This window comes from Bos mutus, chromosome 3 (genome assembly GCF_027580195.1).
Source record: "Bos mutus isolate GX-2022 chromosome 3, NWIPB_WYAK_1.1, whole genome shotgun sequence".
Lineage (NCBI taxonomy): Eukaryota > Metazoa > Chordata > Mammalia > Artiodactyla > Bovidae > Bos > Bos mutus.
The window spans coordinates 58,808,103-59,096,460 of NC_091619.1; the positions used below are offsets into that span (position 1 = coordinate 58,808,103).

The following is a 288,358-nucleotide window of genomic DNA, read 5'->3' on the forward strand; positions in this document are numbered from 1 at the left end:
TTAAAGATAAAAATTAATTATAAAATTAGAAGTTTCATGATAGTGACCAAATTACTTAATTCATTTGCTATATATTTTTTGAGTGCATACTGTTCACCAGATGTTGTAATAATACAACATAATTTGTTTTAATAAAAACTTGAGAAGGAGATTGTGATTTACCTTTTTATTCTTTTCCCATCATTTTCTTTAGCCTAGACTATTGCAACGACTCTTCAACTTCCTCTAATTTTGTCCTTTCCCAAAGCATATCTCTACTACTAATCAGGTTATTTTCCTGTTTTTTGGTGGTTACTCAGTTTTACTTGGCATAAAACCCACCATAAACTGTGTATTACAAAGCCCTTCATCATATGGCTCATTCCAAGATCCTCTTGAAATAGGTATATAGTCAAGTGATAAGAGCCATGAGCTCTGGAGTCACCTTGTTTGGATTCAAACTTGATTCTACCTCTAACTGTATGAATTTGGCCAACTTAATTACCCCTTTTCTGCCCTTGTTCCTTCATCCATAGATTGGGAATAGCAATTGTAGCTATATAGAATGTTATTAAAAAGTAAATAATTTATATAATGTACAGAGAAAAGTGTTTGGGTCATAGTGAATGTGATAAACTAGGCTATGTTTACATGATAAATTCTCAGCCTTTTCGATTCATATTCTCTACCCCAGGTTTGCTTCTACAATACTAAATGAGCCAGGCCTAGGAATGTGAGGCCCTTTCTTTGCAATGCTGTCTTTGACGTTGCCAGTCCTCCCCTGATGTGGCCTGGCTATGTCCTACTTTCTCTTTAGATCCCTGTGAAAAATTGTGAAGGATCTGAGATTTTACTCTATTTATAGTTAAGCAGGTTAGTTTGCCACAGTTTCATGGATATTGACTGAAAACAAAATTCTTGAGTTAGGGATAAAGAATGCTATTACTCATGGTAATAGCAGTTGCAGAGTTTCGGTTATGGTTTTGCTGGGTTCTCTAAGCACAGTCCCAACAGGGTGATGCAAAGAGGGTCAAGCAGCACCTGTACATGCAGTGGGTTACCTTACAGAAGGGCAACCCTGAATTTAGAGAAGCTGATTTCGATAATCGTCTGCCTTTTTTTCACCAAAGAAGACACTGTATATTCCAACACTATAGGAAAACCTGTCCTTTGTTCTGGAGTGAAACACTAGTCATGTCTTCCAAGGATATTCACAGTTCATATATCTGTGAAAAGATAGTTGAGGAAAAAGGTGCACAGTGTTTCTGCTAGCAAAAGTGCAAGAATGACATGGCACAATGATATCCTTATAGTCTCAGCTAGAATTCTTTCATTATGTTCTTCCTCAGGACAGGGTTATTGGACCATGTAGACTATAAGCTCCTCGAAGACAGATCTCTGTACTTCTTACTTATTCCTATGTCCAGCATAGATCTTTGAATATAGCAGTCACTAAAATTTTTTAATAAATTAGAGTCTAGTGTAAATGGTGTTATTTTTATTCATACTGTTATTATCATAAAGAGTTGGAGAATAAATTTTAAAAACACATCTCATTCGTATGAGCAACAACTTATAAATACTTTAGCATCATGCATACTTCATGAAAAATGTGTGCAAAGTATATATAGAAATCTATAAAATTATTTTAGTGAAGCAAAGAAAGATTTTGGTATACAAATCTAGATGCATAAAGATGGGAATATTACAGGCTTTCAATTGCAATGAGAAAACTAGGATTTTATTTGCATCTTTGCAATTTAAGCTATATGCTCTCAGGTAAAAAGTGGAAGTCTTCATGACTTTTTATGCATTTATTCAACAACAATTTACTGACATGTAGTAGGTTCCAGGTTCTTTTTCACTCGTAATTGTCTCTATTAATCAACCCCTTTTATTAAGAGTGGTTATTTACAGCAAACCTGTAATTGATAAAAATAAATCAATTGCTATTTCTAAGCTCAGTGACCATGTAGGCAGAATGTTAGTGTCTTCATAGTAATGTATTTATACATAATAATGTGTTTATACATAATAATGCATTTATACATAATAATGTATATATTATATGTAATGTGATATATATGCTATATGAATCATATCATATTCATATAATTAAATATATTTCCACTCTTATAAAGAAGGAGTGATTCTCAGTACAAAATTTGGTATTAATGTTCATCCTCAAAGCTAATCAAGGCAGATATTTATAAAACTCAAAAATCGTATAAGTTTGAATTATTTTAATAAAGGCTATAGCTGCACACAGCATTATTTCCCACTGTGGATACAGCCTCCTAAAAAAAATGTGATTAATTAATTATTTTACACTACACAGCTAAATGACAATGTTCAGTATTGGTGTAATAATAGGACCCCTGGACAAGACAGTCTCATTATCATTTCCAATAAAATAGCACTTCAGTATTCTGCAAGATTGCCATTACTGTCAAGGATCGTTGGGTGGTGTTTACAAATAGTTAACCAGCCCTCTTCACAGCTGTTCAAAATTGAGGGCTCATGAACACTTATGCAAGCACAGTAAAATCTTATAAGCACAGATGAGCAGGAAGAACGATAGTACACCAAATGCATAACAAATAAGAATTTTAATTCATGTCATCATGAAAACAATAAGAGATGAAGAAAGAGAGGACAGAGGCCTTGGGTGCCCAGAATTAGAGACTTAGCTTGGATCAACAGTGCCTGTCAGACTTAATGAAAATTGTTTATAAACAAAAATTTGGCATATTTTAAAGCTGAATATAAGACACACTGCTCAAGATTTTATTCTAGTTGTTTTGCTAATGTTCAAGGATATTCATAATTTAATCATTGCTTTGACAATGGGATATCTAAGGCCACAAGGCATTTAGATACTTGTATAATTAGTTTCTGGAATATTGGAAATTGCAGAATACTGGACTACTTCAGTATAATTCCAATACTGGAATATTTCACACACCATATTTTAGGAACTATTTAATACTTTCCTAAGATATGATTTCTCAATTTATTTCTTTATTTTTTTACTCAATTTATTTTTGTGTGTGAAATACACAGACCAAAATTCTTAGGTAATCATACTTTTCTAGTAATCTATTATAAAAAGAATTGAGTGGCAAAATAGAAATTATTATTTTGTGATTTTAGAGCTAAGTTTAACCTCTTCACATTAGATAAAAGTGAGACAAAGTTAAGTCTTACCCAAAAACCCAAACATAGTAAGTGTTAGCTGAGGTTTTCTGTACCTTAGTCTATAGTTATATCTATCTGTCATTACTTCTTCAGAGAAAGGTCATTCTGTAAGTTAGAATCCAAAATGTAAAATTTGAGGAAATTAAACATATGAATCAATATGCCATAAACAAACCCAGCCTGGATACGGTCTCCAAAAAGCAAGGGATCTTAATATTTCAGAACTCCTAGTTCATAAATGGGGAAACAGTGGAAACAGTGTCAGACTTTACTTTTTGGGGCTCCAAAATCACTGCAGATGGTGATTGCAGCCATGAAATTAAAAGACACTTACTCCTTGGAAGGAAAGTTATGACCAACCTGGATAGCATATTCAAAAGCAGAGACATTACTTTGCCAACAAAGGTCTGTCTAGTCAAGGCTATGGCTTTTCCAGTAGTCACGTATGGATGTGAAAGTTGGACTGTGAAGAAAGCTGAGCGCCGAAGAATTGATGCTTTTGAACTCTGGTGTTGGAGAAGACTCTTGAGAGTCCCTTGGACTGCAAGGAGATCCAACCAGTCTATTCTGAAGGACATCAGTCCTAGGTGTTCTTTGGAAGGAATGATGCTAAAGCTGAAACTCCAGTACTTTGGCCACCTCATGCGAAGAGTTGACTCATTGGAAAAGATTCTGATGCTGGGAGGGAACGTGGGTGGGAGGAAAAGGGGACGACAGAGGATGAGATGGCTGGATGGCATCACCGACTCAATGGACGTGAGTCTGAGTGAACTCCGGGAGTTGGTGATGGACAGGGAGGCCTGACATGCTGCAGTTCATGGGGTCGCAAAGAGTCGGACACGACTGAGCGACTGAACTGAACTGAGCTGGAGTTCCTTTTCAAATTCATTTGATGACTGTGGCACATTCTTGTTGAGGAAGATTTAGTAGATGAGGTAGAACACTAAGATTTTATCTAGATATCTTAGAAATAATGACAGAAAAGTCTTAATTTTGAAGAGTATTAAGTAATATTTATCCAAATATTAGCTTTATTTTGCAGATTTTTTTTCTCAGTCACTATAATTATTTCTTTAATTTCATGAAAGGTAAATGGTAAGAATTAGCATACTTTTATAAGTAATTTTATTTAATTTTCATTGGCCAGAAAAAAATCAGTAGACTTTTCTCTGATCCTAAGGTAAGCCTCATTATGCATGCAAAGTAACCAATATTAATTTGTATTTTTAATAGTATATACAAATTGCAATGTTAACTCTAATGTCTTTAATACAATGAATTTATATAGTACTATCCAACTGTATCACTCTTTGGTACTTTACATGATGTCATTATTTTAATACCTTAACAGCCTGGTTTTGTAAAGAAAACACGATTGGCCTTCATCCTTCCCACAGAATGAAGTATAAATTTATATAAAAAATCCTTTCAAGTTTTTGTTCATGCATTTACCTCATATGTTATAGTTCCTGCTAGTCTCCAAAACAAACATTCTGTTACATATAGGCAAAAGGATTTACTAAGTCCAAATAGTTAGGTTATTCAATTGTTCAACAAGCATGTATTGAAATGCAAAAGTTGTGTATAACATAACAATCATAACAGTGGCTAGATTATGTAAAATAACTTATATATCAATTAGACAGATATATAAATTTTCATTGATATTAACAGAGTATAATATTAAGTACAGTACTTACTATAATGCAAGTTATTTAATAGACACTGATGGCGATATGTGAACATGATATAGTTACTTCCTGAAACTACATTAATAGTCACTGAAAGCCTTAACCACATTAGAATGATAAATAAATATAATAAAACATAGTTTAATTAATAGCTTAATTTTTTGTGTATTTCTCTAGTAATACAAACTTTTCCCCCCATCCTTCACCTTACCTTGGCTTCAGAGTTCTGAGTCTATATGATACTAATACTAATCAGAAAGAACAAAAAAAAAAAAAAAAGAAAAATTGAGGTAGTTATATTTAAAATTCAGAAAATGCAAACTTCAGAACAACAGTTATTTTACAACTGTATAATGAAAAATAGTTGGTTCTCCAAGAAGATCTAACAATCCTAAACGAATATACACCTAACAAAAGAGCATCAAAATACATGTTACATGGCAAAAACTGTTATGTGGCAAAAACTGATGAGAAACTCAAGAAAATATACAGATTCACTACTGTAATTAAAGATGCTAAACGCTGGGCTGGATGAAGCACAAGCGGAATCAAGATTGCTGGGAGAGAAATATCAATAACCTCAGATATGCAGATGACACCACCTGTATGGCAGAAAGTGAAGAAGAACTAAAGAGCCTCCTGATAAAAGTGAAAGAGGAGAGTGAAAAATTTGGCTTAAAACTCAACATTCAGAAAACTAAGATCATGGCATCCAATCCCATCATTTCATGGTAAATAGATGGGGAAACACTGGAAACAGTGACAGACTTTATTTTCTTGGGCTCCAAAATCACTGCAGATGGTGACTACAGCCATGAAATTAAAAGATGCTTACTCTTTGGAAGGAAAGTTATGACCAACCTAGATAGCATATTAAAAAGCAGGGGCATTATTTTGTCAACAAAGGTCCATCTAGTCAAGGCTGTGGTTTTTCCAGTAGTCATGTACGGATGTGAGAGTTGGACTATAAAGAAAGCTGAGGGCTGAAGAATTGATGCTTTTGAACTGTGTTGTTGGAGAAGACTCTTGAGAGTCCCTAGGACTGCAAGGAGATCCAAGCAGTCCATCCTAAAAGAGACCAGTCCTGAATGTTCATTGGAAGGACTGATGCTGAAGCTTAAACTCCAATACTTTGGCCACATGATATAAAGAACTGACTCATTTGAAAATACCCTGATGCTGTGAAAGTTGAAGGTGGAAGGAGAAGGGGACGACAGAGGATGAGATGGTTGGATGGCATCACCGACTCAACGGACATGAGTTTGAATAAACTCTGGGAACTGGTGATGAACAGGGAGGCCTGGCATGCTGCAGTCCATGGTGTCACAGAGAGTCGGATATGACTGAGTGACTGAACTGAACTGAACTGAATGCTTCTTTGTCAGTAATTGATAAGTAGGCAGAAAATCAGTAAATGTGCAGACAGAAAATCAACAAAGATATAGATGACCATGTAGATGGCAGTATCATTAAACTTGATCCAATTGATGTTTACAGAATACTCTATTCAGCAACAGCAAAATACATGCTCCTCTGAAGTCTGCATGGAACACTTGCCAACATAGAGTACAGTTTGGGCTGTAAAACATAACATAGTTGAAAAGAATATACATCATTCATAGTATACTTCACAGAATAATATCAAACAAGAAATTAGTTGGAACATTCCCAAATATTTGTAAGTTAAACAGCACACTTCTCCATAATGTATGGACCAAAGAAACCTTAAGAAAAAAAATTATATCTAAAGTCAGGAACAAGACAAGGGTGCCCACTTTCACCATTACTATTCAACATAGTTTTGGAAGTTTTGGCCACAGCAATCAGAGCAGAAAAAGAAATAAAAGGAATCTAAATTAGAAAAGAAGAAGTAAAACTCTCACTATTTGCAGATGACATGATCCTCTACATAGAAAACCCTAAAGACTCCACCAGAAAATTACTAGAACTAATCAATGACTATAGTAAAGTTGCAGGATATAAAATCAACACACAGAAATCCCTTGCATTCCTATACACTAATAATGAGAAAACAGAAAGAGAAATTAAGGAAACAATTCCATTCACCATTGCAATGGAAAGAATAAAATACTTAGGAATATATCTACCTAAAGAAACTAAAGACCTATATATAGAAAACTATAAAACACTGGTGAAAGAAATCAAAGAGGACACTAATAGATGGAGAAATATACCATGTTCATGGATTGGAAGAATCAATATAGTGAAAATGAGTATACTACCCAAAACAATTTATAGATTCAATGCAATCCCTATCAAGCTACCAACAGTATTCTTCACAGAGCTAGAACAAATAATTTCACAATTTGTATGGAAATACAAAAAACCTCGAATAGCCAAAGCGGTCTTGAGAAAGAAGAATGGAACTGGAGGAATCAACCTACCTGACTTCAGGCTCTACTACAAAGCTACAGTTATCAAGACAGTATGGTACTGGCACAAAGACAGAAATATAGATCAATGGAACAAAATAGAAAGCCCAGAGATAAATCCACGCACATATGGACACCTTATCTTTGAAAAGGAGGCAAGAATATACAATGGATTAAAGACAATCTCTTTAACAAGTGGTGCTGGGAAATCTGGTCAACCACTTGTAAAAGAATGAAACTAGAACACTTTCTAACACCATACACAAAAATAAACTCAAAATGGATTAAAGATCTAAACGTAAGACCAGAAACTATAAAAGTCCTAGAGGAGAACATAGGCAAAACACTCTCTGACATACATCACAGCAGGATCCTCTATCACCCACCTCCCAGAATATTGGAAATAAAAGCAAAAATAAACAAATGGGACCTAATTAACCTTAAAAGCTTCTGCACATCAAAGGAAACTATTAGCAAGGTGAAAAGGCAGCCTTCAGAATGGGAGAAAATAATAGCAAATGAAGCAACCGACAAACAACTAATCTCAAAAACATACAAGCAACTCCTACAGCTCAACTCCAGAAAAATAAATGACCCAATCAAAAAATGGGCCAAAGATCTAAATAGACATTTCTCCAAAGAAGACATACAGATGGCTAACAAACACATGAAAAGATGCTCAACATCACTCATTATCAGAGAAATGCAAATCAAAACCACTATGAGGTACCATTTCACACCAGTCAGAATGGCTGCGATCCAAAAGTCTACAAATAATAAATGCTGGAGAGCGTGTGGAGAAAAGGGAACCCTCTTACACTGTTGGTGGGAATGCAAACTAGTACAGCCACTATGGAGAACAGTGTGGAGATTCCTTAAAAAACTGGAAATAGAACTGCCTTATGATCCAGCAATCCCACTGCTGGGCATACACACTGAGGAAACCAGAAGGGAAAGAGACACGTGTACCCCAATGTTCATCGCAGCACTGTTTATAATAGCCAGGACATGGAAGCAACCTAGATGTCCATCAGCAGATGAATGGATAAGAAAGCAGTGGTACATATACACAATGGAGTATTACTCAGCCATTAAAAAGAATACATTTGAATCAATTCTAATGAGGTGGATGAAACTGGAGCCTATTACACAGAGTGAAGTAAGCCAGAAGGAAAAACACCAATACAGTATACTAACGCATATATATGGAATTTAGAAAGATGGAAACAATAACCCTGTGTACGAGACAGCAAAAGAGACACTGAAGTATAGAATAGTCTTATGGACTCTGTGGGAGAGGGAGAGGGTGGGAAGATTTGGGAGAATGGCATGGAAACATGTAAAATATCATGTATGAAATGAGATGCCAGTCCAGGTTCAATGCACGATACTGGATGCTTAGGGCTGGTGCACTGGGACGACCCAGAGGGATGGTATGGGGAGGGAGGAGGGAGGAGGGTTCAGGATGGGGAACACATGTATACCTGTGGTGGATTCATTTTGATATTTGGCAAAACTAATACAATTATGTAAAGTTTAAAAATAAAATGAAATTAATTTAAAAAAAAAAAAAAAAAATTATAAAATACTTTGAAATAAGTGAAAATTAAAATGCAACTTATTAAAATTTGTGGGATACAGAGAAATGGTCCTGAAAGGAAACTAGCATTTTAAATGCATATATTAGAAACAGTTCAAGATCTAAGCTCAATAACTGAAACTTCTATCTTGGTACAAAAGAAAAATAAGTAACTTTTAAGCCTAAATTAAGCAGAGGATAAGAAACAATAAAAATTAGGCTGGAAATATATGAAATAAGGAACAGAAAAATAATAGACAAAATCAATGACATCAAAAACTGATTATTTGCAAATATCAACAAAACTGATAAACCTGAAGCATGGCTAACCAACAAAAACAAAAGGGAGAGAAACAAAAATTACCTACATAAGAAATGAAAAAAAAAAGTTTTCACTGCTAATCACATGGACATTAGGAGTATAATAAAGGAATCTTATTAACAACTCTATGTCCACAGATTTGCTTACTTAGACAACACAGACAAATCCTTTGAAGGATGCAACTATCAAACTCATACAAGGCAAATCAGATAATACAATAATCCTACGCCTATTTAAAATAATCTGTCAATAATTAATAACCTTCCAAAAGAGAAAGCACCTGGCCCAGAAATTTTCATGGGTGAACTCTACTACACATTTAAGGGATCAGTTCAGTTCAGTCACTCAGTCGTGTCTGACTCTTTGCGACCCCATGAATTGCAGTACGCCAGGCCTCCCTGTTCATCACCAACTTCTGGAGTTCACCCAAACCCAAGTCCATCGAGTCCGTGATGCCATCCAGCCATCTCATCCTCTGAGGTCCCCTTTTCTTCCTGCCCCCAATCCCTCCCAGCATCAGAGTCTTTTCCAATGAGTCAACTCTTTGCATGAGGTGGCCAAAGTACTGGAGTTTCAGATTTAGCATCATTCCTTCCAAAGAACACCCAAGACTGATCTCCTTTAGAATGGACTGGTTGGATCTCCTTGCAGTCCATGGGACTCTCAAGAGTCTTCTCCAACACCACAGTTCAAAAGCATCAATTCTTCAGCACTCAGCTTTCTTCACAGTCCAACTCTCACATCCCTACATGACTACTGGAAAAACCATAGCCTTGACTAGAAGGACCTTTGTTGGCAAAGTAATGTCTCTGTTTTTCAATATGCTATCTAGGTTGGTCATAACTTTCCTTCAAAGGAGTAAGCGTCTTTTAATTTCATGGCTGCAATCACCATCTGCAGTGATTTTGGAGCCCCCAGAAATAAAGTCTGCCACTGTTTCCACTGTTTCCCCATCTATTTCCCATGAAGTGATGGGACCAGATGCCATGATCTTCATTTTCTGAATGTTGAGCTTTAAGCCAACTTTTTCACTCTCCTCTTTCATTTTCATCAAGAGGCGTTTTAGTTCTTCTTCACTTTCTGCCATAAGGGTGGTGTCATCTGCATATCTGAGGTTATTGATATTTCTCTCTGCAATCATTAAAGGGATAATTTATACCATATCTCCACAATTTCTTCAAGAAAATATAAGCTATAGATAGCACTTCTTAACTTATTCTATGAGTCCAACATTATTCTGATAGCAAAACCAAATGAAGAAAATATAAGGAAGAAAATCACAGAATAACGTCTCCCATAAACATAAATATAACTATTCTAAACAAAATATTATCAAAAGAAAATAAATAATGACATACCACACACAAGTATTCCAGATAGGGAATGCTGGTTTAACATTCAAAAATAAGTCAATAGAAAAAATAAAAAATTATGTTTTCTATGATATATGTCATGAGAAGCTGTGACTAACATTCACTCAGGGTAAAACTCTCAGCAAACCAATGAAAAAGACTTCCCACAGCTTACTTTAAAATAATCTAAAAAAACCTACATCACATGCAATATCAAAAAATTGGACTTGTCTAAGATCAAAAACATGTCAAAGATGTTTTCTCTCATTCCTCCTGTTCAACATGATGTTAGAAGCTAGTTACAGCTAGTGCAATAAAACAAGAAAAGGAAGTGAAAGGGATGTAGATTTGAAAAAAAAAAAAAAAAGAACCGTTTTAATTTTCAAATAACACAATCGCATATGCAGAAAATCCTAAAGAACCTGCTAACAACTTCCTGAAACTAATAAGTGAATACCATAAGATTGTTATAAGGTCAATAGACCAAGGCAATTTCTTAAATACCAGCAACGAACAATTATAATTGAATTAAAAGAAAAAGCAACATCGATAGCATCAAAGAGAGAAATCATGTGAGCACACAGTGAGATGAAACCTACTTTGCCAGCCGAATAATTTTTCAATTTTGAAAACTGAAAATAAAAGATAGATAAATGTCCCACATATAAGAATTCAAAATAATTTATATAAATACTTACCCTCAAACAGTTAGAGGATAGTTTCCTGCTTTTTAAATGTAGACTCTGGGTAGTAACTTCTTTATAAAGTATGGAATGTAGGGGGCGGGGAGGTGGTTTCTTTATAGAAGAAACCTACTGCAACCCACGCGCTAAGTGCAGGCGGCTGCGAAAGCGTGGCCGAGAGGAGCTACCCCACGTTCGAGGTCAGGGGCAGAAGCCCGGAGGACCCCATACCCGAAGGGCGGCGGCTAAGAGGAGTTACCCCACGTCCAAGGTCAGGGGTAGCTGCCGAGAGTGCCAGACTGCGACGGCGCAGGAACGCAGAGAGGAGCTACGGCGCGTCGGAGATCAGGGCGGGCGGCCCAGAGGAGATACCCAGCCTCCGAGGTCAGGGGCGACGACGAGAGGAGTTACCCCGTGTCCGAGGTCAGGGGTGGGCGGGAGGAGCAACACCACGTCCAAGGAGCCGTGGCTGTGCGAGCGCAGGAGGGCCTAGAGGAGCTATCCCACGTTGAAGGTCAGGAAGGGTGGCGGTGAGGAGATATCCCTCGTCTAAGGTAAGGAGCAATGGCTGCGCTTTGTTGGAGCAGCTGTGAAAAGATACTCCACGCCCAACGTAAGAGAAACCCAAGTAAGATGGTAGATGTTGCAAGAGGGCATCAGAGGGCAGACACACTGAAACCATATTCACATAAAACTAGTCAATCTAATCACACTAGGACCACAGCCTTGTCTAACTCAGTGAAACTAAGCCATGCCCGTGGGGCAGCCCAAGATGGGCGGGTCATGGTGGAAAGATCTGACAGAATGTGGTCCACTGGAGAAGGGACTGGCAAACCACTTCAGTATTCTTGCCTTGAGAACCCCATGAAAAGTATGAAATGGCAAACTGATAGGATACTGAAAGAGAAACTCCCCAGGTCAGTAGGTGCCCAATATGCTACTGGAGATCAGTGGAGAAATAACTCCAGAAAGAATGAAGGGATGGAGCCAAAGCAAAAACAATACCCAGCTGTGGATGTGACTGGTGATAGAAGCAAGGTCCGATGCTGTAAAGAGCAATATTGCATAGGAACCTGGAATGTGAGGTTCATGAATCAAGGCAAATTGGAAGTGGTCAAACAAGAGATGGCAAGAGTGAATGTCGACATTCTAGGAATCAGCGAACTGAAATGGACTGGAATGGGTGAATTTAACTCAGATGACCATTATATTTACTACTGCGGGCAGGAATCCTTCAGAAGAAATGGAGTAGCCATCATGGTCAACAAAAGAGTCTGAAATGCAGTACTTGGATGCAATCTCAAAAACGACAGAATGATCTCTGTTCCTTTCCAAGGCAAACCATTCAATATCACAGTAATCCAAGTCTATGCCCCAACCAGTAATGCTGAAGAAGCTGAAGTTGAATGGTTCTATGAAGACCTACAAGACCTTTTAGAACTAACAACCAACAAATATGTCCTTTTCATTATAGGGGACTGGAATGCAAAAGTAGGAAGTCAAGAAACACCTGGAGTAACAGGCAAATTTGGCCTTGGAATACAGAATGAAGCAAGGCAAAGACTAATAGAGTTGTGCCAAGAAAATGCACTGGTCATAGCAAACACCCTCTTCCAACAACACAAGAGAAGACTCTACACATGGACATCACCAGATGGTCAACACCAAAATCAGATTGATTATATTCTTTGCAGCCAAAGATGGAGAAGCTCTATACAGTCAGCAAAAACAAGACCAGGAGCTGACTGTGGCTCAGACCATGAACTCCTTATTGCCAAATTCAGACTGAAATTGAAGAAAGTAGGGAAAACCACTAGACCATTCAGGTATGAGCTAAATCAAATCCCTTATGATTATACAGTGGAAGTGAGAAATAGATTTAAGGGCCTAGATCTGATAGACAGAGTGCCTGATGAACTATGGAATGAGGTTCATGACATTGTACTGGTGACAGGGATCAAGACCATCCCCATGGAAAAGAAATGCAAAAAAGCGAAATGGCTGTCTGGGGAGGCCTTACAAATAGCTGTGAAAAGAAGAGAAGCAAAAAGCAAAGGAGAAAAGGAAAGATATAAGCATCTGACTGCAGAGTTCCAAAGAATAGCAAGAAGAGATAAGAAAGCCTTCCTCAGTGATCAGTGCAAAGAAGTAGAGGAAAACAACAGAATGGGAAAGACTAGAGATCTCTTCAAGAAAATTAGAGATACCAAGGGAACATTTCATGCAAAGATGGGCTCGATAAAGGACAGAAGTGATATGGATCTAACAGAAGCAGAAGATATTAAGAAGAGATGGCAAGAATACACAGAAGAACTGTACAAAAAAGGTCTTCACGACCCAGATAATCACGATGGTGTGATCACTGACCTAGAGCCAGACATCCTGGAATGTGAAGTCAAGTGGGCCTTAGAAAACATCACTACAAACAAAGCTAGTGGAGGTGATGGAATTCCAGTTGAGCTATTTCAAATCCTGAAAGATGATGCTGTGAAAGTGCTGCACTCAATATGCCAGCAAATTTGGAAAATACAGCAGTGGCCACAGGACTGGAAAAGGTCAGTTTTCATTCCAATCCCAAAAAAAGGCAATGCCAAAGAATGCTCAAACTACCGTACAATTGCACTCATCTCACCTGCTAGTAAAGTAATGCTCAAAATTCTCCAAGCCAGGCTTCAGCAATATGTGAACCGTGAACTTCCTGATGTTCAAGCTGTTTTTAGAAAAGGCAGAGGAACCAGAGATCAAATTGCCAACATCCTCTGGATCATGGCAAAAGCAAGAGAGTTCCAGAAAAGCATCTATTTCTGCTTTATTGACTACGCCAAAGCCTTTGACTGTGTGGATCACAATCAACTGTGGAAAATTCTGAAAGAGATGGGAATACCAGACCACCTGATCTGCCTCTTGAGAAATTTGTATGAAGGTCAGGAAGCAACAGTTAGAACTGGACATGGAACAACAGACTGGTTCCAAATAGGAAAAGAAGTACGTCAAGGCTGTATATTATCAGCCTGCTTATTTAACTTATATGTAGATTACATCATGAGAAACGCTGGACTGGAAGAAACACAAGCTGGAATAAAGATTGCTGGGAGAAATATCAATAATGTCAGATATGCAGATGACACCACCTTTATTGCAGAAAGTGAAGAGGAACTAAAAAGCCTCTTGATGAAAGTGAAAGTGGAGAGTGATAAAGTTGGCTTAAAGCTCAACATTCAGAAAACGAAGATCATGGCATCCAGTCCCATCACTTCATGGGAAATAGATGGGGAAACAGTGGAAACAGTGGCAGACTTTATTTTTCTGGGCTCCAAAATCACTGCAGATGGTGACTGCAGCCATGAAATTAAAAGACGCTTACTCCTTTGAAGGAAAGTTATGACCAACCTAGATAGCATATTCAAAAGCAGAGACATTACTTTGCCAACAAAGGTTCACTAGTCAAGGCTATGGTTTTTCCTGTGGTCATGTATGGATGTGAGAATTGGACTGTGAAGAAGGCTGAGTGCCGAAGAATTGATGCTTTTGAATTGTGGTGTTGGAGAAGACTCTTGAGAGTCCCTTTGACTGCAAGCAGATCCAACCAGTCCATGCTGAAGGAGATCAGCCCTGGGATTTCTTTGGAAGGAATGATGCTAAAGCTGAAACTCTAGGACTTTGGCCACTTCATGTGAAGAGTTGACTCACTGGAAAACACTCTGATGCTGGGAAGGATTGGGGGCAAGAGGAAAAGGGGACGACAGAGGATGAGATGGCTGGATGGCATCACTGACTCGATGGACGTGAGTCTGAGTGAACTCTGGGAGTTGGTGATGGATAGGGAGGCCTGGCATGCTGTGATTCATGGGGTTGCAAAGAGTCGGATACGACTGAGTGACTGATCTGATCTGATCTGAACAAACACAACCTCAGTCGTGTTCAAGGTTAAAATCAATGGTGAAAATTATATTGATTTGATGGTGATCATATGTACCCTTGAGATGATGTAATTAGAATAATACTTAACCTGTGTGGTCTTGCTCTGCAGAATCCATAACTTTAGTCTAATCATGAGAGAATAATAAGGGAATTATTAAGAAAAGCTTTACAAAATACCCAAACAGTACTTCTTAAAACTGTCAAAGATTTTGAAAACAAGAAAAATCTGAGAAACTGTCACAGTCAAAAGAACCGAAGGATACACAAATGTTATATGCAATGTAAATTTTATATACTATGTTGGATGAGATTCTAAAACAGTAAAAGGACTTTAGGTGAAAACTACGGAAATTGAATAAAATCTAGACTTTAGTAATATTAATATCGATTCACAAATTGTGATAAACTATACTAGTCGTTTTGTTCAGTTGGTCAGTTGTATCTGACTCTGTGGCCAAATGGACTGCAGCACACCGGGCTTCCCTGTCCTTCACCATCTCCCAGAGATTGTTCACAACTCATGTCCACTGAGTTGGTGATGCCATCCAAACATCTCATCCTCTGTCATCCCCTTCTCCTCCTGCCCTCAATCTTTCCCAGCAGCAGGGTCTTTTCCAGTGAGGCAGCTCTTAATCAGGTGGTCAAAGTTTTGGAGCTTCATCTTCAGCATCAGTCCTTTCAATGAATATTCAGGGTTGATTTCCTTTAGGATTGACTGTTTGATCTCCTTGTGGTCCAAGGGACTCTCAAGAGTCTTCAACACTACTGTTCAAAGCATCAGTTCTTTGGCACTCAGCCTGCTTTAAGGTCCAACTTTCATATCCATACATTCTATTGGAATAATCATATTTTAGACTATACAGACCTTTGTTGACAAAGTAATGTCTTTGCTTTTTAATATGCTATCTAGTTTTGTCATAGGTTTTACTAAAAGTAAAAAAGCTTATTTTAAAATCATTTGGTAGTACAGTATATAGTATTAGATTTCTCATTTAATTATGTACCCTCTCTGTGATAAGATTATACTTCTTGAAATACTGATGGTAAGCTTTGTTATATGACTTACTTTTACCAATGAAATATGAGTGCAAGTATAATAGTTAAGGACCCTACTGAGAAACACCCATGAGAGGACTCCCCTGACAAGTTCTTCTCTTGCATTAAAACAGCCATGCCCTGAATAGAGGCTCCTCTTTCACCTTGTATCCTAGAATGAATGTTTCATAGAATTCAATCATAAGTGACTTAATCTATATTCATCAGATAATAAGACTGAGAGACAAATCTTAGTTGTAGTAAGCCACTAAGTTTTTATCATATTAGAATCTATTCACTGGTGGCTCACCAGTAAAGAGTCTGCTTGCAATGTGGGAGAGCATTTGATCCCTGGCTTGGGAAGATCCCTGGAGAAGGAAATGACAACCCACTTCAGTATTCTTGCCTGGAGAATCCCATGGATGGAGGAGTAGGATGGCTACAGTCCATAGGGTCGTAAAGAGTCAGACATGACTGAACGACTTCATTTAGCAAAGATGGCTAATTAAGAAATGTGAATATATAAATAGTGTTCTGCTGAGACAGAAACACCAATATATATGCCACTGCATATGGACTGGGTAGTTGGTAGAGAAGGTATTTTTTGCTAAATGGATAGAGGGCAACACGATATGCATGTGCACAAGTGGAAAACTATATAAGCGTTGCCTCAGGTAATTTAGAAGATAGGTAATGTACTGAATGAGATTTATAGGTGAATAAATTGGAAAACAGAAAGCTACTTGTGTGCTATTGCTACATTTGATAGATACTCTAAGAAAAATGAAGTCAAAAAAGAATTGGACAATTTACTAATAGGGATGGAAAATAATTTTTTTTTTGTTTCCCTCACTAAAATATAAAATTGGGAAATTTTAGAGACTGTGTGTTCTTAGTCACTCAGTCATGTCTGACTCTTTGAGACCCCATGGACTGTAGCCTACCAGGCTCATCTGTCCATGAGGATTCTCCAGGAAAGAATATTGGAGTGGATTATCATGTCCTCCTCCAGGGGATCTTCCCAACTCAGGGATCAAACCCAGGTCTTCCTCATTGCAGGTGAGTTCTTTACAGACTGAGCCAATTAGGAAATTTTAGAGACAGAGGGCAATTAAAACTCAGTTTCATGGCAAAACTCAATTTGGAGGGAGCCAAAATTTGCTGTTAAAATTAACAGTGATTAATGTGGCACCCAGTAAACTTCTCCAGCCAGGGAAAATGTCTAGTGAAAATAGATTTAGAGTGAGACTTTCCCATGGAATCCTGCCAAGTGTAAAATATTGACAGTCAAATCTAGAGAGAAAGGCATCTTACAAGGGGAGAGGTAGGGAAGAATGTATCCATGGGCGCTGTTATAAAAGAGATAAAAGTCATTTTATGCTTTTTGAGGGATTTATACCAGAACCCTAGTCAAAATAGATGTTAGTAGGGTTGCCCATGGGGTTACAAAGAGTCAGACACAACTGAGCAATTTTCACACACCAGGGTTGCCAGAGACTTCCCTGGTGGCTCAGATGGTAAAGCATCTGCCTACAATGTGGGAGACCTGGGTTCAATCCCTGGGGTTGGGAAGCTGTCCTGGAGAAGGGTTGCCAGAGTTAGTAAACAAAAATATAGGATGACTACTTAAATTTTAATTTCAGATGAAAAACAAACTAATTTTTTAGCAAAACTATGTCCCCTAACATATTGGGGACATACTTATACTAAAATATTTGTGGTTTTTCAAAATTAAAATCTAACAAAAGTCCTATATTTTATGTGGTAATTCCATTTGGGGATCCAAACTTCTATGGGTAGAAAACAGACTGAAAAATCTTCTGAGTCCCCAAGGAAGGCATATTCTTTAATATCTTCTTCAGACATAGCCAAGGAGGAAAATGAAAAGAATGTCCTTGAAAAAGTCAAATCCATCACAAGGACAGAATAGCTACTCCCAGGAAACAATACCTCTTCAACAATTACCCTGTTTTCCCCAATTACCGTGTGATCTACAGTAGAGGTCTTGTGAGCGAATTGTGCTTTCACATTTTTGAGGCAGCTTTGGTCTTGTGATGACGCTGGCATGTCTTGCGAGGGAGAGTAATTGATAAGCAGGAACTTAAATCATCATCACATGGTACTGCAAGTGTTCTTTTCCTCTGGTACAAGTTCAGCAGTATTCTAGCAAGGAGTTCCTCTTTCAGCTTGGCTTCCATGATAAAGAAAACACACGTGGTGGACGAGAAGTTATTTGCAGCTAACATGTCATATGGTGCTTCCCAGGTGGGGCAATAGTAAAGAATCCACTTGCCAGTGTAGGAGATGCAAAAGACGTGGGTTCAATCTCTGGGTCAGGAAGATTCACTGGAGGAGGAAATGGCAACTCGCTTCAGTATTTTTGCCTCAAAAACTCCATGGACAGAGAAGCCTGGTGGGCTTCAGTCCATGGAGTCACTAAGAGTCAGACTTGATTGAGAATGCACACACAAGATGTAATATGAACAACAACAACAACAAAATTTTTTGAGGAGTGGGTGGAGGGAGCAAGTCACTAGATTTTGCTTTTATTGTTTATTAATCCAATGAATGCAGGTACTAACAGGTTCTGGGAAAGCATTCACTCATTCTTTCTTTCTTATATACATTTCGGTCACAATGGAGATGTGATTTACCAGAGCTATCAGAGACCTTTACAAGGTAATCCAGGTTAAATGATTTGCCTGAGGTCATAAAATAAAGCCAACCTTGGATCCAGTTGTTTATTTGGCACTTCACATGGGCTTGGGGCTGTTCAAGACACTGAGAAGGATAAGAAAGAAAAACATGCCCTAACCACTGTTCTAGAAAGAAAGTTTTGTACCTGTAAAACACATACACACATTCCGCGTTGCTTGCGTGAAGCCCTTATAATGTGTGTGCTCAGTAGCTCGGTGGTGTCCAGCTCTTTGTGACCTCCTGGACTGTAGTCTGCCAGCCCATCTGTCCCTGGAATTTTTGAGGCAAGAATACTAGAGTGGGTTCATATTTCCTCCCCCAGGGGATCTTCCAGACCCAGGAATTGAACCTGTGTCTCCTGTACCTCTTGCATTGGGAGGTCAATTCTTTACCACTGCATGACCCAGGAAGCCAAAACCCTCACAATATGTCCCATTATTCCTTAGCCCCACTTCCCTCTCCCTCTAGCTGCTGTGTCACGCTTTCACCCAGTCAAGTATGCCTTGGATGCCTCTTCTTTCACACTTAAACACCACCAGTGAATTTTCTCTTTTCCAAGAGAAACTCTATCACCTGTTTTATAGTAACATATTTGTCATTCCTAACACAAAATTAAGGGATATAATTTTATAAATGCAACTTGGGACTGATATCCTAAGGATTTTGCCAAGATGCATAAAAGTATCCAATAAAAGCAAAACAAAAAATAAACTTGTTCTAATCAAATCATTTTGATTGTAAAGGATAAACATCCATTGAACATGCTCCAACAAAAAGAGGCAGGGGAAGTTTTTAAAAAGGATTTGAAAGAAGTGGAATGTGGACACATGGAAACTAACACATCTTAAAGCAATTACAAGAGCCTTACATCTTTCCGATCCAGCAAGTTTCTTGTTTCTTAGCATCTGTTTCACTTTGTTTGTCTACAGTTGAATTTTTCCTGCCCTACCATTTTGTTTATTCATAATTTCAGAGGTGACTTTAGTTTGCTATGCCTGGTGGCTCAGATGGTGAAGAATCTGCCTGCAGTGTGGGGGTCCTGGCTTTGATCCCTGGGTTGGGAAGATCCCCTGGAAAAGGGAATGGCTACCCACCCTAGTATTCTTGCCTGGACAGAAGAGCCTAGTGGGCTACAATCCATGGGATCTCAGAGTTGGATATCCCTGAACAACTAACACTTTTCAGGTTTTTACTTTTCTGTAATTCTGGTTCTGGCCAAAGTTTTAGTTTTGTTCAAAACTTGTTCAAGCCAGAGCCCTTTGCTTTCTGATCACAGTTTTTGTGCCTCTTTTTTCAGATAATTGAGAGGAAAATGGATTGACTATTGATTGAACCCCTATGGATAAGATATTCATTCTGGTCTAATTACCTGTAAACTTTGAACTGGAGTCACTTGATAAGTTGGATACCACTTCTAAGAGCTGGGAAAGAAAAAAAATGTTAGAAAGAATTGGGTATGGCTTCCTAGGTGGTACAGGTGGTAAAGAACCTGCCTGCCAATGCAGGAGATATAAGAGACTCACATTCCATGCCTAGGTCGAGACGATCTCCTGGAGGAGGGTACTGGCAACCCTTTCCAGTATTCTTGCCGGTTGAGTCTCATGGACAGAGAAGCCTGGAGGGCTATGATGCATAGTGTCACAAAGAGTTAGACAGGACTTAAGCTACATCACTGCACACAACACAGACATTTTAAACTAACAAGTTGTACATAAAGCATGGTCTCTAAAAGCAACACACACTTGAGTTTCTCTGTATATATTAATTATCCAGGGGACCTTCCCAACTCAGGGATCAAACCCAGGTCTTCAGGATTGCAGGCAGATTCTTTACTGTCTGAGCCACCAGGGAATCACGTTTATATGAATTAAGAATTTGAAAGGATTAAAACTTTGTTCAAGAGGGCCAACTGATACAAATATACTATATTTTGGCATTGTTCTGCTTCATATATAATATATTATATATATTAAACTTTGTATTAATTTAAATAACATATGATGTTGAGTTATTGAAATTTAAGAGTTAGTTGATGCAATTAGAGGCATTTTACTTATTAATTTCGCTTTGATCTAAATTGTTGGTGATTTGAAAATATTAATTTCTGAGTGAATTATAAAGATAGTTTTATTGCCTGAGTTTATCTATTTTTGTATAATTAGGACATAGTAATTTAGTTTATATCTTTTCTCTGTAATTGAGTTAACAATGTATACTGAAAATACAATCCTATTAGCTGATTTGAAAAAATGTCTACAATTAACTTTCTTATTAGGATTGATTAAATAAGAGTGACTTTCATCATACGTCTCTTGTCTTCTGAATTTCAATATGAAATATTACTCTTGAATATAACTCTTGAAAAAGAGTTAGCATTCACTGACAAAATCCCAGTGGTACAGTGAATCAGTGCAGTTCAGTTCAGTCACTCAGTTGTGTCTGACTCTTTGCGACCCCATGACTGCAACACGCCAGGCTTTCCCATCTATCACCAATTCCCAGAGCCTATTCAAACTCATGTCCATTGCGTTGGTGATGCCATCCAACCTTCTCATCCTCTGTCATCCCCTTCTCCTCCCTCCTTCAATCTTTCCCAACATCAGGGTCTTTTCCAATGAGTCAGTTCTTCACATCAGGTGGCTAAAGTATTGGAGTTTCAACTTTAGCATCAGTCCTTCCAGTGAATATTCAGGACTGATTTCCTTTATGATGGACTGGTTGGATCTACTTGCAGTCCAAGGGACTCTCAAGAGTCTTCTCCAACACCACAGTTCAAAAGCATCAATTCTTCGGTGCTTAGCTTTCTTTATAGTTCAACTCTCACATCCATACATGACTCCTGGAAAAACCATAGCCTTGACTAGATGGACCTTTGTTGGCAAAGTAATGTTTCTGCTTTTTAATATGCTCTCTAGGTTGATCATAGCTTTTCTTCCAAGGAAAAACTGTCTTTTAATTTCATGGCTGCAGTCACCATCTGCAGTGATTTTGGAGCCCCAAAAATAAAGTCTGCCACTGTCTCCATAGTTTCCCCATCTATTTGCCATGAAGTGGAGGGACCAGGTGTCATGATCTTAGTTTTCAGAATGTTGAGTTTTAAGCCAACTTTTTCACTCTCCTGTTTCACTTTCATCAAGAGGCTCTTTAGTTCTTCACTTTCTGCCATAAGGGTGGTGTCATCTGCATATCTGAAGTTATTGATATTTCTCCCTGAAATCTTGATTCCAGTTTGTGCTTCATCCAGCCTGGCATTTTGCGTGATGTACTCTGCATATGAGTTAAATAAGTAGAGTGACAATGTGCAATCTTGACATACTCCTTTCCCAATTTGGAATCAGTCTGTTGTTCTATGTCCAGTTGTAACTGTTGCTTCTTGACCTGCATACAGACTTCTCAGGAGGCAGGTCTGGTGGTCTGGTATTGCCATCTCTTTAAGAATTTTCCACAGTTTGTTGTGATCCACACAGTCAAAAGCTTTGGCATAGTCAATAAAGCAAAAGTAGATGTTTTTCTGGAACTCTCTTGCTTTTTCAATGATCCAGTGAATGTTGGCAATTTGATCTCTGGTTCCTCTGCCTTTTTTAAATCCAGCTTGAACATCTGGAAGTTCCTGGTTCATAGACTGTTGAAGCCTGGCTTGGAGAATTTTCAGCATTACTTTGCTAGACTTCCCTGGTGGCTCAGATGGTAAAGCATCTGCCTACAATGTGGGAGACCGGGGTTCTATCCCTGGGTCAGGAAGATCCCCTGGAGAAGAAAATGGCAACCCACTCCAGTACTCTTGCTTGGAAAATTCCAAGGACACAGGGTCCCAAAGAGTTGGACACGACTGAGTGACTTCCCTTCGCTACTGTGTGAGATGAGTGCAATTGTGTGGTGTTTAAACATTCTTTGGCATTGCCTTTCTTTGGGATTGGAATGAAAACTGACCTTTTCCAGTCCTGTGGCCACTGCTGAGTTTTCCAAATTTGCTGGCATGAGTGAAGCACTTTCACAGCATCATCTTTTAGGGTTTGAAATAGCTCAACTGGAATTCCATCACCTCCATTAACTTTGTTCATAGTGCTGCTTCCTAATGCCCACTTGACTTCACATTCCAGGATGTCTGTCTCAAGTTGAGTGATCACACCATCGTAGTTATCTGGGTCACGAAGATCTTTTTTGTATAGTTCTTCTGTGTATTCTTGCCACCTCTTCTTAGCATCTTCTGCTTCTGTTGGGTCCATACCATTTTTGTCCTTTATTGTGCTCACCTTTGCATGAAGTGTTCCCTCAGTATCTCTACTTTTCTTGAAGAGATCTCTAGTATTTTCCATTCTTTTGTTTTCTGTATTCCTTTGCATTGATCCCTGAGGAAAGAGTTCATGATCTGAGCCACAGTCAGCTCCCAGTCTTGTTTTTGCTGAATGTATAGAGCTTCTCCATCTTTGGCTGCAAAGAATATAAACAATCTGATTTCAGTATTGACCATCTGGTGACGTCCATGTGTAAAGTCTTCTCGTGAGTTGTTGGAAGAGGGTGGTTGCTATGACCAGTGCGTTCTCTTGGCAAAACTCTATTAGCCTTTGCCCTGCTTCATTCTGTACTCCAAGGCCAAATTTGCCTGTTACTCCAGGTAGCTCTTGACGTCCCATTTTTTCATTCCAGTTCCCTATAATGAAGAGGACATCTTTTTTTGTGTGTTAATTCTTTGTGTGTTAGTTCTAGAAGGCCTTGTAGTTCTTCATGGAACCATTCAACTTCAGATTCTTCAGCATAGTAGGTTGGGGCATAGACTTGGATTACTGTGATACTGAGTGGTTTGCCTTGGAAATGAACAGAGATCATTCTGTCGTTTTTGAGATTGCATCCAAGTCCTGCATTCTGGACTCTTTTGTTGACTATGTTGGCTACTCCATTTCTTCTAAGGGATTCTTGTACAGTGAGTACACTTAAATTAATGGTAAGCTTAGAGAAATGAAATTTAAGTCCATAACATTTAGGAAATATTTTGTATGTGATTAATGTGCATTAAAGAATAAGGAATTCATAAGTATTTTTACCTAGATATTCACTTCAGAAAATGTTGTTTTAAACATATGAAATAGATGCTTTTACATTGCCCTTATCAGTTGAACATATTCCATGTTACCTACATGAATGGAATGAGAAAATGTAAGTAATGTGGTAAACATAGTGCCTGGTAAATAATAACTCAACAATATCTTTTGTTATCTTGATCATCCTAATTATCTTCATTTTCATCATCATTCTGCTCTCTGAATGTGCAGCAGCATAACAAGGTAATTCAAGATAATGTATGTTTTGCATTATTTCAATGTTGACTATAAAAATATTTATTTTTTGAAAAATCTAATTTCTAAAGAATTCTATGAACTATTTTACAGATGAATGCAATTTTGAACCTGTATTTATATTGCATAAAACATACACCCAATTTCAAAATTTTTCCTTAGGTATAACAAAGTTGGTTCTCCTAAGCTCTTTATTTTCCCTTATGCCTCAAAATAATTTTGGAAAATCTTAAGATTTTAGATATTTGGTAGAAGATACAAAGGTTAAAACTGTCAGTCTCTTGCCAGCTGAAGATTTATTTCTACACAACCATGTATGTTAATCACTTTCTGATTCTGCATGATCAAAAAAGATTTCCTGTTTTCTATTTGTGACTGAATTTTATAGAAAGAGTTATGAAATTCCTGTAGGTAGTATAATGGCATTCAAGTTATCTTCATTTGTTTCCAGTAATCTAGCATTTTCCATCACACATGCACACATAAAGACTCATACACACACAATTCCAGTTTATTAACATACACAACCTGGAAGAAGGATCATTTCAGAATACAGATCTAATTGAAATGCAATGACATATAAACAAAATGTCCACATAAGGGAGGATTGTCCACATAAAGGAGAAAAAGTTAGAAAAACTCACTTTTCAAAGTTATAAAATACTCAGAATTTTGATAATCACCAAAAATGTTCATCCCTAATTTCTTTTTAAAATGTCAAAGCTCTGCCTGCCTGCCAAGTCACTTCAGTCGTGTCCGACTCTGTGTGACCCCATGGACTGCAGCCCACCAGGCTTCTCCGTCCATGGGATTCTCCAGGCAAGAACACTGGAGTGTGTTGCCATCTCCTTCTCCAATGCATGAAAGTGGAAAGTGAAAGTGAAGTCACTCAGTCGTGTCTGACTCCTAGCGACCCCATGGACTGCAGCCTACCAGGCTCCTCCATCCATGGGATTTTCCGGGCAACAGTACTGGAGTGGGGTGCCATTGCCTTTATAAATACAAACTGGAAAAGTATATCCTTCTGTAATCAAATGAAACTAAAATAATAGCAAGCTTATAATGGAAATTTCAGGCAAGGTATATAATATGTACAGTGTATGCTATGTTGCTTCAGTCAGTTTTGACTCTTTGCAATCCTATGGACTGTAGTCCACAAGGCTCCTCTGTCCACAGGATTCTCCAGGCAAGAATCCTGCAGTGGGTTGCCACATCCTCCTCCAGGGTATCTTCCTGACCCAGGGATCAAACCTACATCTCTTAGGTCTACAGCATTGGCAGTAAGATTTTTTACCACCAGTACTGCTGTAGGATATCTGCAATTAAAACTCAGTCAAAGAATTAGGCTTGTATAAGATTAGAATGCCAGAAGATGATGTTCAAAGCAAATGAAATGATAGTCATCAGAGAAGGAAGTCAGATTGTATATTGCTTATTAAGAGTAAACATGTAAATATATACAGAGTGATAGAGGGCACAGTTTCCACATATGAATCAATAATTTGAAAATTGAAATTAATGCCAGATATTTAAGAACATTATATTTAATTTTAATTTCCACAGAAATGGATTTAAAGTTATTCAAACAAACAGAATATCTTTCAGAGCATGATCTATACAAAAACCTGAAATGCAGTCAAGCAAATCCAGTCAATAAGCAATATTTAAAATCACTGTATATTGAGTAACTCCCACATTTGTTTAAGTCCTCAGCTCTTTCATTATTTTAACACTTGTTTCAGAAGGAATTCTCAATTACTGTGAAATTACCAGCATATCAAAATGCTAGAGATAGGACACACAAGTTTATGAGAAACGAAAATAATGATGCTTTTCTAAAGAAGAACTTTTTGAGGATTTTGTTTTTCATTTCCTTTTTCATGAATCTCTAAGGTTTCCATTGAAATTTATATCATGTCAAAAATGAAAAACAAAATAGTATAACTGTTTTTTCCACCTCATAACTTTCACAAGCAAAACATTCATCTTCCTTACTAAAGAAAGAGAAGACAAGAGACACTGCCTTTCAAGTAATTCTTAATTTTTTCTTCATGACACTTTGCATCAGAGAAGACAGTAGATAGACTGTAATAGGGAAGATAAGGTGGGAACTTCAAGTATTTTGATAGTCTATGAGAATAATCAATTATTCAAGTTTTATCACCCAACTCTTTGTAAACACAAAGTATTTTCAAGCATAGCTCCAATGACATTTTAGTTGAAAAGAGCCTGCTTTGGTTTGTTAAGCTTTCAATCTTGTTCCAAATGATTAAAAACCATACAAATCTCTTATAATGTCCCCTTTCTTGACCATAGATTTGAAGATTATTCTAGGAAATATTTGGAACTGGATGTCGATATGTGGTAGTAGACCACTGTAAGTAAGCATGTAAATAACACTATTTAAATGGAAAAGATACTCTATAAGCCAATTGGTTTGAGTCATTTAAATACATTACACTGTGCCTACCTCTTGATAATTATACCAATTAGACAGGAGAATCATTTATCATGGTGCCAATTAAGTGAATTCTACACTTTCTGGGACTTAAAAAAAAGTCTAAATTAGAGAGACCAAACAACTCCTGTGTTTATGGGCACTTTAGCTAAATCTTGATCATGTAACACGGCAATCATTTAACCAGGTTCTTACCCCATGTACTAGAGATATAGCTAGCCAGGGGTATATTTTATTCATTGTCTATTTTGCTGTTTAAATTTCAATGTAAAATTTTTAAGAAAAAAATCAGCCTGAAATCTTAATTTTAACTTTGTTTAAAAACTTATTTCAAAGAACATTTTCGTTTTAGCTGATACTTGAATTTAGAGGTTAATTAATTGAATGATTCTTGGGTTGGTAGACATGTAATTATGATTGATTGGAAATGTGTGATTTTTAGTGACACATTTTTTCCTCAGAAGACACAGAAGTCTGAGTTGAATTAATTAACATTCAATAGTAATGCAAAGGAACTTTTTAAATGCTTATAATAAAAGTATTGCTGAAATCCTTTTAGCTAAAGACATCTTTGTAGCTGTTTTTTAAATTATGAAAATGAAATAACCCTTCTAAAGTGGCTTTGTAACATCTGATAAGGAAAGGAGATATTATTTAAGTAACTATTTTGCTAGTTTAATTATTTTTATTTAAATATTTTTGTTTATATATAGTTTTTTTTTTTAAATTATTTTAATCACTGTCTAAAGAAAAGGGTAAGAAATTCTACCTAGTTATTTTATGAGTGACTCTATGTGGTTAACCATTCAATGTAGGACAGGGTACAGCAAAGATATGGTAGAGTGTGGCCTTTCACAACCCATCCTTTATTTATTTTTATTTAACTGGCCTTACAAAAGTATAACTATATAATGATAAAAACTATTCTGAGACAGAACAGTTTTGCTGAAATATCTCCAAGATGCTCTTCTGTGACCAATATCTTTATACAGAAATGTTTCATTAATCACATGAAATGAATCCCTCAAACTGTTTTAAGAATGTGCTTTGATCCTAAGTAGTCAATTAAGTGATTATTTCATACTCTAACTAGCTCTTTTTCTCACACTCAACTGTATAGTCATAAGGGATTTGAATTAGGTCATACCTGAATGGTGTAGTGGTTTTCTCCACTTTCTTTAATTTCAGTCTCAATAAGGAGTTCATGATCTGAGCTACAGTCAGCTCCCAGTCTTGTTTTTGCTGAATGTATAGAGCTTCTCCATCTTTGGCTGCAAAGAATATAATCAATCTGATTTTGGTGTTGTCCATCTGGTGATGTCCATGTGTAGAGTCTTCTCTTGTATTGTTGGAAGAGGGTGTTTGCTATAACCAGTGCATTCTCTTAGCAAAACTCTATTAGCCTTTGCCCTGCTTCATTCTGTACTCCAAGGCCAAATTTGCCTGTTACTCCAGGTGTTTCTTGACTTCCTACTTTTGCATTCCAGTCCCCTATAATGAAAAGGATGTCTTTTTTGGGTGTTAGTTCTAGAAGATCTTGTAGGTCTTCATAGAACTGTTCAATTTCAGCTTCTTCAGCATTACTGGTTGGGGCATAGACTTGGATTACCATGATATTGAATGGTTTGCTTTGGAAATGAACAGAGATCATTCTGTCATTTTTGAGATTGCATCCAACTACTGCATTTCAGACTCTTTTGTTGACCATGATAGCTACTCCATTTCTTCTAAGGGATTCCTGCCTGCAGTATTAGATGTAATGGTCATCTGAGTTAAATTCACCCATTCTAGTCCATCTTAGTTTGCTGACTCCTAGAATGTCGATGTTCACTACACCACTCAGGTATGACCTAAATCAAATCCCTTATGACTATACAGTGGAAGTGAGAAATAGATTTAAGGGACTAGATCTGACAGACAGAGTACCTGATGAACTATGGATGGAGGTTCATAACACTGTACAGGAGACAGGAATCAAGACCATCCCCAAGAAAAAGAAATGCAAAAAAGTAAAATGGCTGTCTGAGGAGCTGTGAAATAGCTGTGAAAAGAAGGGAAGCAAAAAGCAAAGGAGAAAAGGAAAGATATACCCATTTGAATGGAGAGTTCCCAAGAATAGCAAGGAGAGATAAGAAAGCCTTCCTCAGTGATCAGTGCAAAGAAATAGAGGAAAACAACAGAATGGGAAAGACTAGAGATCTCTTCAAGAAAATTGGATATACCAAGGGAGTATTTCATGCAAAGATGGGCTCAATAAAGGACAGAAATGGTAGGGACCTAACAGAAGCAGAAGATATTAAGAAGAGGTGGCAAGAACACAGAAGAACTGTACAAAAAAGATCTTCACGACCAAGATAATCATGATGGTGTGATCACTCACCTAGAGCCAGATATCCTGGAATGTGAAGTCAAGTGGGTCTCAGGAAACATCACTATGAACAAAGCTAGTGGAGGTGATGGAATTCCAGTTGAGCTATTTCAAATCCTGAAAGATGATGCTGTGAAAGTACTGCACTCAATATCCCAGCCAATTTGGAAAACTCAGCTGTGGCCACAGGACTAGAAAAGGTCAGTTTTCATTCCAATCCCAAAGAAAGGCAATGCCAAAGAATGCTCAAACTAATGCAGAATTGCACTCATCCCTGGTGGCTCAGATGGTAAAGCATCTGTCTATCAATGTGGGAGACCTGGGTTCGATCCCTGGGTCGGGAAAATTCCCTGGAGAAGGAAATGGCAACCCACTCCAACACTCTTGCCTAGAAAATTCCATGGACGGAGAAGCCTGGTACAGGCTACTGTCCATGGGGTCGCAAAGAGTAGGACACGACTGAGTGATTTCACTTACTTTCATTCACTCACTAGTAAAGTAATGCTCAAAATTCTCCAAGCAAGGCTTCAGCAGTACATGAACCATGAACTTCCAGATATTCAAGCTGGTTTTAGAAAAGGTAGAGGAACCAGAGATCAAATTGCCAACATCCGCTGGATTATCAAGAAAGCAAGAGAGTTCCAGAAAAACATCTATTTCTGCTTTATTGACTATGCCAAAACCTTTGACTGTGTGGATCACAATAAACTGTGGAAAATTCTGAAAGTGATGGGAATACCAGACCACCTGACCTGCCTCTTGAGAAACCTGTATGCAGGTCAGGAAGCAACAGTTAGAACTGGACATGGAACAACAGACTGGTTCGAAATAGGAAAAGGAGTACATCAAGGGTGTATATTGTCACCCAGCTCATTTAATTTATATGCCGAGTACTTCATGAGAAACGCTGGGCTGGAGGATACACAAGCTGAAATCTTGATTTCAGGGTATTTCTGGGAGAAATATCAATAACCTCAGATATGCAGAGGACACCACCTTTATGGCAGAAAGTGAAGAGGAACTAAAGAGGCTCTTGATGAAAGTGAAAGAAGAGAGTGAAAATGTTGGCTTAAAGCTCAACATTCAGAAAACTAAGATCATGGCATTCAGTCCCATCACTTCATGGCAAATAGATGGGGAAACAGTGGAAACAGTGGCTGACTTTGTTTTCTGGGTTCCAAAATCACTGCAGAAGATGATTGCAGCCATGAAATTAAAAGACACTTACCCCTTGGAAGAAAAGTTATGACCAACCTAGATAACATATTGAAAAACAGAAACGTTACTTTGTCAACAAAGGTCTGTCTTGTCAAGGCTATGGTTTTTCCAGTGGTCATGTATGGATGTGAGAGTTGGACTATAAAGAAAGCTGAGCATTGAAGAATTGATGCTTTTGAACTGTGGTGTTGGAGATGACTCTTGAGAGTCCCTTGGACTGCAAGGAGATCCAGCCAGTCCATCTTAATAGAGATCAGTCCTGGGTGTTCATTGGAAGGACTGATGTTGAAGCTGAAACTCCAATACTTTGGCCACCTGATGGCAAAAGCTGACTCATTTGAAAAGATCCTGATGCTGGGAAAGATTGAGGGCAGGAGGAGAAGGGGACGACAGAGGATGACATGGTTGGATGGCATCACTGCCTCGATGCACATGAGTTTGGGTGGACTCTGGGAGTTGGTGATGGACAGGGAGGCCTGGTGTGCTGCAGTTCATGGGGTTGCAAAGAGTTGGACATGACTGAATGACTGAACTGAACTGAACTAGCTCTTTTTAGTATCTTGCAAATCAACACTCTAAGTATCAGTGTAGTGATTTTACTGAGAATATTATACTGTTAGATAGATTCTGATGATATAGAAGAGTTCTTATATATTTTTGCAATGTAATAAAATAGTATTCATAGGCTGGGGAGAGATAAGAAGTAGCATCCTGAATGAATTTGAAGAGACGTATATGATGAACCAAGCTTCCCCAGTATCTCAGCATTAAAGAATCTGCCTGCCGTACAGGAGACCCAAGTTTGATCCCTAGGTCAGGAAGATCCCCTGGAGAAAGAAATGCCAAACCATTCCAGTATTATTGCCTGGAGAATCCCATGGACAGAGGAACCTGGCAGGCTGCAGTCCATAGCGTCACAAAGAGTCAAACATGACTGAAACAACTGAACACAGCACAGCACCCATATAATAAACAGGTATAAGAATATTTCTTTTATAAATAAAGTTGGAAGAGCTGACTATGCATCATACTAACTGATGAAATATCTGAAGAAATAACTTGCACAAGAGTCGAAATAATCAAATAAATAGCTTTTAATCTTGTCAATAAAATCAATTCTAAAGTTATATACAAACAAATTAGTTTATCTGCAAAGGTGAGAGAGAACTATGGCTAAGTAGGTGTGCTCAGTAGTGTCTGACTGTGCAACCTCATGGGCTGTAGCCCACCAGGTTCCCCTGTCCATGGATTTTTCCAGGAAAGGATACAGGAGTGGGTTGACATTACCTAGTCCAGGGAATCTTCCTAACCAAGGGCTCAAACCCTGACTGTTGCATCTCTGGCACTGGTGGGCTGATTGTTTACCACTTGTGCAACATGAGTGCTAAGTATGAAAGACTTACATTAGCTTTTAATCAATGTAATACAGTTTAACATGTACTTGAGGATCTATTATGTGCAAAATATTGTCCTGAGGACTTAAGGGAGTATAACATGAACTTGAGATACCTTCTACCCATAGCAGTATAAAGCCTCAGAACTGGGATAGAAAAAGTCCAGGTGGGGATATATTAAATTATAGAAGAGGAGGTGTGCCAAAGTACAAAATGGTGCACGAGTGTCTCTCAGAAGAAACAATCATCTTAGGTTGTTAGGAGAGGTGAAGAAAAATATCCAAAAGTAAGTAGATTTCTGGTTGAAAATCCATTTATTCATAGCCAAGAATAGAAAATGTTTGGAACATGATGAGGGAATAGCACTTGTTGAAATGTAATGTGAATGGTAGATAGAAGTAGGGAAGAGGCAGGGACGATAGATTGGGGTTGTTAAGCAGGAGAGTCTGGAGCCCCAGGTTGAGAAGCACTAGCCAGAGAAAGTGACACTGCCTCTTCCAACATGAAATTGGGTGCACTAGAAGATTCTATGAGATATTCATGTTGAGGGACTGTATGGGGGACCTGATGTGGTCTTTAAGGAAGTCATTTATTCACCAGTCATTCAGTGAGCCCTGTTATGTGCCAGAATTATTTTAATTGTGAAATGTGTGTCATGCCTGCTGTTTACAGGTATGAAAAGTAAAGTATTAGCCCTCAGGTAGTTAGAAAATAAATGAGATAGGCATACACATGAGGAGGAAGATAAAGTGCAGTGTAAACACTGTTAGAATATGACTGGAAGCAAAATGGTTATCTACTGTTGTGTAGGACGAGACTCCCCAAAAGTGATGTCATTGGATGAATGCTCTCCTCCAATTTATATGTTGTAGTATTACCTCCTACCCCACCTCCCAGAAACTCAGAATTTGACTAGGTTTCAAATAAAGCCTCCAAAGGAGCAATTAAGGTAAAATAAGGTCATACTTGTGGACCCTTATCCAATAAAATAAGAGTTTTTATAAGATGAAAAGTTTAGGGCATGGACATATGGAAAGACCATGCGAAGATGTAGAGAAGCCAGGGAAAGAAGACTGAGAAGAATTCAGCCCTGCCAATGATTTAATCTCAGGCTTCTATTTTCTCACAGAATTGTGAGAAAATAAATTTACGTTGTTTAAGCCACCTTGTCTGTGCTATCTGGTTATGGTAGGCCCAGATAATAAGTACAAGTGGCTTAAAGCAGTAACACTCAGTTTGCTCTTGAAGCTAGGCATTGACAAGATCAATTACCAAGTTCTCACTTGTGGCTTCTCATATACTTGTACCACGTGGTCTCTCTCCCTCTCTCCCTTCATCCCTCCTCCCTCCCTCTCTCCTTGTGCCACTCCACTCTCAGAGCAGCCAGGACTCTTACATGGCAGTGGAAGGTCCCCATAGCAAATGTCCTACGGGAAGTCAAAGTCCCATGGTCTTTTCTAACCTAGTCTTAGAAGTCAACAGATTCACTTCTCCTGAGATGTATTTGCAAAGGCAATCACAAAATCTCTCACAGATTTAAGGGAAGGGATATGTACCTTCTGTGGTGATGAACATATTGTCAAAGTATGTGCAAATGTGTTTTAAGACCATTACTGTCTGGATAAAAATTGCTTATATTCTTCCCACATGTAATACACCCTTAATACACCCTTTCCCAGGATCTCACTAAAGTCTCATCTCTTATGGCATCAAGTTCAAACTTGAGGTCCAGGGTCTCATCATTTAAATCAGGTTTGGGTGTGAATGAGGTCTGTGATACAGTTGTATATATAGCTCCTTGAAACACTTTCTACTAAACCCAAAGCCCTATGACATAAAGATATGACTTATTTGCACTTCCCACTATAAATCCAAAATACCATAGTGGCAAAACAAGTGAAGGATAATTGAAAAAAAAAAAAAGTGAAAGTGTGAGTCACATCTGACACTTTGCAACCCCAGGGACTGTAGCCCACCAGATGCCTCTGTCCTTGGGATTTCCCAGGCAAGAATACTGGAGTGGGTAGCCATTCCCTTCTCCAGGGGATCTTCCTGACCCAGGGATTGAACCCGGGTCTCTCACATTGTAGGCATATCCTTTATCTTCTCACTCTCTGTGGCTCTTGGATCTGTCTTCTAATATCTCAGTTCTGCAAATTGACCTATCCTTCTTCTTCCATAACATGTAGCCTATGCTTCCATAATATGTAGCTGAGTTTTTTTTCTCAGCCTTCTTGCTTGAATGAGTGTGGGGGTGCAAAAATTCCTTTTTATTTTGTAGTGTTTCTGCTCTTACAGTCTAAGCTGACAGTGTTACTTTATGTACAATATAAATCTTAAATATTGGGTTTTCACCATTATACAAAACCCATATACATATAATACCAGAGGGGTGACTCATCTGAAGGCTGGAGGATCTGCTCCCAAGAAGGTTCACTGTCAGTTCGAAAGTGCAGTCATGACGAAGGTTGGGAGCTTCAGTGCCTCTCACCATGTGCCAGTCCACATGGCCTGAGCTTCCTTGGCTCGATTTCAAGCTTGATGATTTCACTAGAGAGAGACCCTTTTAACACCTAGCCTCAGAAGTTACATTGCTTTGTCTCTGCCATTATTTTTGATGGATGACGACTGAGACTTAGAAATACTATTTAATTTGTTATTTAATTACTGAAGTTGACTCTACTATGGTAATTCTTAGAGTATGTTCAAATGCTGATGGAATTAAATCTATATAGATATGGATATGAATGTGTTCTAAGAAACATGGATAACTCCAAGAATAAAGTTCTTGTATTGGCGAAAGGGGTTGTGATCCAGTATACTATTGGAGAATTTAGACATATTAACAGAGTAAATTTGTTAGTTGTAACAGGTGGAGAGATGAAATTTATGGGTCTAGATGGAGATAATTCAGTAGATTTGGTATTGACAAGGTGAAGTTTCTGTATTATGATTGCTTCCATTTTCTCAGTGAAATAAGAGGCTATGCCATCAGCTGAGGCATGGTTTGCAAAGTTTGACCATTTATCTATTATGATATAGTCAGGTTTGAGAGTGGAGACTTGGACAGTAAGAGGATGGTTTGGCAGGACTCAAGATCCACTTGAGGTTTGTGGTCAGGAATTTATCTGAGAGTAGCCAGCAGAGTTGAAGATTTTTCTCCAGCCATAAACCATTGTTGGATTTACATGCAAAGTAGGAGGACAGTTTAGATTTAATTAGGGTTGGAATTTTCCAGATAATTATGGAAAAAGGAAGGAAGGGAAGGAGAGTGGAGAAATGTATAAATGAATAATCTTAATGATTAGCCTCAATCTAAGTAAAAGTAAAATGGGAAATGACACATGAGACATGATGGAGGGCAAAGGTCCCAGTGTAGTGAAAAAATGTTTGCAATAAAGTAAAATAAACTTCATAGTTATATATCTAACCAGAGGTCAGTGAGTGTCTGTAATAACCTGAAATTTACTTCTTATTATTTCTTAATTAAAGCATGCAGTTTTGAGGGGGAGCTCTTTTTCTCCCTCTACATGCAGGAAGTATGGGAGAACTAACACCCTCATGAGCAGACTTCAACCAAAGACTAATGGTGGGTGGCATTTAAATACTCCAACTTCCTCTCCCCTTTGGTGAGACAAATCTGAAACAGGTTTGACATCATTTCCGAGATCTCCCCAGTTGGATTCATCTTCACTTACTTTGGTGGCAACCTTCTTGATAGTACATGTTAAATTGACTCTATCCCTTCCCTGTTCTTACTTCCTCACTCTCTTACTGGTGTTTCCTGAGATCATCCCACTAATAAACTAGTCATACTCAAACACTCATCTCAAAGCCTGCTTCTGGGGGTACCCAACTAAGTAAACCTTAGATCTCTAGAAAGCTTTTACTCAGCACCTCCTTTGAGCTTCTATCATAGCACTTATCAAGACACACTTTTGTTATCTTACCTGTCTTTCTCCCCTTTAGCCAGTGTTACCCAAGGGAAGAAAAAAAAAAAAAAACAAAACAAGTTTCCACCTTTGTAGTACCTTCTCTTATCCCAGTTCCTGTTACATAGTAGGGTCAAATTACATATTTAGTAAATTTAGTTAGAAGTTCAGTTAAAAAAAAAAAAAAAAAATCAATGATTTTACTGACCAAGGATTTGAAACACCTTTTAAATCAGAGAAACAAAGTTTAGATTGAGTTTGATATATCATGAATGCTAATTTTAATTCTTGAAAATTGATGATCTACAGTAGTGAGAGTGTCGAATATAAAATTTTGGTTAGCCAACCACAATCTACCATTATTTCTAAACTGTTACATTTGAGGGAGTTGAACAATATGATATTGTCTCTTAAGACATATGTTTAACAAGGTTAGCAAGTTTTGAAGTTGGAAATTTATCACTTGTTCCTGAGGTCTTTATGAATTGTTTTAGTTTCAGCAATAAAGAAATAACTATGAGAAATTTTCTTTTTCTATTTTTACATCATAAGTACCTTATATCATATATATATTTATATATATACAGTATATATAAATATATTTCTATATCTATATTTATTATATCATAAGTTCAAGAGCTGAATTTATTCATAGAATAAATATTTTTGAGACAAGGAATTATCATTTTAAAATGGTTTATTGCTGAGACTAGATTAAATTGATTTTTAAACTGAAAACCAAGAGCATAGTAATAAATCTCTTTACATTTTTACCATTGTGGTTTGGCTATCACCTAAGTAACTGCTATTTATATACTTGCTTGCTACTACTAATTACTTTATAAAGTTCAATTACTATAATGGCTAAATATCACAATCAGCGGTAACTCAACCACAAGTCATAGTAGCTGTGATATGGATATATGTGTGAGGAAGCTCATTTACATTTTCAAATCTCAACAACTGCTCAAGTGTCTGCTTTCTAGCAATTAGGCAGCTGCTACTTAAAATCATAGAGGCAAACTCTGGTTTGGTTTGGTTTGGAAACTAAGTGTTGTCTGGTGTGGCTTTTTGATACTTTGCAGTGTACTAATGAAGCCACTTTGCTTCATGCTGTTATATCACTGCTTTCTGACATCCTTTTCCCTTCAGCTGGCTGTTGCATTATTTCATGTATTTTCTTTTCATCCTTTTTCTTATTCACAGGCTTTGGCTTTGAATAGTTTCAAAATTCCCTTTTCAAGAATTAGTTCACAGCCTTTAAAACTTACAGCTATGGCGCCTGACCTGAAATACATTGGATAATTTATTACCAAAATCTATGGAGAAGGCAATGGCACCCCACTCCAGTACTCTTGCCTGGAAAATCCCATGGATGGAGGAGCCTGGTAGGCTGCAGTCCATGCTAAGGGTCGGACACAACTGAGCGACTTCACTTTCACTTTTCACTTTCATGCATTGGAGAAGGAAATGGCAACCCACTCCAGTGTTCTTGCCTGGAGAATCCCAGGGATGGGGGAGCCTGGTGGGCTGCCATCTATGGGGTCGCATAGAGTCGAACACAACTGAAGTGACTTAGCAGCAGCAGCATGTGTGAAATATGTAGGAGTTCTATTTGAATTTCCTAAACAGTTGGGGAATAAGTTTCCTGGAGGGCACGAGGTTACTCAGGTGGCAACTTGCTTGATAGTACACGTTAAATTGACTGTCTTTCTCTTGCTTTTTCGATGATCCAACAGATGTTGGCAATTTATCTCTGGTTCCTCTGCCTTTTCTAAATCCAGCTTGAACATCTGGGAGTTTGCAGTTCACGAACTGTTGAAGCCTTGCTTGGAGAATTTTGAGCATTACTTTGCTAGTGTGTGAGATGAGTGCAATTGTGCGGTAGTTGAACATTCTTTGGCATTGCCTTTCTTTGGGATTGAAATGAAAACTGACCTTTTCCAGTTCTGTGTCACTGCTGAGTTTTCCAGATTTGCTGGCATATTGAGTGTAGCACTTTCACAGCATTATCTTTTAGGATTTGAAATAGGTTAGCTAGAATTCCATCACCTCCACTAGCTTTGCTTCCTAATGTGCACTTGACTCTTCGTTCCAGGATATCTGGTTCTAGGTTAGTGATTACACCATCATCATTATCTGGGTTATGAATATCTTTTTTGCATAGTTCTCCTGTATGTATTCTTGCCATATTTATTAAATACTATAAATATGTGAAGTACTGTTCTAGGTTCTGAGGACTCAAAGCTGAATAAGATGTGGCTCCTTCCCTTACTGTTGAGCTCCCTTTCAGTTATGGAAGACAGGAGAAATGAGTAACTTAATTATCTGGTATTAGGTTGATAGGTGCTGTGATGGGAAATTTACAGAGTGCCACTTCAGTAAAACAGAATTCAAAACATTAGAGCTTCTGTGGAGATGTTGACTGGAGAAGATTTACCAGACAATATGATAGCTTGATTTGAATGCTAAAATTGGAATAAGATTTGGCAAATGAATAAGGAGAAGGCAATGGCACCCCACTCCAGTACTCTTGCCTGGCAAATCCCATGGATGGAAGAGCCTGGTAGGCTGCAGTCCATGGGGTCGTGAAGAGTCGGACACAACTGAACGACTTCATTTTCACTTTTCACTTTCACGCATTGGAGAAGGAAATGGCAACCCACTCCAGTGTTCTTGCCTGGAGAATCCCAGGGACGGGGGAGCCTGGTGGGCTTCCGTCTATGGGGTCGCACAGAGTCGGACACGACTGAAGCGACTTAGCAGCAAGGTGTTTTTACATTTCAATTAGAATACTAGTGTGTGTAAATGTATGAAGCTTAAAACAAAAGAACATGTTTTGTTCTTCGGCTAAAGAAAAGGGGGAACAGATGTTACAAAGCAACAGAGATAGGAATAAGTCAGTTAATGAAAGATATTCATTTCTAAGCTTAGGTGTTTAACTTTTATCTTCAAAAAATATAAAGTCAGGATACTATGTTTGGAAATGAGATCATAACTTGAGTTTTATTTTAAAAATTACCCTGTATTGATAGAATGAAAATAAGTTTTAAAATATTAACTCATACAAATGTAGTATATACAAAAAATGTAAAATAATCACTTATAGGATTAATATAAAATAAATAATTCTCAAGTCATTACAAAACAAAGCAGAAAAGAAAGTTCCAGCAATAATCTAAAAGCAGTGAAGTTGGGGTAAAGGAATAGTGTGAAATATTAAAATCATGAAAAATAAAGTATAATAGAAGCAAATTCAATTGAAGATAAATGTGTTAAATCTTACTACTTAAAATCATTTAGACTACAAAATGACAAAAATATATAAAGACCTAAAATTAAATAGCACAAACAAAATAAAAATAATGTGATATGAGAAAAATTAAAAAGCAATATCAATTTTATACAAATTATCATGGTCATTATCAACATCATTATATCCATCTATTAATTCTATGGTCCTGCCAAGAGTTTGCTGGTCTCTAGTGTGCTGTTGAACCCCTGCATTGAACTTTTTAGTTCAGTTGTTTTATTCTTCAGCTCTGTGATTTCTGATTTGTATTTTCTTATATATTCTGTTTCTTTGTTGAAATTATCACATTTTTCATGCATTTTTCTTCTGACCTCTGTGAGCATCTTTAGGACCATTAGTTTGAACTCTTTACCAGGTAAGCCTCTTATCTTCTTTTCATTTATGTTTGTTTCTGGAGTTCTATCTTGACTCTTTGCGTTGGTTTATATTCATTAGATAGAAGAGTCACCTTTCCCAGTCTTGAAGAGTGGTCTTGTGTTGAAGATAAAACAGATTGTTCAGCCTGGCTCTAGCTCTTGATGATTTCTAGAAACATACAATCTGCCAACACTGATTCATGGAAATATAGAAAATCTCAACAGACCAATTACTACTAAGGAGATTAAATTATTAATCCAAAAACTCCAAAGAAAGGAAAATGCAGGAAGAGATGGTTTCATTGGTGAATTTTATCAAAATTTAAAGACAATGAATATCAATTCTTCTCAAACACTTCCAAAACAACAAAAGAGAAGGGAATTCTTCCAAACACATTTCACAAGGCTAGAATTATCCTGATACCAAAACCAGACAAGGATGCATAACAAAATAAAATTACAAATCTATATTATTGATGAACATAGATGGAAAATTTTCAGTGAAATATTAGCAAACAAAATTAATTCAACAATACATCAAAAAGGATCATAAGCCATAATCAAGTAGGATTTATTCTAGTGATGTAAGTATGGTTTGTCATCTGCAAGTCAGTGTGTTATACCACAATAGTAAAATGAAGAACAAAAAAATAATAGGTTCATTTCAATAATACAGAAAAAAAAAAAAAAAACATTTCACAAGAATTCAACATCCATGTATAATTAAAAAAAAATTCTCCACAAGTGTTTATAGAGGCTACATCCCTCAACAGAACCTACCTGCCGGCGCAGGAGACGTAACTAACACGGGCCAATCCTCGGGTCAGGAAGATCCCCTGGAGGGAAGTGTGGCAACCCACTCCAGTATTCTTACTCCCATGGACAGAGGAGCCTGGCAGACTATAGTCCATAGAGTCACACAGAATCAGACATGACTGAAGCAACTTAGTGTACATGCACTTAGCCCAACATAGTAAAGACTATATGTGACAAGCCTACTGCAACATCATACTCAATGGTCAAAGCCAATAATGCCCATTCTTACCACTTTTATTCAATATGGTGCTGAAAGTTCTAGCCAGAACAATTCAGCAAAAAAAAAGAAATAAAAGACATCCAATTTTGAAAGAAGAATTAAAATTGTCTCCAATTGTTTATAACATGATATTATGTAGAAACCCCCAACAACTCCACCAAAAAAACTGTTAGACTAATAAATGAGTTCAAGAAAGTTGCAGAACACAAAATCTATATACATTAATCACTTGAACTTCTAAACACTAACAACAAAGTCTCAGAAAGACAAATTAAGAACACAATCCCATTGACAATTACACCAAAAAGAACAAAATACTTAGGGATAAACTTATCCAAGGAAGTGAAAGATGTATACACCCAAATCTATAAGACAATGATGAAAGGAATTGAAAAATACACAAATAAATTGAAAAATATCCACACTCATGGACTGGAAGAATTAATATTATTCACATGTTTCTTCTACCTAAAGTGGTTTACAGATCAATGTAATCACTATCAAAATTCTAAAGTCATTTTTCACAGAAATGGAAAAAAAAATCCTAAAATGTGTATGGAAACTAAAACACCTTGAATTCCCAAAGTAATCTTGAAAAGGAGAAAAGCAAAGCTGAAGATACCACACTTTTGATTTTGAACTATTTTAGAAATCTGTAGTAATTCAAACAATATGGTATGGGCATAAAAATAGACGCCTAATCAATAGAACAGACAGTGAGCCCAGAAATAAACACATGCATTCACACTCTGTTATTTAAGACACATGAGCCAAGAGTATGAAATAGAAGAAAAGATAATCTCTTCAATAGGTGGTATTAGGAAAACTGGACAGCCACACGCAAAAAAATTTAAAGTGTATCCATATCTTACACCATGTGCAAAAATCAACTCAAAATATGTTAAATACTTCAGTCTAAGACCACAAATCATAAAGCTCCTGGATGAAAAATTTAGGTTATGCTCCTTGACATCAATCTTGCCAATATATTTTTTTAAATTTAACAACAAAATCACAAATAACAAAAACAAATATAAACAAGTAGGACTATATATATCCAACTAAAGACTTCTGCATAGTAAAAAAAACAAAACAAAACAAACAAAAAAAGCTACCAGCAAAATGAAAAGGCAACCTATGAATTGGTGGGAAATATGTATAAGTTTTATATTTGATAAGTTATTAATGTCCAAAATATATAAAGAATTCATAGAACTCATTATAAAAAAGAAAAATGATTAAAAATGGGCAGAGGAATTAAAGAGATATTTTTCCAAAGACATACATATGGCAAACAGGCATATTAAAATGCATTCAGCATCACTAATTATAAGGAAAATGTAAATTAAAACCACAAAGATATATCAACTCATACCTGTTGTAATGGTTTTTATCAGATAAAAGATGAGAATATGAAGAAAAGGAAACCTTTATGCATTGTTGATTGGAATATAACATATTTCAGCCACTGTATGATCCGTCAACTGCACTTCTGAGTATATATTTAAAGAAAACAAAAATCACTATCTCAGATATCTACACTCTTATGTTCATTGCAACATTATTTACATACCAAGACATGAAAACAGCCTGTGTTCTTTATCAGATGATTGGATAAAGAAGAAATACTATATGCTTTTAGTGGAATATTTTTAAGCCATATAAAAAGGAAATTCTGCCTTTTGTGACAATATAGATGGAACTTGAGGGCATTATGCTAAGAGAAATAAGTTTGACAGAGGAAAACAAATACTGTATGATCTCACTAATATGTGGAATTAAAAAAACAAAACAAACAAACAAAGAAAAACCTCTGATAAATAGAGAACATGTCGGTGGTTGCCAGAAGCACAAGGATGAGGGTAGGGAGAGTGATTAAAAGATACAGACTTCCACTTATAAGACAAATAAGGTCTAGGAGGTAGTGTAGAGCATGATGACTAAAATTAAAGAAAAATAAAACAAATAATATGTCACTCAACTATAATCAGTTCAGTTCAGTTCAGTTGCTCAGTCATGTCTGACTCTTTGTGACCCCATGAATTGCAGCACGCCAGGCCTCCCTGTCCATCACCAACTCCAGGAGTTCACTCAGACTCACGTCCATCAAGTCAGTGATGCCATCCAGCCATCGCATCCTCTGTCGTCTCCTTCTCCTCCTGCCCTCAATCCCTCCCAGCATCAGAGTCTTTTCCAATGAGTCAACTCTTCACATTAGGTGGCCAAAGTACTGGAATTTCAGCTTTAGCATCATTCCTTCCAAAGAAATCCCAGGGCTGATCTCCTTCAGAATGGACTCGTTGGATCTCCTTGCAGTCCCAGGGACTCTCAAGAGTCTTCTCCAACACCACAGTTCAAAAGCATCAATTCTTAGGCACTCAGCTTTTTTCACAGTCCAACTCTCACATCCATACATGACTACTGGAAAAACCATAGCCTTGACTAGACGGACCTTTGTTCTTGTTCAAAATAAAATAAAAAGGTAAATGGAAGAATATAATTATTTTTAAAACGCTCTTTATGATGAGCAAATAATTAAAAGACAAATAAATAAACTGAGAATTTGGACAATATAATGAATATTGAAGCTCCTAGGCAGAAAGTATATACAATTTTAAAACATTCACAAGGTATTTATAAATATTAATCAACCGTGAGTCTTAAAAATTTCCCAAAATAAAAAGTATAAATCATGACAATTCTTTTTATTCTTACTCCAGTGAAATAAAAATTAACTTTCTACAGAAGCATCACTTAAGGAACCACATAGAAACCAAAAATAGTAACTAGCTAATTCTTGGGTCATAGAAGGTATCAGAGGGTTTCCTTGGTAGCTCAGCTGGTAAAGAATCTGCCTGCAATGCAGGAGACCCTGGTTTGATTCCTGGGTCAGGAAGATCCCCTGGAGAAGAGATAGGCTACCCACTCCAGTATTCTTGGGCTTCCCTGGTGGCTCAATCAGTAGAGAACCTGGCTGCAATACAGGAGACTTGGGTTCGATCCCTGAGTTGGTAAGATCCCCTGAAGGAAGGCATGGCAACCCACTCCAGTCTTGCCTAGAGAATCCCCATGGACAGAGGAGCCTGGCGGGCTGCATTCCATGAGGTCACAGAGTCCAACACGACTGAGCAACTAAGCACAGCACAGTGCAGAGGATATCAACTTCTCAAGTCAGAATATACAAAGAAATAGAGAACATGGACAAATATGTATGCTGGAAATATATATCTGCACAATGGAAAAAATAATAAATGAATTAAATAGTCTACTAACAGATTTGCAGGGCAAAATTCTACATGACCCTTCGGTAGATACATGCTTTTTCTCGGTTATTTAGTCAAATACCAGTTTGATACTACTATGAAGGATTTTACAAATGTAATTGAGGTCAGAAACTAGACGATCTTAAGGTAGGAAAATATCCTGCTAAGATGGAATACCATGTTGCAAAGAATGAAGGTGGTCTATAGAAGCTGAAGCAGATAACAGTCAAAAAGGACACAGGGACCTCAGCTCTACGATAGCAAAAAATGTGAATTCTGCACATAAGGAGAATAAACTTGTGAGAAGATTTTTTTTCAGGCCCTCCAGAAGAAGATTTACCTGATCAGTCTTGTGATTTTGACCTTATAATACCCCACCCAAGCAGAGATCCCAACAATGTCAGGTTGAACTCCTGACTTGCAGTGAGGTAATAAATGAGTACTATCTTAAGCTGAAATGTTTGTTGTCGTTTGCTTTGTAGTAATAAGTACTAATACAGAAATACTAAAAGTATATTAAAATGTTTCCTAAGAATCAGTAGAAAAGAAGCTATGCAAATAACAAAGTAACAATAAATAAGGAAAGTTAGAAATGATTATTATATATATATATATATATATATAAAGCATGTTATTTGAAAACTATAATTAAATATATAAACCTTTAAAAGATACTCAGACAAGTGTGTGAGAGTAATAACTGACAACATTAGGCATATGAAACTAGATGCAATTTTAGCATAGAAGAATTATTTTTCAGATTATATACATGAAATCATGCTCATGGAAATTAAACACTCAATGAAACAGTAAAATTTTTGTTATAAAATTAAATTGTTACATTGACCAAAAAAACTCCTCAAATCAATTTCATGATCCAAATGGTTTAATATATGAATTTCTACAAATTTTAGAAAGACATAATTTATTTTCTTTTCAATCTCTTCCATGGTACACAGAAATAAGATAATTTTCCTAATTCATTTTGTGAAATTAATATATGCTGCTACCAATTCCTCACAAATATTAAATAAAGAGAGAAAAAACAAAAATGACATAGCATACAAAAAATTTCACTTTATGGGTAAAGATAAAAAATAGTAAATCAAATATAACAGAAACTTAAATTTATAAAGTACCATTATTAAGAGAAGTTTTCTTGTGAGAACTCAAAGGCTTTTCATTACTAGCAATAGATTACTGTAAGCCATCATTTTATATGGGCCAAAGGGGAGAACTTTGATGATTTGGTTTGCAAAAGTTAAAAGAATTCACCAATTGCATTCAATTTCTAATAGAAAAGAAATATTTCCTAATTAAATAATATCATGGTATTTATTTTTCTTCAACAAGGTAGAGAGAAAACATCTAAGCCAATGCTGGTTGGAGTTGCAATATGAATTTTTAGGAGATTTCCCATTTTAAAAACATTAAGAAAGTAAGAATTATAAATGAAGTATTGGAGTAAATGGAGTTAAAAAGTCTATGATTTAAGGAGTAGTGGGAAGGTGGTAAAATAATAATTTATTTCAGACTATAGAATATATGATGAGTTCTATAATCTCTAGGGTAGTCACTAGAAATAGTTATAAAATATATAACTAAAAAATCAATCTAAGAAAGAATAATAATATTTTACTTAATCAAAAGTCAGAAAGAAGACAGTAAAAAAAGAAAACTGTAAGATGGTGGACATAAATACAGCTATATTAGTTACTATATTAAATGCAAATATATTAAATTCATCAAGTAAAAGACTAAAATGGTCTAGGTTTAAAAAGCAACAACTGTATATTGCTTATAAGAGATACAGTTTATGTGTAAGAACACAGAGTTATTGAAAGAGAAATGTTGAAAAATGACAGCCTGAAACACTGACTAAGAGAAAGTTAGTGTTGTTATATTAATAAAAGGCAAAGCAAACCTCAGAGTCAGAGCACTAGTGGAGATAAGAGGGCCGTATTAAAATATTTAAGAAGTCAATTCAATATGAAGATGTTACAATATCAAATACCATGTGTATGTGCTTAAGAGCTCAGCCATGTCCAACTGTTTGCTACCCCATAGACTGTAGCTCACCAGGCTTCTCTGTCCATGGGATTTTTCAGGCAAGACTACTGGAGTGGATATCCATTTCCTCCTCCAGGGATTTTCTCCACCCAGGGATCAAACTTACGTCTTCTGCATCTCTTGCGTTTCAGGTGGATTCTTTACCCTCTGAGCCATCAAGTAAGACATCAAATAGCATAAATTGATATCACAGAATAAAAAGGTAAAAGAGGAAATTCACAATCATTTAACATGCTTTCTCTGATAACTTACAGAAGATAGCAAAAAAAAGTTAAAAGGTACAATTACATTTTTAAAAACAATATAATTGGAATTTAGATAACACTTCACCACCAACAGAATATATAAAATACAAATGTAGAAAATTTACCCATATGCTAGACTCAAAAGAAAGCCTCAACATAATCCAAACATTGAAATGATCCAACTGTATTTTTTGATGAGTGAAATTTATCTAGAAATCAATAATGAAGATAGAATCAGAAAAATCCAGCTACCTGATATTAAATAATATATATTTTTAATAATTCAAGGTGCAAATAGGAAATGAAAGCAGAAAAATATTTCAAAGTAGTTAATTATATATATATATATATATATATAATACCACAAAGCGTATGTGGTGTAGTGCTTTTCATTTCTAGCCAAGGAGGTATGGCAGGACCAAATCTACATTCTTCAACAACACTGGAAATAGGAAAAAGTATAAAACAAACGTTTTCAGATATTGGACAACAGTAAAGAAATGTGAGCCATATGACAAGGATAACAAACAAAGTGACCTATACATTTATAGCACCTAACTACTAGAAGCATGTTTTGGCCGGCAGTGCCAGGGAGAGAACCCAGTTTAAGGGCCTGCAGAATTGAGGAGTCAAAGAAAGGAGTTGGGGAGGCCATAGCAATAAAAGTTTGTAGAGAAGTTATATTCTCTTACTATATTTTAACTGTTAATGATTTGTGATAAGAACAAAAATGGAGATCAAAATCCAAAAATGTATTCATGCAGTTTACATTAGATAAATTAGGAAGAAGCAAGCTCATATGTTACACTAAAAAGTTTAAATATTGATTTGCATGGTTGATTCAAAATGTGCAAAATATGCACTTAAGATTATTTTTGCACATAACATTTTGTTTTGTTACAATTGAGGAAAAGATTATGAATACAATAATGATTGTCTATATTAATCATCCATACACATATTTTAAATAACCAATTTATGGATATTTTGTAGTCGTTTTTCTATGCAATGTTTCTTGTGGTTATATTTATTGAAATTTGATTTTATGTTCATTAAATCTAAGCATCTTTAGTTTGTGTTTGAATTTTGGATGTCTTTGCCTTTTCACTTTATTTTTGTTGTTAATTCATTTTTTAAATATTGGTACCTGAGGTACTGGGTATAAAAAAATAACCAAAACCTGGTTCTTTACCACAGTTATTTTGAAATATATTGTTCTGAACAGGAAATATACTTCTTTCGTCCAAATTTTTCTTGGTATTGCTTTATATCTAAAAATAATTCATTACTGTCTAATACTAAATACATATTTCTGGTTGAGGGATTATGATACACTTATGAAATTAATTTAAAAATGTCAAGTACTAATGATGCTCTCAGCATAACATCATTTAAACTAAAATTGTTTAATAAAAATTGTAACTAAAGTATTTTTTTTTAAAAAATTATCTCCCATTTGACTGATAAAATTAATTGCTTGTTTTTGAATTGTGAACAGAGCCACTATTATGAGGTAAATTTTTTGGATTTTATTTTCCCAGTGTTCAACTCAATTCTTCTCCTCCCTTATGGTGGCTCAGACAGTAAAGCGTCTGTCTACAATATGAGAGACCTGGGTTCGATCCCTGGGTTGGGAAGATTCCCTGGAGAAGGAAATGGCAATCCACTCCAGTACTCTTGCCTTGAAAATCCCATAGACGGAGGAGCTTGGTGCAGGCTACTATCCATGGGGTCACAAAGAGTTGGGCACGACTGAGCGACTTAACTTATTAGTGGACATAAATGATATATGTTGAGAAGGATAATCACATAAAACTGTGAAAATACTGATGGCATTTGAGTACTTAGTTCAATTTCCCCAGACTAGAGAGTGAGGCTACACTTCACCTTGCTTTCTACTTAGCTAGGCTAGTTCAGCCAATAATTCTCTTTGTTGTAGCTGATCTGAGATACATTTCTGATACATAGAAAGAATCTTGGGAAATACAATAGAAAAGTTTTCCCACTCAGACATATAAAGCTGATTTTTGCCTGTTCACATTTTTGTGTATTCAAATTGCATGATATTAGGGTCAAAGAGGGCCAAGTGTTGAAAGGAATTTATAACATAAGTCTGGAGTTCATTAGTAAAATCAAGTTATATTCCATCTATAGTTTCACAAAAAATCACCAAAAGCAAAATCACCAGAATGGAATCAGGATTTATGCAGCTCCTCCAAATAATCTCAGTAATGCTTTATGTCTGAGTCTCAAAAATATCCTTGGAACTTTTCTGCCCATATGGATGATTATAAGTGTTTATAGATTGAAGGAATGCATGGTTAATATCTATTCTGAACACTTTCATGATATTAAGCTTATCTGTTCCTCAGGTAAGCTATAGATTCCTCATTGGTCTTATTGATGGGAATCAAGCAGTTCTGACAGTCTGACAAAAAGGCATTTGTGTTGATTTTAGATTTTATGAGTTCATTGGTTGCTGTCTAATTATAGATAATTCTTCATTCATTATCTCCCTTAATACCATTGTTTTTGTGCTGTGTTGAAATAGTCATGCCTTTTCCCCAGAAAGTTCAGGGTATAGTGATATTAATGTGCAAACAAAACATTACAAAATACTGTGACAATTTTTCTAAAAGAGGTAGTATAGCTCCCAGTTTTAAAGTCTAGTTCTGGAGCCAGACCACCTATGGTTGATTTCTGACTCTGCCACGGGCTTTTTGGGCACATCGGGTTATAAAGAAGAAGAAGGGAGGAGGGGAAGGAGGAGGAGAAGAAGTGGAAGAAGAAGGAGTTACTGCAATGGAGAAGTTGTGAGTTTATATAAAACACTGTAGGTAAGTCTCAGATATTGCCTGGCACCCAGTAACTACTCAATAAATGTTAACTTTTATGCCAGGTTGGGATAAAGAGAGGAATGATCATATCTGTTTAACTGATGTATTCTGAGGGCAGGAGTTGTTGGAAAAGATTTCATGAAATTAGAGATTCTTGATTTATTCCTTGTTTTCATTCAGGACCTATAAACTGAGAACATAATATGTGCCACATGTGCTTTTATGCACTGAAGATGAAGCAGCAGGTAGATTAATAAAGTTGTTGCACTCTGAACATATATTTCAGCCCAGGAGATAGACTCTAAAAAGTGGAAAAAAAAAAAACTAAATAATGTAATTTCAATAAGTAGGGATTGCTATGAAGAAAATAAAGCAGGCTGAAAGAATAGACGACAATAAGGTTGTTTAGTCTTTTAGACAGAATCTCAAGGAAGACCTCCTGGAGGAAATGGCATTTAGCGGAAAGTTAAATGATCCAATTAAGACTTGTCAAATTCTAGCGAGAGACTATTATACAAAAGAAGATCTGGAGTTTGGCAGGTTTGAGGAATAACAAGAAGGTGAATTTGGAGGGAAAGTGAAGAGCCAGATTACAATCCGCTGAGTGCTAGTAACATAAGGACTTAGAATGAGTTTCATTCTAATTGTTAGAAGAAGTTCTGGGGCGGGGAGAGGTTAAATGTGTGTAACATTATTAAAAGATCAATGTTGTTACTGTGTGGAAAAGATTGCTAGAGAGCAAGAACAGAAGCAAGAAATCTCTGAGGTGATATTGCAATAGTCCAGGACAGAGGAGATGATGGTGTGCACTCAAATTTGCAGATAGGGAGCATTTGTTCAGATCATGGATCCTCAAGGTGAGAAAAAAAAAAAAAAACTTTCAGAATGGAGACAAGGACAAATCCATGGGGCTTATAAATCATAAGTCATTTTAGAAAATTATAAATTAAAATCATGCCCAGTTTAAATAATTCTCTTTTACATACTTTACTATAGAGTCCCTAAAAGAAAATGATGTTTGTTGGTGTTTTTAAAGTATGAAGACATTGTTAGACTTTTTCTTACAGTGTTCTATGTCCAGGAGGACAGAAGAGGGAAGGAGGAGGAGAAGAAGTGGAAGAAGGAGTTACTGCAATGGAGCAATTGTGAGTTTAACACTGTATTCATAGTCTCTTAATGGAAACAGTAAGCCAGTTGTGAGATCTTTGAGGATGTTCTAATAGTGCTCAACTAACTACAAGGAATAAAATTGGAGAGACTCTATACTTGCTTTGGGGAGTATAGGTTATCCCCAGGAAGATTTTTTTCTATGCCTTACATAATATTTGTGTAAAAATAAATCATCCTCCTAAAAATGTTATCCAGTAATTTCTTTCTAGGAATGAGAATATGGGAAATAGAAGTAGCCAGGAATAAAGCTTTAGTTATCAAAAAGATACCTGATTATAGCACAAAAGCACATGATTTGTAGGACTGTTTGTTGTACATAGATGATCAATGTTATAAAATTTTAATTTTCTATACTTCTGAAGTTCTATTTTAAAATAAAACATAGCATTCTTCAATGTAAACAAAACTAGTAATATTTTACACTATTCTTGATGCAAATAAATTTAACACTTCCCTCTGATAAAAAATATGGAAATATTTTCCCAGTGTGAAGAAAATGTTAATCATTTTAAAAATATGTCACAATATATGACCTTCTGATTATTAGCAGGACTTAAGGTAGTAAGCTCTTTTTCTACATTCATAAGCATGCTATCAACTCGCATTACATAATTTACATTTTATGTTAAATTTTTCCAAATAAGAAAAATTCATGTCCTTTCACTGAATATATATATATATATATACATATACACACTTTTCCATCTGAAATACTTCCTTAATAAAATATTCCTTCTTAAGAGAACTACTTTTTGTGATGCTCTTTTTTGAAAATAACAGAAATATGTTTCTTTCAAATATAGTGTTGTACATCATTTATCTCAATAATAAAAAAGATTTTACATATAAGAAGCATTCTGCATGAAAAGAGGCAGTAAAGATAATCAGAGATGGCTATGCTATAATTTTCCAATGAAAAGCTACTTTAGTATGCTTCAGTATCAGGTAATTATAACTGGAATAAGAATTCTGCAACCAGAAACTCCCTTATAATCTGCACATAGGTTATGAAATAATCAAATAGATAATATTATACCATTTATTCTCACTTGCCAATATAATTCACTGTCTTCTGATAATAAATTAATATTGACTTTTATACTTAATGAGTTCATTACAGTTGTCATTAATGTAATGCTGATATTCGTATTGAAATATAAATGGATTTAAATCAGATATCTAAATTATACAATTCTCCATTTATTGCTCCAGAAAATACACTCATACACAGAGTGTCTATTGTCATTTATTCTGTTCCAATAAATAGCTCACATTTCTACTTAAATTTTTTAAAAAGTGCATATTATTTCAAAGTTCCATCTATTTCTGCTACAAACTTCTTGAAGGGTTTAGAAAAAGAGGAGGAACAAGAGATCAAATTGCCAACATCCACTGAATGATGGAAAAAGCAATGAAATTCCAAAAAAATATCTACTTCTGCTTCATTGACTACACTAAAGCAATTGACTATGTAGATTACAGCAAACTGGAAAATTCTTAAAGAGATGGGGATAGCAGATCACCTTACCTGTCTCTGGATAAACCTGTATATGGGTAAAGAAGCAACAGTTAGAACTGGACGTGGAACAACTGACTGGTTCAAAATTGGGAAAGGAGAATGACAAGGCTGTATATTGTCATCCTGTTTATTTAACTTATATCAGAGTACATCATGCAAAATGCCAGACTGAATGATTCACAAGCTGATATCAAGATTGCTGGGAGAAATATCAACAACCTCAGATGTGCAAATGATATCGCTCTAGTGGCAAAAAGTGAGAAGGAACTAAAGAGCCTCTTGATGAAGATGAAAGAGGAGGTGAAAAAATTGCTTAAAAGTCAACATTCAAAAAAGTAAGATGATGGCACTTCCTGGCAAATAGAAGGGGAAAAAGTGGAAGCAGTGACAGGTTTTATTTTCTTGGACTCCAAAATCACTGTGGATGGTGACTGCAGTCATGAAGTCCAAAGACACTTGCTTCTTGGAAGGAAAGCTCGGACAAACCTAAGACAGCATATTACAAAGCACAGATATCAATTTGTCAACAAAGGTCCATACAGTCAAAGTCATGGTTTTCCCAGTAGTCATGTATAGATATTAGAGTTGGACCATAGAGAAGGCTGAGCACTGAAGCATTGATGCTTTCTAATCGCAATGCTGGAGAGGACTCTTGAGAGTCCCTTGGACAGCAAAGAGATCAAACCAGTCAATCCTAAAGGGATAAATCCTGAATATTCATTAGAAGAACTGATGCTGAAGCTGAAGCCCTAATACTTTGGCCACCTGATGTGAAGAGTGGACTCATTGGAAAGGACCCTGATGCTGGGAATGATTGAAGGCAAAAGAATAAGGGAATGGCAGAGGAATAGATGGTTAGATAGCATCACCAACTCAATGAACATGAATTTAAGCAAACTCCTGGAGATACTGGAGGACAGAGGAGCCTGGCGTTCTACAGTCCATGGTATCACAAAGAGTCAGACATTACTTGGTGACTGAACAATAACAACTTAAATAAAAAGTACTTATTATTTCAAAGTTCAATCTATTTCTGGTACAAACTTCTTACGTCTTAGTCCTGTAAGCTTATTTTGTCAATTATCCATATCTTCTTTATCCACAAGTACTTTTTGTATGTATGTTCAGTTGCTAAGTCTTATCCAAGTCTTTGCAACCCCATGGACTGTAGGGCTGCCAGGCTCCTCTCTCCACTGGATTTTCCAGGAAGAATACTGGAGCAGGTTGCCATTTCCTCCTCCAGAGGATCTTCCCTACTCAGGGATCAAACCTGCATCTCCTGCAGTGGCAGGTGGATTCTTTATCACCAAGACACCTGGGAAGCCTCTTCACTCTTTTATTTATAGAGCATTTACTTTTATATAATCATGTGGTTTTCAATGGTAATTGTGCCTTTCATCATGTTTTTCACCATACTTAGGATGCTGATATATTTAACAGAATTTATTTGCTTTATGCTTATGTCTATGCTACGTTGTTGGCCTTAGACTGTAACTCCTAGAGGAAAGGGAGCACAAAACATGGGAGGTTTTTTCTCTGTGTAAAAAATTAAAAGCTTATAAAATTATTTTTAAGATGGTAAGCTAATATGTCTAATCTCAAAAATACTATTGCCTATGTTTTAACTAGAAGCATAAAATTGTCATCATTTATTACACATCTCAACTTTATTATTTTCTTCTCGATTTATCATGTCTGTTCAGCCCTAGATAAAAGGTTAACTTCTTCTCTTTTAATAGACTATTATCACATTTGTGACAGAAAACTTTATAGCCTGTATCAGTTGATATAGTTTAAATTATGTTTCAGCAACAATCAACTCCCAAATCTTGGTTCTATTTCATGTTTAATGTAGTAAAGTCAGAAGTCTTTGGCTCCAATAACCAGATTAATGAATATTCTAAAATTATTTTATTATTTCATCTCAGTGCCAGTCAGAGATTTGCCGTGACAGAAGAAGAAGAGAATTGGAGAATTAAGCACAAGTATTTAAATAATTTAAGAGAGAATTCCATTCACCTTTTATCCTCTGAAACTAATCACACAACTTACCTAATTTCAAGGGGGAAAACAAAGCAAAGTTCTCTATGTACCAAGTGATGGAATAATTGGTTGACAATAGTAGCATTACTCTATCATTTAGTATAGTCTGATGACATTATTAGCCAAATAGTTGGGATTCAATAATTACCATTTTTTTCCATTTTTGTTGTTTAAAAATTTATTTTATACATTTTGCTAAGATAGAAAGATAGAAATTCTTTCTCTACATAACCACTATATTATGTAATCTTTGTCCTTTTGAAAATTAATATTTTAAGCATTTCAGGTCAATCAATTACAGAGAAAAAGGTTTTAAATTAGTTACTTTCTGTAAATAGTATTAACATTCATTCATATATTACAGTTGAGACTGTGTATATTTTGAAAGATTCATGAATTTTATCTAAGACTTAAAGCTTAAACTTTGAACATAAACTTGTTAAATGTTTAACTGTTAAATAATATAGGTTGTCTGATTTAAATTTTAACTTTCTTTTAAGTTTAGCTCAGGTTTCACGCTCTTCTTCAATTGTGTCCAGCTGTACAACCCCATGGACTGTGGACTGTCAGGTTCCTCTGTCCATTGAATTCTCCGGGCAAGAATACTGAAGAGGGTTGCCATTTCTTTCTCCAGGAGATCTTCCTGACCCAGGAATAGAACCAAGGTCTCCTGCATTGCAGGTGGATTCTTTAGCACCTTTGCCACCAAGGAAACCCTGTTAAATGATAGTTGTCAAATGATATAGGTTCTCTGCTTTAAATTTTAACCTGTCTTCTAAAGTTTAGGGTAAGTTTTATCTCTTATATAAGGATTGCTGAACCTAAGAGAAGCAGAAGATATTAACAAGAGGTAGCAAGAATACACAAAAGAAGTATACAGATAAGATCTTAATGACCCAGATAACCATGATAGTGTGACCACTCACCTATAGCCAGACATCTTGGAGTGCAAAGTCAAGTGGGCCTTAGGAAGCTATGAACAAAGCTAGTGGAGGTGACAGAACTCCATCTGAGCTATTTCAAATCCTAAAAGATGAGGCTGTGAAAGCTCTGCACTCAATATGCCAGCAAATTTGGAAAACTCAGCAATGGCCACAGGACTGGTAAAGGTCAGTTTTCATTCCAATCCCACAGAAAGGCAATGCCAACGAATGCTCAAACTACCACACAATTGCACTCATCTCACATGCTAGCAAAGTAATGCTCAAAGTTCTCCAAGCCAGGCTTCAACAGTACATGAACCAAGAACTTCCAGATGTTCAAAGAAGGTTTGGAAAAGGCAGAGGAACCAGAAATCAAATTCCCAACATCTGTTGGATCATCGAAAAAGCAAGAGAATTCCAGAAAACATCTACTTCTACTTCATTGACTATACTAAAGCCTTTGACTGTGTGGATCACAACAACCTTATGGAGAATTCTTCAAGAAATGGGAATACCAGACCACCTTACCTGCCTCCTGAAAAATCTATATGCAGGTCAAGAAGCAACAGTTAGAACTGGACATGGAACAGCAAACTGATTCCAAATTCGGAAAGGAGTAAGTCAAGGTTGCACATTGTCACTCTGCTTACTTAACTTATTTGCAGAGTACATCATGCAAAATGCCAAGCTGGATGAAGCAAAGCTGGAATCAAGATTGCAGGGAGAAATTTCAATAACCTCAGATATGCAGATCATACCACCCTTATATCAGAAAGTGAAAAGGAACTAAAGAGTCTGTTGATGAAAGTCAAAGGGAAGAGTCAAAAAGCTGGCTTAAAACTCAACATTCAAAAAACTAAGATCATAACAAATAGATGGGGAAACCATGGAAACAGTGACAGACTTTATTTTTTTGGACTCCAAAATCACTGCAGATGGTGACTGCAGCCATGAAATTAAAAGGTGCTTGCTCCTTGGAAGAAAATCTATGACCAACCTAGACAGCATATTAAAAAGCAGAGACATTACTTTGCCAACAAAGGTCCATCTAGTCAAAGCTATGGTTTTTCCAATAGTCATGTATGGATGAGAGAGTTGGACTATAAAAAAAAGCTGTGCACCGAGGAATTGATGCTTTTGAACTGTGGTGCTGGAGAAATCTGTTGAGAGTCCCTTGAACTGAAAGGCAATTAAACTAGTCAATCTTAAAGCTAATCAGTCCTGAATATTCATTGTAAAGACTGATGCTGAAGGTGAAACTCCAATACTTTGGCAACCTGATGTGAAGAACTTACCCATTTGAAAAGACCCTGATGCTGGGAAAGATTGAAGGTGGGGGGAGAAGGGGATGACAGAGGTTGAGATGCTTGGATGGCATCACTGACTTGATGGACATGAGTTTGAGTAAGCTCTGGGAGTTGGTGATGGACAGGGAAGCTTGGAGTGCTGCAGTGCATTATTTCACAAAGAGTCAGACAGGACTGACAACTGAACTGAACTGAATCCTTAGTCCTCAATAATCAATTTTTCCCTTGGTTTTTCAAATGCTTACACATGTACACATTTTAATTTTATTTATGCCAAAATTTTTTCACTAAATTTTATTAAATTGAATTCAACCCAATTGTGGGGTGATTGAATTAATTAAATTAATTATGAATTAAGTTCATGTCATCATTGGTTTCAAAGTTAACTCTCTTTGCTGATTTATCATAGAAGTGCTATCATTCTTTTTTTTTTTTTTGATCAGTATAGAATTCTCTCCATTATTGACTGTAGCAAAATAACCAGCCAGTAAATTTTATATATAACTCCCTATCTGTATGGGCACAAACCTTAGGATACAGATATTTAATCAGTATAACTCTGTGCCCTCACAGCTGTGTCCTAAGTGAAATCTCATGTGGATTGGAATCAAAACATTGACTTGAACTGCTACTTACTCATCTCTTAGGACTCTCATATCAACTCCACTTTCACCAGGCACTTATCAATGAGGACTGTCCACTTCTGAATTTGTAAATTTAGATATCTCACTCTCTGAGCACAACCTCCTTCCTATCTGATCTTTTGCAGTTACTTTTCCCATGTAATTTAAGATTTTCAAAGCCTGACCTCTTATCTTTTCCTTCTATTTATTGCTATTTTCAGTTCCTTCCACCTGTCTTGTATTCCATGGCCCATTATTTTAAACTTCACTAACTATATTTAAGAAATATTACCTTAACATGCATTCTTCTTCCTAGGTTCCTGTAAATGGCATCACCATCCATTCTATCATCCTAGTCAGAAATCTATAGATCATCCCTGAATATTCCCTCTCCCTCACTTCACACAGCTAGTCATTTACGCAGTTGATTTTGTCTCCTAAATATCTTTCAAATTCATCTTTCAGTTCAGTTCAGTTCAGTCACTTAGTCGTGTCCGACTCTGAGACCCCATGAGTCACAGCACGCCAGGCCTCCCTGTCCATCACTAACTCCTGGAATTCACCCAAACTCATGTCCATCAAGTCGGTGATGCCATCCAGCCATCTCACCCTCTGTCATCCCCTTCTCCTCCTGCCCCCAATCCCTCCCAGCATCAGAGTCTTTTCCAATGAGTCAACTCTTCGCATGAGGTGGCCAAAGTATTGGAGTTTCAGCTTCAGCATCACTCCTTGCAATGAACACCCAGGACTGATATCCTTCAGAATGGACTGGTTGGATCTCCTTGCAGTCCAAGGGACTCTCAAGAGTCTTCTCCAACACCACAGTTCAAAAGTATCAGTTCTTCAGCGCTCAGCTTTCTTCACAGTCCAACTCTCACATCCATACATGACTACTGGAAAAACCATAGCCTTGACTAGATGGACCTTTGTTGGCAAAGTAATGTCTCTGCTTTTCAATATGCTATCTAGATTGGTTATAACTTTCCTTCCAAGGAGTAAGCATCTTTTAATTTCATGGCTGTAAACACCATCTGCAGTGACTTTGGAGCCCCCCAAAATAAAGTCTGACACTGTTTCCACTGTTTCCCCATCTATTTCCCATGAAGTGATGGGGCCAGATGCCATGATCTTAGTTTTCTGAATGTTGAGCTTTAAGCCAACATTTTCACTCTCCACTTTCACTTTCATCAAGAGGCTTTTGAGTTCCTCTTCATTTTCTGCCATAAGGGTGGTGTTATCCACATATCTGAGGTTATTGATATTTCTCCCGGCAATCTTACCTTCCTCCTATTATTATACCAGCTGAGCCTTACATCATAACCTATGTGGATTGCTGCAACAGCTTTATAAATGCTTTCCCTACTTTCATTCTTGTCTCCCACCCAGCAGTTCTCCACACTGCAGAAAGACTGATCTTTCATAAATACAAATCTAATCATGTTAAATTTCTATGCAAAACTGTACATGAATTCACACTGCCCTTTGACGTGGCTTGCAAATCCTTTCAGAATTTTGCAGTTTACTTCATAGTCTAGTGTCCTAATCCACACAACACAATTACCAGGCTTGAGTTCTATTAAACTTTCAGTCTCTCTAAATCGCTATGATTAATATATATATATATATTTCCAAGGCCATATTGTGTACAGTTGTTTCCTAAAATAAGAATATTTCTTTTTTCCTTTTATTTTTTCCTCCACTCTGTTCTCTCCAACTCTAAGCCCATAATTATTTCTCCTCCTGAAGATCTTAGCATAGATTGGTTTCCTCTTCTTAGACCCTTAGGTTAGATGCCCCTCTTATATGTTTTAATGAACACTATATCTCCCCAATAACTTAATATGGAATTATATTTGCTGGTTTTTCTAATCTCTCCCTCCACCATTCACCATGGAAATGGTCTCAGCTAACTCTCCAAATAACCGTTCCAATACATTTTCCACTAAACCATCTTCACTTGTTTTTTTTTTTTTTTTTTTCTAGATGAAATTCCTTGTGCTACCTTCAAATCCATTTTCTGAAATAATTTTTAAAAGGTACTTTAAATATTTCAAATACCATAGAAAAAATATATTATACAAATTTAGAAATTATATGTAAAGCTTATCTTTAAATAATACTTCCCCTGCCCCCCCACCAAAATACTTGAATGACAGAATCACAAAATAAGGTACAGTTCTCTCTTTCTCCAATTAAAAGAATCCAATTATGTTGTAAAATTGTAAGTGCTGTTAAGGTACTAAATATGCATTTTGATAAGAAGGAGTTAATGGGATATTTTTATACCAAGTTATAAAGTCACTTAGAAGGATGACATTTAAGTTTATATTTTACTGTCAGTGACATTCATTTCAATTTTGCTTAGCTTACAAATTGAAACAAAAAGGAAAGATTTTTTTCCTAATTGCTCACATTGCCAAGTTTAGAATATGAAAAATCAAGCTGTGTTCTCTCTAGTTCTATATCACCTCAAGTAATAAAGTTTCTGCAATTAGCACTTTACTGACAGTTCGGGTGATGATGCATGAGGCAGAATAGGAGCTGGCTCACTCTTCCATGGCTGTAATACTGCAGTATAGCTAAGGGAAGTGTCAATGTTGAAAGAAAAGCCAGAGGATACGTCTTGAAGATACCCAGGGAGCTAATATGCTGAATAAGAAGGTGACATTTTTAACACAGTTAACTTTTCTGAGTACATCTACACCACAACTGCAGTTCATGGTTATCAGCATTTTGTTCTTACCAAATGAAGCTTGAATCTTTTGGGTTCTTGTAACTATGCCAATCTTCACACTATACATTTGATGATTTGTAATCTGTATATGCTTTATAGTTGTTTCCAATTAACCTGGATCAATGTAATTAACACAAACGTATTTCTGAACGTGTGCACTACCTCTATGAAACTGGGCAACTGTCAAACAAATTTGTTTCCTTTTCCATCTCTTTATGGAGATAAAGAAAATAATTCTACCTTTACAAAACCAATGCAGCAGGATATATGTTTAAATGTAAGCTAAGAAGGTCTGTGAAAAACATTTGGAAATTGATTATTTTTACTCATGATTTCCTGACCTAATTTTAATCTACATACATTATCATGAGAATTCTGTGTAGAATTCACTCCAAAACATATGACACAGTCCCTCAAACTGCTCCCAATATATTCTTACTCTAGGTTAATTGTCTTTTATCTGTCCTTGGCTCTTTATAATGACCTGACTGACTTTTGGTATGTCACAGGTCCTAAAATTTCATTTGACTTTCAAACTCTGCTCTCTTCATTAAACGACATTCTGCAAAACTGGCTTTCACACTCCAAAGAGGACTTTTGTGAAATGCAGAGCCGTGATAGACTTGAAATATTTCAAGGAGGTGTTGCTGGCCAGCCAATCAACATCTTCCTTGACTCCTTTTAAAACTCATATATGTTAAATGTCTAATCTTCCTTGCTGCATAGTGTTCCAGGAAGCATATGTAATATCCATATGCTATTTATTTATTTAAACTTCCCATAAAATGTAGATAATGCATCTACTAGAAAAAAAATAAATTTTCCAAAATTAACTAGATTCTTGCAGAGAAGGGTGGAAATATTTTGCCCAGAAACAGTGCTGCTGCTGCTGCTAAGTCGCTTCAGTCGTGTCCGACTCTGTGAGACCCCATAGACGGCAGCCCACCAGGCTCCCCCGTCCCTGGGATTCTCCAGGCAAGAACACTGGAGTGGGATGCCATTTCCTTCTCCAATGCATGAAAGTGAAAAGTGAAAGTGAAGCAGTGCAGTGTGGAACATATTAGAGTTATAAGAAAGCCACTTTAAGTTGATTTGGCAAGCTTTAGCACTTTGCTGTTCTAAAGTTTTTCCAATAAAAGTGTTTCTTCCTTTTAACCAGAGAAATATATCAGGCTTAGAAAGCTGTAAAAAGTATTTGAAAATTGGCTACTCACTGGTTACTCATTCTTTGCTGATTTGGCCTACAAAGGTCCATATAGTCAAAGCTGTGATCTTTCTGGTAGTCATGTATGAATGTGAGAGTTGGACCGTAAAGAAGACTAAGCACTGGAGAATTGATAATTTTGAATTGTGGTGCTAGAGAAGATTCTTGAGAGTCTCTTAGACTGCAAGGGGATCAAACCAGTCAATCCTAAAGGAAATCAACTCTGAATATTTATTGGAAGGATTGATTTTGAAGCTGAAGCTCTAATACTTTGGCCACCTGATGCAAAGAGCCAACTCATAGGAAAAGACTCTGATGCTGGGAAAGATTAAGGTCAGGAGAAGGGGATGACACAGGACGAGATGGTTGGATGGCATCACTGACACAATGGACATGAATTTGAGAAAACTCTGAGAGATAGTGAAGGACAGGGAAGCTTGACATGCTACAGTCTATGGGATCACAAAGATTTAGACATGACTTAGTGACTGACCAACAACAACATTTTTAATTTATATACATTATCATCAGAAATCTATTTTATAACTCACTCCAAAGTATTCACTCTGAGAATTTAGCTCACTTCTCTTTCTTGGTCTAAGTTATTTTCAATGTCTATTTAAGAGTGCTTGCTAAATCATTTATTAATGTTATGTCCTGTCCAACACATATATCATACTAGAAAAGCACATCATTTGAAGCTTCAATTTTCATAAAATACATGTGTGTTCTCCTTTATCAACTTTTGAAAGCTCAAATTTCAAATAATACCTTTTGACTTAGAAGGAGTTTAGCATTTTTTTTTCTTTGTGATCACTAGTAAATTTTTCATGTACATATTTCAGAAGGAATTATAAATAGAAATTTAATTTTGATAAAGTTTTTCAAGACTTAGATTTGGAAATCTTTTTAAATTATTTATTTATATGAATATAACATACTTTAATATAAGACTTTTTTTGAAAAACTTTAATGTTAGTGAGAGAAGTTCTTTATAGCCATATCCAACATTCTGAAGAGTACTGAAGCAGCATTTGTTTCCTATCTATTATCTCTTAAGTTATAAAAACATTGCTATAATAATTTTATTTTCTAAGTCAATTAAAGTTTGCTTTATAGTGGTGTTGCATATTACCTGAGTTTCTTAAATTTAGGTAATTTTTGCAGTCCTCAATTACATTTTGGAGGCTGGATTATACACAGATCTTTATAATGGTTATATATAAAGCACTTTAAGCCTCTATTATTTTATAACAGGCAATGCCTAGATGAATAATGAATTGGGCTCATCTTTCTTATGTGACTCTAAAGGTCAAAGCACACCACCTGAATATTTTTATCTACTATGAATATTTCCATTTAAGAGTTTATTTAAAAGAATTTTTAAATCTTCTCATTATGTCTTAACAGCATGATATCATACTCTACTTTTTGACTTCTCCATTTGATACGGAATAAAATTGCATCATATGGCCAAAGCACATTCATTTAAAGTCTTCAATGTAGAAACTTTCCAGAATCAAACTGAGTCAATCTATGCTTTAAAAGTCCCCCACAAAAAGAATCCTTCATAAATTACTGTGTGTTTAAAGGTTTTTGATTTTAATCTAATAACTGAAATATCAAAACTATATTTTAATTCAGGTATTTTGGCATCACTAACAGGTGTTCTCATCAGATTTAGGAACCCCACAGAAAGATTTATCAGTGTCAGAATACTAAAATTCTAAATTTAGTGCCAGAATCCCTTTAAAATAACATTTACATTTTGATGTTTTAACCTACTTTGAATCCCCTGAGCATCTTGTCTATTTCTATTAGTAGATTCTGCTGTTTTTTTTTTTTTTTTTTTTAACTTTTCAAAGGCTCTTTAAATTATCCTAAAGTCATATATTTACCATGAGAAAGCAGGTGTCATTTAAAAGCTTAAGTTGCTCATAAAATTAATTTCCTCAGGTTGGAAGATTTTTAAACTCTAATTTGAAAACCTTAATCTGGCATTCTGAAAACACTGTATCAGCATTAAGAATATAAAAGTGGAAACATAACAGCATAATAAATATAATTTGTTCTAGTACAGCACAAGACTAGGGCATTTTTGCGTATTCAACCAGAGAGTTTTTAGAGTCAAGTGCAGTGCAATGATGCCTCTGTTTGGGGGGACCCATTATTCCAGTATTGGCTTAGGGAGGTTACCATGCTCTCTTCCATTCCATTTCCTGCCATATCAGCTCTTCATATTATGGCCTGTTCTCTGGATACACAGAGGTACTTGACATTCAATGGACAAACTCAATAGATGTTTTTATTTATGTTAAATAAACAGCTAAATAAATAAATAAATTTAAAATTAATATTGTTTCAGAAACTGGAATGTATTTTTCCATGCCCATAATATTCATGGCTTTCTTCAGTTCAGTTCAGTTCAGTCGCTTAGTCGTGTCCGACTCTTTGCGACCCATGGCTTTCTTACTTTTATGTAATTAGAATGCAATAACATACTGAACAATAGAATTATACTGTACATAATTTAATATTTGGTGATTCAGAAGGCACTTTACACTATTACAGTTTCTCAGAGTCAACATTATGTACTTTATAATATTTTTGATTGCACTGGCAAACATAGAGATATTGATTAATAGACTTAATAGACATTTCCTGTAGAAGTGTGTGTGTGTTTGTGCTTAGTTACTCAGTCGTGTCCAACTCTTGTGACCCCCCAGACTGTAACCTGCCAGGCTTCTCTGGTCCATGGGATTCTCCAGGCAAGAATACTGGAGTGGGTTGTCATTTTCTTCTCCAGGGGATCTTCCCGACCCAGGAATCGAACCTAGGTCTCCTGAATTGCAGGCAGACTCTTTACTGACTGAGCTACAAGGAAAATTCCCTGTAGAAGTAATAAAATGATTTTACTATATCTTCTCCTAACATAAAGATGGTCAGAATACAGAGAAACTTGTTTATGTACATATATACTCAATATTTTTAGCTAAGTAAATTTCAGACATCTTACGTAAATGTTTCCCAAAGCAAAATGAATACTTTTTAAATGTCCTCCTACTCCTTCATTTTGACCCCGGTTTGTATTTCCAAATAGCTACTCTCCAAACCTCAAAATATCAGTGTCACCCTTATTTGTTTTTGTTTTCTGATTCTCTGAATCCAAATTGATTATCAAAATCTGTGTCTGATATCTCTTATAAGACATTTGAATTTATCTTCTTGATTGTATCACCCACAATGTCTCATCAAAGTTTACTTTGACTAGTAATAATAAAAGCTGAAAAAATTGCATGTCTATGACTTTTCAGACTTTAGGTAAACCCTGAACATTCATTATTTTTTTAAAATCTTTAAAACAACCTTGACTTTTATTTTCATTTAAGAGAGGTATACCAGGAATTAGATAAGTTCGATGATTTTCCTGATTTCAGAGAGCTATTATTATTGATAGAGCCAGAACTGGAAGCTGCTCAAAGTCTACACTCTGCTGCCACCATAGTCAAAGTGTTCTCTTCTCACTTAGGCTAAGATCTTGACCTGTGGCTTGGCTTTCAAAGCCTTTAACACAAACCTTCCTCTCTCACTTCAACTTCCACCCTCTAGTCTATGTACCTGATACTCTGTGACAATGACCTTTTTTCCAAATCTTGAAGCTGTCACCAACTTACAGAGTTGTGTTACTACATATTCTCACATTTCCTTTTGTCAAAATTCTATTTATTTCTCAACCGTCAATAAACATATCAGTTCCAACACTGTATCCTCCTAGACCTTCACAGGTGTGTCAGGTACGTGGGGTGGAGAGTGGGAGTTGAGGTGAGAAAGGAAGGACTGTGTTAAAGGGTTTGGAGGTTATGCTACAGATCAGCATTTTATCCAGAACCAGAAGGGGACAGTTTGGCTGTTGTGGCAGCAGAGTGGAGAACTTAAGAGCAGCTTCCAATTCTAACTCTGTCAATATCTACCTCTCTGAAATTAGGCAAGTTACCAAACCTATCTAACTCTTGTTAACCTATCTCTAGATGCAAGTGACAGACCAAAACACTATGTTTGTAACATATATGGTAACAGTTTAATACCCACATTGAGAAAGGAGCTTCTGCAAGTCAATTTGGAGAGCAAACTAATAAAATAATGAATAAAAAATATTACACATAAATGACATGCAAATACACAATAAACATGTAAAGTACTTATATTTACTTGTGATAATATTACCACTTCAGATTAGATCAGTCGCTCAGTCGTGTCCAACTCTCTGCGACCCCACGAATCTCAGCACGCCAGGCCTCCCTGTCCATCACCAAATCCCAGAGTTCACTGAGACTCACATCCATTGAGTCAGTGATGCCATCCAACCATCTCATCCTCTGTCATCCCCTTCTCCTCTTGCCCCCAATCCCTCCCAGCATCAGAGTCTTTTCCAGTGAGCCAACTCTTCGCATGAGGTGGCCAAAGTACTAGAGTTTCAGCTTTAGCATCATTCCTTCCAAAGAAATCCCAGGGCTGATCTCCTTCAGAATGGATTGGTTGGATCTCCTTGCAGTCCAAGGGACTCTCAGGAGTCTTCTCCAACACCACAGTTCAAAAGTATCAATTCTTCAGAGCTCAGCCTTCTTCACAGTCCAACTCTCACATCCATACATGACCACTTAATTGGGATAAATTTATAAAGATCAGTAGTATTTGGTTTTCATAAGGATTGTAGAAGTACATGTCATGTACTCTGTCATGTGTCACTATTAAAAACTACAACGCCCCCCACAATTTTCAGCTGCACATGTTTTTCTCTGACCACCATCTTTAAAATTTACTTTTTCTAGTTTCAACTCCTAATGCATTATTAATGACAATGTAAATTGGAATATTATTGAAGGATTATAGAGTCTATTAAATCTTTTTGGAAATGAACATATCTTTTGATAGAGTAATCCCTTGCTTATGTGTATTGTACACACACACACACACTTTACACGTTTGAATCAGGATCCAGACTACCACTCCCATATCATGTGATTTCCTATTACTGTTCCTCTTTCTTCCTTATTGTGCATCTTTCACACTACCTTCTTACTGTCACTTAAACAAAGCACTTTCATTTCTCTGGGTCTTTATATTTGTAATTACTTTGCCTGGAACTATCTTCCTCCAGTTATTTGCAAAATTCACTTAGTCATTTGATTCAGGTAATTTATTCAATTATTACCTTTCTAAAGAGTCTTTGCTACATATTCTATATAAAATAGCACCCCTGTTACTCTTAATCTTCCACTTTTAGTTTATTAACAATTGATGTTATTTTTATCCAGTTATCTGTTCTGTTTCCTTTATTTGAGTTAAGTTTTATAAAGTAAGAAGAGAACTTTGGTGAGACCTTAATCTTTAGTGCCTCTAGGAATGCATAATATGTAATAGACATTCAATGAATATTCGTTAACCAAATGAGCAAATTCTTAGGCTTTTTTGCTTTCACTGACTGGGATTAAAAGAGAAAATCAGATACCCCTCTTCTCTACTAACTCATGCTTATCTCATTTCCCAAACTCTAATCCTCATAATGCTCAGATCCCCCATATTCACTTCCTTTTTCATACTTTTCCATCTTCCAATAGTCTTCCATTGTATTCTCTGGAATTCACAGTTGATTCTTAGATAAAATCCTTGCATGTACAGCCTCTTTTTTATTGTTTAATTTGCTCTCTTTATCTACTAAAACTTGGCTCTCACCCAAAGGTTCTGATTTTCATGCAAGCCTGTCTGAGGAGGGCTGTTTTTACTCCATCTTTGGAATATCTTTCTATATTGGAACTGGGTTGGCATAGGGGCCTTGCATTGATTTTCAATACAACTTTTAAACTGCTCTCTCTTTCCTCCTCCCTAAAAATGTCTCTTTTTGAATCTCCTGTTATTTAATTGTACCACGAAGGATCCCTTATTGTTATCATTATCCTTATATTTTCAGACCTACCCTCTTGGTTTTCAGACTTTCAGCCCTAGACCCCTTCTCTCTCCAACACAAGTTCTGTTTTAATTCTTATCAATTTCAATATTTCAGATAAATAATTCTTATGACATCCTAAATTCTCTGATCCTTGAATTTCATCTTCCTATGATCTTATCCCCCACTTGCCTTGTTGTTGTGAAGTTGCTCAGGTGGGTGCAACTCTTTGTGACCCCATGGGTTGCAGCACTCCAGGCTTCCCTATAATTCGACATCTCCCAGAGCTTGCTCAAACTTCATGAACATTGAGTCGGTGATGCCATCAAACCATCTTGTCATCCTCTGTCCTTCAAACTTCCTACTACTACTAGAAGTAATCCTTCTACTCCTACCTTCAAACTTTCACAGCAACAGGGTCTTTTCTAATTAGTCAGCTCTTCACATCCAATGACCAAAGTAATGGAGCTTCACCTTCAGCATCAATCCTTCCAATGAAGATTCAGGTTTGATTTCCTTTAGTATTGACTGGTTTTATTTGCTTGAAGTCCAAGGGACTCTCAAGCGTCTTCTGCAAAACCACAGTTCATAAGCATCAGTTCTTTGCTGCTCAGGCTTCTTTACGGTACAACTCTTACATCCATACATGACTACTGGAAAACCATAGCTTTGACTGTAAGGATCTTTGCCTTACGTACTCCATCATGTGTCATTATCAAAAACTATAAGCTGCCCATAATTTCAGTTCCATGTATTGCCCTCCAACAACCATATTTCTAATTTATTTTTCTAGTTTTAAACAGAAAAAAATTATATAATTTCACTGGGGAACCGAATCAATTTCTTCAACAAACTTCACTGTCTCATCTTTTGATGTTCTCATTCCTCTCCTTTGTTGTTGTCCAGTTTCTCAGTTCAGTTCAGTTCAGTTCAGTCGCTCAGTCGTGTCCGACTCTTTGCGACCCCATGAATCGCAGCGCACCAGGCCTCCCCGTCCATCACCAACTCCCGGAGTTCACTCAGACTCACATCCATCGAGTCAGTGACGCCATCCAGCCATCTCATCCTCTGTTGTCCCCTTTTCCTCCTGCCCCCAATCCCTCCCAGCATCAGAGTCTTTTCCAATGACTCAACTCTTCGCATGAGGTGGCCAAAGTACTGGAGTTTCAGCTTTAGCATCATTCCTTCCAAAGAAACCCCAGGGCTGATCTCCTTCAGAATGGACTGATTGGATCTCCTTGCAGTCCAAGGGACTCTCAAGAGTCTTCTCCAACACCACAGTTCAAAAGCATCAATTCTTCGGTGCTCAGCCTTCTTCATAGTCCAACTCTCACATCCATACATGACGACGGGAAAAACCATAGCCTTGACTAGACGGACCTTTGTTGGCAAAGTAATGTCTCTGCTTTTGAATATGCTATCTAGGTTGTTGCTCAGTCATGTCCAACTCTTTGCGACCCCATAGACTGCAGCACGTCAGGCTTCCCTGTCCTTTACCATCTCCCAGAGCTTGCACAGGCTTGGGTCCATTGAGTCAGTGATGCCATCTAACCATCTTATCGTCTTTTGTCCCCTTCTCTTCCTGCCTTCTATTTTTTCTCAGCATCAGGGTCTTTTCCAATGAGTCAGCTCTTCTCATCAGGGGGCCAAAGTATTGGAGTTTCAGCTTCAGCATCAGTCTTTCCAATGAATATTCAGGTCTGATTTTCTTTAGGATTGACTGGTTTGATCTCCTTGCAGCCCAAGGGACTCGAGAGTCTTCTCCAACACCACAGTTCAAATGCATCAATTCTTTGGCACTCAGCCTTCTTTATGGTCCAACTCTCACATCCATACATGACTACTGGAAAAACCACAGCTTTAACTAGACAGACCTTTGCCAGTAATGTCTTTGCTTTTTAATATGCTATCTAGGTTTGTCATAGATTTTCTTTCAAGGAACATGAGTGTTTTAATTTCATGGATGCAGTCATCATCTGCAGTGACTTTGGAGCCCAAGAAAATAAAGTCTGTCACTGTTTCCACTGTTTCCCCATCTATTTGCCATGAAGTGATGGAACCAGACGCCATGATCTTCATTTTTTGAAAGTTGAGCTTCAAGCTAGCTTTGTCACTGTCCTCTTTCATCTTCATCAATAGGTTATTCAGTTCCTCCTCACTTTCGGCCATAAGGGTGGTATCATCTAAGTCTGAAGTTATTGATATTTCTCCTGGCAATCTTGATTCTAGCTTGTACTTCATCTAGCCCAGTATTTCACATGATGTGCTCTGCATATAAGTTAAATAAGCAGGGTGACAATATACAGTCACATGCTCTTTTCCCAATTTTGAATCACTCTGTTATTCCATGCCCCATTCTAACTGTTGCTTCTTGACCTGCACACAAGTTTTGCAGGAAGCAGGTTAGGTCTCATCTCTTTAAGAATTTTCCACTGTTTGTTGTGATCCACACAGTCAAAGGCCTTAGTGTAGCAGATGTTTTTCTGGAACTCTCTTGCTTTTTCTATGATCCAACAGATGTTGGCAATTTGATCTCTGGTTCCTCTGCCTTTCCTAAATCCCACTTGTATATCTGTAAGTTCTTGGTTCACGTACTGTTGAAGCCTAGCTTGGAGGATTTTGAGCATAAGCTTGCTAGCATGCGAAATGAGTGCAATTGCACGGTAGTTTGAACATCCTTGGCATTGTTCTTCTTTGGGATTAGAATGAAAACTGACCTTTTCCAGTCTTGTGGCCACTGCTGAGTTTTCTAAATTTGCTGGCATAATGAGTGAAGCACTTTCGCGCAATCATATTTTAGGATTTGTAATAGCTCAGCTGGAATTCCATCACCTCCACTAGCTTTGTTCATAGTGATGCTTCCTAAGGTCCACTTGACTTTGCACTCCAGGATATCTAGCTCCAGGTGATTGATCACACCCTCATGGTTATCTGGGTCATTAAGCTGTTTTTGTATAGTTCTTCTGTGAATTCTTGCCACTTCTTCTTAATACCTTCTGCTTCTGTTAGGTCCATACCGTTTCTGTCCTTACCGTCCTTAACTGTGCCTGTTTTTGCATGAAACATTCCCTTGGTATCTCTAATTTTCTTGACGAGATATCTAGATTTTCCCCTTCTATTGTTTTCCTTTATATATTTGCACTGATCACTGAAAAAGGCTTTCTTATTTCTCCTTGCTATTATTTGGAACTCTGCATTCAGATGGGTATATCTTTCCTTTTCTCCTTTGCTTTTCACTTCTCTTCTTTTCTCAGCTATTTGTAATGTCTCCTCAGACAACTGTTATGCCTTTTCCCCTCATTCCTCTCCTTACCCAACTTAAATTCCATGGGCAGTCTATCAACTCACCTCCTGATATACACCATTAACTGCCTGTCTGACTTTTAACTGTTTCTTTCTGTTTGTCAAGATCACAGATTGATTAAATCCAGATTACCATTCTCTATGCCCACAATTCTGCCTGTAGATGTAAGTAGTGAAAAATATGCAACCATCGTTACTCATAACCACAAACCTCATGAGAGTTCTTGATGTTTTCAAGCAATCATACTATTACATTAATACTCCACTCTTCTATTTCAATTTCACATCTTCTTGTCCTTCTTTATATCTCCTCACCTATCCTCACCTTCAACTTGATGATTGTATTCAGTTTCTTAAATTTCATGAAGCAAGTTGAAATAATGAAAAGAGAACATCATAGATTCCCACTGCTACATTTGCCCAGTTAGCTTGCATGAGCCCATGCTCTCTGCTGTCTGTCCATCTTGTCGCCAGAGCTGAACTGTTTTTACTACTAACTAAAGAAATTCCACATGCATTCTGTATTCCAGCAGCTCCTGTTTACCCAAAATGTTTTCCCAGCAATTCCCCTTTCTCTCCTCCCTTTTTCTTCCCATCTCTCCACATGTCTACTTGTTCAGTCTCATCTGCTTACAAACAAGCATCTGACCTTTTTTTTTTTTTTTCTCTCTTCTATCTTCACACTCTTGTCTGGGCTCTATAACCTCCTTCCTGGATTACTACAATGGCTTCCTAATGGGTTTTCTTACATCTACCTGCTCCTTGTTCCCCATACAGTTTGTTCTCATCATAGTAGTCAAAAAGAACTTTTTAAAACATGTCAAGTCGTAATGAATGCCCCATCTTCTAAAATCCTCACTGAATCCCCTTGTCACTCAGAATGAACCTTCAATTTCTTACATGTTCTACAAGTTTTTATGCCACTTATCATCCCCATTCCCATCAACCAACAACCTCTCTGACCTTCTTGCCCACTTCTCACGTCATGGACCACTCTGCTCTGACCACAACTGTCTACTGCTTTTCTTTTAATGCATCTCCCACATTTCCTCATCAGGACCTTTGTACATGTTATTCCCATACTGGAGGGGATCTTCCACCAAGTTAACTTCATTTTTTTCAAGTCTTTTCCAAGTTTCACTTTTCCAACTAGTCCTGCCCTAACCACCTTATTTACAATTGTAGCCACATTCTCTTTTCCTATAGTGTGTATACTTTATCCTGCTCTGCTTTTTTTTTTTTTCCTCCATAGGACTTGACACTTTATAACATATCATGTAATTTCTTTTAACTATTTCTGTTTTTAAAATATATATCTCTATCAATTAATTTTAACCTCCAGAAGGGCAAGAACATTTGACTCTTTTGTTCACTGAAGAATCACAAACAAAAATGAGAGCAACAACCTATAAAATAGTAAGTATGTAGTTGTCATCAATTAATAGTTATCTATTGAGTAAATATGTGGTGACTCAGATGGCTCAAAATCTGCCTGCATGCAGGAGACTCGGGTTCAATCCCTGGGTTGGGAAGATCCCTTGGAGAAGGGAATGGCTACACACTCCTGTGTTGTTGTTTGGAGACTCCCATGGACAGAGACCTGGTAGGCTACAGTCCATGGGGTTGCAAAGAGTCAGATACGACTGTGAGACTAACACTCACACACATTGAGTAAACATATTTGTATGAAATATATATATATATATAGACATTCAGTGCATTTTTTTTAACCAGAAAAAAGTGGGCAATATTAATAAAGGAATGGCTAAAGGAGGTCTTATTTATCATGCAAAAATTATGCTATTAGAAAATCTGACTTGGAAAAATTCCCAGACTGCAAATAAACTTAAAAAATAAAATAAAACATAATAGGATTCCATTTACACAATGAAATAGTATATGTACATTTCTCTCTCTCTCTCTATATATATGTGTGTGTGTGTGTGTGTGTGTATAGAAACACCACAGTGGTTTGTTAACAGTGAATACACTTAGCAACAGAGGAGGTTTGATGAGGTAAAGAGAGAAGGGCAAATGTGGAATTTTTAATTGATTTTAAATTGTTTGAATTCTTAAGCTGACACATTCATCTATAGTCTTTATAAACTTTGAAAATGAGAATGTTAGGGCAAAGGCAAAATAATATAAGAAAAACAAAATGAAATCAAGTGTGAAATACCCCAAATATGCATGCAAAATTCTCCACACTTTATAAACGTGGGTCATAAGTTTTACTCTGATATTTTCTGCCAACAATGACCAGTTAAATCATGATGTCAAAATGATTAAAAACAAACTAATTATTCAGGAGTTACACACCATTCCTGGGATTAGTACCTGAAGAAAATATTCTAGCCTGAATCTCTCCTGATTGATGTTTGAGCGGCAACTTTATCACTATTTTATAGTAGCTTCAATGCATTTTACAGAGTTTTTCCTTTTTAAATGTTTTATGGAAACTGCCAAAGCACAGCTTGGCAATACCAATCTTGTAGGTCTTGAGGTCTTGTAGGAGGAGGCTGGCAATAGGCCACCAAACAATGTGATCAAGAAACTTGGCTATTGTCAAGTCGTTAATTCCAAGAACCATATTAAGGTGAGAAGAAGGGGAAAATTGGGAAACATTGGTTAATGGGTACCAAGTTTCAGTTATGCTAGGTGAAAAAAATTCTGGAAATTAAATGAACATGATGACTACAGTTAATAATAGGTATTATATGCTTAAAGAGGGTAACTCTTAAGTGTTTCTACCATAAACAAACACAAAAAAGAGCTATATTTAGAGTATTTTAATCTATGCTCTGTTATTTTGTTTTCTGCAAAAGTAGTTCTTAGTCAAATATTTGAGAAACATCTGTATAAACCTAAGTTAAGTGTTTCTTAACTTAATATGTAAATACTCAAATATACACTGTAAACATACAAAAAGCATTGAAATCTTTGAGTGAGATAGGAGCAAAGTTAAGTCAGGAACTCTATTTTTGAAAGAGTACCTTCCAGGATTTTTGTTGAATGCAACATACTTTGGATGAATGACATGAATGGATGGCCCCTCCTATTAAGGGAGTCTCTGCTGCTGCTGTTGCTGCTGCTAAATCACTTCAGTCGTGTCTGACTCTGTGCGACCCCATAGACGGCAGCCCACCAGGCTTCCCCGTCCCTGGGATTCTCCAGGCAAGAACACTGGAGTGGGTTATCATTTCCTTCTCCAATGCATGAAAGTGAAAAGTGAAAGTGAAGTGGTTCAGTCGTGTCCGACTCTTAGCGACCCCATGGACTGCAGCCTACCAGGCTCCTCTGTCCATGGATTTTCCAGGCAAGAGTACTGGAGTGGGGTGCCATTGCCTTCTCTGAAGGGAGTCTCTACCAATAGGATTTTGTTGTCAGTGTTCTTTGTCTGTTACCTTTCAAATCAGTCTGTTGAGTAATAGGCCTTCTTTAGATCCTATATTTGATTTGAAGCTCTATTTTTATATTTATATTCTTGCTGAGTCTGACTTTTCTTCAACAGCTTTCCACTTTAGATATTTATAAAGAACAGATTTTATTATTCAGCACCTAATATTGCCAGTGCCTAGAACAGTGTTTATTGAATATTTGTTGAAAGAAAAACTTAAAGAATATGTTCACAGGAAGAACAGAATTTCATGAAACATTATTTATAGCTCTAAGGTAATTTTCCATATTCCAAGTCTTTCCATGTATAGAAGGTCAAATGACATTTTTCATTGCTGTTTTTTACTGGAATTATACCAGTCCAATGTGGCAGTAATAATGCTGGTTAGAAACTCTGATAATAGCTATAAATTTCTTTACTAATGGTTACAAATAAGTTATTAAATATAGCTTACCTAAAAAGGCAAATCTTTTAAAATATGATATCTGACAAAATTAAAATATTTCTTGGTGGAATAAAGTTGAAAAACTAGTTTAATTCCTACTTTACAGAACAGGAAACTAAGGCTATTGGAGCAAAGCAGATTTGTCCACTCTGGCATGAAACCTTTGGAGCAATGTAGGTATAAAAATTCACATTTCATAAATTTTGTGCAACAGAGCCATTTTCTCCCCTCCTTTCAAGATCTTTCTTTTTGCAGATTTCATCCTAACATCTCTCAGTCTCCTTGTGTTATACTTTTTATTTCATTTACATAGCATGTGACATTCTTTGCATGTATCAAGAACTCTGCTATTTCAAAGCTGGAAGGCCCTGAGTGCTGGCCATTGAGGAAGCTGCGTTTTCACTTATTTACGGATGGGAAGCATGGCTTCTGACAGAGCTGATTCCCAGTGATGGGGCAGACTGGCTGAAAACTGGTAAGAGGACTCTGCAACAGCTCTGGGGCCAAATCAAGGCCACAGGCCATATGTCTAGCTCCTCTGTCATAAACAGATGACCAAGAGTAGACATTCCCAGGTGTAATGTCACTGGGATCTTATTTGCAAGCATATAAACTAATGACATTCAATTATGTTCAGAGGCAATGTTGTCAAAGCCACCAAGGAAACAATTTACTGCTCTTACACAGTGTGTGATTCAGAGTGCATTAACAGGTTTTCACTGCTTGTCAATATGCTTCTGAAGAGGTGCTTTTTCAGCTTCTTGTATAGGCGTGATTCATACACTTAGATAATGTGCATAAATATGATGGTGTAGAGGGTTATTTCAGAATCAGTTTGGGTGAAAAATATTTTGCATAGATTAAAATCAGCTCATTTCTTAGTAGGCATGGTCCAGTTAAAGTTAGCCATTCCCATCTCCAGGGCATCTTCCCAACCCAGGGATCAAACCTGGGTCTTCTGCATTGTCAGTAGATTCTTTACTGTCTGAGCCATGAGGGAAACCCCAATTAAAGGAATAAAGGCAAGATTTCTCAAACAAGTGGAGTGAAATTATCTGCTAACACCAGTTGGTGGAAAACTGACAAAAGGCTTAAAATTTTGGCTCCATGAAATTCCATTCTTGCTTAACAGTATCACATTTTCTCATGTAAAAAAAAAAAAAAAATCTGATTTACATAAAAATGGGGGTATAGAATAAGCAATAATATTTAACTTTACAAGAGGCCATCTAATACTCTTCTAATCTTCTTGGAAGAAATGACATAGATTTTTAAAGGACTAATTTATATATTTTCACCATTACTAATGTTAAAAAGAAATATCCAGAGTATTGGATCAGAGAGATGAAGCATAACTTCACACAACACATTGCAACAACAATGCTGTTTACATTGGCATTTTTATTTACAGTGTGCATAAACATGAATTATGTATTTTAATTTGTGATATTAAATAAAATACAGACCAGGTATTGGGAGGAGCAACTACAGAGGGGATATATCATTATCACCATGATTTTTATCATTCTCATTTCACAGATTTCAGAACTGAAATTCAGAGAAGTTAAATAACTTATCCACGATCATATTCCAATAGCACTAAAATCAAAAGTAGATATAGAGTGAATTTTCTGATTTCTAGGGCAAAGTGTTTTCTCCCATACAATACTATCTTTCCTACCCAGAGAGGAAAGGTCTATTTTGTAGCTGTAACTGCTATAGGTGTCAGAAAAGGGTAAAGATCAAGAAAAGCAGGAAGTAGCTAAATAATAGAAGTCTAGAAAGCTGAACTATGGATAGTGTTCAGATGACAGAAGAAAATGAAGGAAATTCTCAGCAAAGCAACAACATGGATAAATCGTTAGAAAACAAGCATTTATTAATTGATTTAGTTAATATTCAGCACTAATAGGCCCCAAGTAATGTGTTGGGCTTCCCAGGGGCTCAGTGGGTAAAGAATCCACTTGCAATGCAGGAGAAAAGCAGGAGACACGGATTCGATTCCTGGAAAGGGAAGATCCCTGCCCCCACTCCCGCCCCCCCCCCCCACCGTCCCCCCGCCCCACCCCCCCGACCCCGGAGGAGAGCATGGCAACCCACTCCAATATTCTTGCTAGAGAATCCCATGGACAGAAGACCCCTGCTCGCTACATGGGGTCATAAAGAGTATGACATGACTGAAATGACTGAGTGCACAGTGTATGAGGTACAGTGATTCAGTGCTGAGCAAAAGAGGCAAGATCTCTAAACTCATGGAGCCTCTCTTACAGGTGGAGTAAGACAGACTATAAACAAATTTTAAAAATCAAGTGTTAACTTCTATCAAGAAGAGTGTGTGTGTGAGAGAGAGAGTTACATCTGATTCTTTGCTTCCTCATGAACTGTAGCCTACCAGGCTTCTCTGTTCATGGGATTTTCCGGGTAAGAATACTGAAGAGGATAGCCAACCCCTTAGATAGAATAAACAGGTAGAGAGTGGTAGAGGAAAGGAATAGAGCAGACACCTGAATGGTAAAGAATATTTAGGTATGCAGATGTTTGTGGGAAGTATTTCCTAGTTGATAAGACCAGCAATGCAGCCCAGGGCCATTAGAGAGAGGCTTGCAGACAAAGCAAATTTTTTTGAAGTCTGATAAGCCAGTAAGAAGTTCTGATTTATGGTTCTTTAAAAGAAGATCATTCTTGGGGTGACTTTCCTGGTGAACCAATGATTAAAACTGTACTCCTAATGCAGAGGATTCTGGTTCGATCCCTGGTCAGGGAACTAACATCCCTCATGCCACAGGGTGTGGCAAAAAAAGAGGACATCATTCTGCTTGACTCACAAGTGCAGAGGACATCCTAAACAACAGCAGAGAGTTCAGCTGGGGTTTGTCAGCATCACCAAGAGAGGGACTTGCATTGTGATGGCAGTGATGAGGATGCTGCTAAGTGATCAATTTGGGATGTATTTTGAAGGCAGCACTGATAAGCCCCAAGTGGTTTTAGGTGGTTTAGATGAAGTTGGAGATGTTTTCTGTAGGGAAAAGACTGAAGTGAGAGGTCCAAACTACCTTCTAAATTTTTGGTTTGAGGATTTGAACAAGTGAGATGAAGACTACGAATGTGTTATATGCAGTCAAGGACATGAAGCTGCTCATGGCAATCTAGTGGGTGTATATGCTGACAAAGTTAGGGACAAAGGCTTGGTTCATTTAAGGCTGTGTGTTTAATGCTGCTGGATTGTCCTAGGCTGACCATGACGCGGCATGGCCAGAACTGCAAGGGGGGAGACCTGAAATTTACCCAGAACTTCTAAAGCAAAATGCCTTTTGCTTTAGTCTTTCTGGAACTTGTTTTTATTGTTTACAAAGGAGAAGTTAAGCCAGATTGATAATGTTAAACTTTTGATACATTCTGGATGTATCAAAACTTTGATACCTTTTAGGTATCTAATGTTTGATACCTAAACTTTTGATACCTTTTAGGTATCTAATGATTTCCAGTCACCCTCCAGAAAAATGGTTGCAGATTTATGTAAAATCTCCCCAAAGAGACCTAAGGAATCTTTGGTCACTAAACATTATCAGACATTCCTCTAATTTGAGATGTACTATTCTATACAACATCAGTTCAGTTCAATTCAGTTCAGTCACTCAGTCGTGTCCGACTCTTTAAGGACCCCATGAATCGCTGTATGAATTCCAGGTTTCCCTGTCCATCACTAATTTCCGGAGTTCACCCAAACTCACGTGCATCGAGTTGGTGATGCTATCCAGCCATCTCATCCTCTGTCGTCCCCTTCTCCTTCTGCCCCCAATCCCTCCCAGCATCAGGGTCTTTTCCAATGAGTCAACTCTTTGCATGAGGTGGCCAAAGTACTGGAGTTTCAGCCTCAGCATCATTCCTTTCAAAGAACAGCCAGGACTGGTCTCGTTTAGGATGGACTGCTTGGATCTCCTTGCAGTCCTAGGAACTCTCAAGAGTCTTCTCCAACAACACAGTTCAAAAGCATCAATTCTTCAGCGCTCAGCTTTCTTCATAGTCCAACTCTCACATCCATACATGACCACTGGAAAAACTGTAGCCTTGACTAGACAGACCTTTTTGGCAAAGTAATATCTCTGCTTTTCAACATGCTATCTAGTTTGGTCATAACTTTCCTTCCAAGGAGTAAGCATCTTTTAATTTCAAGGCTGCAGTCACCATCTGCAGTGATTTTGGAGCCCCCAGAAATAAAGTCTGCCACTGTTTCCACTGTTTCCCCATCTATTCCCCATGAAGTGATGGGACCAGATGCCATGATCTTAGTTTTCTGAATATTGAGCTTTAAGCCAACTTTTTCAGTCTCCTCTTTCACTTTCGTCAAGAGGCTTTTTAGTTCCTCTTCACTTTCTGCCATAAGCATAAACTACAAATGCAAAACAATATATGACTGTGGTGGTGTGGTAGATAGCACTGCTTGATATGCGGCCTGGTAAAGGCACTCATCCTTGTAGCTACAACATTAGGAACATTCACCCTACTTATTCACAGCGTAGTGAGAGAAAAATAAAAAATCAAACAGGAGATGACAGCCTTCTCTTCTGAGCATGTGTTGTTTAGCCAGATCTAATTATCTTGCTCATAGGGGATTAAAATGGAGAATTAGAAAGTCAGGAGATACCCAGAATAACAGGCAAGTTGCTCTTGGAGTATAAAATGAAGCAGGGCAAAGGTTGATAGAGTCTTGTCATGAGAACATGCTGTTCCTTTTCCAAAGGATGTTCCAAACATCCTTTTCTAACAACCCAAGAGATGACTCTACATGTGGACATCACCTGATGGTCAATACCAAAATCAAATTGATTGTGTTCCTTGTAGTCGAGTATGGAAAAGCTCTATATAATCAGCAAAACAGTATCTGGAGCTGACTGTGGCTCAGTTCATCAGCTCCTTATTGCAAAATCCAGGCTTAAATTAAAGAAAGCAGGGAAAACTACTAGGCCATTTAGGTATGACCTATATCAAATACCTTATGATTATACCATGGAGGTGACAAGTAGATTCAAGAGATTAGTTCTGATAGACAGAGTGCCTGAAGAACTATCAATGGGGGTCCATAACACTGTATCAGAGGCAGTGACCAAAATTATCTCAAAGAAAAATAATTGTAAGAAGGCAAAGTGGTTGTCTAAGGAGGCTTTATAGATGCTGAGGAAAGAAGAGAAGTGGATGGCAAGGGAGAAAGGGAAAGATATACTCAACTGAATGCAGAGTTGTAGAAAATAGCAAGGAGAGAGAAGCAAGAATACTGGAGTGGGTTGCCATTTCCTTCTCCAGGGGATCTTCCTGATCCAGGGATTGAACCCAGGTTTCCTGCATTGTAGGCAGATGCTTTACCATCTGAGCTACTAGGGAATCCCAAGGAGAGATAAGAAGGTCTTAAATGAACAATGCAAAAAAATAGATGAAATCAATAGAATGAAAAAGACTAGAAATCTCCAAGAAAATTGAAGATATCAAGGGAAAATTTCATAGGAAGATGGGCACAATAAAGGGCAGAAACAGCAAAGACCTAACTGAAGCAGAAGAAACTAAGAAGAGGTGGCAAGAATACACAGAAAAATTATACAAAAAAGATCTTACTGAACTGGGATAACCATGATGGTGTGGTTGCTCACCTAGAGCCAGACATCCTGGAGTATGAAGTCAAATGAGGCGTAGGAAGCATTACTAACAATAAAGCTAGTGGAGGTGATGGAATTCCGGCTAAGCAATTTAAAAATCCTGTTAGACGATCCTATGAAAGTGCTGCACTCACTACGCCAGCAGATTTGGAAAACTCAGCAGTAGCCACAGGACTGTAAAAGGTGTTTTCATTTCAATCCCAAAGAAGGACAATGCCAAAGAATGTTCAAATTACTATACAACTGCACTCATTTTACATGCTGCTGCTGCTGCTAAGTAGCTTCAGTCGTGTCTGACTCTGTGCAGCCCCGTAGACGGCAGCCCACCAGGCTTCCCCGTCCCTGGGATTCTCCAGGAAAGAACACTGGAGTGGGTTGCTAGTTCCTTCTCCAATGCATGAAAGGAAAAATGAAAGTGAAGTTGCTCAGTCGGGGCTGACTCTTTGCGACCCCATGGACTGCAGACTACCAGGCTCCTAGCAAGATACTGCTCAAAATCCTTCAAGTGAGGCTTCAATAGTTCGAGAACTGAGAACTTCCAGATGCACAAGCTGGGCCTTAAAGTGGTAGAGGAGGAACTAAAGAGCAAATTCCCAACATTTGTTAGATCATAGACAAAGCAAGGGAACTCCAGAAAAATTTTTCTTCATTGACTATACTAAAGCCTTTGACTGCATCAATCATAACAAACTGGAAAATTCTTAAAGAGATGAAAATTCCAGACCACCTTACCTGCCTCCTGAGAAACCTGTATATAGGACAAGCAGCAGCAGTTAGAACCTTATATGGAAGGACTGACTGGTTCAAAATTGGGAAAAGAGTATGTTAAGGCTATTGTCACCCTGATTATTTAATTTACAAGCAGAGTATATCATGCAAAATGCTAGGCTGGATGAATCATAAACTTATTCTAGGATAAATATCAACAATTTTAGATATGCAGGTAAAACCATTGTAATAGCAGAAAGTGAAGAGGAACTAAATAGCCTCTTCATGAGGGTGAAAGAGGAAAGTGAAAAAGCTGGCTTGAAACTCAACAGTAAAAAAAGTATGATCATACCATCAGGTCCCATCATTTCATGTAAATAGAAGGGGAAAAACTGGAAACAGTGACGGAATTTATTTTCGTGGACTCAAAGATCACTGCAGATGGTGACTGAAGCCATGAAATTAAAAAGACACTTGCTCCTTGGAAAGAAAGCTATGACAAACCTAGAGAGCATATTAAAAAGTGGAGACATCACACTGCCAACAAAGATATGTATGGCCAAAGCTATGGTTTTTCCAGTAGTCATGTATCGATGTGAGAATTAGACCATAAAAAGGCTGAGTGCGGAAGAACTGATGCTTTTGAATTATGGTGCTTAAAAATGCTCTTGAGAGTCCCTTGGACTGCAAGGAGATCTAACCAGTCAATCGCAAAGAAAATCAACCCTGAATACTCATTGGAAGGCCTGATTCTGAACACTGAAGCTCCAATACCTTGGCCACCTGACGGGAAGAGCCCATTTATTGAAAAAGACTCTGATACTTGGACAAATTGAAGCAAAATAAGAATGGGTCAGCAGAGGATGAGATGGCTATATAGTGTCACCAATTCAATGGCCAAGAATCTGAGATTCATGTCTCCCTGGAGATAGTGGTGGACAGAGGTGCCTGGTGTGCTGCAGTTCCTGGGGTCACAGTGTCATAAACAACTTAGCTACTGAACAACAATAGCAATTATCTAGCACCTGGATCCCAACTGCAAGTGAAATAGAAAATCTTGGAGAGCATGTTTGGCAGACATTACATTCTCTTTAATACATATGTTCTCCTCGCACAGATGTTTTCATAAGTCATGTAGAAACTTTTGGTTAAATAAGTACTATCTTGTTGTTGTCTCATAGCTAATTCATGTCTGACTGTAGCTGTCAGGCTTCTCTATCCATGGGATTTCCCAGATAAGAATACTGAAGTGGGTTGCCATTTCCTTCTCCAGTGGATCTTCCCAACCCAGAGATTGAATCTATGTCTCCTGTGTCTCCTGCATTGGCAGGGAGATTCTTTATCACTGTGCAACCTGGGAACCCCTAAGTAAATGCAGACTTATATAAATAATGGAATACTGTGAAGCTGTAAAATTATTTATGAAGATCTCACAAAACACATAAATACAAAATACCGAAATACAGAAGAGTGTGGATAGTATGTGGCCACTCAGTTAAGAATTTATGTTTTTAACTGTTTGTGTTGTATAGAAAATATGTGAAGGATAAACTTAAGCAACTGGTAGAAACAATTACCTGGTCATGGTGATGGAGATCATGGATGAGAAAAGAAAGAGAAAAAGTGAGAATAAGACTTCTGACTGTAATTCATTTTATATTGTTTTGATTTTTTAAATATATGAATAGAGTACCAACTAAAACTACTAAAAATTGACTTTAAAAGTGGGGTATAAGAAACAAGTTCTCAACCCACCTCTGATCTTCTTTATTCTCAGTGATAAGGGGTATCAAATCATCAGCAGCTAATTCCAGAGCACCCATTGTTAAAAATGACAGCATCTGGTGGAGTAGGATACCTGAGGATCACCAATTAGTTCAAGCATGGCTTCATTATAGCACTACATGCAAAGTGTCATGTGTTATTCCTCACTTAATAAACCTCACTTCATCACATGGATTAACAAAGATAAAGTAGCTAAATATTGCCTGAGATCGCCTGTATATACATAAGATTTTCATTTGTCAGGAAGAGAAGGAAAACTTAGTAATAGATTGGTGGTTTTTTGCTCCTCTTATTATAATGTTTCCTGTTAGTTGCTCAGTCATGTCCAACTCTTTGTGACTCCATGAACTGTAGCCCACCAGGCTTCTCTGTCCATGGAATTCTCCAGGTAAGAATACTGGAGTGGGTAGCCATTCTCTTCTTCAGGGAATCTTCCTGACCCAGGGATAGAACAGGGTCTCCTGCATTGCAGACAGATTCTTTACCATCTGAGCCACCAGGGGAGCCCCTCTTATTACAATGCTGATGTATAACTCTATAGGAGTTTGGGGGTTATAGTTTGATATAACTTTAAATTTACAAAATTACTGATCTGCGTGAACAAATTTTCCAAGGGAAAATAATTTCTACTGATAATTTAAATTTGTATACTATTCCAAGTTGATAGGCATGAAAATCATTATTGTGGTAATATATTTATTATTAATGCTTTATAAGTTTCAAAGTAATAACAATATGAAATTATAGTAAAGAGTATAAGATGTTCAACTAAACAGATATGGATTTAATTTCTACCTCTGCTAGTTATGAATCTATGGGCTTTTTGTTTCATCTTCCAAGATTTTCACTTCCCCCCACCTATAAAGTGGGAATAATATTAACTACTTTATTTAGTTGTTGTGAGAATTGAGCTTAAGTTTTTAAAATATTTAGGATAAAATCTGGCAGAAGAAAGCATGCTCTGTAGGTGGTTGCTATTATTACTATTGCACACTAGCTAGCTAGTCATAATTTATTTAGAGTTAATCCTACAAATACTTTAGAAATGAATCAGATATTATTTGTTTTACCAAAGTTATGGTGAGATTTTAGGGAAGAAACAATTTCTTTTTATTCATTATAATGTAAGGCAGAGAGTTTCAAGATAAAGAAGGACATGCTGAAGAAGAATAAAGTATAGGAAACGGCTTTGGCTGGAGAGTCGAGAAAAACTTTGACATTTGGAAAATATGGATTGTTGTTCAGATTAATTGAGATATTATTTAGAAATACACTTATCACATTGTAGGAACCTGCTAAATAAGAGTGCTCATTAGCATTAGCTGTAGTCCATGGGGTTACTAAGAGTCGGGCATGACTGAGTGACTTCACTTTCATTTTTCACTTTCATGCATTGGAGAAGGAAATGGCAACCCATTCCAGGGTTCTTGCCTGGAGAATCCCAGGGACGGGGGAGCCTGGTAGGCTGCCATCTATGGGGTCACACGAGTCGGACACGACTGAAGCGACTTAGCAGAAGCAGCGGTAGCATTAGCATTTCACAGTAAAATGAGAGGATAGATAACTTCTATCTATCTTACTGGTTTGATCACTAAGTCAAAGCATGATTATAAAAAAAAAAAAATTAAAATTTGTCATTTGGGAAAATGTCCAAATTTTGAGTAAGTTGCTGCTACTGCTGCTAAGTCACTTCAGTCGTGTCCAACTCTCTGCAACCCAAGAGACGGCAGGCTCCCCTGTCCCTGGGATTCTCCAGGCAAGAACACTGGAGTGGGTTGCCATTTCCTTCTCCAATGCATGAAAGTGAAAAGTGGAAGTGAACTCACTCAGTTGTGTCCAACTCTTAGTGACCCCATGGACTGCAGCCTTCCAGGCTCCTCCATCCATGGGATTTGCCAGGCAAGAGTACTGGAGTGGAGTGCCATTGCCATAGTTTAATGTTACTGTGTTATTAAACTTTAATATTTTGTTTTCTAAAAAGTTTTCTCAAGGTTTTGAGTTCTACATTGTTTTAAACATCTTTCTTCTTTATTTTTAAGTCCAGTGTCTTTCAAGGGAAACTTAATTTATATGTTTCAGATTCTTTTATACTTAACTCATCCAAAAGTTATTTTTGGAAAAATTCTTTGATGTCCAGAAAGCTTTATCATTTTCTTATAATATATTCAAAATCCTTTCCTATGGAAATTGGAAAACATGTCTTGTTTAAAGTAAGTAAATGAAAACACCTAATTATAGGAGACATGTATGAAATCTCTCCCTCTCTTTTTCTTTCTCTTTGTAATATTTCTGTATTTGTACCCTGGTATCCAGCAATGATCATTTCTGGGAGGCAAATTGGCAAAGCATTTGAAGAATTTAACTTTCTTCAAATCAGTTCAACTTAATAAACATATTTTGCTACCTCTGTTGTATGGGAAAATATGCAAATTTCTGTAGATGATAGCAATAAAAATGACACAGAAAAACTAAAATTCCGTGCATATCTTCAAGGAGTTTATATTCTAGTAGTAGAGAAAGATAAACATTAAAGAAATTATACTATTTGGCTGAAAGAGGTAAAAGCAAAGCTGTGTGTAAGTAGAACAAGAAGGATTGTGAATTGACTGAAGAACTGAGAAAAGATTTTCACATAATAGGTGCAATTCAAGTCAGCCTTATTAGAATTTCAGGGATTATTAGAATTTCAACGAATAAAGAAGTTGAGGAGGGTATCCTTCTCTCAACAAAATCACTTGAGCATAACACACATGGTGAAGCCATAATATGCAGCACTTTAAATGCCAAGCTTAGAGTTTGGATTTTATTTGCTAGGTAACAGGGGAATCATCTGAGTGTCCTTGAGGAGAATAAGTAATACAAATGTACCTTGGGCCTTAGAAAGATAAAGCTGATGGAAACGTGATAGATGAAGACACTAGGGAGTCAGAAGGTTCTGAGACCAAGTTCAGGTGAGGGTCAATGAAGACATAAACTATGGTAGCAGAAATGAGAAGGTGAGCAACAAAGAAGAGAAGTCGCTTATGGTTCCTGGATATTCAGTTGAGGCGTATAGTAGTTAGAATATGGTTGAAGCTGGCTATTAAAAATAGACCTAAAACCAGAACAATTCAAACAAGAGAGACTTTGTTTTCTTTTATGAACAGAGGGATATGGAGAAGTGACTTGACTCTACAAGTTCATGTCCAGCATTGTTGAAATAGTGAACATTGGCTCTCAACCACTTCCCATTATTGTCTTTGGAAAGAGAGTGAGGAAGTTGAAAGCAAGCAGCTTCGTTTTAGAGAAGTGACCCTGAAATTCTTTGCATGGCACCCATACATATTCCCCTACTTGACTCTAAGAAAATTTCTACTCAGAGTCTAAAACCTGGCAGCTCAGAGTCCAAAAGACTGTTTTCCTACATCTTGCACTTGTATCATGAGGAGTGTTTGAAATTATTTTGGGTCACATAAAGAGGAAGTAAGGGTTTCCCAGGTGGCACAGAGGTTAAGAACCTGCCTGCCAATGCAGGAGACACAGGAGCAGTGGGTTCAGTCCCTGAGTCAGGAAGACCCCCTGGAGAAGGAAATGACAACCCACTCCAGCATTCCTGCCTGAAAAATTCCATGGATAGAGAAACCTGCTGGGTTACTGTCCATGGGGTCACAAAGAGTCAGACACTACTGAGTGCCTGAGCACACATAAAAAAGAGGCAGGCAGTCGATCCCATGGATGACAAGTTGAATGGAGGCAAAGAGGATGGCGGGAGAAGATAAGCAATTTTTTCCCCTTGTTTGGTGGATTTGTCCTGTCATGAAGGCTCTGAAGCTGAGCAATTGCCCCACCAGAGGTTTCCAGTGCTGACCTATATATACACCAGATTCAGTCATCACACTTACCAATGTTGATTTTTAAATTGTGTGAATATTGATTTAATATCTGTCACATGCACAGTACCATAAGCTCCATGAGGACAGGCACTTCATATTTTTTGTTTAATACTGAATTCTTCCAGCGTTTAGCAAAGTATCTGATATATTTATGGAGAAGGCAATGGCACCCCACTCCAGTACTCTTGTAGGGAAAAATCCCATTGACGGAGGAGCCTAGTAGGCTGCAGTCCATGGGGTCGCTAAGAGTCAGACACGACTGAGTGACTTCACTTTCACTTTTCACTTTCATGCATTAGAGAAGGAAATGGCAACCCACTCCAGTGTTCTTGCCTGGAGAATCCCAGGGATGGGAGAGCCTGTTGGGCTGCTGTCTATGGGGTCACACAGAGTCGGACACTTACTGAAGCGACTTAGCAGCAGCAGTTTCAAGTTACGTCTCAATAAATTTCAAGCCTAAAGAAAGTCTAAAAGAGTAGTAGAGAAATGTACATGCTCATTCACTAATAGTTAACATTTGCCTTACTAGTTTATTTTTCTCTTGTAGTCTTCCTCCTGAATCCACCAAAAGTAAGTTGCCGATGTTATGACACTACTTTTAAATAATTCAGGAAGGAAGGAAAGGTTGAAGGAAGGAAATTAGTTGTTGTTTTAATTCCTTTTGCATTTACCAAGTCTTTGTGCTTTATGTTTACTCCCAGGATAATTTAGCCAAAATCATATGAAAAAAATTTTCATGGCTTTATAGAAAATGTTAAGGGATAAATAATAATCATTTACATAACTGCTATTTCTGAATATTCTAAAAATAGATTCAATTTCAAAAGCATTTAAGGAGTTATTATAAACCAAATGAATCTTAAAATTTAACTTTTCAAGTGTTTAAATGACTGAAGCAACTTAGTGCATTTGCTTCACTTGTAGAAGGCTGATTTAAACATTGAAAGTGAAAGTGAAGTCGCTCAGTCATATCCAACTATTTGAGACCCCATGGACTGTAGCCTATCAGGCTCCTCCGTCCATGGGATTTTCCAGGTAAGAGTGCTGGAGTGAATTGCCATTTCCTTCTCCAGGGGATCTTCCCCACCCAGGAATTGAACCCGGGTCTCCCGCATTGTAGACAGACGCTTTACCGTCTGAGCCACCAGGGTACTTCTAAATAGAGGTAAGGAAAAAAAATCAGATTTAGAAGTTTCAACACATCCTAGAGGGTTTCTCTCTACTAAAGGAATAAATTACCAGCATTCTGATAACATTCATAGATGATCCTAGAAGAAGTGATAAACATAGGTAAGTTCAAGACAATATGGATAGCTTATAGTGAACGATGTCAGATTCATGAACTCTGAAGAAGATTTAGCTTTGGGACCAGGGACCAGGCTTGATCACTCAAGAGCTTTTGTGTAGCAGAGTTTTATTAAATAAGAAAAGGGACAGAGAAAGCTTCTGACACAGACATCAGAAGGGGGACGGAGAATGCTCCCCTCACTAGTGTTAGCAAGGGAGTTATATACTTTTTAAATTAGTTTCTACAATAAATCAAAAGAATGTCTGGAGGTTGTAAAGATCTTACTAGACCCACTCCAATAATTTACATTTTAAGATAACAGAAGTAGCCAGAAATAGATTTTCAGGAAGGAGAAACTGTCCTCAAGCAGGATACACTGTTGTTATATAATCCTCAGTTTGTCAACAAAGGTCCATCTAGTCAAGGCTATGGTTTTTCCAGTAGTCATGTATTGATGTGAGAATTGGACTATAAAGAAAGCTGAGCACCAAAGAATTGATGCTTTTGAACTGTGGTGTTGGAGAAGACTCTTGAGAGTCCCTTGGACTGCAAGGAGATCCAACTAGTCAATCCTAAAGGAAAACAGTCCTGAATATTCACTGGAAGGACTGATTCTGAAGCTGAAACTCCAATACTTTGGCCACCTAATGTGAAGAACTGACTCATTTGAAAGACCTTGATACTGGCAAAGATTGAAGCTGGGAGGAGAAGGGGACGATAGAGGATGAGATGACTGGATGGCATCACTGACTCAATGGACATGAGTTTGGGTGAACTCTGGGGAGGCCTGCCGGGCTACAGTCCATGGGGTCTCAAAGAGTCAGACACAACTGAACAATTGAACTGAATTGAACAGAATTTAAACTGAGTTGTTTGTTGTGTAATCATCAATTCCGGGCTTAAAGAAAAAAAAAGCATTTTATGTAACTAAGACTAAGGAATGTAGAGAAAAACAGATGTTTGTCCTTTCCTCCTCCTTGAGAATTCCAGATCCCTATCTCCTCCTCGAGAACCTCAGACTTCTCTCTCCTCCTCGGGACTCTGGACTTCTTATCAACCTGCCTAGGAATTGACTCTCTCAATACTATAATTAGACTATAAGTAGTTGGAAATAGGATAAGAATAGTAGAGCAAGGAATTCATAAAGAAAAACTGATGTTAGTATTAATGAATGAAACTATAGTTGGCTTCTTCAAGAATATAAAAAATATTGTCATTCATAAAGGGCCTCCTAACATCTCAGGGACTCAGATCTACTAAATATCAGTGTAGAGATAGAAGCTTAACTTTATATGACTAAAAAAACAAATACTTTTTTGCTACCCTTTGCTACTCCTCATTTACCAAAACAAACACTTGAAGAAAAGAAGGGGAAATCCTGTATTGGGAAGGCTCATGTTTTCTTCCTTCAATTTATTTATTTATATTTATTTTTTAATGTAATACCAGTTTATTAATTAATGGTCCAAAAATCTTTCCTCGCACTAAAATATTCTTATTAATAACTTCAAAATAAAGATCAATGCAATCAAATATACACCATCTCCTTCAAACTTAGCTTAACATTTATTGATGCTATGATTCAAAAGTCTGGTTCTTTTCTTATTATTATAAATTTATTTATTTTAATTGGCAGCTAATTACTTTACAATATTGTATTGGTTTTCGCATACATCAACATGAATCCACTACAGGTTATACACATGTTCCCCATCCTGAACCCCCCTCCAACTCCCTCCCTGTACCATCCCTCTGGGTCATCCCAGTGCACCAGCCCCAAGCATCCTGTATCGTGCATCGAACCTGGACTGGTGATTCATTTCACATATGATATTATACATGTTTCAATGCCATTCTCCCAAATCATCCCACCCTCGTTCTCTCCCACAGAGTCCAAAAGACTGTTCTATACATCTGTGTCTCTTTTGCTGTCTTGCATACAGGGTTATTGTTACCATCTTTATAATTCCATATATATGTGTTAGTATACTGTATTGGTGTTTTTCTTTCTGGCTTACTTCATTCTGTATAATAGGCTCCAGTTTCATCCACCTCATTAGAACTGATTCAAATGTATTCTTTTTAATGGTTCTCGTGCATCCCAATGTTCATCACAGCTCTGTTTATAATAGCCAGGACATGCAAGCAACCTAGATGTCCATCAGCAGATGAATGGATAAGAAAGCTGTGGTACATATACACAATGGAGTATTACTCTTCCTTCAATTTAAATGGAAATATTATATTATGTACGAATATTCAATACCAGAATGTGGGCCAATAGATGTCCAGGGGATATTTGGTACATTTAAATATACAGTATCTATTTCCCTTATTCCCATTCAGGGCTTGAAAGTTTCAAAAATATACATACATTTATGAATTGCATATACACATTTTAGTTTTTCAGTTATTCTATTTTACCCTCTTGGTACCTTGTAAAGGAAGTAGTGGAACTCCTAGCTTTCCCATTTGAAGGCAAGGTAACTGAGGGACAGCAAGATTAAATGATTTGTCTGGTGTCATGTAAGATGCTAGTACTGCTGAGAAGATCACCCTATCTCTTGGCACCCTTTGTATTATGCAGTTTTAACCTAAGGATTCTGAATTTTCAAGGTCTGTTATTAACAGAGAGATTAAGCTCAATTAAAATAAAAAAATAAAATTATAAATATATAATCAGATCTATTAGGAGAGCTATATTAGGAGAGCTAATCTGATTTTTGAGATTATAGTTCATATTATTAACTTTTTCTAAATAAGATGCTTTAAGTTAAGAGTACCCTTGTCAGAACTGCCCTTTACCAAAGTGGGCAGACCACAACTTCTCCTGTATCCTAATGTGAGAAAAAGTTACCAGGAAAGAGTGGATGTGTCTCTACAGTCACTCAGAGTTGTTACAAATATCTTAACTGTTATCAAGGTTGACCTTTTTCAGTACTTTTAGAGTCTCTTAAAAATCTAACAAAATACATGCTCTCTGTTCTCAGAAAATAAAACAAAAAAAAAGAACCCAAAAAAAAAAAAAAAAAAAAATGGGACAGGAAAAGATTGGACAGTTCATCATTGTGGGTTAAGAAATTCTGGTCTGAGAATATGGGATTGAATCAATGTTCTAGCTTTGGAACAATAAGAACTAAAAGACTAATAGATGACAGAGTGTTACAGATATATTTACAATGAGTCGCTAAAGGAAAGTAGACCAATGGCAAGGATGTAGAAGAACTTGGGTAAAAAAATAATAGTAATAATAATGATATTCCTTCAGTAGCATGACTTAGATATTGATCTGTATCACTCCCTTGGCACCTAATTTCTTGTGGAGATATTATGTGGGTTATTTCTTTCATCTGAATATCTTAAGCATTCAAGAGAAAAAGAATAAAAATAAATAACATAATATATCCATAAATGAAGAAATTATAAAAGTACTTTAGATTTTCCCAAAATGAAAAAGAAAAATGTTTAAAGAGAAGAAAGATATGTTTATCAAGACTAATGGAGTTATAACTAGAAATAAGTAGAAGTCATATATGCACACATATATGCATATGTGTGCTCATATATGCATAAGTTATGTGCTCACACACATAATTGTGTGTATTTATGTGTGAGTGTGTAATATATCTTTTATCTATCTTTTTAGTTCTTAATATAAATTTTGTAAATCTTTTTAGCTCTTATATAAGTTTTGTCAATCTTATTACTGATAGATTCACTCACAGTCTCTCAAGGGATGTAGTGGAAAATATAGCTCTTTTTTTAAAGTTATAAAATAGACTAAAATTCTGTGAGCAAATTAGTGTGTACTTTTTGCAAGTAAACTCAAGGCAGTAAAATATGGAGACTGAAAAAAACTCAAATTGCTAAAAGCTCATAGCACACTGGAAACCTGTGTACTTCATACAATGTATTTCTACTTAATTACTATATATGTGTATGTCTAAAATTTCAAATTGGAGCTATAAAATAAAAGGCTAGTCATTTTAGAATTGTGTCATTGTAATTCAGTCACATGAGAAAAGTTCTAACCCATTATGAGGTGAAGAACAGGCTGCCTAGCAACCATTTTAACTAGTTTCCTCAAGGTTCTCAAGAGAAAAATGGATGTTTGCCAGGGAAGTATTTGTTTTTGTTTTTATAACAAAGTTTTGGGATTATTGCTAAGTAGTTTCCCCAGTCATTTTTCACATTTTCGTCATCTGAAAGAAAATATTTGAAAAGAAAGGAGGTATGGAAGGAAGGAAGGAAAGAATTGTGGTAGGATGGGAGGGAGGAAAGGAAGAGAGGGAAGGAGGGAGGAAGGAATATACCTAAGGATCCACATGGACTATTTTAAGCAGTCACTCAGGAACTAAAATACAGCAATGTAAATCAAAGTCAGGTGCTTTTGTTTATTATCAGTTCAGCCTCTCAGTTGCGTCCAACTCTTTGTGACCACACTGACTGCAGCACACCAGGCTTCTCTGTCCATCACCAACTCCCGGAGCTTCTCAAACTCACGACCATCAAGTCGGTGATGCCATCCAACCATCTCATTCTCTGCCGTCCCCTCCTCCTTCTTTATTATGCTGCTAAGTTGCTTCAGTTGTGTCCGACTCTGTGCGACCCCATAGACAGCAGCCCACCAGGTTCCCGTGTCCCTGGGATTCTCCAGGCAAGAACACTGGAGTGGGTTGCCATTTCCTTCTCCAATGCAGGAAAGTGAAAAGTGAAAGTGAAGTCGTTCAGTCGTGTCCAACTCTTAGCCACCCCATGGACTGCAGCCTACCAGGCTCCTCCGTCCATTGGACTTTCCAGGCAAGAGTACTGGAGTGGGGTGCCATTGCCTTCTCTGTTTTTTATTATTAATGAGCATAAATACATTTTTGTGGAATACTCACAAATCAAACTCAAAGTAATGATATTGACTTGACCACAAGTTCTTTGAAATGTGTGACAAGAAAGAATATGTGTTGTTGGCCTTGCTTGACCCAGGATTCAAGGGCAAATTTGAAACTCCATGACTACTTCATGAAGCTATAGATCACCAGGAAGATGTTCTCATAAAGAAAATGTGGCAGGTTAGGTCATTCTCCTCCTTCCGGACTTCCTGGTTAAGTAAAAGCACCTTCATAAAACATTCACAGCATATTTTCATAGGATGTCTTAACATGTCAGTCCCTGCTCTGGGAGCAGAGAGAAAAGTGTTTGATGATAATTGCAGAAACAGTAGTTTTACATGTTTACTTTGAGAGAGAGAGAGGGAGAGGGAGAGAGATTTAGTTTTATCAAGCATCCATCATATAGCCTTCATGAGTTTGGGATGGAAAAGCAAAAGTTGGATTTCGGGTTAAATTCCAGAGTTAGTGAAGTGTTAATGTGATGTAGGAAATAAAATGATGAGTTAAAAAGATTAGAATCTCAAGAAAAGCAGAAGAGGTGGGAGATCTAGAGTATGATGGGTAAGTTTTATGAATGAGATGTTTAGAAACATAAATTACTTATATACTTGTTTTATGCGATTATTTTTAGCAATAGCTTTTGCTTCTATTTTAAGACTATTGCCAGTTCAGTTTAGCAAACATAGTTTTGCATGCCTACAGTACAAAGGTGTTTCAACACTAAAAATTGTTTTCTATAGTCACTGTGAGTAATATAGAAACAGTGTTCCTTCTAGAATTTATTCTGAGCCCTGGATTTAATTGCATTTAATTGCATTGACCCAATACATAACTGGATTTATTTGCTATTAAATATTTTCCTGAAGTGTGGAAGAGAAAGTGATTGTTACTTTAAATTACCTGAGAAATTGCCATAATTTGCCACTTTATAATGTAAGGCGAGATTTCCTAAATTAGACTCTGACCTCATGATGAGTTTAAATGCCAAGACTATATTTCAACTATGCTGAGGCATACACCACCCTAAAATATTCTGTCTTGTGTGAAAGGATAGAAACTGCCTCCATTGGTTACCCTGCTGCTGCTACTGCTAAGTCACTTCAGTCGTGTCCGACTCTGTGTGACCCCATAGATGACAGCCCACCAGGCTCCCTCGTCCCTGGGATTCTCCAGGCAAGAATACTGGAGTGGGTTGCCATTTCCTTCTCCAATGCATGAAAGTGAAAAGTGAAAGTGAAGTCACTCAGTCGTGTCAAACTCTTAGCGACCCCATGGATTGCAGCCTACCGGGCTCCTCCGTCCATGGGGTTTTCCAGGCAAGAGTACTGGCGTGGGGTGCCACTGCCTTCTCCAAAGTTACTCTAGGGTCACCCAATTGTTTTTGGATTCCATACTTATGAAACTGAATTTGTTTTTCTCCTATTAGTCTGTTTTATGTTAGTTTAATTATTAGAACAAAAAGAACCTAGAAGAGAAGAAGGGTAAGATTTTCCATCCCTATAGCATGACATGAAGCTTTATTTGTTTAGATTATAATTAAGCCTTATTTTGACACATTATTCTATATATTTCAGCATCTTATCATTTACTAGAACATTACCAAAACAAAATCTTTTGTAAGTTAGGAATAATTTTTCCATTTTATATTTTTTATAGTTTAGTTCTTTATGTTTCCTAAAGGTAAATAATGCATGAGAAAATCTACAGTACCTTGACTAGCATTTTTCTTTAAATATTACATATTATTTTTTGAAAATGTTTGAACTACGAATAGTGGTGCACAATACTTTTCCAGTTGGAAAGAAAGCCTGATATTTATCCATTTCCCTTTGATGTCTTGGCATACTAATGCTATGCCAAGTGGTTGACTACTGAATTCCTCCTAAAAGTTATCAACCTTACAATTTCATGAAAAAAACAGAATACAGGTATCCTTTGAAGAGATAATTTAAATGTTTAGTAGAAGGCTGAATTTTTGTTTTTTTATTTTTGCAGTGACTTTGGTTTCTCACTGATATAGTTTTCACCACTATAGATATGTTAGATTTTTTTTAATGTCATGACAACCCTAAATTAAATACACTAATACAAAAGCAAAATTGTTCCATGGCTAATACCAGACAGCATTTTATTTAAATTGCTGTAAACCTTCCAGAGACAGTTCAAATTGCTTCCACCTAAGCTGGTTGTCTAATTTCAGTCTACTGCTTTATTCATCCAGGTTTCCAACAAAGATTGAGGAAAAATCCTCAGTCAGAACAAGTGAGGATTTTATAATGAGAAAAAAAATTGCAATTGTTTACAGGTAAAATAGGTACAATGACAGATATTAAAGTAAGACATGAGTTGTATTCTAAAAATGATCCAAATAATCATGAATATTCAGTAACATTTTTCTCTTTCCTTTCTGCCTTAAGGGTAATGTCTTCTGTTATGGACTCACTCTGCAGACTTTTCTTATTTCATGGAAATTTTACATACAATATAGAAAGAGCAGTAAGAGTAGTGGTAAAATATATGCATACTAGAGCCAAACTGTCAATCTTGCCAGTCATCTGACTTGGGAAATGTTCAATCATTCTGTGCCTTAGTTTTCTCATCTTCAAATGAGGATTGAACATAGGGCCCACTTCTAGCACTGCTGAGTAGTAAATACATTAATATACATCATGAAATAATAATGTCTGTCTGAAGCATATCACACAGATTATGATGTGGCAATATGGTAAGTTAATTAAATGCATATTTAACACATAATTAAATCATAATTTAATAGGTTAAGAGTGGGGGTGAGAAGTCTTCCTTCACTACCTTTTATTCCTTTAAAAAATATTTTTGGGAGATTGACCATGTGAATTCTGAGGTACTTAGGAAGATTGACTCTCTGAAACTATTGATGTTATTTAAGAATCCATAAGTGTAGAAAAAAGAATCTGGCATGACTGAGCATGTTCCAATCATTTAAGATATCTGAATGTCTACTAGCTAGAATTAAATACATTTTGGGTGTGTGCTCAGTTGCTTTGGCAAGAAGACTGGAGTGGGTTGTCATTACCTTCTCCAGGGATCTTCCTGACCCCAGGAACTAACTGGTATCTGCTGTATTGCAAGAGAATTCTTTACTGTTTACCCATAAGGGAATTTTTTTTTTTTTTGGGGTTAGCAATTTTTGGTTGGAAAGTAGACAAATCTTCAAAATGTTTTAACACTAAAGTCAAATCATAGACTGGGTTCCAATTTAATATTTTAGACAGGTATAATGTTAAGAATGAAACCAATCTCAGTCTTTACAAAGATATAATATGATATAATAGCATTTTAAGAAAGTTGGGAAAACCACTAGACCATTCAGGTATGATATAAATCACTAACGATTATATAGTGAAAGTGAGAAATAGATTTAAGGGACTAGATCTGATAGAGTGCCTGACGAACTATGGACGGAGGTTTGTGACATTGTACAGGAGACAGGAGGCAAGACCATCCCCAAGAAAAAGAAATGCAAAAAGCAAAATGGCTGTCTGAGCAGGCCTTAGAAATAGCTGTGAAAAGAGAAGCAAAAGGCAAATGCGAAAAGGAAAGATATACCCATTTGAACACAGAGTTCCAAAGAATAGCAAGGAGATGTAAGAAAGCCTTCCTTAGTGATCATTGCAAAGAAATAGAGGAAAACAATAGAATGGGAAAGACTAGAGATCTCTAAAGAAAATTAGAGATACCAAGGGAACATTTCATGCAAAGATGAGCTCAATAAATGGCAGAAATTGTATGGACCTAACAGAAGCAGGGCTATGGTTTTTCCAGTGGTCATATATGGATATGAGGGTTTGACTGTGAAGAAAGCTGAGCACCGAAGAATTGATGCTTTTGAACTGTGGTGTTGGAGAAGACTCTTGAGAGTCCCTTGGACTGCAAGGAGATCCAACCGGTCCATCCTCAAGGAGATCAGTCCTGGGTGTTCATTGGAAGGGCTGATGCTGAAGCTGAAACTCCAATACTTTGGCCACCTCATGCGAAGAGTTGACTCATTGGAAAAGACCCTGATGCTGGGAGGGATTGGGGGCAGGAGGAGAAGGGGACAACAGAGGATGAGATGGCTGGATGGCGTCACCAACTCGATGGACACGAGTTTCAGTGAACTCCGGGAGTTGGTGATGGACAGGGAGGCCTGGTGTGCTGCGATTCACAGGGTTGCAAAGAGTTGGACACGACTGAGCGACTGAACTGAACTGAACTGAACAGAAGCAGAAGATATTAGGAAAAGGTGGCAAGAATACAAAGAAGAACTGTACAAAAACGATCTTCATGACCCAGATAATCACGATGGTGTGATCACTGAGCTAGAACTAGACATCGTGGAATGTGAAGTCAAGTGGGCCTCAGGAGTCATCACTATGAACAAGGCTATTGGAGGTGATGAAATTCAAGTTGAGCTATTTTAAATCCTAAAAGATGATGCTGTAAAAGTGCTGCACTCAATATGCCAGCAAATATGAAAACTCAGCAGTGGCCACAGGACTGGAAAAGGTCAGTTTTCATTCCAAACTCAAAGAAAGGCAATGACAAAGAATGCTCAAACTACTGCACAATTGCACTCATCTCACATGCTAGCAAAGTGATGCTCAAAATTTTCCAAGCCAGACTTCAACAGAACATGAACCGTGATATTCCAGATGTTCAAACTCGTTTCACAAAAGGCAGTGGAATGAGAGATCAAATTGCCAACATCCACTTGATCATCTAAAAAGCAAGAAAGTTCCAGAAAAACCTCTATTTCTGCTTTATTGACTATGCCTTTGACTGTGTAGATCACAATAAACTATGGACAATTCTGAAAGAGATGGGAAAAGACCACCCGACCTGACTCTTGAGAAATCTGTATGCAGGTCAGGAAGCAACAGTTAGAACTGGACTTGGAACAACAGACTGGTTCCAAATAGGAAAAGGAGTACATCAAAGCTGTATATTGTTACCCTGCTTATTTAACTTATATGCAGAGTACATCATGAGAAATGTTGGGCTGGATGAAGCACAAGCTAGAATCAAGATTGCTAGGAGAAATATCAATAACCTCAGATATGCAGATGACACCACCCTTATGGTAGAAAGTGAAGAAGAACTAAAAAGCCTCTTGATGAAAGTGAAAGAGGAGAGTGAAAAAGTTGGCTTAAAGCTCAACATTCAGAAAACAAAAATCATGGCATCCAGTCCCATCACTTCATGGCAAATAGATGGGGAAACAGTGAAAACAGTGACAGACTTTATTTTTGGGGGGCTCCAAAATCACTGCAGATGGTGACTGCAGCCATGAAATTAAAAGATGCTTACTCCTTGGAAGAAAAGTTATGACCAACCTAGACAGCATATTACAAAGCAGAGACATTACTTTGCCAACAAAGGTCCATATAGTCAAAGCTATGGTTTTTCCAGTGGTCATGTATGGATGTGAGAAGTTGGAGTATGAAGAAAGCTGAGAACCAAAGAATTGATGCTTTTGAACTATGGTGTTGAGAAGACTCTTGAGAGTCCCTTGGACTTCAAGGTAATGCAACCAGTCCATCCTAAAGGAAATCAGTCCTGAATATTCATTGGAAGGACTGGTGTTGAAGCTGAAACTCCAATACTTTGGCCACCTGATGGGAAGAGCTGACTCATTTGAAAAGACCCCGATGCTGGGAAAGATTGAAGGCAGGAAGAGAGGGGGATGACAGAGGATGAGATGGTTGGATGGCATCACAGACTCAATGGACATGAGTTTAAGTAAACTCTAGGGGTTGGTGATGAACAAGGAGGCTTGGTGTGCTACAGTCCATGGGGTCACAAAGAGTCAGACATGACTGAGTGACTGAACTGAACTGAACTGAATAGCATTTTAATTGTCTAGGATAAGTTACACACCCATTATTAAATGTGCTTTTTATGAATGGCTTCATTGAAGGTCACAATAAAGCCCATTCTCTGTTGACCTCTGTACTGTGTCATCAAAGCCCATTCTCTGTTGACCTCTATACTAGGTCATCAGAGATGAACATGACCGGCTCTACCTGGCAGGGCGTTCATTGTTTCTCAGGTGGAGATGGAAGAGTGCTACACTGACATGATTATAAAATTCGCTCGTACACTTCTTTAATTGAAGTACAGTTGCTTTACAATACTGTTAGTTTCTGCTGAATAGCAAAGTGAGTTAGTTTTATATATATACATATCTTCACTCTTTGTTAGATTTCTTTCTATTTAGTTCACCACAGAGCATTGAGTAGAGTTCCTGGTGCTATACAGTGGGTTCTCTCTCATTAGTTATCTATTTTATACATACTAGTGTATATATGGTCTTCCCTGGTGACTCAGTGGTAAAGAATCCACCTGCAACTGTAGGAGATGCAGGCTTGATCCCTGGGTTGGGAAGATCTCCTGGGGAAGGAAATAGCAACCTATTCCAGTCCTTGCCTGGGAAATCCCATGGGCAGAGTAGCTTGCCAGGCTATAGTCCATGGGGTCTCAGGGATCCAACATGACTTAGCAACTGAATCACCACCACCACCATGTATATATGTCAATCCCCATCTCCCAATTCATCCCATCCTTCCTTCCTATCTTGGTAACCATAAGTTTGTTTTCTAATCTGTGACTTTATTTCTGCTTTGCAAATAAGTTCATCTGAACCATTTTTCTAGGTTCCACGTTTAAGTGCTATTATATATTTGTCTTTTTCTTTCTGACTTACTTCAGCCTGTATAACAATCTCTAGATCTATCCATGCCGCTGCAAATGGCATTATTTCTTTCCTTTTCTTGGCTATATAATATTCCATTGTTTATATGTACCATATCTTCTTTATCCATTCCTCTCTTGATGGATATTTAGGTTGTTTCCCTTATTCCACTATTGTAAATAGTGCTGCAATGAATGTCAGAGTGCATGTATCTTTTTGAATTATGGTTTTCTCAAGATATATGTCCAGGAGTGGGATCACTGGGTCATATAGTAGCTCTATTTTTAGTTTTTTAAGGAATGCAGAAGCTGCAGAAGGTGTGAGTTTGACCCCTGGGTTGGGAAGATCCTCTGTAGAAGGAAATGGCAACCCATTCTAGTGTTCTTGTCTAGAAAATCCCTTGGACAGAGGAGACTCTTGGCCACAGTCCATCGGGTTACAAAGAGTAGGACACGACTGAGTGAGTAAACAACAGCAGCGATTGCATAGAACCACACGTGGATGAGAAAGAAAAGAGGCAGGGGGTGAGCCTGGAGACAGAATTGTAGATGGGGCTAATAAGTTATTTTATATGGTTTTTAATGTTATAAACAAATAGATTTTATTTTTAGGGCAGTTTTAGGTTCACAGTTAAAGTGAAAGGAAGGTACAGAAATTTCCCATAAGCCCCCTACCCCTACACAGGGAATACTCCTCCATTATCAACATCCCTCACCAGAATTAGAACTGATGAATTTACATTGACCATCATAATCACACAGAGTTCATGGTTAACATTAGGGTTCTCTATTGGTGTTGTATGTTCAGTGAGTTTAGACAAATGGATGATGACATGTATCCACCATTATAGTACTAAAGTGCAGCAGAATATGCCACCCTAAAATATGCCTCTTTGGCATAAGCATTACTTTAATCTAAAGACAGTTGCAGATGCCTGAAAGGCATTCTAATTTTCCTTTTCATCCTGAAAACAGGAGATACAAATCCTCACGTGAAAGACAGTCTCCATGTCCCAGAAGGAAAGAAACATTCTTCAAAATGGAGAGTCAAAGCCAAGAGAATTCTATATAAAATGTACCTTATTAAAATTCTTATCTTCCTTTCACCTCCCCTATATTATAAAGTTAACATAGTTTAGTTATTATTCCACAGTTGCCTCTTTTTGTTCAATTCAATATTAAAGCCAATAAGGTTCACTATTTCTTTGTGTCTTCATTCCTTATGAAGGCTCCCATGCCATGTAGAACTTATCTGCATATGCTTTTCTCCTGTTGATCCCTTAGTTTAATTTTCAGGCCCAGCCAAAAAGCTAAGGGGGTAGAGGAAAAAAATTGCCTCCTCTTCAGTATCAGACAGACTAGTTTCACTGCCCTAGAAATCTGTTCTCCACCTCCTCATTCCTCCCTGCCTTCTATTCTTGACAACTACTGATGTCTTTGCTGCCTCCATAGTTTTGCCTTTTCTAGAATGTCATATAGCTGGCGTATGCTATTAATTAAAAAAATATATATTTTTAATACTCTAATTTTCTTCCAAATAGTAAATAGTCAATGTCATGAAAATATGTTTCAGAGACAGTTGATTTGGATGCAATTAGCAAAGTAAAACAGATTTGAATGAAAATAAAAATATTACAACACTGGTAAATTGTTCATCTTCATTTGCATAAGACAAGCTTGCTAAATGTCTGCAAAGAATATCTTTTTCATTGTCTACATGGCCCAGAGGAAGCAAAGGCAAAAAGTTAATTATGTTTTAGGCCTCAGTAGGGCTTGCCAGCTGTCTCCTTTACATACTTAAGATTTTTTAAATTCCAAATATACTGCAAAGTACATATTGCTATTATCCATTTTTTAGAGATGAAGAAATGGATTGTCATTGGATTGGATACAAGTAGTTTGCACAGGATCACACAACAGCTAAAGGCCACATCTGTGAACTCAACCCAAACCTGTTTCTAATTTAATAGTATATTGCCTTTTAGTTATCAAATTTATCCTCATCTCTTATATCCACTAATCACAAACTCCTACAAATTCTAGGTTTTAAATATTGTTATTTCTCTGACATAGAGAAAATACATACAACTTTGTTCCCTTCCACACCACTGCCTCTTCTTCTGTTACCCTTTATAGAAAAACACTTCCAAAAAGATGTTCTTTCTACTTCCTCACCTCCCATTCTCTCTTTATTTTAGGGTGATCATATTTTTAATAACAGGTTTACTGCAATATAATTGACAAATAGTAAACTTCACACAAAGTATACAGTGTGATATGTTTTAGCTTATGTATCCACCTGTCAGACCATCCCTACCACTGTGGTAATTAACATATCCATCACCTACAAAAGTTATTTCATGGCTCTTGGTTAGCATTCTCTCTATTCCTTATTATGGCTTGTACATTTCTATCTTTCTGCATTTTGGGTAACTTTTGTAGAGAATACCAGATATTTGTGCCTTTTATCTTGTTAAGTATTGGATATTTTTGTATTTATACAAGCAATTTTGAGGCCTCCCTAGGTGACAGTGGTAAAGAATCTACCTGACCAGTGCAGGAGATGTGGGTTTGATTCCTGGGTCAGGAAGATACCCTGGAGAAGGAAATGGCAACCCACTCTAGTATTCTTGACTGGGAAATCCCGTGGACAGAGAAGCTCGTGGGATACAGTCCATGGGGTCACAAAAGGGTTAGACACAACTTAGCAACTAAACAACAACAAAAAACAGTTCTGAGTTTTCTCCTGAAATTCAGTTAAGTTTCATGGGTCTTGTGTTTAAGCTTTGTTATATGTAAACAGAACAACATTTAATTTAGGGCTAATATTTATCCCATCCATTAGGCAAAAACCTCTGAGCAATGTATTTGATGCCCCATAAATCACAAGGTTTTCCATTCTGACTGGTAGGAGCAGCATTATTCCTGTTCCTCTGAGTGGCAAAATTTTCCCTCTTATCCTTTTAGGTAGTTCTTTATGGCTATGTAATTGAATCTCCATAAAAACTCCTCGATAATGAGGCTCACGATCTTCGGGGTCAGTGAACACATCAAGATATCAGGATGGTGGCACACCTGGGCAGGGCATGGAGATGCCACACACTTCCATCCATGTCTTGTCCTAAATGCACTTCTGCCTTCTGTTTCTTCCCTCATTATATCCTTTAAAACAGGAGTCCCCAACTCCCGGACCATGGCCAGTGCACGGCCAGTTAGGAAATGGCCAACCAGCAGGAGAAGAGTGGTGGGTGAAACCAAAATAATCCCTCCCCTTCCATCTCCACTCTGTGGAAAAATTGTTTTCCACAAAACCGGTCTCTGATGCCAAAAATTTGGGGACCGCTGCTTTAAAATATATCAGTGATCATAAGAAAAGCAGTTTCCTGAGTTCTGTTAATTATTCTAGTAAATTATAGAACCTGAGGGAATTGTAGGATTCCCCCAAATTTGTTGTGGGTGGAGCAGAAGTGTGGGTAACTTAATCACCCATTTGCAGATTAGGTATAAACTAGGGGAAGTATTAGGGCTTCCCAGGTGGCATTAGTGGTAAAGAACCCACCTGATAATTCAGGAGACACAGAGATTTGGGCTCCATCCCAAATGGATGCTTGGCAACCCACTCCAGTACTCTTGCCTGGAGAATCCCCATGGACAGAGGATCCTGGAGGGCTACTGTACATAGGGTAGCAAAGAGTTGGACATGACTGAAGGGATTTAGCATGCATGCACAGGGGCAGTATTATGGGCCTGAGCCCTTAAACCTATGGAGTCTGATACAACTCTGTGAACTTTACCCTCTCTCAAATCCAGAAGGGAGAGTCCTTCACTTCTACTGATTTGTGGATAGTCCTTGGCTTTCATTGGCCAAGTGGTCCTTGGCTGCCTCACTTCAATTTCTCCTTCCAACTTTCCATTTCATTCTCTCCATTTGTGTGTTCTGGCTTTCTTTTCTCTGTGTGTGTCTATCTTCTCTTCCTATAAGGGTGCTGGTTATATTTAATCCTCACTCTAAGGACCTCATCCGAACTTGGCTACATTTGCAAAGACTCTACTTTCAAATAGGATCATATTCACAGGTAGTAGGATCTAGGACTTCAACATATCTTTCCTGAATGGATACAATTCCACACATCACACTGACCATTCTGTTAGATCTTTCTCCCAGCTTCTAAAAGTAGGAGAGTTCTTCTTCAGTCTTCACTTCCCTTCTTTTGTATATTAATTTGCGAATAATTCCATCTAGTTCTAAGTCTTTAAACACCACATCAGTGTTAAGGTTTCCAAACATTCTATCTCTGGTACCAATTTGAATTTGAGTCTCATATATCCACTTGCATAATCAGTATTCTAACTAAAATCATCCAAAATAAATACTTTGTTCACATTTTTGTTCCCCACTACCTTCAAACCTTCACTTCTCCTGGTCTATTTCATTTTACTACTATTTACTTGTTGCTCATGTTAACAAATTAGAATCGTCTTTAACGTTTTGTTTTTGCCAAATAGATCTGATATTCAATTGCTTAGCACTCCCTCCATCTCTATTATCAGACTAGTCATTTTTGGTTTTGTCAGGGTTTTTTGTTTGTTATTTATTTAACCTTGACCAGGAGACCTGGGTTCAATTCCTGGGTTGGGAAGATCCCATGGAAAAGGAAATGGCAATCTACTTCAGTATTCTTGCCTGGAAAATCCCATGGACAGAGGAGCCTGGTGGGCTATGGTCTATGGGGTCACGAGAGTCGGATATGACTTAGTGACTACACCACCACCACTGCAATGGTTTCCTAACTGTCTCCACTCTTATTCATGGTAATCCATCTACCACAAATTAGCATGCTGATCATTTTAATGCTCAAAGCGTTCACTGGATTCCCGTCACACTAAAAGCCCATATTTTAAATTATGACAGATCCAGTGTGATCTGGGATGTTAATTCTCTTCAATCTCTCTTCCTTTAATTATTCTCCTCATTCACTCCACTAGCTTTCCTTTCTAGCTTCTCTTTGAGTAAGTCAAGCACATCCCTACCTCAATCCTTCAGATAATCTCTTTGTACCTGGCACAGTTCTCTCAATCTTCAAATAAATTTCTTCTCACAAATATTCAGTAGCTCACTCTCTTATTTCATTCAAATCTCTATTACAAACCACCTCTATGGTGGTATTTACTGTGACTGAAATGGCATTCCCAGGATTTCTCCATCTATTTTTCCTGCTTTATCCTTCTTTGCATTCTAATCTTTATTAATGTTTTGTTTGAGATATATTATTTTATTTTCCTTCTCCTCTACTATGTAATAAATATGTAAATAAATAAATGAATTAAAAAAACAAAGACTTGCTTAATATATTGGAGATATTCAAAATATCTTTGAAAACAAAATTACTTTTATTTATTAGTATGTGCCTTGTACCTAATCACAGTATCGGGCCTAAAATATGTTTTGGTAAGTATTTGCTTAATGAATGTAGAGTTTCTTAATATTAATTGAGCCAACAGAAATTATTAATAAGGAAATATAACTTAGATTTAAAAAATCTCTATCGCTTATAAATTAATTCTAACCAACTAAGTACTAGCAACTCCTTGGGGAAGTAAAGCCATCATTTAAAATACCGCTATCCTTTCTGAGTGACTTTGTGCTTTTCTGATCCTTGTTGTTACTGTTTTCAGTCACTAAGTCATGTCTGACTCTGTGATCCCATGGACTGTAGCACACCAGGCTCCTCTGCCCTCCACTGTCTCCCAGAGTTTGCTCAGATTCACTCCCATTGAGTCAGTGATGCTAACTAACCATCTTATCCTCCTTCCACCATTTTCTCCTTTTGCCTTCAATCTTTCACATCATCAAGGTATTTTCCAGTGAGCTTGCTCTTTGCATCAGGTAGCCAAAGTATTGGAGCTTCAGCTTCAGCAACAGTCCTTCCAATATTCAGGGCTGATTTCTTTTAGGATTTGGTTTGATCTCCTTGCAGTTTAAGGGATTCTCAAGAATATTCTCCAGCATCACAATTTGAAAGCATCAGTTCTTCAGTGGGGGCAGGCAAAAAGATGATGAAATGATATCAGTGATAAGATTGACAATGATAAGGAAAAAGAGCCATTACTCTTTGGAAATTGTTCATTGTTATTAAATACTGGATTTGATAAGTGTTATAGATCTTATAGCTCTGAATTTGGACTCTAAATAAACCATTGGTTTTGAAATAACTGCAGGAATTTGTTACTTTTAAGTCCTTAATATTTTATTTTCCCCAACTTCTAAAACTTGGGGTCTCTTCACTTTCATCTATAAGTAACTTTTCAGTATTTGAAGTTGATTATGATCACATATCTTACATGCTAATGAAATGAGCAAATTTTCTTATCAATTTAAATATTTGTGAAATTGAATTTTTGTACACTCTGCTGACCAAACTACTAGTAGGGTGATGTGATAAATTAGCTTCATCTTCAAAAAGTTATACCTTTGCATCCAAACACAACCTTAATTCCTTCTCAAAGTTCTACAAGTTAAGTGAAGCACTCATACAAAAATAAATAAAGTGAAATTAGATAAGTATGCTAATCAAGCATAACTTATTTCCTGTCTGACATATTTTTTAACTTTCTCATATTTATTGAGGCATTAAAAAAGTGACTGCTTAAAGAATTTGTGTGATAATCTGTTTTCATTCCTATGCTCCAAGAAATTATGATTAATCATTTTTAATACTGGAGCTTCCTATGTGGCACCAGTGGCAAAGAGCCTGCCTGCCAAATGCAGTTGACAAGAGAAGCAGGTTTGACCCTGGGTTGGGAAAATCTCCTGGAGGAGGGCATGGCAACCCACTCCAGTATTCTTACCTTACCTTAATTTTAGTATTTCAAATCAGTGTAACCAATTTTTCACATATGAGTATTTTGTCATGCCATATGTAGGTTTCAAGATTTGAAAAACTGGAAAAAAAAACCCAGTTCAAGGTCTTTTTCAAAATAACTTTTTATTGGGATGTAGCTGATTTACAATGTTTTGTTAGTTTCAGGTATACAACTAAGTGATTCAGTTATACAGATACATATATCCACAAGTATATGTCAGTCCCACTCTCCCAATTTATCCCTCCCTCACTTACCCCATGGTAATCATAAGTTTAACACAACTGTGACTCTACTTTCCTTTTGCAAATAAGTTCATTTTTAAATTCAATCTCTCCAACTGTAACTTTCATGGATTCAAATTAGATACTGTTCTAGACTTTATATTAGGCACTAAGGTAGACAATGAAAAACAGTAACATCTTTACCATTTTGGGGAATGGAGAAAATCACAAAAACAATTTCCCAGGTAATTGAAATAAATAATTTTTTGTATTACTAAACAGCTTTTATATTTATCACTGGAAAGAAAAACATATCCTAATTGTGTTACCCGTAGTCTGGCCTCTTGAATAGAGCTTAATGTAACTTGAATTTCTAATGCATATCACTCATAGCACAGGGGTATGGTATAATCTGCCTTTAAAACTTGTACAGGAAACTGATGATACAGATTCAGCTGTGTGATTCCCCAACAACTATAATTTTCTGGTTTATATGTGTTCTCTCTGTTCTTTTTAAAAGTTACTTTCTGCCTATCAATATACCTTCCTCTAACTCTGTTCCCCACTTCTTAGTGATTCAGTTCAGTTCAGTTGCTCAGTCGTGTCTGACTCTTTGAGACCCCATGGACTGCAGCATGCTAGGCCTCCCTGTCCATCACCAACTACTGAGGTTTACTGAAACTCATGTCCATTGAGTCAGTGACACCATCCAACCATCTCATCCTCTGTTGACCCCCTCTCCTCCTGCCTTCAATCTATCCCAGCATCAAGGTCTTTTCTAATGAGTCAGTTCTTCGCATCAGGTGGCCAAATTGCTGAAGTTTCAGCTCCAGCATCAGTCCTTCTAATAAATATTCAGGACTAATTTCCTTTAGGATGGACTGGTTGGATCTCCTTGCAGTCCAAGGGACTCTCAAGAGTCTTTTCCAACACCACAGTTCAAAAGTATCAATTCTTCTGCAACTCAGCTTTCTTTATAGTGCAACTCTCACATCCACACATGACTACTGGAAAAACCATAGTTTTGACCAGATGGATCTTTGTTGACAAAGTAATGTCTCTGCTTTTTAATATGCTGTCTAGGTTGGTCATAACTTTTCTTCCAAAGAGTAAGCATCTTTTAATTTCATGGCTGCAGTCACCATCTGTAGTGATTTTGCAGCCCCCCAAAATAAAGTCTGTCACTATTTCCATTGCTTCCCCACCTATTTGCCATGAAGTGATGGGACCAGATGCCATGATCTTCACTTTTTGAATGTTGAATTTTAAGACAACTTTTCCACTTTCCTGTTTCACTTACATCAAGAAGCTCTTTAGTTCCTCTTCACTTTCTGCCATGTGTAGTGTCATCTGCTTATCTGAGGTTAGTGATATTTCTCCCGCAATCTTGATTCCAGCTTGTGCTTCTTCCAGTCCAGCATTTCTCATGATGTACTCTGCATATAAGTTAAATAAGCAGGGTGACAATATACAGCCTGGATGTACTCTTTTTCCTATTTGGAACCAGTCTGTTGTTCCATGTCCAATTCTAATTGTTGCTTCCTCACCTGCATATAGGTTTCTCAAGAGGCAGGTCAGGTGGTCTGGTATTCCCATCTCTTTCAGAATTTTCCACAGTTTATTGTGATCCATACAGCCAAAAGTTTTGGCATAGTCAATAAAGCAGAAACAGATGTTTTTCTGGAACTCTCTTGCTTTTTCCATGATTCAGCGGATGTTGTCAATTTGATCTCTGGTTCCTCTGCCTTTTCTAAAACCAGCTTGAACATCTGGAAGTTCACGGTTGTATTGCTGAAGCCTGGCTTGGAGAATTTAGAGCATTACTTTACTAGCGTGTGAGATGAGTGCAATTGCGCAGTACTTTGAGCATTCTTTGGCATTGCCTTTCTTTGGGACTGGAATGAAAACTCACTTTTCCAGTCCTGTGGCCACTCCTTGAGTTTTCCAAATTTGCTGGCATATTGAGCGCAGCATTTTCACACCATCATCTTTCAGGATTTGAAATAGCTCAACTGGAATTCCATCACCTCCACTAGCTTTGTTCGTAGTGATGCTTTCTAAGGCCCACTTGACTTCACATTCCAGGATGTCTGGCTCTAGGTCAGTGATCACACCATCGTGATTATCTGGGTCGTGAAGATCTTTTTTGTACAGTTCTTCTGTGTATTCTTGCCACCTCTTCTGAATATCTTCTGCTTGTGTTAGGGCCCTACCATTTCTGTCCTTTATCGAGCCCATCTTTGCATGAAATGTTCCCTCGGTATCTCTAATTTTCTTGAAGAGATCTCTAGTCTTTCCCATTCTGTTGTCTTCCTCTATTTCTTTGCATTGATTGCTGAGTAAGGCTTATCTCTCTTTGCTGTTTATTCTTTGGAACTCTGCATTCAGATGCTTTTACCTTTCCTTTTCTCTTTTGCTTTTCGTTTCTCTTCTTTTCACAGCTATTTGTAAGGCCTCCCCAGACATCCATTTTGCTTTTTGCATTTCTTATCCATGGAGATGATCTTGATCCCTGTCTCCTGTACAATGTCACAAACCTCATTCCATAGTTCATCAAACACTCTATCTATCAGATCTAGGCCCTTAAATCTATTTCTCACTTCTACTGTATAATCATAAGGCATTTGATTTAGCTCATACCTGAATGGTCTAGTGGTTTTCCCCACTTTCTTCAATTTAAGTCTGAATATGGCAATAAGGAATTCATGATCTGAGCCACAGTCAGCTCCCAGTCTTGTTTTTGCTGACTGCATAGAACTTCTCCATCTTTGGCTACAAAGAATATAATCAATCTGATTTTGGTGTTGACCATCTGGTGATGTCCATGTGTAGAGTCTTCTCTTGTGTTGTTGGAAGAGGGTGTTTGCTATGACCAGAGCGTTCTCTTGGCAAAACTCTGTTAGCCTTTGCCCTGCTTGATTCCGTATTCCAAGGCCAAATTTGCCTGTTAATCCAGGTGTTTCCTGACTTCCTACTTTTGCATTCCAGTCCCCTATAATGAAAAGAACATCTTTTTTGGGTATTTGTTCTAAAAGGTCTTGTAGGTCTTCATAGAACCATTCAACTTCAGCTTCTTCAGCATTATTTGTTGGGGCATAGGCTTGGATTACTGTGATATTGAATGGTTTACGTTGGAAACAAACAGAGATCATTCTGTCGTTTTTGAGATTGCATCCAAGTACTGCATTTCAGACTCTTTTGTTGACCATGATGGCTACTCCATTTCTTCTAAGGGATTCCTGCCCACTGGAGTAGATATAATGGTCATCAGAGTTAAATTCACCCATTCCAGTCCATTTTAGTTCCCTGATTCCTAGAAAGTCAACGTTCACTCTTGCCATCTCTTGTTTGACTACTTCCAATTTGCCTTGATTCATGGATCTGACTTTCCAGGTTTCTATGCAATAATGCTCTTTACAGCATTGGACCTTGCTTCTCTCACCAGTTGGAGAATGAAATGGCAACCCACTCCAGTATTCTTGCCTGGAGAATCCCATGGATGGAGGAGCCTGGTAGGCTACAGTCCATGGGGTCCCAAAGAGTTGGACACGACTGAGCGACTTCACTTTCACTTTCACTTTCTATCACCAGTCGTATCCACAGCTGGGTATTGTTTTTGCTTTGGCTCTATCCCTCGTTCTTTCTGGAGTTATTTCTCCACTGATCTCCAGTAGCATATTGGGCACCTACTGACCCGGGGAGTTCCCGTTTCAGTATCCTATCATTTTGCCTTTTCATACTGTTCATGGGGTTCTCAAGGCAAGAATACTGAAGTGGTTTGCCATTCCCTTCTCCAGTGGACCACATTCTGTCAGACCTCTTCACCATGACCCGTCCATCTTGGGTGGCCCCACACGGCGTGGCTTAGTTTCACTGAGTTAGACAAGGCTGTGGTCCATGTTATCAGATTGGCTAGTTTTCTGTGAGTATGGTTTCAGTGTGTCTGCCCTCTGATGCCCTCTCACAACACCTACAGTCTTACTTGGTTTTCTCTTACCTTAGGTGTGAGGTATCTCTTCACGGCTGCTCCAGCAAAGCGCAGCCACTGCTCCTTACCTTGGATGAGGGGTATCTCATCACCGCCACCCCTCCTGACCTTGAATGTGGAGTAGCTCCTCTCGGCCCTCCTGCACCTGCATGAGCTCATCTTATATACCAAATACTATTTCAAATCCATCATGTAGAAACTCATTCATCCCCACAAATACTCTGGGCTAAGATATAGGAATGTGACCTATTGGGCAGATGAGCTACTTCCTATGAAAGAATTTCCCAGCTAGAGAGTTGCTGTAATTACACACAGAAACAAGTCAAAAGGACTGAAATGAAAAATGTTCAGGAACAAATGGTTTAAAGTAGGAATTGAAAAAGTAGACAAGGGCCAGTTCTTCTAAATAACCTGGCCAAATCTCATATTCTAGACATGTACCTATTGAGCATTGCATTGTTTTTAAAAAACATTGCTCTTATTTTGTGTTATGTACAGTTATTTCTGTAATTCTTTAGTATTTTGGCATTTCCTCCAGGATTGAACATCTTTGTTTCTTTCTTTATCATTCTTTAATATCAGTACCAGTCTTTTATGAAGTAAATGGGTAATAAATGAGGCTGAATTTCTATCCACATCACATGGATACTAAGTCGCTTTAGTCATGTCTGACTCTTTGTGACCCTGTGGACGATAGCCCACCAGGCCTTTCTGTCCATGGGATTCTCCAGGCAAGAAAATGGCAGTAGGTTGCCATGCCCTCCCCCAGGGGATCTTCCTGAGACGGGGACTGAATCCACATTTTTTAAAGTCTTCTGCATTGGTGGGTGAGGTGGAGTGGGGGTGTGATTTTCCACTACTAGCACTACCTGTGAAACCCAACTAAGGTTCAGTTTGCTGGAAGTAGGTGCCCAATATGCTACTGGATAACAGTGGAGAAATAACTCCAGAAAGAATGAAGGGATGGAGCCAAAGCAAAAACAACACCCAGCTGTGGATGTGACTGGTAATAGAAGCAAGGTCCCATGCAGTAAAGAGCAATATTGTATAGGAATCTGGAATGTCAGGTCCATGAATCAAGGCAAATTGGAAGTGGTCAAACAAGAGATGGCAAGAGTGAATGTTGACATTCTAGGATTCAGTGAACTAAAATGGACTGGAATGGGTGAATTTAACTCAGATGACCATTAAATCTACTGCGGGCAGGAATCCCTCAGAAGAAATGGAGTAGCCATCATGGTCAACGAAAGATTCCAAAATGCAGTACTTGGATGCAATCTCAAAAATGACAGAATGATCTCTGTTCGTTTCCAAGGCAAACCATTCAATATCACAGTAATCCAAGTCTATGCCCCAACCAGTAGTGCTGAGAAGCTGAAGTTGAACAGTTCTATGAAGACCTACAAGAACTTTCAGAACTAACACCCAAAAAAGATTTTCATTATAGGGGACTGGAATGCAAAAGTAGGAAGTCAAGAAACACCTGGAGTAACAGGCAAATTTGGCCTTGGAATATGGAATGAAGCAGGGCAAAGACCAGTAGAGTTTTGCCAAGAAAATGCACTGGTCATAACAAACACCCTCTTCCAACAACACAAGAGAAGACTCTACACATGGACATCACCAGATGATCAACACCAAAATCAGACTGATTATATTCTTTGCAGCCAAAGATGGAGAAGCTCTATACAGTCAGCAAAAGCAAGACCAGGAGTTGACTGTGGCTCAGATCACGAACTCCTTATTGCTAAATTCAGACTTAAATTGAAGAAAGTAGGGAAAACCACTAGACCATTCAGGTATGACCTCAGTCAAATGCCTTATGATTATACAGTAGAAGTGAGAAATAGATTTAAGGGCCTAGATCTGATAGATAGAGTGCCTGATGAACTATGGAATGAGGTTCATGACATTGAACAGGAAACAGGGATCAAGACCATCCCCATGGATAAGAAATGCAAAAAGCAAAATGGATGTCTGGGGAGGCCTTACAAATAGCTGTGAAAAGAAGAGAAACGAAAAGCAAAAGAGAAAAGGAAAGGTAAAAGCATCTGAATGCAGAGTTCCAAAGAATAAACAGCAAAGAGAGATAAGCCTTACTCAGCAATCAATGCAAAGAAATAGAGGAAGACAACAGAATGGGAAAGACTAGAGATCTCTTCAAGAAAATTAGAGATACCGAGGGAACATTTCATGCAAAGATGGGCTCGATAAAGGACAGAAATGGTAGGGCCCTAACACAAGCAGAAGATATTCAGAAGAGGTGGCAAGAATACACAGAAGAACTGTACAAAAAAGATCTTCACGACCCAGATAATCACGATGGTGTGATCACTGACCTAGAGCCAGACATCCTGGAATGTGAAGTCAAGTGGGCCTTAGAAAGCATCACTATGAACAAAGCTAGTGGAGGTGATGGAATTCCAGTTGAGCTATTTCAAATCCTGAAAGATGATGGTGTGAAAGTGCTGCGCTCAATATGCCAGCAAATTTGGAAAACTCAAGGAGTGGCCACAGGACTGGAAAAGTGAGTTTTCATTCCAGTCCCAAAGAAAGGCAATGCCAAAGAATGCTCAAAGTACTGCGCAATTGCACTCATCTCACACGCTAGTAAAGTAATGCTCTAAATTCTCCAAGCCAGGCTTCAGCAATACATGAACCATGAACTTCCAGATGTTCAAGCTGTTTTTAGAAAAGGCAGAGGAACCAGAGATCAAATTGACAACATCCGCTGAATCAGGGAAAAAAGCAAGAGAGTTCCAGAAAAACATCTGTTTCTGCTTTATTGACTATGCCAAGACTTTTGACTGTATGGATCACAATGAACTGTGGAAAATTCTGAAAGAGATGGGAATACCAGACCACCTGATTCGCCTCTTGAGAAATTTGTATGCAGGTCAGAAGGAAACAGTTAGAACTGGACACGGAACAACAAACTTGTTCCAAATAGGAAAAGGAGTACATCCAGGCTGTATATTGTCACCCTGCTTATTTAACTTATATGTAGAGTACATCATGAGAAACACTGGACTGGAAGAAGCACAGGCTGGAATCAAGATTGCCGGGAGAAATGTCAATAACCTCAGATATGCAGATGACACCGCCCTTATGGCAGAAAGTGAAGAGGAACTAAAAAGCCTCTTGAGGAAAGTGAAAGTGGAGAGTGAAAAAATTGGCTTAAAGCTCGACATTCAGAAAATGAAGATCATGGCATCTGGTCCCATCACTTCATGGGAAATAGATGGGGAAACAGTGGAAACAGTGGCAGACTTTATTTTGGGGGGCTCCAAAATCACTGCAGATGGTGACTGCAGCCATGAAATTAAAAGACTCTTACTCCTTGAAAGGAAAGCTATGACCAACCTAGACAGCATATTCAAAAGCGAGACATTTCTTTGCCAACAAAGGTCCGTCTAGTCAAGGCTATGGTTTTTCCTGTGGCCATGTATGGATGTGAGAGTTGGACTGTGAAGAAGGCTGAGTGCCTAAGAATTGATGCTTTTGAACTGTGGTGTTGGAGAAGACTCTTGAGAGTCCCTTGGACTGCAAGGAGATCCAACCAGTCCATTGTGAAGGAGATCAGTCCTGGGATTTCTTTGGAAGGAATGATGCTAAAGCTGAAACTCCAGTACTTTGGCCACCTGATGCGAAGAGTTGACTCATTGGAAAAGACTCTGATGCTGGGAGGGATTGGGAGCAGGAGGAGAGGGGAAGGACAGAGGATGAGATGGCTGGAAGGCATCACTGACTCAATGGACGTGAGTCTGGGTGAACTCTGGGAGTTGATGATGGACAAGGAGGCCTGGCGTGCTGCGATTCATGGGGTTGCAAAGAGTCAGACATGACTGAGCGACTGAACTGAACTGAACTGATGGTCTTCAAGATAAAAGAACTTGTTTGTTTTTTTCCCTGTTGCATTTGAATGTGATTATCTTATCTCTTTCCTGGGTACAGACTTACTTCTCCACTTCATCCACCAGTGTCCCAACTTCCCACATGCATATTCAGTTATGTTTTTCACCAGAAATGCTTGTAATTTCCTTAAATTTAATAATAAAATCTGCTTATGAAAATTTTCCTGTCTAAGAATGCACTAACATTGGATGCTTCCCCAAAGTGACTAGTCAGATTTCTTCTTTAGACATCAATATATGTTTTTACTTTAAACAAGAGAGCACACTGCAGTTCCCTTTGATTTGGTTCTGTATTTGCAAAACTAAATGTAAAGCAAATGTAGCTTTGTAAAAATCACCTCTCCTTTAAAACAAAAGAATATGAGGAAACAAACATAATAATTAGAAGCAAACCATCTTAGTAAGATGATGAATTCTTTGTACAGTAGAAACATGTAATCATCAAAGAGTTTTATCTCCCTCTGAATGCTGCATCACCTAGATATGTGTAAATGCCAACATACTGCCAACACACCTGCCTGAACATTGAGAAAAACACAAAGGTTCCATCATTCATTCTTATACTGGGCTTAGTTTTTACCCTGAGGTGCTGTAGGCGCTCATGTAGCACCACATATTTTAAGACATTCAACACCTCGCATGAGTGTTCCCAAGCCAGAGCAGATTATTCAAAATAATAGCCTGGAATGGTGCCTGTATACTTCAGAGGGCTGCCTCACCCATTGTTTGTTTCAAAAGGAGAGACAAGTCCCTGAGAATAGATATTGCCAATCACATTTCAGTGCTGAACCAAATCCTCTAAGGGAAACCAGAAGTTTGAGAGAAAGGTAAGCATTTTCCTCCTAGATCTGCATTAAGCATTCTAACCTTGAAAATGGAAAAAATAGCAATAAATAAGCCAGGGACTAGGAAAAGGGAATATTGATAATCCAAGAAACTGGCAGTAAGAAAAATTTTTTTTCAAACCTGATTTTTAATTGAAAGAAGAAAACAATGAGATAAAGAAAAATAAGAGAAGGACAATTTTCTTTTAGAAGGTAAAACAAAAAAACTCTACAAGAATTTTCCTCTTTCAGATTGTCTTGCTATTGTTCCAACTAAAAGTCATTGTTTAGTATTAATAATGTGTGTGAGAGACAAATAGATTCAGTTTGAAGAACATAGTGGATGATGATTTTTGTGAGGGTGTGGGAATCTGATAGTAATGGTTCAGTTGAACTTAATTAAGTATTTTTTTTTCTGATTATTTTTTCTAATTTTATTTTATTTTTAAACTTTACATAATTGTATTAGTTTTGCCAAATATCAAAATGAATCCGCCACAGGTATACATGTGTTCCCCATCCTGAACCCTCCTCCCTCCTCCCTCCCCATACCTTCCCTCTGGGTCGTCCCAGTGCACTAGCCCCAAGTATCCAGTATTGTGCATCGAACCTGGACTGACAACTCATTTCTTACATGATATTTTACATGTTTCAATGCCATTCTCCCAAATCTTCCCACCCTCTCCCTCTCCCACAGAGTCCATAAGACTGTTCTATACATCAGTGTCTCTTTTGCTGTCTCGTACACCAGGTTATTGTTACCATCTTTCTAAATTCCATATATATGCGTTAGTATACTGTATTTATGTTTTTCCTTCTGGCTTACTTCACTCTGTATAATAGGCTCCAGTTTCATCGACCTCATTAGAACTGATTCAAATGTATTCTTTTTAAGGGCTGAGTAATACTCCATTGTGTATATGTACCACAGCTTTCTTATCCATTCATCTGCTGATGGACATCTAGGTTGCTTCCATGTCCTGGCTATTATAAACAGTGCTGTGATGAACATTGGGGTACACGTGTCTCTTTCCCTTCTGGTTTCCTCAGTGTGTATGCCCAGCAGTGGGATTGCTGGATCATAAGGCAGTTTTATTTCCAGTTTTTTAAGGAATCTCCACACTGTTCTCCATAGTGGCTGTACTAGTTTGCATTCCCACCAACAGTGTAAGAGGGTTCCCTTTTCTCCACACCCTCTCCAGCATTTATTGCTTGTAGACTTTTGGATCGCAGCCATTCTGACTGGCATGAAATGGTACCTCATAGTGGTTTTGATTTGCATTTCTCTGATAATGAGTGATGTTGAGCATCTTTTCATGTGTTTGTTAGCCATCTGTATGTCTTCTTTGGAGAAATGTCTAGTTCTTTGGCCCATTTTTTGATTGGGTCGTTTATTTTTCTGGAGTTGAGCTGTAGGAGTTGCTTGTATATTTTTGAGATTAGTTGTTTGTCGGTTGCTTCATTTGCTATTATTTTCTCCCATTCTGAAGGCTGTCTTTTCACCTTGCTAATAGTTTCCTTTGATGTGCAGAAGCTTTTAAGGTTAATTAGGTCCCATTTGTTTATTTTTGCTTTTATTTCCAATATTCTGGGAGGTGGGTCATAGAGGATCCTGCTGTGATGTATGTCGGAGAGTGTTTTGCCTATGTTCTCCTCTAGGAGTTTTATAGTTTCTGGTCTTACGTTTAGATCTTTAATCCATTTTGAGTTTATTTTTGTGTATGGTGTTAGAAAGTGTTCTAGTTTCATTCTTTTACAAGTGGTTGACCAGATTTCCCAGCACCACTTGTTAAAGAGATTGTCTTTAATCCATTGTATATTCTTGCCTCCTTTGTCAAAGATAAGGTGTCCATATGTGTGTGGATTTATCTCTGGGCTTTCTATTTTATTCCATTGATCAATATTTCTGTCTTTGTGCCAGTACCATACTGTCTTGATAACTGTGGCTTTGTAGTAGAGCCTGAAGTCAGGTAGGTTGATTCCTCCAGTTCCATTCTTCTTTCTCAAGATCGCTTTGGCTATTCGAGGTTTTTTGTATTTCCATACAAATTGTGAAATTATTTGTTCTAGCTCTGTGAAGAATACTGTTGGTAGCTTGATAGGGATTGCGTTGAATCTATAAATTGCTTTGGGTAGTATACTCATTTTCACTATATTGATCCTTCCAATCCATGAACATGGTATATTTCTCCATCTATTAGTGTCCTCTTTGATTTCTTTCACCAGTGTTTTATAGTTTTCTATATATAGGTCTTTAGTTTCTTTAGGTAGATATATTCCTAAGTATTTTATTCTTTCCGTTGCAATGGTGAATGGAATTGTTTCCTTAATTTCTCTTTCTGTTTTCTCATTATTAGTGTATAGGAATGCAAGGGATTTCTGTGTGTTGATTTTATATCCTGCAACTTTACTATAGTCATTGATTAGTTCTAGTAATTTTCTGGTGGAATCTTTAGGGTTTTCTATGTAGAGGATCATGCCATCTGCAAATAGTGAGAGTTTTACTTCTTCTTTTCCAATTTGGATTCCTTTTTTTCTTTTTCTGCTCTGATTGCTGTAGCCAAAATTTCCAAAACTATGTTGAATAGTAATGGTGAAAGTGGGCACCCTTGTCTTGTTCCTGACTTTAGAGGAAATGCTTTCAGTTTTTCACCATTGAGGATAATGTTTGCTGTGGGTTTGTCATATATAGCTTTTATTATGTTGAGGTATGTTCCTTCTATTCCTGCTTTCTGGAGAGTTTTTATCATAAATGGATGTTGAATTTTGTCAAAGGCTGTCTCTGCATCTATTGAGATAATCATATGGTTTTTATTTTTCAATTTGTTAATGTGGTGTATTACATTGATTGATTTGCGGATATTGAAGAATCCTTGCATCCCTGGGATAAAGCCCACTTGATCATGGTGTATGATCTTTTTAATGTGTTGTTGGATTCTGATTGCTAGAATTTTGTTAAGGATTTTTGCATCTATGTTCATCAGTGATATTGGCCTGTAGTTTTCTTTTTTTGTGGCATCTTTGTCAGGTTTTGGTATTAGGGTGATGGTGGCCTCATAGAATGAGTTTGGAAGTTTACCTTCCTCTGCAATTTTCTGGAAGAGTTTGAGCAGGATAGGTGTTAGCTCTTCTCTAAATTTTTGGTAGAATTCAGCTGTGAAGCCGTCTGGACCTGGGCTTTTGTTTGCTGGAAGATTTTTGATTACAGTTTCAATTTCCGTGCTTGTGATGGGTCTGTTAAGATTTTCTATTTCTTCCTGGTCCAGTTTTGGAAAGTTGTACTTTTCTAAGAATTTGTCCATTTCTTCCACGTTGTCCATTTTATTGGCATATAATTGTTGATAGTAGTCTCTTATGATTCTTTGTATTTCTTTAATTAAGTATTATAGAGGGTTTGATCCTTCACATCTAAAAATAGACATCAGTTTTACTAGACTATAACTTTTAGTATGTCTGTAAATCAAGGTTGTTTTTGTTTTTTGCATCTTTTTGGGGCCAGTTTTGTTTATAGTTCTAAATATGTGATTCTCAAATATTATATGTGGAACTCTAACTTTCAGACATTTCAAGCTGCACAAGCCTGAGGCCACCATCTTCACAAGTAGAACATTTTAACTGGATTTTGTTGGGGACCTGAAGGCAGACAAAGAACACTAAATGAATTGCAGGACTCGGAAACTGTCACAGAGATTTTCTTTCCCCAGGAGTGATAGGGACATTTGGAAGAGGCAGGCCTGCTTGTTCCCATTAACTGCTGGAGTTAAAGCTGGACTAGAGACAGAGTGATGGGCCCTGCAGCTTCAGGGGCAGGCTTGGGAATGATTAAAAAGAAAAATAAATGATGGAAATTATTTGGGAGAAAATTTATTTTATACACATGGGTATTTAGTATTTCAGTATCTTTTTTGATCTCTGCATCTTTGTTGAGAATCAATAGACTATATGTTTGAGAGTATTTCTGGCCTCACTATTCTATTTATCTAGGGGTATACCCTTTTTAATATAATTTTGTTTGTTTATTTTTGGCTGTGCTGTGTCTTCATTACTGTGTGGGCTTTTCTCTAGTTGTGGCAAGCATGGGCTACTCTCTAGTTGCAGTGCATGGGCTTCTCATTGAGGTGGCTTCTCTTGTTGCAGAGCATGGGCTCTTGGATGTGGGCTTCAGTAGTTGTGGCACATGGGCTCAGTAGTGGCGGCTCCAGATAGTTATGGTGCTCAGGCTTAGCTGCTTCACAGCATGTGGGATTTATCAAACCATGTCTTCTGCGTTGGCAGGCAGATTCTTTGTTACTGAGCAACCAGGGAAGCCCAGGTATATCCTTTTAAAGATCACACTATCTTAGGTGCTGAAGCTTTATAGTAAATTCATAAATTAAGTAGCATGAATCCTTCAATTTTGTTCTTTTTGGTCAAAGTAATTTTGGCTATTCTAGTTCTTTTGCTTTTCCACATAATTTTAAAAATCAGCTTTTCAGTTTCTAAAGGATACTTCAGTTCAATTCAGTCACTCAGTTGTGTCCAACTCTTTGTGATCCCAAAGATTGCAGCATGCCAGGCTTCCTTATCCATCACACAACTCCTGGGGCTTACTCAAACCCATGTCCATTGAGTTGGTGATGCCATCCAACCAGCTCATCCTCTGTCATCTGCTTCTCCTCCTGCCTTCAATCTTTCCTAGCATCAGGGTCTTTTCAAATGAGTCAGCTCTTCGCATCAGGTAGCCAAAGGATTGGAGTTTCAGCTTCAGCATCAGTCCTTCCAATGAATATTCAGGACTAATTTACTTTAGGATGGACTGGTATGGATCTTCTTGCAGTCCAAGGGACTCTCAAGAGTCTTCTCCAACACCATAGTTCAAAAGTATCAATTCTTCGGTGCTCAGCTTTCTTTATGGTTCAACTCTCACATCCATACATGACTACTGGAAAAACCATAGCTTTGACTAGACAGACCTTTGCCAACAAAGTAATGTCTCTGCTTTTTAATATGCTCTCTAGGTTGGTCATAACTTTTCTTCCAAGAGGCAAGTGTCTTTTAATTTCATGGCTGCAGTTAAAATCTACAGTGGTTTTGGAGCTGCCCAAAATAAAGTCTATCACTGTTTCAATTGTTTCTGCATCTATTTGCCATGAAGTGATGGGACTAGATGCCATGATCTTAGTTTTCTGAATGTTGAGTTTTAAGCCAACTTTTTCACTCTCCTCTTTCACTTTCATCAAGAGGCTCTTTAGATCTTCTTCACTTTCTGCCATAAGGGTGGTGTCATCTGCATATCTGAGGTCATTGATATTTCTCCCGGCAATGTTTTTTTTTTTTTTTTCTTGTTTGTTAAATCAAGCTTTATTGATAAAATGGAATTCAGAATATCTTACTAGGAACAGCAGCAGGCCCAGCCAATCATGATAGCAAAAATGTGGCAGTCTCCTACTATTTGTAGGAAGCTGCTGCTTATCAATTAGTAATTAAATGTAAGGACTTGTAAAAGAGGTGCAAAGAATCAAGGCATTTTAGCCCCAAGATTGATATTCTTACGAATATATTCTATTACCTGCAATACTCATGGCAACAAGGAGAGAACCTAAAAGACAGTTAAATGAAGGGATCAACTTTATCAACAATTCCAATCCCACTGCCAAGAACATTAAAATAGTTTGCAATTAACTCCCTGGATATTCAGCTTTGTAATAATATTCTGGAATAATTCTCCATAATCAGGTGCACATGTGAGTGTCTAGCTGACACGGCTGCTGCTCTTCCTGTCCCAACCCCAAGTCCAAACACAACATGACTTGAAAGGGCTATATATCTGTTGCATCACACAATAAGCCAAATATTTCTTATAACTTCGATAGTGATTTAAAGCAGTTCATAATTAAATATGAGCATTTTGTACAAGGACAATTACACTTTACAAAAAACAAAATCATACAACAAAAATTGTTGGAGTCTGATTTACTCCAGGCTTCCTGGAGATTGATGAACATATGAGAGTTATGTCAGAGAAGAAACATGGTGCTGATAGGAGTGGGTCAACAGCTGTGGGTGTCTTAATTTCTCCTCAACACACGTATTTCATTAACTGTGGAGACTCAAGAGGTTTACTTTGTAGGAACAGGAAAGTTTACTTCTTCACACAAGATCACAAACCAAGTAATCCGCTGGAAAAAGAACGAATTCAGAATGCAGGTGGTTCTGTAATGATTCAGCGTGTGAATGGCTCTCTGGCTGTGTCGAGGGCCCTTGGGGACTTTGATTACAAATGTGTCCATGGAAAAGGTCCTACAGAGCAGCTTGTTTCACCAGAGCCTGAAGTCCATGATATTGAAAGATCTGAAGAAGATGATCAATTCATTATTCTTGCATGTGATGGTATTTGGGATGTCATGGGAAATGAAGAGCTCTGTGATTTTGTAAGATCCAGACTTGAAGTCACTGATGACCTTGAGAAAGTTGCAATGAAGTAGTCGACACCTGTTTGTATAAGGGAAGTCGAGACAACATGAGTGTGATATTGATCTGTTTTCCAAATGCACCCAAAGTATCGCCAGAAGCAGTGAAGAAGGAGGAAGAGTTGGACAAATACCTGGAAAGCAGAGTAGAAGAAATCATAAAGAAGCAGGGGGAAGGTGTCCCTGACTTAGTCCATGTGATGCGCACATTAGCGAGTGAGAACATACCCAGCCTCCCACCAGGGGGTGAACTGGCAAGCAAGCGGAATGTAATTGAAGCCATTTACAATAGACTGAATCCATACAAAAATGATGACACCGACTCTACATCAACTGATGATATGTGATAAAACTGCTCATCTAGCCATGGAGTTTACCTTCACCTCCAAAGGAGAGTACAGCTCAACTTCATTGAACCTTTTAAACATCCATCCTCAACTTTAAAGAAGGGCATATATGACATGGGTGAGAATGATTACACCAGAGAACTTCAGCAGTACAACAGCTAGCCCAGAACTGATTTTTTTTGTTGTTGTAAATTTGAGACTTATGTAAACGTGATTTCAAACCATAATTCATATGTTGTAAATCAGACTCTCCCGGCAATCTTGATTCCAGTTTGTGCTTCATCCAGCCCTGGATTTCACATGATATTCTCTGCATAAAGAATACTTACTGGGATTTTTAATGAAATACTGTTTAATTTCCAATTAGTTTGGGAAAGCTGACATGTTAATATGTGTGTAATTTTAATTTTTTGAGGCTTGTTAATGGTTGTTTTGTAGTTCATAATATGGTCTATATTGGTAAGTATTCTATTTATATATGAAGGTAATATATACTCTGTGGTAGCTTCTATAAATGCCAGCTAGTTGGGCCAACTAATGATCTTGTATAGTTTTATTAATTTTCTGCCTTCCTATTCTATCAGTCTCTAAGAGAGAAGGGTTGAAGTCTCAAAAGGTAAGGGTGGATCTATTTATGTCTACTTTGAGTCCTATTAGTTTTTGCTTCACGCATTTGGAAGATTTGCTCTTGGTGATGGATATAAGTTTATGATTAATATGTATTCTTGGTGAATTGATCTGCTTAATATTATGTAATAATGATATTGTCTAGTATTAATATATGCAGTCCAATTTGACTAATGTTTGCATGATGTAACTTTTTTTATATTCCACTTAACTTATTTGTATCTTATTTTTGAAGGGGATTTTGTGTAGATGTCTTTTAGTTGAATCTTTCTTTTTAATTCAATCTGATAATCTTTAAATATTGTGGACTTTTAAAGACATTTCATATTAATATAATTATCAATGTGGTTGAATCAATATCTATCTTTTTCTGTTTTCTATTATTTTTCATTTATTATTTATTTTACCCCTTTCTGTCTTCTTTTATATCAAGTGGCTTTCTTTGTTTGTTTTCATTTTATAAATAACATTGGTTTATTATTTATATGTCTTTTTGAAAACTCAGTGAACCCCCTAGGTTTTGTGATATATATTGAATGAATTTGTGTGCCTTTAAAAAATTATACTGCTTTATATGCAGTTAGAAATCTCACAAATATATGCCATCAATCTATTCCTTTCATCTTTTCTTGCTAATGTCATACAGTGCATCTTTATACTTGTTATAAAAATAAATTCCTCACTTTTTTTTGCTTTAAGTAGCCAGTTATCTTTTAGAGTATTAATAATTAGAAATAGGATAAATAGGTTCATATACTTATCTTTATTTATGTAATATCCATTTCCCTTGATTTTTGTTTATTTACTTAGATCCAAGTTTATGATTAATATCATATTTCTTTCTGAAAACATTTTTGAATATTTCTTATTTGCTGATCTTCTGACAATAAATTATCTTTATTTTTGTGTTTCTGTCAGTTTTAAAACTTTTTCTTTCTTTTAAAATATATTTTTTTAGCTATTGCATTCTGGGTTGACCATTGTATTCTTTCAGACTTCAATAATATACCTCCATCTTTCTCTTACACTGCATGTTTTTCCATACAGAGGTCTGCTATAATAATTTCCTCTGGGTTATGGGAGATGTGTCCTTTTCTCTAGCTATCTTCAGTAAATAGCTCTGTTTTGGTTTTCAGCTATTTTAATTGTCCTCTTGTTCCGATTTAGCCACAATTTGAGGCATGCATATGCCACTGATTTTAGTGGCTATGGTCTTGCCAATGATCTTGCCTTCTTACAGATCTCTAATGATTTGGACTCAAAATGTATTTCTATCTCTCCCGAATACATTATTTTTGTGTGTTGTTTCCTACCCCTAGATGCAGGAGAAAAGGGGGTGACAGAAGATGAGATGGTTGGATGGCATCATTGACTCAATGGCCATGAGTTTGAGCAAACTCTGGGAGATGGTGAAGGACAAAGAAGCTTGGTGTGCTGCAGTCCTTGGGGTCACAAAGAGTCAGACATGACTCAGCGACAGAACAACAACAATCCCTATATGCAGTGGGTACTTTCCTTTGATAACACTTAGCAAGTTACCTTTGTTCTACAGGTAACACAGGGGAATAGGATATTGGTAGGAACCATCCCTTTTCTGCTCTAGCTGCTCTTGTCTTCCCTCTAAACTGAAACCCCCTGGAGGCTTCTTGTGTATTTCACTGTGGCCTCAGATATTTTTCATGGATTCAAGCTCCATTGCCACCCCTAGAAACCATGAAGAAAAGTGCTTGCTAGTGGTTGAAAATTTTCCTAGGTGGAACCTCTGAGATTTGGAGCTTTTGCACTACCCCATTTTTACATTAGCTTTTAGGAATTCATTCAAAATTTTAGCTTTAAACAGACTTGTATTGCACCTGGCATCTTCATCATGAAAACAAGTCCTTGCACCATGTCTCTCCTTGAAGGTATGATTTCGTTGAAATTTGTGTGTGTGTGACCCAGTATGTTGCTGTTGCTATTTAGTCACTAACTCATGTCTGACTCTTTTGTGAACACATGAACTGTAGCCTGCCAACCTCCTTTGTCTGTGAAATTTCCCAGGCAAGAATACTGGAGTGGGTTGCCATTTCCTTCTCCAGGAGATCTTTCCAACCCAAGGATCAAACTGGTGTCTCTTGCATCTCCTGCATTGGCAGGCAGATTCTTTACCATTGAGCCAACAGGGAAGCCCAGTATATAATTAATAAATTTCCACAAGTAGATATAATACAGGCAAGACTCTCTCACCACAATGCAAAACCAAGGTACAAACTTAGAAATTATTTTAAAAAATATGAAAACCAAAAAATGCTAAAGTTTAAATGCACATCTATAACAATTGATCAAAAATAAAATGAAAATAAAGTTAAATAATATATGAAAAAGTTGAAAGTACTGCAAATTAAAATGAATGTGATACTATTAAAAGTGCTTCCAGAAGAAAGTTGATATCCATAAAAATGAAAAAAAAATGACAATAGAAAAAAATGAAAACAAGAAAATTCAACATTTAACTAAAATTTTGAAACATAACCATAAAACAAAATAAAGATTAGGAAAGTAATAAATATCATGGCAGGCAGAATTTTAAAATGACTTTCCAAGATTCCCTGCTCTAAATACAGAGATCATGAAATAGAACAAGATACTACATTGTAATTATGTTGTTACATATGAAAAGGTTTTTTTGAAGATGTATTTGTGGCAAATCATTTATCTTTGATCATCTGTGCATACCTATACTAATCAAGAGATCTTTAGAAGTAGAGAGCTTTCTCCTCCTGATAGCAGAAGAGAATTTAGAGAGTCAAAGCATAAGAAAAGATTCTGTTTTCTGTTTCTGTCTTTGAAGATAAGAAGGATCCACCTCCCATAGACTTTAGAGTGTTCTCTAGGAACTAAGAAAGATCTCTGGCCAATAGAAAATAAGCTAATAGGGACCTCAGTCCTATAACCTCAAGGTACTAAATTCTTCTAACAGCTTGAATGAGCTTGGAAGGTGATTCTTTCTGAGTACCTCCAGAAAAGAGTCCCCCTCTGCTCAGCTGATTGACCTTGGCTTGGGAAAACCTTTAGCAAAGAACCCAGCTGAGTCTGTCTGGACTTCTGACCTACAGAACTATGAGATATTAAATGAGCTTTGCTTTAAGCTACATATGTGTTGCAATTTATTACATGGCAATAGAAAACTAAAAGAAAGATATAACAGAACTTAGTGAGTTAAACAACAGAAAAGTGGTAGAATAAATAAATAAACTGGTTCTTGAAAAGCCTACAACATAGATATCATAAACTAAGCATGGCAAAAAAGAAGAGAAAAAACAAATACAAATTATTTTGCTTGGTGAAAATAATAACAAACATGAAGAAAATAAAAATAAAAAGAAATATATATATATATATATATGTGTGTGTGTGTATATATATATATATTACTTTGCAGAAAAGAGAGGGGATAACATATATATAAAGAAACTCAGGAAGAATACTGAAGAAACTGTTAACTAACAATTAATAGCCTGAGATGGAAGCAGGATGGGCACTGGAAACAGTCAATGACAGTGTGGGAGAGAGTATACATTTTTACTTTTATGTCTGTGTATTTTATTCTTGAACTTATTTCCTTTTCAAAAATTAATTTTTAAAATTAATGCACAAATTATCCTAAAACATTACTAGATTACTTTTCTGACCTGCACTACTGTTGCTGCTTCTCATTCGTGCCCAATTCCTTGTGACATTTTGGACTACAACACCACCAGATTCCTCTGTCCATGGGATTTTTCAAGCAAGAATACTGAAGAGAGTTACCTACCATTTCCTCCTCCAGGGGATCTTTCCAACCCAGGAATTGAACTTGCATCTCCTATGTCTCCTGCATGGCAGGAAGATTCTTTACCACTGAGCCACCAGGGAAGCCCCACCCTATTGTTAAGGTGATGTAATTACCTATATTTCAATTGGTCTTATTTTAAAACAAATTCTTTGTACATTATTTTCATTTCATTGAAGTAAATATCTGACAGACAGGTAATTGTCAAAGCTTACCTAGAGAATGTCTTTTTAGAAGATACTTTTTTTTTCTTTTTAATTAAACAAGGAGTCTTTTGGAACAACTAAGAAAATGTAGAAGTCTCTTTTCCCTCCTTTGTGGAAAGTGTGGGAAATGAATAATGGACATAGGCAATTAAGAACGAGCATTTTTTATTTTCCTATGATGACAGTCATTCAGCAAAACCAAGAGGACATCTTGGGGAACATTCAAAAAAATAAAAAGTCTTCTTAATAGATATGGGAAACAGGACAAGAAAAAAAGAATGACTTTTATTTAGATACAATGATAATGGTATTCCTTCTAGATTTGTTTCTTTGGTAAGAAAGAAGAGCTTCTTCTTGTGTGGGGCAGAAAATTATTCTAATAAGTTTTATATGGCAGGTTGATAAATATAAAAAAGTGATGTGATTGTCATTGCTTTTGTAACTTCTCCTAAAATATATCATTGGGAAAAGATAGAGGGGGATGTAAATATCCTTATAATGAATATATGCAGAGACCATATGGTAAAATTGTAGCTCCCAAATGGCATCAATTTCTAGATAGCACTATAATTTGGAATATTACTGATAACCTAATTTTGAATCTATTTCAAGCCCATCATCATATTTATCTCCAAGAGAACTAAGGGAATGCATTTTCAAAAGCAGAAAAGGAAAGAAAGAAAATCAAACTGTAGTCTGTTAGTTATTGAATGCATTTAGGGATAATAAATAAATAATATAAGTTACATAATGTGTAATGATACATGGCATGAGGAAGAAGTGATGGATGAGCCAACGTACAGATGCATGTGTTTGTTTTTTTTTTTCTTTTTCTTAAAATGAGAAATCTCTTTGGGAGAATGATTAGATCAATGGATAATCACAAGTAGTTAGTGAGTTTTTACAGAGTATACACACATACTCATACACACACACACACACTAATTTTTTTTTTAATATGTAGCCAAAGATGGACACAGGTAATAAAAAGCTAACTCATCTCTACTTACAATAAAGCTCTAAAATAAAGAACAAACCTTATTATAAGGACATGAAATTTCAAATGAAAGTATAATTGGCTTGCCGCATTTTAAGACTGCATTACTGAGCTACAACATTATTGTTGTAACTTTATTACATGCATTTAAAATTGAGCTTATTGTAAAGCAGTTTGGATTCTCTTTCAGTCTGCTTCATCATTCAGCCCATCTATTTACCCCAGTTCCTACTTGATGGACAACTCTCTCTCCCAGGCAGCATGGGTCAGAGTTTATTCTCAATTGCCCACAAATGGTATCACATGGCCTCTACATGATTTTCAGTCATAATTGTTGCAATTTATCATTCATGTAATATCATATTTTTGAAACTTTTTTTTAACTCTGTAGACATCAATTCTAAGCTAATAACATAATGAAGATGATATCTCCCTGTCATGATTTTTTTCAGAAACATGAACATATTCAAGAACATAACTGTTCAAAGCTTTCTAGCTTTGTTTTGAAATACTCAAGATCAGTCAGGGAAAACGAGTTTTACCTAACTATTATATATATATTAATATATTAATTATATATATGTAATAGTCAATGTATATAGATATACCTTTACTGTAAAAATTTGTCATGCTCATTGGACAGCTTAATCATTTTTATTTTAGTTCCACCTAATAAAAGATGATCAAAGCAAAACAAGACCATTCTGTTTAAGGATGAAATGTTTTCTATTCTAAGTGTAAGAATTATCCTTGAACAAAAATTAAACTTGAAGCAAATATAATACTTAGGAATTAATAATTCATTATCCTGTCATCCAAGTTTAAGGTAATCTAGGTTTTATATTCAGACTGTTTGGGCTCAAATTTTGATCCATCATTTACTCAGCTGTATGACCTTCAGGATTTTCTAAACTGTGAAATAAAGTTTTACAAAAATGCCTCATAGGATGGTTCTGAAGATTAAAGGAGTTAATGCTTGAAAAATGTTTTGCATAGTGCATGGCAAATTAGTTAGTACTCACTTAATGCTAATATTATTATTTTATAAACATCAGAGTCCTTTAGGGAAGACATGAACCACTGTTGCTTTCAAGAACAATTTATCTCCTATTTATTCCCATTTTTTATGTGAAATGGGAAATGCAGAGAGTGAAGGTAAAGAGAAAAATATTTAATACAGAGGAAATAACATGTACAAAAGCCCAGAGAGAGACCTGTCATATGTCTATACAATCTTAATACATACTTATCCCTTGAAAACTTTCTCAAATCAAGCCTACACAATTTTAAAAACACAAAAAAGTCATCATTCTCTCTCTCTCCTATTCTTTGTAGTCACACTTCTTTAAATAATTGAACCTGGATGCCACATTGATTTCCTCAGGACCTTCTCAGTGTTAAACCAATGGCAGTATGTTTACAATGGTCTCTCTATGTTAGTAAATACCTTATATGTATTTCAGTCCTTATTCTCTTTGAGTCTACTTGTTACCAACCCACCCTTAATTTGCTTGAGGACTACATCTTGGAATAGTATTTGATATCATGAACTATTCTCTTTACTTGATTCCCATAGCCTTATCTGGTTTTTCTCCTACTTCTCTGGCTTCTTTCTCCTCAATCTCCCTTGCCATCTCCTTAAATGGAAATGTTCCTTACAACAGAGTTATGTCTCTTTCTGACTGAGAGCCAAGGGATATTTCACTCACCTCCATCTCCAAGATCTATATTTTCTACCTGGACCTATCTCCTGAGCTCCTGACTAAGTCTACTTGAAAACCTTCTGAAATAGCTAGTTGAGTGTCTTAAAGTCACAGTGACTTCAAACTGAGCTCTTTCACTATGTCTTTTTTAAAGTTGCTCCTCTTCTAAATGTCTCCAGCTTACTAAATGATCACCACTATGTGATTTCTCAGGCAAGAGGCTGGGGAAGCATGTGTGCCTCCTTCCTGTTCATACAACCAGCGTTCCGTCATCACTAAACCCTGTCCCATCTACCTCCTATTGCCTGTTCACAGTGTAGTTCCATTTGTAGGGCTGTCATTGTAGTCTAGCCGCAAACATCTCCTTGAGTTACTACAATGCCACTAAACTGCTCTCCTCAGTGCCATCCAAGCTTTCCCTGTTCATTTCCTACCCTTATTCAAACATCAACCCTTTAAAAATGAAAATTTCATAAATGTTTTCCCCATGACAAGTTTTTAATGCCTCTCTGGAGTTCCTCGGAGAAGATGAAGATCAAAATCCTTTTGTAATTCAATCTTTGCTTACATATTCTTCTGGAAAAATACTCTTATGCCAATCTTAGTGTTTGATTTTCTATTTTTCAATTGCGTTTTCTCTTATTTCAAGGTTTCTCTTAATAGGTTGTATTCTGTGTCTAAAACATTCAAACTTGTTTAGTCTCTAATCATTGGGCACTATTGTCCTCATTGGGTTTAACATAATTTCTGAGGAGTAAGATAGGATTTTCTTCTCATTAAGTTATGTCACATCCCTCGATCCCAACCATTACACTTTAGAGGAGAGACTCCTATTTTTCAACCAATATTCATTATTAATAGATATAAGTGTATTAGTAGAACTCTCATATTTTAGCTACAAAAGTGGCAAATCTATCTAAAGACTGTATTCCTGGGGACTGTATACTGTATACATGGGGAACACATGTATACTAATTAAATAATTTTCTATTTAAAAAAAAAAAAAGACTGTATTCCTAGCCTCCCATTCAACTCAGAGAGATCATGTAATTATTATGTCTGTCAATTGTGAACAGACATATGCCACTTCTTAACTATGTCCCTAAAATGGAAAATGGACACATACCTATTTTCCTTTCCACCCTTCCTTTTGATGAGAAGATAATGAGAACTAAAGCAAGCTGCCAAGGATCCAGCAACGGAAGCCATGTATCGCTCCACTAGCCCCAGACTACTTACCATCATAAATTTATATGTGGTTTGTATCACTATATTTTCCAATCTCTCATAGCAGCTCAGGCTGTACTTATACGTACTATGTTTCCCTTATTTCAACCTATATTACTCTGTATTTCAATTTCTTTTTTAATGTCTGTTTAATCTGCCACACTCCATGTTTTAATCACCATTTTGTTCTTAAAGCCTAACAGAATCTGAATAAAAAGGAATGAATGAGTAAATTAATGAATGAAAGCAAGCCTACAAGGTAAAGTTGGGGAGAAGTCTCCTGATTCTTTACCCAATTCTCTTTCATTTCATAACACATTATTCCCTACAAATAACCACTCTAGCTATAGCTTGAACTCATAACATCACCAATACTGCTATCTAAGCACATTTATGCTGAGTGAAACTCCCAAATATTCCTTTCTAAAGATTGGATGATCTGAGATCTGAGCACTAGAGCCTTTTAAATCAAGGTTCAGAATGTACCATTTCTTGCTGACATGCTATATTTCCTTTTTGCTTTGAGTGAGATTATACAGAACACTGAAATGATACCTTCAGTACTGAATTATTTGGCATTCAAGAGAATTAAAATAAGCTTTCCTTTATGGTTAAAAGTAAATTACAAAAAAGGGATACTGGCAGGCAATTACTCTATAAGCTATAGGAATGATAGGGATTTCACAGTGTGAGTAGTTTAGATTCATATAATGTGAAGAGCTGTTGGCAAGTAGGAAAGTCACTCAGCAATCTAAAGAAGAGTACTGAGGCTACATATGCAATCTCTCCTCTCTCTCTCTGTCTCTCTCACTCTTTTTCTCTCTGTTTCTGTCTCTCTCTCTAATGCTCACAGACAATCATTCACACACCACAAATATGCCAAATGCAGTCACTCCAAGGTAAAGATGTAAAGTCTTACCTCAAAATGTATTATATTTTTATTTAAAAATAGTTGAGAATATATGTATTCTGGATATTTGTCATATAAAAAATAAATATTATAGAACTAGAGGTAAAATAGAGACATCTGCACTCTTAAATTATGTAATAGAATTTAAAATCTGGATTACATGAGAATTTAAAATCTAGAATTAATAAACTTAATGGCTTTGAAAATACCCTGGCATGGATTGAATTGTATCCTCTCAAAATCCATCTGCTAAAATGTTAACCCTCACTGCCTTAGAGTGTAACCTGATTTGGAAAAAGGGTGTCTGCAGATGATCAAGTTAAGATAAGGTCATTAGGATTGGCCCTAACCCAATATGAGTGACATCCTTATAAAAGAGTATATTTGGATATAGACATTCATTCACACGGGTGGAACATCCTGTGAAGATGAAGGTAGAAATCAGAATGATGCATCTACAAGGCAAAGACTGCTAAAAACTGCCAGCAAATCAGGAGAATATATGAGAGAGGCACTTAGAAGATGCCTCCTCACAGCGCTGGGGAAAAACTAACCTTGCTGAGACCTTGATCTTAGACTTCTACCCCCATAACTCTAAGATGATGAATCAGCCTCTGTTGTTTAAGCCTCTCAGTTTGTAGTACTTTGTCACAATAGCCTTGATCGACTAATACATACTCTGATGATTTTATGATGATTCAAAATGCCCTCTTTATTCATTTAATTTTTTAATGTCTGAAACATTCACAGTCAGTTCAGCAGAGCCTTCAAATGCTGTACTCAGCATTGCTACCAAGGAGAGAACATCAAAAAGACCTAAATTTTTAAACTCTTTGCTAGAGAAGGCAGTATCTTACTCTGTAAGATTTGGGAGCCAAGCAATTATTGTCCAAGATTACTGCATATCATTGTACAGGCTGAGCACTGACCAGCCATAGAGGTCACCATTTATAGTGTAGACATTGTAGAGACTTTTTTTACTAGATACATGGTAGACTTACTAAAATAATTTTGACAGATGGCATCAGCATCTCATATCCTAATAAAATCAATACATTATAATTTTTGACACATGGAAACAAAGTGTCTTGAGATAGGGGTACATTTTTCTAATTTACACAAAGATTATGTTGTCCTGTGCTGTGCTATGCTAAGTGGCTTCAGTAGTGTCCGACTCTGTGTAACCCCATGGACTGTAGCCCACCAGGCTCCTCTGTCCATGGGATTCTCCAGGCAAGAATACTGGAGTGGGTTACCATGCCCTCCTCTACACAAAGGTTATGAGCAAGCACTTGTTCTTGTATGTCCAACCAAAACTATTACTTCCAAGGTCTGTTAATGACACCTAAAGTTGTTATCATTTTATTTCCTTAAAGAAGAGGTTATAAATCATCAGCTTAAGAGTCATGTTTGGAGCATTTGCCCATCCCAGGTAAGTGAGAGATAGAAAATAGATAGATAGTAAGGATCACCCTTGGAAGATAGGTCTAGGCAAGTTGGTGAGCAGAGCCTGGGCTAGAGTGGCAGTGAAGATCTTTTCTCATTTATTTTATAGAGCCAATCTCTTCTGTCTCAGAAGCCTTATGTTTGGAAAAGTTTGAGCCCAACAAGTGCCACAATCTCCAGTGTGATTACCAGGTTCCCTTAGTCATTCAAGTCCTCTCTGAGGGGACTCTCTGACTCTTCCCTTCCACCAGCCATAGAATGCATTGACACTTCAGCTTCATCCCTTAGAAAAGAGCCCTGAGAGTCTTGGGCTGACAGTGAAATAGATTCAATCTGTTAGGTAGTTTGAAAAGGAAAATGGCTGTGGCTAAAGAACTGGACATGGAAAAACAGACTGGTTCCAAATTGGGAGAGGAGTACATCAAGGCTGTATATTGTCATCCTGCTTATTTAACTTATATGTAGAGTACATCACACAAAATGTGGGCTGGATGAAGCACAAGCTGAAATCAAGATTGCCGGGAGAAATATCAATAACCTCAGATATGCAGATGACTTCACCCTTATGGCAGAAAGTGAAGAAGAACTAAAGAGCTTCTTGATGAAAGTGTAAGAGCAGAGTGGAAAAGTTGTCTTAAAACTCAATATTCAGAAAACTAAGATCATGGCGTCTGGTCCCATCACTTCATGGCAAATAGATAGTGAAACAATGGAAACAGTGACAGACTTTATTTTTTGGGGGGCTCCAAAATCACTGCAGATGGTGACTGCACCCACGAAGTTAAAAGATGCTTGTTCCTTGGAAAAAAAGCTATGACCAACCTAGACAGCATATTAAAAAGCAGAGACATTACTTTGCCAATAAAGGTCCATCTAGTCAAAGCTGTGGTTTTTCCAGTAGTCATGTATTGATGTGAGAGTTGGACCATAAAGAAAGCTGAGTGCCGAAGAATTGATGCTTTTGAACTGTGGTGTTGGAGAAGACTCTTGAGAGTTCCTTGGGCTGCAAGGAGATTCAGTCAACCAATCCTAAAAAAAATCAGTCCTGAATATTCATTGGAAGAACTGATGCTGAAGCTGAAGCGCCAATCCTTTGGCCACATGATGCAAAGAACTGACTCATTTGAAAAGACACTGTTGCTGGCAAAGATTAAAGGTGGGAGGAGAAGGGGACAACAGGATGAGATTGTTGGATGGCATCACTCACTTGATGGACATGAGTTTGAGTAAGCTCCGGTAGTTGGTGATGGACAGGGAAGCCTGGCGTGCTGCAGCCCATTGAGTCACAAAGAGTCAGACACGACTGAGTGACTGAACTGAACTAAACTGAAAAGAAAGAATGGAAAAAGCACACAAAAAGGGAACAAAGGAAAAATCCTTGGACCTGAGTGAGAACCTCAGGTGAAACAAACAGGCCCCCTTCCTGGCTAGCCCTAATTTGCATAAGGCAGGCTCCAGGGATAGGAGACAAAAGGTATAAAAAGAGGGAGCCAAGGTGGGTTGGGGCCTCTCCTTTGGGGTTGGCCTGTCCTCATGCCTCAAGGGTGTACTATCCTTTGTTTGCCAAATAAAACTCTGAGCTGTAACCAAGCTGTAACACTGGTCTACTCATTCAAATCTTTGTTGCAGCAAGACAGAATAGAGGAAATTACACACTCTCCCAACAATTCAAACAAGAGTAAACAGGGAGACAAGGGCCCTATTCTTTGCTCATGGTGTAAACCAAGGATAAAGATGACATGGGCCCAGAGAGTTTCTCTATCCCAGGTGACATTTCAGCCACCATAGGCTGATTACATATTAATATGGGGGCGAGCTTAGTCATTCAGTCTTATCCAACTCTTCACGACACTTTGGGCTGTATTCTGTCCGGCTCTTCTGTCCATGGGATTTCTCAGGCAAGAATACTGGAGAGAGTTGCCATTTCCTTCTCCAGGGGATCTTCCCAACCCAGGGATCCAACCTGTGTTGCTTGTGTCTCTTGAATCACAGGGGAATTCTTTTACCTGCTGAGCTATCAAGGAAGCCCATAGTGGGGTGGAGGGTGGGGGTGCTTTAAATCTCATGTGCCTGAGACATATGAATTGACTAAGAATTGAATGAACTGCCAGCATTACATAGAATGGTTCTAGGGGACAAGCAATATTTCTATGAAATTGGCACTAGAAAGTTAGACAGTGAAAATCCTGGGATACTTTATTCAGTCCTCCCAGAGCAGTCTCTGCCCGGCTTCACTTGGCCCAGCATATTGCAGAGATCCTTGGGAGGTAGGGAGAAAGTGGGAAAGAAAGTTTTGGGGTTGGAGGAATTGTTTCTTGCCATGGAAAACCTTGGGGCTGGTAGGACTTGGACCCAAAGCTCAGAAAGATAGCCAGAAGTCAGAAACTTGCTACACTTATGACTCAGCCTGTAAGGAAAGGAGAAGCTGCTATACTTTGGAGTTTACATTTTTGGGAAGAAAAAAAAAAAAAACTGCCCCCTGGGGTAATTTATATTGCTTCTCAATCGTGGAAATGTTTTATTATTTCCCTTACAAAGTTGGCCACATCTACTACCATCCTCGGTCAGGACATCTAGCCAGCACACAGCACATGATGCTGTTTAAATTGGATTACAAACCAGTATTCGTGTTCAACTTGTACTATTCTATATAAATAAATTTGTATTTCAGGAAAAAAAGAATCATGTTTGAAGATACTCATTTTACTTTGTATACTTTGTGTTTTAAACATTTGAGCTAAAGTGTAAAAACTGGATGACTTACATGAAAATTTAGGTGTTTGCCTTGTTTTGAAAAACAATTAGAAAATTTTGCTACTTGGATATACATTTCAGCCTAGCAAGAAGAAACTGGTGATGAGTGATAGACTGCACTCACACCAAACTCACTGCAGTCCTAGAGGGCTAAGGATCAAGTGACATGTCGTAAAGTTGTACTCTTGTACATCTTATAGTAAAACAAACAAATGTATTTCTCTGAACATATGTCTTAAGTGAAAATGTTAAATAGTGAAGCTGATATTTCAAGAAAAATGAGAAGCAGCACATATGCCCCATAACTTCACTCTTGTCTGTGGCTCACCCAACCCTAAAGTACTTTGGTATGAGACCCCAGGTAAAGGCATCACATTCTGTTAAAGTTCAAAAGCTCCTGGGAGGAACCATTTAGCTTTATCAGTCATTAGCACCTTTCCGAGAATGTGCTTATCAGATGGACTGCAGTCCTTCAGGCAGGTGGTGACAGCAGTTTTGATAAAGGAGAGAAAGGAAGAGCAAGTATCTAAAAGAAGGTTGAGTGTCCATCCTGGTGGACTCCAGATCATGAAGATTCTTACTAACATTTTTGCAATAAATTTACCTTAAAATTGGATTTCTCTCCTTCTCAGTATATCAAAATAAATAATTTATTTGCTGCTGTGTTCAGTTGTGTACAACTCTTTATGACCCCATGGACTCTAGCCCATCAGGCTCCTCTGTCCATGGAATTTTTGGGGCAAGAATACTGCAGGGGGCTGCCATTTCCTACTCCAGGGGATCTTCACAACCCAGGGATCGAACCAGATCTGTTTCTCCTGCTTGGCAGGCAGATTCTTTACCACTGCACCACCTGGAAAGCTCATTTTAATATATTTACTGGTATAGAGCCTCCCAACCTTCTACCCTTACCTAAAACTCTTAAATAAACATTAGAATTGATCCAGCACTATAATAATCTTTACATCTGTAATTTCACTTTTGTGTTTAATATTAAGGTCTCTATAAATTAACTACTTCAGTAGGAAATAATAAATTTAGTACAATGTCATATGTGTATTAGAACAGACATGGTTAAGTATAAAGATATTTATTATTAAAAGTGCAAGCATCTAAGTTATCAATATATTGACCCACATATAGAAAAGGAGAAAAAGTAGACCCCCAAAGTTAAATGTTCTAACATAGAGCATACTACTTGTGTGGATTTGGCCAAGGTATTTAACTTCTCCAACTCTTATCACTTTGTTAAATCCCTGCTTATCTCCCAGTCTTGATGTGTGCATCAGTAAAAGAATAGTGGGTGGGGAAATATTTTATAAATGATAAAATAGGGTTGTATAAATACAAAGCATCATTATCAAATAAGATCTACCACATGGAGAAGTTTTCCATGTATATAGTACACATGTGTGTGTTTGTGTGTGTGGGGGAGATAGTTCAACATTCTAAGATAGGTTTTAATCCCTTCTGTTTATAGATATGAACATTTTAGCTGAGAATGAAGATATTTGTATAAAGTTATATGGTTATAAGTGAAGTCTCAGGGTTCAAATCTAATGCTAACTAAATTATGAACCCATAGAAACAAAACAAAACCAAATTTCTCTTTTTCACAATAATACTTTTAAAGCTAAATAATAAAGGGTATCAGAAAATATCTACCTTCCCAAATATGCTAGTTTGGCATTGGACTATTTTGAACTGGAAGCAACTAACAGATGCAGAAAGAAGCCTTCTTGGAGCTTCACTTTCTGACTAAAAGCAGAAACCGTTGAGGGGTGAAGACAGCCTTAAATTTTCTTTAAAGAGGGCTTTTGGGCCATGAACAAGATGGAGAGTGAGTAACTACTACATCTTCACAGACAAATCTTACTAAAATAGCCTTCCATTAGTTGCCCCATATATTTATCTTCTAACAATATACTACTCCTGGAAACCCTAAACTTTGTCTAGCCACTTCTTCACAATTTATCAATGACTGTTAAAATAATGTACAAGCTTTTGAGTCTAATTGCTTCTTGTCTTTTCTGTGTTGTTCCTATGTATGCCTTTTTCTCTTGTTTTGCTCTCTTTTGCTAGTTTAATTTGCAGTGTCCAGGCAAGGAACATAAGAAAGCAAAGGGAAAGTTTTTCCTCCCCCACAATGATATTGCATATAACTTAAGACAGCTATGTTTTCAGAAATACATTGTTTCATTTTTCTATGAACAACATTTTTATTGTCTTGATTCCAACTCTGAATATAACGTTTATATATACTTTTGAGAAGATTGTGTCAAAACCGGACAATAACTTTAAATATATAGAAATATATTTAAACTTAATATAGGTCAAGGAAATGTAAATTACGCCACAGTGAAATATTTTTCAGTCAACAGAGTGACAAAGATACAAGAATATTTAAAATCTTACAAGGATGTAGGAAAACAAGATTAAACACATTTTTTACTGAGGATAAAATAGAAATCATTTTCAATATCCATCAACATTAATTATAATTTTAAAGAAGTTTCCTGACTTTTGACTCAACAATCCTCATTTTGGAAACTCAGTCCTACAGAAATAATACCACCATTAAACTCATGTCTATATATGAAAGGAATTGAGTGTGGGGATATAATTGTAGTGTTGTTTGTTATGGGGTCTTCCCAGGTGGTGCAGTGGTAAAAAAAAAAATCTGCCTGACAATGTAGGAGACACAAGAGACCCATGTTTGATCCCTGGGTTGGGAGGATTCCCTGTAGAAGAAAGCGGCAACCCACTCCAGTGTTCTTGCCTGGAAAATTCTAGGGACAGAGGAGCCTGGTGGACTACAGTCTATGGGGCTGCAGAGTCGGACACAACTGAGCATGCACACATCTTGCCTGTCAAGGTAAATCAACAAAACTGAAATTGCACCCTAAGGATCCACCAACTGAAGAAACAGTTGAAATATTGTAATCTATTGATCTATGTAATATTTCACAGCTATTTTAAATGTATTGGCTTAGAGAGTATCTGCAACATTAATTGAAAAGCCAAAATAAAAAGTAACATTTTCCATAAGCCCATTTTTATAACAAATGAAAACACAAGAAAACCTTTCTACCCTTGTCTCAGCTCATATATGAATATACAAACAGAAATAGACAAGAGTAAGAAATTAATCATCAAGTATTTGTAAACTAAGGCAAGGCATAGAAGAGAAGATAGAGTTTTTTTAATAAAAGTTTTTTTAACATGATAAAACACAAATATTATTTTATGTTTTATAACAAAGTTTAATAACATTTGGGGGAAAAAAAAGCAGTTCAAGGAGTCATCTTTGATGAATGGAGATTTTTGAGGGAAACTAAGCCAAGTAAATAAGCCATTTAAATCCCTTTTCAAAAATATAATAATGGCAGAAATTAGAAGTATCTCCGCAAATGTGCTATTGGGTAAAGGATGCAATACAGTTATAGAAATATAACAACCTAAAATAGTGTCCTTCTCATTACCTAGGATAGTTTTATGTGTCAATTTGAAATCATGTGAACCAGCTCCTTAACATAATCACAATATACTACATAATATGTACTATATATACTACTGTTTCTGTTTTTCTGGAGAACCTTGACTGATACACTAAAATGTAAACTGCCTTTTATAAAATCACTAAACTAAGCAGATTATTAAGCATTTATTTGAATTATGTTTCAGTGGTAAAGGCCTAAATCAGTATACGTGGGCCAAAAGTGCTGATTGCATTTTGTTGTTTTAATGGAAAGGCTTGTGTTAGTTACAGATGTCGGAAACTGGTGTTCGTTATAGTCACAATGTGGACAATATTCCCTCCAACTATCACCTAAGTATTCAAAAATATGACACACAACTGTTAATAGAAACTTTCTTAATCTCCTCACAATGTCAAATCATGTTTTCTTAAGGACAGGATTTTCTTGTGGAGTTTTTCAAAGGACTCATAAATAAACAATGACCTAAAATGAAGATAAATAAAAACGCCTCAATGTGTCCATTAAGAACCATTCAAAAACAGTTCACAAAGTAGAGGGTTAAATGCAGGACCAGTTTGATGATACATCTATGTAATTACATTCATTTCAGCTTTTAACAAATTAGTAAATAACATAATGGCGAGTCAGCGTTTCATCAAGTACAGAAACTCCTCTAAGCAAAGATCGGACTAGACAGATAAGATTTTAAATTCTTGCAATTTCAGTGAAGATTGTAATTTTTTTCGTCAACTCAAAAAGACCTTAAGCACATAGACCATTATAAATAGTGAATCAGAAAAATTGTTTGACATAGGGTTATCTCCTTTTCATTTATCTTCCTAGACCCATTTCCTCCTGCTAGTGCCCTCTGGCCTTATTTCCATTGGTAATAATCTGTAATTTCTGCTATTTTCTCTTTCAATACAACTAAGAGTCAGATTTTCCTTAGGACATATTACCTATCTGTAGCCATTTAGAACATTTTACACCAATCTGCACTTTGGAGCTGTATCTTGCAGTGTAACTAGCATTTACAGGGTTTCTGCAGACTTTTATTACGTGGTGTGACATTAGATTGATGGACTGTCTCAATCTTATTCTCTGTCAATTGTACACTGATCCGTGACAGCATAATGGGTCTGTGACAGTGTTTGGAAGGGTGAGAATGACTACAATAACATTTTGGGGAAGATGGATATCAGAGTTCCTTTTAATACTCTTCTTAATTTTCCTCTCATATTAAAATTTCCAAAAGCTGCCAATGTTAGGATGTGCCAATTTTCTTCATCAAAAAAAAAAAAAAAAAAAGACACTTGTTTTAGACAATTGGTATTAAGTATGATGGCAAAATAGCTGTCGATCAGGCTGAACAGGGCTATTAGGCATTCCCCTGTAGCAAGGAGACTTCCAAGGACCCGCTCAAAAGGGAATCATGTTGTGTTCCTGTCTAGGTCAAAGGTTATTATATCTCAGAAGGTATTCTCTGTTGACCGAGGAGGAGAAGGGTTTACTGCTCTCACAGCAGAGAATTACTCAGGACTTGCCTGAGGAGATAGTTGAACCTTCCCCTCAGCAGGCACGTGGAAGCTGTGCCAGGGAACTCGCTTCTGTGACTAGCTAGCAAGCCTTTCAACACTAGACAATTTCAAGTTTATTTACTGTTTCAAAGGTTTTACTACTGTCCTCTCTTGGGGAGTAGAGGAAAGAGTACAAAAATGTTTGCAGCTCTTTGCTCCTTTCTGAAATGCCATAAATGATACCCTTAAGCCTGTGGCTTTGGTTTTTGGTGAGAGAGGTGCCAGGAAACTTCTGGAAAGTGGCAGAGAGAACCAGTAAGTTGGAGAATGAGCAATAAAGCAAAAAGCACTGGAGGGGAAGAACCGTGACCCAACTTTAGCTTTGTTTCAGCAGGAACAGCAGTCAAGGTTAACAGAGTGCAGTCAGACAGGGTGGCAGCCTGCAATATACGACATGATAATGGATACAAAACAGGGAGCCAGGGAGAAGTTACCCAGTCAGCAACAAAGAACCAGTCAGGGATACATACACTCTTTGTCCAAATGGAGAAATTCAGTCAAAGGTTTGGCAGCTGTGTGAATCAGTCTCATTTATTTAAACTTTATTAGAAGCCATGTTATGCTTTTATTTTTGGAGAGAATGAGTATTCTGAAAAAATTTTATACATGGGAAATATGTAATTTACATCTTTCTTCCCTGCTGTGGGTCAATGCCAAGCATACACATACATGCATACACACACCAGCCCAAGTTTCTCTCAGTATGAAAAGAAATTGGAAGAGTACATGTCTTTGTTAAAAAGATAAGAAAGGTCTGAATGTGCCAGTGGTTTGGGCTAGAGAACATTAAGTGTCAAGACTCAAAGTCTTTGTCAACATCGCAGGGAAGGTGTCAGTCTCAACCCCAACTGTCTAAAATGGAAAGTTCAGCCGCAGCCGGCTGCAGAAGACTTATCATAGTCTTGGGATTATGGCTTTGGGACGATGGCTCACCGGGACTTATTTCCACTAAGTCAAATGTGTTACTTGATCCTCATCCACATGGGTGTGATTCTGTGGGACTCCAAACCCAATGGAAATAACCAGCATGACTTTGATTCAGGTAGAACATCTAGGCTAAAAATAATGCAGCACTCAACACAACATGGGCTTCCCAAGTGTCGTAGTGGTAAAAAAATCTGCTTCCCAATGCAGGATACACAAGAGATGAGGTTCTATCCCTGGGTTGGGAAGATTCCCTGGAGGACAGCATGGCAACCCACTCCAGTATTCTTGCCTGGAGAATTCCCATGGACAGAGGAGCCTGGTGGGCTAAAGAGTTGGACACGACTGAGCGACTGAGCACACTGAGCAAACAACACAAAATACCTTAAGCAATGAAAGTCTGGTTCAGATGATCAAAAAATTAGGAGGAAATGCTGGCTTCTGACAGTCTATTTTAACAGCATGACCAGATCCTTCCTGTTCTACTCTCCAGGTTTTCTCTTCAGGATGGTGGCCAGGGGCTAGATGAGCCTCAGAATTTCTCTTTCACATCATATAAAGTTTGGGGTAGAGCTGGCCATAAGAAAGGACAGATACTTTATAAAATGCTCCTGTCTAAAAGAGAAATGGGTACTTAGTGGCAATAAATAACAAATGTCAACTGCTGATCCTGTGTCATTGTGCTTCCTCCTCACCATTTTATCTCTTGAGTTTCATCCTTGTCCATAACTGGCCATTCATTTAGCCTGTCAGTCAACCAGTGTGCAAGCAATTGTTGGGTACCTACTTTATGATCTGTCTTATATACTTGGGCTACAATATTGTATTCCTATCTTTAGGAATTCTCACTGTAGTGAGAAGAGGAAATATAAACTTTAATTAAAATATTATCCATACATTCTAATTATGAGGATAAATGCAAGATATTGTGGCAACATGTCCATGTAAAAGGATGTCAAGGCAGGTTTTTTAGTAGCTGGATTTGGAATTTGACCCCAGTAAGAGTTCTTCAAGGTGGGGACCAAGTATGAGCAGAATAAAAAGCATATACAAAGGAAGGAGTAGGAATGATAAAAGTGCTCTGTGTTTTTGAGGAACATTTAGAGAGATGATAAAGATAGTAGTCATAGAATTTGAATAAAAAAAAAAAAATGGACAGAGGGCTGCAGTTTTCGGTCATACTATTTGACAGCTGTGGGTCTCTGGACACACCAACCATCCTAGTTTTATGCAGTCAGAGGAAACTATTTGATGGTAACCCAGAATGGGGCCAACCTGACCTGGGATTTGTTTAACAATTTTTTGCAAGATGTTTGCTATGTGCAAAGCACTGGACTGCTTACTGCAGATGCGCCTGACCTCAAATAGAGCTTTTCCATTGAAGTCCCCTGACTCATCTCTCTAAAACATGTCTTCTCTCTTTATGATTCAATGTAGTCAAACTACATGTTATAAACTTGTATCCATCCACACTTAATCTTCAAGATGTGTCTACCTTTACATTCTTTTTCAAAACCTAAAATTTCATTTTCTGCTGTGATTTGTCTCCTCCTGTTACCTGGTTCCAATCTCTGAAGCCTTGCACAAAGCATGCTTAGCCCTTCCTGCCAGATGATGCTCGGCCAAGCTCTTCAGTGATTATTTCAGTGTTAAATATGCTCAGGATTCTGCCTGAAGGAGTCTGATATGGCCAGGAGTAACTTCTCTTACCTCCCTGGTGCGTTGTTCTATCATTTATCACTTTCCTCTCTTATTAGCTCCCTCTTCACTGACTCTTGCCCAATGACATTCAAAATGCACCAATAATCCATCCTCCCCAAACAAACACTAAAAATCACACATCAATTCTAATCTCCCTCAATATTCTTCTTCACATGGAAGAAGTTTAATTCTTGCCTTTTTTATATCTTATTACTAATTATTCACTCATTCCTTAGATTATCAAAATGAATTTTTTATATAGCATTGGCCACATGATTTGTGGACTCCAGCACAAAAGGAAATTGTGCTGTTTGTTACAGAGCAAGAGAAAAATGTATTCTCTAATTCAAAATATTTCTGCTAACCTGTCATAGAGTTTTTAATTTACCATTTAATGTCATGCTCCCTTGGCCACATGGATACTCAAATGAGGAGTGCAGACTATCACAGGCACCCTGGGACTCTACTTTGAAACTCAGTACATAAGATATGTACCCCCATATCAGGGGAACCCACAGGGGCAGAAGGCGAAAGTGCAACACTATATCCAGGCAAAAATTCTGAGATAATGTGTCATCAACTCTGCCCTGGTTTGCAGTAACTTTCTACTTCCCTTCAGATAATTCTGCAAAGTTCTTCATTTCAGAGACACTCCTTTTCTTTCCTTGCTTCACAGTGGAAATTGTTGTGGTCTTTGTGCAAACTGCCTCAGCCACTAAGTAGGTGCCTAATTTTTTAATGAAAATAATTTTTAACTATGCCTATCAGAAGAGACGGAGAGGCAATGGCAACCTACTCCAGTACTCTTGCCTGGAAAATCCCATGGATGGAGGAGCCTGGTAGGCTGCAGTCCATGGGGTCTCTAGGAGTCGGACACGACTAAGCGACTTCACTTTCACTTTTCACTTTCATGCATTGGAGAAGGAAATGGCAACCCACTCCAGTGTTCTTGCCTGGAGAATCCCAGGGACGGGGGAGCCTGGTGGGCTGCCGTCTATGGGGTCGCACAGAGTCAGACACAACTGAAGTGACTTAGCAGCAGCAGCATCAGAAGAGAAAAAAAAGGAGAAAAATGTCACTGACTGCTGCCTATCAAATAATTGGAGTTCTCATGAACAAGCCCTAGATGACACAGCAGCCTTAAATAAAAGATAAAATGGAAACAAGACTCTTTGAATAATACTGCCTGAAAGCAATTTCCTTCTTGAACTAGGACAGTGCTGATCTGAAAGCCACAAATTTTAGAGAATCATGCAGGGCCTGAGACTTTGATTGTATAGCTAATAAAGGATTAAAAAAAATCTTCATCTTATACAGTTGATGACATGCAAAACAAATTCAAGATGTTCAGTGACAGAGTTGCAAGAATTCTAAATAAAAAATGAAATAGGAGTTAAGGCTGTTCTGCTCACAAACTTATACCTACAGGGTCAGATAATTTTTTTCCCCTTCAAATCACAGCATTGAAGTTTGGGGATAGAAACATTTCAAAAATTAATTCTCAAGATGTCTGAGTCATCCTTATATTGTCAGAAATTTCTTTGAAAACAAAAAAATTAAATGCCTTAGGACTTTTTATGCATTTAAAAAAAATTCTTCAACTGGGATTGTGTTTTAGAAAGACCTCTCCTTTTCTTGCTTCCCAGGTATCTCAGTGGTAAAGATTGTGCCTGCCAATGCAGAAGACACAAGAGATGTGGTTTCGATCCCTGGGTCAAGAAGATTCCTCTGGAGAAGAAAATGGCAACCCACTCCAGAATTCTTGCCTGGGAAATTCCACAGACAGAGGAGCCTAGTGGGCTACAAGTTGGACATGACTGAGCATACATGCACTCCTTCCCTTGCTCTCTATCTTTTTTCTCAAGTCATTGCCTCTGCATGAAGGAAACCAGTATATCTGACATTTAGCTCAAGCCATTTTGCTCAAGACTCTAATAGCTTATGTTCTTTCCCAGAATCATGAAGTTTGAACTCGAGAGAAAATAAATATATTTCACATTTTTAAATGTAGTTGTTCTATTATAAGCACATTCTTCTCCCAATATTGATGATATTAAAAGGTTAATGAAAAAATATAAGGAATAAGCCAGCCACTAAGACTCCAGGCAGAAAGAGGATTGTCTGGCCAGATGATATAATTCCAAAAAGATAAAAGGGGTTAAGACTCCATTTAGTCAAGTACAGCAACAGGAAATGAAAGTCCTAAAAATTAGGTTTGACGGATGTAAGCAAGAAAGGAACGTACCATCATTTTTAAGAAATATGAGAGAAAATTTCAGAGATGAGGCACAGAGGTGACCATTGGGATGAATTTTGCTGTGGTGGCAAGACCTCTGGACCTTCCTGCTAGATTGTGTCTGTAATTGCTGTGATCATTTTAAAAGAAATCATAAAAATATTATTGTAATGTATATGTTTGTGCCTCTTTTTGCTAAATTCTGGGAATATCCTAAGATGTGGTAAGTGAAGGTCACTGAATTTTTTGTTTCTATTTAATGAAACTCATTTTTTTTAGTGCTAACTTTCTATCGATGTGACTATTATTTTATGCTTTTAGCAATCACAGAGTGTTTATCTTCTGCTTATTGCATCTTCTTAATGAAGAGAACTTTGCTACAGACTTGAACTTTTCCCTCCTAGATTATTTTTAACTAGGGTAGGTCAATTGAACTTGAATCTGTTTCTCTTTCAGTGCTTGATCAAATCTGTATTGGGGGTGGGGGTTGGATCTGGGGAAGGGGAGAAGAGAGGCCTGTGCTGTGAAAAACTGTAGATGAGTCTAAAGGGCTTCCCTTTTGGCTCAGCTGGTAAAGAATCCACCTACAATGTGGGAAACCTGGGTTCAATCCCTAGGTTGGGAAGATCCCTGGAGAAGGGAAAGGCTACCCCCTCTAGTATTCTGGCCTGGAGAATTCCATGGACTGTATAGTCCATGGGGTCTCAAGGACACAACTTAGGGACTTTTGCTAAAGGTGGAATCTTCCACAAACCTTTTAATCTTATCAAAGTTATTGCTCCTTTTTTTCCCCCCACTGAAAAATTATGAGTAGAAATGGAGACTTTATTCTGCTAACATAATCAGGTCATTCAGGGACAGAAATGCAATGTTTTTGGCCTTTGGTAATGATCTTCTTTGACTGATATTATCACCTAATCCGCCCCCTGGAAGTAAATAAAGAAATCTAAAATCTTTGTTTAATTTTTTTTGTGAAGAAAAATCCTTCTGGCAAAAGTTCTATCAGCTGATACGAATTAATTGTTGCCATGGGGAAAGTTAGTGACAGGTATATTTTTGTTTTGTTATAGAAGTATTTAGATTTAATAATAATCAGGGCTTCAGGTATACATCTAGTGATTATATACTGTTATTGTTGCGTCCCTCAGTCATATCCAATTCTTTACCACCCCCATGGACTGCAGCATGCCAGGCTTATATATTAATATATGTTATATATATTCAATTCAGTTCAGTCACTCAGTCATGTCTGACTCTTTGTGACCCCATGAACTGCAGCATGCCAGGCCTCTCTGGCCATCACCAACTCCCGGAGTCCACCCAAACCCATGTCCATTGAGTTGATGATGTCATCCAACCATCTTATCCTCCGCCGTCCCCTTCTCCTGCCCTCAATCTTTCCCAGCATCAGGGTCTTTTCAAATGAGTCAGCACTTTGCATCAGGTGGCCAAAGAACTGGAGTTTCAGCTTCAACATCAGTCCTTCCAATGAACACCCAGGACTGATCTCCTTTAGGATGGACTGGTTGGATCTCCTTGCAGTCCAAAGGACTCTCAACAGTCTTTTCCGACACCACAGTTCAAAAGCATCAATTCTTCACTGCTCAGCTTTCTTTATAGTCCAACTCTCACATCCATATATGACCACTGGAAAAATCATAGCCTTGACTAGATGGACCTTTGTGGACAAAGTAATGTCTCTGCTTTTTAATATGCTGTCTAGGTTGGTCATAACTTTCCTTCCAAGGAGTAAGTGTCCTTTAATTTCATGGTTGCAATCACCATCTGCAGTGACTTTGGAGCCCAAAACAATGAAGTCAGCCAATGTTTCCACTGTTTCCCCATCTATTTGGGACCACTACATGGTCCCATCCCATGAAGTGATGGGACCAGATACCATGATCTTAGTTTTCTGAGTGTTGAGCTTTAAGCCAACATTTCACTCTTCTCTTTCACTTTCATCAAGATGTACTTTAGTTTTTCTTCACTTTCTGCCATAAGGGTGGTGTCATCTGCATATCTGAGGTTATTGATATTTCTCCCGGCAATCTCATTTCCAGCTTGTGCTTCATCCAGACCAGCATTTGTTAAATAAGCAGGGTGACAATATATAGCCTTGATGTACTCCTTTTCCTATTTGGAACCAGTTTGTTGTTCCATGTCCAGTTCTAACTGTTGCTTCCTGACCTGCATACAGGTTTCTCAAGAGGCAGGTCAGGTGGTCTGGTATGCCCATCTCTTTCAGAATTTTCCAGTTTATTGTGATCCACACAGTCAAAGGCTTTGTCATAGTCAATAAAGCAGAAAAGTTGTTTTTCTGGAACTCTCTTTCTTTTTTGATGATCCAGTGGATGTTGGCAATTTGATCTCTGGTTTCTCTGACTTCTCTAAAACCAGCTTGAACATCTGAAGTTCACGGTTCACATATTGCTGAAGCCTGGCTTGGAGAATTTTGAGCATTACTTTACTAGTGTGTGTGATTAGTGCAATTGTGTAGTAATTTCAGCATTCTTTGGCATTGCCTTTCTTTGGGATTGGAATGAAAACTGACCTTTTCCAGTCCTGTGGCCACTGCTGAGTTTTCCAAATTTGCTGACATATTGATATATATTAAATATATACTATATATATATTATGCATTTATGGATTTATATATGTGGGCTTCCCTGATGGCTCACTGATTAAGAATCTACCTGCCAATGCAGGAAACAGAGATGTGGGTTCAATCCCTGGTCAGGAAGATCCCTGGAGAAGGAAACAGCAACCCAACCCAGTACTCTTGCTTGGGAAATCCCATGAATAGAGGATGCTGGGGTGTTACAGTCTATGGGGCCACAAAGAGTTGGAGCTGATTTATCAACTTAACAACAACAAATATACATATATAAACACACACACACACACACACACATATGTATATAAATCAATGTTTTTATTTAATAGTTCTAGTTGATGCCAAAAATGGCCCCTGTACATTTGTGTGGAATTGAATCTCAGAGACAGAGCTTTGGGTGAAGTAGAAAGTAACAGTTCTATTGCATTGCTTAGGTAAATGTTTATGTAGCAGGTTTTTGCCTCTCAAAACTGTGCTGCCTAAGCTGGGAGGATTTGGGAAGGAATTTTATAGCAGTGGTTCAATAAGTGTTGATAAGATTAAGGGGTGTGTAGCATGCCCTCCTTTAATATGGTCTCAAGTAAACTTTTGAGAGCCTCTCAGTTTCCTTTAACGTGAACTCAGGTGGTATTCTCTAGAATGAAGAATGCTGGCATTTTCCATTTGTTGGCCCACCAGGCTCCTCTTGTCCATGGAATTTTCCAGGCAAGAATACTAGATCTTTGGACTCAGGGATTGAACCCATATCTCTTATGTCTTCTACATTGTCTGGCAAGTTGTTTACTAGCAACTGGGGAATCCCTTTTAGTTCTGTAAAGAGTCAACTCATTGGAAAAGACCCTGATGCTAGGAAAGATTGAAATCAAAAGGAAAAAGGGTGGCAGAGGATGAGATGGTTAGATAGCATCATTGATTCAATGGACATGAAACTGAGCAAACTCTGGGAGATAGTGGAGGACAGAGAAGCCTGGTGTGCGACAGTGCAAGACTTGGGAACTGAACAACAAAAACATCAACAAAGGAGCTCAAAGATAGTGTTGTGTATCCCTTGAGGCTGATTGATGCTTTTGAACTGTGGTGTTGGAGAAGACGCTTGAGAGTCCCTTGGACTGCAAGGAAATCCAACCAATCCATCCTAAAGGAATTCAGTCCTGAGTGTTTATTGGAAGGACTATTGTTGAAGCTGAAACTCCAATACTTCAGGCACCTGATGCGAAGAACTGACTCATTGGAAAAGACCCTGATGCTGGGAAAGATTGAGGGCAGGAGGAGAAGGGGACGACAGAGGATGAGATGGTTGGATGGCATCACCAACTCAATGGAGATGAGTTTGAGTAAACTCCGGGAGTTGGTGATAGACAGGGAGGCCTGGAGTGCTGCAGTCCATGGGGTCGCAAAGAGTCTGACATGACTGAGGGACTGAACTGAACTGAGGCTGAACCAGGACTCTGCCCCAAGCCTGCACTATTGTTTCCTGGCTACTCCTCTCTTGTCTTTGCATCCCCTGCCTTTCCTGATAAGCAACTGAAAGGTCTCCATGGCCCAGGAGCCTGACAGTTTCCTCCTCAGTTTCATAGGTTAGTTTTCCAAAGTGTTATGAAGAATTGATTTTTGTGACAATGTGGGAATATATCTTTTCTGTCAATTTCATATGTGAGAATCATTTGAATTAGTAAATAAGTAGGAGATAATTTCCTCTATAAGAATGATTCAGTACGAAGATTCAGTAGTTGATCGTCAAGCAGAGTACCATACACTAGTTATCAAACTCAGGGCACGACTCTAACAACTTCTGCCCACAGCATCTTGGTATTAGAGTCACCAAGGAAAACACAACTCAGTCAAGCATTGAATGAAATAACACATTACTTATATAGAGAAGAGACAGAATACAATCAGCTTCACTACTGGGCATTGACTCCTCATGGCCAGCAGATCTTTCCCCAGTGCCCATGCAGGGCAACTAGCCTGTGTGCACCCTTCTTGTGCAACAAAGGAAGGACACTGCTCCCACACTCCCAACAGAGGACAAGATATAGCAGAGCTGGAGGTGGACAGATGCCGTATGATGCACATGCTTAAGCAGAACAAAAGAGTACACAATGAGCATGAAACAGGAAGAGATATTCCCATACAAGGTGATAAACCCAGCAAAGGATTTGTTGGCTTTTTATCCCTGGTAAGGAAGTATTCCAGGGCTTCCCTGATCAGTCAAATGGTAAAGAGTCTACTTGCAATGCAAGAGAGATGGGTTTGATTCCTTGGTTGAGAAGATCCCCAGGAGAAGGGAATGGCTATCCACTCCAGTATTCTTCCATGCAGAATTCCATGGACAGAGGAGCCTGGTGGGCTACAATTCATGGGATTGCAAACAGTCAGATACAACAGAGCAACTATATTCTATTCTAATTCTATTCTAAGGAAGTGTTCCAGGTTCAAGGTCCATTCTTATGTAACTGAGCAGAACCCAGAAGACAGCATGAGACTACCTTTTCCAGTAGGAATGAACACATACCGTAGCCCATTAGGTGTGTGTGTTCAGTCACTCAGTAGTGTTCAATTCTTGTGACCCATAGACTGTAGCCTGCCAGGCTCCTCTGTCAGTGGGATTCTCCAGGCAAGGATACTGGAGTGGTTGTCATTTCCTTCTCCAGGGGATCTTCCCAACCCAGGGATAGAACACAGGTCTCCTGCATTGCAGTCAGGCTCTTTACCAACTGAGCTATGAAGCCCCTTTCAAAAGAGGGGGAGTTGTGGTATCCATGGTGATGCCCTCTCCAAATGGTCCGTTAGGTGTATAGTTGCAAAGATAGTGGTCTTCATAGTTGGGAAGTTTTAGTTTTAATTGTAAGGAAATTAAACCATTCAGAAGAGATGTGTTTATGCAACCTCTTAATGGTTAGGGCCATGCCTTAATTGTGTGATATACTCTAATTGAGTAATAAGATGACTTTTTAATGAAAATATCAGGACACTTTTCTTATCCTGAGCTACACTTGTTCTTTTCTATCCATGAACACCAAGATAACTTTGGAAATTTCTGGCTTGAAGGAAGGAGTAGTTAAATATGACCCAGATTGGGGGCCCAAATCCATGCCACTCAGAATCATAAGATGGGTATTGATGTATTGGGAAAAATTAAGCAGCATATTATTTAAGATTTCCTGAGGAATATTTTATCCAATTGAGCTGAACTCTGAGATGAATCAACACCTACAGAAGGTGTAATAAACCAGCAGGATCTAGCCAAAGGAGTAGCTGACTTGATGGCTTGATGAAAATCTCTACCAATGCCTAACACTATGGAGAAATTTTGGAGCTAAAACAGCTAGTATTGTTCTACATTGGGTGGGGTGAAATGATCTGGCATTTATATAAACCCTCCATCATCAAGTGATATGGCCACTCTTGTAAGAGGATGATGCTGGACAAGGAAGTTCTTTGCAACTGAAGCCACTACTAAAGGTGCTGTCAATTGCAGCTTGCCCTTGAAGGTGGATTTGTGCAACAAGTACACCTTAAAGGAGGATCTGGAGAGGGTGTCACCATGGCTACCACAACTCCCGTTTCTTTTGAAATAAGGCCGTGTTGGGCAGGAAAAAAATGTGCATGGAAGGGTTGCATACAATAATTCACTAAGCACGATTTATCATCATTTCCATGAGTACCTTAGATTTAATGTCAATTCCTACATAGATTTTCTTCTTCATAAAAGAAGACTCTCCAAGCTTCACCAGCATCCCACCACCGCCCCCACCTCCAAATTGTAGTAGTTAAATGCCTTGATCATAGAATATGTCAATAAATGTTCCTGGAGTTGATTTTTTCAAATCTGAGAGTTGTCCATTGAGAAAACTTCTGATCAAAAGAACCTCATGGCACTTTTAAGTGTGAATGCACAACACTAGTAAATCTAAGGGTTCAAATTTCACTTAAAGTTTTCACAGTTTTAAAGAAAGCTGTTTCATGTCCCAGAATCTAACATGAAGGTGATTTTAATATGCTGTAATTATAACTTGTCTGGTAGAAGTGCTACTCCTAAAAGAACATTCATTATATATAATTTAATTTATAAAATATTATATCTTTCAAAAAATTATTACAACGTTTTGACATTTAAGATCAAAGATGATTTAACAATATTTCCCAAGAAAAACACCATTAAGTACAAACATTACAAAGGATCTCTGAGTGTTATTAAGAGTCTAAATCATGTTGTATACCTTAATTATGTACAGTTTATGTATTTTTGTACATATAAGAAAGGGCCGTTCACTTTAATAGAGTATTCTGAGCATTTTTGTGCTCGTGTGGTAGTTGCTGTTTAGGATACCAGTTGGAAAACAGCTCTGCAGACATACTCTTTAGATGAAAAACACTATCTTCCTGACCAGTGGAACCAAATGCTTGTTTAGTGTAGAGATGCAGGTAAAGAGTATCTCTTTTCAGGCCCTCCCATCCCTGCCCCGGGCTTAAGATCCATCACAGAGCTCTGCTGTATCCTTGATGACCAGAGGTGAATCCATGCTGTTTAAGCCTAGGATCAACATCTGGGAGAACAGACTGAGTTGATCTCATCCAGGACAACCCATTCTCCTCTTTATTAAGTCCTTATTTAGCTGAACTATAAATATTATTAAACATTTGCTTATGAACTGCCAGAGCACCATGCTGTTCAACAGATGAAGCTGGTGTGTTTTAATTTTATGCACTCTGAATGTGCTTAGTTTAGTTTCCATTCTGCACTCCACATTTTCCTAAGTTCCAGTTATTGGAAAGAATTTTTACCTACAATCCAAGGCACAGATTGTCTTAATTTTTATTTTCTGTTGTTGGTGGGGTGGGGGTTGGTTTGGGGGCATGTGTGAGAACAGAAGGATTATGGGAGTGGAATGGGTTATGACACATTTTCATTTGCAGCTGCTACAACTCCCTTGCCTTAATCCAGCCCAGATCTCAGCGGAAACCTAAAACCATTCCAGTGACCCTAGAATTGCACCAGCACCTCAAATGGCCAAATAAGGTAAGTCGTTTGTTATCTGAGCCATAAATATTTACATTCACTAGTGACAAATGTATAAAAAGTGTGGAGTGACTGTGTAATTTCAGCTGCCCTCCTCAAGCCTGTCAATAGTTTCTGTTATCTCCTGAAAGCCCCAATGACTGATGTGTGCTAGTTTAATAAGAATGCGCTCACCAGCTTGTTACCCTCCTCTAATTGTTCGCTCTGACCACATTTGTCATCTAGAAAGTTTTCTCCTTTTAAATTTAGGGCCTGTTACATGAAATTGTTTGGACTGGCAAGCATCCATCACCTTCCTGACCTCCTTCATTCCTTTACACGTTGTCTTCCTATTGTTACCAAAGCCTAAGAGATCAGCACCATTTCTTTTTCTTTTCCATTTTGCAACATAATAGAGACAAAACAATTTCATTTTTCTGATTTGTTCTGCATATAGATGACTTTGAAGGGTAAATCTTAAGAATGTGTCTAAGCAATGCTTAGGCATAGGCTGATGCTTTCTGAATCTTACAGGTGACCACACCACAAAGCACTTATGATATCAAAGCACTTTCAAGCAAACACAGTGAAAAATCTTTCGAATATTAAATGGACAGAAACAGAGTATGCTGAGGGCAAAGTGAATCCTGTTTTATTTTTGCATCAAGAGTGAACCAGTAAGAAAAATGGAAAATAGTAACATCACACTGTTGGTCTTTTGTCCACTAGGCCAATATATAGAGCTTGCATTTTGATATAATCACTAGGCAAAGAACTCCAAAGATCAGATAGGGTGAAAAAAGTATATTTAATGAATTTAAAGGATAAGATCTAACAATGTTTAAACATTTGGGTAATTCAATTTTTGAAGAATATTTTGTTAAAAGGAGTTTTTGATTGTTACTAGGTTCAGTTCAGTTCAGCCGCTCAGTCATGTCTAACTCTTTGGGACCAATGGACTGCAGCATGCCAGGCTTCCCTGTCAATCTCCAACTCCCAGAGCTTATTCAAACTCATCCCCGGAAAGTTGGATGCTGATGCCATCCAACTATCTCATCCTCTGTTGTCCCCTTTTCCTCCTGTCTTCAATCTTTCCCAGCATCAGGGTCTTTTAAAATGAGTCCGTTCTTCTCATCAGGTGGCCAAAGGACTGGAGTTTCAGCTTCAGCATCAGCCCTTCCAAAGAAATCCCAGGGCTGATCTCCTTCAGAATGGACTGGTTGGATCTCCTTGCAGTCCAAGGGACTCTCAAGAGTCTTCTCCAACACCACAGCTCAAAAGCATCAATTCTTTGGCACTCAGCTTTCTTTATAGTCCAACTCTCACATCCATACATGACTACTGGATAAACCATAGCCTTGACTAGATTGACCTTTGTTGGCAAAGTAATGTCTCTGCTTTTTAATATGCTGTCTAGGTTGGTCATAGCTTTTCTTCCAAGAAGCAAGCATCTTTTAACTTCATGGCTGCAGTCACCATCTGCAGTGATTTTGAAGCCCCCCCCCACCCCCCAAATAAAGTCTGTCACTGTTTCCATTGTTTCCCATTTATTTGCCATTATGTGAAGGGACCAGATGCCATGATCTTAGTTTTCTGAATGTTGAACTTTAAGCCAACTTTTTCACTCTCCTCTATCACTTTCATCAAGACCTTCTTTAGTTCTTCTTCACTTTCTGCCATAAGGATGGTGTCATCTGCATATCTGAGGTTATTGATATTTCTCCCGGCAAACTTGATTCCAGCTTGTGCTCTCTCCAGCCCAGTGTTTCTCATGATGTACTCTGCATATAAGTTAAATAAGCAGGGTGACAATATACAGCCTTGACATACTCCTTTTCCTATTTGGAACCAGTCTGTTGTTCCATATCCTATTCTAACTGTGGTTTCTTGACCTGCATACAGTAGTCTTAGGAGGCAGGTCAGGTGATCTGGTGTTTCCATCTCTTTCAGAATTTTCCACAGTTTGTTGTGATCCACACAGTCAAAAGCTTTGTTATAGTCAATGAAGCAGAAATAGATGTTTTTCTGGAACTCTCTTGCTTTTTTATGATCCAACGGATGTTGGTAATTTGATCTCTTGTTCCTCTGCCTTTTCCAAATCTAGCTTGAACATCTGGAAGTTCACGGTTCACCTACTGTTGAAGTCTGGCTTGGAGAATTTTGAGCATCAGTTTGCTAGCATGTGATATGAGTGCAGTTGTGCAGTAGTTTGAGCATTCTTTGGCATTGCCTTTCTTTGGGATTGGAATGAAAACTGACCTTTTCCAGTCCGTGGCCACTGCTGAGTTTTCCAAATTTTCTGATGTATTGAGTGCAGCACTTTAACAGCATCATCTTTTAGAATTTGAAATAGCTCAACTTCAATTTCATCACCTCCAATAGCTTTGTTCGTAGTGATACTTCCTAAGACCCACTTGCATTCCAGGCTATCTGGCTCTAAGTGAGTGATCACACCATTGTGGTTATCTGGGTCATGATCTTTTTTGTATAGTTCTTCTGTGTATTCTTGCCACCTCTTCTTAAGATCTTCTGCTTCTTTTAGGTCCTTACCATTTTGTCCTTTATTGTGCTCATCTTTTACAAAATGTTCCCTTGGTATCTCTAATTTTCCTGAAGCGATCTCTAGTCTTTCCCATTCTATGTTTTCCTCTATTTCTTTGCATTGATCCCTAAGGAAGGCTTTCTTATCTCTCCTTGCTATTCTTTGGAACTCTGCATTCAAATGGGTATATCTTTCCTTTTCTCCTTTGACTTTCACTTCTCTTCTCTTTTTCTCTCAGCTATTTATAAGGCCTCCTCAGTCAACCTTTTTGCTTTTCTTTTTCTTGGGGATGGTCTTGATGGCTGCCTCTTGTACAATGTCATGAATCTCTGTCCATAATTCTTCAGGCACTCTATCAGATCTAATCCTGTGAATCTATTTGTCACTACCACTGTATAATCACAAAGGATTTGATTTAGGTCATACCTGAATGGTGTAGTGATTTTCCTTTTCTTCACTTTAATATGAATTTGGCAATAAGGAGTTCATGATCTGAGCCACAGTCAGATCCCAGTCTTGTTTTGCTGAGTGTATAGAGCTTCTCCATCTTTGGCTGCAAAGAATATAATCAAATTTGATTTCAGTATTGACCCTCTGGTGATGTCCATGTGATGGTACTAACTGAATATATACCTACATTATAGGTATTTTTTGTTGCTCAGTCGCTAAGTTGTGTTCAACTCATTGAGAGCCAATGGACTGTAGCCCACCAGTCCCCTCTGTCCATGGGGTTCTCCAAGAAAGAATACTGGAGTGGGTAGCTATTTCCTTTTCCAAGGGATCTCCCCAGATCAGGGATCAATCCCATATCTCCTGCATTGGCAGGTGGACTCCTCACCACTTAACCACCAGGGAAGCCCAAACATTCTAAGTATAACCTTTAAGAAAATGGTTAAGGATTTTCTAATATACTATAGTGGTTTGATGGATAAATTCATAGTTTAGTGATGTTTTTTCCTTTTAGTAAGAATTTAGATATAACAAAAACATTAACAGATCCTCAGAAAAAACTAAGTTGGTAACTTGCCAAAATTTGCATCATACCTGAAAAGAAGATTCAACTCACAGATCCTCCTAAAAGTTTCCTAACACTTCAGGCTAAATTAAGTGCTACTCTTTTCCAGCTCCTGTACCATCCTATGAATATTCTTATTATAGAATGACCCAGAAATTTCAATTCTTTGAATCAGGATTCTGCTGATTCATTTCAAAATCTCAAATATTAAGCACAATTGTTAATTTGAGCATAAAAATGTTAGTTGAATGAGTGAATGAGAAAAGAAGATGATAAAGACAAAGTGGAAAGGATCTTAAGGGAGGGGGTGTTAAATCTTCTAAAATCTTGATTAAAATAGGCGGGTATCACGAACATTCTGTGTGTGTGTTTATGTGTGTGTGCGTGTGTGCGTGTGCACAGTATCTACTATATAACACTGTTTTTCAAGAGGCAATGACTTATAAAAGATTAAGGTGAAATGAACTGCAGAGCCTGAGCTGACTTAGGGAGAGTTATATTTGTAGCCTTAAGAATTATTTGGAATTCACTTACCTGAATTAACAGCCATGTGCACAAGATAATTTTCACTGATACATTGGCTGCTATCCAGGCTCAGGGGCACAACTTGCCTCTAGTATACAACTGCTTCTTCACCTTCCGCTCTGCCTTCCACCTTCTAAATGTTCAGTGCCCTCTTAATGGTTCCTAACAGTGCAAAGTTCTTCCCTTCCCACCAGGGTCTTATATCCTCCAGGCTCCCAAATTTCCTTTTTTCCTTGCCCAGCAAAGCTCCTATTTCCTGAGTTACTTTTTAGCTTCATATTCGTATGATTATTCAAATAATTGTCACTATGACTTACAGATTTGATCTCCTCAGGATATTTGCTTTTAAAAAGAGGAGTTTGCTAATCCAAATTAGTTTCTAATTGTTCAAATATTTATATGAGAAAAGATGAAGATATTTTAATTAGAAGGCCTTTTGGTGGCTCTTTCTATTCATACCTATCCTGGCTGTGCACTCCCACACTTACTCATCAAATAGTACAGTATACAAATCAATACTGTTCAGGTTCATATGGTCACACTATGTATCTTGCTACGTTCTTTGGCCAGTGTCTTTTTATCTCAAAATTTCCCGTGAAAGAAGAATTGCAACAAACAAATGCAACAAGGTTTAAAAGAGCCATCATTCAAAACAGGAGTCAGAGTGCATAAAAATGTCCAGTATCCAAGATGATGCTCTATTGTGGCAGATCATCTAGATCAAGATTTATGTCATTTGGAAACTCATTTAGGCTTTTATCCACCATTTCCTTATGTGTAAAGTGGGAATAAATGCTGTTACTATGGATCGAGGAAGTAATATATATGAGAGTGCTGAGTAAAATAATCATCTTGAAAATATAAAACATTATTAATATCAACTACTGGAGAATATTGGAGAGGGAAATAGCAACCCACTCCAGTATTCTTGCCTGGAAAATCCCATGGATAGAGTAGCCTGGCAGGCTACAGTCCATGGGCTTGAAACAGTCAGACATGATTTAGTGACTAAACCACCACCGCTGCCACTGGAGAATATAAGTAGAATATATACAGTATGATTATTCTTGAGCTGACATTTTCTCATTTGAAGAATAAATCCTCTAAAAATATGATGAATATTTTATTATTTAAAAATTGTTTTGATTCTTAAAATACAATTCAGATTCAATGCAGTTCCTATTAAAATATCACTGGAATTTATCACAGAATTAGAATAAATAATTTTAAAATTTGTATGAAAGTACAGTAAAATTTGTGTTGATCCAAAATCCCCTGCATTGCAGGCAGATTCTTTACCATCTGAGCTACCAGGGAAGCCCATGGATAGAAACACAAAAGCCCTCAAATACCCAGAACAATCTTGAAAAAGAAGAGACATAAAAGTATCATGCTCCTTGACTTCAGACTACACTACAAATCTACAGTAATCAAAATAGTATGTTACTGGCACAAAAACAGACACATAGATATATGAACTAGAATACAGAGCTCAGAAATAAACCCATAGACTTATGGGCAGTTAATCTATGATAATGAGACAATGAGACACACTGGAGAAAAGACAGTCTTTTCAATTGGTAATACTGAGAAATCCAGAGAGTTATATGTAAAATAATGAAATTAGAATGTTTCCTCACATCATCTACAAAAATAAATTCAAAGTGGATTTAAGGCCTAAATGTAAGACTGGAAATAATAAAACTCTTAGAAGAAAACACAGACAGAACACCCTTTGAAGTAAATCATATTTTTTAGATTTATCTCAAGGCAAAATAAAACAAAGTAAACAAATGAGACCTATTAAACTTAAAAACTTTTGTACATCAAAGGAAACCATCAACAAAACAAAAAGACAACATTCTGAATAAAATAAAATATTTGCAAATGATATGACCAATAAGTAGTTACTATCCAAAAATATATACATAACTCATACAATATATCAAAAAAGAAAAAAGAACCCAATTAAAAAAATAGGCAGAAGACTTGAACAAAGACTTTTTCAAAGAAGATATACAGGTGGCCAGTAGGTACATTGAAAAAGACCCTGATGCTGAGAAAGACTGGGCAGGGTAGAAGGGGGCAACAGAGGATGAAATGATTGAATGACATCACCAACTCAATGAGCATGAGTTTGAGCAAACTCTGGGAGATATTGAAGGACAGGGAAGCATGATGTGTTGCAGTCAATGAGGTTGCAAAGACTGGACAGAATTTTGCAACTGGACAACAGCAACACCACTGATGATCAAAGAAATGCAACTTAAAGCCACAATGAGATATTACCTCAGATCTGTCAGAATCAGTTCAGTTCAGTCACTCAGTCATGTCCGACTCTTTGCAACCCCATGGACTGCAGCACTTCAGGCTTCCCTGTCCATCACCAACTCCTGGAGCTTGCTCAGACTCATATCCATTGAGTCAGTGATGCCATCCAACCACCTCATCCTCAGTTTTTCCCTTCTCCTCCTGGCTTCAATCTTTCCCAGCATCAGGGTCTTTTCCAATGAGCCAGTTCTTCTCATCAAGTGGCCAAAGAATAGCTATCAGAATAGCTATCATCAAAAAGTCTACAAATAACAGATGCTAGTGAAAATGTAGAAAAAAGGGCATCCTAGTACACTGTTGGTAGGATTGCAAATTGGTGCAGCCATAACAGAAAACAGTATGAAGTTCCTCAAAAAACTAAAACTAAAGTTACCATATACTTCAGCAATTTCACTGCTGGATATGTAGCCAAATAAAGCAAAAACACTAATTAAAAAAAGATACATATGCCCCAATGTTCATAGCAGTGTATACAATAGCTAAGATATGGAAGGAAACTAAATGCCAATCAACAACCTAAGGGATAAAAACAATTGAATATATCTCAGCCATAAACAAGAATGAAATTTTACCACTTGCATCAATATGGATAGACCTTGAGATAATCGGACAAAGACAAATATTGTATTATTTATATGTGGAGTCTAAAAAATAAAACAAACCAGCTAATATAATATAAAAAGAAACAGACTCACGAATATAGAGAACAAACGTGGTTACTTAGTGTGAGAAGAGGAAAGAGGGGAGGGGCAAAACAGGGAGGGATAGAAGATTAAGAGGTACAAACTATTATGTATAAAATAAATAAGCTACAAGGATAAATTTCATAGCACAAGAATTACAAATTCCTCTTTCTAAAACTTGATGTAAGGGATGATTCATTGTGAAGTTGCTCAGTCATGTCCAACTCTTTGCAACCCCATGGACAGTAGCCTGCCAGGCTCCTCCGTAAACTATATTATAACTTATGATAATATATGGAGAAGGAAATGGCAACCAATTCCAGTATTCTTGCCTGAAAAAGCCTATGGACAGAAGAGCCTCTGACCATCCATCAGTTCGCAAGAGTTGGATATGTCTTAGTGGCTAAATCACCATCACCATGATAATATAATTTTAGAGCCTCAAATTTAAAATCAAGGACTTGCAGTTGAATATTAAAGCTTAGAGAAAAATTACAGTTGGGAAAGTGAGTGAACAAGATACAACTTAATGTCTATTTGTCTGAGTTACATGTTTAAGGAAGAAATTTGGTTCTGTGTGGGATTGGTTGGCAAGAGTTATATGTTGCCATGTTCGGAAGGAGGCTGATTTTTTTTTTCTTTTTTTCTAGCTAATGTTTCTCCTTTCACTGTTGCCTTTGAAAGATTTCAACAGTTCTAGTTGCATGTGTGCAGAGGAATGTTTCTACTTTTAGTTAATTCATTATAGTGTTTCATGCTTATTTTAGATAAGACTTCTACCTTCTTTAATGCAGCGGAAACATGTTATGTATGATGTGAAAAAAAATGTTTAAAGAAGAACTATGGATCAGAATGTCATGAAGAAAACATATTGCAGATCCCAAAACACCTAATCAGGTTGCAGCTAGAAGGGCTCTCAAAAATATTAGTGACACAAGAAATGTCTTTGGGAATATCTTCATTTTATGTATATGTTTCCTTTTTTTTTTCCTGAAGTGCTTCATTATTCATATATTATGAACTGTTCATAGGACTTGGCTTAGATTCTCTCCAGGCACTTTGGTCTCCAGTGACCTGTTAAAATGGTCTTAGCACATTCACAAGGCTTTTCATTGCAGTCCAGCCTGTTTGTAAAAACGATCAATCAATATCATGTTCAGATGACAGTCTATGTACAACCTGCCTTTGCTTAACCAGCCTGTCTAATGCTGAGAGCATAGAATTCTATCCAGGAATGACATCTTGAATAAGTTTGAGTTGGGGCATATTGCATTCTTCTTCAAGACTATTTTTTTTCCCCTTCTTTGCAGACATTTCCTTGCTTTTACAAGGCTATAAAAATAGGAACACATTTTTTTTTTCCTTTGAAATGATGTTGGCCCCAGTTTTTCTCTTCTCTGGGGTGCAAGATAATTAAATCGGCTTGCAAAGAAGGAAATGTTTACAAAGCCATGATTTTGATGTTAGATGCAATATTCAACCCCAATATCTATGCCAGCCCATCCGACCTCTGCTAGTTGACGTCAGCTGAATTTTCAGGGCTGACATTTATGGGGGTATCATTTATAAGACTTCCAGTTGTCTTCCAAAGTAATATTCAAAGAAGTTCTCCAAAAGATAGTCTCACAATTGTTACCCACACTGACTGATTCCTGTACATGCAGGAGAAGACATGACTAATTAGACTGAATTAAAAATAGCCCAGAAAGCTGTCAGTGACAGATATACATTACATGTGCCAGTTCTAGTCCAGATGCTGGAGACAGAGCATACTCTTCTTCCTTTAGCAGCCCTTAACTGAGATTCAAGTTGGTTTGCGTATTTTTGAATACTTTTAATGCTATTATTTTTCTTTTTTAAAGAACTCACTTTTTATTCTTTTTAACATTACTGCTCCATTAGTAATCTTTTCCTCTCCCAGGGTGGGCTGGCTGACACACAGCATATGTCTTTTTCCTCAATGTGATGCTGATGAAAGGGGTCCCCACCACTTCCTTTCTGCCTTCAGCACTCTTCCACGGCATGCCCTAAGTCAGTTTATGTTCTTAATAACAAAAGTGCAAACAGACCCCAAAAGGTATGAGTTCATATGCTGGGGAATTGAGGGAAGGAGGAGGAAGTCCATAAAGAATATAAAGTACTACTTGCTACACAGTAATCTCAATGTTTTATTCTATAGAGTAGAAGACTGAAAACACTGACTTGTACTTAGAAAGAAGTGATACCACACAGACCCCTTCTTTGTGCATTGTCTGAGTGCCTAACTCACCATAATAACTAATTTATGTGAACCTATATGCCAAGCATTGCATTATATACATTAACAATATCATCATATTGTTATTTATTTCAATTACACTATGAGAAATGTACTATTGATGCAATCATTTTATAATCATTGGAATTGAGGCTTATAGAGATTAAATGTGTTTTACCTAAGATAAGAGAAATAAAAACAAGGAAGAAAGAAGACTCTAGGCCAGTTATGTTCACCCCCAGAGGCCATGACCTAAAATTTCATTCTGCTGCATCTTCAAAATCACAAAATAGGAAGAAACTCTTTTAACATTGGCATTTTCTTAGGTGATGAAATAAGAGCTTATGACGTGATTCCAGTTCCTTATTAGTTAATGGTAGAACTAGAACTCCAACGTGTAAGTTTTTAAGCTCTCAGCCCACATTTTGGGCAGTAATCCCTCTAGTGATCACAGAAGATCCTTGAAGAAATAAATCTGTTAAAATACACTATCCAGATTCAGTTTCTGTTTAACATCTGTCTACCATTTTATACCTAACAACTCATAAGTGCTCATCATTACCTATATATTAAGATACAGCATTTTGAAATTCAAGACTGTAAAAATTATGGCCCCACTTCACCTTAGAGCTTGTGTCCTACTGCACGTCTACACAAACACTCCTCTCCAGTCATATCACTTTACTCTTATCTCTCTGAATATTCCATGTTTGTTTTTCCTTGTACTATTAACTCTATTTGAAATGTTCTCTCATATCCTTTCCTCAATATTATGAAGTATTATTATCAGCAACCTCCAAAGAGGGAAACTAAGGTTCATAGAAGGGGTATATTTTGCTTGACTTATTTCAATTGTCATTTCCTTAAGAGAAGACAGTGTGGTGCTGTTGTGAGATCAAGAGTTTGAGATAAAGGGAGACCTAACATTCAGTCCCCATTCCGAAAACCATTAATGATACAAATTTAACTTCCTCCACCTCTCTAAACCACAGTTTCCTCATTTGAAAATTTGGGGTAAAAATATCCAACTCATTGAATTATAAAGCTCAAAAGTGGCAATGTTAGAAAAGCACTCAGTACACAGTAGGCTCTCAAAAATATGCAATTCCTTTCTCTTCTATACTCTTTGCAAATACTTAAGAAATGTTTATTGTCAGTCACAATATTTTTGACTCAAGTATTCACTAAGAAGAGAACATCCTGAGCAAACTCTTCTCTGCCCCAACATTGCAAATACTAAGTATCTAGTTGGGAACATGTGTTCAAAATGGAATGAAGCAGTTCAGCAGAAAGATCTTTTCACAATTGCTTCTATTGAGAAGACAGATACATGTTTCCCTATATCTTATGAAAGAATATGAATCTAAAATGCAGAATGATCAGGAGAGAAGAGAGAGGAAGATAAGATAGCTGCCTGATGAAAGGATAAATCTCTATCTGACTTATGACTATAAGAAATCTGGGTTGCATTATTGGGGTTTAGGACCAAATTCTTTAAGCATCAGCCACAAGCACAGCTCTCTGAGACAGATGATAATAAGATTTGGATTTGGATTATATGGAATTATTTATACAGATTCCCTGGAGAAGGGATAGGCTACCCACTCCAGTATTCTTGGACTTCCCTGATGGCTCAGCTGGTAAAGAATCTGCCTATAATGCAGAAGACCTGGGTTTAATCCCTGGGTTGGGAAGGTTGCCTGGAGAAGGGAATGGCTACCCGCTCCAGTATTCTGGCCTAGAGAATTCCAGGGACAGAGAAGCCTGGCAGACTACATACAGTCCATAGGGTCACAAAGAGTCAGACACAACTGAGAGACTGTCATAAGCACAGCTCTCTCAGACAGATGATAATAAGAATTGGATTTGGATTATTTGGAATTGGAATTGGAATGGTTTACACTCAGCTTCAATTTTTAACAACCATAGAAGCTAAAAATTAAGAACTTCAGTGGCTGGTATTCCACAGATGTGGGAGAAAAAATATATAATCAGTGATCCCCAACTTTTTCTACAAGCGAGGGCTGGATGGGGGTGGTACATGCGGTAATGCAAGTGATGTGGAGTGGCAGATGAAGCTTTGCTTCCTGGCCTGTCGCTCGCCTCCTGCTGTGTGACCTGGTTCCTAACAGGCTGCAGATCGGTACCTGTCTGCTGCCCGAGGGTTGGGGACCCCTGATCTGAATCACCAAACATTGAACTCCCATCTTTTACAGCCTTGACTTTAAGGTATGTTTCCTCACACCTGCTTCTCAGCCAACAACAGCAATAATGGCAATAAACTCTTACAGAAAGCACCATTACTCCTTTCACAAAAGAAGACACTGAGATTTAAGGGGTGAACTCTGTTTCATGGTCTCAGTGAATGGACTGAATTGTGTCAAACACTAGAAAACATGTTCTCTTTCTTTTCTGAATCAAAGCATCATTCTGCTTACATGAAGATAACATTTTTAACTGCAAGCTTGGCTCCCCAGTCTTGGTAACTGCAGACAAAAAGCCCAATTATAACTGACATGTTTTTCTTACTATATGAAATCAATTTAAATCTCTACTTAAAATCCTTGTATAAATTTTTTAAAGTAAATGTTCTTTGCATAGGACACATAGGAATAGTTAGAAATAATTTTCTAAAGAATTTTCTCATCAGTAATTTGCAGAAGCTGCTAGATTCCTAAGCTATATTAGGGCATTTTAAAGATATTAAAAAATTAAATTAGCAAGGTGGGAAATCACTTCCTATTCAGTTAGTCAGGTCATCAGTTATACAGTTTTTCTAAGGACAAGTTTTGTTGTTGTTTTCACAACTTTATGGTAGACATTGAATTTTGAAGATGATTGGAAAATTTATTAAGTGAGATCTAACCTAACTCTTTCCAAATAAAGGGTGGTGTGCACATCCATTACTATAAACTAGGCTTTGCTGTGGTAAAAAAGCTCCAAAAACTCAGTGTTCTGACAACAGTAAATAGATTTTCCACTCAGGTTATATCAACCAATGAGGTCAGCAGAGCACCTCACCACAGCAAGAACCTGGTTCACAGATGCTCCATCTCAACATACACAGTCACAGTTTCTGTGGTAAGTAGATGGAAGCATGATACATCACACACTGGCTCTTGAAACTTCCACCTGGGGGAGACACACGTCACTTCTGCTCATATTTCATTAGACAAAGCAAGTCCATGGCCATGCTTAATTTCAAAGAAGGTGGAGAAGTATAACCTTACTGTGTGTCTGAAGAAGGAGGTCTGGATTATATGCAAATATCCTAATGCCTCCCATATAGGTATTCCAGCTTCCCTTGACTGTTGGTTCATTGTCATTTGTCTTAAAGTCTCTCTAATAAAGAGAGGTTAAGACACCTTACTTCAGAAGAAGCTAAACTACTTTTTGCCAGCCCACAAGTGATTAGCATTAAAGTTTTGGCAGGATTCCATGCTTATTTTGCCATACCTAGGATGGGAACTGGTTTTGCTTCTTTGCTCAAACCAACCATGAAAGTGAAAGTGAAAGTGAAGTCGCTCAGTCCTGCCAGACTCTTTGTGACCCCATGGATAGTAGCCTGCACCAAGCTCCTCTGTCCATGGGATTTTCAAGGCAAGAGTACTGGAGTGTGTTGCCATTTCCTTTTCCAGGGAACCTTCCCAATCCGGGGATCGAACCCAGATCTCTCACATTGTAGACAGACGCTTTACCATCTAAGCCACCAGGGAAGTCCAAAAGCAATTGAATTTTATGTTAGTAGAAAGATTTTAAGTCAAATTTTTCCAAGCTGCTTGGGAAAATGTCAGTCACTTAGGACACATGAATTCATTCTTCTAGCCACTGCACTTCATTTTGTCTGGCTTGCAAGTAAATAAACATAAAGGGTAGCAGTGTTTTCAAATTTGCAAACTATAATTTTATTATATTTTTGACATGCACTCTCTTCTCTCTCATGGAAAAGATGAAAGTACAATCCAGTAATGGCTATTTAAGCTCTGTAGTGGTTACAAGAGGAATTCTCTAAGTTCAGATATACCGAATAATAGCCTTTATATATAAAAAATACCCTAAAGTTAAAGCACAGGAAACTTGGCTCTCGATATAATTCAGCATAGATTTAAAAGAAGTATATTAGTCAAATTGGATGAAACAATACAAACAGATAAAGGTAACTGATTATAAATAAAAAGATTTGAGGGTATAATTTAACCAAAAGAAATATTAGTATAAGGGTTAGTATTTCATTTTATCTCTTTACTACTTTTACTTAACTTATTCTTTTCAAAAGAGAAAATACATAATTGTAATCTATATATCAGGAAAATTGTGCTTATTTTGTTCAGATTTCATATACTAGATTATATTGTCTTTTGGTTGCAAGCACTCTTATGTCAGAAAACAGAAAATAAGGACTTTTAATGGCTAAATATGAACACTTAAGATAATGAAGTGAGACTTAACGACCAAGTAGCCAACATCCCCATGAGAAGCTTCTATTTCTGTTGTTCTCAATATAGTAATATTGAATGTCCTGTAATAGCTTTGCCCTTACTCTCTAACACATGTGATTATGTGACAATGACATATTCTTATGTCTGAGGTAGTTGACCCATTTTTGAATACAGTCCAAGATAGCTTTGTGATATTCTAAATTATATTCTATTTTTTTGCACAGCTTTTAGCAAGGTTTTAAACAATTGATATCGAAGAACTCAGAAAACTCCAATACACTCAGAGTTTTCATCTTTAAACCACAAAGGGAAAGAACTTTGCCAAAGGGAAAAACATATACCAAAGACAATGCTTGCAAATTAATATTACCCCAAGACTATGGCTCCAAATTTCAATATAGAATTCCTATGAGGTAAACATCCATATATGTGGCCATATTTATTCTAGATAAGGATTATTCTAGAACAGTATCCATTATCTCTTCTCCTTTCTCACCAAAACAACACACTAACACTGAGAGGAAATTAAATGAAAGATATTTACCTCATATGTGGGTAGGTCTTTGGAAGCTGTGGTGGACTGAGATCAGAAAGGAAACTTTTAGAGCTTGTTTCACTCACTATTTTAGCATCACAAGAGAAGACGTGAACCACAGTATATGCGTCTTCTTTTTTCTCTGGTTAACTTTTTGTGTGCAGTAGGATTAACCAATGATGAAGGTAGTATAGGTAAATAGTGGATATATGCTGTGTTTTCTTTTTGTGCATTTCTTAAAACTGTTACACAATAAACCTGTATTTATTAACAGGGATTAGAAAGGAAAGCTTATGAATTTTAGGGTATGACCAATGGTGCTTTCTACATTGCATACATCTACAATTTTTGTCTTGATTGATTTAAGTTAAAAGGTAATATTTAAAGGATAGTTTATTTGCAACTCTGGCTTTCTAGACTCAGTTCAGTTCAGTTCAGTCGCTCAGTCGTGTCCGACTCTTTGCGACCCCATGAATCGCAGCACGCCAGGCCTCCCTGTCCATCACCAACTCCCGGAGTTCACTCAGACTCACATCCATCGAGTCAGTGATGCCATCCAGCCATCTCATCCTCTGTCGCTCCCTTCTCCTCCTGCCCCCAATCCCTCCCAGCATCAGAGTCTTTTCCAATGAGTCAACTCTTCTCATGAGGTGGCCAAAGTACTGGAGTTTCAGCTTTAGCATCATTCCTTCCAAAGAAATCCCAGGGCTGATCTCCTTCAGAATGGACTGGTTGGATCTCCTTGCAGTCCAAGGGGCTCTCAAGAGTCTTTTCCAACACCGCAGTTCAAAGGCATCAATTCTTCGGTGCTCAGCCTTCTTCACAGTCCAACTCTCACATCCATACATGACCACAGGAAAAACCACAGCCTTGACCAGACGAACCTTTGTTGGCAAAGTAATGTCTCTGCTTTTGAATATGCTATCTAGGTTGGTCATAACTTTCCTTCCAAAGAGTAAGTGTCTTTTAATTTCATGGCTGCAGTCACCATCTGCAGTGATTTTGAAGCCCAAAAAAATAAAGTCTGACACTGTTTCCACTGTTTCCCCATCTGTTTCCCATGAAGTGATGGAACCAGATGCCATGATCTTCGTTTTCTGAATGTTGAGCTTTAAGCCAACTTTTTCACTCTCCACTTTCACTTTCATCAAGAGGCTTTTTAAGAGTATACCAAATCTTTGCAGAAATTAATCAGTGTATTCTGGTTGATGGTTGCCAATCATGAGTTGATATTTTAATTGTTGCTAAAGCCATAGGTGTCCAAATTGAATGAAATACCCTTTAAAATATTTTATCCATGCTGCTGGCAGCAGTGCTAATTTGAGGATACTAAATGAACATTTTTTTTTCTTTTCAATACCTATATTGATTGATAGCAGGGGAGTTATCTTTAGACAGGTCCAGTGTTTGGATATGTTTCAGCACGAAGCAATATAAGAAACACTTAAGAGGGGGAAGTTAGATATCCAAATCATATACTCTAGAAGACTCATTATATAATGGGGACCTTGATAAATTTATAATAATTACTCATTATTGAGTGCTGTTTATGCATAAGGAATTGAAATTATTTTGTTGTTGCTGTTGTTTAGTCACTAAGTCATACCTGACTCTTTTGTGACCTCACAGACTGTAACCCATCAAGTCCTTTCTCCACGAGGTTTCCCAGACAAGAACATTGAAGTGGGCTGTCATTTCCTTCTTCAGGGGATCTTTCTGACTCTGGGATTGAACCCATATCTCCTGCATTGGCAGGCAAATTCTTTACCATTAAGCCACCAGGGAAATCCCAAATTAATTATTTATATGATAGCATTTCTAATGCTCAACAGTCATATTAATTACAGGCATTCATCAATATTTTAGAGTGAGGATCCTGAAGCTGGAAAATTAATTTAATGCTGCAAGTTAGCACTGAAATTAAAATCCAAATCTGTTGGAATCCAAAATCAGAAAAGTTACACAGTAACCTCAAGCCCCACTTTCTCATTAAAAAGGAAGGTAAACATGTATCCCAATGGATATTATGATGATTATATTAAATACTATATCTGAACAAGCTCAATGGCTAAAATCTTCAAGAGGACTTATACTGCTAACCAATACCAGGCACTAACTGGTGATGCTGAGCAAATCATAATCTCACTTTCCCCAGTTTTTCCCCACTTTCCTCACTTTTCTCATCAGTAAAATGGTAGTTTTTAATGATAGTAGTTTTTCTGTAAGTTTTGTGTGTGTGTGTGGGCAGTTAGATAGGTCAACTGCTTAGAATAAGACCTAAAGCATGTGAAGAACTTAATGAAATATTTTAATGGATTCTACTGTCACTTGGATGAAATCTCAAAAATGACAGAATGATCTCTGTTCATTCCCAAGGCAAACTATTCAATATCAGGGTAACCCAAGTCTATGCCCCGACCAGTAACTCTGAAAAAGCTGAAGTTGAATGGTTCTATGAAGATCTACAAGACCTAGAACTAACCCCCCCAAAAAAGATGTCCTTTTCATTATAGGGGACTGGAATTCAAAAGCAGGAAGTCAGGAAACTCTTGCTTTTGCTTTGGAGTACAGACTGAAGCAGGGGAAAGGCTAATAGAGTTCTGCCAAGAGAATGCCCTGGTCATAACAAACACCCTCTTCCAAGAACACAAGAGAAGACTCTACACATGGACATCACCAGATGGTCAACATGAAAATCAGATGGGTTATACTCTTTGCAGCCAAAGATGGAGAAGTTCTATATAGTCAGCAAAAACAAGACTAGGATCTGACTGTGGCTCAGATCAGTTCAGTTCAGTTCAGTTCAGTCACTCAGGTATGTCTGACTCTTTGCAACCCCATGAACCACAGCACGCTAAGCCACCCAGTCCATCACCAACTCCCAGAGTCTACCCAAACTCATGTCCATCAAGTCAGTGATGCCATCCAACCATCTCATCCTCTGTCGTCCCCTCCTCCTCCTGCCCTCAATCTTTCCCAGCATCAGGGTCTTCTCAAATGAGTCAGCTTTCTGCATCAGGTGGCCAAAGTATTGGAGTTTCAGCTTCAACATCAGTCCTTCCAATGAACACTCAGGACTGATTTCAGGTCATGAATTCCTTATTGCCAAATTCAGACTGAAATTGAAGAAAGTGGGGAAAACCACTAGACCATTCAGGTACGACCTGAATCAAATCCCTGATGACTATACAGTGGAAGTGACAAATAGATTGAAGGGACTAGATCTGATAGACAGAGTGCCTGATGAACTATGGACAGAGGTTCCTGACATTGTACAGAGACAGGAATCAAGACCATCTCCAAGGAAAAGAAATGCAAAAAAAGAAATGGCTGTCTGAGGAGGCCTTACAAATAGCCGTGGAAAGAAGAGAAGTGAAAAGCAAAGGAGAAAAGGAAAGATATACCCATCTGATATTGGGAGGGATTGGGGGCAAGAGAAGAAGGGGACGACAGAGGATGAGATGGCTGGATGGCATCACTGACTAGATGGACGTGAGTCTGAGTGAACTCCGGGAGTTGGTGATGGACAGGGAGGCCTGGTGTGCTGTGATTCATGGGGTCACGAAGAGTCTGACATGACTGAACGGCTGATCTGATCTGATCTGATACCCATTTGTAAGCAAAGTTCCAAAGAATAGCAAGGAGAGATAAGAAAGTCTTCCTCAGTGATCAGTGCAAAGAAATAGGGGAAAACAATAGAATGGGAAAGACTAGAGATCTCTTCAAGAAAATTAGAGATACCAAGGAACATTTCATGCAAGGATGGGCTCGATAAATAACAGAAATTAGATGCACCTAACAGAAGCAGAAGATACTAAGAAGAGGTGGCAAGAATACACAGAAGAACTGTGCAAAAAAGACCTTCATAACCCATATAATCACGATAGTGTGATCATTCACACTCACCTACAGTCAGACATCCTGGAATGTGAAGTCAAGTGGGCCTTAGGAAGCATCACTACAAACAAAGCTAGTGGAGGTGATGGTATTCCAGTTGAGCTATTTCAAATCCTGAAAGATGATGCTGTGAAAGTGCTGCACTCAATATGTCAGCAAATTTGGAAAACTCAGCAGTGGCCACAGGACTGGATAAGGTCAGTTTTGATTCCAATCCCAAAGAAAGGCAATCCCCAAAATGCTCAAACTACCACACAATTGCACTCATCTCACACACTAGTAAGCTCAAAATTCTCCAAGCCAGGCTTCAGCAATACGTGAACCGTGAACTTCCTGACATCCAAGCTCGTTTTAGAAAAGGCAGAGGAACCAGAGATCAAATTGCCAACATCCACTGGATCATCGAAAAAGCAAGAGAGTTCCAGAAAAACATCTATTTCTGCTTTATTGACTATACCAAAGCCTTTGACTGTGTGGATCACAATAAACTGTGGAAAATTCTGAAAGAGATGGGAATACCAGACCACCTGATCTGCCTCTTGAGAAACCTGTATGCAGGTCAGAAAGCATCAGTTAGAACTGAACATGGAACAACAGACTGATTCCAAATAGGAAAAGGAGTACATCAAGGCTGTATATTGTCACCCTGCTTATTTAACTTATATGCAGAGTACATCATGAGAAATGCTGGGCTGGAAGAAGCACAAGCTGGAATCAAGATTGCCAGGACAAATATCAATAACCTCAGATATGCAGATGACACTACCCTTATGGCAGAAAGTGAAGAACTAAAAAGCCTCGTGATGAAGGTGAAAGAGGAGAGTGAAAAATTTGGCTTAAAGCTCAATATTAGAAAACTAAGATCATGGCATCCGGTCCCAGTACTTCATGGCAAATAGGTGGGGAAACAGTGGAAACAATGTCTGACTTTATTTTTCTAGGCTCCAAAATCACTGCAGATGGTGATTGCTGCTATGAAATGAAAAGATTCTTACTCCTTGGAAGGAAAGTTATGACCAACCTAGACAGCAATTAAAAAGCAGAGATATCACTTGCCAACAAAGGTCTGTCTAGTCAAGCCTATGGTTTTTCCAGTGGCCATGTATGGATGTGAGAGTTGGACTATGAAGAAAGCTGAGCACCGAAGAACTAATGCTTTTGAACTGTGGTGTTAGAGAAGACTCTTGAAAGTACCTTGGACTGCAAAGATATCCAACCATTCCATCGTAAAGGAGATCAGTCCTGGTTGTTTGTTGGAAGGACTGATGTTGAATCTGAAGTTCCAATACTTTGGCCACCTGATGCGAAGAACTGACTCATTTGAAAAGACCCTGGGAAAGATTGAGGGCAGGTGGAGAAGGGGACAACAGAAGATCAGATGGTTGGATGGCATCTCTGATGCAATGGACATGGGTTTGGGTGGACTCTGGGAGTTGGTTACAGACAGGGTGGCCTGGCATGCTTCTGTTCATGGGTGGCAAAGAGTCGGACATGACTTAGCGTCTGAACTGAACTGAACTGTCACTTAATCCAACATGAAACACAGCAAATAAAGGATGAAGACAAATGCTTAGGATCCACAGAGTTCAAATTCTTATTAAGAATTTTAGACACTACTCTTTATTTTTATTCTTTGTCTTACTTTGAAATCTGAGGGATGATTTTTATCTTCAGGATTTTCCAGAACACATTATGCTTTGATGTAATTTCCTGTACATCAATCAGTGTATCATTGGATCATGTACTGAGGAGTACAGTAAAGGATCTAAAGAGACAGTGCAAACTCTAAGTGCTCACAGGGGATCTCATTTTGTCATGCCCTTTAAAAATAATCTCTTTGCTTAATTCCTTGCTGCCATTCATTCTCCTGTTCAGATGCAAGTGACACTAGGTGACTAAATTCTTTTGGATTCTTATATCTTTGTATTCTAATTTCAAAAATTGAATATATATTTGATAAAATTTTTGTGCTTGCCTTACTTATTTTGAGCCGGCTGGTCCAACATGGGTTTTTTTTTTTTTTTTTAATGAAGACATTAAAATACTAGGCTTAATAAATTCTTTAACTACTTTTTTGCATATCATTAAATTACACATGTAAGTGCCTGCTGATTAGCCACTTCACAGAGAAAGTGAAGTGAAAGTTATTAAAATACCTTCAATGCCTTGAAGGCAGTATGTTGTTTAGAGAAATAACAAAAACTGAATTGCTTATCATTTTACTCATTGAATATTATACCTCTCCCCACACTCCTCCACAATACAACTATAAGTAAAAAGAATCTGGATGTTTGGGAAAATTTTGTTTCTTGTCTTTTTTATTTTTAGAATGCTAATAGCCCACATTTAAATGTAATTTGAAGAGTTCTAAGAATATGCACTTAAATTAATTTCAAAATACAGTATATAGCATATCTATACTCCTTGGCATATTTAGACAGACAGTATCATATACACATGAACATGCAGTATCAATTTTCAAAAAATTATGACAAAAATGGAAACTTTAGACTTTACATTGTGCAATCTACCTTGATGGTTCAGAAAACATTTAAGGACTAAAATGTCATGTGGTCAAAATTATGAACATAATTTATCTCTGTAACACTCATTACTACAGATTTTTAGAGGTGCCAAATGAATAACACGTTCCAGTTAACCATCCATAATGTCCTTTTTCTTCAGTTCAGTTCAGTTCAGTTCAGTCACTCAGTCGTGTCTGACTCAGCGACCCCATGGACTGCAGCATGCCAGGCCTCCCTGTCCATCACCAACGCCCAGAATTTATTCAATCTCATGTCCATTGAGTTGGTGATGCCATCCAACCATCTCATCCTTTGTTGTCCCATTCTCCTCCCACCTTCAATCTTTCCCAGCATCAGGGTCTTTTCAAGTGAGTCCTTCGCATTAGGTGGCCAAAGTAATTTAGAGCACTGATTATCAAAGTAGTTCCCAGACCAACAGGATCAGCATCATCAGAGAATTTGGGGCCTTTCCCCAGACCTTGTGAATTTGAAATTCTGAGGATGGGACCCAGCAATCTGTTTACCATGTCCTCTGAGTGATTCATGTGCAGCTAAACTGAAGAGCCACCTAATGAGAGATTCACAATGAGGTAAAAGAAATGAAGAATCTCATACTTATGACTTTGATCTTTTGAGTTCCTGACTATAGGAAACAATGCCAGGCATTGGGCAGTCCATTTAAAGTAAGGTATGGGTCTTAAGCAGCAATAAATTTGGAAAAAGAAATCCTATTTCTACTAGGGCAATAGGTTGTTCCAGACTTGAAGAGCCTCATGAGAAATGCTGCACTAGATTAAAATTTTTATGAACATATAGCCACCAACTAATCCCTCCACCTTGGCTTGGCTTCAACTTTAGGGCACCCCAGGAGTGTGAGACTAATTCCAGGGCTTTAATGGTTGTAGATGCCCTACATAACCGAGGAGGTTCATTTTAATTTTCACTATTCCTTTTGCATGAAACAAGGACTGAAGGGAGATCTACATTAAAAAAAAAAAAAATTGGAACAGAGGACAACTCCTGGGACTATAATATAAACCAAATTTCACATATAGGGAAAACAAAAACACGTTAATTGAATTATAGTTTTGTCAGATACAGTAGAAGATGTTATGTTAAATTGGAATTTTGAAAACTACAATTCATTTTTTTATTACAAGTATTTACTATTGTTCAGTCACTTAGTCATCTCTGACTCTATGTGACACCATGGGCTGCAGCACGGGCAGGCTCCTCTGTCCTTCACTATCTCCCAGAGTTTGCTCAGGTTCATGTCCATTGAGTTGGTGATGCTATCTAATCATCTTATCCTCTGCTGCTCCCTTTTTTGCTTTCAATCTTTCCAAGCATCAGGGTCTCTTCCATTGAGTTGGCTATTTGCATCAGGTGTTCAAAGTATTGGAGCATCAGCATCATTCCTTACATGATTCACTTCAGTTCAGTTGCTCAGTCATGCCCAAATCTTTGCGACTCCACGAACCACAGCATGCCAGGCCTCTCGGTCTATCAACAACTCCAAGAGGCCACCCAAACCCATGTCCATTGAGTCGGTGACGCCATCCAACCATCTCATCTTCTGTTGTCCCCTTCTCCACCTGCCCTCAATCTTTTCCCAGAATCAGGGTCTTTTCAAATAAGTCAGTTCTTTGCATCAGGTAACCAAAATATTGGAGTTTCAGCTTCAACATCAGTCCTTCCAATGAACACCCAGGACTGATCTCCTTTAGGACGGATGGACTGGTTGGATCTCCTTGAAGTCCAAGGGACTCTCAAGAGTCTTCTCCAACATAACAGTTCAAAAGCATCAGTTCTTCAGTGCTCAGCTTTCTTCATAGTCCAACTCTCACATCCATACAGGACCACTGGAAAAACCATAGCCTTGAGTAGATGGACCTTTGTTGGCAAAGTAATGTCTCTGCTTTTTAATATGCTATCTAGCTTGGTCATAACTTTCCAGGGAGTAAGCGTCTTTTAATTTCATAGCAGCAATCACCATCTGCAGTGATTTTGGAGCCCAGAAAATAAAGTCAGACATTGTTTCCACTGTTTCCCTACCTATTTGCCATGAAGTGATGGGACCGGATTATCTGGTTTCTGGTCCTGTCACTTTATGGGAAATAGATGGGGAAACAGTGGAAACAATGTCAGACTTTATTTTCTGGGCTCCAAAATCACTGTAGATGGTGACTGCAGCCATGAAATTAAAAGACGCTTACTCCTTGGAAGGAAAGTTATGACCAACCTAGATAGCATATTGAAAAGCAGAGACATTAGTTTGCCAACAAAGATCCGTCTAGTCAAGGCTATGGTTTTTCCTGTGGTCATGTATGGATGTGAGAGTTGGACTGTGAAGAAAGCTGAGCACCGAAGAATTGACGCTTTTGAACTGTGGTGTTGGAGAAGACTCTTGAGAGTCCCTTGGACTGCAAGGAGGTCCAACCAGTCCATTCTAAAGGAGATCAGCCCTGGGCGTTCTTTGGAAGGAATGATGCTAAAGCTGAAACTCCAGTACCTTGGCCACCTCATGTGAAGAGTTGACTCATTGGAAAAGACTCTGATGCTGGGAGGGATTGGGGACAGGAGGAAAAGGGGACGACAGAGGATGAGATGGCTGGATGGCATCACTGACTCGATGGACGTGAGTCTGAGTGAACTCCGGGAGTTGGTGGTGGACAGGGAGGCCTGGCGTGCTGGGATTCATGGGGTCGCAAAGAGTCAGACATGACTGAGCGACTGAAGTGAACTGAACTGAATGGAACCAGATGCCCTGATCTTAGTTTTTTGTTTTTTTTTTAATTGATTATCAAGCCAGCTTTTTCACTCTCCTCTTTCACCCTCATCAAGAGGCTCTTTTGTTCCTCTTCACTTTCTGCCATTACGGTGGCATCATCTGCATAGCTGAGATTGTTGATATTTCTCCTGGCAATCTTGAATTCAGCTTGTGATTCATTCACCCTGGTATTTTGCACATTTTTTTATAAAAGTTAAGTAATCTGAGTGACAATATATAACCTTCACATACTCCTTTTCCAATTTTGAACCAATCCATTGTTCTATGTCTGATTCTATTACTTCTTGACCTGCATGTTGGTTTCTAGGGAGACAGACAAGATGGTCTTGTATTTCCATCTCTTTAAAAAATTTCAACAATTTTTTGTGATCCTCACAGTCAAAGGCTTTTAGCATAGTTGATGAAGCAGAAGTAGATGTTTTTCTGGGATTCCCTTGCTTTCTGTATGATCCAACAGAGTTTGGCAATTTCATCTCTTTGTCCTCCGCCTTTTCTAAATCCAGCTTTTACATCTGGAATTTCTCAGTTCACGTACTGCTCACTTGGAGGATTTTGAATATAATCTTACAAGCATGTGAAATGAACACAATTATATGGTAGTTCGAACATTGTTTGACATTACCCTTCCTTTAGATTGGAATGAAAACTGACGATTTTTTCAGGATCAAACTCCCATCTCCTACATTGGCAGGCAGATTCTTTACCACTTGGCCACCAGGGAAGCCCATGACTAGTATGTCCATGCAATATTTGGGGGCATACTTATACTAAAAACAATATTATCTATTTGAAATTTATATGTACCAGAGTGTTCTGTGTTTATATTTGGTAAATCTGGCAATATTAACTGAGTATATACTATTCCTAATTCATCCATCCAACAATAAATTGGTATGTTCTTATTATATTTATTCAAACCAGACACTTACTGCTCTGCTGATAGGTTAATTTATACATGTTTTTCTTAAACTTGTCAAATATATAGATGGGATTCAGGTTTTCAAATTTTCACTTGAAAGAGAGAGGCAAAGTATATATCTAAACATTAATTGTAAATTTTCATGTGAATTATCTTTATCTAGAAAACTATGTTGCATGTTATGAGACTTAAATGGTATGTAAAATAAATGTAATTCCATTTATCTTCCTAGTTTGTAATAAAGATATATTTCTGAAATATAATAATTTTAAAAATCTAACATCACTTTAAATAAATTCTGGAAGTTTCATATTTCCGACATAATTGGTGGATAGTTTTTAAGAGTAAGAAAAATCCTACATTTGAATATTAGAAGAGTATCTGCCATTTGTACAATGTTATAGCAGACAAAGCCATTCTATAGATACCATGTCTTTGATTCTCACTATATTTTGTGAAATTTGTCATGATAGAAATATTACATAAATTTTTACCATAAGGAAAGTGAGGTGGAGAAATGCTAAGAGTTTTGCTTAAGAGCACATTGTAGGAGAACTATTATTAATATATATCTCATTAAAAAATCATAACATATACTTATCGTGATTTAGTACACATGCATGCTTACATCACTGATTCCTCTTAGATGCTCTGTGTAAAGAAAGCAGATTATATTTAACTCCCTTTACAAGTAAATAAATATAGGCTCAGAAAAATGACTTGTCCAAGATTATAAGATCATAGTATAATAAATGATGAAACAATGACTCAAGTATAGTGTTTTATCAGTCAGGCCATAAGGAGACCCCTCCTGAATCACAAATAATAAATTCTTTATTTATCAATTTTGGTAAGTGTAGAATTGTTTTATTTTTAGAGACTATAAACCAAGATTTTTTAAATGTCTCTCTTTCCCTTTGATGAAACATTACAATTCATTCAAAAGTTAGGAAGCAATATAATATACTATAGGGCCTTAATTAATAATAAATTATCTCTGTGACAGCATTGAATCAGGTGACAAAAAGACTAAAATCACCCTTCGAATAAAGGCCCATAGATACATAAGATCAGAAGAATTAAAACTGCACCAAAAATTCCTTTACATTCTTGCATCTACTTAGCACATAGAAATCTAAAGATAGTACTGTTGCCACGTTCAGTTCAGTTCAGTCGCTCAGTCGTGTCCGACTCTCTGTGACCCCATGAATCGCAGCACGCCAGGCCTCCCTGTCCATCACCATCTCCCGGAGTTCACTGAGACTCACGTCCATCGAGTCAGTGATGCCATCCAGCCATCTTCACAGTAAGGAAAAAAGTTGAACAATCTATAGAATCATAATATTTTTATGAACTTATCAAAGAGCTAAAGATGCAGGACAACCAAGTAGACTGAAATCTAAGAAAAAAACAAACTCCTCCAAGGAGACATGGCATGAAGATGAGCTTACTTGGAGTAAGAAAATAGTGTAGGAAGAAAATAAATTCATTAAATAAGATATTAATTTTTTTCTTAGAGTGGCCGATACAGGAGAGCTGGCCAACAATACAGGAGTTCTGGCAACAGACCCTTCTCCACTGACCTAACCATTTAATCACAGGAAGGGTTGGAGATAGGCGGGGAGCAGAGATGGCTTCCTTAGGTGGTAAAGGCCTTGGACAGGGAAACAGTATCTGTGTAGGAAAGACATGAAGCCATGACTGGGTCATTCTGCCATTTTCCCCTTTGGTACAAAAGTTTTATGACATTGGGGGAAGGACAGTAAACCCTCTTTGGATCTGAACAGGTGTAAAAGCATTGAGACCAGGGGATAGGAAAAGGAAACAACCCTCTACACTGGTGAAATGGCAGGAAGCAATGCTGAGTTCAGACCATTAAAAATTTCCCCATTAGTGGAGGAGAAGCCATAGAAAACTCTCTTCCCCCAAAGATTTATTGAAGATACAAGGTGAAGTTTGGCTGCCATGGGGGAAGAACAGTATCACTGAGAAAGCCTCATTCCAGAGACATGATGATGCTTGACTAGGACAGAGTCTGAACTGAACAACAGAGAAAATCTGCCTGAAAATCCCCACTAGGCTAGCAAGCTGCTGCTGCTGCTGCTGCTAAGTTGCTTCAGTCGTGTCCGACTGTGCAACCCCATAGACAGCAGCCCACCAGGCTCCCCAGTCCCTGGGATTCTCCAGGCAAGAACATTGGAGTGGGTTGCCATTTCCTTCTCCAATGCATGAAAGTGAGAGTGAAGTTGCTCAGTCGTGTCTGACTCTTCGCGACCCCATGGACTGCAGCCTACCAGGCTCCTCTGCCCATGGGATTTTCCAGGCAAGAGTACTGGAGTGGGTTGCCATTGCCTTCTCCACTAGCAAGCATGAAGAAATAAATAAATGTAGCCTTCTACTGCTAGAAGCAATGCAGGGTATAGGTCTCTCTGAGATGCATGCTGTAAGAGAAAGCCCAATGTTGATCATGGAACACAAACACTGAATAAATGTTTTGGCAATCAATTCAATTATAAGGAACACAAAAAGGATTTGTAACCTGTAGTTTGCTGAAGAGAATCATAAAACAACAACAAAACCAACAATACAAATCAGCTCATCTCCTAACTAGATTGATTCAATCTGTCCACTGTAAAGTAAAGAAGAAATGCCATTCCACTGGCCACTCTGCTTAATCTGCCTGATAGAAGCTAGAACCAATTGTATTCAGCTGTGTCACTGAGCGTTAATTAGGTTATTATCTCTAGCACTAAGAGCAGCAGCTCGAGGCCAACTAGTGATATTAAACTTCAGTATGATCCCAGGCTCTGGGAACCAACCAGCTGGTCTTAGAAAGCCAGGTGGCTTTATCCACAAGTTTCTGTGTTAATTTCCCCAGTTGGCCTGAGGCATTAATTCAGGTACAGCAGGGTATATTAATTATTGTACTAACTCCATATTGATCCATAAGGACAAAATCTAGAGCAATTCTGTATTCATACAAAACCTGGACAATACACTGAGACTGAACTAAATGCTTTTCCAGATCAGGGTGATTTTTTAAATTATTTCCTTCAGTCAAGGATAAATTCCTTCATATTTTTTCCTAATTCGAGGACAACATCATAGAGTTAAATACCTATTGATCATAAATTATGAGTTATACATCCCTCCAGAAAGTTCTCTTAAGTAACAAATTGTAGTCTCATTTTGGAGGGATCTTTGCAGTTAATGGGCTTCCTTGGTGGCTCAGATGGTAATGAATCTGCCTGCAATTTGGGAGACCTGGGTTCAATCCCTGGATCAGGAAGATGATCCCTTAGAGAAGGGAATGACAACCCACTCCAGCATTCTTGCCTGGAGAATCCCATGGACAGAGGAGCCTGGCAAGCTATAGTTCATGGGGTTACAGATAGTCAGACATGACTAAGTGATTAACACTCTCACTTTTTTTCAGTTATCTGCTGTGTGTGAAATCTACTTATTTTGTTTCCTTAAATGTTTCAAGCTCTCTTTTGACCATCCTTGAATTACAAATCAGGCTTTTGAAAGGAAAGCAAGTTAATAGCTGGCTTCCATATAAGTAGAGTCCCAAGGCTGAACATGGTGCTGCTATAGTAAAGTGTCATTTAAAATTGGTGGACACTTCAAATGGGACCTTCCTTGGAAGGAAAGCAAAAGTTGACATTGCCTCTAAGTTAGTCTCCTGACTGGCTGGTACACCTTCTGATTCCAAGTTCAACTTAAATTTGAAGCCCATCTTTATTTTATAGGGGACTATCTGAGGGCAATAAGTTCATCCCCTTATGTTTGCCTGTATTGTCCTCAGTTGGCATTTATACACCTTGCAGAATGACTGAGTGATGGCAACAGTAATGAAGGTATGAAATATAGGAGTCTTGATAACTATTTCTTGTTGGAAATGTAAGAACTGGGCCGACCAACTCCTATAGTTTCCAATACTCAATAAGTTGAAGGAAGATGAAGGTTAAATTGTGTCAGAGCCCTCTGGCAGGGCTGGTAAACCCAGCAGTCCATTAAAGTTGTCCCTCAGTATCCATGGAGGATTGATTCCAAAACATCCTTCAATACCAAAGTCCACGGACTTAACTCCTGTACAGTTGGCCCTCCACAACCACAGATGTGCAACCCATGGCTTAGAAAGTCTGACTGTGCATTTAAACTTCTAGCAACAGTTTGGGAAAACCTCATCAGGAAGTTCCCTTCATGAGTTGACCTTCAGGGGTAATTCTGAAAGACAAAAATAATATTGCTCCCTCCCTCATAGCTCCTGGGGTCTGAGGTTTTCTCTCTACAGGTGCCAAAGTTTTGTTTTTTCTCATCAACTTCAAAATCACTGTTTTCTATTCAAGAAATCATAACTTTTATCTTTTTTGCAATCACTTTTTATTTTCACCCAAACTCCCCCGTTTCCCCCCGAAGGACCGAGTGCAAGGAAGACAGGGTATTTTTATAAAACTGACAAAGATTCACTATATCCTCCACTTTTGGTTTGTGTGGGCTGTTATGTGGGACTTGGAGAGATGTGTCATCAACAATATGGTCATTATTCTCGTGATATAGGGTCATGTCAACCCAACAAGAGAATCTAGGTAGCTGAACCCAAACTAAGTCTGAATCACCTATACCATCTTTTGGCCAGGCTGCCACTCAGAAAATGTACCAAGCAGACTGTTTAACACTGCTATCAGGGAAAAGAAAGAAGACCAAGAGTGGTCAGGGCAAAATATCAAGTTTTCAAACTAGGAATATGCAGTTCCCATCTTTTTCATCCTGATCATTACCCAGAAAAAGATCTAGGGGGATTATTCCTTTTAAGAGTCAGCCACATTCAGTGACTAAACCACCTTGCTAAGGAAGATGCAAAGAAAGTAGAGTCAAAAAGGTTTCTAATACTTACCAGATAACAATGGATGATACAGAGAATGCAGGTCCATCAGCTTTGTTGAGTAGACCATCAGATTGTAGCTGATTCAGAAAGCTGCAAGCATGACATAGATTAGGATTAAGGACCACAGTAGTGTGATTGATTGGACTCAAAGAGCAACACAGTGGTTTGAAAAAGTGATGAGAGCAGTGAAGCATCACTGATAGTCCATAAAAGGGGTAAAAGGTCCAATTTAGTCAATTTTCCAGAAATAAGTGGAGTCTATGCCCCCAGTGATGTGGCTTCCCTCACCATGAGAAAACAGGTCAGTTTTGTCAGATATCACAATATCCGACATGTACTGGTAACTCCTTAGTCAGAAACATGCAAGCTTTTATCTTTCCTCCAGTCTATAATAATGAATATGTTGCCATGGCTGGTAGAATGATGGATTCAGACAACAACAGTGGAAATTCAGGGTCTGTAGACTTGATCAGCAATTTGATTCTATTCAGTCTCATCAGAGAATGAGATCTTTTCATGGACATGAGTGACCCAAACAGTTGACATATAGCTGTAGTTTATTTCTGTTGTTCACAGTTCCAAAAAGGAGTTTACCACTTTCCTGTTTTCTAGATCATCAGCAACAAGTGAGTAAAGTGCATGGAAGGAAATAGTGACCAGAGCTCAGAGAATGGCATTGAAATCTGTCCACTGAGTGGAGTAACCACATCCATCATCAACTCTGCATAGCTGATGCTAAAGTTGAGTGGCGACAGCAGGACAATGGACAACATCAGGTTTTGGCACAGCCAAACAATCAGTGAACTGTTCCCAGGCTTTTAGGTGCCTCTGTGATTTGAGAGCTCTTTGGAGCCAGTGGTTTTCTTCACATGGTAGAACGGAGGATACAGTTTCTCACAGAGGAATAGCTGTCACTTTTTCTTCTAACACGAAGATGTCTCTGACGCCAACTGTGTTCTTAATATACCATTTACCACACAAGCCCAGTTGAAGCCTTCTCACCTTGTTAGTTACTGAATCTGAGTTGATATACACTCAAGTGGAAACACCACGCAGAGGTGTCATTGCAGGGCATCCATGCATCAAGAGTTCAGCTTTGATAAAAGCCCAGTAGCCAGCTAACAATTTCTTCTCAAAAAGGGTGGTAGCTGTGTCACAGAGGCAATAAGTCCAAATCTTAAAAGAGATCCCCTGAGTGGAGGTTGCCTTCCTTTGATGGAGGCTCTAATTGGCAAAGTCATTAGCTACAGAGACTTGTAACTCAAAGTGGCCATTAGAGGAAAGTGAAAAAGTGAAAGTGCTGGTCACTCAGTCATGTCAGACTTTAGACTGACAGGCCCCTCTGTTCATGGAATTCTCCAGGGAAGAATACTGGAGAATACTGCCACTTCCTTCTCCAGGGGATCTTCCTGACCCAAGGATCAAACCCAGGTCTCCTGCACTGTGGTATTCTTTACCTTCTGAGCCACCAGGGAAACCCCAAGCCTACAGCACTCCAGCCATTCCCAAATGGTCTCTCATCCAAGTACTAACCAGGCCAACCCTGAGTAGCTTCCGAAGTCACATGAGATCAGGCATGTTCATGGTGGTATGGTGTTAGCTGGCCATTAGAAGAGGGGAGCCCCAAATGTACAGAGAGACCACAGCTTCCTGGACCACTTGCAACTCTGCCTGTGGATCAGGGCTCCTCTTGAACTAGGCTGACGTGTGGCTTAGCCAACATTAAGGACCAGGTAGAATACCCAGGGGAGATATATACTGTCTCTAGTTTTCAAGGAATTCAATAAGGGGTTGGGCCTTATTTTGGGTGTGTGTGGGTTGAAGTAACAAAAGGATTGACATATGAATCTATCCATATATTGTCAAGAAACTTTACCTGGGATTCATATAATGCCTTCTTCTTACTATTCCACTAGGAAACACTCAGTCTTCCATGGCTGCTTTCTATACAAACATCCCAAAAAGATAGCCCAGAAGAGAGGGCAGACAGTCCCTGTTTGAAGGAAAGGCACAAATGTGAGAACCCATGCACTGTCTCTTAATATTCTACACTAAGGGCTTCCCTGGTGGCTCAGATGTTAAAGAATCTGCCTGCAAGGTGGGACACCTGGGTTCGATCCCTGGTTTGGGAAGATCCCCTGGAGGAGGGCTTGGCAATCCACTCTAGTTTTCTTCCCTGGAGAAACCCATGGACAGAGAAGCCTGATGGGCTACAGTCCATGGGGTTGCAAAGAATCAGATAAGACTGAGCAATTAAGCACAGCACATCACAGCACTCTACACTAAAAAGCATGAGTTTTTCTTTATGTAAATCATACATAATTTTTGGGAAAAAAATCAGAATAGGAGATGAGGTTTGACCCAAGGATCAAACCCAGGTCTCCTGCACTGTGGTATTCTTTACCTTCTGAGGTAAAGAAAATTCTTTCTTCTTTTCTGTCCTCAAGGTACGTATTTCCAGTGTGAGAGTTTTTTTTTTTTTAATATATAATTGGATTGGAAACAGAACAAATAACAAAGCCATGCATGTTCTTAAGCAAAAGAACCTAATAGTATACTAAGTACTGGAATGCCCTTCAGTTCAGCTCATTTCAGTCACTCAGTCGTGTCCGACTCTTTGTGACCACATGAATTGCAGCACGCCAGGCCTCCCTATCCATCACCAACTCCCAGAGTTCACCCAAACTCATGTCTATAGAGTTGGTGATGCCATGCTGCCATCTCATCCTCTGTTGTCCCCTTCTCCTCCTGCCCCCAATCCCTCCCAGCATCAGAGTCTTTTCTAATGAGTCAACTCTTCGCATGAGGTGGCCAAAGTATTGGAGTTTCAGCTTTAGCATCAGTCCTTCCAAAGAACACCCAGGACTGATCTCCTTTAGAATGGACTGGTTAGATCTCTTTGCAGTCCAAGGGACTCTCAAGAGTCTTCTCCAACGCCAGAGTTCAAAAGCATCAGTTCTTCGGCGCTCAGCTTTCTTCATAGTCCAACTCTCACATCCATACATGACCACTGGAAAAACCATAGCCTTGACTAGATGGACTTTTGTTGGCAAAGTTATGTCTCTACTTTTTAATATGCTGTTTAGGTTGGTTATAACTTTCCTTCCAAGGAGTAAGTGTCTTTTAATTTCATGGCTGCAATCACCATCTGCAGTGATTTTGGAGCCCCCCCAAAATAGTCTGCCACTGTTTCCCCATCTGTTTGCCATGAAGTGATGGGACCTGATGCCATGATGTTAGTTTTCTGAATGTTGAGCTTTAAGCCAACTTTTTCACTCTCTTCTATCACTTTCATCAAGAGGCTCTTTAGTTCTTCTTCACTTTCTGCCATAAGGGTGGTGTCATCTGCATATCTGAGGTTATTGATATTTCTCCCAACAATCTTGATTCCAGCTTGTGCTTCATCTAGCCCAGCATTTCTCATGATGTACTCTGCATATAAGTTAAATAAGCAGAGTGACAATATACAGCCTTGATGTACTCCTTTTCCTATTTGGAACCAGTCTGTTGTTCCATGTCCAGTTCTAACTGTTGCTTCCTTATCACTAACTTTATTTAATTGAGCCCAGTCAGCTCCATATATCTTGAGAAATCCTCTGACATGACTGTTTATTCTCAGAAAAGATAAAATATGTAATAATGTATTTGTTAATAGTTGATGGGGTTTTATATAATGAGGAAAAAAATAACTTTAAGAATGGAAGTTCCTCTTATTACTCTGAAACAATATTTTAGTAATATAAAAACAAGTTATTCTAGATCAGTCTATGGACAAAGGATTTCTGGGTCTTTGGCCTATATCTATTGTTCTCAACTCTAACTGCATATTACCTGGAGAACTTTATGAATATTGATGCCAGATTTCACACCAACAAATTCTGATTTAATTGGCTTGGGGTAGAGCTCATGCCTAGGTGTCTTTTAAAATTTCCCTGTTATCCCAGGATTATAGACAGAATTGGGAGCTACTGGCATATGCAACAGAACATGCTGCTGTGAAGTTCTCTTTTAGCTACTTAGTCTGTGAGAACATTTCTAACACAGATCCACTAGTGTTATTTAACCATATGAAAAATAAAAGTACACAGAGCAATTTAAGAATTTTATGGTTTTGACTGTAACATTGAAACATGAAAGATGAGACAAAAATACGTCATTAATTTATTTCAGCATTTTTTAATTTTGGGTTTAGAGGTGGCAAATCAGAACCATCTGGGTCATTTGTTCAAATTAAAGTAGCCATGTTCCCACCAGAAGTGTCTAATGTTTAGGAAAGGACAAGAGTAGGAGAAATGTCTAATTTTTAAGAGTTCTCTGTTTGATTCTGAGTCCCCACTGTGGCCACCACCATTCTATTTTTTGTGAAAAACAAAACTGATTTATTTCTTTTGCTTCTGACTTGCCAAATAAATTAGATATTTGTTCCAAGAATCTGTGGTCAGTCCCAAATCTCTACCCTCTTGTTATGTGATCAGATTAACCATTTGGGAAGCCTTAAATACAAATTTGAGAAGAGGAACACTGTTACAAAGACACCACAATGAAAGGAATTTTAGCACAGAAATAGCCAAAAACTTTTCTAATCTAAAAAAAAATAAATTTGTTCTAGGAACAATCACAAACTTGTGCTTATCCTTAGAAATGTAAAATTCATACAATGAAAAGAAATGATCATTTTAGTAAATTCAAGGTATCATATTCTGGAACCCAACTTTGTCTATAAGGTTTCTAACTAACCCAGATAAAGCCACAAAAATGTTCAATTTCTTTGACAGTTAGAAAGAAAATGAGTTTCAAAACTTCTTTCCATGGATACACTATCTTCACACTTTTCTCCAATAGATAAGCAGAAATGTATCTCTGTAGAGTCTTTTAACCCTTTGCTACTCATAGTATGGTCCATGGACCAGCAGCATCCTATCATCTTGAGACCTGTTAGAAATGCTGAATCTCAGGCTACACCCCAGGTCACTTGAGTCAGACTCCGCATTTTAACAATAGCTATCAGTGACTCATATGCACAATAAAATTAAGAAGCACTTTTCTAGCCCTTTGTTTCTATGATGGACATCTAAACTATCCAGAAACGTTCAATAATACCTAAAAATGCCTGTGAAACAAATAGAAGAAAATAATTCATTTTAACAGAATTCTTTAAGAAGACAAAAATAAAAGCTTTAGAAAAGCCGTGTCCTTTCTGTAAACCGTTAAACAAGATTCTTACACTCTAACATGGTGGGAATTTCATCTTTCTGTTTGAATGCAGTCAATGATGACAGAGCTGAAGCAAGCTTGCTGATGGTGTTAGTAGTAGAGTTTTGTTGCTATTCTTTTTTCTCAGTTTTCCATTTCTATTTCAGAAAGTGAACACAACAGGCTGCAGTTTGCTAACAAGCAGAACTGCAAACTGCTCTTGGGGGCGGGGGGAAAGAACAAAACATAACCATAGCTTCCACCTGTTTTTTATTTAATTTTAGATCAACACTAGATAATACTTTTTGTCCAGGCATTGAATATCAAGGAGGAAGGGGAGAACAGGGTACAGGCCAAACTTAAGTTGTGTCACCTTAAGTAAATAAATGACCCTTTATCCTCCAGGATGGTAATTCAATTCAAGCTGATTTCTAAAAGCAACCCTAATTTAAACACTAAAGAATAATAAAAAACAAAAGCAACAATGGCAAAAATATTTAAAGCCTTATTCTTTCCTACTAGCACATTTGAACATTCCATCATCTGAGTTTTCCCATTTTTATTAACATCTTTTGTATCCCCTTCAGTTCTTTCTGTTATTTCCAGGTAAGAATGATTTAATATAATTCTTCTCACCAAGTGAGCTGATAAATAGCATTGTAAGCATTGTAAGGGTAACACGCTAGACTTTGTGTTAAGGTCTCCACAGTAAGTAGTTTGAACTGGAGAGCATTATATCATACACATAATATTTTCACAAGCAAGCAGCGAGAAGGATTTTCTTTTCATAATGTATAAAACACTGAACTTTAAAATTTCCAATGTTATAATTTTAATCTACATGGATAATTATGTCACTAATAAACACCATGCCTGAGAGTAACACCTAGAATATGCATTTAGTGAAAACCTTGGAAAACAGTGTCCATATGTGGACTATATATGATGTAAAGGGCCAAGTCCTAATAAAGATCCTGCCTTATAAAGAATGCATTGTGGATTGGCTGAGATACATAGAAACAGGTCTGTGCTTCCAAAGTAACACCTTGTGTCAAAATTCATAATATGAGATGTTTGGCTCAATGCCACTGTAGTAGGTTGTACCTGTAGGTACATTGTGTTTCTGTGATGGTTTTAGGCCAACCTTCTAATTGCCATAAAAATGATTGAAAATTGCAAGTGATGAAAATAGAAATTAGAAAAACAGTTTAAGTCAAATCGCTACTTTACTTTGTTTGCTTGTTTTTTCTCATATGATTATCTCTCTCTTTTTTTTTTTTAAATTTCAGAGGAGATCCTTTGCATTATAGGTTTAGAAGAAAAAACAGTCTGATTTTCATTAGGCTTTAATTTAATGATTCTATTTTCCCAAGTTTGTTCTAGTCTGATTCTGATTTCATGCCTGTATCAATGCAACGAGAAATAGGAGTTTATACAGTGCTACTGTCTTGGGAAATGATAGGGGGCTGGGATGATTGTTATGACTGCGAAAGGAAATTTAAATAGAGTTGAAAACTAGTAAGTTATTGGTCTGAAGTTTATGGTGTAATTCAACATTAGACTATGTAAGAAAAGATTGGTTCAAATTATAAGGCTCAGGCTGCAGTTAGAAAAAAAAATTGTTGTTCAGACACTAAGTCATGTCCTACTCTTTGCAACCTCATGGACTGTAGCAAGCCAGGCTCCTCCATCCTCCACTGTCTACCGGAGTCTGCTCAAATTCATGCCCATTGAATTGGTGATGCTCTCTAACCATCTCATTTCATCCTCTGCTGTCCCCTTTTCCTTTTGCCTGCAATCTTGCCCAACATCAGTATCTCTTCCAGTGAGTTGACTTTTTGCATCAAGTGACCAAAGTATTAAAAGAGAATAAAAGAAAGTATTTTCGAGAGTGCTTAACATAGCCTGTAACACCTACTATTTATTGATCCAAAGAATAAATGAATGGAAAAGAATCATTGAAAAAGACCCTGATGCTGGGAAAGATTGAAGGAAAAAGGAAAAGGGGTGGCAGACGATGAGATGGTTAGGTATCATCACCAACTCAATGGACATAAATCTGAGAAAATTCTGGGAGATAGTGAAGGACAGGGAAGCCTGACATGCTGCAGTCCATGGGGTTGCAAAGAGTTGGACATGACTGAGCGAATGAACAACAACGCTCCGGGTCCCAAATTACCTCCGTGCCTTCTCCGACCAATCTTTCTATGGCACAACCATGGCTTTTCAATTGTCATGGTTCCTCTGTCACATTTCCTGCTAATTTTTTCACTATTATAATTCATGGGTGTTTTCTCCCTCTCTCCTTTCTCTCTTTCTTCCTTTTCCTTTTCCCCATGTAAAGGTAAGCTTCACAAGGATAAGAAGCCTCTCTATCTTGTCTGCTGTCTTACACTCTGCACAGTACAAGTGTTCAGTAAATAATTATTTTATAAATAAATAAGGCTTTACATGTATGATTATCAATAGAATTTTATTTAAATTTCAAAATCCTGCTACAGTAGTTATTTCTCAACACATCAAAAGGTAGCAGAACTGTCAGCTTTCTTTTTACTGCTGTAAAATGTCTAAAATTACATTGTGTGAACTTCTAACAGACTTCTATCATGTAAACTTTTCCTCTTTGGGAAAAATGGTTGTGCTGATGGTTAGGAATAATTACTTTTATCATATAATCTATACTATTTAATTACAGAACTGCTGAAATAAAAATATTTACCACTGATATGCCCCTTATTGTTGGATTCAGCCTGGCTATACCTCCAGTACTTTGCCTGGAGAAGCCCATGGATGGAGGAGCCTGGTGGGCTGCAGTCCATGGGGTCGCTGGGAGTCAGGCACGACTGAGCAACTTCCCTTTCACTTTTCACTTTCATGCATTGGAGAAGGAAATGGCAACCCACTCCAGTGTTCTTGCCTGGAGAATCCCAGGGACGGGGGAGCCTGGTGGCTGCCGTCTGTGGGATCACATAGAGTCGGACACGACTGAAGTGACTTAGCAGCAGCAGCAGCATACCTCAAAAACCAATTGTACAATAACAAATTATGGTATTGCCATTAATGTTATTTGTGATTTGTTGAATTCAGGAAGAGAGGTTAACTCTGTAAAAAAAACTATTCATAAAAACACAGGACTTGCTACAAAAAGCTATAAATGATTCAGAGCTTTCATTTCTACCCTTCCCATATTTCCATTTTTTCATTTCCTCTCCTTTTCTTCACATCCTTGTGAGAGTATGATATCCTGAGCATCATTCACAGTTCTCTCTTCAGCAGATGTTAGCATGCATATGTTAATTCAACACACTTCCTTCCTACCCATTTCTAAATTCTCAACATCTTCAGTGTTTTCTAAACAAAAACTCAAACTACCCAGATTAAAAATACTGATAGATGTATATGGTGTGTGTGTGTGTGTGTGCGCGTGTGTATACATATACACAAACTATATATATATATCACAAAACTTGGCTGCAGAGAACTGCATTTTTTCCTGAAAAGTTTTGAATATCCTCTAAAATTCCTGAAAGTCTGAGCTTCAGTTTTATCAGTGCTTTCATCCTCAGCGTGAGTATCAGAAAAAGAGAGAATTTATATCTGATAAGAAAACAAGACAATATGGTTTTTACAATTATTTAAAATTATTTCTTCATGTGGAGAATAGTTTAGGTGATAAAGAATACATCCAAACAAGTGAATAAAACAGTATGAAGCTGTGCCCTGAAGAAACAGCCTTAGAAGACTTCTCCAAAGTGTTACCCTTTTTTTTCCAGAAAGTATTGTTATCATTTCCTTTCCTGGAACCTGAATTTGCATATTTGTTTATTCATTTTTTATTAATTCAACAATAATTAAGTATATATTTTATCCAATAAATTATATACTTTGTAAAGCATAAAGAGCTGGGCTCTCTCCTCAAGAAATGTATAGTTTAGATGTGTAGACCATGCACATATTTGACTAAAATTCAAAGTAAAACAATGAAGAACATTAAAAGATGTAGAAATAAAATGACTTCAACTGGATCTTAAAGAATTGATAACATCTAATGGGTATTTAGCATTAAGACTCAGAAGGAACAGCATGAATAAGGTCAACAATAAAACGGCAAGAGAAATTTTCTCAGAAATAAATAGAAGTTTGCCTGGAAATAAAATACAGAAAAGAAAGTGAAAACAGTAAGAATACATATATATACAGAGGGCAACTTAAAGAAGACCATGAATGCAAGGATAACATATATACTTTTTTCTACAGGAAATGAAGAACCATTGATTGCTTAGTGAAAGAAAATGCTTGATTATGTGTTTTTACAGAATTAAAATGGTAGAAAGGACTATAGACAAGCAACTTAGAAAGAAATAGATCAAATAAGTTACAAAATATAACAGACAACTCAGATGGTAATTAGGAAGTCAACTGTTAAGTGAGTAAATGAGAATAGATGTGATAAATACTAAGGATAGAAAATGGATTTAGGAATGAATCAGACATGGATGTGAAGGAAATGGAGATTTTGAACTTGGATGCATATGTGATAGTTGACAAGTGAAAGGAGATACAAGTATGAAGCTAAAGATAATAATAATTTTCAAGGCAAGTTTATATGTAAATATATCCAGTTGACAACTAGTAATGTTGGATTCAAACTGGGATGGTGATTGAAGGCCATAAAAAGAATTCTGTTAGTTCCTCTGAGCTCACTACAGTTTCAGGAAGTGTTTTCTAGTGATTTAACTTCTATGTAGCTTTTCGGTGTTCAAAGAGTTTGTCTCAACTACCCATGTGTACTAATAAAGTGTCACTTCTTTTTTTTTTGCTCCACCCTAGCCAATAAGACAGAGAAGCCAACTGCACCCCACTCCAGTACTCTTGCTTGGAAAATCTCATGGACGGAGGAGCCTGGCGGGCTGCATTCCATGGGGTTACAAAGAGTCAGACACAACTGAGTGACTTCACTTTAACTTTTCACTTTCATACATTGGAGAAGGAAATGGCAACCCACTCCAGTGTTCTTGCCTGGAGAATCTCAAGGATGGGGGAGCCTGGTGGGCTGCTATCTCTGGGGTCGCACAGATTCAGACACAACTGAAGTGACTTAGCAGAAGCAGCAGGCAATAAGAAACACTTTATATATCATAATTATTATAAAAAACTCATGAGGTAAGTATAAGTATTATCATCACTTTATAATTGAGGAGATCAAGTCATAGAATAAGTAACTTAGTCATGTACAGATGTGAGAGTTGGACCATAAAGAAGGCTGAGCACTGAAGAACAGATGCTTTTGAACTGCAGTGCTGGAGAAGACTCTTGAGAATCCCATGGACAGCAAGAAAAGCAAACCAGTCAATCCTAATGGAAATCAACCCTGAACATTCATTGGAATGATTGATGCTAAAGCTGAAGCTGCAATATTTTGGCCACCTGATGCGAAGAGCTGACTCACTGAAAAAGACCCTGATGCTGGGAAAGACTGAGGGTTGGAGGAGAAGGGGGCAACAGAGGATGAGAAGATTGGATGGCATCATCAACTCAGTGGACATGAGTCTGAGCAAAGTCCAGGAGTTAGTGAAGGACAGGGAAGCCTGGCATGCTGGTCCTTCCTCCTGGACCCCAATCACTGGGATTTCAAAGAGTCAGACACGAACAAATGAGTGACTGAACAACAACAAGATTATACAGCTAGTAAAAGGCAGATCTAAAATTCTAATCAAGGTCTTGAGCTTACCATTACATCCCGCCATAAATGCTTCCCCTAACCAAGATTTTCAGGAGTCGTTCACAACCTGAAATTAGTCTCATGGCTCTAAACATGTTATTAGGTGCATGAAGTGTGGATCACTTGTTTTCACATGTTTACTAAGCTTTGGTTTTCATCATTACCCCTATATTTAGTTTACTGAGTAATGTTCAATTTATCTTGCTGGTTTGGGGGCCTCTCTTCATTCTCTTGCTTGGAATTTCACTTATCCTAGTATACATTTTGCTGGCTTCTTCTATAATAGACTGAATTCCAGACTATATAATTCCATCCAATAACATGGATTTCCCTCAACTCAGTTTAGTGATATTAGAAGTACAATTCTATAACTCTTCTCACTTTGCTTAGAGATTCTATACATTAGTCACCAGAAATAATTTGATTAAAATAGATAATCAACAATGATCTACTATATAGCACAGGCAGCTCTGTACAATATCCTGTAATAACCTAAGTGGGAAAATATTTGAGAAAGAATAGATTCATGTATGTGTACAACTGAATCACTTTGCTATAATCCTGAAACCAGCACAGCATTGTTAATCAACTATGCTCCAATATAAAATAAAATAAAAACATCTAACTAGAATAGAACTGTGTTGCCACCTCCTCCCTGACAGCCAGATATTAACTATGAGTAGCTTTATTCCTGCTTATTCATCAGTTCTCCAGGCCTACTGATGAATACACTTTATCTTAACATTATACTGGGCTTGACATAATGAAGTTGATACAGTCAGGAGGATGTTTAATGGTCTTATCCAAGAAATGCCATGATGGGCATGTTTCTGCCCAATGAGGATAATATTTTTCAGCTTAGATACCAAATAATAAGTACATTTTTCTCTCAAAAAAGCATTCTCATCAGTCTTCTCATTGCTACAGCATAGAGCAGAATGCAGATAGATTAGTGACAGACCCATGGACTAGTGTAAGAAGATGATGTAGCTTAGTAGAAAAGCAATGGACTTTGAAACTTGTTTTATGACCCTATAAAAGTGAATTTTCCTGTCAGTTTACTTAAATATAAAATGGAAGTAACAACTATTGTGTGTGTTTTTTTTGAGACTTATATGAGATAATATTTATAAAATACCAAGTATTGTTCCTAGAGCTTTGTGGAGTCTAAATAAATGGCAACTAGTTATCATCATCATCATCACTTTTATTATTAAACAAAGGTTCACCCATGAAAAGAGGAGCTATTTCTTAGTGATAAGAACTAGCATCTGAAAATTTCAAGACCATTTGGAGAGGAAACAACCTTCAATATGAGATGATAATCATTAAGTTTAAAGTTCACTTAAGCAATTCTAAACGGAGAGATGCAGGAAAAAAAGTGAAAAAAAAAAAAGAAAGTGACGTGCTGGCATAGAAAATATTTTTTTCAATTATAAAAAATAACAAAAATATACAAGCAACTCCTACAGCTCAATTCCAGAAAAATAAATGATGCAATCAAAAAATGGGCCAAAGAACTAAACAGGCATTTCTCCAAAGAAGACATACAGATGGCTAACAAACACATGAAAAGATGCTCAACATCACTCATTATCAGAGAAATGCAAATCAAAACCACTATGAGGTACCATTTCACGCCAGTCAGAATGGCTGTGATCCAAAAGTCTACAAGCAATAAATGCTGGAGAGGGTGTGGAGAAAAGGGAACCCTCTTATACTGTTGGCGGGAATGCAAACTAGTACAGCCACTATGGAGAACAGTGTGGAGATTCCTTAAAAAATTGGAAATAGAACTGCCATATGACCCAGCAATCCCACTGCTGGGCATACACACTGAGGAAACCAGAATTGAAAGAGACACATGTACCCCCCAGTGTTCATCGCAGCACTGTTTATAATAGCCAGGGCATGGAAGCAACCTAGATATCCATCAGCAGATGAATGGATAAGAAAGCTGTGATACATATACACAATGGAGTATTACTCAGCCATTAAAAAGAATACATTTGAATCAGTTCTAATGAGATGGATGAAACTGGAGCCTATTATACAGAGTGAAGTAAGCCAGAAAGAAAAACACCAATACAGTATACTAACGCATATATATGAAATTTAGAAAGATGGTAACAATAACCCTGTATACGAGACAGCCAAAGAGACACTGATGTATAGGACAGTCTTTTGGACTCTGTGGGAGAGGGAGAGGGTGGGATGATTTGGGAGAATGGCATTGAAATACGTATAATATCATGTATGAAACGAGTCGCCAGTCCAGGTTCGATGCACGATACTGGATGCTTGGGGCTGGTGCACTGGGATGACCCAGAGGGATGGTATGGGGAGGGTGGAGGGAGGAGGGTTCAGGATGGGGAACACATGTATACCTGTGGTGGATTCATTTCGATATTTGGCAAAACCAATACAATATTGTAAAGTTTAAAAATAAAATAAAATGAAATAACATGTGATCCAGTGAAGAATTCTTGTGAATAGAACCTAAATAATGAAAAGATGAGAGAAATATAGCCTGTAATAGCAAATGCACACATAAAAAAAAAGAAAAGACTCACAAGCTATTTAGTTAGGGGACTTAGAACTTAATATCAGAACTTTAGTATACTATATTTTAGTTGATATTATTATGCTTTAGATACATTTGTCATTTAGCTATATACACTTTTTATTTTCTAGTGTTGGATTGCTTTCTTTATTAATTGCAATTATTGTCTTCATGAAGTCCACAGTTTCTGGCATAGACAGCATGCATTGTATATGCTCATTCTAACCAAGATTTTCATGCTCTGACTGAACAATATAGACGGTCGTAACCCTTGTAGAGTAGGAATATTATTGGTGATTGTTAATCAGGTGAATCTTTGGTATTCATGATATTGAATCATGGTATTCATGATATTGGGTCACCAGTAGCTATTTTGAAAGTATTATGAGACTTCTTTTGACTTATAAAAGGTATATCAATAAGTATAGGTGGGTTAGCCTGCAGTAACAAGCAAACCCCAAACTGTATTGGCTTACAACAGCAAAAGTAGGTTCATTTCTGCCCACATTACATGTTGCTTGAGAAGCAACTATAGTTGACAACCTAAAGTAAGCACTATTTTTCAAACTAAATGATGTTATTTTTGTCTCTTTAACTAACTTTTTAGGAAGCCTAGAAACACAGCAGTCAAAGAACTATGTCTGATTAATGTTAGGTTTTCTGTGCATCACAAGTCATGTGTAGGCCATTTATAATCACATTTTTATTATTTTAAAAAACTTGATAGTTTTACCATATATCTTCAAAAGATTAACTGTCAAAGCTTAATAGAAGACACTAATAATTTCAAGAAAGTAAAAAATCAGATGGCATTTCTGAGTCTTACTTTTAATAGACACTAAATAAAAAACACACATAAGCAATTTAGCAATGGAGTTCAATGTTAAAATTAAGTAACTAAAAACATAAAAAAAAAAAAGGAACAAAAGATGCTTATTTTTAAGAACTTAAATATTTTCCTGTATAACCAGACACTTTGATTAAGTCAGGCCTAACTTCCTGATATGTCTCCTGGTACTTCCGTGAAAACTTATTTTATGACAGATGTTCCTAGAGGCAATACCAGAAGAGAAAGAGGTAAAAATGGGAAACGATGTCACTAAAGAATGACATTAAAATGTATTTTCCTCTAATACCAGATCTGCAGTCTATTTTGTATTTAGACTGAGGTATTGGTCGGGATGTGATTTGTACAGGAAAGGGAAAACTATAAAGGAGTAAGCTGTTTGTGGGCCTGTATTCCTCCTATTTCCCTACTTATTGGTTCCAAATAACTGAACTTTGCACATCCATATGCTGCTGCTGCTGCTAAGTCGCTTCAGTCGTGTCCGACTCTGTGCGACCCCATAGACAGCAGCCCACCAGGCTTCCCCGTCCCTGGGATTCTCCAGGCAAGAACACTGGAGTGGGTTGCCATTTCCTTCTCCAATACATGAAAGTCAAAAGTGAAAGTGAAGTCGCTCAGTCGTGTCCGACTCTTAGCGACCCCATGGACTGCAGCCTACCAGGCTCTTCCATCCAAGGGATTTCCAGGCAAGAGTACTGGAGTGGGGTGCCATTGCCTTCTCCGGCACATCCATATAAATGTGTCTAAAATCAATAGGGGTTGATTATAGGACAAATGTGTTACCCAGGACACATGTGCATACATACACACGTGCACACACGCACAGCTGAGCTCTATTAAAAAAGATATCGTGTGGGACTTCCTTGGTGTCTCAGTGGTAAAGAATCTGCCTGCCAATGCAGTAGACACAGGTTTGATCCCTGATCCAGGAAGATCCCACTTACCTTGGAGCAACTAGCCTTGTGTGCCGTAACAACTGAGCCTGTGCTCTAGAGCCCAGGAGCTCCAAGTACTGAGCCCACATGCCACAGCTGGTGAAGCCTGCATGCCCTAGAGCCCCTGCTCTGCAACAAGAGAAGGCACCGCAATGAGAAGCCCAGGCACTGCAAGTATAGAGTAGCCCTCTCTGCAAATAGAGAAAAGTCTGCAACCAAGATGTAGCACAATCAAAATATATATATATTTTTTTTTTTTTTTAAGAAAGTTATCATAGAGCAATGCTCTTCAAACCATCCCTACAGACCAAATCTGGTCTTAGGTCAGTTTTAGTATGGTTACCAAACCAAGAAATATTAAAAATATTTCTAATGTTAAACAACTTAAAAGAAGAAAAGAATTTTCATAAAATGTGAAAATTATGTGAACTCAAAGTTTGGTGTTCACAAATAAAAAGTGTTACTGCCACCAACACATTTCCTTCTTTCTGCAGTGTCTACAACTGCATTGACAGATACTGTATAGCCCACAAGGCTTAAAATATTTACTTCATGGCCCTTTACAGAAAAAGATTGCTGACTTCAGTCTTAGTTTATTCTTAAATTAAAATGTCTAAGAAGCATGCTCTAATGATCAAGGTATAAACTCTGTAATACAGAAACCGTTCTGGTAAACAAACATTGCTTTCACAGTGTGTGTGTGTGTGTGTGTGTGTGTGTGTGTGCATGGGCACGCGTGCATGTGTGTGTGTATGTGTGTGCTTGTGTCTGTGTTTTAGACAGTACATATGATATCTTTTATGTGGTTGACTCCATGATGCAGACCCATCAGACAGCATAACTTTCTTGCCTTCAGAATCTGAACACTTTGCTGTTTAGTCACTCAGTCTGATCTGACTCTTTGGACCCCATGGACTGCAGCACGCTAGGCTTCCCTATACTTCACTATCTGAAGACGTTGCAGCTTTTCTTTTTCTGCTTGCATTGCTATAACTTTTGGTCTGAAGGTAGTTCCCTGATTGAGGTTGGTTCTGAGACCTTAAGGTTATTTCATTATCGGTATAGTTTCCCAACTTAACTTTTAAGATCTTATTTCATGTATAGAATAAAATCACTTTGCAGTATTTTCCTTTAGTTTCACAAAAGATCTCATGATTTTGATATTCTACAACCCTGATAACTAATCTGGGAAGAGATTCCTCGTTTTAAATTTGGAATCCAGCTTGTTCTTTAATGAAAGTGGAAATGAAAGTCATTCAGTCCTGTCTGAATTCTTGTGACCCTATAGAATACTGGAGTGGGTAGCCTTTCCCTTCTCCAGGAGAATCTTCCCAACCCAGGGATCAAACACAGGTCCCACGCATTTCAGGCAGATTCTTTACCAGCTAAGCCACAAGGGAAGCCCTAGAATACTGGAGTGGATATCCTATCCTTTCTCCAGAGGATCTTCCCGACCCAGGAATCAAACCAGGGTCTCCTGCATTGCAGGCAGATTCTTTACCAACTGAGCTATCAGGGAAGCCCCTGTTCTTTAACGGTTCACTTTAAAAAATACAATTTATGTAATCATTTGCAGGTAGTTTTCCTTCCATTTATGTTTGCACAAAATATGAAAAAGTGTTAATGGTCTAGTACTTCTATTTTTTTTTTTAAATCAAGTAATTGACTATTTGTGTTCTCTACCATTAAAGGGGAAATGTTACTTAAATTAATGTTTAGATTAGCAATTTTGGTATGTGAATAATTTAAAGGTTTGTTTTCTAATGTTTAAGACAGACTCCTTATACCATTTATTTTGGAAAATTTCCAATTATTTTCTGAAATTCACCAATTTCAGTTATCATTACCTTCATGCTGACAGTTATATAGCATTTTTATTGCACTTTTCCTAATGGTTTCCCTCTTTTTTTTCATAACCTTTTTCTACCATGGACTTTGAAGCATCAGACTTTTGTGAAGAAGTTTCATACTTTCCTTCTCAAATCTGTTATAATAAAATGTCAAGTTCCATGAATCTTAATCAAATCAAAATAGTGTAATAGGGAGAAGATAAAGTAAGTTAATCAAATACATAATAAGTGTTTAATAATTCTGCCTGCATTCAAATGTGCTTTAAGATTTCAGAGAAGGATGCTATAACATAATTATAGACATATATCCTGTTGTGTATATATATTTTGAACATATCTGAAAACTTGTTCATGATATGTGTGACATAATAAGTATATATTTGGTCTCTGTCTGGTTCCTTACATAGAGCTACTCAATTCCTTGGAATTTCCTGGATAATAGGAGCATCCTTTATCATGATGAAGCATCTCTTTGTGGGATTCTGAATAAATTCAGGATAAGGGCTGATCACCAGTGAAGCCAAGACATGATTAGAAACTTGGAACTTTCAACCACATCTCATCTTTCAGAAAAGGGAGAAGGGCTAGAGACTGAGTTAATAATCAATCATGCTTATTTCTGCTTTGCAATAGAGATACAGATGTAGAGAGCAAACGTATGTTACCAAGGAGGAGGGAATGGATTGGGAATTGGGATTGACATATATACACCACTGTGTATAAAGTAGATAACTGATGAGAACAGATTATATACCACAGGGAACTCTACTCAATGCTCTGTGGTGATCATATGAAAAGGAAATCCAAGGAAGAGGGGTTATATGTATATGTGTGGCTGATTCACTTTGCTGTATAACAGAAACTAACATAGCATTCAGTTCAGTTCATTTCAGTCACTCAGCGATGTCCGACTCTTTGCGACCCCATGAACTGCAGCACGCCAGGCCTCCCTGTCCATCACCAACTCTTGGAGTTTACCCAGACTCACGTCCATCAAGTCAGTGATGCCATCCAACCATCTCATCCTCTGTCGTCCCCTTCTCCTCTTGCCCCCAATCCCTCCCAGCATCAGAGTCTTTTCCAATGAGTCAGCTCTTCGCATGAGGTGGCCAAAGTACTGGAGTTTCAGCTTTAGCATCATTCCTTCCAAAGAAATCCCAGGGCTGATCTCCTTCAGAATGGACTAGTTGGATCTCCTTGCAGTCCAAGGGACTCTCAAGAGTCTTCTCCAACACCACAGTTCAAAAGCATCAATTCTTTGGTGCTCAGCTTTCTTTATAGTCCAACTCTCACATCCATATATGACCACTGGAAAAACCTGGAAAAATCATAGCCTTGACAACATAGCATTGCCAAGCAACTATACTCCAATAAAAATTAGCTGATCTTGCCTACGTGATGCCTCCATAAAAATGTGTAAACTATGGGGTTCATAGCATTTCCAGTTTGATGCACACACAATGGTGGGTGAGAGGGTAGTAGTCCTAGACGGGGCATGGACACTCTGTGCCCCTTCCCCATATCTAGGTACCTCTTCACCTTATTATTTATTCTTATCCTTTATAATAATTCTTTGTAATAAACCAGAACATGTAAGTAAATGTTCCCCTGAGTTTTTTGAACTTTTCCAGCAAATTATCAAAGCAGAAGAGGGGGTCATGGGGAAAGTCTGATTTATAGTCATTCAATCAGATAGACATGACAATCTGGGATCTGTGATCCGTGTCTGAAATGAAGGACAGTGTTGTGAGACTGAGCCATTAATTTGTGGTGTTTGCACTAACTCCAAGGAGAATTGAGTTAAATTGTAGGACACCCTATCATTGTTCACCAAGAATGGAAGAATTATTTGTTGTGGAAAAACCCACACATATTGTGTCAGAAGTGTTCTGAAAATAAAGGAAATAGTCTATCTTTAGTCATAACAATTATAGATGTATATCTTTCTTTGGACAATACATACACATCTGAAAATTTTCCTATAATATGAAATTTCATTTATATGCCAACACAAGACTAGGTGCTTCATGTATATTATCATGTTTGACACCCACAACACACTCTGCATTGTGTATATCACAGGTAATATTCTCCATAAGGAAATGTTGAGAAAGACTTTAGATGCAAGGTATGTATTGGGGATCAACATAATCCTTGAAATTTGTGAAAGAAAGTGGAGGAATGGTCAGAGAAAAGTCAAATAATGATGCAGAGCTGAAAATATCTTAGCCAACCATGTGAGGATTTTTGTAATGAATATTGCTTTTCAAAATTATTCTGTATTAAATAGAATAAGATCAGGCCTTTTTAATACCACCTTGCTCAGCCATGGGCTGCAGCTTCCCCAAGCATGATAAGAATAGCCTGCCATCCAATGAGGTAGTCCCTTGCACTTGATGCTGACTCTAATCAAGAGCTGGAGGCTCTCTAGTGACTATGCTTTCTATTTTAGGGGAAACAGGGGATATATCTTCATGTTTTCCACAAAGAACTAATATCACCCTCATTTTATAGCTGCAAGAGAAAAAATTAAGTCTTAGAGGTGATGTCTAAAAAATGACAGATGGAACTCAAATCTAAATATAGGTTCAAAATAAGTAATCTTAACCAATTTGGTTCACTTACAAGTAACAGTGACATGATGAGTCATTATTCATTCAACCAGTTAATTATTGCATGTTTCTATCTATATCATAGGTTAAGTATCAGCTTATAGATACATAAACATGGGAAAACAGTTCTCATGAAGAGATATCTCCCTATGAGGTAAGGGATATCATTCATAATCAAAAACACTTAAAATAATGTCTGAGAGCACCACCATGGCTTATAAGATCTGACCTGCACTGTTCTGCAAACTAATTTTATTCCACTTCACCCCCAGCACTGTCCCTGCCATTCACTATACATTCACTATAGAGTAGCCAGATTATCCTTGCATCTAACCTTTAAACAACTCAAGATACCTCTTTAGGGATTTTAGAAGTTTAGGTCCTCTGCCTGAAATTTCCCCTACAATTAAAAGGAAATTAATTTTAGAATGATTTTACATTTTCAAAAAACATAAAGATAATACAGATAGCCCTCATATCTTGTACCCAGTTTCCCCTACTGGTAACAGCTTATGTTAGCTGGTATATTTATTATAATTAATGAACTAATATTGATCCATTACTATTAAATACTATACATTATTATTACTATCCATACTTTATTCAAATTTCCTTATTTCTTATTTAATTTCCATACAGAGTACATCATGAGAAACGCTGGGCTGGAAGAAGCACAAGCTGGAATCAAGATTGCCTGGAGAAATATCAATAACCTCAGATATACAGATGATACCACCCTTATGGCAGAAAGTGAAGAGGAACTAAAAAGCCTCTTGATGAAGGTGAAAGAGGAGAGTCAAAAAGTTGGCTTAAAACTCAACATTCAGAAAACGAAGATAATGGCATCTGGTCCCATCACTTCATGGGAAATAGATGGGGAAACAGTGGAAACAGTGTCAGACTTTATTTTTTTGGGCTCCAAAATCACTGCAGATGGTGATTGCAGCCATGAAATTAAAAGACGCTTACTCCTTGGAAGAAAAGTTATGACCAACCTAGATAGCATACTGAAAAGCAGAGACATTAATTTGCCAACAAAGGTCCGTCTAGTCAAGGCTATGGTTTAGCTAAGGCTAAGGCTAAGGCCAGTGGTCATGTATGGATGTGAGAGTTGGACTGTGAGGAAAGCTGAGCACCGAAGAATTGATGCTTTTGAACTGTGGTGTTGGAGAAGACTCTTGAGAGTCCCTTGGACTGCAAGGAGATCCAACCAGTCCATTCTGAAGGAGATCAGCCCTGGGATTTCTTTGGAAGGAATGATGCTAAAGCTGAAACTTCAATACTTTGGCTACCTCATGCGAAGAGTTGACTCATTAGAAAAGACTCTGATGCTGTGAGGGATTGGGGGCAGGAGGAGAAGGGGACAAGAGAGGATGAGATGGCTGGATGGCATCACTGACTCGATGGACGTGAGTCTGAGTGAACTCCGGGAGTTGGTAATGGACAGGGAGGCCTGGCATGCTGCGATTCATGGGGTTGCAAAGAGTCAGACACGACTGAGCGACTGAACTGAACTGAATGTCCTTTCCCACATTACATTTATTAGGCTTCTTTCCTTACAATCCACTTGGCTTTAATAATTTCTATCACAAACAGATACCTTCTAAGATTACTCTGTAGCATATCATTTTATTTATCAATTAAAAATTTTCAATTTGTAGGTTTAGTCTAATTGACAGGAGTAATCTGATTCCCAAGATGATGCTTGAAATGACAAAGACTCAGAAAAGCCATTACCTTAATTGGAATTTACATGATTAAGAAACAAACATAAATTGTGTAATGTTACTAAAACATGTTTTTGAAAAGATAGCTTCTGTATACTTAAATGTATATGGTTTATGCTTCTCAGAAACACCAACCAGCTTCTAACTAGTAGAACAGACTGCAATCCAATTTAAATAGATCTTTTACAGGATGTTTTTTACTTAAATAGCTGTCAGTAATATGGTGTGTCAGTCACTAAGTCATATCCGACTCTTTGTGACCCCATGGATTGTAGCCCATCCGGCTTCTCTGTCCACTGAATTTTCCAGGCAAGAATGCTGGATCAGGTTGCCATTTCCTTCTCCAAGGGTCTTCCCCACCCAGAGACTGAAGCCAAGTCTGTTGCATCTCCTACATTGGCAGGTAGATTCTTTGCATCAGCACCACCTGTCAATAATATAATTAGTTTTTTTTTTTTTAAACAAAGAGAAGCAGATATTTAATGCCTTCTGTTTGAGTGATAATAGGAGAAAAAGAGACTGCTGCTGCTGCTGCTGCTGCTAAGTCGCTTCAGTCGTGTCCAATTCTGTGTGACCCCATAGACAGCAGTCCACCAGGCGCCACCATCCCTGGGATTCTCCAGGCAAGAACATTGGAGTGGGTTGCCATTTCCTTCTCCAGTGCATGAAAGTGAAAAGGGAAAGTGAAATTGCTCAGTTGTGTCCGACTCTTAGTGACCCCATGGACTACAGCCTACCAGGCTCCTCCATCCATGGGATTTTCCAGCAAGAGTACTGGAGTGGGTTGCCATTGCCTTCTCTGGAAAAGGAGTCTAGACCTTAGCAAAATTTGGTCAACCTGGCCTCTACATAAGGGAGGGTGTCAGAAGTACAGAAGAGAAAAAGGGAGAAAGGATTGTCTGAATATAGTTGACTATTACCAATCCTGTGAAATCCATGCAGATTTGTTCTCTATAGTTCTATTTGGCACATGAAAAGACTGTTTTAATATATAAAAATGTTTGTAGATACATTGAAAAATCAAAGATTATCTGTATATCCCAGATAATGACTCCTAAGTCCATAATTAGGGAGGTAATTAAAGATCAATATTTCCTTCATGTAAAACAGAGGTGGAAAGAGCATAGTGTAAATATTGTGTATAAAGCAACAGAAGTTCAACAGTTTTAAAAAGCAATTTAAAATAAAATATTGCTCAGCTTGATTTACATTATATATGTAATGTTGCTATAAATTTGGCCGTTCTCATATTACAAATGTAATTCTACCACAGTTCACTGAAAGATTTTCCTACTTCTAAACCTGAACATCTTCTTAAAAATAAATGAACATTTGGGTTACTTTTGTTTTATTAACAAAATTAACATTTTGTATCTTTTGCTTTAAAAGCACTGTAATATCTTTCATTACTCTTCAAACACTATACATAGCTAAATTTATTTTTACTATATTTCATTTAATCATTAATATAAGCTTCAGCAACCAAGAAACTTAGTTCAGATAATTGGCAATTTACTGAAGCATTGTAGATGGGATAACAGAAGTAAAACTCTCCTTTGGTCATTCTTTTATAATCAAAATACCAGTGCTCATAGTCTGAGACTTGCCATTTCAAAGAACATCATAGACAATTAGAGTAAAACTACCCAAGTGCTGTGTTTTTTCACAATCTCTCTTGGAACAAATTTTGATGACAAATATGGCACAGTGGTTAAGAACATGGGTCTGAGGGTCACTTAGAACTGGAGCTAAATTCCTTATCCTGGTTATTTCCTAACTGGCCTTGTGCATGCATTATCCTCTTTTACCCTTAGTTTCTTTTTCCCTAATATAGAGATGATAATAGTACTTACCTTACAGGAATATGCTGAAACAGATAATGTTACTAATGTATTAATATTGAGAATAGAACAAAGTAAGCTTTCAAAAATGTTATATTATTTGATGAATACTCTTTTATTTATTTATTCATTCTTTTTTATTAATTTTTTATTTCTTAAACTTTTTATTTTGTATTGGGGTATAACCAATTAACATGTCATGATAGTTTGAAGTGAACAGCAAAGGGACTCAGTCATGCGTATACATATATCCATTCTCCCCCAAGCTTCCCTCCCATCCTGGCTGCCACGTAACACTGAGCGGAGTTCCATATGCTATACAGTAGGCCCTTGTTGGTTATCTGTTTTAAATATAGCAGTGTGTACAGGCAACCATAAGTTTATTCTCTAAGTCTGTGAATTTTTCTGTTTGTAAGTTCATTTGTATCATTTCTTTTTAGATTTTCCACATGTAAGAGATGTCATACGATGACAAATATTCTTTTAGTCAGGAGCTCTAAATTGTGTAATTTTATTGTACTCTGGGGTCATAGAAAAAACAAAACTAGATTAATTAAATTATTCAGGAAAATGTTACCTAGTAAGTTGATTATTTACATTTTGTTCTCTGACCTTTATCACCCTACTGATATGTGTATATGTATGTGTGTGGAGGAGGGTACTTTTCTGGGAGGGAGTAAAGTCTTTCCTGGTGGCTGCTGCCAAAGCAGGAGACATGGGTTCAATCCTTGGGTTAGGAAGATCCACTGGATAAGGAAATGACAAGTCACTTCAGTATTCTTGCCTGGGAAATTCCATGGAAAGAAGAGTCTGGCAGGGTACAGTCTGTGGGGTAGCAAAGAGTCACACATGACTTAGCAACCAGACAACAAACAAAAGCTGTTGACTATATTATCTTACCCACTGGTGAGTTTTTTATTCCTCAAGGGAAATAAAAAAATACAACTTCCTTAATTTGGCATTGAAGAGCCTATATTCTGAGCTTCATTTTACCCACAGTAGGAGGATTAGTGGGAAGATTTTATAGCCTTGATTGCTGCAGTCAGTCCCAAGGCAATAATAGATGTTTATAAACTCTTTACTGAACATTCTGGATCCAGCCTCACCCCTGACCTATAATTTTACTGATCTAGTTTTCCCATAGAACATTTTCCCATAGATTCGGAAGTAATTAACTTGCTACCAAGTGACTGGTTGGTCTCATTAAGAGATAGCACCCTAATCAGTACTCAGTATTGGTCTCTACTACTCACTTGGTTTAGGGGAAAGAAATGTAAGCAATTGAGTTCATGCATAACTTCATTTTTGTCACTGTGAATACTCTGTTCATGGGTCCCTTGAACAAGTACCACCATGGTTAGGGACATAAGCTGGCTGACATATACTGGTTGAATCATTTTATCCAGTGTTTGTCCAACATCTCTTTGCAGTGGGCACTTTCTAGTGGACATTGATATAAGATATCAAGATCTTATATTGATTATAAGATATATTGATGTAAGATATAAAGATATCTTTACTGATATATTGATTATAAGATATATTGATATAAGATATCTTATATCTTTAAAGATAAAGATATAAGATATAAAGACATCTTATATCTTTAAAGATATAAGATACAAAGATACTTAGTGCCCTCTCCTATAGGTCCCCATCTTTAAATCTTTTATCCCCTTCCTCTGCACTCTGCCGATGTGATTCTGGCATGTTGAACTTGTAGGCCATCTTTGTCTCTAAGCTTCAAGGAGATGTTACAGGTCCTTGTGAAAATACCGAATTCTGAATCACAGGAGACTGTCCTGCTATTTGTAAGTCTCCGTTGTCTTGTCTTATATTCTGCACTGCACTCAGTGGGTCATTTTAGGAATATTCTCATAAATACCCTGCCATTACATAGTATAAGGGTTCTTCAGATTTTTCGTGAATAATCCATACCAGGGACAGACTTCCCTGTTAATGCCAGGACAAGACTTGATCTCATTTATTGAACATAGAATTGCTGATGCAGAGGAGTGGAGCAAGTACAGAACTTGAGGGGGGGCAAATATCCTTCTGGCATGGACCTCATATGAAACCTTTGAATATGTCCAGACAAGGGGAGTGATGTTTTCCTCTGCCAGTGATGAGGGAGGTATAGAGGTTGAAAGTTCTCAAGCACACTTACCTAATAAATGGCTCATCTGAGTCCTTGATGTCTCATTCTTCCCTACATAGCACTGAATTTGGCATATAAGATTTTTGAGGGCTGTGAACTGATATTTGTTTGTAGTTACACCTCTCTTATGATCAAATGGTGAGCCTAACGGTTAGCACATCTTGCACTTCAGCTGCAGAAGAGGATCTCAAACACTGCCATGAAGGCTTTCTGCTCTCACAGCTCCGAGCCGATAGTTGGTTGACCTAAGGCTGTCATTCTCTTTCTTCAAGGCATTTACTTAAGTTATAAAAAGTTAATCTGCTCCACAATTCTTATATTTATCCTCATATATTTAAAGTTCTAAAGCATTGGCTCTTAAACTTTACACCATGTTAAAATCACTTGTAGAGCTTTTTAAAACACAGGGTTTGAAACCCCCAATCCCCGAGTTTCTGATTCAGTAAGTCTGGGAAATGGCATAAAAACCATCATGTTTACCATTTTCCCTTTTTACCATTTTTCCAGGGGCTTCCCAGGTGGCACTCATAGTAAACAATTCACCTGCCAATGCAGGAAACATAGAGATGGAGGTTTGAACCCTGGTTTGGGAAGATCCCCTGGAGGAGGAAATGGCAACCCACTCCAGTACTCTTGCCTGGAGAATCCCAGGACAGAGGAGCCTGGCAGGCTGCAGTCCAAGGGGTTGCACAAAGTTAGACACAGTTAAAGGGACTTAGCATGCATGCACACACCAATTTTCCACATGATGTTAATGCTGATGGTCCAGAGACGACATTTTGGGAATCAGTGTGCTAAAACTATTGAAAGCCAGCACTTTCTCTTCCATTTCACATCTCAGTCTGTCATTGATGTGAATCTGTGTAATTAGATGTTACATCATGCCTCAATTAAGACATACCAGTTTTAGTTTGTATCACCCAAATGCAGACTCTGCACAATGATTCGGGTGCAAGTAGTTTATTTGGGAGATATGTAGGTCTGGGTACATTTAGGAGATAGGACTCAAACAGAAATTTAAGCATGGAAAGCATCATACAAAGAAGTATAAACTGTAAAATGAGATTGGAGTAACAGAGATTAGCTAAAACTAAGGAATAAAGAGAATCTATAAAATGTGGAAAAGGTAGATATAAGCAGCAGACACTAACTATCCCAATGCTTACATGGAGCAACAAAGAAAGGTCCTCTAGCAGAGTGCTTCCACTTCTCCACCACACACACATACAAACACAGACACATCCTCAGGGCTAAGATCCAGACCTCGCTGACCAAGGTGCACCTCTGGCTAAGTGAGTTCAACTGAGGCAGTGAAGATGCCCAAGGGGTTCTGAGAGGAGCCACCTACAGGGAGATACTATGCCAATGCCATTTCACTTCAAAACTGCTTTAGGTACTGCCATGAAAAACCTTTCATGGCAGGCACTGTGCTGGAGGGACTCTGCTGCCAAACCACCTGGGGAGTATGCCAGGAGAAGTTGTTCACGGAGTTCTGACTGCCAGGTGCCCTGGAGCATCGTATTTTGTCATACATAACTTACCTAAAGAAGCACACTGAAATCAGGAGGAGACACCCCCTTCCTCTCCAGGGTGTTTCTCCATCACCCTCTACTGAAACAGCTTAACACTGGATCAACTGGCAGAAGACAAATTCTACAGGGCTCATCTCCATTACCCAAATCAGGAAATAAAGCCTAGATTTGGAGCAAATAACTTGATAACTGGCATAGAAAGCAAAATGTGAGAGTGATGAAGTTAGACAGCAAAAGGAGAAGAGTCACAGAACTTCTTTATTCATGAGAAGGGGACTCTTCTAGGAAGCTGGAGACTCTATCCACTGAAGATCATCTGATAGAATTTCTGGAAGAGAATTCAAAGCTACTCCATAAAAGGAGAAGAAGCCTAGGTTCTCACCCATAAATTCCCTTCTTCATTAGTTGGGGATCACTCTTATGGTTGTTCCCTGGCTTGTACTTCTGGTCTACCTATGTGAACCAAGGTTAGGCCTCACTTGAAGTCAGGAGAGAATCAGGAAGTGGTAGGTTTACATGGAAACTTTGTGATATCACTCCTTGGCTAGGCCACTGGATGTAGGTGGCATGAACAGCAATGACTGTGCCATCTTGAAATCCTAATAAACTAGGATTTAATTCATAAAAAACTAAAATAAAGTGGAAAACAAAAGAAGTATACACCCACAATTCATTATAAATAAAATTCTCTGGGCATTTCAAATGGTTTGTATAAATTCTACTATTTTTGTCCAAGTTCTGAGACTTTCTAATACTGATAATGGTTGTTAACAGTTACTGAATACTTACCATGTTCCAGGCCCTGTTCCAGCTGATTTGGTTACTTCATATCTTGTTTACGGTAAAAAGAAAAAGTTAGATCCTATTATTATTACTGTCACAGCTAAGGAAATTTGGTTTAGAATGTTTAAGATTTAGGAATTGCTTCACAACCCAGATAATGACAATGGTGTGATCACTGACCTAGAGCCAGACATCCTGGAATGTGAAGTCAAGTGGGGCTTAGAAAGCATCACTATGAACAAAGCTAGTGGAGGTGATGGAATTCCAGTTGAACTATTCCAAATCCAGAAAGATGATGCTGTGAAAGTGCTGCACTCAATGCGCCAGCAAATTTGGAAAACTCAGCAGTGGCCACAGGACTGGAAAAGGTCAGTTTTCATTCCAATCCCAAAGAAAGGCAATGCCAAAGAATGCTCAAACTACTGCACAATTGCACTTATCTCACACGCTAGTAAAGTAATGTTCAAAATTCTCCAAGCCAGGCTTCAGCAATATGTGAGCCATGAACTTCCTGATGTTCAAGCTGGTTTTAGAAAAGGCAGAGGAACCAGAGATCAAATTGCCAACATCTGCTGGATCATAGAAAAAGCAAGAGAGTTCCAGAAAAGCATCTATTTCTGCTTTATTGACTATGCCAAAGCCTTTGACTGTGTGGATCACAATAAACTGTGGAAAATTCTTAAAGAGATGGGAATACCAGACCACCTGATCTGCCTCTTGAGAAATTTGTATGCAGGTCAGGAAGCAACAGTTAGAACTAGACGTGGAACAACGGACTGGTTCCAAATAGGAAAAGGAGTTCGTCAAGGCTGTATACTGTCACCCTGTTTATTTAACTTATATGCAGAGTACATCATGAGAAACGCTGGACTGGAAGAAACACAAGCTGGAATCAAGATTGCCCAGAGAAATATCAATAACCTCAGATATGGAGATGACACCACCCTTATGGCAGAAAGTGAAGAGGAACTAAAAAGCCTCTTGATGAAAGTGAAAGTGGAGAGTGAAAAAAAAGTTGGCTTAAAGCTCAACATTCAGAAAATGAAGATCATGGCATCCGGTCCCACCACTTCATGGGAAATAGATGGGGAAACAGTGGAAACAGTGTCAGACTTTATTTTTCTGGGCTCCAAAATCACTGCAGATGGTGACTGCAGCCATGAAATTAAAGACGCTTACTCCTTGGAAGGAAGGTTATGACCCACCTAGATAGCATATTCAAAAGCAGAGACATTACTTTGCCAACAAAGGTTTGTCTAGTCAAGGCTATGGCTTTTCCTGTGGTCATGTATGGATGTGAGAGTTGGACTGTGAAGAAGGCTGAGCACCAAAGAATTGATGCTTTTGAACTGTGGTGTTGGAGAAGACTCTTGAGAGTCCCTTGGACTGCAAGGAGATCCAACCAGTCCATTCTGAAGGAGATCAGCCCTGGGATTTCTTTGGAAGGAATGATGCTAAAGCTGAAACTCCAGTACTTTGGCCACCTCATGCGAAGAGCTGACTCATTGGAAAAGACTGATGCTGGGAGGGATTGGGGGCAGGAGGAGAAGGGGACGACAGAGGATGAGATGGCTGGATGGCATCACTGACTCGATGGACGTGAGTCTGAGTGAACTCCGGGAGTTGGTGATGGACAGGGAGGCCTGGCGTGCTGCGATTCATGGGGTCGCAAAGAGTTGGACACGACTGAGCGACTGATCTGATCTGATCTGATGTAAGTCTCCAAATACAGAAATTGTTGAAGCTTTCTTTCCTCTGGCCCTTAGATTCCTAATCCCACATTGCTAACCCCTGGGGGCTATGATGCATTTGTGTTTGCTTTGAACAGAGTACTTGATCAGATAATGTTAATCAATAATGATGGCCCTCAAAATGAGAACTCTTGGGCCTCTCAGATGGCTCACAGGTAAAGAATATGCCTGCTATTGCAGGAGACCTGAGTTTGATCCCTGATCCAGGAATATCCCACATGCAGCAGAGTAAACCTGTGAGACTCAACTATTAAGCCAATGCTCTAGAGTCTGGGAGCCACAACTACTGAGCCCACGTGCTGCAACTAATGAATCTGATGCACCCTAGAGCCCTTGCTCTGCAGCAAGAGAAGCCTTTGCAATGAGAAGCCTATGTACTGTAACTAGAGAGTAGGCCCTGCTTGCCACAACTAGAGAAAATCCTGCACAGCAATGAAGCACAGCACAGCCAAAAATAAAGTAAATATTTTTTTTTAATTAAAAAAATAGAAATCCAGAATTCAGTTGTCTAAGACATATCAAGCAACATTTTCAGGTACGATTAACATTAAAAGTTGCCAGATTTGTCTCCTTGCTTCTATATCTTCAGATTCAATCCATTCTGCACACCATCAACTTCTCGATAGTTCTGATATTCTTTTTTTATATCGTCTCTCTGATACAAATCAATATATTCTGACTAAATCCTGTTAATTTATTCTAGTTCAAAATATTTTTTTCATCACCTAATCCCTCTAGAACTCTTATTTCTAGCTAGTTACATACTTCTTTATATTATTGTTATTTATGTCAATATATCAGTGTTAATGTTATATTTTATGTTATGTCTATTTTCATGCACAAAATAATAAACTCAGTGAAGTCAGGGATTATATATTATGAATCACTCATATTTGCTCCTATGCCTACTGTTGTTGAGTCCATATTAATTCAGTGAGAACTGCTTGAATAGGCGTTGCTAAAAGTAGGAATAGCAACAACAAGGCGCCAGTTTTTTTTTTTTTTTTTCTTTTCTTTTTTTGTCTTAAAGAGAATTAATGAGAAAATCCCATTATCCAAATTCAGAGTGTACCATTTAATCAAGGTTCTACTGTACTATTCTCTTTCTCTTTTCTGAGTAATTAAAGCCTTCCAAGCAGATTAAATATGCAAAGATAGAGCTTTCCTTAATTTTATTTTCTATCTTAAATTCAACCAGTATTAAGAAGAGATGTTCTGATCCCCCAGTTTGAATTAATTGCTTCTACCTCCAAATAGCTCTTGTAGCCTTTAGTTTATACCAGCTCAGTGAACACCACAGAACATACATTACCTTTCATTAGTCATGCATGTACTTACTCTTGTTTCTCACTAGGCTATGAGATCTTGGAGTTCAGGAACCCTGTGATTTTAATTTTGAATCTACAAGCATATCTAGCAGAAGGAATTTGTACATAGAGACACTCAACTAAAGAATGGGTCCAGTTTTAAGTTACTGATATCTGGAAGTATATCAAATACTCACATAAGAGTATCTGACGCATTGATCATTGACACTTTGAATGCACTTGCGGCCCCGGGTTCCTCCTAGGGCTACGCCTGAACGTCACCTCATTTAACTCTTAGTGGTGGATCACTTGGCTTGTGCGTCAATGAAGAATGCAGCTAGCTTCGAGAATTAATGTGAATTGCTAGAGTATCTATGTATGGCAAGCAAAATTTGATATTTTCACATACTCTCATATTCTCAACTTCTCAACAATATAAAATGTAGGTGTAAATAGGGAAGCACTCTTTCAGAGGTTGAAGGTTGGAATAACATTTTTAAAACTCCAACTATATATTGTATCTTCCATTGTATGTTTTATACAATCATTCTATTTTTTACTAATTGTCCAGGGCATCAAATGTACATAACTATGCTGTAATTGACTGTTATATTCCTATTAGTAAAATGAGGCTCAAGGAGGTTAAGAGGAATTTATTTATTTAGACAGTGCTGCCAGAGCTGAAACTCAAGTGTTTTTGTCTTTGTTTCCAGGACGCACACTGCTGTGTCTAAAACACAAAGAAATAAAAGGCAAGATTCTTGACCTCAGAAAATTTACAATCATATTTATGAACTGATTCTGAAGGCCAGTAGAATTGGGAAGAAGCAGCTTAGATGATTTTTTGCGGGTCACCATCAGAATCCTGTAGAAAGGCTCTTTCAAAGAGACTTGAAATGACCAGCATTGAGCTCTGGACCAAATGCACAGTTAGAAAAATGAGTGGATAAATTGCCTCCCAACTCTCCAGACTCAAATAAGAAGCCAAAGGAATAAGGCTCACAGAAAACAAAACAAAACAATAAACAAACCAAAATAACAAAGACTGAGAATGCACTTATTTCCTTTGTATGAAGTCAGGCTCTTCTCTACCAAGTCAACAGAGGTTTGACTTTGCAGCTCTTAGCGGGAAAGCGAGCACTGTGAGGGCTTCAGAGAGCACTGAGCTGTGGAAGAACTTGTGAGCACACAGAAAACAGCCTTAATCAAGAAAAACAAGAAGAAAAGCAGGGAGAGAAGCGGAGAGGCAGAAAAGGAGGGAAACAGGCAGGCCTGAAGGAAGAAGGAAAGGGGAAAGCACAAAGAAGAAAATGAGAGTTAAGAGTGTAAGAAATTTCAGTAACAAAAAAACAAGAATAGTGTTGGAGAAAAGGGGAACAATGTCATGCTCCACCGTTACAATCCGGAGAGGCAGAGAGGGCAATTCTACTGCATGCTTTATTAAACTGTCTTCTCCATTTCTCCCCAGGCTGGACTGCACAGAGGAAATTCGTTAGCTCCATTTAAATGCACACCCCAGAGCCTACCTTCAGCTTCCAGCAGAGCACAACACATTTCACATTGGATAAACCACTATGACTCTAGAGAATAAATTTTTTTTAAACTTAAATCAGCCTTCATGGAATACTTTATATTGTTATGATTTTTTTCCCCTTATAAGTGAAGAACTACTCTATAGACAAAGACTGGGAAAAGTCATTATAAAAAACAATTCATAGTAGAGAATTTTGTTGTAATGAGATCAACAAGACACTAATGCTCTAGGTCATTGGCCTGGGCTTAGAAGTAATTTTATTATTGCAAAGATTTTTTCAATATTGTTTCTTGTTAAAATAGAATTTAACTCTGCAAATAAACTTTCATCCATTTACAACTCACAAGTGAAGACCAGTAACCCATGCTTGAAACTTTAGAATCATTTTTAACTCCTCATGTGTGACCCCCCACCACATCCAATAAATGTCCAAGTCTTTTCTCTACTGTGTTTTCTGTTGTACCTCTTGGATATTCCAACATATCCTTTCAGAGTATTGTACCTGAGCTGTCTCTAAAATGTTGACAATCTTTTGCCTCAGATCTTCTCTTACTGTAAGCTTCAGAGGTTAAATTCTCCATTCTCATGACTTTAATTACCATTTATACTATCCATTCAAAGTATCAGTTCCTGACTATCTCTTAAATTTTGATAGTCTTTTGCCTCAGATGTTTTCGTATTGCAAAATTCAGAGGATTAAATTCTCCATTCTGATGACTTTAATTACCATTTATACCTTGGTAACTTCTACAATTATATTTCTAGTCCACACCACTTTCATCAGATTTATTTGCATATTATCAACTATCTTCTAGTTATTGTATATGGATGTAACACAAAACAAAGCCCAAAGCTGAATTTTTTATACAAACCCAATGGCACACTTTCAGCTCCTCCTGTAATCCTTGACTCAGAGACTATGACCTCACATTCATTTAATGGGCCAGACCAGATGCTCTTTCCTCTATCATCCATCATTCAAATTACCACCATCAGAAATACTTTATTAAAATGGGAAAGTGATGCTTCCCCAACCCTGGGACCCAAGTACCACCAGATAGCAACAGTAATCACTGACTTGTTGAAGTGACCTCCTTCTAATCTCAGCCTCAAAGATGGAGGGTATAGACTAGGGAGGGATTCTTGTATGGAAAACAGGAATAATTGATTCCTAAGATTTTGTGAGAAAGCTGGAGAATTTTCAGAGAATCCTGTAGAAATACTTTGAGAAAAGCAATATCTAGCAAGTAAATCTATAGGGACTCACACTACTTTTTATAAGTTATTTCAATGAAATGGGACATCATTCTGGAGTCCTACCTTCAGCCTCCAGCAGAGCACAACACATTTCACATTGGATAAACCAATATGACTCTAGAGAATAAAATTTTTTTAAACTTAAATCAACCTTCATGGAATACTTTATATTGCTATGATTTTTTGTCCAAAAACTGGACAAAATGATGATGTTATTACAATTAATTATTACAATTAATCGTGAAGAGGAACTAAAAAGCCTCTTGATGAAAGTGACAGAGGAGAGTGAAAAAGTTGGCTTAAAGCTCAACATTCAGAAAACGAAGATCATGGCATCTGGTCCCATCACTTCATGGGAAATAGATGGGGAAACAGTGGAAACAGTATCAGAATTTATTTTGGGGGGCTCCAAAATCACTGCAGATGGTGACTGCAGCCATGAAATTAAAAGACTCTTACTCCTTGGAAGGAAAGTTATGACCAACTTAGATAGTATATTCAAAAGCAGAGACATTACTTTGCCAAAAAAGGTCCATCTAGTCAAAGCTATGTTTCTTACAGTAGTCACGTATGGATGTGAGAGTTGGACTGTGAAGAAGGCTGAGCACCGAAGAATTGATGCTTTTGAACTGTGGTGTTAAAGAAGACTCTTGAGAGTCCCTTGGACTGCAAGGAGATCCAACCAGTCCATTCTAAAGGAGATCAGTCCTGGGTGTCCTTTGGAAGGAATGATGCTAAAGCTGAAACTCCAGTACTTTGGCCACCTCATGCGAAGAGTTGACTCATTGGAAAAGACTGATGCTGGGAGGGATTGTGGGCAGGAGGAGAAGGGAGCGACAGAGGATGAGATGGCTGGATGGCATCACTGACTCCATGGACGTGAGTTTGAGTGAACTCCGGGAGTTGGTGATGGACAGGGAGGCCTGGCATGCTGTGATTCATGGGGTAGCAAAGAGTCGGACACAACTGAGTGACTGAACTGAACTGATGTGTAGAGTCTTCTCTTTTGTTGTTGGAAGAGGGTGTTTGCTATGATCAGTGCATTCTCTTGGCAAAACTCTATTAGCCTTTGCCCTGTATCATTCTGTAGTCCAAGGCCAAATTTGCCTGTTACTCCAGGTGTTTCCTGACTTCTTACCTTTGCATTCCAGTCCCTTATAATGAAAGGACATCTTTTTTGGGTGTTAGTTCTAGAATGTCTTGTAGGTCTTCATAGAACCATTCAACTTCAGCTTCTTCAGCATTACTGGTTGGGGCATAGACTTGGGTTACCATGATATTGAATGGTTTGCCTTGGAAATGAACAGAGATCATTCTGTTTTTGAGATTGCATCCAAGTACTGCATTTTGGACTATATTATTTATTATTTTAGAGAAGTCTAAATACAAACTAAGTAATTGCAATTGTTGAATTTTTATCACAGTGATATATGGGTGATGGGTAGAAAGAAGCAAATTTGATAAATTAGGATGTTTGTCAATGTAGATTTGCTTTTAGAAATGGGCAAATGTACTGCCTAGAGAGTTGCCCAGTAACATTTTGAGAGTAAAGAAGGACTGAATCTATGCAATTCAGAACTCCTTGGAAGTCAGCAGGAATGAGGAGAAACTGTGGCATGTACTTAGCTTTCATGAGCAGGTCAAATATTTAGAAATCATATACAGCCCTGGGAAATGGGGCACTCAGGATCCAGTCAGTAAGCTGGCTTCCTAATTAGTAGACTGACATATAGAACATTCTTTACCATCATGTATCCTCCTAATATCACCAGAATCTTATATAGCAGCCCAAAATAACCAGATGCATTGAAAGGCACTTGAAGAGAAGAAAGCTGCTTTCAGCAGGTATTCAGAGCAGATACTATCCATTATTGCCCCTACATCAAGAAAGATCTTAACACTTAAAAAAAAAATCAACATTTTTTGTTTTGACACTATACACCCTACTGGGTTGAAAAATCTTTAAGATCAAGCTACACTGGCTCTACCTGAGAGTAGGCAGCTTGTACAGGGTGAACCGCAAGAATACCATAAAGACCAGCATATCCTATTTCAGTAAACATGTTCAAATGGAATAGAATTTCTTTAAAGCAGACAGAATTTGCAAGTTATGTGAACTTTTATGTTAGTGGCCCTGTATGTTTCTTTTCTTCTGGTAAAGTAAATGAGTCATTTGCCTGAATCCTATCCAACCACTCCAAATCACTGCTGATGTTAGCGTTACAGGCCTCTAGTATGAATGACTTATTTGTAGCCTGTTACCTGTCAGAAAGGGAATTTTCATTGGTTCTCCACAAGGGACCATAGGAATTCAATCTCCCTGATAGTTTTTGAAACAAGAATTCACCTTACAATCAAAATTTATAAAATAATGAAGACATTTTATTACCTATGTACTTTCTTTTTCTGTTGTTGCTATAATTTCTGGCTCCATAAAGGTTTTCCAGTCATTACTTTCAGGTCTTTGCCACCTTCTTTATTTTAAGGACTTCTCTCTATCTAACAGACTTACAAAGTCTAATAGATATAGGAAAGTATTCTGTGTAAAGGTTTTTTTTCTTTTTCCATTACACAATCAATTATCAAACATTGCGAAATACCCAATATGCTTTTTACTTTTACATCTTTAGATTTTTCAGACTAGAAAATCATTTCTACAATTTTGGCCCTGGAGACCCAGAGAGCTGGCAGTGTTGCAGATGACAGCATTTCTTGGCTGTGACATCCACCCCTGACTGCCTGTATTTCTCCTCCCTGAGCTTAATGGGAACCTTGAAGCCACAGTCAAAACACAATAAATGCTGGTCTTAGCCCTCCCTTCTGCCCCGTTGATACTTTCCTGAATATGATATGTTTGTTTCTATTTCTTCTTTTATCCTTTTTCTTTTTTACTTTTGTGATTACCTTGAGAATTATTTCTCCTAGTTCCAAGAGAGCAGCTGCTGCTATAAAAGTCCACTGAATTTTATCCCTGTGACAAGGAATCTTATGCTGTCATAAAGATACCTTCAGTATCCCTCTGCCTCCTTAGGCACAGGAGAAGGGAGTGCAGCAGGAAGCACATAGTTGCAAACAGCCTGAGTATTGCCAAATATTCGAGAACCCAGGTCTGGCTGGTGGTCAGCCCACGCTCTGGCATCCAGCCACAGAATGCTGGGAGACCTGGAGGGAATTTCAAGCTATTAAAGACTCTAGCTGATGCATTTTTTTTTTTTTTTGCAGTAAAATTAAAATATTGGTGTCTAGTTGATATTGATGTTACATTTTAAGGTTTATTTTCTTTCATAGAGCTTTTTGAAAGACTACCAATCACACAGCAATTCAGCAATTGGTAAGTGATATTATTTCTACAGGTCACCTGAGAATTATGTGCATACATAAATTAACACAGATCCAAAGTAAATCATCCATATATGATTTCCAAACCACCACTTCATTTTGTCAGAGTGGATTTGATGTAACATCATAGCATTTATTAAAATGCCAATAATTGTCTCCTGAATCCTATATTAAAATCTTTACCATCACTACTTGTGATTCGCCTGACTAGGAACCAGCAGGCTCAACAACATTGTCAAGTCCCTCGATAAAATATTCTACATGGCAGAAGATGCTGTGCACACCCAGATTAAGACCCAAACTCAGAATCAAGGTACCACCAGATAGCCTGGACTCAGTACTTCTGCTCTAACATCAGGGTCTGTCAGATTCACTAAGTCCAGTCTTTCTATGTGACCTGTTTCCACAACTAAGATTCATTCTTTTCTGAGTTCTGTTAAATGACCTAGCAATCTGGCTTCTTCTTACTCAGTTCTGTGGATTGTTTCTTTTAGCATCTGAAATCTCATATGCTTATGGAATCTACCATTGTGTAAGTCTTGATGAAACATGGGTCCCTGATAGGCCGCCAAGAGGGAAAAAAAAGATATTTGCTATGTCAAAAATAGAAGAAGCAGCTAATGGGAGTTTACATGTGATTTAAGTTTGCCCCATTGGATTCCTCCCGCCAGGACATTTGAAATACATGACCAAATAGGCAAGAATGATTCATAATTTGTTTAGGCAGCAGTAGTACAGCATCCTTAGCAGAGTTATGGTGGCAGCAACAGCCCAGCTTCCTTGTTCCCGTCCATTTTCTAAGCCTGGTGTTCTAGGCTTAGTTGATTTTAGTTGATTACAACCAAGAAACAAAAAAGCAAACCAAGAAACCAAATCAAACAAAACAAAGACTTTGCTTTTGCAACCCTGACCCTGAATAGCCATCAAGTCCAGCTTCCTTGCTCTCATCTGCATAGCCAACTAAATTTCTCAGTGCCATCCAGGCTAGAAGTCTCCCCATATGCCCAAACCACCAACTATCTCATTGTGGACTCCGTCAATGATTTATTTTATTCAGATTGGATGTAATTGTGATTAATTTCACCTATTCATTCTGTGCCTGCTGCTGTAGATTCATCTTTCTCTGGAAGAATCTGCAACTGCATCAACTCTTCCACGACTAGACCTGTAAAAGAGACTGAGAATGTCAGAACCCAGCTTCTCTCTGTCTGATCCCATCTTAGGAATGACTCTTTGTGACCCTGTGGACTATACATGGAATTCTCCAGGCCAGAATACTGCAGTGGGTAGCCTTTCCCTTCTCCAGTGGATCTTCCCAACCCAGGAATTGAACCCATGTCTCCCACATTGTAGGCACATTCTTTACCAGTTGAGCCACAAGGAAAGCCCAAGAATACTGTAGTAGGTATTCTTACCTATTTAATCTCCAGGGGATATTCCTGACCCAGGAATCAAACCGGGATCTCCTGAATTGCAGGCAGATTCTTTACCAACTGAGCTCTCAGGGAAGCCTCCCATCTTAGGAAAGAGAACACATTACCTTCAGACAATTGATAGTGTATAAGTGTGATGATAAATGTGGGAGGATAGGCCTTTTAGAGACCTAAAACAATCTAGCTACTTTGAGGCTAGAGGGAAGTTGCTTCAAAATTATAGGCATTGACTTTTGAAATCCTTGAGGAATCACTGATCTTTATTTTGGGTTTTCTCAAAGGTAAGGTATAAAAATTTATAAAAATTGACAGAACTCTTCCCATAGGAAAGCTTCCTAATGTTCTCTTGAAATTCTTTTAATCACTACATCTGCTCATACTCATTCTGTCCCTGTCCATTGGTCACACTTGTATACCTACTTCCCCTTCAATCTACTCCCCCAGCCACAAACTCCTCTGTAGGCATGAGGCAAGAAGAACCCCTCAAGAAACCTCTCTACTCACTTTCTTCACACCTCTTTTCCCATGATTAATGGCCCCTGAGTGGTACAGCCCTTTTCCCACTGAATATATTTACTTGCTTGTTTTTGCTAGGAGTAATTCTTTAGAAATTCTGGGTCATTCTTAGAACAAATATTTATTGGTGGCCTATTATATGCATGTGACCCTTACACATTGAACTTACTTAGAAGTTGTAAGAAAGAATTCTTTTAGTATACTGCTTTGTTTTGGTAGATTTAATTTTTTAAAGAAAGCTTTTACTTATTGACTGAAATTATACATGCTTTTTATTCTATCCTAGTTTTCATCATCATTGAATTAGGAATTTTGTAATAGAGTCCTTCCTTGATATCTGAGAGGTATTGGTTCCAGGACCACCCCTCCCTCACTTCCAGCAAATATCAAAATCCACAGATGCTAAAGTCTTTTAGTTGGACCTTCTTATCCAGGCATTTAACATTTTCAAATTCTACCAGTTCCTGATAGTACACAATTGGAGGTTGTTGAGTCCAAGCATGTATGCAGAACCCCAAGACATGGAGCCTGCACAGACTGTACAGGCATGCCTGGGAGATAATGTGCATTTGTTTTTGATTTTGGCAAGCAAAAGTACTTGGCCCTTGACTTCTTAGAAGAAAGAATTCCACAGAGATCAAGATTGTAAAGCAGGTATAGAGTTTATTAGAAGCACAGTATATGTGGGAAGACACATGAAGAAACAGTTTATTTAGGGCAGAAGCAAAAGATCAAAAGTTACACACTTGGAGAAGAGTGTTTAGACATCCTTGCAAGTGAGAAGTGTGCAATAGGGGCAGCTTAGGTTGTTAACATGGGCTTAGTCTCAGGGTTTAGATGTGAGTGATTCCCCTTTCCTTCCCCTGTGAGTGTGTCATCTGCAATTCTTTATTTGGACTTCCACTCGGCCTGAACACCTAAGAGAAACCCACCAGGAAGGTGGGTCAAAACCGCAATGATAATGATATTACAATGATATTACATCGCAGCCAAGGTTACTAGAAGATGACTTGAAAGCCCCATCTGTGCATGTGTCAGACTGGGAAATCTTGACAGAAAACACAAAGACGCTGCAGTGGACTGCTTTGTCTTTCAACCCATCATCAGCTACTTGTATATTTTTATTTGCATATGTTCCACGCCTTTTAAGGTTAGAGTTTCTTGCTCTAAAAAAGTTTCTGTTTTAGAAGCCATTCCTCCATGCATTATGGCCTCATTAAGTGAAAAACAAGAAGGTGGTTTTGGCTTCTACTTAATGCCTATACATGAGAAGGCTGCCCTTGCCCTTGTGCTGTCTTTCCTGCCTCAGTTTCAGACCACAGCAATAAAGTGAATATTGCAGTGAAATAAATTACACAATTTTGGGGATTTCTCAGTATATTGAAGTTATGTCTGCACTGTAGTGTAGTCTATTAGTGGGTAATAGGATTATGTCTAAAAAAATACATACCTTTAATACTTTAAACATACTTACCTTAATTAATAAAAAAATAATTTCTTTTGTGAGAAAAATACTAACCATCACCTGATCATTTAATAAGTCCTGATCTTTTTCAATAGGAACATCAAAGATCACTGATCACCATAACAAATACAATAATAACAATGAAAACTTTGAAATTTGAGAGAGTTACCACAAAGTAACACAAAAACATGAAGTGACAAAATGCTGTTGAAAATAGACTTGTTCAGTTCAGGGCTATCAGAAACCTTCAATGTGTCAAAAACACTGTATCTGTGAAGTGCAGTAAAGCTGAACACAATAAAATGAAGTATGCCTATACAGGATTTCAACAACATCTAGAAATAAAGCAATAGTTTTCTGTATTGGGGGTTGGCTTAATTCTCCCCTTCTGTACCCTAATTTGAAATTTGTATAGTTTACACAATCAGTTATAATATAATAGGTTATACTTGAGGACTGAGAAGCAGGAGAGTATAGTAAGCTCATTGTTAATAAGATAATTTTAAATGATTGAGGGACTGAGGAATTCCTGGCCCTGGGAAATACAGAAAACTTGTTGAAAGAAGAAAGGAATAAACAGGGACTTTGACACAGCATTTCAGTGACTCTGAGAAAGAATAATAACAGCAAATACTTTTGCCAGCAAAATAGCCACATAGTTTCATGATTTATCAATCTGTGTGTGTAAAACACATAAGAGGATCTATCATCTCCCTGTTACTTTCTAGCCCTAGTTCCTATTGTATAGGCACCCTTGGGAACCATCTGTTGGTAGTTCTCAGTCAAGGGAACCTATGATAGGGTCAACCCACTAACGTAGGGGGAACTAATTCTGTGGGGCCTCAGGAGCACTTAGCAGAAGAAGAAGGAATTGGGATCTTCAAGTGTGTAGAAAAAGCCCAGAAGGAAGCAACTTTTTCCACCCCTAAAATACTAATTCCTGAAATTCCTTGAGGTTGCTAAGATTCTGTCTAAATTCTCAGGATTGGCCTATGCAGGAATACAGAATTGTACAGAGTCTAAATAGAAAGGGAAAAAGAAGACAGATTTCAAGGACTTGGTGATAGATGGGGAAAAGATGAATTGGGAAGAGGCTTAAAGAAAATCTCAAGAGAATCATTACAAGCTCATTACTCAATCTGTAATGAATTAAGGTCAAAATGGCATCACTGTTTGTAATCATCCCAGGGAATATGACTGAAAGATTATGTAGCAGAAACTGCTTAGGAAAGGAAAACAGATTCTAGAGGCTATGCATGGAGCAAAGGGATGGTAAAGTGGTGAGGAAATTAGTTAACTTACCAAGTAAGTCAAAAAACCACCAAGAATCCACTGGAATGGTGTGAACAGTGTGTATTAGGAAATATGCCCTGCTGAAAAATCTCTAAAAATGGGTAATATTCTAGCAAATAGGTTTTGAATAACCAAGTGTAATACCTGAAGAAATTATTAATCTCACTATACAAAAACCTTTTCAAAGAATGATATCCAGCTTATGGAGCCCCAAGACAATTCTTACACTGGAGACAGAATTATACAGTTAAAAGAATGGATCTGCTCTCATTAGCAGGAGTCTTAAACTTTAAACATAAACTAAGTCTTAAACTATATACATCTTAATACAGTCAGTTTCATTTTTTTAAATGTCCAATTAAATTTTTTAAATGAAAATCATTTTATGTACTTACTTATGGATTTTTATTTGAAAATTTTCCCAAACAACAAGACATTTATAACAAGATTGTAACCCAAACTTAGTGTTGCCTGACTTTAGCAGTGCTTAACTTCTCTGGGGCTCTACTGTCTTATCTATAAAATTTGGAAATACAGCATCTGCCTCATAGGGTTAAATGAGAAAATCCAAGTAATGTTCTAACTCTGTCTGATATGTAAATATGAGCTCAATAAAATGTTGGTTATTGCTATAAATTCATCAAGATTCTTATCATCCAAATTACTTGACCAGAAAGACAAAATGCAACCATGTAAACATGTGTTTCTTCTTTTTACTTCATCACAAGACCTTAGGAGTGTGGAATTGGAGAAGTGATGACCATAGGCAAATATACTTTGACAGAGAGTGTGATATAGAGTTGAATATGACAGTCAATGATTTATGATCACCATTACCAAATAATGATACTCGATTAGTTCAAGTCATAGAATTTGGGGCAAAAGAAAAAAAATAAAATAATGCAGGAAGAAGGGGAGGCAGAGAGGTAGGGAGTAAGGTAGAAAAAATAAAGGAGGAAGAAAGCAAGGAAGGAAAGAGGTAAGGAAGGGGTTATATTGTTATATTTCAGGTTGCTAGAGGAATCCAGGAAAATGTAACTGATCATCCATATGTTGGAACCTGAAGAGAAGATTGGATTTATCTAATGTAATAGGATTGCTATTTACTGTCATATGAATGTGTCCACCCAAAATTCATGTTGAAATCCTAATTGCCAAAGGTAATAATACTAGTCGGTGAGGCCTTTGGGAAGCAATTAGGTCACGAGGGAGGAATTCTCAGGCATAGGGTTCTCTTATAAGAGATTCCACCGAGCTCCCTAGGCGCCTCTGCCATTGGTGGTGGTGGTTTAGTCACTAAGTTGTGTCCAACTCTTGCAATCCCATGGACTGCAGCCCACCAGGCTTCTCTGTCCATGGGATTTTCCAGGCAAGAATACTGGAGTGGGTTGCCATTTTCCTTCTCCAGGGGATCTTCCTGATCCAGGGATCAAAACTGCATCTCCTGCATTAGCAGGCAGATTCCTTAGGATAGGATACAATAAAAAGTGTAGGACCTGGAAGAGGACCCTCACTTGATCCTGCTGGCACCCTGATGTCACACTACCAGTCTCCAGAACTGTAAGAAATACAATTCTGTTGTTTATAAACTATTCGGTCTATGTATTTCATTAGTGCAGTCTGAACAGGCTAAAATACCATTTATTTGAGAAACTGGAGATATACAGAGCTGATAATACCATTAGTCGCTCCTTTAAAATTTGCTTTGTTAACAATTAGAACAGGCTCTTCTGCTTTCCAAGTTTCCTCCCAGACTCCATGGCTGGCAACTAAGGAAGAAGAAGGGAGTACAGCTAAGGACACTTCAAAGTAGCTATTTTAGGAGACAGCTGCAGGGCCACGGAGTTTTATGGGCCCTCAACTCATAAAAAATCAAGAAAAAATAAAAGGAAAGATAAATGTGATATTCATGTTTTAAGGAAACAAAAACCTGAAGTCAAAAAAAGTCAAATTTGGGTGGTAATAGAATAGCAGACTAAAGGGAGAAAAATTTGTCTCACTGAGGGAAAGAGCATGAATAGATTATAACTGAAGACAGGGAATCATCCATCCAGCCACTATCACTTGAAATGCATTTTATGCTCTTAAAAAAAAACAAAACTGGCTTGAGTTAAAGTGAGAATTTATAGTGATAATTTCTTCAGGTGGAGAAACAAAACAAAACCAAAATAAAACACAGAAATATGTCTGATCCTAACAGCTATATCAACAAGAGAGCAACATCTTCTTTCATATTTGCAAATAAAAAGCTGTGGTTTTTCTATGGACGTGATAGTTGGACCACAAAGAAAGCTGAGTGCCATAGAGTTGATGCTTTTGAACTGTGGTGTTGGAGAAGATTCTTGAGGGTCTCTTGGACTGCAAGGAAATCCATCCAGTCCATCTTAAAACTTCCAGATGTTCAAGCTGGTTTTAGAAAAGGCAGAGGAACCAGAGATCAAATTGCCAACATCTGATGGATCATCGAAAAAGCAAGAGAGTTCCAGAAAAACATCTATTTCTGCTTTATTGACTTTACCAAAGCCTTTAACTGTGTGGACCAAAATAAACTGTGGAAAATTCTGAAAGAGATGGGAATACCAGACCACCTGACCTGCCTCTTGAGAAACCTGTATGCAGGTCAGGAAGTACCAGTTAGAACTGGACATGGAACAACAGACTGGTTTCAAATAGGAAAAGGAGTACATCAAGGCTGTATATTGTCACCCTGCTTATTTAACTTATATGCAGAGTACATCATGAGAAACGCTGGGCTGGATGAAGCACAAGCTGGAATCAAGATTGCTGGGAGAAATATCAATAACCTCAGATATGCAGATGACACCACCCTTATGGCAGAAAGTGAAGAAGACCTAAAGAGCCTCTAGATGAAAGTGAAAGATGAGAGTGAAAAAGTTGGCTTAAAGCTCAACATTCAGAAAACTAAGATCATGGCATCTGGTCCCATCACTTCATGGCAGATAGATGAGGGAAACAGTGGAAACAGTGGTTGACTTTATTTTTCTGGGCTCCAAAATCACTGCAGATGGCAATTGCAGCAATGAAATTAAAAGACCCTTACTCCTGGAAGGAAAGTTATGACCAACCTAAACAGCATATTAGAAAGCAGAGACATTATTTGCCAACAAAGGTCCGTCTAGTCAAGGCTATGGTTTTTCAATGGTCAAGTATGGATGTGAGAGTTGGACTATAAAGAAAGCTGAGCACTGAGAATTGATGCTTTTGAACTGTGGTGGTGGAGAAGTCTCTTGAGAGTCCCTTGGACTGCAAGGAAATCCAACCAGTCCATCCTAAAGGAGATCAGTCCTGGATGTTCATTGGAAGGACTGTTGTTGAGGCTGAAACGCCAATACTTTGGCCACCTGATGCGAAGAGCTGACTCATTGGAAAGACCCTGATGCTGGAAAGATTGAGGGCAGGAGGAGAAGGGGACGACAGAGGATGAGATGGCTGGATGGCATTATCGACTCCATGAACATGGGTTTGGTTGGATTCCGGAAGTTGGTGATGAACAGGGAGGCCTGGTGTGCTGCAGTTCATGGGATTGCAAAGAGTTGGACACAACTAAGCAACTGAACTGTTATAACCTGAAGAGAAGATTGGATTTATCTAATGTAATAGGATTGCTATTTACTGTCATGTGAATGTGTCCATACTAGTCAGTGAGGCCTACTGGAATTTTATTAAAACATCTACCCAGAAACCATGTATAATTTCCTAATGTTGCCCAGAAGTGGCTGCCAGACAGACCTCAGAAACGATATGAACTCTATGGCAAATTCCCACCAGCTATCTGTTTTAACATGGTAGTGTGTATATGTCAATTCCAATCTTCCAGTTTGTCCCACTCTCCCCTTCCTACCCTGTGTCCACACATCTGTTCTCTATATCTATGTCTCTGTTCTTGCCCTGGAAATAACTTCTTCTGTACCATTTTTCTAGATTCCACATGTGTGCTTTAATATATGATATTTGTTTTTCTCTTTCTCATTTTCTTCATTCTGTATGGTATGCTCTGTGATGACCTCGAAGGGTGGGATGTGGGGAGAGGGAGGTCAAAGAGGGAGGGAATATATGTACACATAGAGCTGATTCACTTCATCATACAGCAGAAACTAACACAGTATTGTAAAACAATTATAATCTAATAAAAAATGCACAAAAAGATTCAAAAACATTTCAGCAGAATATTTAATTTTTCCATATAAATTATTCAAGTTAAGATTGAATAAAGAAAAGAAAAAAGGAACCAGTGCGAGGCAGAATTTCTGTTCTGAGGGCTGAGCCAACTCCAGTAGTGTTTCGATGGATGTACTCTAGAATACAGGGTTCAGTAGATGTTAAGTGAGCGCTTAGTCTATGGTAGGCACTGTACAGGAAAAGGACAAAGACGGTCTCACCATGAATCTGTAAGTGTGGCAAATGGCACTAAGATAACCTAAAGTGGTTAATGAAGTCTGAGGGTCATTGTCTCAAATTCCACAACCCTATGGAATCAAGTCAGAGGATTCCCTGGTAACCAAGACAGTAAACAATCCGCCTGCAATTTAGGAGACCCAGGTTTGATCCCTGGGTCAGGAAGATTACCTGGAGAAGAGAATGGCAACCTATTCAAGTATGTTGCCTGGAGAATTGCATGGGCAGAGGAGAATGGTGGGGTTCAGACCATGGGGTTCACAAAAAATCAGACACAACTTAGCAACAAACACTTTCACTTTCATGGAATCAAAGGGAGTTATCAAGATGTGAACCACAACTTAATTTTGGCAAATGCAGGCATTCTCTTTATTCAAATTCAAGATTGTTCAGCTGTGAATTTTAGATAATCTAAGTAAGGAGAACCTATATTTTATCACATATAAGATATTCTTGATTCATTACTTAATGTTTGACTAAATCAGAGACAGAAAGAGAGAGAAGAGAGGAAGAGGCTTAGACTCTGGGATTCTAATAGCTGATTTCTACAGATACCATCTTAAATTCTCACTGCAAGGATAAATAAAAATTAAACTCGACACCCAGGACAAGACAATGAAAGAAACTTGCTTGTTTCAACATTGACTGTGGATAGAGGAAGAAGCAAAAATATCTCCAATGAAAATTTGAACTGCACTTTACCACTTTAGCATATGTGCAGTCTGAATTCACAGCATTAGTATGGTCCAAAAATCTCAGTAGAAGGTTTAATTTGAAATGGCCTTGGCTTGATAGTGTCCTCAGGTGATTGGCAAGAACAAACATAAAAATTTCCTGGAAGAAGGAGAAATAAGAGTGACTTCAATGTAGTACAGTGGAAGTGGTAAGATGCATCAAATGTGAGGAGCATCCAGATTTCAGACAGATGCAAATGTGAACAAGGTACTTTGTAATCTGAAGAAATCAGGCAGCTCATATGAAATGCTGGTTGGTGAAGCATAATGGCTTTCACATATGCTCATTCTGTAAAAACCATGTCGATGATTTTGACTTTGCTGGCTCTGATGTGGAGAAATTTCTTTGTTCCTAGGTTCTCTTCTGATTTTGGTCATCCTGGAGCTTCAACCTAAGATATCTTCATTTGATTTCATCCTACTCTTTGCTTCTTATCTTTGGTTTTATAGTTTTTTTTTTTCTACTTTTTTGTTAATTCATTCATTCAAGAATATGCATTCAGATAACTTAGAATTTCATCAGATTCTTGACTTTCTGGAGTTAAAAGACGTACCTAGGGATTTTCAGACTTAAGTAAATGCCAAGAATCCTATTAAGAATACAGGTGTTCGTTCCTCTTTTAGGGACTCTGATTCAGAAAGTCAAAGATTGGACCTCACCGATGCATACTAAGCTCTGGGCTAGCCCACTGCTATGCACTCCCATCTCACCTCCAAAATCCCAGAGTTCACTTTGCTTTATTTCCACAAATCATTGCTACTCATCATCATGGGTCTGAAGAAACAATTAGAATTAAAACATGTCCATGACAATTCATTAAGGCAGCTTTGATCCAAGCCAACAGAATCAAATTACTTTTTATAATTGGTTGGATTTGATCAACCTAATGGGCTCAGCCATGTAATTCTACTGCACTATTTGCTTTAACAGCACCTGAATTGCTTGGAAAATTGCCCCAATTGCCACTATGGAGGACACAACTCCATAACTCAGGGCCACGCTTTCTGGGATTCCTATTATGTGATGAGTTTTTCTATAGGTATTCATTGAGATAAATAAGCTGGAGCCCTCAAAAAATTCCTAAAACCCTTTTGAATGACCAGGAGAAACTTCTATTAGAAAATAAGGTATTTTGTACTAGTTTGCATTCCCACCAACAGTGTAAGAAGGTTCCCTTTTCTCCACACCCTCTCCAACATTTATTATTTGTAGACTTTTGGATCGCAGACTCTGTGGGAGAGGGAGAGGGTGGGAAGATTTGGGAGAATGGCATTGAAACATGTAAAATATCATGTATGAAACGAGATGCCAGTCCAGGTTCAATGCATGATACTGGATGCTTGGGGCTAGTGCACTGGGACGACCCAGAGGGATGGTATGGGGAGGGAGGAGGGAGGAGGGTTCAGGATGGGGAGCACATGTATACCTGTGATGGATTCATTTTGATATTTGGCAAAACTAATACAATTATGTAAAGTTTAAAAATAAAATAAAATTAAAAAAATAATTAAAAAAAAAAAAGAAAATAAGGTATTTTGTTAATAGCAAAAATTCTGATTCTACGTGGTGAATTGTATTCTTTTTCCCTGGAGACACATGACTAATTGTTAGTGTGTATAGAAAAATCAGAAGGTCCCATTTTATAATCATGTCAGACATCAGACACTTTTCTATTTTTCTCGTTACAAGCATATTTGCAAAGCATGCCATATTAAACACCCTGATCATTTTCCAGCTTGGTTATTGAAGTAGAAAGGGAAAGAGAATGAGAAAAATTTCAGAGATCTAGTCCTGACTCTGTCAGAAACAATCTCCATTGCTTGGGCTTCCATAACTACACTGTAAAATGATGAGTTTGACTTAACATGCTGTGTAAACTCTCAGGCTTAACTTGTGATAAATACAAAATGCAAGGTAGAGTTTTCATTAATAATAATGTCATTAGACTGAATGAACCAGCTGTTGTAATTTGGTTACTTTCAAGAATAGTTTTTAAAATATAATTGGGAACATATTACACTGTAAATCCTTCATTCATTCAGCCCTTCTGTAGGCATTCAGTTTCGGAAGGGCACAACAGTACAACTCTAGATTTGACATCACTCTACACCTTTCAATCAGGATTCTCATGTATCAGGCTATTAAGCAAAGACACATCATCCATTGTTTTTACTGTAGAATGTTTAACACACCATGCCTATGGCTGCCTTCTGAAAAATGAGCTAGAGAAAACTGATTGTCAGACTGTGTCACCCTACTCTGAAGGCAAACAAGGCTTTCTGAACCCACCACTTTTCTTCTTCTTCATCATATTATACAGACTGGAAAGGTGTGGGTAGGTCTTCAAGGTGCTTGATCTTGTGATGGCAGATCGATTGTTTCCAAAGAGCATGCTTAGTGACCTTATGTTCAGTGGCAGGAAGGAAATGGCATGTCAGCATTCCCCACCATGCCCAAAGTTTTACATTCTTCTCCCCCCACCCCCAAATTCAAATCATTTTCTTTTATGCCACTCCAGGCCTTAAAAAACAAATTTTGAAAACTGTCATGTGCTTTATTATTTAACTACCTGAGTGTTATTATTACTTCTCTTACTGTTGTTATTAAGTAACGGATCCTCTCTCCAAATCAGTACAGAAACCCCAAATCTGGATGTTTTAGAAAGTGAACCCACAGGGGCACTGTTGACTTGGTGAAGGAAAACCATGTTTCACTGCTGTGTTTATTCAAGGATTTCCCTGATAATATTTATTTCCCAAGAAAGAGCATCCCATCTTGCGCTGGGAAATTGGAAGCCTAGCACTACAATCCCATAGGGATTGAAATGGCCATCCGTAAATCTGCACAGTATGTCTGATTCTGCCCCCATCAAGCAAGTGTAATAAGAGTTCTATAGACACGGCAGGAACTGAATCAAGACTGTGGAGTGAGAGAAAGCTGCTGTCAATGCTGTATACGTATTAAAGACAGTAGAGGGTGGGACATGCATTCTGCAACCATAAGGTTTCCCAATGAGATCAGTCTTTCATTGTAAAACCACTTGGGTTTATTTACCAATACCTTGCTATTTTATTTATTAAGTTTGTCACTAAACTGTGTTTTGCATACACTCATACTTGCTCATGCATGCCTTATGAATACAGAAATTAGCATCTCATTAACTTGATAATTAGGCCAATGATAAACAGCTGTTTGGTTGCTGTGTAGGGCAAGATTTCTACCCAAGTTACTTATCTGCCATACACAATAGCAGCACAATTATTTGTCACACAGTCAATTATAGACAGACAATAGGAAATAAACTTTTCTTTTATACAATTGCTTTCATTGTAATTAAGATCCAAATTCACGCTCTGCTTTTGGAAAAATGATAATACAGTGTTGTCTGACAATCTTGATAATGTACATTTTCAGCTTGGCTTTCATGTTTTGCGTGCAGTTTAAACATCTCACAGTGTGCATTGTGTTACAAATGACAATTTCCAATTTTTCCCCTTTAACTCTCTTGTTTCCATTTCATGATGCAGAGAACATGGCATACTTTGAAATTCAGAATTTCTCAAGTTGGCCTGTTTTGCTCTAGTTTCTGTCTACTTCCCCCTCTGAGATTAACCCATACTTTGACCTTCTCTTGCTTATAATAGGTCTTGTGCTGAGAAAAATCATCTAAGAGATCTTAGAAGCACAATGAAAGCTATGAGAACGTTTTCTCAATTGTTTAGGCATAGCTCAATCCACATTTTTTCCAAAAATAAGAAAAGAAAATAAAAAGGAATACAATGTATTTCCCTTTCAATCTGGATTTCAAATTGGAGATATAATTAAAACAACAACAACAACAACAACAACAAAAAACAAGAAACCTATCTTTCCAACTAATGAAAAAGAACTCAGTGCTGTGCTCACAGTGAATTCGTGGAAGATAATTTGAAACTTCAGTTAGTTTCCTGTAGAGAAAAATAACAACCACCAAACTAATGGGTAATCAATGGCCAATTGCTTCTGAAAAGAGGCGCCCCACAGAATTCCCTGGGAATTAATGTACTACATAGGAGGCACTGGGAAACGGCCTAAGACCATCCAAGTGAACCCACTTTTCTTAACAAATAAGTGAGGTCTAGGGGTGCTATTTTTGCTAATCAAGACCTGGAGATGAAATGCTGTCTTCATTTATTTTTCCCTGTGCTCTTCTCTGAACCACTATATTAAAAACAATCTTCCCCCATGATTTCTAGTGCCGAAGTGGGGTATAGTTTATGTGAAAGTAAATCTGGAAAGATTACCTTTCAAAACTGCCAGATGCTTCGCATTTTCTGGTAGAAATCTGGATTCCAGGTCTGTAATGATATTTCCTGCTGTGCTCAACACTCAATCAGAACGTATACTTCTTGGAGGGCAATATAAGGATTCCAAGGCTAACTGGGCTGTTTGGCTTTTATATTTTTCCAGGCCAGCTGGGGGGTATAAATTTAAATTCTGGGCCCCCCAAGCTAAACTTCAGAAGGGGGTCTTTGTTAATTTTAGAACTCCTGAAGTCAAAGCCTGCTCCTTTCCTAAATTTTCCCATGCAATGCAGTTTATGATTATATTTATATCAATGAATAAAACATACCTTTTTAAAAAGGAAAATAAATTATTGCATTAATGATACAGGAATGCATGGGTACTCACTGCCCCTGGCTCTCCCATTTTAGATTCCAGTTCTTGCCTACACCCAGTTTGAATTACATTAATGTCCCCTTCTCTTTTTTCCAACATCCATCTTGTACATTCCGTAATATGGTGTGTTGGTTATCAGCACATACTCTGGAGTCTATGAGACCAAGGTTGAAATCTTAGCTCTTTGATTTTAAAGCTGTTTCACCTTGGGATGATTAACTTAATTTTCTGATCTGTGGTTTACTCATCTATAACACAGGGCCAATATAGCATCTATTTCCTGGGGTTATTCTGAAGAGTAAGTGAAATCACATATACAGAGCGTTTAGCACAGTGTTACACGTAGCACATATCAGGCCATGTTAGCTGTTTTCCAGGCCATGTACTGGGGGACAGCTTCCTGGAGAGGGAACATGGTAGGGAGGAGGCAGATTCTTGCTGCCTTGATTCAAATCCCAAGTCTTGTGTGAACTTACACAGTGATCAACATCTCTGTTTCCTTATTTCAGAAATGAGAAATAATAGCAGTGCTTTTCTCAGGAAGCTATTGTGAAGATTTAATAAGTTCATGATTGGTAAAGAGTAAGTTCTATAGGTTCCTCCCAACCATTTCAAGTTGAGTCAACTTTTCCTCTCACCTCACTGTCCAGTCACACCATTTCTCACACTGCTTCTACCACAACTGTGGGGAAACACCACACCAGGCTCTCCGGTGTTGGGCAGCATATGATGGTGAGGCCCGAGGCAGCAGTGTCTTGTGAGGCTAAGTGGTCATTTAAGACAAGCAGACTAGCCTGGTGATCATGTAGTCATGCACTTCAGGCTGACAGCACCTGCTTAGTTTTGAGATTCTTTCTTTTCTGATTCCACTTATTCATCCTTATTCTTCCTTGCTCTCTGGCCTCTGACCCTATGAAATGGTGGATATATAAGATAAGGATGGTTGCCTTACTGCTGAGGGGCTTCTTGTGGCACTTTCAGCCACAACACACTGGGACTCAGCAGACCTCCAATAAGTTCAAGTCCGGAGCACTGTGTGTGCTCCACAGTTTCCTTGCTTATAAATTGCACTCAATTAACCCTGGTATATATTTTGTTGTTCAGATGGCAAAGAATCCACTTGCAACGTAGGAGACCCAGGTTCCATCCCTAAGTAGGGAAGATCCCCTGGAGAAAGGAATGGCTATCCACTTCAGTTTTCTTGCCTGGAGAATTCCATGGACAGAGGAGCCTGGCAGGCTACAGTCCACGGGGTTGCGAAGAGTTGGACACAACTGAGCAACTAACACTAACACACACATGTATTTGTATTGTGGCTAGTATCTCTGCCATCTTTGTAGGATGGTTGTACCATGATTAAAGTATGTGTATTATTTACTAGTTAGCTGTAAAGTTCCTTGGGAATATGTGACACTGTGTGTGACCTCAAAGTCTGGCCCTATACTTAGCCTATCAGACACTCAGTACACCTTTGTGTTTGGATGATTTTGATAAAAATAGTTAGGGTTGAATTTAATGGCAAGTATCAGAGAAAAGTCCAAATAAATCATTATGATTTAACCTAAATTGTATATTTCCTTCTTACGTTCAAAATTATGGATTCTAGTGTTAATGTGCCCAGAGCACAGGGATCTAGGTTCGTTCTCTCTCTCTGTTCTGACTTCAGATCCTGGCTTTAGATATCAAGATTTTCACATGGTCCAAGAAACTGTTGGGGCATCAGACATTGTGTACCAATTGCATAAAACAGAAAGACAAAAGGAGTGAGCCCCTCACTTGAGGAAAATTTACTGGTATTTGAACACCAGGCACATGTTAACAACATTCCATTGGATAATGGATCATATGTACCTGCAAGGAAGATGAGAAAATGGCCTTTGTTCTTAGTGGTGATGAGCCCTGTTACAAGGTACAATATAATGACTGAAAAAGAAGGAGAGAATAGACAGTGAGTGTACCAAGCCTTGGAGAAGGCAATGGCACCCCACTCCAGTACTCTTGCCTAGAAAATTTGGAATTTTCCAATTTGGAACCAGTCTGTTGTTCCATGTCCAGTTCTAACTGTTGCTTCTTGACCTATATACAGATTTCTCAGAGGGCAGGTAAGGTGGTCTGGTATTCCCATCTCTTAAAGAATTTTCCACAGTTTGTTGTGATCTACACAGTCAAAGACTTTGGCGTAATCAGTAAAGAAGAAGTAGATGTTTTTCTGGAATTCTCTTGCTTTTTCTATGATCCGATGGATGATGACAATTTGACCTTTGGTTCCTCTGCCTTTTTTTTTTTTTTTTTTTTTTTGCCTTTATTTTCTTTGGCTCCAAAATTACTGCAGATGGTGATTGCAGCCATGAAAGTAAAAGATGCTTGCTACTTGGAAGAAAAGCTATGACTAACCTAGACAGCATATTAAAAAGCAGAGACATTACTTTGCCGACAAAGGTCTTTCTAGTCATGTAGTCATATATGGATGGCTACACAGTAGTCATGTACGGATGTGAGAGTTGGACTGTGAAGAAAGCTAAGCATCGAAGAATTGGTGCTTTTGAACTGTGGTGTTGGAGAAGACTCTTGAGGGTCCCTTGGACTGCAAGGAGATCCAACCAGTCAATCCTAAGGGAAATCAGTCCTGAATATTCATTGGAAGGACTGATGCTGAAACTGAAACTCCAATACTTTGGCCACCTGATACAAAGAACTGACTCACTGGAAAAGACCCGGATCCTGGGAAAGATTGACAGCAGGGGAAGAGGATGACAGAGGATGAGATGGTTGGATGGCATCACTGACTCGATGGACATGAGTCTGAGCAAGCTCTGGGAGTTAGTAATGAACAGGGAAGCTTGGCATGCTGCAGTCCATGGGGTCGCAAAGAGTCAGACACGACTGAGCTACTGAACTGAATTATGATTTTAACTATTCTATTTAAAACAGACATCCTATGGAAAATCGACATGGTAATAGATGCCTTTAAGGAGTGAAGGTGCAATAAATCACCTCAGCATCTCTCACAATTTTGTAGCTCTTATTTAGAACATCCTTTATTTAAAGCTCATGTCTCATAGATCTCATAGTGAATTAGAGGCATTCTTTCCCTCTCTTTTAGTTTTCAGGTTATACACTCACAGGGTTAGGATGAGCCAGAACAGAGTTATAATCTTTAAGTGTTCTTGGAAAAATAAGAGTAAACCGTAAGGTCTGATAACTAAATTACCAAAGTTGTTCCCCCAGTACCACCTCACCTGCAAATCTGTGGAAAGTTTTTCCCCATATCACTGTATGTTTGGTGTGCCCATATTAGAAACAAAAAACAAAGTAGTGTTCCAGAAGAGGGAAAAGGCTCTAGTTGCCGAATAAAGGGATGCAGAATATTCCTGTCTATATTAGCATCTTTCCCATGACAATGAAAAATAAAATGTAAAGACAATTTCTAGGCTCAACTGAGTCCCCATTCTTTCAGAACTGCTAGTCGCATGTCAACCCCATACTCTAGCTCTGACAACAGTGTTTATCACTTAATGATCCCACAACCCTGAGTTGTGAGTTATCATAGGTAACTGGACTGGTGAGGGAAGGGCCCCTGACTAAGACATTCAGATTAATTCTTCCTCAAGAATTTGTAATTATGGCTGAGGAGCAGCCAGTCATTTTAGGCTCATACATGATTCTTTTTCTTCCTTTTGTTGGAAGAGATGAAGAAAGTTGAACTGTGGAGAGTCAGAAGCAAAGTACAGATGATAAGAGGACCAAAGATGTAAGATAGAGAGGTTGAATGCCCTGTACTCCTTAAGGCTTTTTGCTTCCTGCTTCCCTCATTTCTTTCCTCTTTGCTTGCATTGGCTCAGTTTGATTTCTGATATTAAATGTAGCCCAAAGAACCTTAACTAATGCAGGAGGGAAACAGAATATTAAGAGGCAAAATGAGACAAGAACTTTTAAAACCGTTTGATAACTGCTCAGAAATGAGGCGGAAAAACCAAAACCCCTCGAGAGGCAAAGCAGCCCTGTTGGTCGTACTCCTCCTACCTGTCCCGACTCAGAGTAGAGAACACTTTTCTCACTCGTCAGGCCACTCATGACAGTATCTAATCACAGAAATCTCTTCCAGAGGGGCATTCCAAGATCTTTGCCCTGCAAAATACTTGAAACTGAACTGTACGAGCTTATGAACAGACTCCCACTATCCTCAGTGTAATGGAAACAACAGGACTCCCTATGCGTATTTTTGGGCAGGGAAATCTCTTAGAAGCTATGAAGCTTGAAACCAAAGATTCTTGAAATATAATGCATGAAGATGATCTTCTTTGTCTTGGCATTCTTCCACAAGCCTTCAATCACTCTGTGAGCTAAATTTCCTTCCATATGTTTTTCATTCATTTACATTTAAGATAAAAATTATTGGCTCTGAGAGCCATTTGTTGAGTGGTGATTCAGTGATTCTTTTCATTGTGATCTCAGCTCAGTGATGATGCATGTCATCCACATGATGTTCAAAAAAATCAGGATCTTTACTGATGCCATCTAAAGTCATCGCTTGGTAATAATAGACTTGCAGTCTCTCTTACTCTCCAGTGAAGAAGTTTGAAATAGGATCAAAATCTGTTTTGTTTTTCTATTTTGAATTCATACTTTTTGAATTCATTAGCTGAGAAATCAACCGTCTAACTGGGACAAAGTCCCCTCATTTAATTTGAGAAAATCATGTGTGTATTTTATCCTGATTGCTCCTTCCAAGAACACATTAAGTCACAATTAAAATCTCTAAAGCTAATTTTGAGAACTTTTGCCTTAGTTTACCTTCTAGAAACAAATGATTATTTGATTTATTTTTCATTATTAGAAACAGTGAAAAACTTTCATTATGGTCATATTTATGCTACATTGAGTTGTTTGACTTGCAATTACTTCATTTATTCTCCTGACTTTGCCAATATGTACATATTAATATTAAGAATATAAGCATAAAGAAAACTTTAAAAAGCAGCCACTAACAAATATTTGAAACATTTACCCTAATATCTTCCTACCCATAATCTATCTTTGATGAAATGTAATTTTTATCTTGCCTTCTCTGAAGCTGTGCCTATCTACCTGATGCCAAAATATCAAGTAATTTTGATAAATCAATAAACCATTCAAAAATCAATTAAAAAATCCATTTAGCAAGTTCTGTAGTGATATATAGCTTTATGTTTTTCTTGATTGGGATTCTATATAAGGGAGTTAGTCTAGATATAAAGATAAAATAGTTAGATCTTACAGAAACTATTTTTATCATTAAAAAAAATATGTATATATATATATTTTTTTTCTTTTTTCCTGATCCTTCACTGAAACTATCCCACCTGGGTTTTTAGAATGACAAAAGGCATATGTTGCCTCTGTGAAAATATGCTTTCTTGAGAGGATGGAAAAGTCTATACTATTTGAAGTGCAACTTGATAAGTGTTTCATTTTTTGTGCACCCCAGGAAAAGAAATTTACTTCATTTTTACAAATAGTAAAGTTTTTTTTTTTTTTAATTCTTAGAACCATCTCTGTTGGTATCACATGCTGAATATTTCTTATGTAGAGAATTATTTATAAAAAAGAACACAAGTTTTCTTATGACAATTACTAGAGTTAATATTGAGGTTCTGATTAGTGTTGAGTGTTGTGCAAATATTATCTCATTTAATCTTTCATAAGCCTAAATACCCAGTTATCACCCCAGTTTACATGTCAGAAAACGATATTGTAAAGAGTTTAAATTGTTTGCTTTAGTCACATAGCTAGTAAAAAGAAAAGCTGAGATTCAAACCCAAGTTTCATCAACTTTCAAAAACTCAAGGTCATCATTGTAGGAAGACACATCCATTATAAGTTTTGAAACCATTATTAAGGAGAAGAGATGCCAGGAGCTAGGTTTGGCCTTCCATTTACTTATAAAGTGGGTTTGAGAAAGGCACCTACTTTTTCTGCATTTATATACTTATATTTTCCTTTCTATAGCACAATAATAATAATACCTTCTGCCTGAGAGAGTCAAAGGAGATAGTTTTTGTGAAAGTGTTTGAATCTGTTAAGTGCTCTTCATAGATAATTTAGAAATATTAAGCTCACCTGCATCTAAAATCCTAAAGTGTGACTGTGTCTGTTTGCTGTTTAAGGTCACAGATGAGAACCAATGCTTTCCAGGCAGCAGGGTTATGCATTTTTTCTGAGTGGGGAGTGATGGGTACTGATTGCTCCAGCTTTTCAAGTTATCTATAGAAATAGAAAATATTGTGTTTTATCTGAAGAAACAAGATACAGTTTCTGAGTATTCACATTCTCATCAATTTCTCTTGAAGAACATATAATTACACAATGGATGGATCTGAATCCTGAGACTGAAAAGTAAAAGATGGAATTGCAGGATGCTGGAAGATGTGAGGAGCACAGTTGAAGATGTATATTTGCATTCACTTCCTTCCCGAAAATTATGGCTTCATTTTCTGAGAGAGAAATGGTAATGATAGCTTATAAGAGAAATAGTTTCTTCTCTGAAACATCTTGAAGAGTATTTTCAGAATAAAAACTTGTTTCAGAACTGATCATAGATCCTAATTTTGGGGGCAACTTTAGTATTTAGAAAAGTTCTTGTTGGAAAGATAAATTAAGAGTTTAAGATTAACATAACACTGCTATATAAAATAAGTGAACAACAAGGACCTACTGTATAGAACTGGAAACTATATCTTGTAATAACCTATAATGGAAAAGAATCTGAAAAATAATACATATATATACAGATATACACATACATATATTCTTTGCTATACACTTGAAACTAGCACAACATTGTAAATTAACTATACTTGAACAAATTTCTTCAAATGAGCTACTTTTGGTATTGGCATTATCTCTTTCTCTCCATGTATATTACTTATGTATGTGCTTATGCTCAGTTGCTCAGTCGTGTCCAACTCTGCAATCCCATGGACTGTAGCCAATCAGGCTCTTCTGTCCAGGGTTATTTTTCAGGCAAGAATACTGGAGTGGGTTGCCATTTCTTCCTCCAGGGGATCTTCCTGATCCAGAGATCAAACTCATGTTTCCTGCTCTCCTGTGTCTCCTGTATTGGCAGGCGGATTCTTTACCGCTGAGCCACTGGGGAAACCTGTATATATATATATGTATATATATGCACATGTATATGTATATATGTGTGCATGCTAAGTCGCTTCAGTCATGTTCGACTCTGTGTGACCCCATAGGCTGTAGCCTGGCAGGCTCCTCTGTCCATGGGATTCTCCAGGCAAGAATACTGTAGGGGGTTGCCATGCCCTCCTCCAGGGGATCTTCCCGACTCAGGGATCAAACCTGTGACTGTTCAGTCTATCTGCATTGGCAGGGAGGTTCTTTACCACTAGTGCCACCTGGGGTATATGAGAGAAAAGGTAGTGTTAGTATTTGGATAGCTACCTCTTGCTGCTGCTGCTGCTTAGTTGCTTCAATCATGTCTGACTCTGTGTGACTCTATGGACTATAGCCTGCCAGGCTCTTCTGTCCATGAAATTCTCCAGACAAGAGTACTGGAATGGGTTGTCATGCCCTCCTCCAGGGGATCTTCCCAACCCAGGGATCAAACCCCGGCCTCCTGCATTGCAGCAAGTTCTTTACCACAGAGCCAGCAGAAAAGCCCAGCTACCTCTTAATGAACACATTACATACCAGTCAAGGGCTTTCCTTTCCCTCCCAGTGATGTTCTGAATGCTATTACCAGATGAAAAGTAGAGGTTTGGATAGGTTGGTGACCTCCACTCCTTACCTCTGATAATAACCATAACTGAGAACCAACTGTATGTCTGACATTTTTACATACATAATATCCAGTCTTCATACTAACACTACAAGACAACTAACATTGTTCTCATGTTGCCATTGCAAACACTAATTCTCAGAAGACTTGAAAAAAACAAGTCATATAACTAGCAAGTCACCAGCTAAGAATCCATGCCATGCTGGGCTAGCTTTAAAGCCCAAATCCATGTATCATGGTACAGATTATGAATGGTCAATAAATTCATTGGCTGTAGGCAGAATTAAATTCCTCAAGGCATCACCTGACCCTCCCCGTCATATAGTGTTCTCTAGGACACAACAGTTTGCCTCCCTAAAACCAGATAGAGAGCATGTCTTTTTAGTATGTTAGAACAGTCATAGAAAGCATGTCATCAGTGGAATGACAAATCATCGCTTCTGGCATATAAGATATCCTTTTCAAAGAGGGACATCTCATCATTTTTGTTATATTCTTTTGGATGGAAACAAGACACAGTTTTTTCACTGCACTCAAAGAGAGGAAATTATACAAGGGTGTGACTCATTGTGGGTCACTTTACAGTATGTCTGCCAGAGTTAATACCAAATAATTCTACCCAGGTTAGAACTGTCATATAATCTAAACGCTATGATTCTGTGCTGTATTATGTAGTTTGCAAGTAGATGAGAGCTGAAAAAATAACAAAAGTTTCTTTATAAAATTATGTAGCCAACATACTCTGTCCTTTAAGTTTTCATTGTCACTATTTTCTTACTTATTTAGTTCTTGACAATCATTTTGTTCATGAAAGTAAGTGCTCACAGCCTCACTAATTAGTAGAGTATTTGACTTTTTTAATGATTCTTTCAACATTTATGCTTCAGTTGATTGATGAAATTTACCATATAAAATTCAGGAGATTTTTCTTTTAAGTTATGTCTAACATTCTTGCCTATATTTGAAGTTATTTGGATAGTAATAATAAATTCAAATGTTATACTTTGTTCCTATTAGCATAGTTGCAGTGATTATTTGGGAAAGGAAACTATGTAATCATATAAGCATTGATAATACAGCATTCAGGAATGTCAGCTAGCTGAAGTAAGCAATAGGCTATTCAGCTTCCAAAATGCTGACTTTAGGTGGAACCCAGTACCAAAGTGAGAGCTATCACTGTTGTTTCTGCTGATTTGCCCTCATGGTAGCTTTAGAAGTGCTACTGTAGCTGAAGTTCTGACCCATTTTTCACTCCCATTTTTTATCTAACTTGTAACTTCTATCCTTTTCTCTTGATTAATTTCACCAAAGTTTTGTCTGTTGGTTTTGCTGAAGAATTATTCCCTCTGGATTTTGTTATTAACCTTCTCTATTTCTTGGATTATTTTCCTGTAAAAATGAAGATGATAACAAATTTATTTTCTATTTCCAATAATTTCTGTTCTTATTATTTCCTTTTTTCTACTATATTTGGGTTCCTTTTTTACCTTAAGTTAGGTTTTTAGCTTTTAATTTTTAGCCCTTTCTCTTTTGAACATGAGTATTTCTAGCTATAAATTTTCTTCTAGCTACTTCTTTAGCTATACTTTTCAAATTTTGACACACTGTAATTTCATTACTTTTCAGACCTAAGTGTTTAAAAAATTTATTACTGTCTCTTTTCTGACCCAAGAGTTATCTATAAGCTTGATTTCTTATTTAGAGATGCCTTGTTTTATTGACCTTTTTATTGATTTCCAATATAATTGCACTTGGTCAGAGAAAATTACGCGACACTTCTTTTTGTAAAATTCATTGAGTCTTCCTTTATGAACTAGAATATGGTCAATTTTGTAAGTGGCTTAAAGATTTTAATATTAGGTATTCTTTAATTGCCTTTATTTGATAATCCACAAACATCTTAATGAATTTACATTACAAAAGTTTATTTCGAAGTCAGGTGAAAGTCCAGAAGAGATACTGGTGGTCACTTCAAGTAGTGATTCAGAATCATTCTGCTTCCACATTGTACCTCCAACTATTTTTGAAATGCCACTTCTAAGGTCATCTTGAGGATTATCTTCATTCTAAGTAGCCATGAGGGGAAAACATCATGGAGACCATCTTAGTCACATGGCCAACGATGACTGCCAGAGAGGTTGAGAAATGTACCAAGAAGAAGAGGTAATGGATTTTGTTGGCTAGCTGCAATACCACCTCAGTACTGATATTTTTATTAACTCATAAATTAAATATCTTCACTATTTTTATTCTTTTAAACACAGAGTTACAAATTATGTTTGTTTAGAGTTCTACATGTTTACTAATATCTTTGCTCATTATTTTCTTGATTTTGGCATTTTTGTATTAGCCAGATAGACAGTTTAGGCTAAAGCAACAAATTAACCCTGAAATCTCAGAGGGTTAACTGTCAAAAATGTATTTCTCACTCATACCAAATGTCAAATGAAGGTGAATGGAGCCCCGTCTCCTTAAAATAAGTCAGGACCTCAAACCAATAAGACCTCATCATATTGCGATGCTGCTTTGGGATTACATGTCCCTCCCTTTTATGGCTCATTAGTCAGAACCTGCAGTATGGCCTCCAGCTGACGGCAATCACCACACAGCGGAAATAGGCTGGTGAACACATGGGACTGTCTCTGCCACACTTCTCTTCTGGTTTCATTTGCTTCTTTGTTCAGAAATTTCCTCCCATGAACTTCTGTGGGTTGTAAACATTCTTGCATTCTTATTTTACTCTGAACATATCCCTATTTATCTTCAGTACTGAACAATAGATAGTTTTGTTGGATTCACAATTGTAGGTTAATTATTATTTTCTCTTATGAACATTTTGAAAATAGTATTCCATTATCTTCTGACTTCCATTGGGCTTATGGAGGTTAGAAGACATTTAACTCTTTTTTTTCCCTATAACTTTATAGTTTCTAAATTTTTACCACAATATGTATGTGAATCTTATTAATTATTCCTGGAACTAAGTGGCCCATTCTGAATTTTCAAGTGTTTTCCCTCAGTTCAGTGAACTGATATTCACTACTTTGTTCATTATTTTTCATCTGTTCCCTTTGTCCTTTAGTAATTATACTTTTCATTAGGTATCCCAGATCTTTCTTCCATATCTCATGTTATTTAGCTCATAATTTCCTTTTCTTTGTAAATTTCTTTTGCACGGGTGCTTATTTCTTCAATTTGATCTGAGATAACTATTATCCAATACAACTATTTCCTACCATGTTGTCTTTCTTTAAAACTGTCATATCCCTTCCCTGTTTTGTTTTAATAAGGGGAACTCACCATACTTCTCTGAGTACAAGATCTATCAGAGAAGTCTTCTTTATCTTCCTAGTATGAAATTGGTTTGCTGACACCCATTTTTTTTTTTTGCCTTTGTCCCTATTGCAATGGTGATTTATTCTATTTGTGCTACAGATATTAATACCTTCTTCATAGCTATTCCTTGTCTCTATTTTTCCACTTATATTAGCATACAAACATGTTATGGTGGCAGATAATACAACATGGCACTTATGGAGTCAAACTGTAGAAATTCAAAGCTTATCTCTGCCAATTCCCTGTCTTCTATCCTGAACAATTTGATTAAATTTGCTATAAATCTCTTTTATCATCTAATGGGAGGTATACTAGTAATAACCTCTTGGTATTGTTAAGAGTAAATAATTTATTTATTTGAAGCAATTGGCATAGTGCCTGACCCATATCATTCAATAAATAGACTTTAATATTGTTATTTTAAAAACAGAAGGCAATCTCACTTGATGCTACAGGATGCCCTGACTCTTGCCCAGTTGTCTGCTCCCTTTCACATCAAAACTATCTTCACAATGTGTCTGTACTCTCTCTCTGACTCATCTTATTCATTCCTTGACTTGAAATATTTATCAACATGCTGCTGCTGCTGCTAAGTCGCTTCAGTTGTGTCTGACTCTGTGTGACCCCATAGACGGCAGCCCACCAGGCTCCCCCGTCCCTGGGATTCTCCAGGCAAGAACACTGGAGTGGGTTGCCATTTCCTTCTCCAATACATGAATTTGGAAAGTGAAAGTGCTGGTAACTCCTAAATTTGTATCTCTACCCACTTACTCCCTTTGCATCCTAGACTCATATCTGCCCATTCAGTATCTCCATTTCAATATCTCAATTGCTTCTCAACCTTAACATGGTTAGGACTGAAGCCTTGATCTTGCCCCTCTCCATCAAATGTTTACTTTTCCTAGTGTTTCTGATCTCATTAAATGTCACTACCACATTTTGTTGCTGTTCAGTCACCCAGTCACATCCGATTCTTTGCAACCCCATGGACTACAGCACACCAGGACTCCCTGTCCCTTACCACCTCCTGGAGTTTGTTTGCCCAAGTTCACATTCATTTCATCAGTGTTGCTTGTCCAGCCATCTCATCCTCTGATGCCCTCTCCTCCTTCTGCCCTCAATCTTTCCCAGCATCAGAGACTTTTCCAATGAGTCATCTGTTCCCATCAGATGACCAAAATACTGGAGCTTCAACTTCAGCATAGTCCTTCTAGTGAATATTCTGGGTTGATCTCCCTTCAGTTTGACTGGTTTAATCTCTTTGCTGTCCCAGGGACTTTTAAGAGTCTTCTCCAGCACCACAGTTCGAAGGCATCAATTCTTTGGTGTTCTGCCTTCTTTACGGTCCAGGTCTCACAACCATATGTGACCACTGGGAAGACCATAGCCTTGACTATATGGACCTTTACACTACCACATAGTCAATTTCTTAAACCAAACTCCTAAGAATAACCTTTGAGTCCTGTATTTCCCTCTCCAACTATATCAGTATGTATAATTGGTTTTATTTCAAAATATATCTTAAGTTCACCCTTCTATTACTATCTCTGTGGCCATAGGCATGTTCAATCCAGCATCATCACACACTTGTTGTATGACACAATAGCTTCCTAATTATCCTGCCCACTTCTGTTCCTGCACCAGGGGTCCCTTCACATATTCTCCAGATAGTTGCCAGAATCATCTTTTTATAATTAAAATATTACCATGTAGTGATCCAACCTCTTTCCTACTTTTCTTATAGCCCCAAAGTTGAATTCATACACAATTTATAGATCTCTGACTATCTCTCCTCCTTTATCTTGATCACTCTTCTTGCATTCATCATGTTCTAAAGTCACAAGCTCACTGAGACTTCACAGGGCATTTGAACTCCTTCCTGTATCAGCTGAGTCTTTTAGACATAGTTCACTGTAATTAAAATGATACTCATTTGTTAAATTACTTGAACTCTTTGGAACTGTGCTAGGTCCTCCATAGACAGGATTTACCTACAACACTATATAAAGTAGTCCATACTCCCCTCTCCTATTTGTTTCCTATCTTTGCACTGTTCTCATTGTCTTCCTGGCACTTCACACAATTTATTATTCTCTTATATTGTGGCCTCTTGTTTGCTTTCTCTCTCTCTCACTCAAATATAAGTTCTTTAAGGACAGGAACATCTATCTTGTATCCTGTTAAATACACTATGCCTAATACACGATAGATTCTGCATAATGCGTGTATTAAACACACAAGTAAATAAATGAAGACTAAATTGTTTCTGAACTATATTATTTTGTTAATCTCTCTCTTAAATTTTAAAATAAAATAATATGTCTTATTTCATTTCAGAAATACATTTTAAGTTTTAAAAGTATCTCTTCAAAAGATTTCATTATAGTTGTATTCAGTTTTCTTTTTTCTTCTGTTTTCTCTGTCTGTTTATTTGTCATTCCATACTGCTCTTGCACAGAACCACCAAGCTTTTTCTTTGACTTATGATCTAATTGTATCAACTTAAACTAATTGTGATGGCTCCTTGGCTGGTCATGCTTGGATTGGCCCGTGGTGGATGTCTTTCAAGCACTGTTGGTCTGGAAGTCACTGAAGATAAAGAAGTAAATTTGTTTTACAGTGAGTCAAATGAACTGTAAATCAAATGAACTGTAAATCAAATGAATTGTAAACCAGGGAACTCCCTTTTAAGTCATGTGGTGAAGCTCCCTGTTTTTCAGGTGCAAGTGAAGACAGGCTGTCCTCAGTCCAGCACTACAGAGAATGCTTGTGCTGCCTCTGGTATCTTGGGGAAGGCAATGGCAACCCACTCCAGTATTCTTGCCTGGAAAATCCCATGGACAGAGGAGCATGGTAGGCTACAGTCCATGGGGTCACAAAGAGTTGGACATGACTGGGCGACTTCACTTTCAGAACAATCATATTAGTTTTTTTCTGAAGGTAAGCATCATGCACTGATCAGAGCAGTCCCCTAGATTTACACTCTCTGTCATTGTACTCATTGCCCTCCTCCTGGATGTGATAGAAAGGTAGAGCATATTTCCAAATCACCTAGTTCTTAATCGTCTCCACCCCCTTGGTTAATCACATTGTTTAAACAATTATACACCCTTCAGGTACCTTCTACAATAAGCCTGGATATCCAGATGTTCCAGGGCTTCTTCCATGAACTAATAATGATAATCTCAGCAGGAAATTGGGAGAGAGACAAAGGGTCAAGAGCAAGTTTTTAAGTTCCCATTTCCCATCTGTGTTTTATTTTGAAAGCCTGGGTTGAATCAATAAAGAGTAAAGGTCCCTATATGATGATAAGCCCAAGCAAAGATCAAGAAAACAGCATAAAATTTGACTCAGGTGTGGAAAAAAGCCTAGGTGTGGGCTAGGGATGAGAATAGTTGAGGCAGGGGTAGCATGAAGAATTAACTAGAAAATTTAACAACTTTTCCAGATGTTTTTGACAGTGAAAAAAAATAGTTCAAAACTATGTAAATTAATTTCAATCAATTAAGTTAAAAAAATTTTAAATTTGTTGCAATGCACCTTACATTGTACTGTAATATATAATATATATGAAATTCATATGCTATAAATATGTTGTGATCAAATACTTTGGTATTAGCTATATTGACTGGCTGGTGGATGGCTTCAGATGGTCACTTTAAGCAGATAATATCAGCAAAAATATGTTGGAGAATTTATAGAGAGCTCAGCAACTGTGATTTATACTGGTCCCAAAGAACAAATCTGATATTATCTTGATGTTTGTTCAGTGTCAATAGCTATAAATAGCTGGACCATAGGAAAATTTATACATTTTAAAAATGTGATTAAAGGAAGTAGCACAGTTTGACTTATACTTGCCTGCAATATTTTTTAATGATTTCATCCTTCTTGATCTACTGCAATTTTAATACTTAGCACAAAGCATGGGACAGAGAAAGCAGTCAATAAGCACTAAATACTGAGCTATGTTCTAGATTGTAGAATTTAGTCTTTGGGCTGATCATTTTGTATTCTATTCATGATAAAATGGAGAGGTCAGAAACAAAAATATACTAATATTGAATAATAATTTTACAAAGGTACCTCCCTGGTGACCCAGTGGTTAAGACTCTGCACTTCCACTGCAGGGGGCAAGGTTTAATTCCTGCTCAAGGAACTAAGATCCCACATGCTGCATGGTGCAGCCCCCAAAAACAGTTTTATAAAAGTTAATAAAATACATAATGAAAGAATTACTGGAAAGAATAACAAAAATATAGATTATAAGGAAGTCAAAAATAAAAATCCCAAGGGCTAGAAAGGCACTTAAAGGAATAAACTCAAGAGAAAGGAAGTATATTATAAAAAAGAAAACTGTGAGCAATAGAAATGTTAGAATATGTTCTCCTTCTGTACAAAATGTCTGCTCATGCAGTTCTTCCCATTTAACAAAACTAACCTAAGAATTGTGTCCCTGTAACATAACTTATTATGAGCCCCACAGTTAGAGGGGCCATTGTTCTTATTGTCTCTTATTGTTAAACTAATCAAGAAATAATAATTTAAAAGAAGAATGAAAACTAGGAAGTCGGTCTGGATAGGGGCTTTTAATTTTTCTGAAGCTTGATGACTATTAGAACAAGTTCATTTTTGAATATGCTTCTTAAGAACAAAAAAGTGGCTGCTTTGAGCATTGTCAAGTCCATTCTTTTTGTATCCTGATAAATGGTTTTACTGACACTTGAACTTTATAACACAACTCACCAATAAATTTTGATGACAGGGTACAGACTACTTGGGTGGCAAAGGATGACACATTCTTTCTCAGTTTGTTTCTTTTTAGAGAGGATGATTTTTTTGGCTAAGTTTCTGCTGAGTTGAGTAATTTCTGAACTAAAATGCAATGCTTTAGAAGTTTTCCTAGCATTTAGAAAGGGCTCAAAAGCTGGTGTGTTATTTTAAATGTTGTTTTGATGGCATAATGGTATTTAGATTGACGTGAAGATGCCTCCTCCTGCACCCTTTGTGGGAATCCACTACGGGAATGCATGTTTGGAACCATCTTGTGACCTAGTGCATACTTAGAGTGATAGGATGCTTTAAGACAATAAACTCGATGGAATTTTAGTTAATCTGATAAAACACAAAAATCCCTGCCTGGAAATGGACACAAATGTGTCAGGTGGCGCTAGTGGTAAAGAATCTGCCTGCCAATGCAGGAGACGCAAGAGACACAGGTTTGATCCCTGGATTGGGAAGATCCCCTGGAGAAAGAAATGGCAAACCACTCCAGTATTCTTGCCTGGAGAATCCCCATGAACAGAGAAGCCTGGCAGGCTATAGTCCGTGGGTGTCACAAAGAGCCAGACACGACAGTACACACATACTTATGTCTTAGACATGGATGCTGAGTCAGAAAATTCTAGAAGAGAGGAGTTAATAAGCTGAGAATGCCAGATATTACGGTATATGGTGTTGGAAATATTCAATTATTGCTATGGTAAAAGAAACAAATATGTTGTTTTTCATGGTTTCACTGGAAACCATGGTGAAAGGGAAAAGATGGCTGGATTTAAAAAGAAAATCTGAATGACAATTATAGTAAGGTGTGTTGAATACTTACTAACATGCCCAGCCAGCACTGTGGTCAGCACGTCCCAGAAAAGAGGTCATTTAATGGTCTCCAAAAAGCTAATGAGGCAGAAACTGTATCATCCCTACTCTAAAGTTAAGGAAACTGAAACTCAAAGAGAGCAAACAAGTTATCCATATAGATATAGAAATAACAGAGCTAGGATTTGAATTCATGACTGCCTGACTCCAACATGCTTGCTCTCTATTGTCTCAATAATATGTGTGTATTAATTTGAGTAAGACCCAAAATCTGCCTGTTCTAAATTGAATTGTCTTCTGATATCTACAAAGAGCAGCACTTTTGAATCTAGAACAGAAAGCTGCCTTTTCATTTTGGCTTAACTATGGGCTGTAAAATTTTAATTACCTTTTGTTTAGAAAGTGCTATAGAACCTGAACTTGTAATCAGTGCTGGAAGTAGGCACACCAAGGGGTTGTTGATTTCCCTAGTGAATTTGAGTATCATTTATGGAAATGTAATTACAGTGGAATCCTATTGTAACGATCAATTTGGGCAACCCCCATTTGATCATTACATCCAAATGATCACCGCACACAGACCATAAAACAGTGAGCCTCTCAAACCAGACAGGCTAAACAGTAAAATATCCATCTTGCAAAAACAGTATTATTATCACTAAGTACCTCAGAACCAGCACAGGGTCAGTAGAATTATTTGCTCTAATTAGCTCTTCTAAAGCCTATACATTCTTTAGCTAAATTGTAATGGCTCATATGAAAGGTTTGGAATTCAACTAAGTCAACTAGTATTTATTTTGTACCTGCTGTGTACTCTGAATGAGGCTAGTCACTGAGGAGAATATAAAATAAATAGGACTTCTTTCTGAAGCTTACTATCCACTTTCAGAAACAAGTTGCATAAACTCCTTGGGCAACTCTGCCTAAAATGAGAGCCTAAAAGGACCCCATATTATAATAACGGTCAGTTTCAGAGGTGAAAACTTTGGCACCAGTGAAAAACAGGTTAGGAGTATATTCTTTTGTCACAAAAAATGATTGCAAAAGAAAATGCAATAGGAAATGAAAATAAATAGGTCCTTCCTGCAGAGGCAGCACTTGAAGTCAGAGACAGCAAAGGGGGTTCATCTCACATTCCAACTTCAATGAATTGGTACTTAAGCAGGGAGAGCAATGGGATTTTTTTCTCTCTCATATCAATATCAATAAACAGTTAATGGCTGACTGCATAGCTGGGCTGAGAAGGATCTTTAGACCAAACTGAGACTCAAGGGGAAGAGTGATTACTGCTAGCGAGTAACTCCTGACACTGAGATTATAGATGGAAGCCACAGATGAAGTACTGAAGCAGTGTTCTCGCTTGGATTTCTTTAATTTCAAGATCTCTGAATTTACATGCTCTAACTACTGTCTTAGAATCATAGCAGAGGAAACTCTGTAGTGTGATGCACATAATAATCTGTTATCTTTCCTGCCCTCTTTACTTTCCTTTTTACTCTCCTATAACCTCACACTCTGCTGTAACCATTAGCAGCACCCAAATTACTACTTTGTCCACACCAATAATCCCCATCTGACCCCTCTTGTTTCCGTTCCCAAACCAGATACTATAATCGATCACTTTAACCTTGCTTTCACACCCTCCATTCTAAACACCCTGACATTCAACATTTTCTCTAAGCTTGTTCAAGCCAGTACACATCTGGAGCCAAGCTGAAAACATTACCACTCTGCTCAGGCAGATATCAATACCTCTCTCTCCCCTGACTTCAAGGAAGCTCAATTTATGCAAGCAATGCTATCTATTTAAACTGCTATCTCACCCTGTAACTACATGTTTCTAAACACCAACTGTTCCTTAGGGCAGAAGGCAGTTGCCTTGTATTTTGATTGTTTCCAATATCCTCTTTGTGTTTTTTTCTCTCCAGAGAATCCACTCCAGAATCTTCCTTGTGATTATCCAACATAGTATCTTCTTGGACTTTAGCCCCAATTCACATATATCATATTTTATCATATAAGATACATTCTATGAAGCTTTTTCTGATCTCTCAATACTTTGTATAACAACAGTTATATTTTGAAATGTGCTAATATGGTGTCAGTACAAAATATCATATCTTTTCCAGTCTATCTTTCTCATATAGCTGTGGGCCATGTCTTTTCATTTCTGGGCCCTTATCATTGGCAAAGTTCCAGACACATAGTAATTTCCCCAAGATACTCTTCTCAAGCTTTTGGGGAATTTTAAGGAAGGAGTCATAACCAAATAGATTCTTGGGTATCATTCTGTTTTTTTTTTTTTTAAACACATACCTTTGAGAAAAAAAATATGGTGCAGAAAAAAAAAATAAAGCATAGATTAAACTAATATTGCCTATTGAGAATGCTTACCATGAAAAGCTAAGCACTGATGTTTGAAGTGCACATTAGTTCTCTCCATTTCTACAATGATCTGGGATAGTAGATTTCCACCACTCCTTCCCCTCCACCAGAACTTTCTGAAAAGGATACACGTAGACTAATTTTTTACCAAACTACAATGGAACAATAGTAATGCCAACACTTATCCCAGCAAGTTTCAGGGTTATAAGGCTTCCCAATCATAGTCTTAGTGTTTTTGGAATTCGGGGGCCCTACGATTCGACTCACAGCTCTGTAGGTAAAACTTGTAAGAGTAGCATGTAGTCCAGAATTGTTTTGAGGGCAGGGAGGTAGTAAGACAGAATTTAAAATGAAGAAAAAATCTTGTTAACATTCACAGGGAGACAGCCACTTTTTAAAATAAATAGTCAATGAAAAAGGGATCAGTAAATTTCAGACAGACAAGAGAACAGAGGAGACCAAGACTACAGCAGTGAAAATAAACGTGTATCATCTTGGCAAGCCTGTAGGCTGGAAGGGACAGCCCAGATAGCCCTGCACCAAAACTGGCATCTTAAAAAGTGCTTTTGTAATGCATTTCTTTGCTTAGAAACCTTAAGGCAGAGACAAGAAGACTGGAATCAGTTGAAATTAGGACTTCCTCCAATGCTAACAGTAACTACAGTAAAAACCACAGATTCCGTTTTTCTGGTGACTTTTCCTAAAAATCGTTTTCAGAAACAGAGAAAGTTCTTTTTTTTCTTCTTCCTATTTTTAACAGATCCTGGAATGAAAATTGCTCCTTAGGGTCCCTTCATTTTTGCTGATTTTCTATTATAGTGATTATACCTGAGGGTAACTTCTTGAATGATGAACTTTGGTCCTGAATTATTAAAAGAACACCATCAGGTGGGCAGGCTTAGAAAAGGGCCTGCTTTGACCTCAGTTGCCAGGGGGCAAGAGAAAGTGCCTCGCCAATTTCCCCATCATCTAGTTCATCACTGTGGTAGGACAGCCGGCTTGAGACAGAAGCCCAGTCAAGAATAAAAGCTGGGCAACTGATTAAAGTATCCTCCCTGTTGTACTTGTTAACATGCTAAGAGCAGTAGTTGGAGGTTCTTGCCTCTATTGAGCACCTGGAAAACATTTGATCATAATTAATTTCCCAGTTCAGTGATTAGTGAGTGAATTTTCAGAATTAAAGAAACCTAGAAACAGAAGCCAAAAGTTGGGTCAGCTTGGTAAAGGTTGAAATGATCAAGTGGCAGGAAAATTTTACTTTAGGAGAATAGGATGGATGTGATGGGGGGATTTCTTGAGCACATGCTTTGCCTTCTCCATTGCATATTACCTGCCTACCAGATACAGGAAAAAGCAGGTTGAGTGACACCTCAATTGGAATCATGGATTTGCCATGACTTGTGACCTTGGCCAATTTTTTAAGTTCTGAATAATAAAAACAAGTCAATTAGTACTTTCCTAACAGAGTTTTGAGGACTCAATAGGACAATATATGCAGTCTGCTCAGTACAGAGCGTGGCATACATGGGGCCATCCATACATACCATTTCCTTCCTTCTCTTCATTTTACCCCAATTTTATAAAGTCACACATTAATAGAATTAATCTTGAATTTAGTTGTGAGTTAGGTTCAAATATCAAGAGCTTATGAATCAGGGATCAAGGAATTCTGTGGGGCCAGCACCTCTTCCTTTGCCGCCATTTGCATTGTAGAGCTCGATCCTCTCAGTTTATCTCCCAGAGCTGTATGTTTCCAAGGTAGGTTGTTTATTTCCTTCACTGGGTTTGCGTCAGAGCTGGAAGATAAGAGCCTTACATTTGTGGAAGTTCTTGTGAGACAAAGACTAGGCAAATGATTTCTCCATGTGCTGCCCCCTCCTTGAGTGAACCAACTCAACTTTAAGCAGAGTTATTACGTGTGTCTTTTGGTGCCAATACTATGCCCAAGATGAATATGAGGTATCAACTTCAGATTGTGAAATGTATACACTGATGGATGACAAAGACTCATTCAATTACAATTAGGACAAAACAAACAGCTTTTTTGAAATGGAGCTCACTGTGGGAAGAGAAGGGGGTGAAACTTCTACCCTGCTATACTGATACGTTTCCTTTTCTAAATGAGCATGGCAGCAGACAGGTTATACAGAAATGCCTCTGGCAGTAGAGGTGACAGTGACATTAGCAGCATTTGGGAAAGAAAACAAGTTGGCGTCATCAAAGTACAGCGTGCACCTTGTAAATTTCTTTCTTTATTATTTCTTCTGCAACATGCATAGCATATCTATGTATCTGTAATAGCCATTGAGTGCAGTAATAGCACCATACAGCATATTCAAAATCACACATAAATGAATAGTTCAGTAAACTAATTATGGCATTAACTTGCCTTTTTAAGTAGAGAGTCCGGCATATTGAAAATCAATAAAATGAAGAAGTAGTATGAATTTTAGGGTGACTCTAACCTGGACTCAAATTCTGCCTCTATTTTACAATACATATGTCTTTTCCAGATTTCAATTTTCTCATTGGAAAATGAGAGTATTAATATCTACTATGAAAGGTAGTTACCCCTACAGAGCTGTAGTGAATGTTGGCAGTCTCGTTTGCTCCTAGTTACTTACTACTCTCTTTATAGACTGAGATGGGATCATCCTTCCCTACACTTACCAGGGAATTCAGTGCCCTTTAGTTAGAGAAGTCTTCCAGGACTTCTCTGAATTATGTGCTTCCCACATGACTCAGTGGTTAAAAATCTGCCTGCCAATGCAGGAGCCATCAGAGACACAGGTTCAATCCCTGGGTTGGGAAGACCTGGAGGAGAAAATGGCAACCCACTCCAGAATTCTTGCCTGGGAAATTCCATGGGCAGAGAAGCCTGGAGGGCTACAGTCCATGGAGTCATAAAGAGTCAGACATGACTGAGAGATTGAGCATGCATTCTGAATTATAAATGTATCTTGACTTTTCCATATCCTGCAATTAGACTAGGAATTTTTTTATATGTTTCTATAAACATAGATCAGAGCATGAATACCTTAATTAAAAAGTCCAAAGTTAGGGACCTCCTTGTTGTTGTTGCTCTTTGGTGTGCTCAGTTGTGTCCAACTATTTGTGACCCCATGGTCTGTAGCCCACCAGGCTCCTCTGTCCATGTAATTTTCCAGGCAAGAATACTGGAATGGGTTACCAGTTCCTAGCAGGGATTGAACCTGCATCTCTTGTACCTCCTTTGAATTGGCAGATGGATTCTTTATCACTGTGCCACCTGGAAAGCCATAGCGATCTCCTGCTCTTTATCAAACATTTCCAACTCCCTGACATTTGGTTATAAGAGATAATCTGAAATATTATCTTCCAGATCAGTTCTCCAGTGGACTATCTGGGAGAATCATCGCTAATATAACTTTAGCTGGACCTTCATGCTTACTTCACCCTCAAATACATGGGCCTAATATGAAATAGGTTTTCATGTTTATTTTGAATATAGACACAAGATTAGAATCCTGCAGAATCTCAGTATTTTCAAAAATAACTACTTTTTCCCCCAAATTTATGTTAGTCTCATTTTATATATAAATATTAGTATAACTTTGCATGTAAAATATCTGTATAAAGGTGAATGTGATATATTGTAATTAGAAAAAGATAAATAATTTTTCATTTAACATTTTTCCTCCAAAGGTAGGAAACTAGATCCATAAACACAAATTATAAGAAAATAACTCAAAAAAGTTATATACTCTGAGGCAGGGAGTAAACAAGTGGCCAGATGGTTGTTAGCAAAATTTGACTTGGATCTGAAGGCAAAGGCCATTGCTTATTTTATGGAAAATTTCAAGCTTATAAAGACATTAAATGATTATATATGTGTATAGGTATATATACACATATACTAAATAAATATGTATATGTATTATACATATATATATATATATATTATACATACAGAGATTTTGATGTTATATTTATTTTATAATATAAATGATATATTGTGTGTCTGTACCCCCCCACACACATATATACACATATGGAGGGTTAATAAAACTTTTAGCCATGCAGTTATTGTCCCAGGAGGTTGTTAGGAGACTATTTCATTCATGACACAAATCTCTTCCCTAGTAACAACAGTGGTAGCGGCAGTTTAGTTACTAAGTTGTGTCCAACTTGCGATCCATAGACAGTAACCCTCCAGGCTCCTCTGACCATGAGATTTTACAGGCAAGAATACTGGAGTGGGTTAACATTGCCTTCTTCAGGGGATCTTCCTACCCAGGGATCGAACTCATGTCTCTTGTGTCTCCTGCATTGCAGGAGGATTCTTTACCACTGAACCACCAGGAAATACAACAGTGCAGTATATAGAAGTAGACAACAGGAAGAGAGATGATTTTTTAATGAAAATACATATTTTTCTTAGCTTAGATTATTTTCAAAGAGCTGATGAAGATGTATTCTTAGGCAAACAAAAGGGAGTAAACCCTCCAAAATATCACAAAATTTCTGGATGAAAAATGTATTTTTCACCAAAGACTGCACCACTTGTTGTTTCGTCCCCACATAACCAAGAGTTTTCCACTCTCATTACCTCTTAGAGAATTCTGAGGCTAGGAGGACAATGTGCAAAAGTTGTTCTTGTCCCTCTGGACTGGCCTTTTGGTGGGCCCTGTAGTAGTACTCACTCTGCTGAGAATGAATGGCATTGATAACATTGTACATCACATTTCCTTCCTCTGAAATTTGTATTATTCAGATGCACTGAAACCATACAATGTTATGAGGGAAAAGCTACTCTCCAGACCTGTAAAAATAAATGTCACTCCCTGACATACTGGGGAAGGGTTGTGCCCCAGAGAAGGTGCTGCCCCCTTCCCTTCGTTGTCTGTATACTGTGATGCTCACGATGTAGCAATGCTTCTCTTCTCAAAGAAGAAGGGAACATATGTGAAACAGTCATTTTATTCACAACAAGGTCAGAGAACAAAGCACTCTGAAACCAAATGAGGAAATTGGGATGTGAAGATAATAATTTTAGAATCTAGCTGGAAATATGTTAACCAGTCAAGACACATTTATTTCCAAGTGTGGCATTATGATTTGGCATGGGGATTTTAATTCTGAGTATTTTTATCATGATATGTAGTGCTGAAGGGAATATGTTGACATGTCTGAGAACTAAAACAAATGTGAAGAATGAAGCTGAAAATAGCCGGCTGTGAAGAAAACATTAAAAAGCGCTGGGTGGCACTCAACGTTGTACATCTAGAATTCAGAGGTTTGTAAGGAGAAGGTGATAACATGGCACTCATAGCCAGTTTTCCTGAGAAGGAATTAAGGAAGGCACACTGTTTGCTACTACAGACTCAGGGATCTACACATCTGTGCTCCTCCAGTGCCCATAGGGATACACATGAAGAAGATGCAGCTGCACCTCTCTTTGCATAGTGCATTCCTGAAAAGCTCTGTGCAAATCAAATCCCATTATAAACCCAGAAATGATTCATCTTTTCTGATTGATCTTCAATAGGAATGGCTCCAATAGGAATGGCTCATTTAACCTTTAAGATCCTCTGTCTGAGCCACAGGGGGTTCAACTTCCTTTTCAATGTGCCTGGTTCCTAAATATTAGTTCTTGATGAAGTTTTTACCAGACTGGGGTGAAATAAGAAAAATAAAGAAAATGAAGTCAATTTTTTTGGAAGAAAAATGCATTCAAATTACTGTTTTATTCTGAAATTATGCTTTCCCTTCCTTTTTTTGGTGTTTACAACAAGATTTTTTAAAAATGAAGTAGTACTGATAATAGATGCTCATTTTAGCGTGTTGCTTGCAATTTTACTAGTTTGTGAAATCTAAAACTATTGAGCTCACAGTATATAACTACCCAAGCCATCTAAATCCAGTTGCCCTCAAAAGCTGACACACGTTTTAAAACAAATAAATGCAAAACTTTCTTTTTAAAGAAAATGTGGGATTTCTCTGGTAGTACAATGGCTAAGAGTCCGCTGGTTTATGCTTGGGACACAGGTTTGATCCCCGGTGTGGGAAGATTCCGCATGTCTTGGAGTGACTAAGCCCACATGCCACAGCTACTGAGCCCGAACTCTGGAGCCCGTGAGCTGCAACGACTGAAGCCCACTCACTTAAAACCCGTGCTCCATAACAAGAGAAGACACTGCAATGAGAAGTCCATGCACAGCAAAGAAGAGTAACCCCCATTCATCGTAACTAGAGGAAGCCTACGCACAGCAAAGAACAGCCCCTGCTTACCATAACTAGAGAAAGCCTGTGCACAGCAACAAAGCCCCGATGCAGCCAAAAATAAATAAATCATAAATTAAATAAATAAAATTCAAATGCATCATTCATCTTAAAAAAAAAATATGCTATGCCTCATCTTGTAACTCATGGAGATATCTCCAATATTCCTGGCTTCCAGCAGAGGATGCTACATATTCCTTTTCTTTCTAGCAAACTCATCAGACTGGTGATATGAATAACAATGTCAGTATATGTGAAATATAGTAATTCCACCATCCAGAATTTCACATTTTACAGGTTGTATTAGCCAATGCTCTTAGCAACAAGAAACAGAATTTAAGTATTCCCTCCTCTTTAAGATTGTTTATGAAAATTAAATAAGATAATGCATATAAAACATACAGTCAACTTGAAAAATGTTTTGTATTATCACTTCCCCGAAGAGTTATTTGGTAATGAAAAGTGTTGGTTATCTTAGCACAGTTACACAGGTACAAGCAAAACTATAATAGATTCATAAAAAACAAACAAACAAACAAAAATGAGTAGGGTAGCCTGTGTATTCTGATTGAAGGTGCAGAGTCTGAACTGGCAGAACTCTTCACATAGCCAGTTGAGTGTTTTTGTTCTGTCATGAGTTCTAGTCACCACTCCGATTTCTCCAGCCCCCCACCAAAGGAAAGATCAACCCCCTAAACCATAGTGCATATTTTAGTGGGAATGACATACTAGTCGCTGAAATATATCACTATAAATGATGACAAGTGCCATGGCAGAAAAAGTGCATGGTAAAACAGAAACGTGTTACTAAGAGCCCTGGTGTGGACCAGCAGCTTCCCTGAGGAGGTGACATTAGAACTCAGAATAATAGGACAATTAGAAGTTAATGAAGTATTTCCTGTGAGGGAAATGGTCAGGATTGGGAGCCAGGAGGGAGTAGGGTGAATTAAAGAAATTGAAGGTCAGTGCGACACAGTGAGTGGCTGAGCATGCACATATGCATGTGGCTGTAGCCTAGTGAGTTAGAAGATGTAAGATGGTGCAATGGTAAAGAAAAAAGGCATTGCCTCCAGCAATATGGTGGGACAAACTGATCCCAACAGACACCCTTACACACAAAAATGATATAAATGCGTGACATTTACTAGAAGTTGATTTTAACTATATTAACAATTTCAAAAAGAAGCAAAAGAAATTTGCATAAAGAAGAAAGAGAAAAAGGAAAGCTAGAGGGTTAAGATTCACACTGCAGAGATCCATTAGGGCTTCAGACTAGATGCTGATCATCTGGGTAGAAGCTAAGGTTCTAAAGCTCACGTAGAGACAAACGAATAACCAAGGGCTGGTATGATCAGGACCAACTCCCGGCAGAAGGCCCAGGTGCTCAACATTCTCTCATCTTCCTACTGTGTATACACCCACTCACTGATCCATAGACGTATCTATAAAACTTTCCATGAGAACCAGGCTCCATGTGGAAAAATAAACACTAAAGCCCTGCTCCTGGTCAACATGTGAGATAGAAATGAACACAACCTAAACAGTGTGGAAATGTTAATCAGAGAAAGGAAAACAAGAACTTATACAGGGGACTTCAGTGGGCAACCTCGAGGCTTTCAGCAGAATATTTCGATATGCTGTCTGTGTAAGAAAATATTAACAAACTAGCCCAGGTGGTGCTGTTGTTAAGGAAGCTGCCTGTAAGAGACACAAGAAATGTGGGTTCAATCCCCGGGTCAGGAAGATCTCCTGGAGGAGCAAATGGCAAACCATCCCAGTATTCTTGTCTGAAAAATCCCATGAAAAGAGGAACCCCGTGGGCTACACAGACCATGAAGTCGCAAAGAGTCAGATGAGACTGAACAGATACACGTGCTAAGAGTGTGTACTGAAGAGAAACAGGGGAGTGCACAAACACTTCATTTTTTTTTTAATCAAAATTCTACTGAAGGTGAATTCCCAGTTAAAAATGAAAAAATATGTCATAAAATAAACTACCATGGGGGAAAGTCAGAAGAAGCAACTTTTACATGAAGCTTCAGTTTCAAAGCTCCTTAGTTGCATATGCATTTTAATAGGCCTTGGTAATATGTTCTCATGGCCACATACGTCTTCATAAAATTTTAAAGTAAAATTTCTTGGGAATTCCCTGACCGTCTAGTGGTTAGGGCTCCATGCTTCCACTCCAGGGAGCACAGGTTCAATCACAGAAAATGTACTTAAACAGAATTCTTATATATGTTAACATCAATCATTCTGGAAAGTCTTTTGAATAATAAAGTGGCAAAATACATGGGTAATAGTGAAGTATTAGGTTAGTCAGTTTAGTCTTCATAACCTTGATAACCATGATGGTACGGTCACTCACTTAGAGCCAGATATTCTGGAATGGGAAGTCAAGTGGGCCTTAGGAAGCATTACTATGGACAAAGCTAGTGGAGGTGATGGGATTCCGGTTGAGCTATTTCAAATCCTAAAAGATGATCCTGTGAAAGTGGCTGTACTCAATATGCCAGCAAATGTGGAAAACTCAGCAGTGGCCACAGGACTGGAAAAGGTCAGTTTTCATTCCAATCCCAAAGAAAGGAATGAAAAAGAATATTCAAACTACCACACAATTGCACTCATCTCACATTCTAGCAAAGTAATGTTCAAAATTCTCCAAGCTAGGCTTCAACAGTACATGAACCATGAATTTCCAGATGTATAAGATGAATTTATAAAAGGCAGAGGAACCAGAGATCAAATTTCCAACATCCATTGGATCATAGAAAAAGCAAGAGAGTTCCAGAAAAACATCCACTTCTACTTTTTTGACTACGCCAAAGCCTTTGACTGTGTGGATCACAAGAAACTGTGGAAAATTCTTAAAGAGATGGGAATACCAGACCACCTGACCTGCCTCCTGAGAAATCTGCATGCAGGTCAAGAAGCAACAGTTAGAACTGGACATGGAAAAATGGACTGGCTCCAAATTGGGAAAGGAGTACATCAAGGCTCTATATTTTGACCTGCTTATTTAACTTATATGCAGAGTACAATTTGCAAAGTGCTGGGCTGGATAAAGCACAAGCTGGAATCAAGATTATTGGGAGAAATATCAATAACCTCAGATATACAGATAATACCACTCTTATGGCAGAAAGCAAAGAAGAACTGAAGAGGAGAGTGAAAAAGCTGGCTTAAAACTCAACATTCAAAAAAAGGAAGATCATGGCATCCAGTCCCATTACTTCATGGCAAGTAGATAGGGAAACAATGGAAACCAGTTAGTTAGGAGTAGGGAACAATTTGAGGATCTCCTGAAAAACCCAACAAGAAATAGGTAGTAAAATAATCTTATGGAAGGTAAAATTGAGCCAAGACAAGAGAATGACACTCATATCAGATGGAATAACTTAACCTTAACTAAGATCTTGCAAGCAGCGTGGCCAAAAAAATAAAAATAAAGTAAGATTTCTCAAGGGAAATCAACTGTATTGTTGCCTATTTTCACTTTAATTTCCTGGTCATCACAGTTCTTCTTTTATTCAAGGGTGGTAGAGTGACCTTGAATATTTTTTTATGTGCCTAAGAGAAGCTTACATTTACTGTGATATCCTCATGTGGTTCCCAGTCAGCTTCTTGTCTAGGTAAATTATTACTAACTGACTCAACATAAGAATGGCTTCCAGACATGCTCTCATGGCCCATTGGACCAATTCACTTCTTGTTGTGACTTTAAGGTGTAGGGACAGAGCTTGTATTGCAGTTGGTCTTTCTGTGCAACCAGGTATCCCAGGTATATGAGGCCACTTCAGTTCAGTTCAGCCACTCAGTTGTGTTCGACTCCTTGCAAGCCCATGGATTCCAGCATGCAGGATTCCCTATCCATCACCAACTCCCAGAGTTTGCTCAAACTCATGTCCATCAAGTCAGTGATGCCATCCATCCATCTCATCCTCTGTCTTCCCTTTGTCCTCCTGCCTTCAATCTTTCCCAGCATCAGGGTCTTTTCCAGTGAGTCTGTTCTTTGCATCAGGTGTCCAAAGTATTGGAGCTTTCTGCTTTGGCATGAGTTCTTCCAATGTATGTTCAGGACTGATTTCCTTCAGGATGGACTGGTTGGATCTCATTGCAGTTCAAGGAACTCTCAAGAGTCTTCTCCAACACCACAATTCAAAAGCATCAATTCTTCAGCACTCACCTTTCTTTATGGTCCAACTCTCACATCCATACACGACTACTGGAAAAACCATAGCTTTGACTAGATGGACATTTGTCGGCAAAGTAATGTCTCTGATTTTTAACATGCTGTTTAGGTTGGTCATAACTTTTTTTTCAAAGAGCAAGTGTCTTTTAATTTCATCGGTGCAGTCACCATCTGCAGTGATTTTGCAGCCCCCCAAAATAAAGTCTGTCACTGTTTCCATTGTTTCCCCATCAGTCTTTCCAGTGAAAATTCAAGTTTTATTTCCTTTAGGTATGTGAATAACAGAAGAGAAATGGGGGTTGAAGGGCAAAGTGTTAACAATTGACAAGACTAAGTGAGTTCATTGTAAATATTTTTTCAGCGTATTCTAGGAGATAAAAATACAGTAAATATATCCGTGGAAAATACAGAAGAAAAAGAAAAATCTTATAATTTGTTCATCATTTAAGAATATTCACTATAATTTCTAAATCTATATTAGTAATTTTGTATTTTTTTCTTATAGAAGGCCTTAAAAATTGTACAAACATCAGGTCCCACAAAACCTGGATCAACCACTAGTCAGCACAAATAACAACAAGAAAAAATGTAAAGCCATAGAAATAGAAATAACTCCCAACACACACCCCAAAAAGAGTAATCTGAAGGACTATAAAACGGACATGTTTAACATGATTAAATGTATTTTAAAGAAATTAAATTTTAAAAAGAAAATATGCTATATGAAAACTTTAAGATATGTTGCAAAATAACCAACCAGACATTCTGAAAATAAGAAAATATAGTCACGGATGTTAAAAAAGCAAATGGTCAGGAAATATAGACAATTTTGATCACAAAATTAAATCAATAGAAAAATATAAATATGAGAAGATAATTCAGAAGGTAACTAGAGAAATGAAGAAGTAAAACATTTGAAGAAAATATAGAAATGTGTATATAATGAAAAGTTAGAAGATGCATTTAATAAAACTCCAGAAGAGGATAATAGAGAAAATGGAGAGAAAAGTTATTCAAAGAGGAATAGTCAAGAATTTCTCAGAATTAAAAGTAACATGTTCAAATTGAAGATGCACACTGAATCATAATGAGAAATCAGATATATCATGAATACTGATATTATATTAAAAATTACTGGAGAGAAAAAAAATGTTTATCTCCAAAATAATAAGAACCAGACTGATAGTAAGCATTTCATCAGCAATAACGCATACCACGTCACAGCCAGAATAAATGAACTAACATCATAGAATCTATAAAACAATCCTTTAAATTGAGAGCAAATGAAGATATTTGGAAGAAAAGAAAAACTATTTTCTTTTTACTCTTCACAGGCTTTTACTGAAGAACTACTCTAGAAGAAATATGTTACATACAATAAATAATGATGAGCATTAAAAAATATACATATTAGTAAATCTAATAAGCGCTCTATAAATCTATAATCATAATAGCTTGGGAAAGATATAACAGAAGTTAGAAATAGCTTACTAATATATGAGGAAGGGCTGCTTTTGCTGTTTATAAAGATAGAGATATTTATTTAATTTCATTAAGCCACTAAAAGATGCTAAATTGTAAAATAATTAATTTAAAACTTAAAAACAGAAGAAAGCTAGAGGAGACTGATTAAGTGAATTTTGTTTACTTAGTAGAAGGTAGGAAAGGAATGGGAGAAAGGGAAAAAAAAAACATAAAATAGAAAATACAAATTAAAATGACAGTAGTATTTCAAATATATCAAGAATCACAATAGTTAAATGATTGTATGTACCTATCTAGAAAATAGGGATTTTATTATTGGATGAACAAAATCCCATTATCAAATGAGATACAATTTATAAGAAACATAAAAAGTAAGAATACAGAAATGTGGACAGTAAAAGGATGAATAAGAGTTTAAGTCAATAATCAAGAGATTGCATAGTAACATATATTGAATATATTGACTAATAAACAGTAAATCCTAAACTGGTATTAAATAAAGATTATAGTTACTTCAAAAATAACAGGAAAATGATAGAAAGATATAATAGTAATGACACAAGTACATGTCTCAACATGAAAATTAAAAACAAATTTTAAAATTTGAGCAGAATTACAAGGAAAAATTCAAATATCTGCAATCATAATTGGATATTTTAGCACATTTCTTTATGAACTGAGACATTAAATAGGTAAAATATTATTAAGAATAGTGATTTGTATATGTATACGTATGGCTGTTTCATGTTGAGGTTTGACAGAAAAACAACAAAATTCTGTAAAGCAATTATCCTTCAATAAAAAATAAATTAATTAAAAAAAGAATAGAAATTTGAATAGAGTAAATGATCAGCATGGTTTATGGATAGGCATGTATCCACATACCCATATATTATATAACATATTTTTTTTAAAAAGAGCATTTACAAACATGGACAATTTTTATAAATGCTTATTTGAAAAATGTATAGATATGAACATATAAAATATGTAAAAATATATTTTATTAAACTTATGCATTTGAAAATAATTGTAAAAATTTCGGGGGATTTTATTAGGAGACAATGCTTGTGGTCAATAAACATGTAAAAAGTTGTTCATTCATCAGAAAGGTGCAAATTTAAATAAAGTACACTGTTCATCAGGTTGGCAAAAATTATCTGACTATCCAAGTAGCTGGCAAGCAGAAAGAGAACTGGAAAACTTATATACTGTCAAAAGAAAATATTGGAGTGGCCACTTTGAAAGAAATTGTTAATATTTGCAAGAGTTGAATATATGCAATGATCTAGTGACTTTGACTTAAACACTCTGGAAAAGTATACATATATATATATACACACACACATATATATGAAAATATACAGATATATATCTAGAAAATATGTATATTCACATTGCAAATGAGAAGATAAACATGCATACTAAAGCATATTACTGAAATAATTTTATAATTTAATATATACCCTTTTACATGCTATTTGATAGAAGTTTATTCTATTCTAACTCTATTTCTTTTCTAAAGTATCCCATTCTATTCTAGCCCATCCATTTTAGTCTCCACTTTACTTCAATCTAATCCATCCCACTTTGGTCACAAGCCATTCATTTGATTTCAAAACACTAAATTGATCATATCCCTTAATTTGAAAATCATCTTGTTAGAAAAATTACAAACACATGCCTAGAATCACCCAAAGGTATCTGCAATAATGACATGTGTGATCAGTTTGAATGTTATTAAGTCAAAGAATGGATAGATAAATAAAATCATACAATGGAATTCTCTGGAAAAGTTAGACTTTCCTGATTTACCTGGACAGTATCTATTTCCTCCTATTATCTTTTTATCCTGTCTGGTTAGTTATCCTTTCCATATTTCAAATGTATCAAAGTTTGAAATGATAAAGTCAGGCAGGGCCAGCTTCATGGGCATGTGATCAGTATAGTCACAAAAGGTGCAACTCTCAGATGGGCTCCATGCTTGGAGTTTAATGATTTGCAGCAACTGTCTTGAAATTCTAATGATATTACCTTTAAATCAGTGTTTTGGAAGTAAAGTTGGTGTAACAGTGACAGATATGTGTGTTTGGAGACTCAGCTCCTACATGTCCCTACCTCATACCTTACCCTCACCCTCCCTGGTATATCTTGAATCCCTGTTTCTCCACCTCCTGGTGTCATGGGTCCCACCTGGCCCCCAAATTGACACTATTTTTCCTTTTTAGTTTTTATGCAATTTTAATATCATACTCCATTTATAATTATTACACAATTTTGGCTATATTCCTCATGTTGGGCAATACATCCTTGAGCCTATCTTATACCCAATAGTTTGCACCTTCCATTCCCAGACCCCTTTATTGCCTTGCTCTCCTCACTAGTAAATCTATATCAGGGAGTCTGTTTGCTTTTGTATTATATTCATTAGTTTGTTGTATCTTCTGGATTCCACACGTGAGTGATATCATACAGTATTTGTTCTTTGTCTGAATCTTAGCATAATGTTCTCCAAGTCCTCCAACATGGAAAAATTTTGTTCTTTTATAATGGCTGAGTGGTATCCCATTATATATACATATATAAAATGTACACAATATAATATATTGTTGTTTAGTCATTCAGTCATGTCCGACTCTTTTGCAAACTCATGGATTGCAGCAAACTAGGATCCTCTGCACATTGAATTTCCCAGGCAAGAATACTGGAGTGGGTTGCTATTTCCTTCTTCAGGGGATCTTCCTGACCCAGGGATCAAATCTGCATCTCCTGCAAGTCTCCTACATTGCAGATATATTCTTTACCATTGAGTCACTAAGGAAGCTCATATATATATATACACATAAAATATACATATTAAATAATATATATTTTATTGTATATATTATACATAAATATATCTATATATATTATACATAAAATATGTATAAATATATATCATATCTACTTTACACATTCATCTGTTGATAGACACAGGTTTCTTCTGTATCTTGCCAATTATAAACAATGCTGCTGAACGTTAGAGTGCATAAATTTTTTTTTGAATTAGTGTTTTTGTTTTTCCCATATATATATATATATACCCAGGAGTAAAATTGCTAGGTCATGCGGTCATTCTATTTCTAGTTTTTTGAGGAAACTCCACAATGTTTTCTGCAGTGGTTGCACCAGTTTACATTCCCACCAACAATGTCCAAGGATTCCCTTTTCTCCACATTGTCAGCAACATTTATTACTTGTGTTCTTTTTGATGATAGCCATTATGATAAGTGTGGGGTGATATCTCATTGTGGTTTTGATTTCCATTTCCTTGATCATTAGTGATGTTGAATGTCTTTTCATGTGCTCATTGGCATCTGAAGATGCTCAGCCTAACCCCTGTCCATTAACTGCAGCCACCCTCTGTCTGAGGTCCAGGTATGGTTGGGGTCAGCTGAGTGCTCTGTGATGTTCTGTGGAAGGATATGGCACAGAATGATTCCTGAACCTCTTGTCCAATGCTGATCCACGTAGGAGTGCAGAGACTGCAATCCTGTAGGGGTTGCCCATCTACAGTGTTGGAGCATCAGGCCTATGAGGAGAGATGCCTAAGAAAGGGAATATCTCCTTTCCTGAAGAAAAGTCATATCAAATATAATACACTAGGCTTCTCAGGTGGCACTAGTGGTAAAGAACCTGCCTGCCAATGCAGGAGATGTAAGAGACAAGGGTTTGATCCTTGGGTCAGAAAAATCCTCTGGAGAAAGGCATGAAACCCACTCCAGTATGCTTTCCTGGAAAATCCCATGGACTGAGGAACCTGGAGGGCTACAGTTCATAGGGATGCATAGAGTCAGACACGACTGAAGGGACTTAGCACGCACACATGCATAATGCACCATGACAAGTAGAGAAAAAGAACACAGACGAAAGACAAAGTCTTACATTTCAGTATACATTATGTGCCCCACCACCCCCTGCTTTTTCAATAAGGGCCTAACAGATTTTGTAGCTAGGCCTGGAATAATTATATGATCATCCTAATAGTATTTTATTCTTCCACAGATCAACGAGAAGCCATTACACCGTTTTCATCAAGTAACTGGCATAATCAGATTTATGTCCTAAAAAGATCACCCTTTAACTTCGGTTCCTCCTGTGATTCTAGGGTCTGTCACCCCCGCCTGAATGCAGTGTGCCGATACAATCACTGCTTGTATAAAACCAAATCACATTGGTTTTCAATTATTATGCACATATTGCAACCCTGTTATAAACCTGAATCACTAGAAGTCATAAAAGGGGGGAAAAAAGAGCAATCGTTTGCCACTTGCCCTGTCTTCTTCCTTCTCTGTGTCCAGTCCCCTCTGGTGTTTCTCTCTGCCTTTGATAGTCATCCATTTGAGCCCCTCTTGTCTAGGTGGAGGGTCCTTTTGCAATACCGCACCTGGCACACTTAAAGTGTACATTGAGGTGATTACCTTTGTTGACTAATTTTGTCAGTTCTCTCATTCTTTCAGCAAATTCAGTTGGGTCACCTTGAGGGTACTTCAGTTTTAATTTAAATACATTTTTTAACTTGCTTGTACTCTCTGACAGCAGCTTCATTGAGTTTGCTCTGTGAAATATTCTGCACATTTATTCTTTCTTTTCCCACCCTAAGATATACTGAGTTCAAAAATAAAACCATGAAATAGTACTGAAAGGTGGCTTCCTGAGGTTATTATATCCCTTCCCTCTTCAGAAGGACTGCAAGGAAATCACGTGTAAGGAAGGAAGACTTTTAAACTATTTTCAGAGATTTCTGGAGAAAGGAGGAGCTTTCCAGGTGGTGCAGTGGTAAAGAACCCACCTCCCAGTGCAGGAGATTCAGGAGACATGGATTCAACCCCTGTGTCAAGAAGGTCCTCTGTAGGAGGAAATGGCAACCCACTCCAGTATTCTTGCCTGGAAAATTCCACGGACAGAGGAATCTGGTGGGCTACAGACCATGGGGTCACAGAGTCAGACATGACTGAGCACACACACACACACACACACACACAACACACAAGAAAGGAGAATTCACAGCCTCCCCCCAAATTCATTTCAGGGTTAAAGAAGCCTGTCAGGGAATTTTTCTTCTATCTAAACTAGATCTAGCTTAATATTCCTTTTAGGACAGGAAAAATACACAGTGTTCACTTCATAGTCAAACTAAGGCTTTCTTTTTTTCTCTGACATGCCCCAAGGTGTTTTAGGACAGTGGTTGGATATGTCAGAGAGAAAATAGGTTTTATGTTATTTGGCCTGAATTTCCATTAGGTACCTATTTGTCTGGACAAACAGGCAGGAGTGCCCATCTTTAAATAATGAGCTCGGAGTTACCTGGGGAATTACTTACCAATGAGTGTTACCTTCAGGACGAGAAAAAATAGCTGATAAAATCATTCCTGAGGGTTATAAAACACCCAGGTGGGTAGTGTGTGCAGCTTCAGCCTGGATAAATCATGCCTCTCTAATGTATTTGGAATTTTTGAAAGAGTTAACGAAATAGTGAAGCTTAGAGAAATAGTGGGTATTAAATATTTAGACATTCAGAAGGGTTTTGCTCAAGAACCTACGCAGAGACATTTAGGATCCATTTCAGCCTTATGAAGGGCCCAAGATGTGAGAGCTAAAATCTTTTCCTATAAAAATTCAGTTAAAACAACAACAAAAAAAGGTTAACAGTGAAAATGAAAGGTAGGAATAAATGATGCAGTTAGCCTGAAGGGAGGTTAATAAGAAAGTGCCCCAGGGAATGATACTGGAACCAGAATTTTTATATATGTTAACACCAATCAATCTGGAAACCCTTCTAAATAATGAGGTTTCAAAATATGTGGGTAACAGTGAACTGTTAAATTAGTCAGGAGTAGGGAACAATTTGAGGAAATCTAGAAGAAACCAACAAAATATAGGTAGGAAAACAATCTTAGGTAAAATCAAGTGAAGACAAGAGAATGGCACTTCATGTTATATGGAATAACTTAAGCTACCTGATGCACTCAGGTAGCTTTGGAATTAACTATAACCTTTTAGAAGAAAGGTCTAACAGTCATTATGAATATCTCAGTAAATGTATCTGCTCACTGAGAAAAGTCTCTGGGAAAAGTCTATAGAAATGCAAGTGAAATGATGAGATATATGTGAGAAATGATGGAAATGGCAAGGATTGTTTTATTTGGCAAGGAGAGAAATAGAGGAAAAGGGAAATGTTGAAACAAAAAGTCTAGTTGAGTACTTTCCTTCACTTTCTTATAATACTGAGTGAGGTTAGATAACACAAAAGCTAAAAATGAGAAGGAGGGAAATGCTTGTGTAATTCATTGTTAACATTAACAGCTCCCTGCATGGAATGTCATTGAGCCAGATACCAACTACTGAGCAATGTATCACCTGGGTTACACATTCACAGGGGTGGGCTGAGATTAAACTTTCTCCACAAGATCCTATTAGAGACAGTATATGAATGCATATTCTAAGAGACGTTTCAGTCGTTCTCATATTTGAATTAATTTATGTCTGTCTGTCTCATCAGGCTGTGAATTCCTAGAAAGCAAGACTTTTTTCTTAAACATCCTTCTGTCCTTTCCCTTTTCCTCTTTGGTAGCTAGTAATATGCTTTCTTCTGCAGGGCACTCAGTAGTACTCAGAGCTTGCATGACTTGAAGGAGTGGGAGGGTCGATCAAAGGAAGGAAAGATTTCATTCCCATAGTCTATTCATCCTCACCACTCTCACCAAATGTTTATTGACTTCAACTATGGCAGCTATCCAGCAGCAATGAACGTTGATGAGAAGACATCAGAGAAAAGAAGGGAAGAAGGTTGGGAAGTTTTAATCATTATTAACAATCTATTGGGTACTAGGCACTTTGCTATGCATTTTCTTGCATCTTCTTCCCTGGTGGCTCAGAGGTTAAAGCGTCTGCCTGGAATGCGGGAGACCCAGGTTCAATCCCTGGGTCAGGAAGATCCCCTGGAGAAGGAAATAGCAACCCACTCCAGTACTCTTGCCTGGAGAATCGCTTGGAGGGAGGAGTCTGGTAGGCTACAGTCCATGGGGTTGCAAAGAGTCAGACACGACTGAGTGACTTCACTTTCACCAATACCTAAAGAACAGTTACCATAGTGACTAGTCAAAATTATTTAGCAGAAGAAATGCTATTTGTAAATTATTTCCCTTCTTTGTCCCAGGCAACTCATGAGAATACAAAAGAGCTCAAAGAGCTGAGCTTTAGTGCCTTTCTTGGAAGTTATCTACCTGAGAAAAACATAGTACAGAATCAATAGGATATATACTGTAAAATATGTATACATGCTCAGTGATAAAGAATCTGCCTGCCAATGCAGGAGACATGGGTTCAATTCCAGGCTTGGGAAGATCCTCTGGAGAAGGAAATAGCAACCCACTCCAATATTCTTGCCTGGGAAATCCCAAGAACAGAAGAATCTGAAGGGATACAGTCCATGGGGTTGCAAAAAAGTTGGATACAACTCAGCAACTAAACAACAAAAACAAATATATATACACACATATATGCAGTGCAGGAGACCCAGGTTCGATCTCTGGGTCGGGAATATCCCCTGTAGAAGGAAATGGCTACCTACTCCAGTATTCTTGCTTGGAGAAGACCATGCACAGAGGAGCCTGATGGGCTACAGTCCGTAGGGTAACCCACGGACCTATGGACTACAACCCATCAGGCTCATAAAGAGGCAGACATGACTGAAGCCACTTAGCACACACATGTAGAGAGAGAGAGAGAGAAAGAGAGGGAGAGATTTTAAGGAATTGGCTCATGTGACTGTGGAGGAAGGCTGGCAGAAATTCAGCCAAAGTCCATCTGCTGACAGAATCCCTCTTCCTCCAAGATGGTCAGTTTTGGGTTTGGATTTTTTTTTTTTTTTTTTGCTTTTTGGTTTGCTTTGTTTTTATAAGGCAAATTGGATGGGTCCCACTTACATCCTGGAGAGTAATCTGCTTTACTCAAAGTCTACTGATTTAAATGTTGCTCTAATCTGAAAAATACCTTCAAAGAAATTCCTAGAATAATGTTTGACCAAATATTGTTTTAAGTTGACACACCCACCACAATAAGGCTATCATACCCAGACACCGCTAGGTGCAGCTGACAGGAGGTATGGCCTGGGCATGAGGGCAGTAGGAAATGCAGACCGTACAGCAGCAGCTGGGCCACCCATCAGTTATGGTCCTGCAGCAGATCTGAGCAGCTTCACACACCCTAAAGCAGTGACCAAGGCAGCTGCAGAAGAGTTGTCTACTGTGTGACTGTAAGCGAGTACTATAGATTTGAACAAAAGCAGTAGACAGGCAAATAGGACCAAGGGAGCACATATAAGATAAGAGCCATCAAGGAACTGTGAATGTTGTCAGACACTGGAGCTGAGAGGAAAGTAGAAAATCCAGGAGTGGCAGAAGGAGCAGAAACCATTGCCAAACCAGCAGCCAGCAAAGTAATCCAAACGCACCATCTCATCTGCTGCTGCTGCTAAGTCGCTTCAGTCGTGTCCGACTCAGCGCGACCCCAGAGACGGCAGCCCACCAGGCTCTCCCGTCCCTGGGATTCTCCAGGCAAGAACACTGGAGTGGGGTGCCATTTCCTTCTCCAATGCGTGAAAGTGAAAAGTGAAAATGAAGTCGTTCAGTTGTCTCCGACTCTTCACGACCCCATGGACTGCAGCCTACCAGGCTCCTCCATCCATGGGATTTGCCAGGCAAGAGTACTGGAGTGGGGTGCCATTGCCTTCTCCCATACCATCTCATCTACTTATCTCTAAAATGTAATTAAGCATAAATTAACATCACTGTAAAAAGAAGAGACTGAAGCTCAGAAAGGCTATGTAACTTGGCCAAATTCATCCAGGTATTTGTTAAGAAGCCAGATTCAGAATTTGTCTTCCTGACCTTATATCTCATCTCTCTCTATGATACTGACTTTCTTATCTATCTCAGGACCATGAGAACCGACTGTTGAGTAAAGAAACAGGCCAGGGGCAGCAGAAGCAAAACATCTTTGATACACAGCAAACCATCTGCCTCAGCCGAAAAGTATCTTAATATATTTTCTACTAAAGCAACTTCCAGTTCCCGGGGGAGTCCGTGCTCAGGCCTACATGTGAAAGCAAGAAACTAGTAGATTTAGTCGGTGGAAGCTGTGGGCATGAAGGCAGAGACACGGCTGATCTCGACACATCTTTGTGAAATGGGAATGAACTATCAGAAACAGAAGGCAGTTTTCCTTTGAAAGTCTGTCACATTCACAATGAGGGTGATAAAAGACTGCTTCCTTGCCTTTTAGGTGACTTCAATATGGCCAGACTTTGAAATCTAATACTGTACTGAATTTTGTATTGAATGCAGTGGTGCAATATTGAACGATAAAAGAAGGGGCTGATACAGTACTTTTCAAATACTTGCTGCTCAGAATCTCTCTGCCCTTTTCCACTTACAGGTATGATCTTATCTATTGATATTTCTGTCTAAAAGGGCCCTCTGTCTGTTCTATCAGGTTGCCCTATTTTTCATTGTGCTATAGGCTGCATTTTGAAAATGAATAGTCCAAACAACTTCGATATATTGCTATTACTGTGCTGTTCTTTTGAAGAAATTCTTCAGTTGGCATTTGCACTTTAATCCGACTTCAAGCTGTGGTGACAGCGGTGCCCTTCCATTGCCAGGCCCCACCACCACCCAGGCACTGGCTCCTTTGTACATCTCAACGACTTCTGTCATCCTTCATGCCACCTGTGCCCCTCCTCCATCCTAAGCTGGTAAGGCGCAGCTGGAGGCTTTCTTCTGACCTCTTTCCAGCCATGCCTGCTGCTGCCACTCTGTAGCAATCAGAAAATGCACTGGGTGGCTGCCTTTACTCTTCTCCTTGCTCTGATCTGCCCACCATGGCTCTCAATGCCCTCTCAAAGTCCTCCTGCATTACATGTGTGGGTTCTCATGGGCAATAAACCTAAAGTGAACATGCCAGAAGGAGCTATTGGGTGGCCACAAATCTGTGAAAAGCTCTTTATGTTCCCTGGAGCAGATACTGAAGAGTCGGCCCATTTATGTAAACACTGATCACTGAGATGCTGGTAGTTTAGCTGCATTTTGAAGAATTTCTAAATGAGACTGGTCTGGGGACAGAATATAATTGTATAGTTATGAAGAGCCTCAACAAGCTATGATCAGTTATAAAACAAAGGGAAGGATACTGTTGGTTGAATGTCTCCTTGACTGTGATGGTTGAAGACACAGACTGAGGCTCCCAGCACCCTGAACATTCAATGCAGGCACAGTGAGCACTCAGTCAGTGTATATTTAATGGAACTGAACTTACAAACTAGGGAAACTGTAGTTCCTAAGCTACTTGTGAGGGACATGTTGTAGAATTTTGGATGATTGGGTGAAAGTTAAGAGCCCTCTCCACAGAGACATGCATACACAAAAACTTAGCACATTTTAAGTGGTCCTATCACCCACTGAAGATGCTGCCATGATCTCATTTAGATTTTCACACACTTGAGATTCTAATGTAAAATGAAGGGAAAAAAAAAGAATCAGAAGAAGAACAATGAAGTATCAACAACCAGGGTTACAGTCTCTTGTGGCAAAAGGTTGATGATCTGACATTTAGATACAAGCCCGACATTTACTGTTTATGTGCAAACATTTCTTAACCTCCCTAAAGTTCATCTGCAAAATAAGGATGAAGCATGATTTTTCTTCTCTGTGCTGTTGTGGCATTTAATGTGATAATTTATGTGAAACAGTTTATGCAACCTTTCCAGAGACTGAATTATCAATGTTATTGTTGTTGAGGAAATCTAAACTGGTTATTTTATTTTTTGCTTGTTTCTTCCCTCCTCTTCTTGCTTTTCTTCTTCTTCTCCATCTTGCTTGATATTTGGTAAATTAAAAAAAAAAAAGTCCATGTTTTATTGGTTGTTTTGTATCCATGAAGTGTCACCAGCAATAAAAATCCTTAGATGTCCCATTAGCATCTAGGGAGTTGTTGTTGTTGTTGTTGTAGCAGTATGCATTTCTTCAATTACATCATCTGGATAAAAAGTCTGCAGAGCTTTTTCTGACACTTTTAAGTGTCAGAACTTACAATATTGAGATTTAAATATTGCTTCCATTCATTTTGGGAAGGTATATAGCTGTACTTCCTAAAGTTTACCATTTGACTGGGTATATATCCAGGAAAAAAAGAAACATGATTCAAAAAGACACATGCACTCCAAAGTTCATTGCAGCACTATTTACAATAGCCAGGACAGGGAGCCAACCTAAATGTTCAACAGCAGAGGAATGGCTAAAGACTATGTGGTACATATACACTGGAATATTACTCAGCCATAAAAAAAAAAATGCAATTGGGTCATTTCTAGGAAGGTGAATGGACCTAAAGATGTCATATAGAATGAAGTAAGTCAGAAAGAGAGAAACAAAAATTGTATATTAATGCATATACGTGGAATCTAGAAAAATGACACATGACTTTATTTCAAAGCAGAACTATAGACTTAGATGCAAAGAACAGATTTATGGACACAAAGTGGGGAAAAGGGGGAGTGGAGTGAATTGGGAGATTGGATTGACATGTATACACTATTGATACTATGTGGAAAATAGATAACTAATGAGAACCTATGTTGTTGCTCAGGAAACTCTACTCAATGCTCTCTGGCAACCTAAATGGGAAGGAAACCCAAAAAAAAAGAAAGGGGGGTGTATATGTGTATATCAACAACTGATTTACTTCACTATACAGTAGAAACAAATACAAAATTGTAAAGCAACTATACTCCAATAAAATTAATTAAAAAATAAAGTTTAGCCCTTTTGAAAATGGGGACAATAACAAGGTTATCTGCAAATTCAAGAGACATTGTACTTAAAAATAATATGTTGAAAATTGTAAAGTACTCTGTAAGAATTAGTGACCACTAGAAAATAAAGATGAAGGTATGCGAGTCCCACTGTGCCTTTCCTTCATGGCTACTGTGAGACTGAAATGAGTATTTATTTTGTCTGTTTGCCCCTCTGCTGCTAAGTCGCTTCAGTTGTGTCCGACTCTGTGCGACTCCATAGACTGCCTCCTAGCAGGCTCCTCTGTCCCTGGGATACTCCAGGCAAGAACACTGGAGTGGGTTGCCATTTCCTTCTCCATTGCATGAAAGTGAAAAGTGAAAGTGAAGTCACTCAGTCGTGTCTGACTCTTAGCGACCTCATGGACTGCAGCCTACCAGGCTCCTCCATCCATGGGATTTTCCAGGCAAGAGTACTGGAGTGGAGTGCCATTGCCTTCTCTGCCCCTTTGCTGCTGCTGCTGCTGCTAAGTCACTTCAGTCATGTCCGACTCTGTGCGACCCCATAGACGGCAGCCCACCAGGCTCCCCCTTCCCTGGGATTCTCCAGGCAAGAACACTGGAGTGGGTTTCCATTTCCTTCTCCAGTGCTCAGTCGTGTCCAACTCTTAGCGACCCCAGGGACTGCAGCCCACCAGGCTCCTCTATCCAAGGGATTTTTCCAGGCAAGAGTACTGGAGTCAGGTGCCATTGCCCTCTCTGTCCGCCCTCTAATGGGGTCTAAATTGCTCTTCAGATTTCTACCCTGACCATCACAGGTGAGAATGATAACGTTAATATTTTCTTCTCCCAAGCAAAGTGGCTGGTCTAGGTTAGGTCAATCAGAGACTTTGCCTAAAACTTTGGCTAATTGTCCAAGTTAGAATTAATGGAACAGGAGATTTTCTACTCAAGAAGCCAAGCTAGAAAGTTATTAGTAGGAGCATTAAGTGACCATAGTTCAACCTCAGGTGAAAGCTGTTTTGAGAGAATGAAACCAACAGAGAAGAAGCATGGAGAATAGGACACAGAGAATCTGGAAGTGATTTAAATCCCTACAAGTTCAAGAAGTTGCAGCAATCCTTGCTTTCTCAAGCCTTGATTATTCTAATATTTCTTTTATTCTATAATAAGTTTTCTTTATCTCATTTTCTAAAGTTACTTTGAAGTGGGCTTCTCTCACTGGTACATAGTAAAATGCTGACTGACACAGATCTGCACGTGCTTTCAGAGAAGGGATGGGCATATAGCTGTCAAAATCATGTGTTTGCACATCTGCAAGAGGGAGGGTATTCCTCCATCCTCACTCTGGTCCTAGCCCAACCAAACCCATATTCAAGTGTTGTTACCTGTGAAAGGAATATGAACAATAACATTCGCCTAAGAAGCCAAGAAGATATTTCTGCGTAGTTTACAGAGTCACGTGTTCCTTAGTCCAGAGCTTGTGTGGCGAAGCCCTGGGCTCCTTGGACTTGCAGTCTTTCTTGCAGCCAGAATGATTTTTTTTTGTTTGTTTGTTTTAAGAAGCCAAACAGAGGGAAATGACATGAACAGAGCAATTTGGGTTGACTGGAGAGCAGATAAGCGTGAGGAGGAGACGACAGCAGGAAAGGAATGATTTCTGAGCAAGAGTAGCCTGCTGCTGTTTGGCTCTTTTAGCCCATGGAACCCACTAATAATTTTCCCCAAGTTCCATATTTCCTGCCAACTGAGCCCTATAATCATATTTCTAGGGAGGTCTGAATCACTTTGCTTGTCAAAGAGGAATGTTGTTTATAAGCTGAGAGCTAACATACTACTTTGCCCTCCAGTCAAGAGAAGACAGATCTGAATAGAAATAAGGGAATACCTAAACACTCCCAGTTTATGCCAAGATAATCAGGAATTTTTAATACCTCCAAAATTTGATTATGATGTTTTGTTTTAGGCTTCACAAGAGTTAATACCATCATGTTTTAAAATTTGAACTATGACAAAGCAATATTTCGGTTAAAAACCATCAATCTGGAAAACCAAAATAATTATGTAAACCTAATCCAGAATGTGTTACCCTTAAAACACAACAGATACAGAGACTAGTAATGAATAGAAAAACTAGACTTGATAATTTCCCCTAAAGCCTAGGAACTTTCTCAAAATGCCACAGCATATATCACTATTTTATTTCTCAACTGTATTCAATTAAAAATTTCTATAAGAATTCCTGAAAGGGATGGTCTTTCACCTCCTCTGTCAGGACCCACTCTTGATGCCTATCCTCTTTTACTTTTTTGTTAACTGCTGTACTTGTGTGTTCTATATTTGATATTCTAGAACTTTCTTCATGTTTTATAAGGAAGTCACCTAATCTAAGGGCTTTTGTTTACTTGTTTCTTTCTGTCTCTAAACATTTAAAAAAATCGTTTTGTTATGTCAGTCATTTCTTAGTTTCAGATGCTTCTGAAATTAAATAAATATGTAGAAATGGTATTTAATTCTTTATTTTGAATTCATTTTTTCAAGGTATTATTAAATTTATGTCTGAAATTAGTCTTCAAGATAATTAACTTGATCATTTGCATGTCACACCTCATATCCTTACATACTCATTAAAAAGCCCTGATATTTTTTAACTTTATTTTATAGAAAATTATTTTTCCTTTAATTATGTATAATATTTATATGCACACTTTCCTAGTAACCCTGTTCTACTAAACATAGATTTATAAATGTCAGGAAAAACAGCCCCTTTTACATGTCACTTAATAGATTTTTATTTTTCTACTTCAATTTTCCTTATATCCACTCAATTTTCCTTAGACAATTAGATTTTAAGCATTATACTTGAAACTATATTGATCTAAATATGACTCATGTTGTCAATTGAGTTTTTAAAAATATATCAGCCTATATTCACACATAATTCAAGATGTGTGTAGTTTTCTTTTCTGCCCTTTGCCCTGTAAAATGTACAGTAAACCCATAAGTACAAGTAGCTTATGTGAGGGTGAATTATTGAACTAAAAATGTAATATATGATGTGAAGAAAATACTTTATTTTCACTGAAAGCTAACCATGAATCTCTTTGGGGCAATTCAATTTGACTCCTTGGACTCTAACTTCAAGTGTTTCTTCAAGGCATGCTGTTCTATCCCTTTTATTTATGAATACATTTTATTTTGCTGGCAGTAAAAGCATTAAATAAATATTAAAGAAGGCATTCATTTTTATGTAGAAACTTTAAAATGCACTGGTGTGCCAATGTATGACATTGTAGAGTGCTTATATTGGCTATTTGATTTGTGTTGATATTTTCAAAATATTTCTCCCACAATAAAATTTTATTATGTCAATAATACCCAAGAACATTCCTAAGTTAAAATAAAAGGAAAGTGTATAAAAATATGTGAATATTCTCCTTTATTCATCCTGTCCCCATCTCACATGTATACACACGTATTTTTTCTAGTAGTTTGATTTTTTATTGTTTGTTTAGATTTCACCTACAAGCAATACCCTAACTACATGTCTATCTCTGTCTGGCTTATTTCAGTTAATATAATACACTCCAAGTTCATTCATGTTGTCACAAAAGGCAGAATCTTCTTTTTTAATGGCTGAATAATATTCCATTGTATGTGTGTCTTTGTGTGTGTGTTGCATTTGCTCAATCCAATCACCTATTGATGGGCACAGAAGTTGTTTCTATATGTTGGTTGCCGTGAATAATTAGCAGTGGACATAGGAGAGCAGGTATTAATAGAGATACTGATTTAGTTTTCTCAGATATACACCAAGAAGTAGGACTGTTGGATCATATGGTGGTTTAATTTAAAAATTTTTGAGAACCCTCCATGCTGTTTTCCATCATAGCTGTACCAATTTACATTCCACTAACAGTGCACAAGTGTTTCCTTTTCTCCACATCCTTACCAACACTTATCTCTTGCCATTCTGTTAACTGGCATCCTAACAAGTATGAAGTGATATCTCATTGTGGATTTGAATTTCCTAGATAATTAATGATGCTAAGCATTTTTTTAGTGTGAATGGGTATATGCTATGGAAAAATGTCTAGTCAGTTTCATTGCCATTTTTTAACCTGATTTTTTGGGTTTTTGCTATTGAGTTGTGAGTTTCTTATATATTCTAGATGATAATTACTCATCAGATATACAGCTTGTAAATATTTTCTTCATTCCATAGACTATCTTTTCATTCTGTTGTTTGCTTGCAGAAGTTTTTTTAGTTTGATGTAATTTTACTTGTTTTGCTGTTGCTGTTGTTTATGCTTTTGGTATGATATCCAAAAAATCATGTCTAAGATCAGCGTCAAAAGGTTTTTCCCATATGTTTAATCCTAGAAGTTTTGTAGTTTCAGTTTCTATGCTTAAGTCTTTAATATATTTCAAGTTAAGTTTTGTGAATAGTGTAAGATCAGCAAACAATTTCATTCTTTTACGTGTGAATACCTATCTCAACACCATTTTTCACGCTACCTATTAAAGAGAGTATCCTTTCCTCACTGTATTTTCTTGGCTATCTTATCAAATATTAGTTGACCAAATATGTGTGAGTTTATTTTGGGGCTCCCTATGCTGTTCCATTAATCTATATTTTTATACTGTTTATTTCTGTAGTATGTCTGCTGTAATATATCATCTTTTATTTCTGACATTTTGTATTTGGGGCTTCTGCTTTGTTAATCTACATAAGTTTTTTTTTTTTTTTCAATTTTGTTTATGTTTCCTTTGGGCATCCCTGGTAGCTCAGCAGGTTAAGAATCTGCCTGCAAAAAAAAAAAAAAAAGAAAGAAAAGAATCTGCCTGCAATGCAGAACACTTTTTTTTTTTTCAATTATTGTTTGCATTTCTTAGCTCCTAGTTTTGTTGATCTTTTCTCTTGTTTTTCTAGTCTATTTCATTATTTCTGGTCTGATCTTGCTATTTCCTTTTTTCTGCTACCTTTGGGCTTTATTCTTTTTCTAGATACCTGAGGTATAAAGTTAAGTCATTTGAGAATTTTTTTCTTAATATATGCATTTATCACTATAAATTTCCCCCTTAGAACTGCTTTGCTGCCTCCCCAAAGTTTTAGTATGTTGCATTTCCATTGTCATCTATGTCAAGATATTTTTTTATTTCTCTTTTGATTTCTTGTTTGATGCATTGATTCAAGAATGTATTCTTAATTTCTACATATTTGTGAATGTTCTCTTTCTCCTATTATTGATTTCTAATTTCACATCCCTGTAGTCATAAAAATATTTAATATGAATTCAAACTTCTTAAACTTGTTAGAACTTTTTTGTTTGTGTGACCCAGCATATGACCTAGGGCCTCCCAGGTGGCTCAGTGGCAAAGAATCCACCTGCCAATGCAGGAGATGCAGGTTTGATCCCTGGATTGAGAAGATTCCCTAGAGTAAATGGCAACCCACTCCAGTATACTTGCCTGGGAAAGGCCATAGACAGCCCAGCCCATAGCCTGGCTGGCTATAGTCCATGGTGTCTCAAAGACTGGACATGACTGAGCGACTGAGCATATGCACAACATATGATCTATCCTAGAGAAAGTTCCATGTGCAATTGAAAAGAATGTATAGTCTGATACTGTTGGATGGGATGTTCTAAATATATCTAAAGTCGCATTGACGTCCAATATTTCCTTTTTGAGTTTCTGTCTAATGATCTACTCATTGCTGAAAGTAGATTTGTAGTCCCCTATGGTTATATTGCTGCCTATTTCCGCCTTCACATCCTTTAACATTTGTTTAGTACAGTTAGGTGCTCTGATGTTGGATGCATATACATATATACAACAGTTATATCTTCTTGGTGGACTGACTTATTTATTTTGTATCTATTACATTTTTTGACTTAAAGTCTAGTATTGTGTTTTATTCATAACTACTCCTGCTCTCTTTTGGTTTCTGTTTTCTGGGGATATATTTTTTCCATTCTTTCACTTTCAATTTATGTGAACCCTGAAAGCTGAAGTGAGTCTTTTGTAGGAAATGTAAATGGGTGTTGCTTTTATCCATTCATCTAATCTAAGTCTTTTGATTGGAAGATTTAAATGACTTAATTATTGATAGGTAAGGACTTGCTATTACTATCTTGTCAGTTGTTTACTGGCTTTTTTTTTTCATAATTTTCTGTGTATTTCTTCCTCTCTTGCTGTCTTCTTTTGTGATGTGATGATTTTTCATAGTGATGGAGAACTCTATGCCTGAGCCAAAGATGCACACAGAACAGCCTCAGAGACAGGGTCGGGAAAACAGGCACACGTGGAGCATCTGTGGTCCTGAGTGTAATGCATGCACAGGATTAGGGGAGCTGATGGCCTTTGTCCCAGGGTGGTGCAATAGTAGGTTTTTCTGGGGTTGGGGGATCAGTAATATTTCCCTTCCCAGAGTTCTGTGAGAGAGATAGTGTTGATTTTCTCAATGAAAAACATTGCTGCTGTCCTCTTCATAGCTGTCTACTGGAGTCTACACTGACAAATACTACAAGGTCCTAGTGTGAACATTGTGGAAAGTCACAGTTTTCATGGGAATTATTGAGATCCTCAGTGGTAAAGGCTGCCAAGATCCTCTACAGAGAAGGCCACTGGTGTCCATGATGGCACCCATCATGTGACTGATTCAGACAGTCCCCATCTTTTTTGTTCCTAACTGTCTCCAGACATCTCTACTGAGTTGATATCCCTAGCAATTATCAATTATTTCTGTGAAGCTATTCTCTTTTATTTTTCCTCCACTGTTTTTCTGTGGGTTTTAAATTAGACTCTTGTGCCTTCCCAGGACTATTTTCACTCATCTTAGCTGTCTAATTTTTGTCTGTATTGGGGGAGAAAAGCTAGTATCTCCTACTTGCCATCTTGGTGACATCTCTACTATAAATTTGTTGTTTTTAAACCAACAAGTTTGTGGTAATTTGTTATGACAGCAATAGAAAATGAATGAAAATTAGTAAGTATTAGTCATGTGGAGACTCTACTGGATTATCTCGGTGAGCCCAGTCTAAACCCATAAATCCTTAAAAGCTGAGAACATTTTCTCGCTGTGGTCAGAGAGGGCAATGTGACACAGAAGAACAATCAGTGAAATGCAATAATATTGATTTTAAAGGTGGAGGAATTGGGCTATAAGCCAAGGATTATGTGTCCTCTATAGTGAAGTGAGGTGAAAGTCACTCAGTCATGTCCGACTCTTTGTGATCGTATGGCCTATACAGTCTGTGGAATTCTCTAGGCCAGAATACTGGAGTGGGTAGCCTTTCCTTTCTCCAGAGTATCTTCCCAACCCAGGGATCGAACACATGTCTCCCACATTGCAGGCAGATTCTTTACCAGCTGAGCCACAAGGGAAGCCCCAAAATACTGGAATGGGTAGCCTATCCCTTCTCCAGCAGAGACAAGGAAATAGATTCTCCCTGGAGCCCCTAGAAAGGAACACAATCCTGCTGACACCTTGATTTTAGCTTGGTGCAATAGTCAAATATTTCACAATGATCACAGGAGATTACAGACATGTTACACTGATGCAACAGTGAGGAGTTTAAGCATGCCTAGACAAGCACACCAGAACACCTGCTGTGTCAAAGACTGATGATGGCCTGAGGCTGACAAACCTAAGTTGGTCCTATCCCCACTCATCCCCCCAGCTTATACAAGCACATGCACAAATCTCCAAGTTTTTAGAAAAGTTTGATAAGCACTTTTCCTATGTTTTTTTTTAAATAGACCGTTTAGGTTAGTATCCCAAGGCAACATAAATAAAGTGAAATAAACAAATGAGACCTAATTAAACTTGTAAGTGTTTGCACAACAAAGAAAACATAAACAAAATGAAAAGACAACCTGTGGACTGATATAAAATATCTGCAAATGATGTGGTCGACAAGGGCTTAATTTTCAAAATATACAAACAGTTCATGCAGCTCGATAACAACAACAACAAAAAATAAACCACCTGATCAAAAAAATGGTCAAATGGCCTAAAAAGACATTTTTCCAAAGAAAAGATATTCAACATTGCTAGGGAAACGTTCAGTTACTAGAGAAATGCAGAACTACAATGAATTATCACCTCACACTGGTCAGAATGACCATCATTAAAAAGCCTACAAGTAAGGCAGTTCTATTTCCAGTTTTTTAAGGAATCCCACTGCTGGGCATACACACTGAGGAAACCAGAAGGGAAAGAGACACGTGTACCCCAATGTTCATCGCAGCACTGTTTATAATAGCCAGGACATGGAAGCAACCTAGATGTCCATCAGCAGATGAATGGATGGGAAAGCTATGGTACATATACACAATGGAGTATTACTCAGCCATTAAAAAGAATACATTTGAATCAGTTCTAATGAGGTGGATGAAACTGGAGCCTATTATACAGAGTGAAGTAAGCCAGAAAGAAAAACACCAATACAGTATACTAACGCATATATATGGAATTTAGAAAGATGGTAACAATAACCCTGTGTACGAGACAGCAAAAGAGACACTGATGTATAGAACAGTCTTATGGACTCTGTGGGAGAGGGAGAGGGTGGGAAGACTTGGGAGAATGGCATTGAAACATGTAAAATATCATGTATGAAACGAGATGCCAGTCCAGGTTCGCTGCACGATACTGGATGCTTGGGGCTGGTGCACTGGGACGACCCAGAGGGATGGTATGGGGAGGGAGGAGGGAGGAGGGTTCAGGATGGGGAACACATGTATACCTGTGGCGGATTCATTTTGATATTTGGCAAAACTAATACAATTATGTAAAGTTTAAAAATAAAATAAAAGCCTACAAGTAATAAATGCTGGAAAGGGTGTGGAGAAAAAGGAATCCTGTTATACTGTTAGTGGAAATGTCAACTGGTGAAGCCACTATGGGAAACAGTATGAAAGTTTCTCAATAAACTGAAAATAGAATTACCACATGATTGAGCAATCCTTCTTCTGGACATATATCCTGAGAAAACTCCAATTTGAAAAGATGCATGCACCCCACCCCAATGTTCATAGAAGCACTATTTATCATAGCCAAGATGTGGAAGCAACCTTGGTACCCATTACCATGGGTAGGTAATGGATAAAGAAGATGTGGCATATATATGAACAAAATGGAATACTACTCAGATATTAAAAGATAAAACAAAATAATGCTTCTTGCAGCAACATGAATGGACCAAGAGATTATCATTCTAAGAGACGTAAGTCAGACAGAGAAAGACAAATATCATTTCAAGTCACTTACATGTGGAATTTGATATATGGAATATGATAGAAATGAACTTATTTACAAAATAGAAAAAGACTCACAGAGGTAGAAAACAAACTTATAATTACCAAGGGGAAGAGAGGCAGGGGAGGGGAAAAATTAGGAGTTTGAGATTAGCAGATACAAGCTATCATATACAAATAGATAAACAATGAGTTCATATATATAGACAGGGAACTAAGCTGAAAATTCTCCAAGCTAGGCTTCAGCAATACATGAACCGTGAACTTCCAGATGTTCAAGCTGGTTTTAGAAAAGGCAGAGGAACCAAAGGTCAAATTGCCAACATCCGCTGGATCATCGAAAAAGCAAGAGTTCCAGAAAACCACCTATTTCTGCTTTATTGACTTTGCCAAAGCCTTTGACTGTGTTGGATCACAATAAACTGTGGAAAATTCTGAAAGAGATGGGAATACCAGACCACCTGACCTGCCTCTTAAGAAACCTGTATGCAGGTCAGGAAACAACAGTTAGAACTGGACATGGAACAACAGACTGGTTCCAAATAGGAAAAGGTGTACATCAAGGCTGTATATTACCACCCTGCTTATTTAACTTATATGCAGAGTACATCATGAGAAATGCTGGTCTGGATGAAGCACAAGCTGGAATCAAGATTGCTGGAAGAAATATCAATAACTTCAGATATGCAGATGACACCACCCTTATGGCAGAAAGTGAAGAAGAGCTAAAGAGCCTCTTGATGAAAATTAAAGAGGAGAGTGAAAAAGTTGGCTTAAAGCTCAACATTCAGAAAATGAAGATCATGGCATCTGGTCCCATCACTTCATGGCAAATAGGAGAAACAGTGGAAACGGTGTCAGACTTTATTTTTTTGAGCTCCAAAATCACTGCAGATGGTGACTGCAGCCATGAAATTAAAAGATGCTTACTTCTTGGAAGGAAAGTTATGACCAACCTAGACAGCATATTAAAAAGCAGACACACTACTTTGTCAACAAAGGTCCATCTAGTCAAGGCTATGGTTTTTCCAGTAGTCATGTGTGGATGTGAGAGTTGGACTACAAAGAAAGCTGAGCACAGAAGAATTGATGCTTTTGATCTGTGGTGTTGGAGAAGACTCTTGAGAGTCCCTTGGACCTCAAGGAGATCCAACCAGTCCATCCTGAAGGAAATCAGTCCTGAATATTCATTGGAAGGACTCTTGCTGAAGCTGAAACTACAATACTTTGGCCACCTGATGCGAAGAGCTGACTCATTTTAAAAGACCCTGATACTGGAAAAGTTGAGGGCAGGAGGAGAATGGGACGATGGAGGTTGAGTTGGTTGGATGGCATCACTCATTCAATGGACATGAGTTTGGGTAAACTCCGGGAATTGGTGATGGACGGGGAGGCCTGGTGTGCTGCAGTTCATGGTGTCACAAAGAGTCGGACACGACTGAGTGACTGAACTGAACTGAACTGATCTTTAAGAAACCAAAAAGAAAAAGAATTTGGAAAAGAATACATGTGTTCTTTTATATATATGTATATATATATATATATATACACATATATAGTACACACACATACATATGTATATATATATACACACATCTTTATTTGAAGACATATAACTGAATCATTTTGCTGTATACCAGAAATTAACACAACATTTTAAATCAACTATGCTGCAATTAAAATAATTTTTAAAAATAAAGAATACAGTTAAGATACACTGTAATAACATTTGGAAAAGATAATGATATGACCTTGGAGTTGCAGAGATGTAAAGAAATGAATAAATTTTAAAGATATTAAAAGTTATAACAAGTAGTACTTGGCAATTACTATTGTTACCTATGAACAAACTATCTCAAAACTTAGTGGTATAAAACAGTAAAAATTATTTTTATTACTCACACAATATAGGTCAAGAATTCATCCGTGGCTAAGAAGGTATGCCCATTTTTGCTTCAGATGATGTCAGCTGGGAAGACTTGACTAGGGTCAGAAAGTCCATGATACTTTTATTCAGCGTGTGAGAAGTTGGTGCTTGCTGTCTGCTAGGCACCTGGTTCACCTCTCTGTGAACTCTCTACGTCTCTGTACAGGTCTCTGATCACTCAGTAATCTACCTCAAGCTTCTTTAAATGGTGCCAAGCTTAAAGAGAATCAAAATGGATGATGTGAGCTCTTATAATGTCTCAACTGAGAAGTCACATCGTGTCACTTTTACCATATTCTCTGCATTAGACAGGTTGTAGAGCTGCCTAAAATTCAGGGAATGGACAAATAGCAAAGTCACATTTTAAAAGGGCATGTGAGAGGGAAATTGAGTATCAAGAGATCAGAGGCGTGACTTAACTAAATGAGTGAAGTTATTAATGGCATGGAGGAAGAAATAGGAGAAAGACCAATTAGAGGGGAATACAGCAAGCTAGAGTTTCTACATATAGGTATACAGATATATAGAAAGATATCTAAGAAATTTCTAAGATAAGGTTATAAATCAAATACTTGTATTACTAACTTTTTGACGTTCTAAGTACTTTGCAAATGGTTAACAAACTATCAGTTAAACACTATGAAATGAAGATATTATTATTTGTATTATCCTCATTTTGCACATGGAGGTCAAGTTACATGCCCAAATTCACATATTTATTAAGGGGCAGAAGAAGGTTTAAAGCCCAAGTAGTCTGGTTCCACATTTCTTAGTTGAATCACTTTTCTCTGCTAATTCTCAGTTAGATAGAAAAACTTGTTTTTCCAGAGCTCAAGAGAAATATTAGATGATTTGGATACTTATAATATTTCAATGTTTAAATCAGAAATGAATGAAAATAAAATTAAAAAATTTAACCTAAGGAAATATATATATAGGGCTGAAGAATATAACCATTGCCTTTTGTCTTATTATCGTATGTATTTTGAGACATCACAGCAAGAATGATATGAACCTCCAATCTTGTGGCAGGAATATTCATACAAGACAGCTTTCTGGTGAGATATTTAATTATTCCTAGGAATAAATAGACAATAATAAATAATAATGCTAATCTGACTTAGTTTTGTGATGTTTTTAATTTATTGATGATGCAAAGTCCAGAGATGCCAGATATAAGAATTTTTGCTACATTTTGTCCTTTAGTGTGCCATTTACACAATAGTGCGTGTTCAAAGAGCTTACTGCCTTTTGAACTCCTGGGATATTGTGATATAATAAAAACTATACATTTGATTTTGTCCCTGGTTCCTGCACAGAGCTTCTAAAATCCTTGGAATTTCTTAAAAGGGTAAGCGAAGTATCTTTTGTTATTCATAATAAGTCCCTTTCAACCATTCCTAAGTTTATGCAGATGAGGTAAATCATAGAGGATGCAGACTGGTTCCCTGACAACCAACCAATTTTTAGCTCCAGCCCCAGATCTCCAGGGAGAGAAGAAGAAGAGAGACTGAGTCAATCGT

General features: G+C 37.7%; 1 non-coding gene and 1 pseudogene across 1 annotated transcript; both read left to right on the forward strand.

Annotated features, from left to right (window-relative positions):
* Nucleotides 1-11,761: 11,761 nt before the first annotated feature.
* LOC102270901 (protein phosphatase 1A pseudogene) lies at nucleotides 11,762-120,992 on the forward strand (annotated as a pseudogene).
* Nucleotides 120,993-270,716: 149,724 nt separating this feature from the next.
* On the forward strand, nucleotides 270,717-270,789 carry TRNAS-GGA (transfer RNA serine (anticodon GGA)). Its single transcript has one exon. It is a non-coding gene; the product is annotated as a tRNA-Ser (tRNA).
* The last annotated feature ends 17,569 nt before the right edge of the window (nucleotides 270,790-288,358 follow it).